Raw genomic sequence first — 288,358 nt, 5'->3', positions numbered from 1 at the left:
GGTATTCGAGATGTGATGAGAGAACCATGTGTCCAAGACATGGCCGGGGTTCAGAAAAGCATGTGTTCGAGACATGGCAGTGACGTCACAGCAAAGACGAAAAGTCACACGTGGCCAGAGAAGGAGAAATGAACATATGTTTACATATTAAAAAAAAAAATGTGTTGTTGGAAATAAAAGATACAAAGGCTTTTGTTAAAAAAGAAAAAGCGAGTTGAGTTTTTCTTTATTTCTTTTCCTTGCGATGCAGTGTACGTGTTAACAGCAATATTACATTTGTAAGACAACATAATTCATCACAAATCAATCGCAACCGTGGGAAAATTACATCAACTATATATTGAACTGCTTTCAGAATGACGCTATTCTCTAAATCTGCAATTAAAAGAATGATCCAAAGAAAGAGATTTGTCTCCAATCAAGAAGTGAAATCAGAGATTGGGACGATTTGTGACGCCAAAGATAAATGTATATATCTATATAAGTGAGAATGTGTGTGCGTGTGGGGACAACTCTCAACCTATATACTCAACGAAATTTTTATCTTCAGACCTGAAATTTGTATATAGGATATTCAAACATGTGGAAAACTTTTTAATCGTTTTTTTTTTTTTTTTTTTTTTTTTTGAAAAAAAAGGCTTCTAAGAGGTCACAATTGAAAAATTAGTACTTTGCGGAAGGGGGTCATCAGAATTTTTATGTGTTTGTCAGCTGTTTCATGGCTGTGCATACGTGAATCGTTCACATGACAGCTTCCTTATGTTAAGAATAAGTAGGTTTGAAAACATTTTTTAAAGATCCTGTCAAGCTCGCCTAATTGTTATTGTACTTGACTCACTGTCATTAGGTTTTGATTCCGATCTCCGCTCGAGTATTTTTTTTTTCTTCTTACAAGAAGTTAACTGTTTAGAAAAAAAAAACATGATACTCACATGCACATGTCTCAGTCTCTTTCCGTTTTTTAAATCAATGGATTACCTTAAAAGGAGACCATATTGATGAATAAAATCGTATTTGATATGATGAGTGTATATTTTTGAGATGAAGATTTATAATTATTTTTTGTATTCTTTGGACTATGATTCTCATCTTTGTTGTTTTTATTTTTGTTCTTTTTTTCACAACGTTTCGGTCGATGTAACCTCCGATCATCGTCAAATGGACCCGGAGTTATTAATATAAAACAAGTAAAGACTTGACGCTATTTGCATTTTAAATGTTCATTTGGAAAGCAAATAAACCAAATATTTTTTCACTATTCACCAATAACATCCAGTGTGGATGCACCTGAAGATGGTCGGAGGTTACATCGACTGAAGCGTTGTGAAAAAAAAAAAAACAACGATGATGAGAATCATAGTCGAAATAATAAAAAAAATAAAATCGTATTTTATCTACAAGTTGTTTTCTAATTGCATGATGTATCAGTCCACACACAAAAACCTGCTATTATCTAACTTACCACACTTTGGACCTTTTAAACCTTGTTGAATAGCTGTCTCTTCACCAAATTTCAGTTTAAGCCTGGCCTAAGACTAGGCTACATGACATAATATGTAGAATGGCTTTTGGGCGCGTTCTGTTGAATTCTTACCTGTTTTTCCAGCCAAAGGTTCTTCAGTTACATGCTTGAACGGACATGCATAAATATTCGACCAGTTGCATTGGTCTTCTTTGAAGTCGCAATATATATTGGCTTGACCTTCAAAAAAACAAAGAAAACATTAAAAAAAAAACATTAACTACATATACATTAAATTTCAATGCATGGATCAGTATGTTCATAATGTAAACATGCATGTTTAAGTAATATATGTATGTAAGTATTTGGCAGCATTGCATTGTGTTTGCATGTATGTTGGTTTATCTTTTCTCATTATTGAATATATAGCTGTGAGTAGTAAATTGTTTCTGTTCGCCTGACTGTCGCTAGTGTGTAAGAATGTGCGTGCAATTTGAAGAAAGCTTGTATGTAAGTCATTGTTGTGTTCCTTTGCGCCTCCTGTCCCCTCCCTCACTCCAGCCAAAACATGAGAGTGGGTGAGGTACTGCCTGCTAGTGAAGTCTGGAGAAAATCTTTGATTTAGTCACTGTTCTTGCTAAGTTTGTGTTGACTTATTACTTTCCCATAGACTTGTTACTTTTAGGGGCTTGCAATGGTTTTCATTGGTTGAAAATGCTTTCAGTTAACACGTTCATGTGAAAACTTACTTGTTATTGAGACTGACAAGCAAAATGAAAAAAGCAAGTGGGTAAGCTACGCATACAATTTTCTTTCTAGAGTTTGTCAAAATTCTCTTCACGATTACCAATGCATACATATAAAGAATATCAATTATTAATCCATGCTTTTAAAATTATAATGTAAAATAGATTTATTTTTTCTAGTAATGAATCCCCACATTTCAAGGCTAAAAGCTACTCGAGATAAGTGTTAATGAGATAGGTTTTGAGTTGACTAATGATCAGTATTATGAGACGATTGAACATAATGTTTGGAAAGAAATCAAATTTGAGGGCGCTTTATAGCCAGTATTTATTGATTTATTGAGATTGGATTTGAAGATGACCATGTTGTATCGCTCAGGGAAATAATCTTGTGGTAAGGTGTTACACAGATGTTAATTGAAGATTCATTTGATGTTAGGCATATGGAGAAAGAAAAGAAAAGTTCTTTGAAGTGGTAAATCAAGGAGTTGGTTCAGGGCATCACCAGATCTCTGTACATCACTTATTTAGTCTAATATGAATATAAACATTAAATTCTCTTAAATATTTCATTAGAAAGACCTCCACAATGTCTTTTTAAAGCATTATTCTTGCATTCGTCTTGTTTATTGTTAAACTGAATTAAATTAGAGCAATTTTGGATCTGATAAGTTAATTTGTTCAAATATACAATGAAATGATATTGATTAGTTAATTTGTTGCCCCCCCCCCCACTGACAAAGGAGAAGTTGGACCTAGTAATTCACTCTCCTTCGTCCGTTCGTCTGTTCGTTTGTTTGCGCTTTTCTCAATAAACATGCCTTGGATTTTTTTTGAAAATTTGCACAAACATTATTCCTGGTGAAAGTAAATTTTTGCCAGAACGGAGTTTCTGGAATAACTCTGGTTGCCTCCTAGAGGGCATTATAGGAATAAAATTGCCCCCAAATCGCTCGTACATTTGCAATTTTCTCAATAACCACATCTTAAATTTTTTTGAAATTTTTCACAAACATTAGTGATGGTGAAAGTAAATTTTCACCAGAAGGGATTTTCTGGGATAACTCTGGTTGCCCCCCGCCCCCAAGGGGGTGCCATTATAGAGGTAAAATTACCCCCAAATCGTTCATTTGTTCACACTTTTCTCAATAACATCACCTTAGATTTTTGAAATTTTGTACAAACATTAGTCATAGTAAAAAGTAAATTTTTGCCAGAAGAGATTTTTGGGGGATAACTTTGATTGCCCCCTCCCCCTGAGGGGCATTATGGGAGTAAAATTGCCCAAAATCGTTCATCCTTTCATTTGTTTGCACTTTTCTCAATAACCACACACTAGATTTTTTTAAATTTTGTACAAACATTAGTTATGGTGAAAACAAATTTTTCACTTATGGAGGGGAACCTCACCTACTTGGCTTGTTCAAATACACAATGAAATAATATTGATGACCTACAAAGCACAAATCTTAAATGACAAAAAAGACAGAAAAAATTAGTCATGTCGAATTTAAATGTCATTTTAATTAATTTAAACAAAATTGCTCATTTAATATCCATGAATAAAGCATAGATGGTGGATTTGAAACAATTATCCGATTGTGTACGTCTTCAGCAATCTAAATTCATCTTTTAAAACACCAATAATTTGCTATGAAAGCACCAAAAATTAAAGGCATCTAATACTTAAAAACTCACAAGACATTTACTTCCATTCTTTTTTAAGATTTAAATTTCCCATATTAGAGTATTATTCCATATAGATGCTTTTAATTTCAATTTTTTCATTCACAACTTCAACGTGTTATCTCTCTGTAAAAGTGGTCGCTGAGTTTCGACTATGGGTATGATAAGACATATTTCGTCCTTGAAATGAGGAGGTAGGTAAAGTAATTTAAGTGACAAAAAAGATTATAATTTGTTTTTTACAAAAATAAATACTCTATACTAATATTATTCATGTATTAATTTACTAGTAAAAATATACTCCCTATATTTTTATTAGCCTGGCCAGATAAATATCATAGTGAACGTATATATACTACATAGACTCCCAAAAGAGGAGATAATGATTTAAAAGACGACATTGTCGCAGTATCGGATCCAGCTTTCGTCCTGAAAATTCTGTTCCAGTCCTTCATCATGCAAACCAGACCTACTTGAGACATCTCATCACGCATCAATGTCCATGTGACGTCATTTCCATGCTATGCAGGATCCAGTTTTTCACATCTCCAGCTATCCATATTACTTGGATTCATTCGACTACTCTTCTCATCTTGTGTGTGATTTGCACAACGTTTTGTGTGATATAACCTTCGATCTTCTGTCAAACTCGAGAATTTGGAACAAAACCCTTTATTTACTTCATGAAGGTAGCATGCTCTTGTTCCATCAGCCATGACTGGAGAGAGATCCTAAGTAATTCACAATTGTATTTTTCGGTTGAATTGAACTGAACCTGCAACCTTCTGGAGAATATCACTTTTACAATGGATTTTTCTAAGTACACTAACCACGAATTTTGGGAGCCTTAAACCTATCTTCATTTCTTATTATTATATATATACATATATATATATATATATATATATATATATATATATATATATATATTTATAAAAGTGAACGTGTCTGTCTGTGTGTGTACATTTCCTTACGCAATAACTCTGTCAATTTTTAGTCTACAGACTCGAAATTTGATATACAGGGTTCTGAGATTTGGGAAAATCTTTTTAATCAGTTTTCGGCGAGAAATTTGGCTGTTAAGGGGTCAAAGTTCAACGATTTGACCTTTGAGAACTCTACCAAATTCCTCCGACAATTTGGGTCTAAACACATGTAAATTTAGATATAGGTTCTTTGGACATGGATCTAACTTAATAACTTGATTTGAACCCAAAACAATAAATGTTAAGGGGTCATAATAGGGGTCAAATTTTAAAAAATTTACCGTTTTTTTTTTGTTGTTTTTTTTTTTTCTCAGCATACACCTCCAAACATCCGGGCAAGAACTTAATAATTTGATGTGAGCGCAAAACAATAAATGTTAAGAGGTCATAATAGGGATCAAAGTTTTAAAAAATTCACCGCTTTCTTTTTTTTTTTTTTTTTTGCTCAACATATACCTCCAAACACCTGGGCACCGCCGGGCTTAAATGCTAGTATATATATATATATATATATATATATATATATATATATATATATATATGTATATATATATATATATATATATATATATATATATATGTATATATATATATATATATATATATATATATATATATATATATATATATATATAGTTAGTAAGTTATAAAATGTATATGGCGATTAAGCTACACTGAATATTCCGCGTTTCATCCACTCTAGGATTCTTCAGGCTTATGCGCGAATTCTGTGGTTGTTTATCGTTTTTATATGCGCATCTTCTATTGAGATTTTAGTTAGCCAATCAGCTTTCTAGCATCCACCACGCCCTTCCTATCAGCCAATGAGCATGCATTTATCGGACAAAGGCTTATTTGACCTCTGGTTGACCTGTTCCTTTGTGTGTGCTTTATTTAGCCTGGATATTTAGTTTCTTGACCTGTTTTAAATCTAGGTTAGTGTTTTTTTTTAATTTTTTTTTATTAATGTTAGTTTATATATAAATATATATATGTGTACACACATATATGCACATATATATATACATATATATATACATATATATATATACATACATATATTTGTGATCGTTTATATATATTCATGTTTATTTAATTTATTTATTTGTTTATTTTCTATTGTTTTTGTTAGTTTTAAAACTATTTTGTATTGCCGAGTCCTGCCTTGCCAATTTCCTCCAAATGGAGAAACGCGATGGACCACAGTCTGTTAGAGTTAAAAAATGGAAGGTGCCATAATGCGTGATATCCATTTCAATTCTTTGCCGATTCTTGTTAACTTCCAGCTTTCCCTTTTCCCACCTGACTGGCGCTGGGTCAATGGACTGACATTCCTCACAATTGTGTATGACCGTTTTAACGGTTGCTTTTGTCGTGGTTGGGCAACTTCTCCTGACAAAGTAGGTAGTGCGTCGCACCCCCGGATGTCCACTACCTTTGTGAATAGCCATGATTTGACTCTCATCCATCTCGTCTGTGTGAACCGCGCCTATCACCGGGTCAAGCCCGTTTTTCTTTTTCATTGCCTCAAACCACGTCTGTGGTACTCGTGTCAATCGGTCAGCAATGTTTCGTGCTGATGGAACCAGCATCACGTCCACTGTCAGCCCGTACTCTTTCACGAGCTCCTTTAAAGTGCTTAGTCGCCTCCTAATAAGCATCTCGCTTGCAGCTTTGGTGCGCACTCGTGCTTTCCAGTTAGCGTGTCTGAGACCCAATGGTGTACGCAGTCAGAATCTGTCTTTATGTGTAGCACTTTGCTCTGCCACTGTAGAGCCAAATTGATACCTTTCAATACGGCATCCAGCTCGGCTAAGTTGATATGTTGAGAGTCACCTTCAGGTCGCAGCCAACATGCATCCTCCAACACAGTTTTGCGCATCTCCAAGGCTGCACCAATTGCTAGGGAGCTAGCATCGACCCATACATTCAGCTCTTTGCCATCCACACACCAATTTCCCCGGACCGGATTGTTCCGCTGCACAGATTCCAAGGTTTCGAACATCATACGATGCAGTACGGCGTCCCTTGCTTCATCATCCAAGCCCTTCGTTACCAAACTTACTCTCCTTCTAAGTATTCCACAAGCCACATGAAGCCAACCGCACACCGGAAAGTGCCCGACAAGTCGACCACACAGGAAAAACATTGTTCGTTGCGTAACAATGCTGGGAGCCTTTGGAATTGCATTTCCTTGCTTCCACTGTAGTTCACTGTGTTCCATCCAGACCGCCAATCCCAGCACCCGTACACTGTCCTTCAACCGCTCCGGGTTCTTGCACTCCAACCCGAACTGCGCAAGGTGTTCTCTTACATGGGTCGCGGGCACCATGTCCTTGTTGACAAAAATATCATCGATGTAAGCAGATGCTGCGCGGCTTACAACTTCTTCCTGAGACAATACTTCGCTGACAATTGCTCTCATGATCAGGAGAGCCACATTCAAACCGAACCCTTCCTATCAGCCAATGAGCATGCATTTATCGGACAAAGGCTTATTTGACCTCTGGTTGACCTGTTCCTTTGTGTGTGCTCTATTTAGCCTGAATATTTAGTTTCTTGATCTGTTTTACCTCAACAATTTGTCCTTTAAAAACTCTAGCAAACTCCTCTGCCAATTTTAGGTCTAAAACGCATAAATCTATACTTTCGTATATTAATTTTATGTGAGTAAATTAAATCGAGATTTGACATAAGGGATATTGAGATTTGGGAAAATCTTTTTAATCAGTTTTCGGCGAGAAATTTAGCTGTTAAGGAGTCAAAGTTAAACAATTTGACCTTTAAAAACTCTACCAAACTCCTCCGCCAATTTTAGATCTAAACACTTGAAATTTTAGATGTAGGTTACTTGGACATGGATCAAACCTTTTAATTTGATTTGAGCCCAAAACAATAAATTTTAAGGGATAAAAATTGGGGTCAAATTAAAAAAAAAATTTGACCTCTGCGGTCTCTACCAAATTACTCAGCCAATTTTTGCTCTAAATATTTGAAATTTTACATAAAGTTTATTTAAACATAGAGCAAGTTTTTTAATCGGTTTTTGGACAAAAATTTGGTTACCAAGAGGTCAAAGTTCAAAAGATTTTTCCTTTGCGATCTCTAGCAAACTATTCAGCCAATTTTGGGTCTAAACATTTGAAATTTTACATAAAGGGTATTCAGACATGCAGTAACCTGTTTAATCAGCTTTTGGTCGAAAATTTGGCTGCCAGGAGATCAAAGTTGAAAGAATTGACCTTTGCAGACTCTACCAAACTCCTCCACCAATTTTGGATCTAAACACTTGAAATTTTAGATGTAGGTTACCTGGATATGAGTCAAACATTTTAATATATATATATACATATGCACATAAAGTTATGAACAGTACATAGGGACCGAGCAAAGCCGGGCTGAACTGCTAGTGTGTGTATATATATATATATATATATATATATATATATATATATATATATATAAGCTTATATGTCTGTCTGTCTGTCTGTCTGTCTCCATATTTTCAAACTTTATCTCCTCTGAAACTGAAAGTCACAGAGCGGCGCTAAAGGCCTCAAATGATTGGATTTTTTACGGGCCGTTCTTTTATGGTCTTTAACCGTTTAAATTGTTTTTAAGGAGTCAAAATTGAAAAAATCGTTAAATATTTTGTACATTCATCTTTGTTTCCTTTTAATTTTTAATCGGTACATATGTGTGTCACGTTGGTATAGTGGTAAAGTCACCAGGTTTGAATCCTACGCTTTCGATTCTAGCTGATGGCACCCATATATATGTATTTTTTTTTTAAATCATGACTTTATAATAATATATACGAAATCTGGATAAATTAAAAGATCATAATTAAGCGTATTTTACGCCTGGGCAAAGCTGGGCGCCCCTACCCTGCTGGTATGCATATATATATATATGTACATATATGTATGTCAGGTCACGTCATATGCTACTGGTACCATGTAACCCAGTACTACTTGCCTCATGGTCGGGTCACCGGCGACTAAACTGGTTCCCCCACCAAACTTGTTTGGTGAGGAGGGTGGCTAGTCTCCCTGAAGGATTAAAAACAAGACCTTTGAAAGGGCGAATGAACCCTTTTTTGGGGTCAACGGCCAACTAGCACCGTGTGTGTTTGTGTGTGTGTATGTGTGTGTTGGGGTGGAGAGGGCTCCCATAAGCCGTGGTGAAGGTAACCTTTCTAGGAGAAGTAAATCTATGATTTAAAAAACCATAAAGCGGGAGACCAGTACCCACATTAAACTGGTCTGCAGTTTAACTTGTTGCTGGCTACCTTGCTCTTGCTTGTTGCTGGATCTCAACATTTTGAACCGAGAGAGAGACTTAGCTGTCGTACAAAGCTAAGACTCTGTAACATCATCTGTGTATAAATACTCCCTCAGGCATTTATCTATTAAAATGGTCCTGTGGCGATGGAAGTCATTTTTGGGCTCATGGACTTTAAGTGTGTGAGGGAGTTGCACTCGTCTGACAAGACGTTGCAATCATCATCATCATATATATATATATATATATATATATATATATATATATATATATATAATTGCTTTACTTATTACTGTATATATTATCTATTATTTATAATTAATGGTTCCCATATCGTATTAAATTCTATACTAGGTTTACTTAGTAATTGGTTGTCTCCCAGCATATGTGCTCCTTCTTTAAGTCAACTTACTCTCCATAGTTCTCCTCTGTCTATAATTTTACTTTACGAAACGTTGTGCAAATCACACTGAAGATGAGAACAGTAGTCTGATGAATCCAAATGATACAAATAACCAATCCTCATCTAAAAAATTCAGAAACGTCCAGCTATCCAGTTTCTCTCATCTCTGTCTATCCAGTCTCTGCTGCTGTGCTGGTACAACATTTTCCTGTTTGCCAACCTTCCTCCTTCCAGAATCTTCATCGATCAATTTCCTCCAGTTTCTACTACATTTTTGTCTCTTATATTTATGGTGGAATAAATGCATTTCTTTTATAACTGTTCATCTGAGTTCGTCCTCTCTTTCTTGTCATTTATTATATTTTGCCTGTGTCTACTTTTTTAGTTGTATGGTCGATCGGCACTCCAACCACCATTAGCCCTGCAGCAAAATCATGATAACGAAATAAATAGTACACTACACTCCTCCCCCAAAAAGAAAATTATACAGTAGGTAATATTACGATATCAACCTCTATTTAAAAAATACAATAATCGATCAAATCAGGGTTTGGTTTTTTTTTTCATTCTTTTAAAAAAATGTTTTTCTTGTGGTTCCTTAACCTTTTGACTAAATCTGCAAATAATTTAAAGTGTAGTATCTGTTCTCAGTTGCCCACCGAAATCAGATATTTTACTAATCACTGAAAAATCGTATGAAAAAAAAAAAAATCATACAAGTAAGTAGAAAAGTAAATTTTATTGCGTTTGGTAACAGGTCTTTGCTTTCTATTTGTTTATTTCTCCATTACTATTTTTCTTGTTACCTTTACTGCTCAATTGCCAAGAAAGGACATGAAAATGATATGAAGGGGGAGTAGTGTGAGACATGTGCAGAACAGGAGACTTTGTTGGTTTAGTCACGTTATAAACATCGATGAGAGCATCTGGGTTAATAGATGTAGAACAGTTAAGGTAGCAGGGTCAGTTGGGAGATGAAGACCAACAAAAATATGGGAGGAAGTAATAGAGATGAATTTGAGAGAAAGAGGGGTAAATAAAGACCCGGTCAGAGATCGGTTAGTTTGGGAATCATTTCGATAGAAATTGATTCCCAAACTAACACATGCCAGTGGGCGTAAACTAAATATAATGATGAAAGAATGGATGAGAGTGTTTGGAGTAGTAGATGTAGAACAGTTGATGCTGCAGGGTCAGTTGGCAAAGGAAGGTCATGAAAAAAATGGAAGGGCAAAAATAGACTTGAAATAAAGATGGATAAAGAAAGATCTAGCTAAAGATTGGTTAATTTGGAAATCTTATATATAAAAGGCTATATGTCTGTCTGTCTGTCTCCATATTTTCAAACTCTATCTTCTCCGAAACACAAAGTCGCAGAGCGGCGCTAGGGACCTCAAATGATTGGATTTTTTACGGACCATTCTTTTAGGAGTCTTTAGCTGGTTAAAATAGTTCTTAAGGGGTCAAAAATGGGTCAAAATTGAACATTCACCTTAGTTTATTTTTAAGTTCATATGCGTGTCACGTTGGTACAGTGGTAACGTCATCAGCTTTGAATGCTGCAGTTTTGCTTTCGGTTTCGGTTCCAGCTGATGGTACCCAAATACTTTTATTTTAACTTTTGAAATCACGACTCTATAACAATATATACGAAATATGGACAAATTAAAATATCATATTTAAGCGTATTTTACGACCGGGCAAAGCCGGACGACCCACCCCTGCTAATCAATTTCTAAAAGCCGTCCATCACGTTCCAGTATGTAAAACAGACGTTAAACTAAATATAGTAATGTGATGATGATTTCTGAATTATTCTAATAGTTTTGCAGGTGAGAGAGGAAGAGAGATAATCTTACGATGCCAGTGCAGTTAAAGTATAACAAGATTTGTACTTACATTTTGCGGCTAGGAATAAAAATACAAGAATTCTGAAAATCATGTTTGGCAGGGTTTTAACACTGCGTAACGTCTACGGCATTTGGATAACACTTTAAATGTTGAGTTCGAAACAGAACAACAGTAAAGAAGAAAATGTCTTTATCATGTGTTTCACCTTTGATCGCTGATAATTGAATGATACCTGGTACCAGATAAGGTGATCACACAATCCAAGGTCCTCCCGGGCAGGATGGAAGGTTGAGGTAAGGTTAAGTGGAAAAGTATTGAAATGAGACCGAAATTAGGCTGGTTGAAAGCTGAGAATCGATGAAAATAGGAACCGCTAAGAATCGCACTAACAGACAAAAAAATGCTTAAATTTCCAAAGGGTTTTTCCTTCGGCATCAAAGCCGCCAGAGTCTGTTGAGGTTGCTTGTTGTCTATTGGTTAAGGTATGGTCCTGTGCAGTCCTAGGCGGTCCACCCTCCTAGGCTTTACCTTCTCAGCTCCTGAGAAAGGGTTAGTTTATTTGTAATCGGCTGAGATGCCCCTACTGGGGAATGCTGATGGAGCTGCCCAGGAATGTTTTTCAAGCCAAAGTGCTCTTCCTCTAGGGCGCTGGGTTTTCAAATTCCATTTTCTCGACCTTGTGTCACATCTTCCTGCAATAGGCGGGAGATAAACATCCCCCACTGCTATTGAATCATTCTACTTCCACAAAAAAAAAATAAATAAATGAAATTCCCACATTTCCGAGCCAGTCTAACCTTTTAGGGCAGTTAACCAAATATTTTTTCCAGACCTACCCCTATTCTCCTTCCTTCCAAACTCACAAGATGCATACAGTACCAGCTGGCAACACCTGCGATGCTGTTGACTCCTAACTGCATTGGTCCTGCCTTTCTATTGGAATAGTCCTCAGCATTGGAAAACCAATAGCATGGGCAACTACTGGATTTCCATAGTCTTTCTGCCCTGGTTTGCGCCCTGGAGAGGTCACACCAGCCATACCATCCCTATAGATAGCAACACAGGAAGTAGCAATTACCGGTTGTCGAACTTAATTAGCATAGAGCTTGACGCAAGAAGCTACTTCCATCGTTGGGAGAGGTTTTCTAACCTTATTGGACAGATACTGCTCGCCTCAAACTGGGCAGTCCGCAGCCATTAGGGTGTTGTTTCACCACGGTCAGCCTTCCTCATTGGGTGTGTGAAGATAGTGTTTTTTTACCCCATGAAAAGCCTACTGCCCTAGTTTTGCACCAGATAGGAAAATCAAGAAAAACCAACACACCTCTGTACGGCTAGGAATCTGGAACATCTAGACCATGTTGAATGGATTCAATGTTGAAATCCAAAACACTGTTGGTGCCTGAAAAACTGTAATCATAAACAATGACATTGCCACTCTGCAGGAGATAAGGTTTGCTGATAGTGGTAGCCTCAAAGAAAAGCCCTACACCATCTTTTGGTAGGGGAATTGGTGTTGGTTTTGCAGTGAAAAACACCCTTCTCAAATCCATCATCCCTCCAACTAACAACATAGAAAGGCTAACTAAATGACAGTTTTACACCAACCATGGTAGTCTATGTATTATCTGTGCATACATCCCAACTCTTGCAGCTATGCCAGATGCAAAAGACAACTTCTACAACCAAATGGATTCACTGGTCAGAAGCATACCAAATGACGAACACCTAATCACTCTGGGTGACTTCAATGCCTGTGTAGGATCCTGCCATGTTAACTGGTCTTTCTCCTGCAGCCATTTTGGTGTAGGGAAGATAAATGAAAATGGCTAGCGCATACTAAAGTTCTGCTCATACAATGGACTCTGCATAACTAACACCTTCTTCAAAACGAAGCCACAACATAGAGTCTCATAGCAACATCCAAAGTCTAAGCAGTGGCATCAGCAAGACCTCATTATCACTAGACGTGCCTTCCTGAACTCTATCAGTCTTACAAGATCTTACTACGGTGCAGATTGCGACATGGACCACACTTTGGTATGTTGTAAGATCAAACTATGACCAAAAAAGATACACCGAGCAAGATCAAAAAAGATACACCAAGCAAGACCAAAAAAGATACACCAAGCAAGATCAAAAAAGATACACCAAGCAAGATCAAAATAAAAGCAAAATTAAACAACACTGAAATGAGAAAGGGGTAAAAAGGTTACAGTTTAGAACACTGTTGAACGATGCCCTTGCTGACCCTCCTCAAGAGAAAGACATCAACAAGAGATGATGTCTTTCTCTTGAGGAGGGTCAGCAAGGGCATCGTTCAACAGTGTTCTAAACTGTAACCTTTTTACCCCTTTCTCATTTCAGTGTTGTTTAATTTTGCTTTTGCGAGATGAACCTGGATTTGCGATACCATCTATACTAATGCTGTTAAGACATTTAGAAAAAGCACTCACGCCATCAACGATTGGTTTGAAGACACGACTGACAAACTCCTCCCAGACAGTGAGCCTAAACGATTAGCGTTCCTAGCATATAAGCAACCCCCATCTGCCAATTACCTATATTACCTCTGTGTAGCAAGATCAAATGTTCACAAACTTGCCAGATTATGTGCAAATGACTACTGGCTCAGTGAGCAAATCCAATCAGCCTCAGACACTGGAAACATCAAAGACATGTAGCAAGGCATAAAGAAAACTCTTGGCTCAACCAAAACCAAAACTGCCCCTTTAAAATCGCTGAATGGAGAGACGATCACAGATACTGGGAAGCAAATGGAACACTGAGTTGAACTACGCTGATCTGTATGGCGGTCAGATCATAGTCCCATTACATATCATCCAGGAGACCAAACTCCATCCAACTATGAACGAGCTTGATGCTGAACCCACACTAACGGAGCTCAACAAATCAATCAATACATTGAATCCAGGCAAGGCTGCAGGTAGTGATGACATAATGCCAGAATTGATTTGATTGAAAAATGGGTGATTTCACAGATTCCGATGATTTTTATATCTGGGAGTATAAAACCTTCATTTATCATCATTCAATCCCGAGCAACGTCAGATCTCCCTGCTAGTCATTTATATATTCATCATCAAGATTTACTTGAAGACTTTCTCAAAATGATTAATTTGAAGAAATAAATTAAAAATACAATACTTGAAAATATTTGGTGCGTTTCTGATGTGAAGTGAATGTGTTTGTTCTTTTGTAATGTGTTTAGACATAGAAGGAGTATGTTTTTAATATATAATGCACATTCCTGAATATTATATAGTCATATATGAAAGAACATATTTTCAAATGTTTCCTAAACTCATTATTCCTGAGCAACACCGATATCCATGCAAAAATGTTGATAAAAATTAAAAATACGGTGAAGCATAGTGTTTAACATAAGGTCATCAATTCATTGGCACATAGTCCGGCTTGTGTCTATTATTGTGATTTTAATCAGCCACAGTGAGATCAAACAATACATGAACGATAAAACAAAATTGAAACAGTTTCTATGTTTTTTATATAGATGACTCAGCATGGACTGATCAGGTGTCGTTCATACTAATAGCAGATATGTCCTTGACAATCAGTCTAACAAAGTCTAAGTCATTATTAAGTGATGACTTTTCTTATGTCAGACTGAGGTACAGTTCTATTCAATGCTAGGAAGGCCAACTTTCTGGTATTTACGTTCCCTCTTTGAGAAGGCTTTGTGGTTCACATGTACGAACGGTACCCACCCCCTATATTTTTATTTTTTTGTCTTTTTATCAATTTTTTTAGCAGATTATTATTGAATGAACACGAGTCTATCAGGTTATCAAAAAAATGTACAAAAAAAAAATTAATATTTAAATATTTGTAGGGGATTCTAAGTTTCTAATGCAATGTTCTAGTGAATCGATCACCCATTTTAGAATCACTCGACACTTTATGGCCAAATCTCGCGAATTTAGCCTTATTTAAGTAGTTTAGCATGTTTGGTTCTTTTTTAATTTAGCTTGAACTTTGTCCTTTTCTGATTATTTTATATTAATATTTCTGGCTATCTTCAAGTTTCGTCACTTGAAATTGAATGCATGTGTGTGAAAATAAACATGGCAACCAATGAAAACAATACAGATACTCAATGCATTGCCTCCGTTCAGTCTCGAAAGACAAAGGATACCCTCTGTAGGGGCAGCTGTGCATATAATTGTGAGGCAAGGGTTGCACAATCTCCTAAATCGGCACTGTTTAAGTTCAGTGGCAAGGAGAATCCAGGACGGCTGGAAACAATGCCGAGATAAGCGGCAAGCACATACAGCACCTGGAAGTCCCAAATGGTCACCCATTCAGTACTGACCAGGTTCAATCTTGCTTAACTTTGGTGATCCAGCTGGAACTAGTGTGTGAACGTGATTATGCCATCTATTATATAAATCTCACCTTTCTGTTTAAATGTCTGTTTGTATGTATGGATGGATGTATGTCTGCCTAAAACTTTTGACAGAGGTGAGCGATTGTTATCATTTTGAAGCTCGACCCTTCGGACGACAAATATCGAAAAAGTGGCCAAAAACATTAATTCCTTCACCCTCAACTGGGCAGTTTTCCTCAGGGAGGGTTGATTTTTTCGCTAACATTTTTTGCAAATCATTCAACCCATATATTCACGACATCACTTAAAAGGCGTTATTTCGACTGCCCATGACGTCACAACAACGCTAGGCACATCGGTAAGACAGTTTTTTTTTTCACCTCTTTTTTCTCTGGCGTGTTACAGATTCGAGGCTGCTTACTACTCCTATTTTTTTTTTTTTTTTGGCTCAACCAACACCCTTACACACACCTCCATTTTTTTTTCGCTTTCGCGTCACGGGTTCGAGCCTGCTTGCCTACTACAACTTTTTTTATTTTTACTTTTTGCTCAGCACACACCTCTAAATACCCGGGCAACGCCGGGCACCCAGGCTAGTAGAATATAGAATACATATAAAAACTATCAGCAACAATTTTAAATGTGATATTCCTTTAAAACAGACCTGAATATCCCTAAAAATTAATTTTTTAAAAGTAAATCTTTAGTTGATACTCTAATTCACATTAAATTTGAAGATTGCTTAAAAAAATCAATTTGAGAAAAAAAAAAGAAAAACAAATTCGTCAAGGAAAAACCTGGTTCAGAGTGCACAGGGCTTAACAGAGTTGAGAGGGAAAAGATAACAAAGTATCAAGGACTTATGTATGATATGAAACGAAATTGGAAATTAAAAGACGTTTCAATTATACCAGTCATCATAGGAGCAACTGGGCTTATGAAAAAGAACTTTAAAAAGTACATAGCAAGCATACCCGGTGAACCAAGTGCAAGTGAAATACAAACGATTGCACTGAAAGGGACGGCTAGAATCCTGAAAAGATCTCTTGGTTGGACTCACTAAAATAGGGGTAAATGTCAGACATCTGGTTGGATGTCCCATCCCCTAGAAGAAAAAGTTTAAGAAAAATGAAAAAAAAGTTTTAAAATCTCACCTTCCAACCTTGTACTATATCTTGCCGTAGTGGGAACCAAGTAGATACCAAAAGATATTGTTAACTTTCTGTATTCATTAGCTTTTATGAAATTGACACTATATTCAAGATGTTAGCTTCCATACCGGGTAACCATTCCCTTCATAACTAATTTTATTTGTTCTTATAACTATGACACCTCAAAGTATTTTTATGTGCTCTTTTTATGTGGGTTATACTAAATAAATCTTTAAAGGTTAAAAAAATTAATGTAAAATTTTTCTTTATTAAAAAAATTCAGCCTTTTTGCTATGAAAAGGACTAATTTTTTTAGATCAGATAACATTACAATTAATCAATCGGGAAGGAATGTGGAATGATTTTTTTTTTTTACAGAAACAAAAAAATAAATATCTCCCTTAACCCTACCACTAATCCTAACTCAAATGAAAACTTTCTGAACGAACCAAGAAAGGAAGATAACTTATCCAAGTGTATAGATAAAGAAGTCATCTGCTCCTGATAACAGGAAGTACCCATAGAGTTATCTCCCGTAACACAGGAAGTAACTAGGGAGTGATCTTCCCTGATATATATATATATATATATATATATATATATATATATATATATATATTGGGGAAAACATTTGCTTTTTATGTTGATATTAGCAACCAGCTGGAGAATACATTTTCCCCTCTTTACATTGCGCTATGAACAGAATACAACATTTTAAAGTGTGGAAATTTGTAAATACTGCTGTGGATATTGAACGTACTCACCACCACCAAAGAAAGAAAGTGTGTATTTATTGAACTGAGAAAGCATGTATTTATTGAAGTAACTTATTGAGCTTCAGAAAGAAAACATTGTACTAAGAAAAGAGATGCTTCGCAGTCATCCCTACATGTTATGAAAAAAAAAAAAACAGAACAGCTCTCAATAGGACTGATATCATTGACATAGAATAGGTTTTGTTTTACAATTGTTGGGGGGGGGGGGATATGCAGTCTGTTCTGCCAGCAACTTTATCATGATGATGTGATGAAGATGGGATCAAGGTGGTGTTAAGCAGCATCTTGAGAGACAGAAGAGATGTGTAGGTAGCCTATTCTCATAAGCGACTTCTCTGTTTGCTTATGAGAGAGGATGAAAGTGATTAACAACAAGGACTGATGTCTCCTCTAGATAGACTGATAGATGTATCAAGTTCGAATCCAATCGATTCCATAGCATTACTTTCACTTAAGGATGTTAGCAACCTTCATGTGGTCCCTCTTGCAAGACTGACAACAGCAGAATGAAGATGGTCAACAAACTTGTACCATGCTGATTTATACAAATTTACTTTTTTATTAGTGTTGGGACGATTAATCAGAATCAGAAAAATTGAAACATTTTGGCATATTGAAATTGTCTTTTCCGATGCCTAAAATGATTCTTTTAATTATTTTTTATTGCTTTCAATTAAAATTCAATTTTCTATCGATATTAATGATAAAATGGTAAATATTTACTCATTTTAAATTACTAGTAAAGCTAAAGTCTATAGATTACTACCCCCTCACGTGTATTCTTACGTGTGCAAAAATATATGCACATATTACATGGACCTAACAGTACCCCCCCCCACCCACCCTAAAAAAAACCCAGCAACTCTTTAGGTAAATATATGAAGATTTTAAATGAATTGGAATCGAAAATGGTATCAGAATCTGTGAATTTATGTGATAAAACCATGTATGCTCCACTCAACAGCAATCGCCAACCCCAACATTGTGTGCCGTGGTCTTCTCCTTTATCTTCTGTTCTGGCCATGTTGTCGTCTCTCACATTGGTGACTGCCAAGGGAAGGTGCAATGGTTCATAAGTATTAAAAAAGAAAAGAAAAGATTCTAACACTTTCTGTAAATATTAGTCACGTACTGGTGTGTGTGTGACACCATCAATTATCTACATCCTAAGGTTCACATCTACATCTATTGCCGAGGTTGTGTTTGTCAATCAGTTGATCAATTCATAAGCGGCGCAGAGTTTAAAATTCAGTCAAGCACATCCCATGGAAATACTGATAGAGTAGAGAAAAGCTAGCAACGTTTCTCCTACAAATAAGAGACAGCTGGGAAAAGAAGAGATCATCACCCACTAGATTGCGATATCAATTTTGTATTCTATCAAGGCAAAAAAGAGGGCTCTATACTCTCTAGATGTGACAGCGGTACTCAGTCTTGGGTTGAATCTGACTCTCACACAGGTAGAAGATTGGATCAGGTCGAGAGCCTTTTGGAACAATCATGGTCATAGTTGCGGCATTCAGCCTGGGTCAGTTGGGCTGGCTCTTTCCAAGAAGTCCACCATGTCCTGAACACTGGCTGACCAGGCACAGTGATTCAAGTCTGCTTCCATTATGAGTGCAAGCTTTTGCGGTTTCAGCGATAGACCCCGTAAAAGTGAAGGCCCAGAACTACTTCAGCATCCTGCTTCGTCGTTTTGAGCCAAGTTTTGAGTTGGCTACTGCAACGTTTCTTCCAGCCTGATGATGGTGCTGGGTTGATGACTTTATGGATGATGCCACCTGCATGTCAATGAAAGGGATAGCCAAACCAAAGAAGACGTCTGGCAAGGAGAGATTTTTGGAGGAAGTGGATCTTGCAAGGAGTGCAAACTGTATTCTTGGAGGTAAACTGTTGCTATCAGACATGGGTGGTGCAGCGTAGGCAGTGATGGTTGAACGCCTCCAGTTTCTGTTAGTCATTTGACCTGTGTGGTCAAATGACTAACAGAACAGATAATAAAGCGATAGAATGATTCCACAATTTTTTCGCAACAGATTTGACATAAGTCTGTAACTTAACATAATTGTTAGCTAAATATTGAGGCATTTGTTAAGACAAGAAAACAGAAAACTGGTAAAAAAACAAAACAAATATATAACAAATAAATGGATTTTGGGATAATTCGTCTGAGGGAGATAACTTCATTCTTTAAAAGCGACATTCATCTTTTTTCATACAAGAATCTGGGACATTAAATCAACACAAAACATTTAACATTACAAAAATATTAATAACAAAAAAAGAAACTGATACTTGGGCTTGACGATGAATGTACTGGAAAGGTCATTTCTGATTAATTGTAAGAAAAAAATTGTTTTCAACTACTTTATTTAATGGAACAAAGTTTTAACATTTACAATTTCACTGAGCATATGTTCTCAGTGTGGCCTGGCTTTGGAATTTTGGCTGTCAATTTAACATAGACTTGATACTTTGGAGTTTGAAACGATTTTCATTGGTTGAAATGGTTTTCATTGGTTGAAACAACACATTTCTGTAAAAACTGATTATACGGTATGAGAATTTATTATGAGGATGTTTTCAACTATTACAATCGAATTTAATATTCAAGCACTTTCAGCTATTTCATTCATCATTTTCTGAATTTATTTCGCAAAATTGAATGGCAAATTTATGAAGTGTTTGCGTAAGTAAAGAATTCATTGTGGACCATGTGCTCACACCACAAGAATTTCAGAATTTCAACTGAAATTTTACTTCCATTTTACGAAAACTAAAAACAAATAAAGTTTACTTTGCAACTTTACTGAGTTTAATAGATAATCCGAGCACACGTGAAGCATGTGAAATACTCAGGTCTTTAATAAAATGGAAACAAAAAGATGGTTATCACTAAAGATGCAAACAATGTCTGTCAAAAATTACCAGGTAAAAGGTCGTTTTTGGAAAAAAACAAAAAAAAAGTAATCTTCACATAAGGCAGATAATATCACTGTTATTTTTATGCAGCAATGACATGAAGCAATGACATGAAGCAATGACATGAAGCAATGCAGAATTCTGGAGGAAATTGGTGTTTCAGCACAAACAATCGTCGATTGGATGAACTTGAGAGACTTGTGAGCCAAACCTGTTAAACAAGCCATTATGTCTTGGGAGCAGGTTACAGGAGAATGGTACCGCTAAGATATTGGAGATAGACAAATCTTTCTTCTTCATGAATAAATATAATCGAGGAAGAATTAGAGACAGCGTTTGGGTGTTTGGAGCAGTGGAGAGAGGGAGTAACAGAGCAACATTACATCAGTCGAAAGGAGGAAGCCAGGAATCATTCCCAATAATTTGTGCATGAATTTTGTCAGGAACAAGAATAACTTTGGATGGATGGGCAGTTAACAACAGATTGGAAACCTTTAAAAATGGTATTTATTAGCATGCCACAGTTGTCCACGGAGAGAAAACTTTGTCCGTCCTGATGATGACACGGTTCATACCCAAACGATCAAATGTTAGTTTTGTTTTAAAGCATTTACAAATAATTAACAACAAAATTCATGCGATTCATTATTAAAGATTAAAGCACGTTTAAAAGTAATTAAAATCGATATTTTATGTAAGTTTGTAGTCGCATGCTAAAAGATATGCGAAAAAATTGTTGGGTAAAACAGAAGGAATGTTGCGTTTGCACTTGATAGAGTTCTTGTAGCGGAAAAGAGCAACTGGATAAATATTCCTAAGAATAGTGAATTGTATCAGAGAGCAATATTGTTTTATAAAAAATAGAAAATGTTACAATATCATCGCATTTTACATATTTTATTTTTACTAATGTTATAAAACTATGTTCCATTAAAAAAAAGTAGTTTTATTTAATAAAAATGACAATTCCTCTGCAATTTGTATTGCATTTTCCTTTTATTTTTGTTATTAATGTTTTTGTAATGTTAAAAATTTGTTACATTAAATAAAAATGAAAAACAATTTTTTCTTTTTTTTACATGGAAGTCACCACTTATTAAGGCCTAGAGACCACTCGAGGATAAGGGTTATCGTGTGTATATGGATACATATCGTAGTAATCGAGATCTGATAAAGTGTCTTACTTAAGGGGGCGGTTTATCAGGAACTTGTTTGTTGGACTTGAAGACATCCAAATTGTAGTCAGGTGGGAAACAGGCAAACGGAAGAGTTCCACAGGCGTGCACTTCTAAGAACGATGCTTTGTTCATGGAATCTACGTTTTGATTTAGGCAGAGATAAAGAGTGGGGAAAATTACTGACAGTGTTTTTTTTTTTTTTTAATTATTATTCAATGTATTTATTTCAGCATCATTGTATCTGTACGTAATTCCTTAAGTGTAAACATTCAGAAACCTTGGAAAACGTAAAAACGGAAACAAAAATGCATGCTGTGATTAGCTAGTTTCTTCTGCTTTTAATTTTTTTTTTCATAGTATATAGTTCTTAGAATTTGTGGATATTGTACGACTTATGAGTTTTAATGTGAACGAAGCCATTTCTTACAATTAATCAGAAGTGACTTTTCCAGGGCATTCATCATCAAGCCAAAATATCAGTGTCTTTTTGGTTATTAATGTTTTTGTAAAGTTAAATGCTTTGCGTTGGTTTAGTGTCCCAAATTCTTGTATGAAAAAAGATGAATGTCTCTTTTAGTAGAATGGAGTTATCTCCCTCAGACAAGTGACAAATTACCCAAAAGCGTCAGATAAGTTACTCTTCTACCTACATGGCTAAGTTTGTTTTTGTGTTTTAACTTTTTTAAAGCGTTTATTCAATTTGAAAAAAAAAAATATAATATCGAGTCTTAAATTGGAACAAGAAAATAAATTTTTAAAATTTTAAATTAAAGAAAATACTGGTAGAAAGCCAACCAATAAATTTCACTAATTATGCAAAAATGTTCGACCAGTATTTTGCTTAATTTTAGATTTTGAGACTGTACATGATCGTCTAATGTCAGCAGTTTTATAGTTCTAACTTATGACTTGGCACTACTTCTGTTGTATGCTTAAAACACAAAACCTTATCCAAGTAGGTAGAAGAGTAATTTACCTTGCATTAAAAAAAATAATTTGCCATACATTTTAATTTTAAACCACGTTTTTGATTTTGTTGTCTTAACTGCAAAATGCACAATTTTTTTTTTAAATAAATAAATAAAACAAATGTTAATTTTTTAAAAATTTATTTAATATTGTAACAAATAGTTCTGGAAAAAAATTACATTAAAATAAACAAAATAATGCATAGAGTAATTTTTAAAAACTGTTGAAGTTGACAAAATTCAATTAAGGAACAATTCATTTCAAAATGAGTCAAATTTAAAGCAAAGTTTGTCAACCGATAGGTATCTCTCAATTACTTCTTTTGAAGCTCATCTTTGGCAACCGAACAATCTCATATTTTAATAAAAGGGTGGATGATAATGTTTGTAAAAGTGAAGTGATTACACATTATTAAACTGGTTGTTTTTCTGCTTCTCAAAGTCGGTTTTCTCACACATGGTGCTATTCTCTATCTCTACAATTCTATTAGCATGGAGTGCTGTTGTCATTTAGGCCGGTGAATCTGTTTCATTTGAGTGCTCTTGATGAGGTTCAGAAACGTATTTGCAATTTCATTGATCCCATCCTTTTTCCTTCTCTGCAACCTCTCTCACAGACGTGACGGTGATAATAGTATTTTTAGAAAAGACAAGAAACTATTATGGCATATTTTCTTCAGAATTGTCTGATTTACCTCTTTTTTTTTGTTCTGGCTCGTTTAATTCATTGGTTTATTGGTCTTCATCAATTTGTTGTCTTCACACCTCATTATAATACAGCTTCTTATTCCAGCAGCTTCTTCCAAAGAATTACAGTTTTGTGGAACTTTCTTTCTGCTGACTGTTTTTTCCTACCTGTAACCTTGGTCTTTTTAACACATCTCCTGTTTTTGTGATAATCATCTTTCATCCTTGTTAGCTCCTTACATAAAGTGGCTTCATGCCTTGTCTGGAGTGATTTCCATGAAAAATATACATTTAAAAAAAACAAAAAAAAAACAAAAAAAAAAAAAAAAACACGTGGGACCAAAAATTTCAGGTTTTTTACAACTATATTAGGGTGAAAAATGTGGGACAGTAGAAATAAAAAGGAAAAAAGAATGCAATTTTTGTTACAAGCATAGTAAAAAAAAAAGGTTTGTCATTAAATGCTGAGCAATGTCGGGTCTTCCTGCTAGCTTCCAAAATTTTCAATCTTGTTATAAAAGATTAGCTAAGGATTTTAAAATCAGTGTAAATGCTTCCAAATTTCTTTTAATTTCAAACGTTCTGTTCAACTCTTAACACATGATTAACTTGCATAAGATTTAACTTTGTGACCAAAAAAATTTGGAATAGGAATTTTAACATTAAAATCAGTTTCATGTGAAAACTATGCACACACGTCTTATAATTTTTCTTAATACAGACGAACGGGACCCATAGAAATTCTACAGTTGCATCTTTCATTTGTTGTATGCTGCAACCATATTTAAAGACATTTCGATTCTATGGTCATCCGGTGCAAACACAGACCCTATGATATTAATGTATCACCTTTGTTAAAACTGAAACATACTTATCTAAGTATACTGGTTAATGTTGTTTCAGAATATTTCTGCATATAGGGGGGGGGCTGAAGTGCCTATCTCCAAAACCCTTGTAGAATTTTGTAACATATTTCTATTCTTTGAACATCCAACGTGAACACCAACCCCACAATTATTGAACCATCTTTAGTCAGAGAGATACTACACTTTGATCCTATCCTAATGGCCATGAAAGTATACTTTATTTAAATACAACACCAACATCAGATGAAATTTTATAAATTACCTTTTTTTTTTTTTTTTTTTACATTACATCTTCAATGGTCAGATGATTCCATCTTTTAAAGAGGGGTGGAGGATGATCACATGTTTACATACGTGCCATGTAGAAATTAATATAAATTCAAAAAATTACAAAAAAATGATCAAGTAGAAGACGTGCTAAATGTATTTTTAACAAAAATCATTCACAATTACATTCCGAGATTCTGTGTTAAAAAATGGATCCTTAATTGAAGTAAAATTTAAGTCAAGGGAGATAAGTCAGTTTGACATAGTAAATTGATTTCACAACTATTCCACACTAAAATATACAATAAAAGACAAGTTTTATTTTACTTATAATTGGTTTCCTATGGGAAAGTTTCCATAGACTACAGTTTTTGACACCAATCTCTGCAGGCAAATTCTCTTGTGGCAGGTCCAAGGCTAATTCTCTGGGGTAACACACCCAGAAGATAGAAACTGTAGTGAGTAATATGCCAGCTACAGGCGAAATACATCTGACAGATAGAGCCACTGACGATATAATTGGTAGGGTGACTGTATGCGCCACATTGACTGTTTTTGGCTAGAAGTTGCGGCTTCTATGTGTTGCCAGTTGAACTTGAACTAGCGATCACAAACACCTACTTCATGCAACTAAAGACACACTACTTCTCACGGACACGTCCTAGATTAAAAACACCTTATCTGCTGGACGACATCATTGTCAGATGCAAAGATATAAAGGTTAAAAATAAAAGATCAATGAGGGGCCCTGATTGCTACACTGAACACTAATAAGTTTGACATTAAGTTGATGTAGCGTAGAAGAAAATCCCTACGTAAAAGGATGTTGGAGAAAACTGGAAAATGCTATGACTGCAACACTACGAACATGCATGGAAGAAGAAGAAGAGTCCCGTTCTCGCCTTCACCTTCATTTCATTTAGGTGTTGTATTTTATATGACAACTAAATTATTGCATAGAGGTTCCATGAGCCAGTGAAATGTTTCCATGGGGTTCTGCTCCAGTAAAAAGGTTAAAAAGCACTGCTATAGAGCAATATCAGAACTTATACAGGGTCTTCATAGATTTCGGAAATGCCTTCGACATGGTCGACAGAACCATGCTTTGAAGGATTCTTCAGGATTTTTGGATGCCAGAACAACTTTGTGGAAATTGTGAAACAGTTCCATGAAGCCACCATAGGAAAAGTAATGGTTGGAAACAAGGGAAGCGATCCGATCGAGGTAAATCATGGAACAAAGCAAGAATGTGTATTGGCGCTATCACTATTTATACAACAATCTTCTTGCAACTTCAGCAAGATATACACAAAGGTGTCTATATCCGAACAAGAACAGATGGCAAACTCTTTAATCTTGACTGTTTGAGGATGAAGACCAAGTCCCGTAGAGAACTGATCACGGAGTTATTATTCACAGATGATACGGCCCTGGTGATGAGCATGAAGAGGAACACATCCAGAAAATGGTAAACAGCTTCTCGTATACTGCACAGAAGATAGGACTGTGGATTAAAATAGGAAAAAATGAAGTGATGTACCAGTCAGCGTCTGACAAGTTTTACCCACGCAAGTTATCCATTAAAATAAATGGCAAAGAACTAAAATTAATTACAGCATTTAAATACTTGGGAAGCATAATCATGGACAACAATTGCATTAACAATGAAAAGCATCTACGGTCAAGAAAGGTCATCAGGCTGGTGACAAAATGCAAGATGTACAAAGCAATAATACTGCCAACCTTGCTCTACTCTAAAACATACATCTTATATAGAGAACACATAAGAAGGCTATCACCTCAGGAGATTAATGAAAATCAGATGGTATGATTATGTGATGAAGTTGAAGTCCTAAAAAAAAAAAAAAAAAAAAAAAAAAAATACAGACAGCATAGAAGCAGTGCTTGCAACCATACAACTGCATTAGTCATGTTGTAATGGCAGATGACAGGATCCCCAAAATGCTCCTCTGTGGAAAATGTTAATAGGAGAGTGGGTGCATACAAAGACGCAGTTAAACGCGACCTAAAGAAAATGTGCATTGATATCCCAAACTGGGAGGCACAAGCAAGTGACCAAGGGAGTTGGTGCAGCAGTCTACACAAAAGGAAGGTAGTGATTGAGAATAGGAGAGGTTGCAGCCCAGCAGAGACACTATCCCTTTTCGAATTATAGAAAAATTTGGTTCGTATTTAAAATTCAACCTAATTAAAAAAAAAAAAAAAAAAAATACAGAAAATTTTTTATGGTAGACATACCTGTTCAAGGAACGAAGATGTCAGATTCCAAAAAAGCACAAAAATTTACCTAATAGTTTTATGTTTAACTAAGAAAATCAAATTTTGTGAATAAGCAAACTCATGTTGCCATCTTGAAAAAAATAACAAGAGCAGATAAGCCCATAAAAATTCAAACTTGAGATCATGCAACTGATTTCATATTAAATGCTTTAAATCGTTTAAAAATTATTTTCTTTGGATTAATTCATGATTTTTGGAATATGACATTTTCACTCATTGACGGGTACATAAATCAAAGACTTTTCTGTAATTTTATATTATTTTTAATTTGGGTAAATTCTACATGAGAATCAATAATTAGGTTGGTGGCTTTTTCTAATAATAGTAAGGTTTTCATCATTCAATTCAAGACAACCTATCTCAAAAACACTAGAGTTTAGAAGTAGTATGGTGTTTAAGAGAATTGGGCCGAGCAAAATCTTTGCCATAGCTGGCATATCAAGGGTTAGTAGATAAAGTAGTTGTTAAAATTCAGTTGTAAAATTTTTTTGGAAGTTGGAGATTCAATCCTCATTGCAAACACTGAAAATACAAGTGCAAATTGCTTAAGGAACAAGAGCATCCTACTCTTTTCGATTAAATACGAGGTTCCATTCAAAATTCTATGCAGATTTTTGATTATGGCAGAAAGATCCCAGAATTCACAAAAAATATGAGTGTAGTGGAGCACGTGTGAGCTCATGCGAAAATATCAGCAGGAGATGTAAGATGTTGGCTTGCGAGGATATTAGCAGCAGCAGTTGAAAATAAAATGACATATGCAAATTAGGAAGTGTGCACGAGCTTGCAAGAGAAAGAAAAGGACACCACATGGTTGTAGAAACAAAGTCAGCGCCGAAAAAGATGAACGTATAAGAAATGGCCGTCTATGGCCGGCGTGTAGTGGAGCAGAAGCGAGAGACTTTTAATCTGGTGTCAAGACTGGGAGAAAGAAAAACAGTAATAAATGAGTTGTGTTAATAAAAAAAGAAAAGCCAAGTCGGATTTATTTATTTTTGTTTGTTTGTTCCTTTCTGACAGTGCCAAATGGCGTGGGGGTCCGAGAGAGGTTTGAACTGTAACGCAGTTTGAGTGCAATGGCCATGTTACACACCTGAAGCAGTTGGGAGGTTACATCGACTGAAATGTTCTGAAAATAATAACACTCAAGATGAGAACAATAGTTTGAAGAATCCAAAAAATACGGATAATCAATCCGTATTTCTAACTGGAATTCATTATTGAGATGAGTATTATTTATTCATTGCGGACTATTATTCTAATCTTAGTTGTTTCACAATGTTTCGGCCAACTATTCCTCTGGCCTTCGTCAGATGGTAATCGCGACGGGATAGAAACTCTGAATCTCCTGACTGCATCCACTGCAATTACAGCCTTCCGTAGTTCCATGGTGAGACAACAACTACGGAAGGCAGTAATTGCAGTCAGAAGATTCAAAGTTTCTATCCCGTCACGGTTACCACCTGACGAAGGCCAGAGGAATAGTTGGCTGAAACATCGTGAAACGACTAAGAAAAGATAAGAATAATAGTCCGCAATGAATAAAACTTAATAGTCAATCCTTATTTCAAAAATTAAAAAACGTAATTCACTATAGTTTATGTTTCTTTGAATTATAGTAAGATTTTCATCACGATTTAAGAAATAACTTCTCGAAACAATACACTAAGGTTTATGTGTAGTACAGTGCTTCTTAAGGAAATCCATTATAATTTATGCATTATTTTATTTCCATACTTGCAAGCCAATGCATATTCTCAGCAGTCACGAATGTATGAGACAATGACATGTCCAGAAGATAAGATGATGGCGAGGACAATCATGGAAACAGTGCCGATGTCAAGCAGGCAGCATGTGGTATCTTTTTGAATTATAGTAAGATTTTCGTCATTATTTAAGAAATAAGCACTCTCAAAAGAATTCACTAGAGTTTATGCATAGTACATATTTAATCAGGCCGAGAGAAATCTTTGTCAGAGTTGGATAAAATAGTTGGTAAAATTCAGCTGTAAAATTATACTCTTCTGGAAGTTGGTGGTGCCTCCATGCAAACAACATTCAAAATACAACTGCAAATTGCTTAAGGAACAAGAGCATGCTACTCCTTTGGATTAAATGTGAGGTTCCATTCAAAATTCAATACAGATTCTCGATTATGGCAGAAAGATCCCAGAGTCCAAGATACACCACTAGAATAGAGGTGAAGATAACTATGGAAATAGTGTTGTTGTCGAGCGAGCAGCACATGGTATCTTTTGGAATTATAGTGAGATTTTCATCACTCTAAGAAATAACTGCACTCAAAGCAATTGACTAGAGTTTATGCATTATTTTATTTTCATACTTGCGAAAATAACAAGAGCAGATAAGTCCACAATAATTCAAACATTTCAGTATTTCAATGCTACTGAGTTCACATTAATTGTTTTAAATCGTTTAAAACTGATTTTCTTTATAAAAAATAATTGATCAATTTACATAATTTTTGAAATATGAAATTCCCATACAGGGTATATACATCATAAAGATTTATTTGTAGTTTTATTTATTTTTTTTTTTAAGTAGGATGAATTATAAATTAAAATCAAGAACTAGCTCGGTGATTTTTTCTAATAATAGTAAGATTTTCATCACTCCATTTAAGAGATAATCACTCTCAAAACAATTCACTAGAGTTTAGATATAGTACGGCGGTGTTTAAGAGAATCGGGCCGAGTGAAATTTTAGCTACAGTTGGCACATCAAGGATTAGTTGATAAAGTTGTTGGTAAAATTCAGTTGTAAAGTTACATACTTCTGGAAGTTGAAAGTTCAATCACTGGAGTTTATGCGTAGTACGGTGCTTCTTAAGGGAATCGGGTCGAGCAAAATCTTTGCCGCAGTCAGCACATCGATATGGTTTTTCTCCTGTATGTGTTCTTATATGAACTTTTAAGTTGAAACTGTTTGTGAATCGTTTCGGACATCGTTCGCAAGGGAAAGGTTTATCACCCGTATGAACGCGCGAATGTCGCCGCAACAAACTTTGGTTCGTGAACATCTTTGCACAGTATGAGCAACTAAAAAGGCTTTTTCCCGTGTGTGTCTTGACATGCAACCGCAGGACGTCCTGCCGTGAAAAATCACGGCTGCAATAGATGCAGCAAAACGGACGCTCGCCCGTGTGAGTTCGTTCATGACCCTGCAGCGTCGTCTTGTGTGAAAAGCGCTTCTCGCAGTGCGAACACCCGTATGGACGCTCCCCACTGTGGATCCGACGATGGACGCGAAGTCGCGAGCTGCTCACGAAACTTTGCTCGCATGTCGGACATTGATAGGGCTTTTCGCCCGTGTGGCATCGAAGGTGGACGTTGAGGTGAGAGCTGACAGCAAACGAGCGGTGGCAGTAACTGCACTCGTAAGGACGATCGCCCGTGTGAGTTCGTGTGTGCTCTTGAAGTGTGTCTGGTCGAGCGAAGGCACGTGGGCAGTGCATGCACGAATAGGGACGATCTCCTGTATGTGTGCGGAGATGAATCTTCAGATTCGATTTTGTCGCAAACGTTTTTGTACAGAATGTGCATGAGTAAGGACGCTCGCCAGTGTGCGAACGCTCATGGATTTTAAGTCGGAAACTATATGAAAACGTTTTGAAACATTCGCTGCATTGATAAGGTTTCTCTCCACTATGACACCGAACGTGATCGGTTAGGTGTGACTTACAAGTGAAGGAGCGGTCGCACTCTGAGCATTTAAATTCAGTCTTATTTTTAGTTTGTTTAAGCATTGTCTGTTCAGCTGTTGTACGAGAGTCATCATTGTTATTAACAGCATCATCACACCCATCATCATCCCCCTCGTGATCAGAGTCTTCATCACTACTTATATTTCTCTGTAAACTCGATAAATGATCATTATTATTTGTATCATTTGAAGAGGTAACAAAAAAAGATGACTTATTAGCGTCATCCTTACTCACAGCCAAATCGTTACCGAAACAAGATATATGCATTTCAGAATCCATATTGAAATCTGAAGGATTGAAGGAATCCCGATGCTGATCAACAGATGGCTTCATTGTGTGGCATTTCAGATGTTGCCGTAGAAGAGCAGCAGTTTGAAAAAAATCTCCACAATATGTACACAGGTGTTTCTTGGAATTACTCTCTCCACCAATCGCAGAAGCCGGTTCATTATGAAAATATAAGTTTCTGTTTGTGTACTGGAACTGGATTGATTGTTGAGCATCTTGAGACTTCCTCGGCCTTGACTGCAACCTTCGGCTGCTTCTGGTGGAAAAAGATCCGGAATAACCTGAGCCACCCATTTCGGACATTACTGTGTTGAGGGTGTGACCATAGACGACAGAGTCCATGGCACTGTAGAACAAAATTAAATCATGCTTGTAGTCTGAAGATAAGACAACACTCTCTGCTAGCAGAGAAAATTTCAATTCTGAAAAGATAAAGTGAAAAATTATTTGTTAAAAATGTTACGTTTTTTTTCTAGATTTATTTTTTTAATAGTTTATCAATTTATTAGCATGGTTAGTAACATAATTTCCACAGAAGTTATTCTATTGAATTGGCAACAAATTTCTTGCTGTTTTTTTTTTTTACTTAAATTTAAAAGTTTTAAAATTTTGAAGATGACGATTGATTATTTGGATCATTCTGACTACTATTCTCATCTAGTGTGTTATTTTCACAATATTTCAATCTATGTAACCTCGGACCTTCTTCGAGTGTATCTTGTTGAACTCGGGAATATGCACAGAATTTTGAACGAAATACTTTATTTAATTCATGGGGGTAAAGTGCTTTTGTCCCATCAGTCATGGCTGGGTAGAAGTTTTAAGTAACTCACAGCTGTATTCTGGAGTGTCACCTGTACGAAGGATTGAATCTTTATTCAAAATACAATTGCGAATTATTTAGAACTTCTACGCAGTTATAACTGATGGAACGAGAGCATACCATCTCCGTTGATTAAATAAAGGGTTTGGTTTGAAATTCCATGCAGATTCCAGAGTTTGACAAGATACGCCTGAAGGTTAGAGGTTAAATCAATGAAAACATGAAAATAACATTAAAAGGTAAGAATGGTAATCTAAAGAATCCAAGTAAGGTGAATAAGTTTAACAGTTTTAATAAAAAAATTAACAAATTAATACATTTTTGTCGTTTACAACCTCTTCCTAACATTAAGCGATTAAGTTTCAAGGCATCTAATTTTTTTTTTTTACTATCGAGTTGAAACTTTGTGTAATGACTAAAAAAGGGTTGGAATAGACAAATTAAAAGGAAAAGTTAGTTTATTTAGAAATTGAAATACTAACTCTCCATCATTATCACATAAATCTGAGGATTCAATTGTTAGCATTGACTTTCCTGATATTTTTCTTTCTTTTTTTACAAAGAAGTCACCACTTATCAAGGTCCAGAGGCCACTCGAGGATAAGGGTTAATGAGTGTACAGTTGTCAAAAGAAACATATCGTAGTAATCGCTAGTAGTGGAAATTTGGTAAATTGGATTACTTAACGGGACCGGTTCATCAAGAACTTGTTTACATTAGACTTGAAGATGGCCATATTGTAGTCAGCTGGAAAGCAGGAAAACAGAAGAGAGTTCCACAGGCGTGCAGTTCTAAGAAAGAAGCTTTGTTCATGGAATCTACGTTTAGGTTCAGGCACAGATAAAGAGGCGGGGAGATTATTGATAGTGTTTTCTACTAGACGGGTGTTTCTTGTGAAAGTTTAGTGAGGGGGGGCATAGATTGGAGCTCAGTCAAGCACTTGCCATAAAAATAACGATAAAGTAGAGACAAACTCTTCGGTGCTTGTACAGTTTACCAAAGACACTAAAAGATGAACAGATTGGACAAATTAAAATAAAATAAAAAAAACTATATTGTATGTACCCGTTCATTCCGTTATGGAATAAAGTTCTTATACAAAAAAAAAAAAAAAAAAAAAAAAAAAAGAAGCTTTATTGGATCAAGCAGATTTTTTTTTTTTGCAAAGGAAAATCAAATTTTAATGCGATCGATCATATCAGAGCCATCTTGGCTATTTGTGCAGACAAGGAGGGGGGGCTTTAATCAAGAAAGGGATTAATAAAAAGCGAAAAAAGGATTAAAAAAGGACAGAGAAATTCTGTAAAATAATTGAAAGAACTAAAATTTTTATCTAGATATTTTTTCTGCCCATGTTTCAAAATTATCTCGTCAAATTTTAACAAACTGTAAGCAGTCATGTAGTTACCTCCCCTGGCGTCCCCTCCTCATCCGCAGAAATAGCTAAGATGGCCGCGATACGATCGATCTCAATAAAATTTGATTTTCCTCCGTTAAAAAAAAAAAAAGAAGATATTGATCAAATTAAGTGATTAATTTATAAGAATTTTATTCCATAACGGGTACGTATAATATAGTTATATGTTCGTTTTTTTAATGTTTTGGTAAACTGCACAAGCACCATATCTTTTTTTTGTGCAAAATTCCCTTTATATCTATAAAAGTGAAATTGTCTGTGTGTCTGTGTACATTTCCCTACCAAACTACTCTGTGAATTTTCAGTCTACAGACTCCATATTTTACATAAGGGGTATTGAGATTTGGGAAAATTTTTTTTATCGGTTTTTGGCTAGAAATTTGGCTGTCAAGGGGTCAGCGTGCACATATGGTTGACACATGCGCGCGCTTGCATGTACAAAAATGGCTACCCGTGATAACATAAAGAATTACATGGTTCAATATTTGGGAAACTACTTGTTTTTCATCTAATTTTACTTTTTCGCCAATACTACACTGTGACAAGACCATTTGGTATGCGAGTGCATATTTAACAGCCTTCGTTTATGCTCACGTGTAGCGTAAACGAAGGCTAGGCTGCAAAAGCAATCAAACAAAAAAGTTTTTAGCCAATAAACACACAAAAAATGCCCCCTCTCTCAGGTGGCCAGAAAATGGGTGCTCATTTTAAGTTAAATTTACATGGAAAAGTAATTTCTTCATATCATGAAAACTATTTTTTTGCAGCGGAAACGGTTTGCAGATTCGTTTTTAGCACACCGAAATCTACAAACAAAAAAAATATTTTGCTATATACGAACGGGAGACGGGCCTTAAAGTAAGATAATACCCCGAACCACCCTCATGTTAAGAACGGCTTTCAGAATAAACACCCTCTCTATGTTAAGAACGGCTTTCGAGGTGAAGATTATTCCGAAAGCCGTTCTTAACATGGGATAGTTCGGGGTGTTTATAATACGCTGGGGCACATCGCAAAAAAAGGTGGAAAGCACATATTTTTAGGGGATGAGCACTCTCTTACAGATCCGCCTTGTTCTCTAAAATTTTGCAAGTTTGAATTATTTGGAGTTCTTTCCCCTGTTCCTTCAGCCAGTCTACAATATGGCGTGCGATATCTTAGCTGTTCGTTTAGCTACAAAAATTGAATTTCGGTACTTATGCACTTATGTTACTGTGCTGATAATAACGGCATTAGTTAGAAAGCCATTCTTAACATGGGAAGGTGGGTATTTTGTAACTATTCTGTACTTTCAGCTAACAATGAAAAAAAAAAAGGATATTGTAAAACTTCAATTTAATTTAAAAATACTATTTTAAAAACTATATATATATATATATAGCACGGTAACACAAGTGCATAAGTACCTAAAGTTCTTATTTAAAATTAAAACTACTTGATCAATTTATATTTTTTTTGTTTGCAACATCACATAGCATTTTCTCGTTTTTTTAATATCGGAGAATTCTGGACAAGCACCCTTGTATAACTTGCTCGGAAAGGACGAAGATCAATGGAAAGTGTTTTTTTAAAAATACTGCGAAAAATCAACAAAAAATGTTTTTAACGATCCCATACTAAACTTAAGTTCGGGGTAAAAAAATAAATAAATAAAAAATAGGGTACTCATGCAGAGTGATCCGTGCTGAAATAACGTTATTTAAAAAGCCATTCTTAACATTGGGAGGGGAGGGTGTTTTGTACATATTCTGTACTTTAACCTTACAATTGAATAAAAAAAAAAACCCATAACTTTAATTAAACGTGGAAATACGATTTTAAAAAAATAGCGCGGATCACTCTCTGCATTAGCACCAAAAATAGTCGCCATTTTCATTTTGGAAATAGCAAAAAGTGGCTACCCGTTCTGTCCTAAACGAAAAAGTGGTCAATAACGCTTTCTGGTCAGGAAGTGGGTGATTATTTTATGCTATATTTAAACAGAAACGTCACTTTAAAATATGTATGTATGGTGTTTTAATTTACCAGGGTGTTGCGAGTTAATCTTACAAAATAAATTTTGACAGCGTAGGGAGTGAGGTAGGGCAGATTTTGACCCTTCCCCCCCCCCCATCCAGCCATAAAAAAAAAATAAAAATAAAAATAATTAATTTTTTTTTTTTTTAATAATTTAGTGATAATTTTATAATAATTAAAATAAGTATGTTTAAAATTTAAAAAATATAAATTTTAGCGGCAGGAGTTGGTAACCGGGGTCGGGGTACGCTGTCCCTATTTTTAGAAGCACATGGATGTAAGATGGTTGTAAGACTCTTTTAATCGAAAAAATATAGATTTTCCAGAAAAAAAAAAAAAAAAAAAAAAAATTTGAATAGATAAAAAATAAAAATGAAACATAAAATTAATAAACGAGCAAATATAAGTTAAATACTACTACTACTACTACTACTACTACTAATGACAGAAAACTTATTTCATTTTTTAAATCTATAGAATAAAAAAAATAGAACTGCAGAGCTTAATTAACTTAACAACTCAAAAATTGAAATTAAATAAAATGTAATAAAAAAAAAACTCAATAAAACTGACGAATTAGAATTACTTTACCTTTAAATTAATTAAAGTATAAAAAAAAAAACTGTTGATTCCTGACAAAATGATCTCGATTCCAGCGTTTGCCAGTTCTACATTATATAAAAGAAAAATGATGTTCGAATCATCCGGTGTCACTATATTTTGTGTACCCTAAACAAAAATATACCGACCGGATAAGAAGGAAAGGAATAAACTGGGTATTTACTTTCTTCCCACCCCAGGAAGATGTGACACAAGGCCAAAAGTTGAGAATCAATAGCGAACAAATCGGCATTCCCAAATAGGAACATCTCAGGCTATCAGAAATAAACTCATTCTCCAGCAAGGAGAAGGCCAAGCTTGGGAGTGTGCACTTCATAGGACTGAGTCGAACGATATATCATGCTGACAAACGAAAAGACTACTTACCGGCATGATAGCAAAGACATATCGATAGTATCGGTTGGTTTGAAGATAGCCGGCAAATCAGTGAAATTTTTTTTTTTTTTTTACTCACGTTCATTCCAAACAAGGCATATCGCCATTTGGACCTAAGGGGCTAATATTTGGGACCATGTCTCGGAAAGATTAACAAGATGTTGGTTTACATTATATTTAAACTTCTGCATATCAGTACTATTAGGGAAGCAGGTAGCAGAAAGGGAATTCGAAAGTCTAGCTGTTTGAGGGAAGAAGCTTTTTGACATTTAGGGACCTCAACAGTGAAGGGGTGTGATTTTGTTGCTAATCGGGTTTGTACGTTAAGGGGGGCACAAGTGCAATGAGTTCATCAGAGCACATTCCGTTAAAATACTTGTAAAACAGGCACAGACACAGGGATGCAACATTGTGGCGACGGGACAGGGGTTGGAGCTTAGTTGACAAAGCGGGATCTATTAAATTGGAGACTTGCTTTGAACCCAATCCATAAGAGAGATTAGTAGCAGATGCACCAGCCCAGAGGTGGCAACAATACTCCATGCATGAGCGAATGGTGGTTTTGTAGAGGTACAAGATACTCTCAGATGTAAGTAGACTTTTAACACAATAGAGAGAACTCACCTTCCTTGCAGCAGCCTTTGCAATGTCCTCAATGTATTTGTTCCAGTTCATATTTCCTGTAAATGTTAAGCCGAGGAAGAAAAACCAGCCAATGAACACTCTAGGTGTAAATATGTGTGTGTCGACTCCTATTATCTCTCACCTCACCTGTCCGTGGCATGGATGACCGTTGGGGTGCCGAAGATGACCTGATTACCAGTTTTCCCTAGCCCTGTCGATTTTCTGTGTTCCTGAGGGGTTACTTAGCAGCAGTCCTGCTCAATCTCTGAGGTTGTCCTACCATTTATTTTTTTGTGTGCCACGTCTTGTACAGTTTGTTGCATTATATATCTCTATGTTTTATAATAAGGTTCTAAACGGTAATCTGTGCATGCCATAACATGTTGACAATAAGCAAAATAAAAAAGTTTCATTATAGAATAAAAACCGAAAAATATTACTCAATTTTGCTTTTGCACACTTCTATTACTAATGGAGATTTAGTATCTGTCTGTCTGAAACAGAAACTATACTATTGCTTCTATAAGTAATGGATATTTGATATCTATCAGTCTGGAACATAAAATATACTATTCCATAACAAATGGAGATTTTGCATCTGTCTGTCTAAAAAACAAACTATACTATTATTTCTATTACTAATAGAAATTTGAAATCTTTCTGTCTGAAACAAACTATACTATTGCTTCTATTACTAATGGTGATTTGAGATCTGTTTGAAACAGAAACTATACTACTAATTCTATTAGTAATGGAGATTTAGTATCTGTCAGTTTGAAATGGAACTATATTATATTACTGCTATTACTAACTGAGATTTTGTATCTCTCTATCTGTAACAAACTACGTACATTATAACTTCTATTACTATTCGATAATTACTATTGGTGATTCGAAATTTATCTGAAACAGGAACTCTACTATTGCTTTGTTTAATGTTTTATTCAGTTTACTATTCAAATTAATGCATTATCTTGCAATGCTAAATTACGAGAAGTGGATTAGGATTAGTGTAATATCTGTTCTTTTGTTATGATATATTTCTCCCAGGTATCACTTCCTCTTCTGAACGAATAGTTATTATACTGTCTGTTCTGTTCACCCTGGTGGTATTCTAGCTGGGATCTTCTTCAGGTTGGAGTTCTTTTGACTGGTACCATCTTCAGGCACCGCTTTTTACATTTAAGGCAGACATAACACGACATGTAACACAATTGTAACATACACATGTGAAACCTTAACTATTTTATTTTACACATAAATATATTACAAAAATATTTTACACATAAATATATTACAAAAATATTTTACACATAAATATATTACAAAAATATTTTACACATAAATATATTACAAAAATATTTTACACATAAATATATTACAAAAATATTTTACAAAAGAATCAACAACAATCATTAAATTAAACCTTTAACTTGTGAACTTGTAAACTAACTACTCAGCTACCTCTTAATTAGAATGCAGCCCCCCCCCCACGTTTTACAGAGAGACAAAAATATGCATCTTACTCCATGGCTGTCAGAATGAAAAGAGGCTGAGGAGAAGTGAAAATGCATTGTGGTTTCTTTTTCCCTCTGTATCATTCCGCCCGACTCAATCACTTCTTGCCCATGCTGGTGGGAGGCTATGACAACCAGTGGTACTACTAGCAAAAAAATAGTACCACAGAGGATTGCTTGATAAGAATTTGGTAACATTAGACTTAAATCAGTGCTATGGTTTTGTGTTCCACTAACAGGTAGTTCTTGGAAAGAAACTCTGCTCATGGAAGTCTTGTTATAGACATTAGCATGCTGGGGCAATGCCAGAAGGTGTGCTAGTCGACGATTATTAGGATTATTCAAGCTAAAAAGTTTTGTCAGCTAAAATATGTTTTAGAATAATCAAAATATTTAGAATAAATATTTATTTACATAATTTAGGAATTATGGGATGAACTAAAAATAATAAACAGAGAGACCCACTGGAAAGTGAGAAAACTTAAAGAAACAGCTCACATGCTCGGACATAACAACCTACTGAGCAAACCAAGCGTAGAGCTGAATGCAATTTGGACACCTCTAATAGAGAGAGAAAACCTTGAATAACCACATAGGTTTAGCATTAACAAAAAACAACTAAGAATTGTCCTAGTGACATATGGCCGAGTGGTCTTATATTGTATCAAAGTTTACAGTTACCCAAAGGTGCTGAGTTCAATCCTGAACGAAGGTAGTGAAAGTGACATTCAAAACAGAGAATCAGCAACTATGTCCCAGAGCCTAGCTGGAGTCCGAACACGGTACCCCCGTGATAATAATAAAGGGTTGGGTTTGAGACTCCTAACAAACGGTTCCCCAATTCGATACAAAACACCTGATGAAGACAGGAGGGCAAAACGGCCGAAACGTTGTGACTATAACAACCAAGATGAGGAAGTCAGTCCGACAATCTCAATAAATGAAAGCACATCATCTCAAAAATACAGACAATTACTATAATTTAGGAATGTAACTTAAAACTGTAATCATAACAATTTAGTTGACTTGTAAAGAGATCAGCTGATTATCTTAGTAACGTATACTACTAATGTCATTCGAAGGTGGTCTTTTTGAGATACATAGAAATTAGTTGAGTCAGTTGGAGTTGGAAGAGGGACAGAAATGGTTTTCAGATCATGATGGCTCATAGTAGAGGGGGTCAGGAAGAGTGATAGTAAGAATCTAGTGCTAGTGTTGTAATTTTCCATAGGGGAAACATCTGGAATAAAGCTGCTGTAAATACTACAAAGACTGAGTTGTTTGAATCTTCATTTGCAGCTTTTCCGGAGATCCGTCAAATCAAGACCAAAGATGCACCTGATATGTTCCCAATTAGCCAAATGTTGAAACCCAAAATTTTTCTTGTAAAAGGTATTTATGAATATTCTTGTTCCGTCAAAACTGTATTTAAATCTACATACACGCACAACAAACTCTAGATTACAATGGCGATCACAATGATAGACAGTCATAGATGAACACATGCATATACATACATCATGTGTATTTTTTTTTACATGCACGTCACCACTTATCAAGGCCCGGAAGCCACTCGGGGATAAGGGTTATTCCATGTACAGTAATCAATGGGATAGTGTCATAGTAATCATTCGTTAGTATTGGAGATTTGATAGAGTGTCTTACTTAAGGGGCGATTCATCAGGAATTTGTTTACGTTGGACTTGAAGACAACCAAGTTGTAGTCAGGTGGGAAACAGGCAAACAGAAGAGAGTACCACAGGCGTGCACTTCTAAGAAAGAAGCTTTGTTCATGGAATCTACGTTTTGATTTAGGTACAGATAAAGAGTGGGGAAAATTATGTGAATGTTTTACAGGGGTACCAGAAAATGAAGCTCAGTTGAGCACCTACAATGAAAATAGTGGTTGAGTAGAGAAAGACTAGCAATGTTTTATCTATGAGAAAGAAGCTACAGAGAAGACAGCATACTCTCACTAAACTTTGAAGTTAATTTTGTATTCTGCCAAGGCAATAAAAAGTGCTCTGACTGACACCTTAAGTAAGACACTTTATCAAATCTCAACACTAACGTGCAATAACCCTTATCCCCTAGTGGCTTCCGGGCCTTAATAAGTGGTGACCACCTTGTAAAAAAAAAAAAAAAAAAAAGAACACCTCTTTATACGTGGCAACAGCACTCCATCTTAGGCACATTTGGCTCTTATAAAAGTAACATAAACATGTTAGGAGTGAGGTATTTTCTGGATTAGTAGAATGATCCAAACATTTTTCTGATGTAAGTCTTCAACTTGAGGTGTGAAGTGAAAGTAAGTTCTAGAAGTATACAAATAGATACTAATGTAATGTGGCCACTACTTTTTAACTGTGTCATTACAGTTCAAACCTCTTAGTGTACTGGACTGCATATGAGCGTGTGTGAAAATATCAGTGGCAGCCAAAGGATAGATGGCTAGCAAAAATATTAGCAGCAGTAGAAGCCATTTGAGCAAATTAGCAATTGTATGCGGTCTTGCGTGACAAGAAAAAAATGAACAGCTTATGGTTGGGAGAATGAAAAACACTTACCAGGTGAGATGGACATGTGGCCCTGTAGTGATGATGAGAGACTTTTAAGCTGGTCTCAAGACGGTAGTGTGTTGTTAATCTTATGGCAAACAAAATGAACAGTTAGAAAAAACAAGGAGCAGACGTTGTTCGGAAAGTAATGGTAATGAATGCCTTTTTCTAAAACCGAAAAAAAAGCCGACTCGGATTTATTTATTTTTGTCCGTTTGTTCTTTTTGCCATGTGTGTCGGAGAGAAGTTTGAAATGTAACAAACATGGTTTGAGCATAATGGTCACATTACATGGGACCCACATGCTGTCTGGAACCGCCGCAAAGGAAATAAATAAAAAAATTACAAAAACAAAAACTCCAACTCAGCACTATTTTACAAATGAAACGCATTTATTCATTGTTTTTCCAAAACAACGTATTTTATTATATTTCCAAAGTTTTTTTTGCACATACATGCGCTTTTTAAAAATCTCTGTCGCTTCACCATCTTGCATTGCCAGCGCCTTCTCAGGAAGATGGACATGTTTATACGATATCTTTTCCTGCATGTAACTTGCTCCTCCCTTGACCACGTGGTGTATTTTTCACCTTTTTTACAGTATTTAGATTATTAATATTGGTAATGGTGGTGGTGATGTTGGAGGTAGTGGTAGAAGTATTGTTACTACTGCCTTTATTATTATTATTATTATTATTATTATTATCATTATTATTACTGCACTGTTTTTAACACTATTACTATTGTTATTATTATTATTGTTTTTATCATCATTATTATTATAATCATCATTATAATTGATATCATTATTATTACCCCCGTCATTGCTACCATAACTGCTACCATTTTCACTGTTATTAACAGTAATTTTGAATTTAATTTTATCACAATTATTGGTAAAATTATATTTAATGTTTAATTTTAATGTTTATTTTTATTTTATTTATTATTATTTTTTTAATATTCAATTTTACATTTAATTTATTTTCAGCTTTATTATTACTACTATTATAATAATTGTCATTACTATTATCTTTCGTACTATTATAATTACCCTACTATTATTTGGTATGTTTTTACCACTCTCATAAGTAGCTATGGTTCCCTTACTCCCCCATTTTAACATCAATATGTATACTTAAATTTTTGCATCAAGTTATACGCACTCATAGTCATTGCCACCCTAATCTCCGACCGCTCCATTATGATCATACTCCCTATATCATAACAGTAGAAACTTATAAATATATTGCCACATATTACCTTTCAGTTTTATAACCTTGCATACCTCCCCCCAAAAAAAAATTAACCAAAATTACCCACTCCATAGAAAATAGACACCCCACAAACCATTAAAATAAATTACCACACAGCAACAATACACCCCCTATTTAACCATAATACATATACCCCTTAATCTCAATACTATGTTAAAGACCATATATATTCTTATATATCATACTATATATAATAAGCTTCTCCTTATTTAGAATTCAATAAAGCTTCCCCCAACATTCTATAATTCCTCTTAATCTTTTTCATCCCTAATGAACCTTATGCTAGATGCCGCATCTTCCCCATGCTACCTAGCACCTTCTCTAATCTTCTGACGAGAAGCAATAGGCTTCGAAATCCCCTGGCATAAAGAGTCCCTTCTATCCCCCAAATTTTGCCTGTATTCCATTATTCAATAAATGATCCATTCTATATCTACCAATATATAGTTTTGTGTATTCATTTCATACTCTTGTTGTCCTATTGTATAAGCTCCAATAATTATTGTTGAGCTTGGCATTATCCGGATAAGTCTCCTTTTGTGGAATTGATCCTTCTCGTTTCCTTTTACATTAAGCTATATATATATTATATATATATATATATACGAGACATACACACACACTAGCAGGTCACCCAGCATTGCCCGGTCATTAAATACGCATAAATATTATTGTTTAATTCATATAGAAACTGAGACATGTGCATGTAAGCATTATATTTTTTCTAAACAGTTCACTTTTTGTAAGTAAAAAAAAATACTCAAGCTGAGATCGAAACCAAAACCTAAAGACAGTGAGTCAAGTATGATAACCATCAGACCAGCTGGACACAATCTTTAAAATGTGTTTTTAAACCTACTTACTCTTAACGTAAGGAAGCTGTCATGTGAACCATTCACGCATGTGAATTTGTGAAGCAGTTGACAAACATATAAAAATCCGATGACCCCACCCCCACATACCAATTTTTCATCTTCTGATTCCTTAGCACACATTTTTTCTGGATGAAAACTGATTAAAAAGTTTTCCACATATCTAAATACCATATATACCAAATTTCAAATCAGAAAATCAAACATTCATTGAGTATATAGATTGAGAAGTGTCTTCACACACATTCTATATATATATATATATATATATTAGTTTTTATTTTTATTTCTTTCGTATTTCTTCTAAAACACTTCTTCCTAATACTAACAACCACTTCTGTAAGGTCTGACGAGGCTGTAGGATCGTAAATATGGTCCAACATCTGAAACATATGTAACCAAACAGATAAAACGGTAATAAAAAAATAAAAAACGTGTATATATATATATATATATATATATATATATATATATATATGTGTGTGGGCTCCCAAATGGACTATGCTTTCTTTCTTACATTTTCTCTTCAAGCCAAGTGATATATTTTTCTAGTAATCCCCATAGTTTAGTATGTCCTCATCTCAAGTTCATCAAATTTACCTTGGTTGCAAATAAGACAAGGACATTTACTCAATCTCCAAATCGCTGACCAGTGTGTGTGTGTGTGTGTGGGAGGGTGACAAGGACACAATGATCAAAATCACTAATTATATTTTGTCAGATCCTATCATTTGACACATTCTCAAATGGAATGCCTCATTTCTACCATTTCTAATAATTCACACCATCTAGCAAACCTTCAATCTTTCACGAAAAACACCCGTCTAGCTGAAACCACGGTCAATAATTTTCCACACTGTTTGACAGTGCCTAAGTCAAAAACGTAGATTCCATGAACAAAGCTTCTTTCTTAGAACTGAACGCCTGTGGAACTCTTTTCCGTTTGCCTGTTTCCCAGCTGACTACAACTTGGTTGTCTTCAAGTCCAACATAAACAAATCTTCTTGATGAACCGCCCCCTTAAGTAATCCAATCTACCAAATTTCCATTACTAACGATTACTACAATATTATCCCATTGATTATTGTACACTCAATAACCCTTATCCTTGAGTGGCCTCCGGGCCTTCATAAGTGGTGACTCCTATATATATATATATATATATATATATATATATATAAAATCCCTCACCTCAGCTTCACTGTTAACTATTTCTTATACTAATGAGTCTATTTGTACAATATCTAACAATTGTAATTGTTGATCAAAATAAAATATATTTATCCAAAAACTGAGTGCATTGTATAACATACCACAGCACCAAGAAAAATGAAGCATAATTTGTAGCTGTGATTAGTTGCAGTTTTTTTTTTTTTTTACATGGAGGTCACCACTTACCAAGGCCCGGAGGCCACTCAGAGATAAGGGTTATTGTGTGTACAGTAATCAATGAGATAGTATTGTAGTAATCATTAGTATTGGGGTTTTGATAGGGTGTCTTACTTAAGAGGGTGGTTTGTAAGGAATTTGTTTATGTTAGACTTGAAGACATCCAAGTTGTAGTCAGGTGTCAGGTGGGAAACAGGCAAAAGGAAGAGAGTTCCACAGTCGTGCACTTCTGAGAAAGAAGCTCTGCTCATGGAATCTACGTTTTGATTTAGACACAGATAAAGAGTGGGGAAAATTATTGACAGTAGTTTCAGCCAGACAGGTGTTTCTTGTGAAAGATTGGCGGGGGGGGGGCGAGAGATTGGGGCTCAGACGAGCACTTGCCATGGAAATAACGATAAAACAAAGACAGGGTTACAACATCTCTTCTGTGGGAGAGAGGATGCAGGGAAGAGAAAAGGGCATCCCCCACTAAGCTACGAAGTCTATTTTGTACTCTGTCAAGGCAGGATAGGCTGTTTTTAGCAGCTCCTGCCCAGATGTGGCAGCAGTACTCCATCCTTGGACGTACTTAGCTTTTATACAGATAGAGAATTGCATCAGTAGTGAGATATCTTCTGGAGTGATAGAAGGATCCCACCATTTTCCCAGCGTCCTTGGCAACAGACCTGATGTACGTGTTCCATTTCAGATCAGGAGTAAAGGTCAAGCCCAAAAGCTTGTCAAGATCAGAAGAGAGAGAATTAGAGAGAACTTTGTCATTTACGGCCTTTGATGTGTTGCCATAGATGGTCGTGTCATCAGCATAGATGTCAACCAATGATTTAAGTATGTGTTTTGGGAGATCATTGATGTAGATCAGGAAGAGAGTTGGGCCCAGGATGGACTCCTGAGGGACTCCAGCATTAATACTGTGGGCCTCTGATTTCTGCCCATCAACCACTACTCTTATGAACCTATCGGAGAGAAATGATTTAATGATTAAGAAAACATTACCAGTGATACCGTAGCTGGAAATCTTGTGAAGTAGGTCCTTGTGCCATACCTTATCGAAGACCTTCGATATGTCAAGAGCAATTGCCCTGGAAAGGAAGCCTTTGTCAAGAGATTCACTAATCCTATGAGATCTGCTGTAGATCTTGCGGACCGGAAACCATATTGCATGTCACTAAGAAGGTTGTTTCTGCTGAGGTGGTTGACTACTTCTTTATTCAATATGGATTCAAACAGTTTACTCATGACACACAGGAGACTTATTGGTCTGTACTGAGAGAGAGATGACTTCACCTGAATTCTTAAATACAGGACATACTGATGAGATTTTCCAGGGTGTTAGTGTTGCAATATTTTGGGTATGTAATGGGATATGCCGACACAGTCGGATGATTCTATTTATAAACGATGCTGCTAGGAACTGACGAATTGAATTAATTCACGTTCTGCTACCAACCAATCAGAAACCAGAATTGCTCCATAAATATTAAAGCTTTTCTGTAGCAATTTTGCATGTTTTTTCCGTTTCGACTCGGTAAGAATATTTTGCTCTGTGGAACTGTCGACTGCAAACAAGTCACCTCTTATGACTTGTTTAGAACAACGAACCATCTGAAACTGTTCTGAAACTAAACATGGCTTACACTTCTAGAGTTGGAAAGCACTTCTCCTTAAGGCAATGCTTAAAGAGTTTTTTAAGTATGGGGGCAAGTTCTGGTTGGAGCTTTTTCAGCACTATAACTGGAATGCCGTAAAGGCCAGTTGCTTTACTGGAATCAAGATTCTTGATTAGCTTGGCGACCTCACGCACAGATATTTGTATGTTACATAGTGTGTTGTGTGTTGTAGGAGGAAATATGGGGAGTTGATGGCCTTCGTCGCATAGGGTAGAATTAGCTGCAAAGTTCTTGGCAAATAGTTTGGCCTTGTCTGATGCTGACGAGATGACTCAGGTCCATTGATGATGGTTGGGATAGAACGCACGCTTCTGTTCAGGGTCCTGTTTGCTATTTGCCAAAACTGGTGGGAACCAAGCTGCTGCTCAGCTACTTTGGATTTAACGGACTGAGCATATAGCTCTCTAGCATTTTTTATTACCCTTTTACAGTGGTTGCTGGCAGTCCTGAACGCAGCTTTAGTCTCAGTACATCTATTACATTGGTAACTATGGAAAAAGTGATTTCTGTGCGCGATCATTCTGGGGAGAACCATGGCTGGCTGTTGGGTTTTTGTTGGAATATTTTGGATGGTATGAAACGGTCTATGCCTACAATTAACCATTCGGTCAGGTCTGATACTATAGAGGACATCCTTTTTAAACATGGAATGCAGAGGTAGATCAAATGAATGTACGGAAGTTATCCCAGTCAGCCATAGAGTATCGCTATACAGTACGGTGGAGAGGTACGTCTGAAGACATATTACATTTCATTTTTATCTTAACTGCTACAACTGTTTCATATGCTAGATTCATTTTATGTTTGTTGCTATTGTAGTTTCTCAAATACTTTAACAAGTTTATGCTTTATTCTTTTCAGTTGCTGTCAGTTCACATTAGACATAAAAGATAATAATTGTACATGTTTTCTTTTAAGTTTTAATAGGTCTTGTTTATTTATTTATGATTGAAAACCACAATAAACTATAGCCAAGAGGATGCTTTTACAAGCATATTACAGTAGTCATATGTAAATTCGTCATCTGATATTTTTCTCCCTCCCATCGCAGAATAATGTGACACAAGGGTCAAAAAATGAGATTTGAAGCCCGCACCCTAAAGAAAGAGCATTCTAACTTACAAAACATGCTTGGTTAACGTCATTGGCATTCCCCAGGAGGAGCATTTTGGGTGATTAGCAATAAACTAACTGCTTATCAGAGGGAGAAGGCAAAGCCTTGGAGAGTGGATCAAAGCCATAACTCAGTAAACAGGAGAAAAAGCCATTTCAACAATTACCTAGATTCTGGTGGCTTTGAGGCCGAGGGGACCCTTCCCTTTCTCAACTGAATTCGTCATCTGTGGTTTCTCATTTCACTTGTTTTTCTTTGTACTTTAACTCAAAGATAACTTTAGTCAGAATTTTACAGAATTTGTTTAATGCAAAGTCATTTGTGTGCTGGTCTCTTGCTATGTTTATTTTTCTCTTATATCACTAAAAAGATGATTTTAATTAGAATGTTGTGTTATTCTTTGGAAATTTCACTGGTTTATCTTCTTCTAATAAATTATTTTGTCCATTGTCCATTGACTGATATTATAAAATATTCCTTGCATATTAATTCTTTAATAAAAGGATATTGGTTAAAATTTATTGGCATTTATTTCCCTAAGATATACTTTCAGAATATGGTTATGAAAGTTTATCTCTAAAACTCAAAGGTGATTTCATGAATAACCGCCCAGAAATTACACCTTAATGCATGGGTGTGTGTATATATAGCAGCCGTATAGCGTAATGGTGAGAAGCCTTGACTGTCATTTGGGTGGCCGGGTTTCGATCCTGACTTGAGGCAGTTGCCTGTCTAACCGCACTGATGAGCTGTGAAGCAGCGAAACAGTACTGTATGTGGATGACTATAATGCTCCCTATCTTGGGTTGAGCATATTGAAAAGTGATATACAAATTGCCATTAGCATATTAAGCGACACTCTTTGAGTAAATAAATTGAGTGGAGGCATTCGGACGATGTCAAAGCATCATTAATTCATTACCCACACAGTAGCAGCCATATAGCGTAATGTTGAGAAGCCTTGACTGTCATTTGGGCAGTTTGGTTTCGATGCTGGCTTGAGGCAGTGGCCTAACCGCACTGATGAACTGTGAAACAGTACTGCATATGAATGACTATATATATATATATATATATATATATATATATACAGTGATGATCATATTTATTGGCACGGTAAAATAAAAGTTAAATTTTGTCTAATAAATTCTAAAAAAGGGATTAAATTAAAGAAAATAACAAAGTATATTATGTATTTTTAACTGGCCTTTCCGATGCAGCAATCGGATTTTAGAAAAAATAAATAACAAAGGAACAACAAACATAATTGCAAAAAACCCTTGTTCAAAATTATTGGCACGATTTATTTAATAATCAATTGTATAGCCTTTGGCCTTGATTACCTTCCTCAGTCGCTTTTCATAGTTTACAACCAAGTTGTTGCACTCTTCAGTAGTAATTTTAGCCCACTCTTCCTGACAATAATCCTCCAATTGAATAAGATTCTTAGGCTTCCTTTGCATTACCCTCAATTTTAATGTTCTCCATAAATTTTCAATTGGATTAAGGTCTGGGCTTTGTGATGGCCACTCCAAAACATTAATATGATTGTCCTCAAGCCATTTCTTAGTCAGTTTAGCCGAATGCTTTGGGTCATTATCTTGCATGAACCACCAACGACGACCAAGTGAGAGCTCTTTAGCAGAGTCTTTCAGGTTTTCATCCAATATTTTAACATAATCTTCCTTTTTTATGCTACCTGTGACCTTAACAAGTCGCCCTGGTCCAGAGGCAGCAAAGGATCCCCAAAACATCAAACTGCCTCCACCGTGCTTCACTGTGGGTATGGTGTTCTTAGGCAGGAAAGCTTCGCCAGATTTTCTGTAAATATAAGACACTTTATTATGGCCAAATAACTCTATTTTCGTTTCGTCAGTCCATAGAACACGTTTCCAGAATGCAACATCTTTATCAATATGACGTTTTGCAAAGGCTAGCCTTGCTTTCAGGTGCATAGGCTTCAATAAGGGAGTCTTTCTCGGACGACATGCTTTTAAACCAGCTCTCTTCAAAACTCTACCAACTGTATGTCGAGATACATTCACTCCAGAGGTGCTCTGTTCATCAACAATCTCCCCAACAGAGATCCTTGGGTTTTGTTTTACTTGTCGAACAATTTTCCGTTCATCTCTTGGGGAAAGAATCCTTTTTCTCCCTCTACCCTCTAAACTCATAACGTGGCCTTGCGATTTGAACTTGTTTATTATGGCTCTAACAGTGGATTTGGGAAGGTTTAGCTTCTTTGAAATCTTATCATAGCCCTCCCCATTGGTATGGCATGCTACAACAAGCTTCCTGACGTCTTCGCTGTGTTCCTTAGTTTTAACCATGGCGATTGAAAATTATAATTTAGTCACTTATAATAGTTTAAATAAATCGCTATCTAAAAATTATCTGAAAAAAATTATTCACTGAATTAGCGTTAAACAAGCATAATATGGCTATAAAAAAGTTCAGAAAGCACGTAAACCGGAAATTGATTCATATTATACTGATACTAAAAGAAAAACAAAGCCGTGCCAATAATTTTGAACAAGGGTTTTTTGCAATTATGTTTGTTGTTCCTTTGTTATTTATTTTTTCTAAAATCCGATTGCTGCATCGGAAAGGCCAGTTAAAAATACATAATATACTTTGTTATTTTCTTTAATTTAATCCCTTTTTTAGAATTTATTAGACAAAATTTAACTTTTATTTTACCGTGCCAATAAATATGATCATCACTGTATATATATATATATATATATATATATATATATATATATATATATATACATACACACACATATATTAATGAGTTAAAATGTATTGTACTTAAAAAAAAAAACTATCTTTTTCAAAAAATGTTTAATACGTATGTAGAGATTTTGTAAGTGGAATTACATAAACATAAAACCCTCCTTTTTTTTTTTTTACATGGTGGTCACCACTTATCAAGGCCCGGAAGCCACTCAGGGATAAGGGTTACTGAGTGTACAGTAATCAATGGGATAATATCATAGTAATCGTTAGTAATGGAGATTTGATAAAGTGTCTTACATAAGTGGGCGGTTTATCAGGAATTTTTTATGTTGGACTTGAAGACATCCAAGTTGTAGTCAGGTGGGAAACAGGCAAACAGAAGAGAGTACCACAGGCGTGCACTTCTAAGAAAGAAGCTTTGTTCATGGAATCTACGTTTTGATTTAGGTACAGATAAAGAGTGGGGAAAATTATTGACAGTGGTTTCAGCTAGACGGGTATTTATCGTGAAAGATTGGTGAAGGGGACCAGAGATTGGAGTTCAGACGAGCACTTCCCATGGAAATAATGATAAAACAAAGACAATCTATGTTTCGACAATGTTAACCCCTGTTGGAGCTCTGACAAGACGATTAACATTATTGAAACACAGATTAATTTGTATAGGGTTTTTCTGATATTTATATAATTTTACTTATATAATTCTTTAGTTTATAGAAAAATATATATTTTGAGATATATTTCTTATAACATAATCCAAATTGTTACAAATAACAAGCTCAATGAAGATAATTTTTTTGCTACAGAGCATATATACTGGTAAGTTACATTCTAGTGACCAAGGGATAGATTTAGTCCACAATTAAAAAAAAATAAAATAAACAAAAATTATAATTGTGGACTAAATCTATTGGTTATTTGAATGTAACCTCTCTCTCTCTCTCTCTCATATATATATATATATATATATATATATATATATATATATATATATATATATATATATATATATATATAATGTGTGTATATAATAGATAATAAGTGACAGAAAGTTATACTCCAAAATTCATGATGTTGACCATCTTATAATTTATTCCTTTAATTCAGTTGACTTATACAATTTAGAATATACATTGGAATGTAACTTTTTGTCATTTATTCTCTATATTGCTCTGTAATTACATTGAACTTCTTATATAATGATTGATATATAATAAGAAAATAAATATATATATATATATATATATATATATATATATAGATAGATGTATATATATTGGTGTTGGACTGATTAATCAGAATCGGAAAAATCAGAACTTTTTGGGGTATTTGAAACGGTATTGGAATAGAAAAATTTGTGCCTATTTTTTTATGCCAAAAACGATTCTTTTGTCTTTAATTTGATTTTGTTTGAAATAAAATCTCCCACTGTTGGTAGTAATGTTAAAATAATAAATATTTATTGATTTTAAACTAATAAAACTAAAATTTATAGACTATTTACAACAAGTTATTTTTATATTGGAGAATAGTTAAATATTTAGAGGTTTACAAAGAATCGGAATCAGTAATTTAGAATGGAATTGGTAATTGTATCAGAATCAAGAAAAATATTGAAATCGTCCCATCACTAATATATATATATATATATATATATATATATATATATATATACACACACACACACACAAAAGATTATCTAAAATTACACAAAGAACAAAAAATCCCAAAAAACTCTAATTAAATTGCCATAAGTGTTTTAGTTTTTAATTCATTTTCAAAGGCGATCAATTCTTTGATTTCAGGACAGTCAAGGCCAAAATGTATCTGGAATATCTTCTTTGCTTCTGCTGTAGATTTCAATGCATCTTTCATCATTCCGGCCAAGGATAAAATATCACAATATTTTTGGTATTCTCGTGCCAACTCAAGGCTGCAGCTTCCATATGACTGTCTTGTGATGGAGATGCTGCGTGATAAGAATTTGCACGCTTCTTTGTACTGACCTGGAAGAAAAAGTAAGAAATGGGGCAATCGTAAAATGCATCTTTATTAGAATATTTTATAGTAGGTGGTGGTGGTGGGGGGGTGGGGTGAAGAAGCCCGGTTTTACCCGGGCATAAAACACGCTTAAATATGCTATTTATTGAGTCCAGATTTTGTGCATATCATTATAGAGTTGTGATTTCAAAAGTTAAAAAAAGAAGTATTTGAGTGCTATTAGCTAGAATTGAAACCGGAACTGTAGCATTCAAAGCTGGTGACATTACCACTGTATCAACAAAAAATTAAAAATTAGAAATAAATTAACATGAATGTACAAAATGTCTAACAATTTTTTAAATTTTGACCTCTTAAAAACTATTTTAACCGGCTAAAAACCCATAAGAGAACGGTCCATAAAATATCCAAATCATTTGAGGCCCCAAGCGCTGCTCTGCAACTTTTAGTTTCGGAAGAGATGGAGTTTGAAAATATGGAGACGGACAGACAGACATATAGCGTTTTATATACGAGATTTTATTTGTATGCTTTTTGTATTATTTGGATTCTTCTAACTACTGTTCTCATCTTGAAAAATAAATCAAATCTTTAATCTTTGTGTTCCAATAAAATCAATCTGAAAGTTTGTAGAAAGCCAGTATCTGGATAGGAGCATCATACCACCTATAAAACTTAATGGGCACGTTTATATTATTTAATTAATTTATATATATATACTAGCAGGTCGTCAGGCATTAACCGGTTGTTAAATACGCATAAACATCATATTTTAATTAATGCAAAATTCTTATTTATTATAAACAGAAATACCCTAGGTATTAAACGTAACATTAAATTCCTTTTAAAACAAGGCTGATAGCCATTAGTCGCGTGCTCTCATGTAATGAATGAATGCGTGAATGTAGGATTGACATGAAATTCTTAAAGATAAACTAAAATGACTGAAAATGGGCTGAAATGACTTAAATAAAAAGTAAATGACTTAGAATGACTTTAATGAACTTAAGGAAGAAGTGAATGAACTTAAGAATGACTTGAATGCTTAAAAAATAACTGGAATCCTTCAAAAACAACTTGAATGATCTGGAGAATGACTTCAATGGCTTTCAGACTGACTGGTTGTAAAGTGGGTGATCATTTTACATTAAATTAATACAAAAAAGTGATTCCCCACTTTATGTCACAAAGTTAAACATGTAGTAAGAACATATTACAAGCATGTAGTAAGAACAGATGGTATTTATTTGCTCCCCCACCGAGCAAATTAGGCACAAGGCCAATTTTTAATGTGAGGAGTGAAGGGAGGGGAAAGGGAAAAAGGGGACCAGCTCCCGAGAGGTGGGAAATGGAAGCTGGTTAAAGGTCAGGTATGTGAGGTTGTCCCCACATCTGGTCTTTGCTTGCAGTATCTGCCGGAACAGATGGTATTTATTTGCTCCCCCACCGAGCAAATTAGGCACAAGGCCGATTTTTAATGTGAGGAGTGAAGGGAGGGGGAAGGGAAAAAGGGGACCAGCTCCCGAGAGGTGGGAAATGGTTGCTGGTTAATGGTCAGGCATGTGGGGTTGCCCCCACATCTGGTCTTTGCTAGTCATAGCTAGTCATAGCTTGCAGCATCTGCCGGAACAGATGGTATTTATTTGCTCCCCCACCGAGCAAATTAGGCACAAGGCCAATTTTTAATGTGAGGAGTGAAGGGAGGGGGAAGGGAAAAAGGGGACCAGCTCCCGAGAGGTGGGAAATGGGAGCTGGTTAAAGGTCAGGCATGTGGGGTTGCCCCCACATCTGGTCTTTGCTAGTCATAGCTAGTAAAAGCTGCAGTATCTGCCGGAACAGATGGTATTTATTTGCTCCCCCACTGAGCAAATTAGGCACAAGGCCGTTTTTAATGTGAGGTAAAAACCAGCTCCCCTAAAAGTAGGCAAAAAGGGGGCACTCTGGTTACCAAAAATAATAATTGTCCCAGTATAGAGGGTTTCCCCTCCATTGACTGGTACAAATTATCTTAAGTGCAGCATCTGCCGGAACAGATGGTATTTATTTGCTCCCCCACCGAGCAAATTAGGCACAAGGCCGATTTTTAATGTGAGGAGTGAAGGGAGGGGGAAGGGGAAAAGGGGACCAGCTCCCGAGAGGTGGGAAATGGGAGCTGGTTAAAGGTCAGACATGTGGGGTTGCCCCCACATCTGGTCTTTGCTAGTCATAGCTAGTCATAGCTTGCAGTATCTGCCGGAACAGATGGTGTTTATTTGCTCCCCCACAGAGCAAATTAGGCACAAGGCCGTTTTTAATGTGAGGTAAAAACCAGCTCCCCTAAAAGTAGGCAAAAAGGGGGCACTCTGGTTACCAAAAATAATAATTGTCCCAGTATAGAGGGTTTCCCCTCCATTGACTGGTACAAATTATCTTAAGTGCAGTATCTGCCGGAACAGATGGTATTTATTTGCTCCCCCACTGAGCAAATTAGGCACAAGGCCGTTTTTAATGTGAGGTAAAAACCAGCTCCCCTAAAAGGGGTCACTCTGGTTACCAAAAATAATAATTGTCCCAGTATAGAGGGCTTCCCCTCCACTGACTGGCACAAACCATCTTAAGTGCAGCATCTGCCGGAACAGATGGTATTTATTTGCTCCCCCACTGAGCAAATTAGGCACAAGGCCGTTTTTAATGTGAGGTAAAAACCAGCTCCCCTAAAAGGGGTCACTCTGGTTACCAAAAATAATAATTGTCCCAGTATAGAGGGTTTCCCCTCCATTGACTGGTACAAATTATCCTAAGTGCAGTATCTGCCGGAACAGATACTACACTTTGATCTTGGCCAAAAAAAGCTAAGAACAGCATCTATTAACAACAGATCTTTGATCTTAACCAAAAAGGCCAAGCACAAAAGTGTTATGAACAGACCGACTGACGGAGTGACTTATAGAGTCGCTTGCATGCAACTAAAAATGAAGCAAAAAAAATATGGAAAGAAACTGAGACATGTACATATGAGTATTATGTTTTTTCTAAACATTTCACTTCTTGTAAGTAAAAAAAAAACATATGATAACCAGCTTGACACAATCTTTAAAAGCTGTTTTCAAACCTACTTATTCTTAACATAAGTAATCTGTCATGTGAAGGATTCATGTATGCACAGTGGTGAAACAGTTAAGAAATATGTATCTGAATATGTGAATCCCCCTACCCATGTACCAATTTTTCAATTAAACCAATTAAAAAGTGTTCCACAAGTTTTTAATTATTGTTGAGTTATCTCTCGTTTTTTTTTTTTTTTTTTTTAAAGATTTTTTCAAAATGACAGGCAAGGCAGCCATTGCTAATGATAAAATTTTATATTTTTATTTAAAAATAAAATTACTTGATGAATTTACATGATTTTTGAAATATGATGTTTTCGTTCTGTCTCGGTATGTACATCTTACAGATTTTTCTTTATTTTGGCTTCTTAATATGGGGGAATTCTGGACAAGAAACAAAATTGCTTACCTAATGAGGCCATACATCTGGCAATGCAGTCTAGGACTTCCCCTATCTCACGGTCATTTTCAGGTAACTCAGCTTTCCGTAAAGAATAGGCTGATTCAAATAGTTCCAAAGCAACTGTGAAAGAAAAAGAATATAATTGAATACATTTAGATGACAAGAATTTTTAAGATATGTCCATACAATCTATGTGAAAATTAATAAATCCTGCCTGTGATTGTAGCAAGTTTCAGCTGCTACAAATTATATCGTTTGTTAGTTTCTTAAACTTTTCAGATGGTCAGAATTAAATAAATCTATAAATATAAAAGCGAAAATGTATGTATGTGTGTATGTATGTATGTTTGTGTGTGTGTTCGCTTTTTCTGTATGCCTACAAAAGGCTTCTTTCAGAGAAGCGGTCGGTCGGTTCACAACTTTTTAAAACTTTTTATATCACATATAAGTCATAATATCTCACAGTTAACAACGAAGCTCGCCTGTCTATTTAATTTGGTCGATTTCGGGAAGATAAATATTCAACATTTGTCGCTCGCCGCATGTGGGTTAGTCTTTTCCCTATAACATCTTGAGAAAATAAAAATTAAAAAAAGCGTTCCGCAGTAAATGAATATTATCCCGCAGTCAAACTTGACCTCATTAACTCATTAAAACGTCACCTGCCAAATCCAAGTAATTAAATAAATTCAAACGTGTTTCCGTTAGCATCTCGCGGTGGGGCAATGATTAACGTCGCACGTTTTTTTTTTCACACTTTAATTTACAACTTTGTCTCAACGGTTCGGGTTCGATCCTCATACTTACCTTTTTTTTTTTTAACCTACCCCACACACCTCCAAACACCCGGGCAACGCCGGGTACCCCTCGCTAGTATAAATGAAAACATTTTGATATTAAAAAACTTCTTAATTTAATAATTGACTCCTGTTTTTCTAGCATGCTCTCTTTCATGTTTGCCTCGTTTAACTGTCTACTGTGAAAGCTACTCTTTCCACTTAGAGCCTTTTCCCAGTTTTTTTTTACTCCTTTTCACACACAAATAAGGTGCATTGCCACTTGGATATAAGGGATTATGTCTAACAGTGGATCATGGGAAATTGCGTAGCGAGATGTTTGTTCACATTACATTTAAACTACTGGATGTCAGTACAGTCAGGAAAGCAGGAAACAAAAAATAAATTCCAAAGTCTAGCAATCTGAGATTACAAAACTATTGGAATAGGTTTTTAGGCATCTACAAAGCTCAACAGTGAAGAGGTGGGATTTTGCAACTTGTCAGGTTTCTTGACAGTATGTACGTTGAGTTCAAAACAGCACATTCTATTAAAGTACTTGTAAAACAAGCATAGAGATGAAACACTGTGGTGATATGACAGAGGTTGGAGATTGGCTGACAGTGCGGAAGCTATTAGATTTAAGACTCTTTTTTAGCCCTGTATAAGAGGGAGATTAGTGGCAGATGTACAAGCCCAGATCTGACAAGAATACTCTATGCATGGGGGAATGGTGGCTTTATAAAGGTATGGGATACTCTCAAGTGTGAGTAATTTTCTAGCATGATAGAGGGAGCCCACCTTATTATATTTGTTGAATCTTTCTGTTAAATTTACTCAAAAAATATTTAGATTGTTCATTACCATAACTCTCTTCAATCAGATTAAAAATACTTGAAATGTTAACTATAGAGAATTGATAAGTCCCACCAAAAACAAAGGCTCATCAGAAAACTTGATCTCATTCACAATATCATAGAAAAAAATTGTCTATAATATTTAACCAAATATATGCAATTATAAAACCTTGACTTATCTGTTTCATTATTAATACTTCGTTGAAAGTGTCCTCATCTCAATAAATATATTACACTTTGTTGTGAGACAGAAACTTGTCTGCATCATGGATTCTTCCAGTACTATATTAAGATGTGAGATAACACTTTCAATGAAGAGTATCGTAATACTGTAGAATCAGCAAGAGTACTAGTAGTGCAAAGTGTCCAAATTGGACATCAACAGATAGTAAGCTCCACTTACTCTTTATTCTATTCTAACCTTTTGTTAATATATCTTTCTTACACCCGTGTTCTGTGTTTTCCTTCTGTGGTCCCTACTTTCGGTCCACATCACACTTCTCAAAATATTTTATTTCAGATAAGAATCCATTTCTTCTTACTGACATAAAGAGGCAGTAGGAGGTACTATTCCCAAATAGAAAGAGTACTCCTTGTGCTACTCTTTCAAAATATGTTCTCAAAGTGGATCTTGGGTTTACTTTCAGTAGCCATGTAACTCTTGCTTCCCTTATTTTGTCTTTTCGTCTAGGAGCGATGTTTCTGACAAAGAGGGAAGAATTGCTGTTTTCTGGGTAAGAATTTATTCCATCATGTATCATTGGCAAGTTTTTGATCTTGATGTAAGGAGCTAAAAAAAATACTTTAAGTGGCTTCATACCTTGTCTGGAGCGATTTCCATAAAAAAAGGGGCCATTATTAAATTTGTAGTAATCTGAAAGAGAGACAGAGCTACCAACTTTATTGAGAATATTACTACGTAGATTGGCATTGCTTAAATACCCTGGATGGAACCGGCATTATCCCTATGCTGGTTTAACCAGCTTCCTCTAAAAGAAGAAGTTCCATGGAAGTATGAAATTCACAAGCAGTCCCTAGTCACATGTATATCCCCGTTAGGGGAGATGATGATGTTACGTTTTTGCAACTCTTGACGAGAGGTGTGAAAATCCTCCTACATACAGTACCTGGAATTCCCAAATTGGTCACTGATTTTAGTGATGACCAGGCTCAACGTTGCTTAACTTTGGTGACCTAACTGAAACCGGTGTGTCAACGTGATTATGCTGTATATGTTCGAGATAATCAGTAAGAATAAAAAGTAGTTCGATAAAAACTTCTTTTGGTAAGTGATCAGCTACTTTATTTTATCCCAAATGGATTCTGTATCTGATTCTGTAGTTTTTCACAGGATTTTGTTTTTAGCATTCAACGTTTTATTTTTAGCAGTCTTTAGCATGAATTATAATAGATTTTGTTTCAGCACTAAATAACCAGTGCTACCAAATTAGGCTGTCTGAAGATACTGGTTTCCAGATCTAAAATGCACCAAACATTGATTTTACTGGGTTTTCTTTCCTGCTAAGCCAAAAACAAAAGCAATAATTTCCCTCTACAAAACAACCAAACCAAACACCTTGAATAAATATGTATAAGATATAAAGACCTTGAAGCATAAAAACTTTTACTAAAATTACTCGATTCAGTATTAAATAATTAAAAAAAAAGGGTTGATATGCCATAAAACAAATAAATCAAATCTTTAAACAGGCCATCAAGTACATACCTTTAATGTTACCAACATCCAACTGGTAGAGACCCTTTGTAAAAGCTTGTTCAGCTTTTGCAATATTAGACGATCGATCCGTTGGGGACTTTGAATAGCCGCATTGGTTACATGTCAGCTGATTAGTTTCCGCAATGAGGTGGATCGGGTTGCGATTTATACACTTTGGACAAATCCCATCCTAGATTTAGGAAAGAGAATATTATTCATTGTGATTTAAGCATGGAAGAAATGTACATAAATAAATGAAAACAATAAAATCGAAGTATACAAAAAAAAAAACAATCATCGTATTCTGGTTAACAATCGTTTTACAAATTGTTGTTGTTGTTGAATGAGTTTTACAATCAGGTCTTTATTTATCCCTCTTTCTCTCAAGTCCTTTTAACATAATACATATGAACGTGTATGAGAGTATCAATAGCAGATGAAGGATGGATGGCAAGTGATTGTATTTGCAGCAGGAGCAGCACTTGAGTGCGTATGCAAATTGATAAGTGTGCTCAGGTTTGCATCGGAAGAAAAAAAGGATACCACGTAGTCAGGGAAAAAGAAACAAAGTCGGTGCCTAAGGAGATGGATGTGTAAAATGAAGGCGGGAATTGGCCGGCTGTGGCCAGTGTGTGGTCAAAAGAAAGAGAAACGCTACCAGGTTAGATGGACATGTGACAGCGAGAGATTTTTTAGTAGTGTCGAGACGGAAAAGTAATGATGATAAATGCTCTTGTTATAAAAAAAAAATGCTGATCTTGATTTTTATTTAATCCTTTTCCAGTTTTATTTTTATGAATTGCTAAAGTATAATTTTTATGAATTGCTAAAGTATAATTTTTATGAATTACTAAAGCATAATTTTTATGAATTACTAAAGTATAATTTTTATGAATTGCTAAAGTATAATTTTTATGAATTGCTAAAGTATAATTTTTATGAATTGCTAAAGTATAATTTTTATGAATTGCTAAAGTATAATTTTTATGAATTGCTAAAGTATAATTTTTATGAATTGCTAAAGTATAATTTTTATGAATTGCTAAAGTATAATTTTTATGAATTGCTAAAGTATAATTTTTATGAATTGCTAAAGTATAATTTTTATGAATTGTAAAGTATAATTTTTATGAATTGCTAAAGTATAATTTTTATGAATTGCTAAAGTATAATTTTTATGAATTACTAAAGTATAATTTTTATGAATTGCTAAAGTATAATTTTTATGAATTGCTAAAGTATAATTTTTATGAATTGCTAAAGTATAATTTTTATGAATTGCTAAAGTATAATTTTTATGAATTGTAAAGTATAATTTTTATGAATTGCTGAAGTATAATTTTAATAAATTACTAAAGTATAATTTTTATAAATTACTAAAGTATAATTTTTATGAATTACTAAAGTATAATTTTTATAAATTACTAAAGTATAATTTTTATGAATTACTAAAGTATAATTTTTATGAATTACTAAAGTATAATTTTTATAAATTACTAAAGTATAATTTTTATGAATTACTAAAGTATAATTTTTATGAATTACTAAAGTATAATTTTATGAATTACTAAAGTATAATTTTTATAAATTACTAAAGTATAATTTTTATGAATTACTAAAGTATAATTTTTATGAATTACTAAAGTATAATTTTATGAATTACTAAAGTATACTTTTTATGAATTGCTGAAGTATAATTTTTATGAATTACTGAAGTATAATTTTTATAAATTACTAAAGTATAATTTTTATAAATTACTAAAGTATAATTTTTATGAATTACTAAAGTATAATTTTTATGAATTACTAAAGTATAATTTTTATGAATTGCTGAAGTATAATTTTTATAAATTACTAAAGTATAATTTTTATAAATTACTAAAGTATAATTTTTATGAATTACTAAAGTATAATTTTTATGAATTGCTAAAGTATAATTTTTATAAATTACTAAAGTATAATTTTTATGAATTGCTAAAGTATAATTTTTATAAATTACTAAAGTATAATTTTTATGAATTACTAAAGTGCATATCCATTTCTATCACTTCCTCCCATGTTTTCGTTGATTTTCCTCTGTAAACTGGATTTTCTACATTAACTAACCCAAGAACTCTCATCCATTCTTTCAACGTGACTATACCATCAAAGTATCCTGTTCTGTATAGATATCTCTATACTCTCTAGATTTAATCTTTCTCTGAGATTGTCTGATTAAAGCCTTTCTTTAAGACTCACATTACACATCCATTGTATCATTCTCATATCATTTCTATTTATGCAATGCATATCCTCAACCCTTAATGGTGGATTCATTTTCATACAGCAATCACTGTGAAAAAAATTGTGCACTTAGTCTCTCCAGAAATGAAACTTGGTTGCCTTTGTAGTTTCATTGCCATTAATATATATATAACTTCTATTTTACCTATTAAATACTGGTAATACTAAATATCTATACAGAATGAATATATCACTTTATTACATATATATATATATATATATATATATATATATATATATATATATATTTGTATATTTTGACAGCAAATCATTATTCAAGCACGTTTGATTGAACACGACAGAATTATTCTTTTTTCTGATTTTTCTGGGTATCTTTTCCATTCGCCAAGCAGTCTTTTTTATTTCAGCTGGCCTGCTGTATAAAATGGTGCCCAAACAGAAGCGATCGTTGTTCTTATTGTTTTCTTTTTCTTTTCCTTTGAGGCTTGGTGTATTTATAATTATTCTTTTTTTCATTGGTTATAAAGGTGGGTGCCAAAAACAAAAAAAAACTATAGATACTACAAGCCTCAAAGGAAAAGAAAAAGAAAACGATAACAACAACAATCGCTCCTGATGATAATTGGACGCAATGATAGAAAACACTTCAGAAGAATATGGCTGAACAACAACGTTTAGTCGCTATTTTATACAACATGCCAGTGGAAATAAAAAAGACTGCTCGGCGAATGGAAAAGATATCCAGAAAATCCAAAAAAAGAATAACTCTGTTGTGTTCAATCAGATGTGCTTGAATATATATATATATATATATACATGAAATAATTGAAGAAGGCCAGAGAGTACCTTGGCCGAAATGTAGAAACATATGAGTGCATCTGCACAACTTGTCGTGTGCATGTGGAGTTGAAACAAAATCTGTTAGGCATAACTTTCTTATAAGAAAGAATGCAACTGATTTGACAACACCACTCTTAGAGACATGTTTATTGAGTCCCACAATATGAATTACATTGTCAGTCAGTAAATAATCATTTGATTTATGATCATGAAAAAAAAAAGAGTATCCTTCTCCATTTTAATCAAAGCTTTGTTCTTATAGAATATCCATCTAGCTCTAGCTCAAGTAAATGACAACATATGACACTGAAAGTTAATAGGAATACCTTTTACTCTGAGCTGTGCTGAAAAGGAATTAAAAACAGCTAATAGTCAATCTTTACAAAAATGGCACCGCATATTTTTGTAAGTTTTAACATTGCCAATATATCCTGCTAGTATGCTATCAAAACTCCAACGACATTGACACTGCAAATTATATTCTTATGCCAAGATATCCGATTAGTCAATATACCAATCACACATTAATTTACTTCTAAAGAAAATAGTACATCAAAATGTGACTGCTACAGTTTATTATAACAATTTGTGATCGTTACACAGAGAGAGAGAGAGAGAGAGAGAGAGAGGAACAGTGAATTTCAATTTGTAAAGTGCATTCGTTTTTAGATTATGATTTTGTTTATAAATAAATGTATCAACTGTAGTTGAGGTTTAGCCAAAGTCTTTTTTTCATTGCCTACTATACAGAGTAGAAGAGAACCCTACTCTTTCCGTGGATGGCTCCATTTATCCTTAATCCTCACATCGCATTGATGAATGTTTAATAAGGAGGCATCAAGTACCATTTGTCGAGTTTTTAGTATGACTTTACTGAGGATTGAACCCTGTTAAAACATCTACCTTCTGCTAACTACTCCAAAAACTGCAAATTAAAATTTTCCAGATTTTCGTCGCCCTTAAATACAAGATACAACATTATGTGTGAAGTGTTTTTTTCTGTTGATCTAAAATTCCCTTCTAAATTTGTCAGCCAATGACTTTTTTTACTTTAGGGAAAGAAAATTTGTTTTTATACTTTTAACATAATGAGGAAAAAAATAGTGTTTATGTTACATGATAAGGGCTGTCCCCTTTTCATGTAAGTATAAAAATAGAGAGATTACTTAAAATGAAAATAAAATGAGAGAAAGCAGAAATCGAACCTTGGATATAAGTTTTAAAGAACAATAGGTTTAAATGGAATGTCCAGTAAATTGTTAATTCTGATGAAATAAATAATAAATAAACTATTCAATTGTTAGAAAGAATGTGGATAATAAAATATGGGTAAAATAAATTAGATATGTAGGTTGAATTCCTTTGTAAAAAAATCAAAGAAAAAATAGGTTATTGGGAAATCATATGTCGAAAACGTGCAAAGTCGTGCATGTTGAAACACGTGAATTTTGCTCACGTGGCCAGACATGCATGGATGTCTCAATATAGGAAGTGAGAGTTAGTTAGAGACAGTCAGTGAGAAACTCAGAGAGAGTCTGGAGTTTGGAATTCGAACGTCTAGGAAGCGAGACGATCACTTTGAAACTAAAATGTGAAGCTTTGAATTCTTGATGACGAAAACCACGGCTGGTTGTGACAAAATAAACCATCATGTGTTTTATAAAACGTCGTCTTGTCTTATGATTCTACAAAAAGGTAAATTGAATTGTATTATATGTCTATATATCTGTGTTATAAAATGTCATTACATACACGTCTCGACATCTCATATCCACAATGTGAATCTACATCTCATGTCTACACGATGTCTTAACAGTGAACACTATCTCATCATTCAAAGAGCTTCTTCTTCCATTCTACACGTCTAAGGAATGAACATTTAATATATAAGAATCGTAATAACATGAACAATCTCTCTAAGTCTCTTACAACAACATCTCTTTATCTCTAAGATTCTCTTTTAATGAAACCCCTATATGTAACATTTATATCTCTTAGAATCTAATGTTGAGAACGTCCTAATGTTTAGAAACGGATCAACTAGTTGCGTAAACGTGTTGGGCTTGATATTTTAGTAGTGCATATGAATAGCAGACATTTCAGGTGAAAAAATGAGGCACAGAGAATTGAAAATATCTCTGGCTGGAGTCTGGCCAGCCAAGAGATGTTTTCTTTAAAATAAGTATCTCATTGAACAGCAAATCATGCCAAGACGAACTTATGTAAGAAAAGTGATGTCCAAGATTATCTGCAGATAAACTCCTTTGAATGGAGACTGTCTAGTCATTATCTCCAGTGGAAATTTTGATTAGTTAACTTCTTGGTGGTCAAATGGTGACCAATAACAAAGGCCAGAATCAGTTAGGAGTTAAAAGATTCCAGGAGACAGGAAGCGGGGGTAGTTAAAGACAATCTGCTGAGTAGGACAGAGGCAGTCAGAGCTGGACGTTAGATGAGGCACCCACCTCTTTGCTGTAGAAGCCCCTAGATGCTGGAAGGTTTTTTACTTTGCTTCTCTTGGAATGCTTGCCTTTGGAATTCTCTTCTTGCTTCCATGATAGTACTAACATGCAGAAATGTAAGTGTAATCTAGCCAACACATCCGCCAACTAACCTGTCCACTCTAATATAAATGTTGATGAAACAAATAAATATAAAATAGACCGAAGAGACACAATTCCAATATCATAAATAGAACTTACTGGTGCAAGAGTTTTCTGTTGAAGAGCATTCCTACAAGATTGACAATGGCATTCAAAAAAATATTGGTCCTTCAGTAGTTGCTGCCGTTCTTCAAAGCTCATCCTGTAACTATGGGGTCCTGAAAAGAAATTTGTTAGGAAAGTTATTAAGTTCATCCCCTTTTCTCAAAGACAGGCCAAGAAAAAAAAAAAAAATCACTCAAGTTATTGGCCTTTCAGTACTTCGTATCAGAAATGAAAAATTACTGAAATTTAAAAGCAAGATAATATCAGGTTGGAACTAAAATTCAATTTGATCTTTAGCTGGTAAAAATAGCTGTTATGGGGTCAAAATTTTAAACATTTTTTCTAAACAGTTCACTCCTTGTAAGTTAAAAGAAATACTCCAGCTTAGATTGAAACCAAAACCTGAAGACAGTAAGCCAGCTTGACATGATCTTTAAAAAGTATTTTCAAACCTACTTATTCTTAACATAAGTAATCTGCCATGTGAATGATTCGTGCATGCACAGTTGTGAAACAGTTGACAAATATAAAAATCCGATGACCCTTTCCTCAAATATCAATTTTTCAATTTTGACCTCTTAACAACCCTTTTTTCGGATGAAAACTGATTAAAAAGTTTTCCACATATCTGAATACCATATATACCAAATTTCAAATCTGTAGATCAAAAATTCATTTAGTATATAGGTTGAGAAGTTGCTTCACATGTACACACATTCTCAACTTTATGGATATACTAGCAGTTCAGCCCGGCTTTGTTTGGGCCCTATGTACTGTTCATAACTTTATGTGCATATATATATATATATATATATATATATATATATATTAAAATGTTTGACTCATGTCCAGGTAACCTACATCTAAAATTTCAAGTGTTTAGACTCAAAATTGGCGGAGAGTTTGGTAGAGTCTGCAAAGGTCAACTCTTTTAACTTTGATCTCTTGGCAGTCACATTTTCGCTCAAAAACTGATTAAAAAGCTTGATGCCTGTCTGAATACCCTTTATGTAAAATTTCAAATGTTTAGACGCAAAATTGGCTGAATAGTTTGCTAGAGGCCACAAAGGTCAAATCTTTTGAACTTTGAACCCTTGGCAGACAAGTTTTTGGTCAAAAACCGATTAAAAAGCTTGCCATATGTCTGAATACACTTTATGTAAAATTTCAAATGTTTAGACCAAAAATTGGCCGAGTAATTTGGTAGAGACTGCAGAGGTCAATTTTTTTTTTTTAACTTTGACCCCAATTTTAACCACTTAACGTTTATTATTTTATGCTCAAATCAAATTAAAAAGTTTGATCCATGTCCAAGTAACCTACATCTAAAATTTCAAGTGTTTAGACCCAAAATTGGCAGAGGAGTTTTGTAGAGTTTTCAAAGGTCAAATTGTTTAACTTTGATCCCTTGACAGCCAAATTTCTGGCTAAAAATCGATTAAAAAGATTTTCCCAAATCTCAATATCTCATGTCAAATCTCGACTGAAAATTGACAGAGTAGTTTGGTAAGGAAATGTACACACACAGACACATACACAGACACAGAGAGAGAGAGACAATTTCACTTTTATAGATATATAGATAGATTATGGCATATTATAGAAAAAAAAAGAAACCTGCCTTACCATAACAGTTGAAGATTTCCCCTCCTTCTTCTACTTCCTTAACCGCACGAACAATCAAAGTGTCCTTCTGAAAACTATTAAGAAATGAAACAGAATAATTAAACAAGGATTAGCAAATTCAAAAAGAAGCAAACACCAAAATAATTTTGAACTTTCTCTGATCAAAATAAAATATAATAATCAACTGGAGGATTGGGAGGTGACGGTGGCTAAGTGTTTACGACAAAGACTGAAAACATGATTGTGTCAAGTTCGAATCCAGTTTGTTCCACAGAAACACATACACTTAGGATGTTGGCAACCTTCATGTGATCCCTCTTCTAAATAACCAATGACTTTCTAGAAATAACTCTTGAGTAAAAAAATATCGGGAAAACCAATGCCAACAATAAATTCATCTAATTCATATGAAATGAATGAATGGGAACTACAGTAGAACCCCGGGAAATGGTGGCCGTAGGATATGATTTTTTCGGATTACAATATGGAATACAATGTTTTTCCAGCCCCTAGTTATGGTATTTGCTCAGCCTTACAATGTTATTTATAATATTATTTGATTATATACATGTGTATTATATACATATATATGTATTTTATCACTAATTTTTTATGCCATATCCCGTGGTTTTACTGTATAGATACAATTCTAAGAAGAATTTATGAACAAGAAAAAATAAACAGGAACAATAGATTAGTGACCTAGCAAGGCCACAGGGGAGACAACCAAAGCAGCAAAACTAAAGCTGTTCTGCTAGGACACTATATAGAAATGTAGGCAAATTTGAGCATATTTTATTGGTTTGTAAATACAGGTTCTTTTCTACCAATTGTCATAAAATATTAACCATAGAATATTATTATAATATTCAAAAAGCCTGCAAATTTTCATGTAGTTTTGTCCCATAGAACAAAAGATATGAGCCCTTCAATATTCAATTTGGCTATTAGTGTAGATATATCCATATATATATTATATAAAACTCACTTTGTGTGCGTGTGAGTTCCTTCGTTATAGGTTCCAAAACGGCCGAACCTATCTTTTGTAAATTTCACACAAAAGTAATTTATATGTCTGGCAGTGTTCTTAGATATGTTTTGTACTTAAATTCATCTGATAAGTATTGAAAATCAAAGAAATCCGATTCTAAATAATTTTTACAGGGGACTATTTTAGGTTGCACCGACAAGGGAGATAATAAAATCTCAACAAATAATTTCTTCTTAGAAAAAAACAGATTTGTTGACATCTAGAAACATAGCTCAGTGGTAGAGCATTTGACTATAAATCGAATAATCTAGTGTTCAAGCCTGGGTGTACATCACTATTTTATTTTAACTTTTTACTTATTAATGAATTCAATTTACAATGAAAGAGATTCCATTAAAAATCCCCACAAATCATTTCTTTGTTTACATATTTTAAAACTAAACATTAATCAGAAGGAAGTTTTCAGGGCATTCATCGTCAAGCCAAATATCAGCTGACGTGATATTGTAAATAAACACAGACAGAATTTGATGAACAACATTATCATTTATTTTATTTTTTGCTTCCATTAGCGAATTAGTCCACTAGGCAAATTATTTCTCGTAATATATAAAATACAATAGAGGATTGATTCTATAATAATACATATGCATAAATTAAAATATCATGTTTAAATGTATTGTACAACCTAGCAATGCCGAGCGTCCAGTTAGTATATATATATATAGATATAACATTGTCAAAAAAGGTAGTATAAGTTTCAAATCTCAGCGACTATTGATCAGAATTTGACAAATGAACACTCATTGCTCATTGGAATGGTAATGGCCTGAATTGTTTAATGGGTTATGTGACATTTGCCCTTAAGGTCACACATTAAAGGGATCATCCATCATGAAGAACCTATTTTTGACACTTTTTTACAGCAATAAAATGTTCCACCATAGTCATTTGTTTTCCTAGTTTTGCCTATGAATTACAAAATATATATTTCCCCAAAACCTCTGGTCTTGATGGAAGGGAGACTAAAAATTGCTGCTATAGTTTCAAATGATCTGAAAGAACAGCAAGGGGAGACTTGATTCCAAATATTTCTCATATGTTATATCGTCCCTCTTTGGTTTTCATACATAAAATAAATTTCAGTGTATAAGGATTATTTGATACTGGAGATATTCATAATCATACCCTATTTCCAAAAGAGGGGAGATATAATATATGAGAAATATTTGGAATCAAGTCTCCTCTTGCTATTATTTCAGATCATTTGAAACCATAGCAGCAAGCTTTAATCTCCTCTTCATCAAGGTCAGAGGTTTTAGGGATATATATATATATATATATATATATATATATATATATATATATATATATATATTTCTGTGCAAATATATTTTCTCATAATATATACCAATCCTTATTTAAGAAGTTCAATGTAATTTGTCATTTATTCAATATATATATTTTTTTTTTTTCAAGAAAAAAATTAAGTATAAATTTCAGTTTGTATAACACTGTAAACTTAAAGTCTATATAAATATTAATATCAATATTTATAAGACAATCCCAACCAGATGAAAAAGCTCAATATAGAGCAATAGTATCAGTGAAAATTTGGAATCAGATTTTGTAAATCAAAAATTTACAACAAATTATTTCAAAAGGAATACAAATATTTAAAGTTTTTTCCTTATTCTAAGGCGTTTCAATGAATGTTTCATATAATCAGAGAAAACGTAGTAAGCAAAATAATATTTATAGGTAGTCTATAAATATTGCTGGTTAGCACATAAATTGAAAACTAAAGTTTGTATGAAATTTTATAAGAGGGCAAAACTAAATGATATTCCAAGATAGAGTCCAGGCTTAATGAAGTACAAATATGATAGTAAAATCTAAGGCTATATTCTGACTATCCTCTATACATTCTCATGGTCCTTTTGAGTCTCTTTAATAATTTCTCTTTAGCACCCCCCCTCCCCATAATATGCTAATTAGTGCATAATTCCCCTCTTATTTAATTTTTAAATTAGATTCCAGTTCACCATAAATATTTGTATACAATTCAATATGGTCTTAAACCTTCTCTCTTAACTGCAGCCAAAACTGATTAAAAAATTTCTTGAGTATATAGAGGCTGTACTTATTTTTCCTGTATATATAATGATACCCCATTTTGAATTATTTTAATTAATTAAATAAACGTTTTTTTTTTACCTCTCTAATTTATATTAATTTTCAGATGCTTTTGAATATGTTTTGCTTTCATAACAATAATTATTTTTAGAATTATAAAATTAGATATGTGAAAACATTTTACTTATTTTCATTAGCATCTTACACCAATCTTACTTCATAAAGTTACCATTAAATGTAGTTTTGTTATAATTTTATTGTAGTAAATTAATTTTATTGTAGTAATTTAATTTAATTGTAGTAAATTAATTTTATTGTATTTAATTTAATTTTATTGTAGTAAATTAATTTTATTGTATTTAATTTAATTTTATTGTAGTAAATTAATTTTATTGTATTTAATTTAATTTTATTGTAGTAAATTAATTTTATTGTATTTAATTTAATTTTATTGTAGTAAATTAATTTTATTGTATTTAATTTAATTTTATTGTAGTAAATTAATTTTATTGTATTTAATTTAACAAGATTAAATGAAACAAAACATTTCTTACTCCAATCCATAATAGAACCCAAATCAATTTCTAGATCAACTACATATTTCAACTGATCTGAGGAAGATGGGTAAGAAGCAATACCAGAATAGAGGCTGGTGTCATCAGCATAAATAAATTCATATGAATTAATGTTCATGTTCATCTCATTAATGACACCATATTTTTCTCAAATGAATTGATTTCTTTTTTCTTTTGATTACATTAGGGTCTTATTTAAAAGATTATATTATCAAAGTTACCAAAATGTTAATAGTTATCAATTTATATGAATAAATACAAAAGTTTTAGCCCTGTGTTTACAAAAAAATGAAATAATTATTACTAGGAAAGTGGAAGGGGAACCTAGCTTTGCCCGGTCGTAAAATAAACTGAAATATATTTTACTTCATGCAGATTTCATATTTATTATTACAGAGGCAATTCTCTATTGAATATTATATTGTACCTAATATATAGTACTGATTTCAAAAGATTAGAAAAATCACTTGGGTGCCATCAGCTAAAATCAAAACCAAAACGTTCTCTATCATTTGAGCTATTGACAGGTAGATGAGAAAGACTTAAAATTAAACCACTTCAAGCTATGAATGAATTTGCGCATGCACAAAAGTAATAGAAATATGTCAGCAAGTTGAAATGAACATTTTGCATTTTAATTTGCCGACATATTTCTGTACGCGTTATTCATCCATCCAAACAAAGATTTTACTATGCTTGGTGGATGATTACCATTTCTTGTTAATTTCACTGTTATGTGACCAGTAGTTTAAAAGTTCATTGGTTAAATATTGACACACAAACATTTATATAGATTAAAATTTTGGTTTCGAGTCATTAAAAAAAAAGAAAAGATTTTATTTGGTGGGTTGTCTGCCAGTGGAAAAAATAATTAAAATTATTAACAAAATATTGTGTACTACTGTATCATTATTAGTTGGCAAAGTGGCATAGTGTGGTGGTTACAGGCATGGACTGCACATTTGGTGTGGTTGGTTCAAGTTCTGTCAGTTCCACGGAATCACTTTCTCTAATACACTGGAAAGATGTAAGGATCTATGTATCTTCTATCCATTTATAGATTTAATTGTAATATAGACTAGATTTTCAACTAATCTAACAGAAAGAAAAACTCTGAAATAACGCAAGTCTTTGTCTGTTGTCCTGGACTTTTACATGCCACTGAATTTAAGCAATATTGGTTCAGGGGGAATGCTGTTCGATATTGTTCACTATTAACTTTACAGAAAGATGAAATAACAAAATTATTAACAGAAATTTTAAGTATCATATAAACTAATTTTATTTCCATCATAACTAGCATATGCAATGAGAAAATTTTGAATAAAAGCTATTATCAATTTTGCAAGATAGAATTTTGTTGAGTTTCATAAAAAAAATGTGCATTACCCATGTTGCTAGAGATTTATAATTTTGTTTTCAATATCATTTTGTTACTAAATTACTTATGACTGGTAATGCAAATCTTGCATGGAAAGTAATCCAGAGGCATTAGAGGTAAGTTGAGAGATCATAACTAGTTTGTGCGCAAGAAATGTAAAACAATGTAGCTGGATAAGAATTTAGATGGGGAATAAATATATATGAATGCTGATGCTATTTAAACGTTTAGTTACCTTGGTGATACCATTGGAGCACAAGATGGAACAGGTGGCAGTGTGATTGCAAGAATTAGACAGGATGGAGTAAGTTCAGTGAATTTCTGCAATTACTAACTAGCAGTCGATCAAGGAAAGAGTCTATTAGTAATGTGTACATAGTGCGATGGTGTATGAAAATTAAACTTGACCAGTTAGGATTGAAAACGTGTTGCATGGAGAGAAATGATACAGGAATGCTACAATGGGTCTGTATGTTAGTCTTAAAGACCGGCATAGTTCTGATGACCTCAGAAGAATATTAACTCTGGATAGTAAAAGGAGATGTGTGCAGAACAGGAGAACAGATCTGATAGGCCCTGAACTGACATATAAGCTTCAGTCTCTGTCCCATCAACGAAACGTTGCATCCGTCTGCCTGTTCTACAAGTATTTTAATGGTGAATGCTCTAACGAACTGCAAGCACTTGTGCCCCCACAACGTGGACAGACCCGACAAGCTGCAAAATCCCACTCCCACACTGTAGAGATCCCTAGATGTAAAAGATCTTTCTACTCCAGTAGTTTCTTCCCCAGAACCGCTAGACTTTGGAATTCCATTCCAGGTCCCTGCTTCCCCAACTGTACTGATGTGCAGAAGTTCAAGTGCAACGTGAACAGACAAATCCCTACATAGTGCCCCAGTAGTTGTTGCCCCTGATAATAGCCCCCTACACCAAAGTAGCAATGTGCCTTGTTTGGGGTGAAAATGTATTTAAAAAAAAAAAAAAAAAAACTTTCAGTGTATAGCCATGTTAAAGGAATGGGTGAAAGTTCTTTGATAGATGTAGAAAGGTTAAGGTAGAAGGTATTGGAGATAGCAACATTCATGGATTTTGTAGATATTGAAGAGTTGTCCTCCTTTTGATTGTTATTTGTCAGTGATATGGGGTGCAGTTGCCTGCCTTTGTCTGTTAACTAATGACGTGGGCTTTAAATTAGGGTCTCTGAGTTATCTCCCTTTCATTGTTTTTTGTATAAAAGGACTTTTCCTCTTTGGTATATAGCTTCTCATATAAACATGTAAATAAATAAAACGTGAAATTCTTTGTTATTGTTTTCTGATTAAATGTTACCTTGTTAATTCATTTTTTTCTTTGTCATCGTCAAGATATACCTTCCACAAATGAAGTTAAAGAAAAAGGTACGTTCACTTTATTTACTTTGTAATCAATTTAACTAAGGTTATTAATTAACCTAACAAAGATTATTAATTAAAACAACAAAAGGTCCGGTTGACAGAGGAAGACCAAGAAAAACATGAGAGGAAGTAATAAAAATAGACTTGAAAGAAAGAGAAAAAAAAGTTTGTGTCAGAGATAGGCTAGTTTAAAAGTTAATTTCTTAAAACCATCTACTGCATGTAAAATGGACGTTAAACTGATGAGGATGAGAGTGGTAGGTGAAGTATATGCGAACACCTTGATCAAGGATGTCCAAGACAGCTTATTGTCTCATGACAAGGACAAATTTTATTTAACACATATAGAACACTTGCATTACAGAGAATGATTTTTTTATAATGGAGATCAATCCAGAAAAGGCATGATATCATTTGATACAAGGAGCTAAAAAAATGTTATTTGAATGCCAAAAACTAATCAACAATAAGTGTTCAATAGATTCCAACCCAGAAAGCAGCAATTCTTACTCCTTTGTCAAAAATATCATTTATGGAATATAAGGGGAGTTAGAATTACAAGACCCACTTTCTACTCTTTTGACTGGAAGTTATCATTTGGTTTGAAGAGAGAAGGATTACTTTGTGAGAGTGGAGCTGGGTGTAGTGATAACAAAATGATAACCACGCACTCCCTAAAGCTTTCAAATTGGGGCCTTATGACATGTATTTCTGTGTCATATCCAGGATGGATATTATAAAGAATGGATTTTAATAAAAATTGGAATAAGGATTCTAAACATAAGACATATTTTTGAATCAAAATGATGTAAGAAATTTTTTTAACAAATTTGGAATGAGGATTCTTTATATAAAGTTATTAAATTTGAGCGGGAGGTAACTTTGATGGCCAAACAAGTTATTTGGATTTGAAATGGTTTGTGATACCAATCTCATTACATTCCAGACACACCTCATATATTACAAATAAACTGACCTGGATGTAATGGTAGGTTCACAAGAATGGTTCATGAGACTGGCTGTGGGATAAATAGCAGTGGCGACCCGCACCTGGCTAGTTGTCTGAATTGACGCTCCGCTCCCATTGGCTGCAGGAGATGCTTCGGAAATCTGGAGTTCGGTAATTGCATGTGCATTACATACTAATTGTTGAATGTGACGCAGGAGGGCACTTGCAGTGTATAAGTGAGCGTCAGACTTTAGAATATCAACAAGGTTACTTGAATGGCTTTTGTTTGAAGAGATCGAGGTGGAAGATGTATTAGTTGGACAAGTATCAATTCTGTGGAACCAACCAGCGTGGTCAAGGATATGAAGCAGGAGGGCAGCCGTCTGAGAATTGAAAAGGAATAAAATATATAAAAATATAATTACACCGAAGTGAAACATATAATAATAATAATATAATTATCACTGGGGAATATTGTAATGGTATTTAACAATAACAAACTCAAATGCCAGTCCACATTTCAGAAATGATTTAAATGATATGCGAACCTCTCCGATTGGGAAGTTGCAAAAACACACCTCCACTGAATGAGTGCGCATATTTTTCTTCTTGAAGATGAAGTATATCTAAAAAATTTGAGAACTTTACACCACTATATATATATATATATATATATATATATATATATATATATATATATATATATATGCTAACCATTTATTGAAACGTACTCGATTTATATAGACCAATCGTAATGAATTAAAAGATCTTTCTCATAAATAAAGTGTTTTATAATAAACCATGTCAGTTGTCCAAAATGGTATTTTCATAAGTTTTTTAAGGTAAACATCTGATGAGTGACTAAATATGCAGCCATAACATAATTTTGTAAACTTGTTAGTCGCAATACAAAACAATATTGTAATGCATACCTTTTGAAAAGTAATAAATCACCAACTGAGAAAACTTGATAATTGGAACGTGGAAAATTATTATATTATACTATATATATATATATATATATATATTAGTGGCTTTGCAAGGTTACAGAGAAAACAACCAAGCAAAAAAAAAAAAAATAAATAAAACTAAGCAAAATTCATCCTAAAGCAGCAAAACTGAAGCTGACCTGCCAGGGTACTATATATACAAATGTAGGCAAACTTGGGCATATTTTATTGGTTATATATTTGTATATATAGTGTCCTGCCAGGCTAGCTTTTGTTTTGCTGTTTCTGTTGTCTCCCCTGTGGCCTTGCCAGGCCACTAATATATCTAGTGATAGATATACCACCTTTTTTTGCAATTTTATAAGTTCCAAATGTCAGCAACTATTGGCCTGAATTTAATAAATGAAGGCTTGTTGGATAGGTAATGACTAGAATTGTGTAGTGCGTTATGTGACATTTGCTCTAAAGATTGCACATTAAAGGGATCATCCATCATTCAAAGCCTAATGTTGACACTTTTTTAACCTTTTAAAAATAAGCACCCAATCATTAGATTTTTACAAAGTAAGAAAAATCAAGATGAGAATAGTAGTCCAAATAATACACATTATCAATCCTCATCTAAAAAATTCCAATACGTAAAACTTGTTATTTACTTTTTAGAAAAATATGCATTTTCTTTAATAGATAACTAATCATTTTTTTTTTAATTTGCTCAAAATGTAGGACATCTTTATCCCTCAGCCTGAAAGATAAATACTCATATACTGACCATTGCATATTGCAGAAGATCTTCGGCAAGTAGATCATTTGAATGAGCCATCAACATATAAACCGTGAGATAGTTGGTGTCATATTGGCCTGACTCGTTGAGTCCAGGAGTTTCGGTGGGAGATGCCGAGTCAAGCTTCTTAGATTTAAAATCTAAAAAAAATTAAAAAAATAAAAATAAAGGGGAAAAATGCTATAAGGATCATTGGTGCAGACAAACTTATTTTACAGGGTGGCTTGTAAAAATGCCAACCATGGATTCATTAATATAATTCACAATGCTGCCTATAATTCGATCATACTTTATAGAAATAAACGTCAGTTTTTCCCCCCCTGACTTGTCCACCAATTTTCATTCATGAATGCCCAAAAGTCTTTATTTTATCACTAATCAATGATATGCAGAGCCGCTTTATTAACTTCTTCATCAGTAGGAAGTGCAATCATGATTTTTATAAATAGAGATCATCACAAAAATAATGTCTATCAAAACAAGCCAAAAGATTTTCGGGAACTGAAGAGATCATTGCAGATAAAATCAGGACAAGAAAACAATATGTCAGCTTTATCACAAGGTTTACATGTTGTATTCAAGTGCACTTATCATTGAATATCAATAAAATAAAGATTGTTGGATATTCATATCTGAAACATGATGGACAAGTCAGTAATAGGTTAAGATTTCCTTGTGTCAAACATTGTTTTATTGCAGAAATATTAATAACTCCACAGGTGCCATTTTGAGGAGCTTGAAAATTTTGTCTTGGATCATTTTGGAGTTTGATATCAGCATTTTTTTTTTCCTAACATTTTAAACAGTGATTATAAACAAACAAGGATTCCGAAGTGCTTGTATTTTTTGTGACAATAATCGAAGTTGTTATAAGTTGGGGATGTTGTAACTGACGGATTTGCTGTATAAATCAGCTAGAAGAGTATCCGTCCCAGGATGGGTAAAATTAATTCCCTGTACAGAACAGGTGCAGAATGTTGGATCTTGAAGAAAGTCAACAAGAGGAAAATTGTTGCTTTTGAATTATGGTGCTACTGTAGACTTCTTTGTGTAAGCTGAATGGACAAACATACAAACGAATGGAGTCAGAAGATTGGATCATGCCGAAGACTGCTGGACAACATCAATGATAGGAAATTGCGTTTTTTGAGACATGTGGTCAGAATAGACAGCCTAACAAAAGATCTGCTCTCTGGTAGATCCCCTGGCAAAAGAGGACATGGAAGACCAAAAGTAAGAATGTCAGACAGTCTGAAGGACATCACAGACATTAGCATGGATGAGTTGCTCAGAATGGCACAGAACTAGAGTCAATGGCAACGATTCGTGAAGAGTGTCACATCTGGTCAGTAATGACCATTACGTCAAAGAGAGACAGACAGAACAGCTTTGTATTACTTTTATGTTCTTTTAAAAATATTAAAATGAAATGGAGGCGATGGTGGCTAAGCATTTAACAGCATGGACTGAAAACCTGGGAGTGCCGAGTCCAAATCCAGTTCGTTCCACAGGAACATTTTCATCCAAACCAGCACTTGAATTTTGTCTAAGAAGGTAGATAAAATAATGATACTAAACTTTATATATAAAATTGTCATTCTAAGTTTTTCAAAAATTCTCACATTCGAAAAGGTGTGTTATGCTTAGAATCCTTATTCCAATTTTGATTAGAATCCATTACATGATTTTGATTCTAGAAAGTCAAGAATACGTCACGAATTGACAGAGTCAATATTTATGTATACATTAGTAGAGTGGCGGTGAGAGTGAGAAATCAAATGTATGAAGTAGCAGAGTAGGAGAGAGTGTTATGGTAGGAGAAAAATCTGTAGGTGTTTCTTTATGAAATTGTTGATTAGGTGAAAACTTCTGTAGCAAATGCTCGGAATGTGAACAAGGAATAGGTAGCTTAGTAGGTGGAGAGTGGAGGTAGCTCAAAAGAAACCAAGAAGCATGAGAAGAGAGAGAGAGCATTATGGTGAGAGAAGGGATTGTGGATAGCAGTGTGGCAGTCGGATTTTTTTAATGAAATACGTGTCGACTTTAGTAGTGAATGAAGAGAAACACGGACAGGGAATAAGTAGTTAAGAATGTAGGGTTAAAGTGGGGGGGGGGTAAGCATAATGTATTTAAAGTGAAACAGATAAATTTTAGTTAGTTTAATCATAGTCACAATTAATAGAATGTTCAGAAACGATATCTTTAATTATACTGAATGGAAATTTGAAAGAAGCCTAGCCATTGTTTGATGTGATGTTTGGATTGTGAGATATGGCTCCCTTCTAGAAGTCTTTAGGTGGTGTTGTGTATAAATTTAATATTAAACATTTATGGAAATTAAATTGGCTTCAGATAGATATCGAATTTCCATTAGTAATAGACACTATTAGAATAGAAATAGAAATTTATGTTTCTGGTTCAGATAAAGTTCGAAGTAAAATTTAGTTTAAAGTGACTTTCTTTTGGAGGATGAAGGTTTAATTCTCAGTGTGGGTGATACTAAGAACACAATTGCAAATTACTTAAAACTTCTACTCAGTCATGGCTGATGAAATGAGTGCATGCTACCCCCCCCCCCCGTGAATTAAATTAAAAGTTCCTTAAAAAAATCTGTGATGATTCCAGAGTTTGACAGAAAAATACCACAACTTGACAAAATACACTTAAAAAAGTTTGGATGTTACATTGACCAAAACGTTATGACAATAGCAATCAAGATGAGAACAGTAATTCAATATGAATAGAAGTTATCGCTTTCACTAGGAATCATGTGAACAGAAGAAAGCAAGTCTAACCTAAGAGGTTTTTGAGTCCTGTTAGCAAAATGATCCGAAGGCTCAAGTGGGCAATGCCAACCTAGTAAAAATAAAAAAAATAAAACAATAATGATAAACAAACAAAAACAATAATAAAACAATGTTAATAAATAATACTAAACCAATAATAAATAAAACAATGACAAACAATAATAAAGCAATAATAGTAACACAATTATAAAATAATAATAAAATATAATGATAAACAGCAATGACTTCAATACTATATATAATGCTTGAGAGAAACTTCATATTATGTCATAATGTCCAAAATGAAAGATTAATTTCTGCACATATGGCTCATCTAAATTAATAAAACAATTCTAAGCCAATCAAAAACTTTTCTTCAAATTTATCAAGTTTCACAATTTGATCAAACTTCAACTCAAAAAAAGCCATATTTTCCCTTCAACTGACTCCCTCCATGTCTTCACTCTAAAATTCATCAGCTTTTCACATATCTTTTCACATAGTAATTGTCTGTATTTTTGAGATGAGGTGTTTTCATTGATTGAGATTGTCGGACTGACTTCCTCATCTTGGTTATTATCGTCACAACGTTTCGGCCGTTTTGCCCTCCGGCCTTCATCAGGTGTTTTGTATCGAACTGGGGAACCGTTTGTTAGGAGTCTCGAACCCAACCCTTTATTATTATTACGGAGGTACCGTGTTCGGACTCCAGCTAGGCTCTGGGACATAGTTGCTGATTCTCTGTTTTGAATGTTACTTTTTCACTGCCTTCGTTCAGGATTGAACTCAGCACCTTTGGGTAACTGTAAACTTTGATACAACATCTAGGACCACTCAGCCATATGTCACTAGGACAGTTTTATTTATTCATAAATCGTGTGCCGAAATGCTTGGTTAATGCATATAACAAACAATGTCAATTTTCACATATTTCAAATATCTTTTCTTTTTTTACAAAGAAATCACCACTTATCAAGGTCCAAAAGCCACTCAAGGATAAAAATTAATGAATATAAAGTGGTAGTGTAGTAATCATTAATGGTGTAGATTGGGTAGAATTTGATTATTTATGGGGACGGTTCAACAAGAACTTGTTTACATTAGACTTGAAGGCTACTATGCTGTAGTCAGCCAGGAAGCAGGCCAATAGAACAGTGTTCCACAAGCGGACGGTTCTAGGAAAGAAGCTGTGCTTGTGAAATCTGCGTTTCGATTTATACACAGATAGAGAGTGGGAGAAACTGTTGATAGTGGTTGTAGCTAGTCGAGTGTTGAGTAAAGTTCACAACAGAGCTAACAGCTGTTACCTCAGCTTCCATCGCCTATTTGTTAGCCATTGATGAAGTGCTTCTGACCTCCCCCACCCCACACAATTATAAGTGTACACACTCTGACACACAACTCATTAACTTTTTCACATTGTCATCTGCTCATCAAAAAATAAATGTATGAACATTCATTTACATATTCCTAACATTTCTCACTAAACTAATTACAATGAAAATAAATTAACTCTTATTAACTTTTAAACTAATGTAATTTGTGTAATTGAGTGAAGTTTTGCTTACAATTTTTTTAGATATTGATTCAAGAATTCCTTGATATCTCGGCTAATAAAATCTACAAGGTGTCAAGATTCTCAAAAAATGAACAAACATTTCATGTTTTCTTTGACTTCCATTTTAAACAAATATAAAATTTCTCTTTTGTGAATTTATGCTTTTGAAATCGCCTACAGAATTTCTGATGCAATCCTCTTTAAAAGTCAAATATTTCCTAAGATTACATTTCTGAATTTTTGAGATGTGGATTAATTTGTATTATTACTACTGTCCACATGTTGAGCGTTATTATCACAATATTTCAGTCGATGTAACCTCTCCAACCTTCTTCAGGTGTATCTTGTCAGACTCGGGAATCTGCATCGAATTTCAAATGGAACCATTTATTTAATCCATGTGGATATGTTACGTTATGCTGAAGTTTTATTTATTCATAAATCGTGTGCCGAAATGCTTGGTGAATGCATATAACAATGTCAATTTTGGGTATATATAAAAAAGCGACAACTTTATTCTTGCAATAATACTTCCACAAATATGCTATGGCGTGAGGGAGAGAAAGTGAGATATGCATGTGTGCACAAACAGCAATAATTCTGACGTTGCCCAGAATACTATTCAACAGATAGTTTGGTCTTGTCTCATCAGCCATGACTGGGTAGAAGTCCTATGTAATTCACAGTTGTATTTTGAATGTTGCTCGCACTGAGGATTGAACCTTATACCTTCAGAAGAGTGTAACTTTTATTAAATACTTATCCACTACACTATGGGTCTTTGCAAAAATACTTGGCAAAATTCAGTTGAAAGTTATACTTCTTCGGATTAAAGGTTCAATCCTCAGTGTACACTCAAAATATAATTGGAAATTACTTCGGACTTTTACCCAGTTATGGCTGACGAACAGAGAGCATACTACCCCCATGAATTAAATAAAGGTTTCCATTCAAAATTCTGTGCAGATTCCTGAGTTCCACAAGAAGATTCCTCAAGTTCGACAAGATTCACCTAATAAAGGTTGGAGATTACATCATCTGAAACATTGGGATAATAACAATCAAGATGAGAACAGTAGTACGAAGAAGCCAAATAATCTCCAAAGATGTCTAAAACAATGAAATTGCCCGATATTCATGAATCAGATCTCAGTGGACAAGTCAGACATAGACTGAGGTTTATTTGTATGAAATATGGTTGGATTGCAGAAAGGATTATGAATCTTATTAACAATTCCATGAATGGCATTTTTTTTTTTTAAGGCGGGCGAGTGTGTGAGGATCACTGTGTATAAGGCGAGTTATGACTTACCGAATGTAGCAAAGACATGTATCGGCATTCCACCCGGTGGTGAGAGTTCCAAGCAATCTCACGGCAATTTTGAGAACAATACTGAACAGAACAACAAAAGGGGCACCTGAAAAATAAAGATATAATTCAACTACACGTGTATGATAAGGGTATTTTTTTAGAGAGGAGGACTTTATACCCAACTTTCTTTGTACCTTTTGAGGACGCAAGTAAAATTTTAAAAATGTATTGCTGAAAAATGGTGAAGAACACATCCCCTTCCTCAGAGTGATGCCTGCCGAGCCAAGAGTTTGATCAAGTTAGCTGAAAAGCAGACTTTTTAAATGTAATAACAAAAATATCTTTGTCTCTCATTCACATGTACATGTGCCTCTTTTTTTTTTTTTCTCTCTTTCTCTCTCTCTCTCAATTTTTGACATGAGAAAGATCTCTAGGACCCTGGCTCAAAAAGTTCAAATTTGGACGCTATTAACCAGGTCTGCAAATGTTGGAATCCAATCTCAGTTAATGATGGACAGGGAGCTGGTTGTTGTACCCAGGACGTAACAGCCATTTCATAAATGTATTACAATATGGACACACCAAGTCATTCTCCCCAGTAAACGATGAGGTTACATATACACCTTTCAAATATAATCTATATAATTATAAAAATCAAATGATCTTTTAATGATGTATGTAACCCACTTTCCGGTTTACGACATCCGGTTGTGCATGCGTCTGCGCACTGAAATATTAATGTTATTATTTCGAAATTATTATTTAACATGGGAAGAGTGGGGTTTAAAATAAACGTAATACAGAAATGAACGATGTAAAAAAAAAAAAAAAAAGTAGACAGTATTAACAATTGTTTATTTGGATAAATTAAACGCGGAAAAAAGAAACAAAAGAACAATTGGGACGTTGAAATATTAACATTATTATTCCGAAATTATTATATAACATGGGAAGAGTTGGGTTTAAAATAACTTAAACATAATACAGAAATAAACGATGTAAAAAAAAAAAAAGCAGATATATCAAAATTTGAATTTAACTATAATAAGTATTATGGTATCTGTTCAGTGCACATTTACCTATACGTATGGCCAACCACTTATAATTCAATAACTGTAAATTTTTTTTTTTTTAAATAATCAATTATAATAAACAGAACGACTCATAGAAATCAATCCATATTCTTCTTTCATTTTAATATACTTTTATAGAAATGTTTCTGTTATGTCAAAAAAAAATATTTTCTTTACGTCACAAGTATCCCGCTCATACATGAATTCCATAGCTAATATAACATACTGACCCAACGGGTCACAGGTAGTCTAGTTAGTCATATAAACAATAATATTCTCTCTCTGATCACATATCTTTGCTAGAATATATGTTGAAAGAATATATCCTACCATGTTCTCAAAAAGAGTAGGTAATGCCTGGGAGAATAATATCATTACAACTGCACATATAATAAATACATTACCTCCTTAAATGGAAGATATAATGCCTCTGAGGATGGTCCCTTGACAACAGAACAGGTACTTCGCTACCCATCCTCAAAAACAAGAGAAAATAATCCATGGATGAAAGGTATTATGATCATAGAACAGACACTACACTACCCTCTCATTTGAATTGAACATTGAAAGATAATACATTAGTTTGAAATAGTAAACTTAATTGAGCATTACAAGGTAGTAATAGCATAGTTTGGGGTTTCAAACAGATACAAAATCCCCATTAGTATCAAGTAGAGTAGGAAAAGGATCATGCGTTTATTTTCAGCAGTTTCGTAACTCTCACTTCTCTTATTTTCTTCTTTAGTTCTCATATTCCATGAGCAATGTTTCTGACAAAGGGAGAAGAATTGCAATTTTCTGGGTCAGAATCTATTCCATCTAACATTTATTGATGACAAGTAGTTCTTTACATCAAGTGGCTTCATGTTCTGTCTGGAGCAATTTCCATAAAAGAGTGAGGCTGTATTTGTGATATGATGAGTTTTTGGTGCAATATTAATTGACTAGTAGGACTCGTGAAATTCCACAGAATAAGAAATACGTTTAATTAACAGATATGATTTGATAAAGCTTATATTTTTCTGGATATCACAAAAAATAAGTTTTTGGGATAGAAAAACCAATAACATAATGTGATGACTCCCTCGTAATAAAAAAAACAAACAAACCGCACAACAAATACAACTTTATTAACATTCTATGAAAATAGTGTCCATTGTATTTTAAATATAGAACTGACCCAAATCAGATTAATTTTTAAGTACTAATAAATACTCACAAAGTAATATTGTGCTACATAGTTCAATATAAATAATAAAATCACATTATAAGAGACAAGTACTGGCGGGGTTACCCGGCATTGCCCAGGTATGGAGAGGTTATATGGTATTGAGCAACGGAGCCCTAAAAACAATGTTTCAATCTAGCGAATCCGCAAAGAAACAAAACAAAAAAACAAAAAACAATTAACCAACCCCCTAAAAAAATGAAAATAGCAAGTACCCATGCAATCACAAAAAAAAAAAAAATTAGCCGCAGTAGCCAGGCTCAAACTTGCAATGCTAAGAGAAAAAGCAGGTGATAAGAAGGAAATGCTTTAGTTGCTGTGCCCACCGCGACTTATGACATTATGGGCATTCAAAATAAGCTTAATCATTGCAAGGCATATGATGATTTTGCAACAATGTCGATGCAAAAACTGACCCCTTGCAAAAACAGTTCAGTTGACCAGCAGAGAATTAATGTTTTTAGTCAATTTTTGGATATTTGTCGTCCAATCTTTCTAACGATACCGATTTTGTTAGTGTTCATCGTGTGTGTGTGTGTGTGTGTGTCAAAAGTTTTAGCGAGACATACAAACATACATACATTCACACACACTAACAGACAGGTGAGATTTATTTTATAAAAGATTACTTTATTAGGAGAGAAAGAAAGGAAAGCACAAAAGAAAAGAGTGAAACTATTTCAATATAGAAGGAAAGGCAAAGGCTTAACATGTCAGTAATCTAAATTTTTCTCACTTTGCCAAGAATAATACAGTCGTGTCTATGACAATTTGTTTGTAATAATATTCTACAAAAAAAGGTCATAAATCAGCATGAAATAATCTGCAATAAAATTGAAAAAGTAAAAAAAAAAAGTGACATGAAACGAATTGATACTCACGGAAATGGAGAAGAGACTTTTACAAAACAATTATGGCAATGGGTCAGCGAACTATCAGGCAAAAGAATAGCTGCATATGGCTTCTCCACAATCAAAACATCACCAGCATTGATTTTATGTTGAGCCTGTTTTTTTTTTTAAATGAAATTGTTTTAATTAGAAGAATAGAAAACTGAAAATATGGACACGCACAAAAAAATCAAAAGTTGAACTCAAATTATATTAACAGTTCTCCAAACCACAACATCAACTCTCAAAATGTCTGACACTCGAATTGTCGTTAATTTACTAAAATATGAATCTTGTTAATCAAGTGACTTGGCACAATCTTTGCTCTTTTTCTCTTGCTGAATATTTGACATCGTTCCAAACTTACTCTGTCAGCGAGAGGGAAGTTTCTCCTCTTTATTTCAACAAGAATCGACCCATGCAAAACAATGCTCATTTGCGTACGTGAACTCTCGTCATCACATACAAATAAGATTCTTTCTTGTAATTGGAACACTCTAGCTTTAATCCCGATGGATGACATTCAGCACAACCCTCACCCTTCTACCTCGTGAACCTGCATGTTGACTGCTATACATGCATTATATAATAATAATGATATGCTAATATATTTCTTTTATATTATAATACTATTGATATGATATGCTAATACATTTTTATATAATAATAATATTAATATGATATGCTAATACATTTTTTTATATTATGATAATATTGATATGATATGCTAATACATTTTTATATAATAATAATAATAATAATAATAATATCGATATGATAATACATTTTTATATAATAGTAATAATATCGATATGATATGCTAATACATTTTTATATAATAATAATATTGATATGATAATACATTTTTATATAATAATAATATTGATATGATATAATAATAATATTCATATGATATACTAATACATTTTTTTATATTATAATAATATTGATATGATATGCTAATACATTTTTATATTATAATAATATTGATATGATATGCTAATACATTTTTATATAATAATAATATTGATATGATATACTAATACATTTTTTATATTATAATAATATTGATATGATATTCTAATACATTTTTATATAATAATAATATTGATATGATATGCTAATACATTTTTATATAATAATAATATTGATATGATATGCTAATACATTTTTATATAATAATAATATTGATATGATATGCTAATACATTTTTATATAATAATAATATTGATATGATATGCTAATGCATTTTTATATAATAATAATATTGATATGATATTCTAATACATTTTTATATAATAATAATAATATTGATATGATATGCTAATACATTTTTATATAATAATAATATTGATATGATATGCTAATACATTTTTATATAATAATAATAATATCGATATGATATGCTAATACATTTTTATATTATAATAATATTGATATGCTAATACATTTTTATATAATAATAATATTGATATGATATGCTAACACATTTTTATATAATAATAATATTGATATGATATGCTAATACATTTTTATATAATAATAATATTGATATGATATGCTAATACATTTTTATATAATAATAATATTGATATGATATGCTAATACATTTTTATATAATAATAATATTGATATGATATGCTAATACATTTTTATATAATAATAATATTGATATGATATGCTAATACATTTTTATATAATAATAATATTGATATGATATGCTAATACATTTTTATATAATAATAATATTGATATGATATGCTAATACATTTTTATATAATAATAATATTGATATGATATGCTAATACATTTTTATATAATAATAATAATATCGATATGATATGCTAATACATTTTTATATTATAATAATATTGATATGCTAATACATTTTTATATAATAATAATATTGATATGATATGCTAATACATTTTTATATAATAATAATATTGATATGATATGCTAATACATTTTTATATAATAATAATATTGATATGATATTCTAATACATTTTTATACAATAATAATATTGATATGATATGCTAATACATTTTTATATAATAATAATATTGATATGATATGCTAATACATTTTTATACAATAATAATATTGATATGATATGCTAATACATTTTTATGTAATAATATTGATATGATATGCTAATACATTTTCATATAATAATAATATTGATATGATAATACATTTTTATATAATAATAATATTGATATGATATACTAATACATTTTTTATATTATAATAATATTGATATGATATTCTAATACATTTTTATATAATAATAATATTGATATGATATGCTAATACATTTTTATATAATAATAATATTGATATGATATGCTAATACATTTTTATATAATAATAATATTGATATGATATGCTAATACATTTTTATATAATAATAATATTGATATGATATGCTAATGCATTTTTATATAATAATAATATTGATATGATATTCTAATACATTTTTATATAATAATAATAATATTGATATGATATGCTAATACATTTTTATATAATAATAATATTGATATGATATGCTAATACATTTTTATATAATAATAATAATATCGATATGATATGCTAATACATTTTTATATTATAATAATATTGATATGCTAATACATTTTTATATAATAATAATATTGATATGATATGCTAATACATTTTTATATAATAATAATATTGATATGATATGCTAATACATTTTTATATAATAATAATATTGATATGATATGCTAATACATTTTTATATAATAATAATATTGATATGATATGCTAATACATTTTTATATAATAATAATATTGATATGATATGCTAATACATTTTTATATAATAATAATATTGATATGATATGCTAATACATTTTTATATAATAATAATATTGATATGATATGCTAATACATTTTTATATAATAATAATATTGATATGATATGCTAATACATTTTTATATAATAATAATATTGATATGATATGCTAATACATTTTTATATAATAATAATATTGATATGATATGCTAATACATTTTTATATAATAATAATATTGATATGATATGCTAATACATTTTTATATAATAATAATATTGATATGATATGCTAATACATTTTTATATAATAATAATATTGATATGATATGCTAATGCATTTTTATATAATAATAATATTGATATGATATTCTAATACATTTTTATATAATAATAATAATATTGATATGATATGCTAATACATTTTTATATAATAATAATATTGATATGATATGCTAATACATTTTTATATAATAATAATATTGATATGATATGCTAATACATTTTTATATAATAATAATAATATCGATATGATATGCTAATACATTTTTATATTATAATAATATTGATATGCTAATACATTTTTATATAATAATAATATTGATATGATATGCTAATACATTTTTATATAATAATAATATTGATATGATATGCTAATACATTTTTATATAATAATAATATTGATATGATATTCTAATACATTTTGTTACAATAATAATATTGATATGATATGCTAATACATTTTTATATAATAATAATATTGATATGATATGCTAATACATTTTTATACAATAATAATATTGATATGATATGCTAATACATTTTTATGTAATAATATTGATATGATATGCTAATACATTTTCATATAATAATAATATTGATATGATAATACATTTTTATATAATAATAATATTGATATGATATGCTAATACATTTTTATATAATAATAATATTGATATGATATGCTAATACATTTTTATATAATAATAATATTGATATGATATACTAATACATTTTTATATAATAATAATATTGATATGATATGCTAATACATTTTTATATAATAATATTGATATGATATGCTAATACATTTTATATAATAATAATATTGATATGATATGCTAATAAATTTTTATATAATAATAATATTGATATGATATGCTAATACATTTTTATATAATAATAATATTGATATGATATGCTAATACATTTTTATATAATAATAATATTGATATGATATGCTAATACATTTTTATATAATAATAATATTGATATGATATGCTAATACATTTTTATATAATAATAATATTGATATGATATGCTAATACATTTTTATATAATAATAATATTGATATGATATGCTGATACATTTTTATATAATAATAATATTGATATGATATGCTAATACATTTTTATATAATAATAATATTGATATGATATGCTAATACATTTTTATATAATAATAATATTGATATTATATGCTAATACATTTTTATATAATAATCATATTGATATGATATGCTAATACATTTTTATATAATAATAATATTGATATGATATGCTAATACATTTTTATATAATAATAATATTGATATGATATGCTAATACATTTTTATATAATAATAATATCGATATGATATGCTAATACATTTTTATATAATAATAATAATAATATCGATATGATATGCTAATACATTTTTATATTATAATAATATTGATATGCTAATACATTTTTATATAATAATAATATTGATATGATATGCTAATACATTTTTATATAATAATAATATTGATATGATATGCTAATACATTTTTATATAATAATAATATTGATATGATATGCTAATACATTTTTATATAATAATAATATTGATATGATATGCTAATACATTTTTATATAATAATAATATTGATATGATATGCTAATACATTTTTATATAATAATAATATTGATATGATATGCTAATACATTTTTATATAATAATAATATTGATATGATATTCTAATACATTTTTATACAATAATAATATTGATATGATATGCTAATACATTTTTATATAATAATATTGATATGATATGCTAATACATTTTCATATAATAATATTGATATGATAATACATTTTTATATAATAATAATATTGATATGATATGCTAATACATTTTTATATAATAATAATATTGATATGATATGCTAATACATTTTTATATAATAATAATATTGATATGATATGCTAATACATTTTTATATAATAATATTGATATGATATACTAATACATTTTATATAATAATAATATTGATATGATATGCTAATAAATTTTTATATAATAATAATATTGATATGATATGCTAATACATTTTTATATAATAATAATATTGATATGATATGCTAATACATTTTTATATAATAATAATATTGATATGATATGCTAATACATTTTTATATAATAATAATATTGATATGATATGCTAATACATTTTTATATAATAATAATATTGATATGATAATACATTTTTATATAATAATAATATTGATATGATATGCTAATACATTTTTATATAATAATAATATTGATATGATATGCTAATACATTTTTATATAATAATAATATTGATATGATATGCTAACACATTTTTATATAATAATAATATTGATATGATATGCTAACACATTTTTATATAATAATAATATTGATATGATATGCTAATACATTTTTATATAATAATAATATTGATATGATATGCTAATACATTTTTATATAATAATAATATTGATATGATATGCTAATACATTTTTATATAATAATAATATTGATATGATATGCTAATACATTTTTATATAATAATAATATTGATATGATATGCTAATACATTTTTATATAATAATAATATTGATATGATATGCTAATACATTTTTATATAATAATAATATTGATATGATATGCTAATACATTTTTATATAATAATAATATTGATATGATATGCTAACACATTTTTATATAATAATAATATTGATATGATATGCTAATACATTTTTATATAATAATAATATTGATATGATATGCTAATACATTTTTATATAATAATAATATTGATATGATATGCTAATACATTTTTATATAATAATAATATTGATATGATATGCTAATACATTTTTATATAATAATAATATTGATATGATATGCTAATACATTTTTATATAATAATAATATTGATATGATATGCTAATACATTTTTATATAATAATAATATTGATATGATATGCTAATACATTTTGCATTCACTGTTACACTTAAATTAATAGGGAAGAGAACTTAATATAAAGAAGTTGGATGAAGTTGAAAAGAGAAAGGAAAGTATGAGTAGGAGTGCCAGTCCATCAATATTTTCACTGAAAAACATAAGCTCATATCATTAATGATTTAAAACAAATATTTATTTACTAGCAGGATGACCTGACGTTGCCCTGGATTGAATGATGATCAATGAATGTTTCTCACTCCAATATTTTTATTATCAGTGAAATCATGCATTTTCAATTAAATTGATTCATTGCCTGCTCTAGTTAGAGACCCATCGTAGTGCACTAGGAGGAAGCTTCGTATGCCTCCCCAGAGTGATTTAGCCCTCAATACATTGTACTGTAGAGAACCTACTGTTGATTTTATAAAATTATTTTTTTTTATATATAACACTTTCACTTTTATAGATATATAGATATAACAGTTTGAATTAAGGTTTAAAATGCAAAAGTTACATATGGTTCAATTGTGCTCTAAACACAAACATTCATTTCCAACCCACCGCTGTCATATCAAAAAACATGCTGTTGATTTTTTATGCCGGGCCTTTCTGCTTGTGTAGTAATAAAGCTTCTCAAATGAACTTGTGAAGTTAGGCTGTATAAGGTGTTAATTTTAGTCAAAAATTGCCTGTTCTTTTCAATTATTTCAATACAAAACCTATCTAAAAACACTGTTAGGCACATAAAGTACCTTCGTGTGAATTTTTTTTTTAAATGGCCCCAGCCGTTTTGGAGTCCTTAGGAAACAAACACACACTTTTAAATAATAGTAAAGATTTCCTATCCAGGAAGTTAGCCATAAATTCAAGTGATATTTTTGAAAGCCGGTGCACTAGAAGATGTGCACTCCAATGTACAAAAATTGCCTGATCAGGCCCATCAGCCTTTTCTGATTCTAAAGGCAACTCAGGTAACTCGTAATAAACTAAGCCATAAGCCATTTTTCAAAAAGAACAGTAATTCCAAGAGCTGAATACAACCATACTATGTCGGACTGATTGTTGAGATCATATCTTTGATTGGTATAGACAACATCTACAAAAAAAAAAAACTTCTTTTGTGAAAATCTTTAAAACATGCAGCAGCATCTCATTAACAATTTTCTAAATTTTCATCAAAAAAAAAAAAAAAAATCAAAACTTCATTATAAAATTGCGGTAACTTTGAAAAATTCTGACTATTTTGATTGTTAATTTGATTCAATTAATCTTCTGCTTTAAAAAGAAAAAAAGAAACACAATCCAACAGGCTTTAGTGCATTAATTATAAGTAATTTCACACACGACCAGCCAAGAGTGGATGGAACAAGTTTCAAGAACTTCTGCCATTACTAACTTATCACTGTTGACCATGGAAAGAATCTATCAAGCATTCTTACAGGTGTTTCATTTTACTTCAGTTGAAGTTCTCAGAAATCAAGAGGCCCCCTTCCTTCCCCTAACACTTGATCTCTATACGAGACATATAGGTATTTGAATGTCCATTAAAGTTCTCCTTTACCTCTAAAACACTGAGTTAGTAAAAAAGTTTGGAACATAATTTTCCTTTTGCCAATTGACCATTTAAATATGTGATAGTATATCTTTCTTGTGATAGTAGATCTTTCTTAAGGTCTGTTAGTCTTACTGGATTCCAGGACAAGAATTCCTCATATCTGGTGGAGTATCTAGCTTTGTGCAGTAACTTGGAGTTTGGAGTAACCTCACTTGGAAAAGGTGCACCATTCCTCGTAAAAGCCAGTGTAGGTAAGCCATACCGAGGAGATCTTATTTGAGCCAGGGTTTACTTGTAGGGAAAAATATCCTCCTGCCAAGTTTTCCTGACAAACCCGTGTATAGAGAAACCTTAGACACTTGAGGACAGTGTCTAGTAAGCATTCAAGTTCTCTCCAGAAACCACTATTTGCTTATGCATAGAATATTGTTGCCACATATCAACCATTAGTCTCTATTGGACATGGTCCAAAAAAAAGAGTTTCCAATATAATAGGTCCCCACTGTCAACCAAGCTCCAATTCCTGTCTCCTCATTGCAATGTTGCATCGTTGTGCTTGTTTTACAAGCATAACGAAATTTGCTTTGATGAAAGTGTAGCATAGATGTCTCCTCAAGGTAAATACCCTCGATTAACCTGACAAGCAGCAAAATCCCACACCTTCACTGTTAAGGTCTCCCAATTCCAGAGAGCCTTCTACTCTGAAAGTTTCTTCCTTCGAACTGCTAGATTTAGGAATTCCTTCCTTGTATCCTGTTTCATTGACTACTAACATGCAAAAATTTAACTGTAAAGTGAACACATGTCAATGCTCAACTCCCTACTTAGAATGTCCCTGTAGGCATAATTCCTAATTTACAGTAGTCTCGTGTCTCAGTGGCAATTTGCTTTGTTTGGAGTGAATATGAGTATCAAAAAAAAAAAAAAAAAAAAAAAGTTGGATTACAGAAAAGAATTTTGAATATTATTAATGATTTTATAGGTGGTAATTTTTTAGGATAAACCTAGAGTTGTTTTCTCATTAAATATGGATTTTCTAGTTTAATTGAATGTGATTGGTTTGTGACTATCACTAAAAGTAGGAAAAATCAGCAATTTACCAACAAGTGACGTCCTCTGCTGCCTGTATTATTGCAAAGTTTTACAGCACTAGATGCTTTGACAACACGCTTGTTGGTACTGTAACTGACCATGGGAAGGATATCCGTCTGGTCATCAGAGCCATTTGTGGTAAGCTCGGGAATTTTCAAATTAGATTGCTCCCTAGGAAAGAGAAAAAAAAATGTTTCAAAATTTTTTAGATGAAGATCGATAATATAGTGGTTGTTCAGAATTCTCCCCTATATTAAAAAAAAAAATCTGTATTATATGTTTCTGTGATGAAAAGAAAATATTGTCTTTCAAAAAGTCACGTAAATTGATCAAAAAACTTGATTTTTAAATTAGAAAATCAATTTTTATGGCTAACCAAAAAGCGACTGTCTCACTACATCATTTCGAAACGGTTTCAAGAAACACAGTAGATAACTCAATTTAATGCATACTTGCAAGATTTGTTGGAATGCCTACAAATTCTGATTAATTGCTTAAAAATTACTTTATTTTTATAAAATAAAAATACTTGATCAATTTACATAATCTTTGGAATACAATATTTCCCTTACAGTCAGGTACATTATACAGGTTTGTTTTTATTTTCGGTCAATGTAACATCAGGCTTGCTTCAGACGCATCTTGTTGAACTCACAAATCTATATGGAATTTCAAAATGTATTATATGTGGCTCAACATGGACATGTGTCACCATAGATAAAGGTGTCAAGTGACAATCAGTCCAAGTAACAGTTTTCTGGAGGTTGAAGGTTCAATCTTCACTACAGGCTATACTAATTAAGAATAAAATATAAAATTACTTATTTACAACTTCTATTCAATCATAGCTGACTGAAATGAAAGCAATCGAGACCTGTAAATTTAATAAAAATGGCATATTTAAAAATTCCATATTGATTCTAGACTTTGACAAGATGCTCCTGAAGAAGGTTGGAGTTTACATCTACTGAAAAATTGTTGGAATAAAATCTATTATATAAAGGGCAGTTATCTGTGTGTGTGTGTAAAGTTAAAAACTACAGAACAAATACTATATATTCTTGATTGGTGTTGTATTGTCCTAAATGCATAATATCAAAATTAACAATTATTCATTCTTTAATCCTATACTGGTACAGATTTAATCAGTTCTGCCATTTTTTATATTAAGGGGAAGTAACTCATATTTTATTAAGTTACTTCCCTTATGCCGAGTTATTCCGCATGGAATCTATAAAAATGAGTTATCTGTGAGTATCTCTGTGTATGTCCAGAGGGAGGAATGTGCTGCTTGGAGGAGAAAGAAGATGGGAAAATGGAGGACAGGAAAAGAGAGAAAGATAGAGCGGTGGATAGACAGAGATAAAGAGGTAGAAGTTTTAAGAGGAATATGTTACATTTTTGCTTGAGACAAAACCAGGTAACCCTGCTAGTCAAAAATAGTTTGAATAATTTCTATAAAACAATATGAAAAGAACAAAAAAATATAAAAAATGCTACAAATTAGTAAAAAAAAAAAAAATAAAATAAAAAAAAAGTAATAAAATTAGAAAAATACATTGCCGCTTTGAAACATTAAACTTATTACCGATTTGTAAAATTAGTAGACAGGTAATTTTGACTAGTTGTTTTGTTTTATGGCATATCAACTCTTTTCAGGTTATTTAATGCCGAATTCATTAACTTTGGAAAAATATTTTATGCTTCAAATTTTTTATATCTTCAAATATTTATTCATTTTATAGCAGCATAATTTATGCGACAAAATGAGTTGAACACCAAGATGTTTGTTCATATCACATTTTCTTTAGAAAAATGTAATCATTTAACGATTGAAGTTTGTCATTATTAATCAATGAATTTTTTTTTTTTTTTTTTTACATGGGGGATCACCACTTATCAAGGCCTGGAGGCCACTCAGGGATAAGGGTTATTGCGTGTACAGTAATCAATGAGATAGTATTGTAGTAATCATTAGTATTGGAGATTTGATAAAGTGTCTTACTTAAAGGGACGGTTTGTCAGGAATTTGTTTATGTTGGATTTGAAGACATCCAAGTTGTAGTCAGGTGGGAAACAGGCAAACGGCAGAGAGTTCACAGTCGTGCACTTCTGAGAAAGAAGCTCTGCTCATGGAATCTACATTTGGATTTAGGCACAGCTAAAGAGTGAGGAAAATTATTGACAGTAGTTTCAGCCAGACGGGTGTTTCTTGTGAAAGATTGGCGAGGGGGGGGGTGAGAGACTGGAGCTCAGATTAGCACTTGCCATGGAAATAACGATAAAACCAAGACAGGCTCACAACGTCTCTTCTGTGGGAGAGAGGCTGCAGGGAAGAGAAAAGGGCATCCCCCACCAAACCACGAAGTCTATTTTGTACTCTGTCAAGGCAGGATAGGCTGTTTTTAGCAGCTCCTGCCCAGATGTGGCAGCAGTACTCCATCCTTGGACGTACTTGGCTTTTATACAAATAGAGAATTGCATCAGCAGTGAGATATCTTCTGGAGTGGTAGAAGGATCCCACCATTTTCCCAGCGTCCCTGGCAACAGATTTGATGTACGTGTTCCATTTCAGATCAGGAGTAAAGGTCAACCCCAGAAGCTTGTCAAAACATGGAGCCTCCCCAAGACGAGAGCCATTCATTTCAATTGATGCCAGATGGGGATCAGAGCGTTGATGATGTAAAGATAGAAGCTTGGTTTTGGATGCATTAAAAGTGACCAGCCACCTCTTCCCCCATTGTACCACGCGCTCAAGATCAGAGGAGAGAGAATTAGAGAGAACTTTGTCATTTACGGCCTTTGATGTGTTGCCATAGATGGTGGTGTCATCAGCATAGATGTTAACGAATGATTTAAGTATGTGTTTTGGGAGATCATTGATGTAGATCAGGAAGAGAGTTGGGCCCAGGATGGACCCCTGATCATTTTCAAATATTTAATCATGGTGTTTCGCTTAGGTGTTTGTATGACATATCAAATATTTTGGAATTATTTAATACTGAATTTTGGAAAAGGTTTTATGCTTCAAGTTCTTTAGATCTTTAAATATTGATTCATGGTGTTTGGAAAGTTTGTTTTATGATACATCAACGTTTTTCAGGTTCATTAATTCTGGTAAAAGTTTATATGCTTCAAGTTGTTTATATCTTCGAATATTTATTCATGATGTTTGGCTTAGTTGTTTTGCAGAATAAAATTTTGTTTTTGGCTTGCAGAACATGATTGAGTTTTGCAAAAGCAGATGAAAAAAAAAACATAACATTAGTGTTAGGTGCATTTTATGTCAGGAAGTTGGAATCTTCAAACAGCCTGATTTGATAGCATGGGTGGTGGCTTGGAGAGCAATCAAATGGATGTGGAGGGGGAGTGATTGTTTATAAGGGGGAGTGATTGTTTATAACTGACAGAATGAGAATACTATACTCGTGTAGGCATTTTTACTTAACAAAGAGCTTGCTTAAAATTTCAGCATTGGTTTCAGAGTTTAATAAAGCATTTGAAGACTATCAGAGGTTACATCAACCAAAACTTTGAATATGACAACCAGGATGAGAATAATAGACCGAATAATTCAAATAATACAAACTATCAAATCCTCATCTAAAAAATTCCGAAACATTCAAAGACCTGAAAAAAAAATCAAAGCATAAAAGAAATTAAGCTGACAAAGAACAACAAAAACACAACTTACCGTTTGAATTTAGTTTTCTTTATCCATTTATCAAACTCTAAAATCTGGGAATCTTTGTCGACTGTAAAAATAAGCAAGCAAAAAAAAAAAAAAATACATTGAAGAAGTGTAACAGAAAGATGTTAAACAGTAGTTGTATCTGTAACATGGTTCCTGACCTTTCATCTTTTAGCTTGCAAATCTTGGTTTCCATTACTTTTGGTTGGTTGGTTGTTTTTGTTTTACGGCATATCAACCCTTTTCAGGTTATTTAATGCCGAATCCAAAGATTTTGAAGAAAATTTTTTAATACAATATATTTGTTGTTTTCAAGTCGGTTTCTATTCAACCCATAGTTGGGACCCTAACAGGGTCAGAGTGGACCTAGGAGCAATGGTAATTAAAGGGTGACTCCACACTCCCCAAAGCCCGCAAATTGGGGCCCCACCACTGGATATAGTTTAAGGTCATATCCAGGACCATTACTTTTGGTGAGTAACAGTGGACACATGACTTGCTAGAATAGATTAGAAGGTTCCATTCAGTATTGAAAGACAATGGATATTGCCTGTAAGGCTGACTATGAATGTAATCGTGAAGCAAGGGTTGTGCAATCTGCAACCACACATCTCTCAAGTTGGCATTGCTTGATTCCAAAGAACAACTAGTTGTTTTGTTGGTTGTTTTTGTTTTATGGCATATCAACCCTTTTTAGATCATTTAATGCCGAATCCAGTGATTTTGGAGAAAAATTTTTTAATAGAATATATTTGTATTTTTTTTTTTCAAGTCAGTTTCTATTTAACCCATAACAGATTTTTGATATTTTGGTTGGTTGGTTGTTTTACGGCATATCAACCTTTTTCAGGTTATTTAATGACGAATCTAGTGATTTTGAGGAACAATTTTTTAATGGAGTATATTTGCTTTTTAAGTCGGATTCTATTAAACCCATAGTTAGGAGCCTAACAGGTACTACCACTCTGGGTCAGAGTGGACCTGGGAGCAATGGCAATTAAGGAGTGGCTCCACACTCCCCAAAGCTCGCAAGCTGGGAGCCTCACCATCGGATATAGTTTAAGGTCATATCCAGGACCCCAAAGAACAACTAGAAACAATGCTGAGATAAGTAAGGTGCGCATACATCACCTGGTATCTCCAAATGGTCACCCATTTTACTACTGACTAGCATCAATGTTGCTTAATTTTGGTGGCCTAGCAGAGATACTACACTGATCCTTAGTAAAACACCAGATCTTAGCCAAAAGGCCAAGGAACCAGAAAAGTGATGAGGCTGCTGGAATGCTGAATTATATTTTTTCAGCACAAAAATACAAGAGAGAGGAATGGGTTAGGCAGAAAATAAAGAGACAGTTACGGAGAAGAGCAGTAAATAAAGGAGAGGGAAAGAGAGAAAAATACGGAGACAGCTGGAGAGAGAGAGGGAGATACAAATTTTAAAAGGAAATTATTGACTGCTTGTAGGCAGGCAAGTTTAAATCTTATTAAACCAGATAGCATTTTAGGTCAGTTAACCAAAATGTTAACCCTATGTCCCTTAACTACCACTGACCATAAGTCTGAGTAAGAAGCTTAGAAAAATTCTGATTAATAATTAGGCCAATCAAAAGTGTGGGGATAATCAATGTCGTTAGCCATTAGTCACAAATACTTAAAATTGTCTATCCTACTCTTAACTAGAACTATCTCAGTCACCAAAATACCACATTTACTTCAGGGGCTGTCCTACTTAAGTTAAACACAAATTTGCAAAAAGTTTTATTGAATTGTAGATATATAAATATACCACACTTTGATTTTCACTAAAATGCCGGATCTTAGCTAAAAGGCCAAGGAAGCATAAAAGTGATAGGCTGCTGGAATGTCGAATTACATTTTTTTCAGCACAGTAAAACAAGAGAGAGGAATGGGCTAGGTAAAAGATAAAGAGAGAGTTACGGAGTAGGGTAATAAAAGGAGAGGGAAAGAGAGAAAAGTTGGGGAGACGGCTGAAGAGAGGAGGGGGAAGATAGAAATTTTCATATTAAGCACACATTATTTAACTTCTGTTTAATTTATATGGTCCCAAGCAACACCAGGGAGCCCTGCTAGTAAATAAATAAACTTCTGTTAATTAGTTTTAAATTGGAGTTGTGATTTTTGTTTAGAAGAAAAATTGCTTTGCTGCAAGGCTGACTGAATTAAATAATAACTTTGGACAGGCACAATGAGCGGAACGATCACCTGCATGTTCATAGGTGTATGAAAATTAATTAAGATTGACAGAAAGCAGTTGGCTAATGAACTAGAGAAATGAATTTGTGTCAATTACCGAGCATTCTCCACCCCATCAACGACTTTCGCTGACTACTCATTCACCACAAACAAACAATAAAGATGTCATTATATGTATATATGCAAGTAAGTATCCGTCATCATTCTTTTAAATACAGCAGCAATATGCAACAATACAGGGTGTTCCAAAAGTCTTGAGCACATTTCAAGTTTTCGTATCTGCTTAAATATGAATGGTAGTAAGATGAAAGTGGTGCCATTTTAAAGCTAAATTGCATTAAGTTTTTTTTGTAAGGATATTGATTTTTTTTTTTATTTCTTTTCATTTCTTTTCGGATGCTGACCCTTAATAATTCTCGAGATATTCAACGTCAGAATATGCCCAGGACTTTTGGAACACTTTGTATATAGATGCAAGATAGGAGCAGATTATATTCAAGGCAAGATTAAAAAAAAAAAATAAATAAATGAAACTGACCTTTCATTTTCTCAGTCTGTGTAGATTTTTCAAGCAATGATTTTCCTTTATGAAATTCTGTAGAAAAGAAAAACAGATTATGTTAATTTCATGTTGCTATAAGTAAAACGTGTCATCAAAGTGATGGGTGTAATATAAACTGTCACACATTGATGGATTAGTTCAATATTGTTGGGGGAGGGTATTTGTATCTGGTCAAAGTGACCAATTTTAGTCAGTCTTGTAACCACTTCCTTCTCTAGTGGATTCTTCAAAGGTTTATTTTTTAGCTAATCTGTATGGATTTCAGGGGATTGAACGCTAGTGGTGGGATCTCTTTCAGACTTGGTTTGTTTTGAAGTGACTATCTTCCTCTCCCTTTTTATTATTTTGATTAGCTTTTTACATCAAGTGGCTTCAGGCATTGTCTGGAATGATTTTCAATAAAAATGAATTCTTTAGATTATCCGTAGAGTGTAATCAATAAATTAAATAATAGATACACATGGATGAACCTGTGAACTTGGTATTCCCATGAAATTTCCTTTTTCAAAGGAAGCCGGTTCAATCCAGCTAGGATGAATTCTGCTTGTATTATACATACAAGTGTTTATACATGCTGGTCTTTTATGTGCTTTCTGCTTCATCTTCCTCTTTTTGTGAATTTTCATCAGTTTTGTGAGACAAATAAAACGTCTTTCATGTGGAAAGGCCACAAAATAGATGTTCACTGAGTTTTCTTCAAGGTTTTATTTAGAGAGAATAGACTTCAGAGAGAGAGAGAGTATATATCTGGTCGGGCTCCTTGCCCGGACCAATGTGACTCTCTCTCCAGATTTCCCTGTCTTCCATCAGCTGCCTCAGATCTTCAGGATCACAGTTGGCATCATGTACAATTTGCTGGTTGTACGTGGATCTAGGCTGTTTAATGTTTGTGCACCCATGCCGAGGAGTCCACAGCAATACATTTCTTACCAGCTCTTGCTTGCCCCTCTGGCAGTGAGCAGCAAATCAAAGACGTCGCTCCCTGATAATAGTAGATATGGCAGGTAGGTTGCCATAAAGTTGCTGCTTCGTGGGATGATGTGGCAAGATATATTTAATACTGTTCGTACCATATGGCATACACACATCTAGCATTCTTTCCAATCTTTATGTGAGTGTCCAAGTTATAGCACCGTAAACAAGGACAAACTCCACCACTGCTTTGAAGAACTACCTTTTCAGTTTGTCAATTAGCGTTCAAGTCCATACTGATCATAGCTTATCCAATGTAGCCCATGCTTTTGAGATATGAATTTTGATATTTCTCTGTGTGGAATCTATGTTGCTGCCCAGATACATAAACTCAGTGACTTCTTTCAGTGTTGCTCCATCTAGAGCTTTAATCTCCCCCTCCGCATGAAAAGTCAGAAACTTTATCTGCAGTAATGTAAAGACTTCTCTAATGCACGTAACAGAGAGAGATTAATGTTATCTTAGCTATTTACTTTTTAAACTTAACTTTCTAACTTTAGAAACGAATGACACAGACAGACAGAGACATCAAAGTAATATTCACTGAGATTATCAATTTTTTATATCATGAACCGTGTCTCAAAAACATAACGTCACTTATCATATCCTCACATTGTTTGACTCCTGTTTTTTCTATAATTCAATTTGACATAGGTTAAGAGATTACATGTTTCATGGCCATTAAGAAGGGAACAGGAAGAGAAAAAAAATGAAGGAAGCAAAGAAAGAGAGAAGGAGGGGTGATATGTGATGCGAATTTAGACGGTCAAAAATACAGGTGACTAGCACCTGTCCAACCTTGTCTTGCTGGTGTGGTGATAACCTCAAGCAACAATCTATTGTTTGACTTCTGCCTTGTCACCCATCCTTCATTCAATCCTGGGAATGATTCTGTTTTACAGATTTATATCATCATGCACTTAATATGACCCATGTCAAAATTTGCACTAGCTAACTTAATTGCTTTCAAGGTTTTATTTTTATTCTCCACTATACATATGAGGTGCCTTCAAAAAGTTTCCTGGCTTTTTCGTACAAGGATTTCTTGAAAGTTCAGTATGTTATTGTGATACATTTTATGCGATGACTGACCAAATGATTTGGGGTTCAAATGAACAGCTACAGCAGGAATCAGAATGCACTCTACTAAAGCCTGAGTATCACAGTTAGTGAATTTCAGAAATGCAATCTGGACGTGAGAACACTTTAGAAGAACGATTGCAATAAAATTCTATTTTAAACTTGGAAAAAATACCACAAAAACGTATGGAATGCTTCAGATTGGTTTTGGACCATCTTGCATGAATCAAGCATCAATTTTTGGATAGCATAAGAGATTCAATGGAAGCAAGAAGTCTGTGAGGGATGATGAGAGGTCTGGGAGGAGTAAGGAAGTCAGAACACCAGAATTGAATGACCAAATAAAGAATTTCATGGATAAGGATCTTCGTGTGTCTATAGAGATAATAAGTGCACTGTTTGATGTCAGTGTGTGAACTGTACATACAGTTATTTACAAGGAAGATTTGCACAAAGTTTGTCTCATTGCACTAGTCCACAACGCCATCCTTGCCACAGACTATTTGACCAAGATGGGCATCAAGACAGTTCCTCAGCCTCCCTATAGTTCAGACCTTGCTCTCTATGACTTTTGGTTATTCCTTAAGCTCAAGGAAAACCTTACAGACTGTTGTTATGAGACAATTGAGGCGATCAAAGAGGTTGTGACACAAGGGTCATTTAAATGCTCACACAAGAAGACTTCCATGAGAATGATACAATAAATACATTACAACCAGAGGAGATCACTTCAAACGGGGACTAGAGTTTCATGTCTGCACGATCAATAAAAGTGACCATATGAAAAAGTCTGCAAACTTATTGGAGGCATCTCGTACATAACATCCTCATAAATGGATGGAAGCAGCTTCCCAAAACATGACTGTTCTTCCTCTCTCTCTAGCAGTTCAGCAAAAAGAAAACGATTTCATTATCTACTATGTATCACTACATATTTCCTGTTATAATGCAATATCATAACGCATAATACTAACTCTAATTTTACTTCTAATGGAGAATTTCTTCTTCTGACTTAACTAATCTTACATGGAATTTTCTATTTTTACTCATATTTTTACACATCTCCATCTCTCAATATAGCAGGTCCGAGGTATTAATCTACAGTCAAAGATATTCTTCCAGATATTTTTTTATTATAAATATAATCATCAGCATTTTACTATTGTCATTCTTTGCTTGCTCTCTCTCACCATCATATGCAAAGATATAACAGTTTCCTCTACAACCAACATGAAAACCCAAATGTTTCTTTTACATGGAGGTCATCAATCATCAAGGCCCGAAGGCCACTCAGGGATAAGGGTTATTGCCTGTAAAGTAATCAATGGGATAGTATTGTAGTAATCATTAGTATTGGAGATTTGATAGAATGTCTTACTTGGCGGTTTGTCAGGAATTTGTTTATGTTGAACTTGAAGACATCCCAGTTGTAGTCAGGTGGGAAACAGGCAAAGGGAACAGAGTTCCACAGCCATGCACTTCTGAGAAAGAAGCTCTGCTCATGAAATCTATGTTTGGATTTAGGCACAGATAAAGAGTGGGGAAAATTATTGACAGTAGTTTCAGCTAGACGGGTTTTTCTCGTGAAAGATTCGCGAGGGGGGACAAGAGATTGGAGCTCAGACGAGCACTTGCCATGGAAATAACGATAAAACAAAGACAGGCTCACAATGTCTCTTCTGTGGGAGAGAGGCTGCAGGGAAGAGAAAAGGGCATCCCCCACCAAACCACAAAGTCTATTTTGTACTCTGTCAATGCAGGATAGGCTATTTTAGAAGTTCCTGCCCAGATGTGGCAGCAGTACTCCATCCTTGGACGTACTTGGCTTTTATACAAATAGAGAATTGCATCAGTAGTGAGATATCTTCTGGAGCGGTAGAAGGATCCCACCATTTTCCCAGCGTCCCTGGCAACAGATTTGATGTACGTGTTCCATTTCAGATCAGAAGTAAAGGTCAAACCCAGAAGCTTGTCAAAACATGGAGCCTCCTCAAGACGAGAGCCATTCATTTCAATTGATGCCAGATGGGGATCAGAGCATTGATGATGTAAAGACAGAAGCTTGATTTTGGATACATTAAAAGTGACCAGCCACCTCCTCCTCTACTGTACCATGTGCTCAAGATCAGAGGAGAGAGAATCTGCGAGAACTTTGTCATTTACGGCCTTTGATGTGTTGCCATAGATGGTTATGTCATCAGTATGTGTTTTGGGATATCATTGATGTAGATCAAGAAGAGAGTTGGGCCTAGGATGGACCCCTGAAGGACTCCAGCATTAATACTGTGGGCCTCTGATTTCTGCCCATCAACCACTACTCTTATGAACCTATCAGAGAGAAATGATTTAATGATTGACAAAACATTTCCAGTAATACCGTAGCTGGAAATCTTCTGAAGTAGGTCCTTATGCCTTACCTTATTGAAGGCCTTCGATATGTCAAGAGCAATTGCCCTGGAAAGGAAGCCTTTATCAAGAGATGCACTAATTCTATGAGATATAACTGTTAACACATCTGCTGTAGATCTTGCGAAGCGGAAACCATATTGCATGTCACTAAGAAGGTTGTTTCTGCTGAGGTGGTTGACTATTTAATATGGATTCCAACAACTTACTCATGACACACAGGAGACTTATTGGTCTGTACTGAGAGGGAGATGACTTTTCACCTGAATTCTTAAATACAGGGCATACTGATGAGGTTTTCCAAGGTGTTGGAAAGCACTTCTCCTTAAGGCTTAAACAGTTTTCTAAGTATGGGGTCAAGTTCTGGTTGGAGCTTTTTCAACACTATAACTGGAATGCTGTCAGGGCCAGTTGTTTTACTGGAATCAAGGTTCTTGATTAGCTTGGCGACCTCAAGCATAGATATTTGTATGTTGCATAGCGTGTTATCTGTTATAGGAGGAAATATGGGGAGTTGATGGCCTTCGTCACATAGGGTAGAATTAGCTGCAAAGTTCTTGGCAAATAGTCTGGTCTTATCTGATGCTGACGAGATGACCTCAGGTCTATTGATGATGGTTGGGATAGAACACACGCTTTTGTTCAGGATTTTGTTTGCTATTTGCCAAAACTGGTGGGAACCAAGCCGCTGCTCAGCTACTTCGGATTTAACGGACTGAGCATATAGCTCTCTTGCATTTTTTATTACTCTTTTGCAGTGGTTGCTGGCAGTCCTGAAAGCAGCTTTAGTCTCAGTACATCTATTACGTTGGTAGCTTTGGAAAAAGTGATTTCTGTGCGCAATGGCAGCAGCACATTCTGGGGAGAACCATGGCTGGCTGTTAGGTTTTTGTTGGAATTTTTTGGATGATATGAATCAGTCTATGCCTACAATTAACCATTCAGTCAGATCTGATACTATAGAGGACACATCCTTTTTAAACATGGAATGCAGAGGTAGATCAGATATGAATGTATGGAAGCTATCCCAGTCAGCCATAGATATACAGTACGGTGATAATCAACACACACAGTATATATATATATATTTAAAAGAAACAAACAAAAAACAGTCTCCTTCAGTCTTTTACAGAGTAAGGATACCCACAAAGGGTTGCTTGCGCATGAAATTTTGGTGGCAGAAGGAGCGCAATCTCGACGATATTGTTATATACCAATGGCAAGTGAAGCATAGGATGACTGGAAACAAATGCAGAGATGAGTGGAGAGCACATACAGTGTCTAAAATTTCCAAATGCTCAGCCATCTGACACTAATCAGGCTCAACGTTGCTTAACTTTGGTGATCTGACAATAACCGGTGTGTCAACGCGATTATGCCATTACACTCTCATAAGCAAAAAAAAAAAAAAAAAATGGGCCAAGAGTGAAAGAAGGAAGAAATCGATTTTTCAATATTTTCCCATGAATTTTTGTTAATTTTAACTGAAAATTTCTATTTTGCAGATCATTATTATTATAGCATATAATAATAAGTGGGAAAATTAATCCTAAAAATGGTAAGACCACATCTTGGTGAGGATATAAAAAACCGAATTGCAGGATTAAGGCAGCCCAAAATGACTTACAAGCAGATTTTTTATATTCTGGTTGGTTGGTTGGTTGTTTTTGTTTTACGGCATATCAACCTTTTTCAGGTTATTTAATGACGAATCTAGTGATTTTGAGGAACGATTTTTTAATGGAGTATATTTGTTTTTTAAGTCGGATTCTATTTAACCCATAGTTTGGACCCTAACAGGTACTACCACTCCAGGTCAGAGTGGACTTGGGAGCAATGGTAATTAAAGGGTGGCTCCACACTCCACAAGGCCCACAAGCTGGGGCCTCACCATCGGATATAGTTTTAGGTCATATCCAGGACCGTTGTATAAAGGGTTCTTTTTAAATTTTTTTATAAAGGCCAATTTTTTTAAGATATGAGAGTATGGTGTGGGGATTGTTTTTATCAAATAGCTCTTTAATATTGTTTTCTTTGTAGAATCGATTTCTTACTGTTACAAAATCAGTACATTCAATTAATGTGTTTGATTGTGAGTGGTGTTTGACAAGGTATACAGATGGGTTGGCTTTCTTTTTTTAGGAGATATGAGTGGATTAAGTTGGTATGGCCTATTTTTATTCTTGTTAGTTTGACTTCTTTTCTGCTTAGTTCCGTATTTTGTTCTTGTTTCTTGATTTTTGGTATGATTTTGTGAAGTTTGTTGTTAGGGTATTCATTCCAGTAGGTTTGCCATTTCTCTGTTGTATATGCGTTGATACGTCTTTTTAGATCTATGTATAGAATTTTTAAATTTGCATCGATTGGGAGATTTAAGGTGTTTTTTGCTGCTGAATCTGCTAATTCATTACTTTTAATATGAGAATGGTTCGGTATCCAGCAGAAAATGATTTCTTTTTTACTGTTTAATTCAGTTAATTTTTGGAGTAATTTTGCGATTAAGGGGTTGTCCATCTTTTTATTTTTAATCGCTTTTAGAGTAGATTGGGAGTCTGAAAGGATTATAAACCTGTTTTTTTTGTTATTGGAGGCGAGTTTGAGAGCTAGGATTAGAGCATGTATTTCAGCACTGAAGATTGAGGCTTCTTTTGGGAGGTTTGATTGTTTTTTGATTGATTTATTGAGTATTGCTGCACTGGCTGTTGCGTTATTTTGTTTAGACCCATCTGTATAGATGTGTGTGTTCTGGATACTTTTCTTTGATTTTATCGAGATCATCATGATAAGTTATTGGATGAGTATGTTTCTTTTCATATTTACTTAAACTTAGGTCGATGTTAGGGGACACGATTTTTGAGTCGGACAGTTTCATGAATTTTGGTTGTGGGTAGATTTGTTTCTTTGGAATTCGATTTTATTCTAAGTCCAAAGGTTTTGATTGCATTTTCTTTTTGGTCGAAATGATGTTTACGGTTTGGATTTAAAGTACTATTGTGTGCTGGGTTTGTGGGGTTGGCTGTAAGTTTTGTGTAGTATTTTAGACCAAGGTTTTGATTTCTAAGCATTCGAGGAGTTTCATGTGCTTCTGCATACAGGCTTTCTACAGGGGAGGTTGGAAATGCTCCTAGTGCTAGTCTTAGTCCAGAGTGGCATATTGTGTTGAGGGTTTTTAGATATGACTTTCTGGTGGATTGATAAATGAAGCTACCATAATCTATTTTTGATCTAATTAATGCTCTATATAGTTTGAGTAGTGTGTTCTTGTCAGCTCCCCAATCTGTATGGGCGATGACTCGTAGGAGTTGTAATGCTTTATTACATTTGGTTTTGATGTGATTGATGTGTGGAATTAAATTTAGTTTTTTGTCAAAAATGATTCCCAGGTGCTTGTGTTGGTTTACGAATGGAATTTTTTCGCCTTCAATCTGTAAGGTTGGGTCAGGGTGGAGTTTGCGTTGGTTACAGAAATGGATGCATTATGCTTTAGTTTTGGAGAATTTGAAACCATTTTAGTTGGCCATTTATTAATTTTATTTATGTTATGTTGTAGTTTTCTTTCAATAGTGTGAGTGTATTTAGATCTGTAGCTGATTGAGCAGTCATCTACACATAAGGAGCTATGTATATCAGGAGAGAGTTCTTTTATAATGTTATTGATTTTTATGTTAAAGATAGTTGTTGATAATATGCTGCCTTGGGGCACTCCTTCTTGATTTTGTGGGTCTGATAAAGTCGAGTCTATGCGAACTTGGAAAGATCTGTCTATGAGGAAGTTTTTTATGAATTCAGGTAATCTGCCTCTTAGTCCAATCTTGTGGAAATCTTTTATGATACCGTGTTTCCAGGTAGTTTCATATGCTTTGTCAAGATAAAAAAAAAACAGATGTTACGTGTTCCTTATTGAGAAAAGCTTCTCTGATGTAATTTTCGAAGTTAGTGATGTGGTCTATACATCTTCGATTTTTTTGGTATCCACACTGGATTTTAGAAATTATTTTGTTGTCATCTAGATACCATATAAGACGGTAGTTAATCATTCTTTCGAACGTTTTGCATAGGCAGCTTGTGAGAGCTATTGGTCTGTAGTTTTCTGGGTTTGATGTATCTTTTCCCAGTTTGGGCATGGGTATTATTGTTGCATTTTTCCAGGAAGTTGGGAAATCTTTTGTTTTCCATATTTTATTATAAATTTTGAGAAGGAGTTTTAATGATTCGGGCAGAATTTCTTTAAGGAAGCTGTAGTGCACTTCATCTGGTCCTACAGCTGAGTTATGGGATTTTTCTATGGCGGTTTCTAGTTCATTGAGGGAGAAGATTTCATTGTAAGGCTCTTGGTTTTTGGAGTTAAAATTTATTTTGTACTTTTCTTCATGTTTCTTAATTATTTGAAATTGTCTATTGTAGTGTTTTGATGATGAATTTCTGGCAAAGGTTTTAGCTAGTGTGTTAGCAATATCTTTTTTATCAGTCATTTTCTGTTTATTTGTGAGAAGGTGTTTGATTGGATTCGGATTATATTTTCCAGTTATTTTCCTAATCATTTCCCAGACGGTTTCGGGTTTAGTGGTGATGTTGATTTTGTTGACAAATTGTTGCCAGCAGGATCTTTTGCATTCTTTAATTGTTTTTCGAGTTTTAGCTCTTTGGTGTTTGTATTCTATTAAGTTGTTCGTTGTGGGTTGTTTTTTAAATTTTCTTCAGGCTGCCTTTCTCTATCTAATGGCCGTTTTACATTCTGGATTGAACCATGGTTTGTTTTTTGTTTTTCCAGGAGGAGAATTTTTGGGTATGTATTGTTATGAGTACTTCCGTGAATTCTTCTATTGTTTGGATTTGATGTTCTGTTAATTTTAGTGAACAAAGTTCTTTAAATTCGGCCCAGTTGGCTTTGTTTGTGTTCCACCTGGGTATGTGGTTTTGAATGGAGTTACTGTAATTGATTATAATAAGGAAGTGATTACTTCCACAGGGTTCTTCGTAAGTGCTCCATGTATAATCCAAGAAGCTTGATGGATCACACATGGTAAGATCAATGGCACTAGTTGATCCGTTTGTTGGATTTAAGTATGTGGGATTTTTTTCGATTGAGAGGGCATAAGTTATTTTTGTTAATTAATTGTTCAATTTTGTTTCCTTTTGAGTTTGTGACTTCACATCCCCATAACGTACTGTGGCAGTTAAAGTCTCCTAGAAGAATGAATGGTGAAGGTAGTTGTTTTATTAAATTTTCTAGTTCATTTTCATTTATTGGTTCATGAGGAGGGAGGTATATTGAGTATAATGTGACTTGAGTTGTAATTGCTTGGAGATTTGTTTTGACAGAGAAATTGCTTTGAGGTATGTTATTCCTTACAAGAATTGAGATGCCTCCATTAGCACGAAGGCCTGTGTTATGGAAATAGTTGTATTGTTCATAGTTTGGTGTTTTGAAATCGTTATTGTCTTATAGGAAGGTTTCTTGTAAGCAGACAATAGGTAGGTTGAAGAGTGAGATAAGTATAAGAAGTTCATTATAGTTAGATCTTATTCCACGACAATTCCATTGGATAATTTGTTGTGTTTTATTTCTGTCCATGAGGTTGTTTAGTTTTCCTCTATTTCCATCTCTTTAGAAGTAGAGGGTCTATCTTTTGTCAGAGTTTGCATTTTTGGTGAACTGTTTTGCTGGGTTTTTTCTTTTTTTTGTTTGGATCTGGACGTCGATCTGGATCTTGCTTGAGATGTTGCCGTTTTGGCTTTTTGTTCATTTTTTCCCTCTTGATTACTTGTGTTTGGTTTCTTTTTTATCTAGGGTGTTTTCGGTTTCCATTTTTTCTAGAATTTTGAATCTATTTTGAGTGTCTATTGTTTGGTTTTCTTCTTTTCTGGAACGTTCTTTATTTGCTGTTTTATCATTGCTTCTGTTTTTATTAATTTCTGGTGGTTGTTTTGTTGGTTTCTGTGATAATTTTTTTAATGGTTCTGTTGTGGATGGAATATTATTTTCTTTGTTTGAATTTGTTATTTCTATTTTGTTTCCCAGATTTGAGTATTTTTCTTTTAGGCTATTTTGAAATTCTGGCCATTCTTTAATATTTAATGTAATCAGTTTGTTTATCAGCTCCCCATATTGATCATGTATTTCATTATGTTAGTATGGTTTAGTTGTCTTTTTTGTTTTCTCAGCATATGTGTTGTCTTTCATGTACGTCTCAACTATTTTTCTGGCTTCTGGAAAGGTTGTGTTTTTCTTGTACTTTACTTCTATAATTTTTCTTTCTTTTTTATATGTTTTGCATATTTTAGAAAAGACCAGGTGATCTTTGCAGTTTGTGCATTTCACCTCATTTATGCATTTTTCTTCAGTGTGGTCAGGCTCTTTGTTGCCGCATTTTCCGCATATTTTTATTCCTTTACAGGCTTCTTTATGATGTCCATATTTTTGGCAATGGAAACATCTTAATGGAGCTGGGATATATTGGTCTATTTTTACATTTAAGTAACCAATTTTTATTTCTTTAGGTATTGTTGATTTGTTAAACGTTAATATGTATGTGTTGGTGGTTATTATTTTATTGTTTCTTTTTATGTTCATGCGGATGTGGTTGATTACTCCTTGTTTTTCTAAATCAGTTTTTATTTCTTCTTCAGTTGCTAGCGATAGTTCATAACTTCGAACTACTCCTTTCGAAGTGTTTAGTGTTTTATGGGGAAAGACTTTGCACATGGAAGTTCTTCATTTTGAGAAGAGATTGAGCATCTCTAAGATTGGTTATCTCAACTAGTAGATTTCCATCTTTTTTTTTATCATTTTTGGTTTACTTTTTGTGGATAATGTTTTTTCTATTTAATTTTTGTTCTTCATCTGAGCTTGAGAGGTCAGAGTCAGAGGAATGGTTTCTTTTAAGAGTTTTGAGGAGGATGCATTTGTTTTTATCAGCCATGGATTTTGGGATTTATTTTTCATCAACCATGCTCCCTACCCACCTTGGAGTTCAAAATTGGGGCATAGTAAGGGGAAACCCATTCGCCTTGACCATGTTGGGGCTACGTGAAGGATATACTCTTTTGGTAAGGAGTTCTCAAGCACTATATTTTCTGTTCAATATGTCCTCAAAAATACATTTGTTCAGATGTTTGAGTGTTGAGTTCTAGTCTTTCCAACTGATTGACCCTTGCCACCGCCTTCTAGCACTTACTTGGTTTGCCTATTTTTTGTAGTAGGGGAAGAAAAAAAAAAAAAAAAAAGATGGGAGTACCTTTAAGTTTCGTTCTTTGTTGTGGTAGTTGGTACTTTGGGTGTAAGTGCTAGGGCTTGGCGTGACTGGCCGATTGGTCGAATCGCGCCTCTCCGACCGCCCGTCTAGCCGAAGTAATGTGTTGCAGTGCCTAGACTTTTATGCACCCAGGCCTAGGTTAGCTCAATCACCAGGGTCACGTCCTAAGGTATTACGGGTAGCAACCCACGGCTAACTGGTTGCCCCATTGAGGGATTTTTACCCTCTGCAGGGGGGCAGTTGGCTTATTCTAGTGCTCTACCAACAGGGCAAAAAAAAAAAAAAAAAAGGAGGGGGGAGAGAGGGGGGACCGACGGGGTTGGGAAGTAGGGAAGGAAAAAGAAAGGAGAGGGGAAGGGGTTGTTGTTTTTGTTTTTGCAGAACATAATTAAGTTTTACAAAAGAGAATAGAAAACAAAAACAGAAAATCGATGTAGGTGCATTTCGTCTCAGGAAGCCAATAGACAGCCTGATGCAACCACTGCAAAAGAGTAATAAAAAATGCAAGAGAGCTATATGCTCAGTCCGTTAAATCCAAAGTAGCTGAGCAGCGGCTTGGTTCCCACCAGTTTTGGAAAATAGCAAACAGGATCCTGAACAGAAGCATGCGTTCTATCTCAACCATCATCAATGGACCTGAGGTCATCTCGTCAGTATCAGATAAGGCCAAACTATTTGCCAAGAACTTTGCAGCTAATTCTACCCTATGCGATGAAGGTCATCAACTCTCCATATTTCCTCCTGTAACAGACAACACGCTATGCAACAGACAAATATCTGTGCGTGATGTCGCCAAGCTAATCAAGAACCTTAATTCCAGTAAAGCAACTGGCCCTGACGGCATTCCAATCATTGTCCTGAAAAAGCTTCAACTAGAACTTGCCCCCATACTTACAAAACTTTTTAAGCGTTGCCTTAAAGAGAAGTGCTTTCTAACACCCTGGAAAACCTCATCAGTATGCCCTGTATTTAAGAATTCAGGTAAAAAGTCATCTTCCTCTCAGTACAGACCAATAAGTCCCCTGTGTGTCATGAATAAGCAGCTGGAATCCATATTAAATAGAGAAGTAGTCAACTACCTCAGCAGAAACAACCTTCTTAGTGACATGCAATATGGTTTCTGCTCCACAAGATCTACAGCAGATGTGTTAACGGTTATATCTCATAGGATTAGTGAATCTCTTGACAAAGGCTTCCTCTCTAGGGCAATTGCTCTTGACATATCAAAGGCCTTCGATAAGGTATGGCATAAGGGCCTACTTCACAAGATTTCCAGCTACGGTATAACTGGAAATGTTTTCTCCATCATTAAATCTTTTTTCTCCGATAGGCTCATAAGAGTAGTGGTTATGGGCAGAAATCAGAGTCCCTCAGGGGTCCATCCTAGGCCCAACTCTCTTCCTGATGTACATCAATGATCTCCCAAAACACATACTTAAATCATTCGTTGACATCTATGCTGATGACACGACCATCTTTGGCAACACATCAAAGCCGTAAATGACAAAGTTCTCGCAGATTCTCTCTCCTCTGATCTTGAGCGTGTGGTTCAGTGAGGGAGGAGGTGGCTGGTTACTTTTAATGCATCTAAAACCAAGCTCCTATTTTTACATCATCAATGCTTTGATCCACATCTGGCATCAATTGAAATGGGTGGCTCTCGTCTACGGGAAGCTCCATGTTTTGATAAGCTACCGGGCTTGACCTTTACTCCTGACCTTAAATGGAATACGTACATCAAGTCTGTTGCCAAGGTCACTGGAAAAATGGTAGGATCCTTCTACCGTTCCAAAAGATATCTCACCCTGATGCAATTCTCTATTTGTATAAAAGCCAAGTACGTCCAAGGATGGAGTACTGCTGCCACATCTGGGCAGGAGCTGCTAAAAACAGCCTATCCTGCCTTGACAGAGTACAAAATAGACTTCGTGGCCTAGAGGGTGATGCCCTTTTCTTTTCCCTGCAACCTCTCTCCCACAGGAGAGACATTGCAAGCCTGTCTTTGTTTTATCGTTACTACCATGGCAGGTGCTCATCTGAACTCCAATCTTTGGTCCCACCTCGCCAATCTTTCACGATAAACACTTGCCTAGCTGAAACCACAGTCAAAAATTTTCCCCACTCCTTATCTGTGCCAAAATCAAAATGTAGATTCCATGAACAAAACTTCTTTCTTAGAAGTGCACGTCCGTGGAACTCTGTTCCGGTTGCCTGTTTCCCACCTGACTACAACCTGGCTGTCTTCAAATCCAATGTAAACAAATTCCCGATGAACAGACTCCTTATGAAAGACACTTTATCAAATTTCCAATACTAACGTACTGTACACACAATAACCCTTATCCCCGAGTGGCTTCCTGGCCTTGATAAATAGTGACTTCCTTGTAAAAAAAAAGATAATGATATGAGGAACTTTTACTACAGCAGGAGTTGGGGAACTTATTAGATGTGAGGGGTCAATCAATGCGAATATTAGAAACAGGACTTGTTACTAAGTATCCAGAAGCTGGGAATATCTCAGAACATTCTTTTTCAACATGATAATGCCCCTGCACACACTGCTAAAGTCACAAAAATTGGTTTTCTGATAATTCATGTGATATTTTGGCAAGGTCAAAGCCCCGATTTAAACCCAATGGAGAATATTTGGTGCATAATATCTCGTGCATTGGATGGAAGAACTTTTTTAAACAATGACAAACTGTAGGAAGCTGTGCAAAGTGAATGGAATAGCATCTCCTCTTCACAGTGTTCCACTTTCTTTGAGAGCATGTCTAAAAGGACTGATCTTTTAAAGAAATCAAAAGGAATGCGATTCCATCCTAAGCATTTATTAAAGTAAATGTCTTGTTCTGTGTTGCTAGTCTCGTTTAAGTTTCCTTGTTCAATTGTTCTTTGTTCAATATAGCTTTTAGTGAAATAAAATGTATAAAATTTGTTTGGCCCATTTTTTTTTTTTTTGCTCACGAGTGTATGTGTGTATATATATATTTATATATTTACTATCAAGGCCCAAAATGAACTCAAGGATAAAGGGTTAATGAGTGTTAAGTGGCTTGTGAGACAACACAGTGAGGATTGGTAATGGTGGAACTTGGGTAGTGTTTGTTTATCAAGATTGTTATTGTTCAACAAGAACTTGTTTACATTAGACTTGAAACGTCCATATTATTGTCAATGGGAAACAGCCCTGCAATATTGTGTCTCACTAACGGGTAGTTTAAGGAAAGAAACTTCATTCGTAGAATTTATATTTGGTTTTTGGCATGGATAATAAGGGAAATTGTATATGATAGATAATCAGGGAAATTGTATATGATAGATAATCAGGGAAATTGTATATACGCACAGTACAAGGTCTTGTGTGTACTGTTAATTTCTCACCAAATATTTGCTATCAACAAATTTAGTATTATTTCTAGGAAACAATATTGAGACTTTTGTATGAGGAACTTACCATCATCAGCTTCTTTGAATCGTTGAAGTTGAAAAAGACATTGGCCTTTGCGTAGACTCAGCTTAGAAGGAAGATGCTCAGGAACATGTTGACAAAGCAAAGTCTGCTGTATATCTCCAATACAGTTCTAGTAGAAAAATAAAAATTCGCCAATTTGAAAATTAAACAAATAACCCATTGTCTTATAAAATATGATACCAAATAATTTCTTTATAAAAACTATAATATATTATAATACAGCTTACTGTATAATTACTCTGAAAAAAGGATAAAATATTTTTCTTTGTCCGTCTGTCTGCTCATTCCACTTTTTTTTTCCAGAAAAAAAAAAAAGGATAAAATTTATATGTTTGCCTCTCTCTGTCTGCCCATTCCACTTTCTTTTTTTTCAGAAAAAAAAAAGATGGACCTTTGTTATAATAAAATGCAGCAAACTAAGTATTATGGTATCTGGTGGATGTACAGTTAGGAGTTAATAAAAATTTGTCACCACAATACCACACTTACTCCAGAAGTTTTCTCAGAAACATTGGGTTGATCTCACCGAAATATTGTATGTGATGGTTTCCCAACTAGAGCAGGCAATCAATCGATTTGATTGAAAAATTGACAACAATAAAAATATGGGAATGCAAAACATTCGTAGATCATCATTAAAACTTGGGCAACGTCAGGTCTCCTTGCTAGTCTAATACTAAAACTGGATATTGTCACATATTTTTAATTTCTAGAATTATTAATTTTCAAGTTATAAATAAAGGTAAAACAATGTCTTTGCCATTTGTTTAAATGCTTAAAAATCACATTTAAATTATTCTTGGTTTAAAAGAACAAATACTGGATTCTGATTTTGGTTTTGTTATGACATAACATTTCGGGTTATTTAATGTCAGTTCTAGTAATTTTGGAAAAAAGATTTTATGCTTCAAGTTTTTTTTATATCTTGAAATATTTATTTATAGTGTTTGGTTTAGTTGTTTTGTATAAGGTAAATTGTTGTTTTATTTAACTAAAATTTGTTTGACAGAATATGATTGAGTTTTGCAAAGGGAAAGGAAAACCCAATAGCAACAATGTTTGGTGCATTTTAGGTTGGGATGTCAATATTTTTAGACAGCCTTTTCAACCACTAATAGCTATGGCTAATGATACATTACTTGAAAGTACTTCATTCAAACTCCTCGGCTTAATGTTCACAGGAAACACGAGTTGAAACAGATACATCGAAGGCATTGCCGCAGCTGCTTCAAGAAAGGTGGGCTCTCTCTACCATGCTAGAAAGTTTCTTACACCTGAAAGTATCCTGTACCTCTATAAGACCACAATTCGCCCATGTATGGAGTATTATTGTCACATTTGGGCTAGTGCATCTGCTACGTCTCTCACCCCTGGAAAGAGAGTCGTCAACCTAGTAGGTCCCAAACTGTCAGCTAGGCTTCAGCTTCTCTCCAATCAACGAAATATTGCATCCCTCTGCGTTTTACAAGTATTTTAATGGTAGATGCTCCTACAAACTACAAGCCCTTGTACTCCCTTGACATAAATACTCCCGACAAACCCAACAGGCAGCAAAATCCCACCCCTACACAGTAGAGATCCCCAAATGCCAGAAATAATTATATATATATACATAGATAATAGTTTCTGCCTCAGAACTGCTAGACTTTGGAATTCTCTTCAGGGTTCCTGCTTCCCCGACTGTACTGACATGCAGAAGTTCAAGTGTAATGTAAACAGACCTCTTGCTGCTCAACTCCCTACATAGTATCCCTGCAATTATGTCCCTGATAGTAGCCCCCTACATCATAGTGGCACTGTGCCTTTTTGGGGGTGAAAACGAAAAAAAAAAACAAGAAAAAGACTGATTTAGTAGCACTTTGATATTTTATTGTAGGCAGAAATTACTTAAGTTTAAAGGCTACAGTTTAAAGGCTACAAAATCACATTCACATTACTCAGGGACATGATTCACATCATTGCGTGGGACATATTTATGAATATGCCTATTAATGAAACGATAATAGTGTGCATTTGTATGTGCACTTTTCTTGTCATAACGTAACTTTAGTAAATATGCAATGACTATTTTTTTTTTTATTATTAATAATTGAATATATATTGAAAGAAAAAAAATATATTTTGAATTATTTTTTGCTTTCCACCTGGCAAAATATCTTCATCTGGATAATGCCTGAGTTACATAATCAGGATTGTTCTTTTTTATTTTCAGTTTCTGCTCTGCTGATGTTGCAATATTTCATAATGAAGTATGATCCCGCACAGCCGGGAGATTCTATTTATAAACGATGCTGCTAGGAACTGACGAATCAAATTAATTCACATTCTGCTACCAACCAATCAGAAACCAGAATTGCTTCATAAATATTGAACCTTTCTGTAGCAATTTCGCATATGTTTTCTTCGTGTCAACATGGAAAGAATCTTTTGCTCTGTGGGTTCGAACTCGAGAACTGTCTACTGCGAATTAGCCACCTCCCAGGGCTTGTGTAGAACAACGAACCATCAGAAACTGTTCTGTCTACTGCGAACAAGTCACCTCCCAGGACTTTTGTAAAACAACGAACTATCAGAAACTGTTCTGAAACTAAACATGGCTTACACTTCTGGAAGTGACAAGTAAGATATGGTCCCTTCTGATTAATGATTATCTTCCTCTCAAATAACATGGAACCTACCCACCTTTCTTATGTTAAGAATGGTTTTCTTGCCCATTTAACCATGTGTAATTATATAGTGAAATGGACAGTAGAAACCGGAAGTTAAAAAGAGCAGATAATCTTGATTATAAAATCCTTCTAACTCATCAGTATATCTAGCCCTCATTGGGGAAATATAAAAAAAATAAAAATTGATTGGTCAAATATGGCTAGTATAAAAAAATTTTCAACTATTTAATTAGTAAACATACTGAATGATTATTCATTTAAGCACTAACCAGGTTCAATGTTGCTTAACTTCAGTGATCCAATGCGAAATGATTTATCATTATGCTTTAGCCACAATCCTATAATAGAATTTCAGATTGGAACAAAAAAAAAAAAGTAATCAGAATACGGTGACTTACCTCATATTGTGAAAGGTGATAAAGAGCTGCTGATCTGTTGGAGTAACCAAGAGAAAGTTGCTCTGATTCAAACGGGGCCAATAACAAACTCTGAAAACAATAACAAAATCTATTGTAAAACTTTCGTAAGGATGTATACAGATTTATCATAATAAAATTGTTTGAGCCATGCAAAACAGAATAGTGTATATATATATATATATATATATATATATATATATATATATATATATCTTGTGCATTTAGAAAGCCTTTGGACTAAGTGAAGGCTCATGGATTTTAAGTGTCTGAGAGAGTGACACTCGTCTGACAAGACGTTGCAATCATCATATATATATATATATATATATTGTGCATTTAAAAAGCCTTTGGATGGAAGTGAAGGCACTTAACAAAAACTTTGTGATGTCTTTTTGGCAAAAACACTGGCCAATGTTTACAAGTTTAATGTAAAACAAAAATTGTTGTTATGAAGAAAATACAATGACAAATTGATGAAAAATTTTAAGAAAGTAAAAACATTAAAAAAGTTCAAATCACCGAAAAAAAAAACCCAAAAAAACACTTTGGTAAGTTTCATGAATATTTATTCTGTTACAAAGAAAATATATGCTAACAACTGATAGCAAATAATTGTTTTTTTGTTTTTATAGTTTTAATGCACCTTTTTTTAGCTACTCCTTTTCAACCATACCCTAGGTTGTTTTTCCGTTATAGTTAGATCGTTTTGTTTGCCGAAATGCTGGCAAACAAATGGAAGCAAACGGTCATCATATCGTAATTTCCAACTCTATTAGATTTATGATGGCTTTAATTAATTTTCGCAATAACTAAGCACTATTTTTATTGTGGTTATCAATATTTGTTTGTTGCAATTTATTTCTAAGTGGTTTTAGCCATTCAGCATTGTAAACTCTGAAGTTGCAACAAACGTGAAAGTTGGCCAATGGATGGATGTGCTTAATATTATCAGAAAAAAAAATAGCAACCTAGCTGTTGTGGGGGTGATAGATGGCAAATATGAACACGGTGCTGTGAACAAGTTCTACTCAGAAGTACAAATAGGGTGAATTTAAGTCTTTTCCTTAGATATCCCTACCACATGGAAAACCATTTGACACTTTTCATTTGAATTTTATGAAAAAGGATAAGTGTTGTGTCTTCAAAAAGTGTGTGACCATCTTCTCATATCTATATATATATAGATAATTAAAAAAATTATATCTTGTTGAAAATTCGCCCATGTATGGAGTACTGTTGTCACATCTGGGCTGGTGCATCTACTACTTGTCTCTCGCTCCTGGACAGGGTTCAAAAGAGAGTCGCCAACCTGATAGGTTCTGAACTGTCATCTAGGCTGCAGCCTCTGTCCCATCGACAAAATGTTGCATCCCTCTGCCTGTTCTACAAATACTTTAATGGTGAATGCTCTGACGAACTGCAAACACTTGTACCTCCCCAACGTAACTACCCCTGACAAACCCGACAAGCTACTAAGTCTCATCCCTTTACAGTACAGATCCCTAGGTGCAAGAAAGCCTTTTACTTCAATAGTTTCTTCCCCAGGACTGCGGGTCTTTGGAACTCCCTTCCGGGATTCTGCTTTCCCAACTGCACTGATATGCAGAAGTTCAAGTGTAATGTTAAACATCTTTCTACTCATCTCCCTTCATAATGACCCCACTAATTAAGTCCCTGATAGTAGCCCCCTGCTTCAAAGTGGCACTGTGCCTTGTTTGGGGTGAAAATTGAATAAAAAAAAAAAAAAATTTTTTAAAAAGAGACAACATGAGACACATACAATTTAACATTACATCTCACCAACAACTCTTCTTATTTGATAAATTTAGGTTTCCAAGAACTTACAATTGGTTAATGGAGATAATTGGTTGGTTGGTTGTTTTTGTTTTATGGCATATCAACCCTTTTCAGGTTATTTAATGCCGAATCCAGTGATTTTGAAGAAAAAATTTTTAATAGAATATATATTTGTTTTATTTCAAGTCGGTTTCTATTTAACCCATAGTTGGGACCCTAACAGGTACTACCACTCCGGGTCAGAGTGGACTTGGGAACAATGGCAATTAAGGGGTGGCTCCACATTCCCCAAAGCTCGCAAGCTGGGGCCTAACCATCGGATATAGTTTAAGGTCATATCCAGGACCATGGAGATAATTAATATTTGAATCATAAATGATTTAGAAATAATATCTTCTGCTTGATAATTTTATTGACTTTATAATTTTGTAAATTTACTTTCAACTAAAATGAAAAAATATCAAACCTTGGAAGTGTAGAGTCAGGGTTTGTACAGATTTTCAATGTCCATTTTCAACGACTTTCAAGGCCTTCTCCAGACAAAATTCAAGTTTTCAAAACAAAATTTAGGGTTTGTTTTACAATCAACAGTGATTTGAAAAAGTGGTAAAAAAAAATCAAATGTACAAGTAAATGTTACCATAGCCAATAACAGTTACTTTGCAACTTGCATCATTTTTTGGTGTTTTTAAGTAGTTTTAAATTTTATCTCAAATATGAACTCTTTACGGCTTTTAAATTTACAACCAAGATGGCTGCCGTCTTGTACATTTTTTTTGTTAATTGTTAGAATTTTATTTATTTTGGGGGGCAGGAATTCACCATTGAAAAGTCTCGTCCATGCAAGGAAAGTATTTTCTAGAGAGGGGTGGGGAGTCATTTTTATTTATGGTTGCTGCCACTACTCCCACCCCTGTGTTCCCAAAAAATAAATTATAAATGAGAACAAAAATAGAGGAAGATTTGAATCCCACCCCCCACCAAAAATAAAAAAAGCCAGAAAAAAATCTGTGATAAGTGAAAACTAGGTGAACCAGATCAAGCCGAAAAAATAATTATGTCCCTTTATCATGAAACTACTAAACATAGTTTGTGATAAAGGGAAGCAATTCTTGTATCTACAATACTATGCACTTTCAGAAAAATGTATTTCCGTTTTATTTTCAATTTTTAAAAAATATTTTAATGGTATTTTTTATTAATACTTAAAAAAATAATTTAATAATATTTATTTCGATTTAATTTTTGATATTTTGATACAAATTTTTACTGGACATAAAGAATACAATTTTCAAGACACTTAAGAAATTTTCAAGACATTTTCCATTTTTTCATGGTAATAATAGAAATAGGTCCTTTTCAAGGCAAAAGTCAAAATTCAAGGACTTTTCAAGTCTGTGCGAACCCTGAGAGTTAACTCCCTTTTCTCCTTTGCTAAACATGGTAACTTATACACCTGTTTGCAGTCAGCACCAACCCCTATTCAGGTTTTAACTGGCTTCCTCCGAAGGAGGAAGTTTCATGGGAGTATGAAATTCACAAGCGGTCCCCAGTCGCATGTATATCCCCATTAGGGAAGATGACGATGTTAGGATTTTGCAACTTTTTGCAGAGAGGTGTCGATGTCCTCCTACATACAGCACCTGGACTTCCTAAATTGGTCACCCATTTTAGTAATGACCAGACTCAACGTTGCTTAACTTTGGTGATCTGACAGGAACCGGTGTGTCAACATGATTATGCTGTATAACTTATACACCTGAAGAAAATTTGAGTTATATCGACCGAAACATTGTACAAATAACACTCAAGATAAAAACAATTGTCCAAGTAATACGAATACTTACTTTTGTATAGAGTTCAATGGCCGTTCCAAACTGTTTCTTCTTAAAGACAAGGTTTCCTTCTTGTCGTGTGGATATGGATTTCTTCTCGGATTTTCGATTCAATTTATTGCAGTGTTCAAAATAAGCCTGAACCCAGGGGACAGTTCTGAAGATAAGGAAAACATCGACATTATATATCCTGAAATAGATCAGTCTGTGTTTGCTGTAGACATTATTTTTGTTTTATTTATTAGGAAGTCACCACTTTCAAGACCCGGAGGCCATTCAAGGATAAAGGTTAATGAGTGTATGATAATCATCGAGACAACAGTGTAGCAATTGTTAGGAGTGGAAATTGGGTATAACTTGATTATTTAAGGCGACAGCTCAACAGGTACTTGCTTACATTCAACTTGAAGATGAAGTTGTAGTGAGCTGGAAAGCGGACCAGCTGAACAGAATTCCACAGGCAGGCAATTCTAGGAAAGAAGCTTTGTTCATGGAAGCTGTGTTTAGATTTAGGCCAAGCTGGAGTGGGGGAAATTGTTGATAGCGGTTGCAGCTAGACGAGTATTTTCTTGTAAAAGTTTGGCAAGGGAAATAACCATATATTGAAGCTCAGATGAGCCATGAAAATAATGATAGAGCAGAGACAGGCTCGCAATGTCTCTTCTGTAGAAAAAAGGTTGCAGGGAAGAGAAAAAGGTATACCTTATTAGGTTTTGAACTCTGTCAAGGCAAAATAAGCTGCTCCAAGCAGTTCCTTCCCAGATGTGGCAACAGTACTCCATCCTATTATCTAAAGCTTTTTTATTATCATAATGTGTTCAATTTTTTTTATATGGAAATTATTCAAAACAAGGTGTGAAGCCACTTGATGTAAGGAGTTAACAAGAATAAAAGATCATTGCTAAGAAAGAACATGCCTTTTGACCATAGTTTTGAAAATACCAAGGCTAGAGATATCAGGAAAACAGTCAGGAGAAAGAAAGTTTGACAAGCTTGCAATTCTTGGAAAGAAGCTACTGGAATAGGAAGCTCTATCAAAACAATGAACTGATGGAGACCACTAGATCAAGGAGTCAAATGAGCCAGAACAAACGAAGCAGGAAATAGATCAAACAATTTTGAAGAATGCCTGCCATAATATGATTTAGAAAAAAAAAAACTGAGACTAGCAACATTATGTCTGTGTGGTTGCAAATGAGAACAAAGGGTGAAACTGTCATGGTCTCAAATCACTGCACCTTTGCTTTTGTAAACAACGCACACTGATCAGCAGAAACAGAAAAACCTAACACCTGGAAATATGTCACGATCACATGAGTTAAAGAAAAATAGCAACAGCACTCTACTCTCTACTGCTGTCTTTCTCCTGGGACTCCCCCTCACAGCCTGTCACTCCAATTCCTGCACCTGCTTCAATGCTGGCTCACTTCCAGCGACTCCAGCTCACCCCTGCAGCTTCTTGCTACTCCAGCTTACTCCTGCAGCAACTCTGGCTCACTTCCAGCAGCTTCCAGTGTCTCTAACTTACTCCTGCAGCTTGCAGCTCACTCTTGCTACTCCAGTTTACTTCTGCAGTGACTCCAGCAGCTCTCCAGCTTACTCCTGCAGCTTCCAGCAACTCCACCTCACTACTGCAACGGGACTGGTCCACCGGTGTTCAGGTACTCATATTATTGCACCACAGTGACATCCAGCTATCCATGCCAGTACCCACTTACGTCCACCTACCTGGCTACCAATTCCTAACTCAAGGACCTAAGAATCTTAACCTCGCAAGATGCTAGTTTTCCCTCCAGCTGATTCTGAATCCATTGCAGTACAATTAATCTTTTTCTTGGTAAACAATAAAACACTACATCCTATTGTGTTTGTCATCCGTCTTTGCTATTGCCGTCACTTTTCTTGCCTTGTGTCTACTGTATTAGTTGTACGGTTGATTGGCACCTTTACGCCTTTCATCCTCTCTGCAACAGATACGCTTCTGCACATCAAGAAACCTTAAATGAGACAGAAATTCACCAACCCAACAGAACTCCATACATGATCTGACAGCAGATTTGTAAAGATAGAAAATAGCCCAAGGTATGAGAAACTGTTTTGAACTCCTTTATGAAAAACAGGAAGAACCAAACTTAAAATAAACAAAAATCAAAGTAAAATGATCAACAACAAAAATCGAGTTTGTTTTACAATACTCATTGGGCTGCTTGTTCACTTATTGAAGTGTGCTATTTTTAAATAGTATTTTCAAGTTAAATTAAATTTTTACAATATCTTTTTTTATTAAATTGTTAGGTGGAAGTACAGGATAGTTACAAAACACTCTTCTCCCTCATGTTAAGAATGGCTTTCTAAATAATAATGTTATTTCAGCATGGTTCAATAAGTGCACAAGTGCCCACATTGGTACAAAAAAAGGGTTAAAAAACAAATATATATATATAACAAATAAATGTTATCAAAGGCAAGTTACTCTTCTACCTATTTGAAAAAAGTTTTTAGTGATTTATTTTACTCACTTTAAGACGTTTATTTGGTCCGAAAAACAGTGTCGAGCGAATTAACACATAAACCGCAAATTCACACATAAATACTTGAAGTCTTGATAATAACTTAAAAATAAAACAAAATACTTTTAGAAACTAGCCCAATAAATGTTACGGTAACATTGTATTTGTTTTGTTGATCACTTTTTCGTACCAACGTGTATTGTAAAACAAATTCCATAAATCTTAACAGATGTATTAATGCTGGAGTCCCTCAGGGGTCCATCCTGGACCCAACTCTTTTCCTGATCTACATTAATGATCTCCACATCACATCCTTACATCATTTGTAGACATTTATGCTGATGACACTACCATCTATGGTAGCACATCTAAGACAGTAAACGACCACGTTCTCTCCGATTCTCTCTCCTCTGATCTTGAGCACGTGGTACAATAGGGAAAGGAGTGGCTGGTTACTTTTAATGTATCTAAAACCAAGCTTCTCTCTTTACATCATCAACACTGATCCATATCTGGCATCAGATGAAATGAATGGCTCTCGTCTTCAGGAGGCCTCAAGTTTTAACAAGCTTCTGGGGTTGACCTTTACCCCTGATCTTAAATGGAACAGGTACATCAAATCTGTTAGCAAGGCCGCTGGAAAAATGGTGGGATCCTTCTATCGATCCAGTAGATATTCTCACTGCTGATGCTATTCTCTATTTATATAAGAGCCTGGTACGTCCAAGGATGGAATACTGTTGCCACATCTGGGCAGGAGCTGCTAGAAAGGACTTGTCCTGCCTTGATAGAGTTCAAAATAGACTTTGTAGCTTCGTAGAAGATGCACCTTTCTCTTCGCTGCAACCTCTGTCTCACAGAAGAGATGTTGCAAGTTTGTCTCTGCTGTATCGTTATTGTCATGAAAAGTATTCGACTGAGCTTCAGTCTATGCCCCCCCCCCTCGCCAAATTTTCACAAGAAACACTTGTCTAGCTGAAAACACTATTAATAATTGCCCCCACTCGTTATCTGTGCCTAAACCTATTCCATGAACAAAGCTTCTTTCTTAGAACTGCACAACTGTGGAATTGTCTTCCGTTTTCCTGCTTTCCAGCCGACTACAATATGGTTGTCTTCAAGTCTAACGTAAACAAGTTCTTGATGAGCCGTTCTACTTGTTAACAAATTTACCGAATTTCCATTACTAACGATTACTATATTGTCCAATTTCTACTGTACACTCTTTAACCCTCGAGTGGCTTCTTGGCCTTGATAAGTAGTGATGTCTATGTAAAAAAACAAAACAAAAACATCTTCAATATCACCGATCAAATTCGAAACGTTGGGAAGACAAAGAGATGATGTCAAGAATTGCCTAACAGAAGTTTATTTCATAAAATGGTGCTTATGCATTTTTAAATAGTTTTTTTCAGGTTAAATTCAAGTTTCACAACATCTTTTTTTTATTAAATTGTTAGGAGTAAAATAGCTAAAAAAACACCGGGTACAGGCAAAAATGGATGAATAAAGATAGGGAGACATAGTTTTGAAAGCCGATTTATCATAAATTTTTGTAGGTTTACTTTTTGATTGTATTTGAAAGATTAAAGATTAAACTTAATTTTCAAAAGGAAAAAAAATATTTGTACACGTGAAAAAAAGTTATGAAAAATGTTTTCACGGCGAGCTAACCAATTCAGCTAAATTTTGAATTTAAATAAATTAATTGTAAAAATTCTTTAAAAGATAAATATTAGTTTTCTGGGTCTATTTAAAAAATAATTAGTAAAGTCCTAAGATATTGAATTAAATCAAAAAAAAAAAAAACACCTTGTTTGTACAAAAAAAAAAAATAGCTTAAGTCCAAAAAGCGAGCGATTTTGCTCCTCGTAAAATCGAAACAAACAGAAGTTTTGTAAACACAGAATATAACAGAAGCGTCAAATTTCAGCCAGTCGAAAGACTGTGCAAAAATAACATTGTGTAATTAAAAGGGAGGAAGGGGGTGCTAGTTTTCTTTTTCCCCTCAGATTTGCAACCGTGCATTCCTATCCTGAACGTTTGTATCATTTTTACCATTTTTTAATTTAATTATTTTTTTTATGTTCCTGTTTCTAAATTTAATTTTTTTTAAATTATTGTTCGAGATTATATAAAAATTATGTTATGCCGAAAGTTACACATTCATGCAAGCAAGGAAAATATTAAAATCTTACATATAATAATTATGCGAAACCTGTAATTAAAAAAAAAAAAAAAGTATTTTTTTTGCTATTATATAATTTTTGTTTAAAATATTAAACAATGCAACATTGGCATCGGTAGTTCGAGAAATAATTTTTTTTCAAGTTATATCAAATTTATTAATACGGACCTTAGGGGGGTTTGTATTACTGTACACAGATTCGAAAAAGTTGTCAAAAAACAAATATATAACAAATAAATGTTATCAAAGGCAAGATAAGTTACTTTTCTACCAAACTGGATATAATTTTCGTGTTTTTATTCAATTTAACATGTTTATTCAGCTCGAAAACCATACAGTGTTTAGCGATGTATTGGAAAATTCAAAATGGCGGCCGATTCTCTCTTTAACACGGTAAGTTTGGAATAAGGTGTAATAAATAATAAACTAGACAATATACTGTTAGCAATTCGCTCAATATATGTTACCGTGACATAACTTGACATATATTCAGTGGTTTTTAATAGTATTTTGTCTAGTTTATTATTTATAACACCTTTTCCTGAACTTACCGTGTTAACGAGAGAATCGGCCGCCATCTTGAATTTTCCAATACATCGGTAAACACTGCATGTTTTTCGAGCTGAATAAACATGTTAAATTGAATAAAAACACGAAAATTATATCCAGTTTGGTAGAAAAGTAACTTATCTTGCCTTTGATGACATTTATTTGTTATATATTTGTTTTTTTACAACTTTTTCGAATCTATGTGTACAGTAATACAAGCCCAAGATATTTTTTTGTTAATACAAAATACATTTCCACGAAGATTTAAATAAAAATAATAAGTTCAATATATTTCGTGGTCATTATTAGATAAATACTGAAGATTTCATTAAAATTGGTTAATTTCTTGATTTTTGATGAATTTTTAAGTAAAGGGAGGGGTGAAAATGTTTATACATTTTGAACATCGGCATCCATTTTGCACATACCTAAAAAAAAAAAAAAAAACTCCCCTCCTTGTGTTAAGAATGGATTTCGGTGCCAATGCAGAGAGTAGTCCGCACTATTTTTTCAAATCGTATTTCCACGTTTAATTAATGTTTTATAATATATTTTTTTATTATTTAATTGTAAGGTTAAAGTACAGAATAGGTACAAAGCACCCTCCCCATGTTAAGAATGGCTTTTTAAATAATAACGTTATTATTTCAGCACGGATCACTCTCTGCATGAGTACCTGGATTTCAAAATAATAACGCTACTATTTCAGCACGGTGCCAAAAATGCACAAGTACCTATAAAATAATAACCAATTAAAAACACATGTCGCATATACGTCCACCAAAACAACATACGTACAAGACGAGATCTTTCTTCAAAATGAAGTCCATTCTTTTCTGGTCGGTGTCCAACTTCTTGAAATCAAGCAACTGTCCATTTTCTATGAAATTATTTACCGTTTCTTCCAAGAGAACTTGCCAATTTCCAATGTTTTCATTAGTCGCCATCATCCGAATAAAAACTACTATCAAACACCGGCGGTGTTATGTGGAAAAACAAAAGACGGTGTCAAACCAAAAATAGCCTGTAAAAATAAAGTACCCTTGAACAATATGTGGGCGTAATTAAGTGGCACTTACACCCACTGTTTGCACATTATATCCGCCCTTTTCTTTTCTTCCTATTGTCACTCGGACTTAATGTAAGGATTAATGAAGAGTACAATCTTTTTTTTTTTTAACAATTCTTTTTTTCCTGACATACAAGGAGAGTTTATGGCGGTTGCTATAGCTTTTAATGACGTTTGAAAAAGGGTCACCATTTCGGTCGGTCCCCTTTTTGGGGCATCTCCGATATTAGAGAGAGAACAAGAATGCTGAAAAAGAACGGTCGTGGAAAAGAAAACATCGGTTATAATTAAGTGCGACGAGACTTTAGGATTGATGATGTTTTATAAAAGTTTCCAAGATATAGGGTTACAAAGAGCATGGTACATTTCTTTGATAAAAGTCTTTACCCAGGGAAACTGATTCATCACGTGTTGACGCTTCTATCATTCCCGCATGTCTGAGAGAGATTTCTTCTTTGTATGTCCCTCCCGGACAGTCCTCTATTCCGATTGGCTGAAACCTCTGGTGACGTTGAGAGAAGGAAGGGAAAAGTAGAAGAGTAGGGAGAAAGAGAGAAATAAGGGAAGCATACCGCAGCAGCATCATAGTAGTAGTTCACTACACGAGCCCCCCTCCAAATAACAGAGTTAAGTACCCTTCACAGAATTATTAAATATGTATATTGCCTAAATTTGTTTGAAAATAAAAGTACTCATTTTTCTTTTTCCATGTTACTTTCCTACCAGATCTAGACTTATATGTGTCAGCACTTTTATCTTCAACTTTGTCGGTATCATCTGTTTTAATAAGTTTATCATTAGTAGTACAGTCATTTCTCTGTGCCTTCTCAGTCGGTCTAATTTTATTAGTACTAGTTGGTTCTATGTACGGCTTTAATCTATCTATTGGTATGTGTGTATGAGTACCGTTGTTCATATCGATCTGATAATGCTTATATGATCGAGTCAAAACTTTATAAAGACCTGAGTACGGTGCTTCTAATGGTTTCCTAACTCGATCAACTCTGAGCCATACTTTTTCACAGGAAGATAACCCTTTCAGTATAAATATATTGGGACTATCATGGATATATCCTTTTCCATTGTTGAGTACATCAATTTGGGACATCCATTCACACAAATTACGTATGTACTGGTTATTAACTGGAGTTTCTCCTACTCTCTTCTTGTGTATCAACTGCTGAGGAATCAATATCGGAGCTCCAGTAACAGACGTAAAAGGGGAAAAGCCTGATTCATTAGGGGTGCTACTGCTACGTATACCCAGCAGAATCACTGGTATCGCTTTCATCTATGATTCTTTTTGAGCCATTATTGCTGCTTTAAGGGTACGGTGTGCTCTTTCGATCATTCCGTTACTTTGAGGGTGATAGGAAGTTGTCCTCAATCGGTAAAAACCCACTACCTTGGCTAATTCCTGGAACAATTCGCTCTCAAACTGACTACCTCTGTCAGTTACAACATGTAGTGGGACTTCAAATCGAGATATCGATACACTGTTAAACGCTTCTGCTACCGACTGCAGTTATCTCAGTCATAGGCTGTACTTCAATCCAACGAGTTGCATAATCGATGCAAGTAAGCAAATATTTGTAAGGGCTCAGGTAAGGGTCGGACTCATTGCGTGTTAAGGGCAGAGGTCCAATGATATCGATATGTACTGTCTGGAAACGTGCAGATGGTAACTCAAATTCTTGGACTGCAGACTTTGTGTATCTGTGAATTTTTGATTGTTGATACACTAGACATTCTGCACAGAATTGTTTAATTGTTTTATCTAAACTAGGCCAAAAGTATCTGGACTTGACCAGTTTTATAGATGCTCCCGTACCAGGATACACTAAGCTATGTAAACCGTTGGAAATAGCTTGACGAAGCTCTTTTGGGATAAATGGTCTGGGGTACTTAGTTGCAGTATCGCATAGGACTGAGCCGACTTCGCTTGACACACAGTATTCTTGCAAATTAGTGTACAACTTTATTTCGTCATCACCTTTTTGTGCTTGGGCTATTTCAGCCAAGTCGCATGCATCTATCTGCACAGCTAATGCAGGCCGAGACATACAGTCTGCAACTATATTCTCAGCTCCTTTAATGTACTTCACGTTAGCAATATATTCGGCAAGCACTGATAAGTGTCGCTATTTTCGATCTGACTTTGCTGGTGTCTGACTATAAAAGGCTCCGCATAATGGCTTATGATCAGTGAATGATGTCACATGATGACCTTCTATGTGGTGGCGGAAATGTATCACTGAAAAATAAGCTGCTAGTAGCTCTCTGTCAAATGTGGAATACTTGGCTTGGGTTTGAGAAAATTTATTGGAAAAGAAACCTATAGTTACTGGTTTCTTATCTATCAACTGGTGTAATGCAGCACCAATGGCGTATTGACTAGCATCTGTAACTAAGTGGTATTCTGTAGCTGAAGACTGTGGATGAGCTAACGCCGTAATTTCTGATAATTTGCTTATTATTGTTTTGAAGGCATTAAGCTCGGTCTTTGCTTCAAGATCCAACCTCATCCATTCGGATAGTGGTAAGATTATGGATGCCCCAGAAATCCCCAGAAATCTATGTAAGCTTTTTGAGTCCTTAGGTATCGAAAAATTTTCAAACTCTTCGATTTTCTTTAAGGTAGGCAACAAGCTTTCTTTGCTTACGTGAAAACCTAAGAAATCTAACTCTGGTAGGCCGAATACGCACTTATCTAAGGAAATCTTTAAATTGTTATCACTAAGGATCCTAAATACTCTATCTAAGTCTTCCTTGTGCTTGAAGTGAGTAGAGAAAAAGACAGAAATAACCTTAAAAACGGAAGGCTTTAATACACGATAAAATATACACAGGACTGTTTTCTTTAGAATATAGTTCTCTACTGAAGAACGTATAGACAAGGGGGAGATAATACACGCTAAGTCAACACGATTAAAGTTATTGGTGAAGGGGGAATAACTCTGTATCGCCATATATTACATTCTCCCATCCGTAAAAGATTTAGAGTTTGTCGTATCGTACTGGTTTGCGACGCTCTTGTGTAGACCGTCTCAACTTTTCAGGTTCTTGGGTTAATGCAGGATCCTCATCCTCTGCTGACGGGCGGATGCTCTCACCATCCGTCATGCTCATCTCTGCCAGGTCATCTTCCATGTTTGGTCCTTCAGTTGGTGTCGGTGTGATTTCCTCATTTCTGGTGGTGGTTGTGTCTTTTCTTAAGGATAAGTCACCAACTGGAGCCAAGTCACTCATGGAAACTGTCGATTCCCTTCCGTCAGGAAAATGCACATGTGCATATTGTGGGTTCGCTTCTACTAAATGCACCTCTTCTACAAGGGTTCATACTTACTGGTACGAACATGACGACGTAAAAGTACCGGGCCCGGTGTAGTGAGCCAGGAAGGTAGGGAGTGTCCACTTAAAATAGTCTCTCATGAGGGGTTGCGTTAGTTGGAGTGCAGAGCAAAGATCTGATTGCGTGTAGTACTTCCGGGAGTATGGTTTCCCATTGAGCTTCTGGGAGGTTTCTAGAGGCTAGCGCCAGTTGCACATGTTTCCAGACAATGCCGTTGTAGCGTTCACATTGTCCATTCCCTTGAGGGTTATATGGAGTCGTTCGACTGGTTGCTATGCCTAAACCGGTATGGTATTCCCGGAGTTCCTTTGACGCAAATGAAGACCCGCGGTCGGTGTGGATATATGAAGGCATTCCAAAAATGACGAATAACTGGTTTATACACTTGATCACCACATCTGTTGTCATATTTGGACAAGCGAAGGCGAATGGGAAGTGCGAATATTCGTCGATCACTACCAACATATATCGATTTTTGGAGTTGGAAGGTAAGGGTCCTTTGAAGTCCATGCTGAGTCGTTCCATTGGTTGTGTGGCCTTAATTAGTTTCGCTGCGTCTGGTGTGTGGAAACGAAGTTTCCAACGGGCACATACAGGACACTCAGCACATACCTTTTTAACGTCTTCTATCAAGTATGGCAGGTTTCTAATTTTTATGAAGTGAGTTAGTCTGGTGATGCCTGGATGACAGAGTCCAGTATGGAGGTCGAATAGTTTTTCTCTGCTAACGACAGCTCCACAATGTGCTCTTGATAGTGTGTCAGCAGGGATGTTATTCTTGCCTGGGCGGTACATTATGTCATAGTCATATACCCCAGCTCCATCCTCCATCTTTGGATCTTATTGTTTTTAATTTTATCTAGTCTCTGAGTTGAACATGTAATGCACTGCTTGTTGGTCGGTGACAATTGTAAAATGTCGAGTAGATAAATAGTGGGACCATTTTTTGACAGCTTCGACTATGGCGCAAGCCTCTTTTTCGACTGAGGCATGTTTACGCTCAGTGGGTGTTAGTGTATGTGAGAAGAAAACCACAGGACGACCGGCTTGGTTCAATGTAGCCACAACAGCTGTATCAGAGGCGTCTTTTTCCACTACCAGTGGGATATTCTCATCGATGGAGTGTAGTAAGGCACCCTTGATCTCTTCTTTGAGGTCCTTGAATGCCTTCACGGCATTTTGCTTCAGAGGGAAGGAGTCGGCTATAATCAAGGGTCTGATCTTGTCTGAAAATTTGGGAATCCACTCAGAGTAGTATGAAAACAACCCGACAACTCGCCGTAGTGCCGCTTTATCTCTTGGGGTTGGCAGTTCCTTCAGTGGGCGTAGTCTTTCTGCGTCGGGTTTTATTTTACCCTGAGATATAGTGTAGCCCAAAAAATCAATAGATTCTGTTGATATAGCAGATTTATTTTCATTGAAGGTCAGGTTGTGTAGCCGAGCTACCTCCCTGAATTTCGTGAGGTTCTTATCATATTCCTGCTGGGTCATTCCTACCACTACTATGTTGTCTACGTACACATAGGTACCAAGGAGGCCGTTTTGTTTTACTAGATTATCTATGGTTCTTTGGAAGCAGGACACTCCATTCGTGACTCCAAATGGTACTCTACAAAATTGGTATAATTTCCCGTTAGCTTCAAAAGCCGTATACAGTTTTTCTTCCTCCCGAATAGGTATCTAGTGATAGGCGTTTTTTAAGTCTAGTGATGTGTATAGTTTATATCAGGAGATTTCCCACACCAAGTCATCCATTCTAGGTAAGGGGTAAGCATCTAGTTTTGTAAATCTATTGATTGTTTGGCTGTAATCAACCACCAGTCTTTTTCTTTGTCGTTCATTCGAGACAATAAGAACTTGAGCTCTCCACGGAGACGTACTCTCTTCAATTACTCCCTCCTGAAGCATCGTATTTATTTCGGATTCGATAAAGTTTCTTTCATTGCCTCCGAATTTCCTAGACCTAGTAGCAATGGGTTTGCAATTAGGTGCAAGGTTTGAAAAAAGTGGGGGACTGTCTACTGAAGCTGATGGTACGCTGCATGCAGTAGGGTTAGACATGACAAGATCTTTCCTAGGACCACTGAAAGCAAACAAGACTCCAGAATGTTGTCTCATGAAATCCTGACCAAGAATGACATCACTGCAAAGATTTGGTAGTACAGAGAGAGGAGTATTTGGGTAAGACTCACCTAGCAAGTTGAGGTTGACTGAGCAAAGTCCTTTTACTGGAGAGTTCAGTGGCAAAGAGGCCATGGAGACGGATCCTGAAGCGGGTTTTATTTTTAATTTATTTCTTTTCGCGTAGTCGAGTGAAATGAAAGATCCAGAGCTCCCGGTGTCCATTAATGCCGCAGCTTCATTTTTTCCAATCATTATGTATACAGTGGCTTGCCTTAGTATCGATGAAGAGGAACAAAGAGAAAAAGCTGCCATTGAATCTGAAGCTACTGTTACGGGTGTGGACTTATTGTTGTTTGTAATAGTAGCAAGTCTGTGTGTTTCAGTTGATGAATGTATTGAAGCTGAAGTAGTTGTATTTGGCCTGGACCGACAGACTTTCGCGTAATGGCCGATTTTGTTACATCGCCGACATGTGCTTTCCTTAGCTGGGCAGAATTGGCGATCGTGATGTGGTCCGTTGCAGAAATAACACCGTGATTTTGTGTTGGGGAACGCGGCACAATTTTCCATCATTGAAACGTTCCCATTCTTGGTTGTAGAAGCACTGACTGGTGGAAAATAGCGCGAATAAGATTCACAGTTTTTCTGAGCTGTGTCGAGTGCCCTAGCTTGGTCAATGTCGGTATCTAGGTCGAGAGTCCTGTTTTCCAATAACCGTTGCCTGATGGTGTTCGATCATAGACCAGTAATAAAAGCATCTCTTACACTATCATCCCGGTTTTGTGCCGCGTCAACTGCTTTAAAATTACATTCTTTTGATAGAAGTCGTAATTCTTGTACGTACTCGTCAATGGTTTCTCCCTCTTTTTGTGCGCGAGTTGACAGCACGTGTCTGGAGAAAATTTCGTTGATGGGTTTAACGTATAATTCCCTGAGTCCATTGATTGCTGCCTCGTAGGTTTGTTGCTCCGCTACGTATTCATAGACATCCGAGGAAATGTACGTAACCAGCAGGTCTAGTTTATCGATATCATCCCGTATTTCAGTTCTCATCAAAGCCGAAAAAGTCCGATACCAGTGGTTGAATATTTTCGTAGAGTAAGCGCTGTTAGGAAGTGTATCCAGTTCGTCAGGTTTTAAGAATTTGTCCATCTTTGTGCTTTCGTAGTTATATATATTTAATATTTTATCGTGTATTAAATTGAAGTGAGTAGAGAAAAAGACAGAAATAGCCTTAAAAACGGAAGGCTTTAATACACGATAAAATATATACAGGACTGTTTTCTTTAGAATATAGTTCTCTACTGAAGAACGTATAGACAAGGGGGAGATAATACACGCTAAGTCAACACGATTAAAGTTATTGGTGAAGGGGGAATAACTCCGTATCGCCATATATTACAGTGCTGTTGCTCACTTTCGCTAAAAAGTAGTATGCTGTCTAAATATATAAATATGCAATTTAATTTTAAACATATTTTATCCATAAAACACTGAAATGTAGCCGCACCATTCTTTAAACCAAATGGCATGTAATTAAACTCAAACAAACCAAAAGGTGTCACTACTGCTGTCTTAGGCACATCTTCAGGGTGTACCTTAATCTGATGATATGCTGCAGTTAAATCTATTTTGGAAAAATATTGTTTATTAGCTAACTGTGTGCAGAAGAAATTTATATTTGGTACCGGGTAGCGGTCTGTTTTAGTAATGCTATTTAACGCATGGAAATCACCGCATGCTCGATATGACCCATCTGGCTTCTTCACCAAGTGAAAAGGGGTTGCCCACTTGCTGCTGGAAGGCTGGATACCTCCGGTATTTAGTAACTTTTTAAATTCTGCCTGTGCTGCGTCTAACTTAGGACCAGAAAGTTGTCTGGCTTTAGCAAAGACTGGTACGTGGCTGCCTGTATCAATCCTGTGATACACTCCATCATAGTCTTTGTTTGTGTCGCTATGTGGTGAAAGCACATTATTATATTTACCTATTACTTCGGTAACATAATCTGCTAGGTCTATTTTGTTAATCGCTACAGCATCGGTTCCCGCTACTGCATTGACTGTATTTCACGCTCCGTTAGGTTATCATGGATGGATCTATTTTTACAATCCACTATAATGTTAAATTTGTTTAAGAAGTCAAATCCTAACAAAGGGTTAGTGACATCTGCGATCACGAAACTCCATTGAAAAGATCTTCTCAAACAGGGTATCTTAACTTCGAGGTTTGTCTGACCATAGCATTTTATGCTTTCACCGTTAGCGGTAGAGATACGAACAGGAGTTGGCTCCCATTGGAGTTGGCAACCATTTACTATGGAATGTGGTAAAATGGAAACACTGGCTCCTGTATCTATGATAAAATTGACTTTAGACGCTCCTATTTTAGCAGAAACTTCTAATAACGGCGGCACTACTGGAGCAAACACAGTCCGCCTTTCTAGTTTTCTGAATCACTAGGGGCAGGAGAGGAAGGGCACGAGTTAGGCAGAGTCTGTAAGCTACTGTTTTTCTTTGGCCACTTACACTACGGCTTACATGTATGAGCCTCCCCCGCAAAATATATATGGGCTCTATATATCTTTGGCTGCTGTTTCCTTCTATATGGACATAGGCCGGCTGGAATGGTTTCACTAGACTGTCTGGTGGTAATATGTTCGTTTTTCCAAGCTTGACTCTCAACCACCTGAAATACTTACGTATTTTCTATTAACGGCATCAAGTTGGCAGATAGTCGACCCAACTCCGTTAACGGTATTTCAGTGTGGGCTGCTATTACTGGGGCGATTTGCTTCGGAAGTGCGTGTACGAATTTATGGTGCACTATCTCGTCGCTTGCCCCATATGTGCGCTCGTTACCATGTCCTAGAGGTATAATGACAGATGACCAGCTAACGTAGTGGTCCTCATCAACTTCTCCAGGAGTTCAGGTCTGGTCTTTTCATATGCAGACAACACAGACTCCTTTAACTTCGCATAACTTTGCTACAAGTTTAGCAACTGCAGAATTGCTGGAGGTATATTTGTTACTATGTCCGGTGGCAATGCGCTGATAGCCGTATAGAACTTAGTATAATCGCTTGTAATGTGTCTGAGATGGAATTGAGCTTCTATTATCGAAAACCATCCCTCAACACTCGTCTCCATAAATTGTGGGGGTTTTACATTGATCTGTTATGCGTCCATTTTTATTATTACTAATTATTATTATTTATTATAATTATTACTATTATTACCACTATTAATTATTATTATTATTATTATTATTATGATTATTATTATTAATTATTATTATTCCTATGATTATTATTATTATTATTATTATTATTATTTATTTCTAGCTGTGACTAAAGGAAATGGTTGAGGTGTGATAAGTAAGAAGAGAGAAAAGCGAGTACTCACCAGAGGTTAATTTCAGCAGGTGCTTGGAGAAATAGCGTTAATTAATTTTTTTTATATATATATATAAATATATATATGTGTGTGTGTATGAATATATAGTCAATGTTCTTAAAGAAAAAAAAACTGAGTTCGTCTATGCCCACACGTGTTCCAAAATTGGCTTCACACACGTGCGTCTGGAAGGTTCCTTTTTCTCTGTGTGGGTGTGTGTGTGTTTCAGAATGAAATTTGGGATTCTGTATTAACTCTTAAAGTCACTTTTTTGTTGTTACAGAATAGTTTTTAGACCAGATTTTATTTTAGTCATTTATCTGGTGAAAATTACGGAAAAAAAGGTTTTTTGTTTTTTTTTTACTGCTTATTTTTCTTGTTTGGCCTTCTTTAGCATAAACCGTTTCACAAAAATAGAAAAAATATATATATTATCGGCATTTCTTGGAAAGCAGATTTATATATACTTTTTTTGTAAGGGTCCGCTGTAGTTTTAGAAAGGCTTTTTCTTCTTTTTCTTTTTATTTTACTCTGTCATGTTCTCATTGTTTTCGTTTTTTTTTTTTTTTGTTCATTGAAGATTGCGTGTATATACGCACGTCGGGTGTTCACCAAATTATGGCGATTGCCATAGCTTTTAACGACGTTTGAAAAAGTGTCACCATTTCGATCGGTTCCTTTTTTGGGGCACCTCCGACATTAGAGAGAGAACAAGAATGCTGAAAAAGAACGGTTGTGGAAAAGAAAACATTGGTTATAATTAAGTGCGACAAGACTTTAGGATTGATGATGTTTTATAAAGGTTTCCAAGATATAGGGTACAAAGAGGATGGTACATTTCTTTGATAAAAGTCTTTACCCAGGGAAACTGATCCATCACGTGTTGATGCTTCTATCGTTTCCGCATGTCTTTGTATCTCCCTCCAAGACAGTCCTCTTGTAGCAACCCCCCTAATGAACTATACTCTCTGGCGGATCAATGCTTCCCTGTAAGTTCTTCGGCCATAGACTGGCCAATCAACAGGCAGGGCGCATTGATCCTACTGTCCCCAAAACGAGTGCAAGGGACATCCAACAGTCAGCACAGAGCCGCGAGCGAAGACACGCCTTCCTTTCCTCCTCACCCAGCACCGACAGTCCGACTTGGACCTGATTCAATAACTTGGAGCTCCACCACTATTATCCCGTTGAATAAATACTTGCAAATGTTTAATGTTAAAAGGAGTTTGTCGTTTTTATCGAGGGTTCTAAAAGATAAATAATTAGCTGGGGTACAACTACCACACTAAACTCTATTCCGATTGGCTGAAACCTCTGGTGACGTTGAGAGAAGGAAGGAAGGGAAAAGTAGAAGAGTCGGGAGAAAGAGAGAAATAAGGGAAGCATACCATAGCAGCATCATAGTAGTAGTTCACTACAAGTTTACAGGCAGGTCACGTGTCGCTATGAATAATAGTGCCAAAAAGGACAATAAATTGTTGAATAAATTGAGTGTTTTTGCAATAATCAACAAAACAAACAGGGTCGACAAAAATAGATATATAACAAATAAATGCTACCAAAGGCAAGTTAAATTACTCTTCTACCTATCTGGATAGTTTTCTGTTTTGTGTGAGTTTCAGATTATTTTAAACAATTTATTTTTTAACTTGAAAATAAAAGAAGTGTCAACACTATTGAGTTGTAAACAAAAAAAATAATGATCTCTTGCACAATACCAACACTCTATAATAACTAAAAATAATAATATGAAGACTCTATAATACCTAAAAATAATAATATGAAGACTCTATAATAACTAAAAATAATAATATGAAAACTCTATAATTACTAAAAATAATAATATCAAGACTCTATAACTAAAAATGATAATATGAAGACTCTATAATAACTAAAAATAATAATATGAAGACTCTATAATAACTAAAAATAATAATATGAAGACTCTATAATAACTAAAAATAATAATATCAAGACTCTATAACTAAAAATAATAATATGAAGACTCTATAATAACTAAAAATAATAATATGAAGACTCTATAATAACTAGAAATAATAATATGAAGACTCTATAATAACTAAAAATAATAATATGAAGACTCTATAATAACTAAAAATAATAATATCAAGACTCTATAATAACTAAAAATAATAATATGAAGACTCTATAATAACTAAAAATAATAATATGAAAACTCTATAACTAAAAATAATAATATGAAGACTCTATAATAACTAAAAATAATAATATGAAGACTCTATAATAACTAAAAATAATAATATGAAGACTCTATAATAACTAAAAATAATAATATGAAGACTCTATAATAACTAGAAATAATAATATGAAGACTCTATAATAACTAAAAATAATAATATGAAGACTATAATAACTAAAAATAATAATATGAAAACTCTATAATAACTAAAAATAATAATATGAAGACTCTATAATAACTAAAAATAATAATATCAAGACTCTATAACTAAAAATAATAATAATATCAACACTCTATAATAACTAAAAATAATAATAATATCAAAACTCTATAATAACTAAAAATCGAAAAACAAACAAAATACTGGCAAGATCACACCAAATAATTTATTTCGTTCATTCAGTATTTTCGACGACACACGAGAACATGCCTCTCGTTTTCACAACATCGTCGCTGCCGACACCGTCAACACCATGATGACACACGCCACGCGGACACTCCAAAATCACTTATGCACACATGCATTCACTCCGCACATTTTCTAATTAATAACACCAAATTACTTTCCTCACAAATTACTTTCCTCACAAATTACCTTCCTTATGCGACTTTTAAGTAAGGCGAACTTCGCCAGATAAAACACAAACTTTGAAATAATCTCCTTATTTTCACACAGGACTTTAACCTTCTAAACTCCTTGATTTCACGAAGGACTTTCATCTAACATTTTAATCATAATGACTTTGAAAGAACTTTCACCGATCGGACCTTTGTTCATTCACCTTGTTATTTTTGTTAAAAAATAAAGGCGGTGCATTTTAAATCAGAAGGAGGTGTCGTTTTGTTTCATTCATTTTTTTATTATTTTGTTTGGGACAAAGAGATATAATTTTACTTAAACTTCTGCACCCCTACAGGGGAAATGCACAGTGGTTGCAATGGAATCGTTAAGTTTTTAGGGACCATTAAAAGTCATTTTCACCCAATATGTGTATTTGTATTATTTGAACTACCATTCAGACAAAAAGTCGAACTTGGGAATTGGTATGGAATTTCAAACTGAACCTTAAATTTAATAAATGGAGGTAGATTATTCTTATTCCATCAGCAATGAGATAGAATTGTTTATTCATATTATTGGTTCTTATACAGTTTGTGAGCCACACTTAAATTAACCCTTTTGTCAGCATCTTTTGTTATGCGATACAACGGGCGACAATTTTTTGATTGCAAATTGAGTAAATTGTAAAATTCGTTTGCGTTAATATATATATATATATGTGTGTGTGTGTGTGTGTGTGTTAATATGTGTGTGTGTGTGTTATATGTGTGTGTATGTTATATGTGTGTGTGTATATGTGTGTGTGTGTTTGCGTTAATATGTGTGTGTGTGTGTGTGTGTGTGTGTGTGTGTACAACATTTAAACCAAAAATCAATAATATTCACATGCACACAATATGAGGAGGAATAAATGCCTGTCAGCTCATGTAATAGGGTTCAACCACTCTATTAGGTCTTTGTTTTACTGATTATCTAGCCAGCCACCCTCTTCACCAGAATGGCTTGATTTTGAGAACCGCTTTAGTCACTAATGGCCCGAGTATGTGACATAAGTACTAGGTTACTGGTACCATTAGCACCCAACAGAGTGTTCTGACTCCCAACCTTAATGTGATGCTGCTAGAAAGGTTGTTGGTTGGTTGTTTTTGTTTTACGGCATATCAACCCTTTTCAGGTTATTTAATGTTGAATCCAGTGATTTTGAAGAAATTTTTTTTAATAGAATATATATATATTTTTTTTTTTTCAAGTCGGTTTCTATTCATCCCATAGTTGGGACCCTATCAGGTACTACCACTCTGGGTCAGAGTGGACCTGGGAGCAATGGCAATTAAAGGGTGGCTCCACACTCCCCAAAGCTAGCAAGCTGAGGCTTCACCATCGGATATAGTTTAAGGTCATATCCAGGACCTACTAGCAATGTGATGTGATGTCAGCTGCTGAAGTAGGAAAAACACCACCAATCAATGAATCAAGAAAAGAAAATAAGAATAAATCGTCTCGTTCAATTACGTTTTAGTTTGTACCCTTAGCTTATCTGAATGGCTTCAAATAGTTTTTTTTTTTTTTGATACTCAGTGATTAGTGATCTTCGTCTTCTTCTTCTTCTTCTTATTTATTTATTTATTTATTCATTTGTTGATTTATTGCACATTTGCTAAAGATAAAGATGTTCTGGTTTAAAGGTTATATTTATTTTACTGTTATCTATGTCATTGGTTTTGTTATGAAGCTAATTAACAGGTTGGTGAACGTGAAACAAATACCTTCATTACGGGTCAGTAAATCTATTTATCTATCTATCTATCTATCTATCTACTGTTGTATTATTTGTATTCTTCAGACTACTGTTGTCATCTTGAGTGTTATTTTCATAACGTTTCGTCTGATGTAACCTCCAACCTTTTTCGGGTGCATCTTGTTGAATTCAGAAACCGTTCTATCAAACTCAAGAATCTGCAGGGAATCTCAAATGTAATTTTTTATTTAATCTACGGTAGTAGCATGCCCTCGTTCCGTCAGCCATAACTGGGTAGAAGTCCTTAGTAATTTGCAATTGTATTCTTAGTATCACCCGCACTGAAGATTGAATCTGAAAACAGTAGTCCAAATAATCCAAATAGTTATATGTAATTATTGCTGTATATTTTTATTCATTAAATTGTTAACCAAACCAAATTGTTATAAAACTAATTCCTTTAATGCTATTTTAATTTCTATTTCTAAAATTATTAGATGGAAATAGATTCTCAAGTTTTCAATCATTATATATATATATATATATATATATATATATATATATATATATATATATATATATATATTATCGTTTTATCTGCTTAGTTACACATGTTTCGGTTATCGAATCGTATCAATGATCTAGTAACTTCATCAGACTTTACAGAAAAGTAAAGTCTGATAAAGTTGCTGGATCATTGATACGATCCAGTAACCGAAACATGTGTAACTAAGCAGATAAAACGGTAATAAAAATATATATATATTTGCTCTGAAATAGTATTGAGCACTTTCTTCAGGTTTTTACGAATTACCATTTTTGCTATATGTATATATATACATATATATATATATATATATATATATATATATATATATATATATATATATATATATATATATATACTCATTTAAATTATATTATTATTATATTAGGATTTGCTAAGAATTGTAAAGCCAAATATGACTTTGTATACGGTAGTTTAAATGCTTAAAAATTTCTTGCAAATTCTAAAGAGTCATTCTCTTTTTTTAACTAGTAAGAAAAGATTAACATGGTTGACTTGTTTATGTAACAAAACGAAATGCATGCTGGTGGATTTAATTTCGTGATTAATTTTTTTTAAATTGGATTTTTAAAAATCTCGTTTTAATTTATACGATTGCATTTTGTAAAAAAAAAAAAAAAATAGCCGATGAATAGCAAATAAATAAAAATACTAAATTAATTGTCGTAGTCACAAGAAAACAACACAAACAGACGTGAAGTTTTATAATCTTATTTATTCATATTCTTGGATTCTTCATATTTCTGTTCTTATCTTGAGAATTATTTTCATGACGTGTCATTCGATGTAACCTCCAGCTTTCTTCAGTTATATCTTGCTGAACTCGGGAATCTTTCTCTCGAACTCTGTAACCTGCACAAAATTTTGAATGGAATCCTTCATTTAATTCATAGGGGTAGCATGTTTTCGTTCTGTCAGCCATGACTGAGTCCTAAGTAATTTGCAATTGTATTTTGTGTGTCGCCCGCACTAAGGATTAAACCTTCAACCTCCAGAAGAGTGTAAGTTATAACTGAATTTTACCAAGTACTTTATCAACTATGCCACGAGTCTTGCGGATTCCTGAGTTCAACAGAAAGTTTCCCGAGTTCGACAAGATACACCTGAAGAAGGTCGGAGATTATAACGACCAAAATATTATAAAACTGACACTCAAGATGAGAACAGTAGTCTGAAGAATCCAAATATTATAAATAACCAATCCTCATCTCAAAATTTCAGAAAAATAATTTTATTTGTAAGAAAAAAATATGCATGAATCAGCGACTGCATTCTGTTGTTGGCATTAGTTTCCTCTATTCTTTCTTGAATAAAGTACTAACAGGAAACACAGCATAAAGGTTGCCAACATCTATAGCGACTCGTCCGACTAGCAGCAAAATCCCACCCCTTCACAGTAGAGGTGCCTAGGTGCCAGAAGATTTGTTTTCTTGGACAGCTTGCCTTTAGAAGTCCCTCTCTACGTGATTAACTGATTTAAAAGAAATTGGTACAAAACTGTTTTTTATGCAGCCTGAGGTGTTTGTTAGCAGGCAAAAAGATAAGAAAAGAAAAATATGGTTACTACTTCTCTTTGCATGTTTGCGATCTTGTCACCTGAAATGCAGATGAAATACTTCTGGTTCGGAATGAAAAGACTGATTTTTCAGAGACTGGCGCAGTTTGGATTTAGATGTTGGAGTAGCATGTTTTGACAGCAGGGTTATGAGTTTGGGAGTAGCGAGTTTATATTTGGAGTAGTGAGTTTTGACAGCAGAGTATCGAATTTGCAGTAGCAAATTTTGACAACAGAGTGTCGAGTTTTGGAGCAGTAGTAGTAGTAGTAGTAGTAGTATTTGGGTTAGAGCTCTATACCATTATTTTTTTAGCCAGTCTGAGAAATTGCCTTTGGATAGATGGGCTGTTGCATATCCTCCTCCCAGTCGGGTGACTGGACACTGAAGGATCAGGTACTCTGTGTCCTAAGAGGCTCCCTTGCATTTTGGGCAGATTGGAGAGTCTATTTGTCTCCACCTGTGTTTGTTTACTGCAGTCCTGCAGGCATCTTGTTCTGATCCGGTTTGCGGCTACCCACTGCTTCCTACTATTTGTAGCGAAACCTGGGAGGTGCAAAGTTGGGTTTTCAATGATGTTCCTTTCTTTTGGAGTATTGTTTCTCCATTCCTCCTTTGTTTCAACTGGGTCGAAATTTTTTATTTTTGAGTTATAGAAAGGCTTTCGGGACTTGAGTCTGGAGATATCTGGGGCATTTAAAAAAAAATTGTTGGATTGGTAAATCCATGGTGTCCTCCGACATTTTGGACTAGCAAGGTTTGACAGCAGTGACAGATTTGGAGTATTAAGTTCTAACAGTAGTGCATCAAATTTAACCTCGGAAACTGTTACTTAGAAAGTGGAGAATAGTTAACTCTTGACTATTTAACCACTATTAACATCTATCAGGTATGTGTACACAGTTTGATATATATATAGTGTCATGATATATGGAAGTGAAACCTGGCTGGTGAGGATTGAGGACATGTGTTGCATGAAGAGAAATGATATGAGAATTACACAATAGATGTGTAATGAGAGTATTTTTTTTTATTGACGTTTTACCCTAAACAAAGCACATGGTTATTTAGTCATGAAGGGCTACTATTTGGTACCAGATTTGCAGAGATAATATTTATGGAGTTGGGTAGCTAGATCTTTGCCCACATTACACTTGAATTTCTGCATGTCAGTACAGTCAGGGAAGCAGGGGCCTGGGAGAGAATTTCAAAGTGCAACAATCTGAGGGTAAAAGCTATTTGAGTCGAAGGCTTTACAGCATCTAGGAATCTCTACAGTGAAGGGGTGGGATTTTGCTGCTTGTCAAGTTTGTTGAGGGTGTTATTATCGAGGATGTTGTCATCGAGGGGGTACTAGCACTTTGAGTTCGTCAAAGCACTTGCTATTGAAATAACAGAAACAGGCACAAGGATGCCACGTTTCAGTGATGGGACAGAGGTTGGAATTTAGTTGATAGTTCAGGACCTATTAGGTTGGCGATTCTTTTTTGAACCCTGCCTAGGAGCGAGACACTAGTTGCAGATACACCAGCCTAGATGTGGCAACAATACTCCATGCATGTGCGAACCGTGGCCTTGTAGAGATACAGGATACTCTCAGGTGTGTGTAGTCTTTTAGCACATTAGAGAGAGCTCACCTTCCTTGCAGCAGCTTTGGCAATTGTCTCAATGTATTTAAAGATAAGTTTTGATCTGATGATGCTAGAAGATAAAATATGGACAATATAGTAAGATGTATGCAGAACAGGAGACGTTGATGGTATGGCCATGTTAAAAGAATGGATGAGCTTAGTAGATGTAATACAGTTTGTCAGTCAGAACTTAGGGATGATGGATAATATGCACTGAGAGTTTGTTTAAAGTGAAGCTGGTTTGTGCAGTGCCAGACTCACTCTCTCATTCCAACCAGCTCATTCTAATAGCAGGACAGGGCCGAGACAGCACAAGGCCAGGTGGGATGCAGAAGCTGCCATGTGTCAACAGCCTCCTATATACAGTGCTTGGTATTCCCAAATGGTCCCCCATCTGGTACCAGCCTGGCTTAACATTGCTTAATTTTGGTGTTCTAATAAGAACCAGTGTGTCAACGGGACAGGTGCTGATCAACTGCATTTCAAACTGTCTAAATTTGCAGTGCCCTTTCTCCCTCTTTGTTTCCTTTCCTTCTTTTTTTTCTGTCTTCCTGTGCCTTTATTAACAGGGACAAAACATGTAATGTTTTAACCTTATGCTGAATAAATTGAATTGAATTGAAAACATGATTATGCCGTATGCTTAGTAGATGTAGTACAGTTGAGGTAGCAGGGAAGGTTTACAGAAGAAAGTCAAAGAAAACGTAAGAGGAAGTGATAAAGATGAACTTGCGAGAAAGAGGCATAAATAAAGACCTGGCCAGAGATAGGGCAGTTTCTAAAAGCCGTCTAGTGCATTCCAGCATGTAAAATGGATGTTAAACTGAATATGATGAGATTGTCATGGTTTGCTAGGTCGTCATTCCCATGTTTGTAAACAAAAACACGCTGTTGACTGAAAGATGACACTCCCAAAAATATGTCACAATCACGCATGCTAGAAATAGCAGCAATCATTTCTTCAACAATAAAGAAAAAAACACAAAATTCAATTTTTCGCAACGAAACAAAATAACAGACTTATAATTTGGAAAATAAAATATATGCACGCAATAAACGCCACAGATAATTTTGAATGTAAGATAACCCAGATGAAATAAATTACTGCACTCTGTTTTTCAGTGCTAGTCGACTGTAACATGAACAGATTTCCATGAAACAAGCGGCTTTCACAGCAAAAGGTCTGAACAGCGGGGAGCAAGGAGCCTCTTTAATAGCGACTTTGACGTACCAAATCAAATGAACTGAGCCCAGCAACCTGTAACGACTCCAGCTCACTTGCAGCTTTCAGTGACTCCAACTTACTCCTGCAGCGACTCCAGTGACTCTAGCGGCTCTCCAGCTCACTCCTGCAGCTGTAGTGCTACCAACCACCAGCTCCTGTGGCCCACTGACATCCAGCTACCTGCCCTAGCACCCACTGACATTTGACTTATACATACAATGCCCACCAACGTCTAGCTCCTCATACCAGAACCCACTGATTGTCCAGCTACCTGTTCCAGTAACCACTGATGTTTGCCTAGCCGTTCCTACCTCAGGGACCTCACAAGACGTTCATTCTTGCTTCAGCTAACCCTGAATCTATTGCCGTACATCTTACTATTTATTTCTTGGTAAAAATAAAACACAATACATATCGCTTTTAACCAAACATCTGTGTTTGTCATCCTTCTTTTCTACTGCTATTACTTCTTTTCTTTGCGTCTACTTTATTAATTCTATGGTCGATTGGCACCTTTATACCTTTTGACACCTCTGCAATATGATATGCTGCAAAAGCAACCGTGGAATTTCCACAGATCCTGCTATTATAGATAAACCTTGTCAGTTTCGGAATTTTTTAGATGAGGATTGATAATTTGTATTATTTGGATTATATGGACTACTGTTCTCATCTTGGTTGCTATTCTCACAACGTTTTGGCCCATGTAAGCTTTAATCTTTTTCAGATGCAACTTGTTGAATTCGAAAATCTGCACAGAATTTCTGCAAGAACCCATTATTAAATCCATGAAGGTAGCTTGTTCTCATTTCATCAGTGATGACTGGGTGGGTACCTTATGTAATGTGTGATTGTATTTTGAGTATCACCCCTACTGAAGACTGAGCGTTCAACCTCCAGAAGATTGTAACTGTGAATCTATATCCATTGCATTGTGGTTCTTCAGGTGGTTGAAGGTTCAATTCTCAGTTTGGACGCTACTAAAAATACAATTGCTTAAGACTTTTACCCAATCATGGATGACAGAACGAAAAGAAACTACCTCCAGGAATTTAATAAAGAGTTCTTTTAGAAATTCCATACAGATTCCCGAGTTATATGTAAGCATTCTCAAATTTGAGAAGATGCACCTGAAAACGATCGGAGGTTACATCGGTTGAAACGTTGTGAGAATGGTATAAAAGATAAATTCTGCAATTTGAATAATCCAAACATCATCTTTTTGGGTGGCACATTTATGTTATATGTTTCTTTCCGTCTTGATTCTCGCATATTTTTTAACAATGCATAGTCTTTATAGAAATGTGACTTTCAGCTATATATATATATATATATATATATATATATATATTATTATTATTATTATTATTATTATTAATATTATTAGGTTGGTGCAAAAAAAATACCGCTTTGTCACATATGTTACATATATATATGATTTCTGAATTAATTCATTGATAAGGCAGCTTGTGATATCAATGATGTGTTTGGCCTAGAAACCACTAAAAAAACATGTGGCACAACGGTGGTTCAAGAAATTTCACAATAGTGATGAGAGCCTTGAAGATGAAGATGGTTGTGGCTGGCCGACTGCGGTTGATAATGAAAGTTTGAAAGCCTTAATTGAAGCTGATCCTCACAAAACCACATGAGAAGTTGTTGTTGAACTCAAGGTCAACCACTCAACAGTCGTTTGCTATTTAAAGTAAATAGGAAAGTCAAAAAAGTTGGATAAATAGGTGCTGTATGAATTGAATGATAATAAAAATATCGTCATTTTGAGGTGTCTTCTATGCTTTGTCTGTGCAATAAAAACGACCCATTTCTCGAGTGAATTGTGACGTGTGATAAGTGGATCCTCTACGACAACAGTAGTTGGATATTGGAGAAGCTCTACAACATTTCTCGAAGCCGAAATTGACCAAAAAAAGGTTATGGTGACTGTTTGGTCGTCTGCGGCCGGTCTCATTCATCACAACTTCTTGAATCCGGGCAAAACGATTACAGTAGAGAAGTGCTGCTGACAAATTGATGAAATGCACCAGAAGCTCCAACGTATGATTGGTCAATATGAAGGGACCAATTCTTCTGCATGACAACGATCGCCTGCATTCTGCAGAAGCTGAATAAATTGGGCTACAGGATTCTGCCTTGTCTGCCACATTTACCAGACCTCTTGCCCATCGATTATCACTTATTCAAGCCTCTCAATAACTTCCTGTGCGAAAAATACTTCAAAAGCCGAGATGATGACGAATCAGCCTTCGATGACTTCATCGCTACCAGAACTTCGGATTTCTATGCTAATGGGATAAATAAACTTGTTTCTCGTTGGCAAAAATGTGTCGATTCTAATAGTTCTTATTTCGATTAATAAAGTTTATTATGAAAGGAGTTATGATCCTTTGAAGTTTGAACGTTAAAAACGACATTATTGTTGCACCAATCTGATAACAGGATAGCGTGTGTTATTTATTTTGTGTGCCATGCTTAAATCCAAGTGACTGTCGTTTAATTGTTATGGACTTAGATTTCTTGTAATAAATAATTTTACCAAGAATTCTTTATAAGTTTCGGTTTTGGTTTCGATTATAGTTGATGACAGTCAAATCATTTATATTTTCATGAATAATTTTACCATATAATACGGCATAATCAGGTTGACACACCGGTTCCCACTGGGTCACTGAAGTTAAGCAACGTCAAACCTGGTTAGTAATAAATGGGTGACCATTTGGGACTTCCGGGTGCTGTATGTGCTCTCTGCTTATCTCAGCATTGTTTCCAGTTGTCTTGGACTTCCCTTTGCCACTTGACTCAAACAGTGCCGATTCAGGAGAAGTGTGGTTGGAATTGTGCAACTCTTGCCTCACAATTACATGCACAGCTGCCCCTACATCAGGTATCTTTTGTCTTTCAAGACTGAATGAAGGCATAAATTTTTTTCGCATCGAATTTTACCAAGAATTCTTCATAAGTTTTGGTTTTAGTTTCAATATAACTGATCACACTCCAGTAATCTATTTTTTTATAAATAATTTTATCAAGAATTCTTGATAAGTTTTGGTTTTGGTTTCGATTATGGCTGAAGAAACTCGTTATATATATATATATATATATATATATATATATATATATATATATATATATATTAATGTATTTAGGCAGCATTCCTTCATTTAGGCAAACATTATTAAAACAACAGAGATACCTTGCTTAATGATTCTTTTTTTTTTTTTCATTTTTTCGATCTTTCGTAAGATTTTTTTAACTTCAAGATGGAAGGTATTTACAAATGTTCCATGGTTCACACGAGCACTTTCGATTCTTACTAATATCAAACAGTTTCTTATAAATAATTACTTTCCGAATTATATTTTTGATCAACAAATTAAACTATTGTTACAGTCCCCTAAAAACCTTAACAGCAATACTAGTCAATCTTCTAACACTAACCCTATAGACATATTTTATAAAACACCAAATGACACCAAATTTTAAAGTGGAAGAAAAATAATTAAAAGCATCATACATAGATATACAGCACCTCTAGAGAACAATTCTAAGATTAGATTTATTATATACTATAAGAAGTATCGAACCCAGAACCTCATCGTTAAAAATAACTCCTCGCCGGCGACAAAAATGTTGGAGCAAACCAATATTGTGTACAAATTTCAATGCCCCTTAGGAAAGTGTAACTCCGAAGATAAAAACGCATATATTGGACATAAAAAACAATATCGTCCCGTCGATTAACGATGCATTTGAACAGTACTAGCTCAATATACCAGCATTTAACAAATCAACATAGCTGCCCCCCCTCTAATCTTAGAAAGGTCCTTGTGGACAACACAAGGATTTTGCAACGAGAAAGTAATTGTAAAAAATTAAAAATACTTGAAGCACTATATATAAAAACCCAGCACCCATCTCTAAATAGCATTAATTTTGAAAGTAGCAATAATGTGCTGAAATGTTTAGCATAACCAGTATACGACTGGTTTTACTAACATTGCCTTTTATCATCCTAATTTTTAATCGAGTTTTTATCACTCGTAAATTGACTCTTTTTTATCATTCGTAACTATATATTTCACTTCTATTTTTAATATTTTATCTCCACCTGATGATGATTCAAGAAAGAATCGAAAGCGCTCGTGTGAACCATGGAACATTTGTAAATACCCTCCATCTTGAAGTTAAAAAAATCTTATGAAAGATCGAAAAAATGAAAAAAAGAATCATTAAGCAAGGTATCTTTGTTGTTTTTAATAATGTTTGCCTGAATATATATATATATATATATATATATATATATATATATATATATATATATATATATATATATATATATTTCATAAGTTTGGATTTTGCTTCCGATTCAAGCTGATGCATCCAAGTCATACGGATATACTTTTTTTTTATTTTTGAAATCGCAACTTTATAATATATAACAATTGATAAAACATAATTGATAAAACTCTATAATAATATATACGAAATCTGCAAGAATCAAAATATCATTTTTAAGCGTACTTTATGCTATGCTGGGCGTCCCTGCTAGCCTAGATAAATACTTTTGCAGTTTTAAAAAAAGAGCTACAATAATATCACGGGTCTTCATTTACGCTGAGCATCTACAGAATGCCAAGATCAATATATTACATACGAATGAATCCCCTGTGGAATTTCCACAGGTCCCACTAGTATTATATTATTATAATATATTATATTAATGTGCCTTTCCTTTCAGCTCGATTATCAAGGTTAATGTTGTTCTGTTTTATGTTTATTTGTAGGTTTGGTATATGCATAGTCGACATTGACGACCACAATGACAGAAATGTCCTTCAGGGTTTTCTTTAAGAACTCGATCATTTTATTTTCACTTTTCTCCATTGTGCAGGGTGCCAGCAAAAATATCCAATGCAAAGCTATAGGTAAGAAAACGAGATTGGTTTATTGAAAGGCTTACAAAAACAAGTAAAAAAATTTAGTAAATCTTACTACTACTACTACTACTACTACTACTACTACTACTACTACTACTACTCATCGTCATAATCATAATCGTCATTAGCAGCATCATCATCATTATAATTGTCGTCATCGTCATCGTCCTCGTCATCATCATCATTATAGCTATCACCATTGTCATCATCATCATCATAATCGTAACCATCATCGATCCTCATTGTCATCAGCAATCCTCCTCATCATCATAAGCATAATCTTCATCATCGTCAGCATCATCATCGTCATCATCATCGTCATCACTCTCATAATCACCATTATCTTCACTAATATTATCATCATCATCATCATCATTGTTATCGTCGTCATCATTAATCGTCATCACCAGCATAATCATCATCAGTAATCATCAGTGCATAGCAAGGGGGGGCGGTTCGCCTCGGGCGGCGGCATTTTGAGAGGGGAAAAAAAATGAAAGTAAAAAAATCTGAAATTTTATGCCGAAAAGGTTGTAAAACATCGGGACTTTTAGAAGTATCGGAATCATAAAAATGTGTCCCTATTTTATGAGCGGCACACGTCAGGGGCGGCATTTTGAGAGGTTAAAAATAGAAAATCGAAAAAATAAATAAAAGCTAACAAAAATCGGATTTTTTTTTATCGAAAAAGTCGTAAAACATCGGAATTTTAGAGATATCGAAATCAGAAAAATGTGTCCCTATTTTATGAGCAGCCCGTGTCCGGGGGTGGCATTTAGAGAGGGTAAAAATATAAAATAGAAAAAAAAAATGCATAAAAGCTAACAAAATATCTAAAATTTTATACCGAAAAGTTTTTAAAAAATCGGAACTTTTGGAGTAATGGGATCGGAAAAATGTGTCCCTATTTTACGAGTGACACATGCCAGGGGGCGGCATTTTGAGAGGATATAAATAGAAAATAGAAAAATAAATAAAAAAATAAATAAAAGCCTACACACAATTTGAAATGTTATACCGAAAAGGGGGTAAAAAAATCGGAACTTTTGGGGGTATCGGAATCGGAAATATGTGTCCTTATTTTACGAGTGGCACATGTCAGGGGTGCCATTTTGAGAGGGTAAAATAGAAAATAGAAAAAATAAATAAAAGTTAACAAAATTTTTTAAAATGTTATACCGAAAAGGTTGTAAAAAAATCGGAAATTTTGGAAGTATCGGGATCGGAAAAATGTGTCCATAATTTACGATTCCAAAACCGATTGTTTTAAATTTTTAATTTAATTTTTTGTTATTGGTACTAACGATAAATATTTATTGTTTTTAAATTATCATTAAAATTAAAATGATAATTGCATCAAACTACGATGTAAATTGATTTTATTTGTAAAACAAAGTTTTTTAAAAAGTTGCATAAATTCTCTAGGTAAACTTTCAAAGAAATTCATACTTAAAATTAATTTATGGATTACGAGAATTTAAAGTCAGTTTGTGGAATAAAACAATTTCGTTTATACACACACATACACACACTCCTCGTCTTGAGTTGAGCATATTGAGAAGTGATACACGAATAACCATTGACGTATAAAGCGATGCTCTTTGTGTAAACAAAGCGAGCTTAGGTATTTTGGACGATGTCAAAACATCGTTAATTCACGACTCGCACAGCAGCCGCCGATTCGTACAAGCGGTCGGGTTTCAATCCTGGCTTGAGGTAGTTGCCTGTCTAGCCGCACTGATGAGCTGTGAAACAGCGAAACAATACTGTATATGGATGACTATATATATATATATATATATATATATATATATATATATATATATATATATATATAAGAGAAAGAAAATTAAAACTGTAAGTTGAAATTTACAATCAAAATTTATTGCTTGACTGAATACTCCAAAAAACAATTTACAAAGTATTTATTCCGCGGAGTTTCAAAGAATGCTATTCTTGCTATTCTTCTCATCAGAGGACAGAAAGAAATCAGCAAATTATATTTGCAGCAATGCTAAAATTTGCTGCCTGTGGCATTAATGAAACCATAATTTATTTTAGTCATAAATTGCAAAGATATACATGTCCTTTGAAAACAACGAGTGAAAAAATGAGAAATTAAAAAAAAATACAAACAAACCGGGTATAACATTTAAGCTTGCATGAAGATTCTTTCAATGTAATCCGAAAGGGGAAAATAATTCTTTATAAAGAATCACATCCAAATTTAAATTCAGTTGAATATAATTAGCCCGGTTGGAAAGTTTTCACCGTAGCTGAAATTATAGAAATTGTTTTTTTTGGATAGTGCAGTAGTCCAATGAAAGTTGACTGGATTCGAGAAATAGAATGGACAGAAAAACATGTCATCTTCCATCGCTGGCTTACCTAGAAAAGCTGATTTCAGATTAATTAAAAAAAATTAAGGTAAGCCTAAAAAAAAAGATGTCTGCACGTGAATGTTTAATTAATCGTAAATTGTCTAGAAAGACCTAAACAATTCTTTCTGTAAAGTGTTACAATTCAATGCCAAAAATAGGGTGGGGAGTAAAGATTAGAAAGTTTTAAGCGTTGCAAAATCTTAGTTTATTAGTAATTATAAGGCTGTCAAATAGCCATGATGATGACAATGATGACAATAACAGCAACAACAACAACAGTAATAATAATAATAATAATAATAATAATAATAATAATAATAATAATAATAATAATAATAAAAGTAATGTAATGCTAATCATGGTAATAATAATTTTAATAATAATGTTAATAATAATAATAATAATAATAATAATAAAAGTAATGTAATGCTAATAATGGTAATAATAATGTTAATAATAATGTTAATAATAATAATAATAATAATAATAATAATAATAATGGTACCACTAATACTAGCGATAACAATAATGATAATAATAATAATGATAATGTCAAAAATCATGTGTAATAATAATAGTAATATATTTTTTCTATGTTTATTGAGCACTCTTAATAACCCCGTTCTAATTCACGAGTTTTACCGTTAACTTGATATATATATATATATATATATATATATATATATATATATATATATATATATATATATATATAGAGAGAGAGAGAGAGAGAGAGAGAGAAGTCAATAAAGAGAGATAATGAATGTATGAAAACAATATAGTAATATATATATAGAGAGAGATTTATTCATTTATTTAATAAGGGTATACATCAATTAGGGATGTAGGGTAATTCCCCCCTCTCTCTTTTTCTCTCTCTCTCTCTCTCTCTTTACATATATATATATATATATATATATATGTGTGTGTGTGTGTGTGTGTGTGTGTGTGTGTGTGTGTGTGTGTGTGTGTGTGTTAGGGCGACACTTTTATCGCTCGACCCTGTGTACAACTGTTTTTCTCCATAACTGATATTTATATATATATATAGTAGTTCTCTGCATATGTATTTAAAAATTATCTTTATACTGGTAAGGGCATTCCTCAATGCAAAATATCCGTAATAAAAATAATATATCAACCTATAGATAGTCTTTTTCTTCGGCAGTCCGATACATTCACAATTTTAGAAGTTATTAGGTTTGTGCAAAAATAATGTTTTTTGACATGAAGTTGAACGCAAAAATGACGTTATTTTTGCACCAACCTAATATCCCCCCTCTCTCTCTTTATATATATATATATATATATATATATATATATATATATATATATATATATATAGAGAGAGAGAGAGAGAGAGAGAGATAGATAGATAGATAGATAGATAGATAGATAGATATGCTGTGTTTCCATAAATTGGATAACATCGAACAAGTAGGCAAGCTCATTATATTTTTAAACACAATTTATTCATGGCAGAAACATTACATAAATTACAGAGGGTATTGGTTGTCCGACATGTTGCTTTTCTCTTTTTCAAACTCTCTAATTTTTTCTAAAGATCTATAAGGGCGATAATTCTTACTTTCTTTATTAAAGTTATTTTTCCCTTTGATTGCTATAACACGTCCTCTTTCAAATATGATCCTTGTAGGATGTTTGATGTGAGTCTATAGAGTTGAAGTTGATTGCACCTTCGTTGAGTCCGTCGGGTTGGACATTTCTTCTAAGACTTGCTTTGTTTATCGCATGTTGCTTGAACATTTTGAGGTAATTCAAATGTGTACAGTAAAATATTTAATAGAATGATTATGCTATTTGGTTATCCATTTGGAAGGTATGAGTGACGAAGTTGATTTGCATGTCTGACCCAAATAGATATATCCACATCATAGATTAGATTGCCAAAACGACGTGTCCATTTTTCTTTACCAGTGCGGTAGTCTTTTGCCGATACAGGTTGTCCTGATAGGATTTTACATAATGTTGCTCCATGATGGCGATTGAACTGGTCTTCCATCGTCGTATTTCTCTTGGGAATATTATTTGATGATGGACGAATAGCATCGATTGGTGAACGTATTTTTCTGTTCATCAGTGCTTCAGCAAGAGACTTTCCATTTGGGCAATTTGGATTTGGAGTAGCTCTGTAGCTACTTAAAAATATTTCTTTGATTACTTTGAGTAGTTCCTTTCCCTTTTAACTTTAAGAGTGCTATTTAAACGTGTCGACAAAGTGTTCGGCTTGGTCATTTGATTGTAGATGAAAAGGTGGATATCTGAGATGCTGAACACTGTTTTGTTTACAGAAGTCAGGAAATTCTGCTGACGTAAATGCAGTGCCATTATCAGAAACTATGATTTCAAGAACACCTGACTTGCAGAAAATTTCTTGTAGTTTCTTTACAGTTTCATTTGATGTAGTATAATTCAGCTGAAAGATTTCTGGGCATTTACTGTAAGTATCAACTAATATTAAGTACTGTTGTCCATTAGCTGGGCCTGCAAAGTCTGTGTGCAGTCGTGACAAAGGAGTTTCTGGGATAGGCCATGCATGCAATGTTGTTTTCCAAGGATACTTTGCAACCACTTGGTATTTGGCACAATCTTTTTTACAAGTTCCTCTAATTGCCTGTCCATATTTGGCCAATACACATCCATGTTCTCCCAAAAAGAAGTGTTCCATTGATCTCAGATAAAGATATTTTTTGAAAAAGTGGTTGAAGTTGCTGCTTAGTGCATGTTTTTGGCCAGCTGGTGAGATGAAAATGTCCAACTTTCTGTAATAAAAGTTATTATTTAATAATAATAATAATAATAATAATAATAATAATAATAATAAAGGATCTTCGGATGTAGCCTCCTGGATCATCTCTAAAGCGGCAGGTAGCTATCTGTGGAAACAAGTGCAGAGACAACCTCAGCTTCCACAGATATATCACCGATGATTGTGTCTTCCACTACTTTTTGATCAGAAAAGATGAGTCTTGATGGCGCATCTGGCTGGCCTATTGTGCTGCCTGGTTGGTTCTTTATAGAAAACTCGTAATCTAAAAGCATAGTTGCGCATCTTTGTAAGTGATTTGCTGTATAAACTGGAATTCCTTTCCTGGAACCAAAAATATTTATTAAAGGCTTGTGGTTTGTGATCAGAGTAAAACGCCGGCCATATAGCATTTTGTGAAATTTATTTACTGCATAGATAATAAGTAGGACTTCTTTCTCAATTTGTCTATACTTTCGTTCAATATGTGTCAACGACTTTGTTGCTTGTGCAATGGCTTTTTCGCTTCCATCAGAAAAATATATGTGATATTACTGCTCCGGACTCCATAGTCTGAAGCATCCGTCATGACAGGTCCTGGAGATGACCTTAAACTATATTCAGCTTGCGGGCTTTGGGGAGTGTTTAATTGCCATTGCTCACAGGCCCATTCTGACCCGGTGTTTTGAGTCTTTAAAAATTCTTCTTCCTGGTTACACAATATTTTTTCGAATTACATTTTGATTTATGACGTAAATAATCCCGATTGTTTCTTTTCGTTTGTGCACAAAATTTGCTTCTCTTTTTCGTTTGTTCGCAAAAAACATGTTGTTGTTGTTGTTGTTGTTGTTATCGTTATTGTTGTTGTTGGTGTTTTTGTTGTTGTTGTTGTTGTGTGTGTGTGTGTGTGTGTGTGTTTTATTTTTCGTATGTTTACAAAATAATGTTGTGGAAAAAGTATCTTTTTTTATGTGTTCACAAAAAAATTATTGAGCAAAAGATTCTTTTCTATTTGCTCAGAAAAGAATTCCCCAACATTTTTTTAAAAAATTATTACTATGTACGCTTTTGCTTTTGGGATTTAGTATTTAATCCAATCTCATCCTCGTCGCAAAATTCTGTTGTATTCGGAGAAATTGTGATGTCAGTATTATTGGGTAACATAGAATAAGTAGGCAAGCTCATTGTATTTTTAAACACAATTTATTCATGGCAAAAACATTAAATAAATTACAGACGGTATTGAATTTCAAGCGATGTCCGACACGTTGCTTTTCTCTTCTTCGAACTCTTTAGTCTTTTTTAAAGATCTATAAAGGGCGATAACTCTTATTTTATTCATTAGAGTTATTCTAACTCTTACTTTATTTATTAGAGTTATTCCTCCTTTGACTGTTGTAACAATATATATATAGAAGATATAGATGGCCTTCGGGTCAAGATCAAAGTGTAGTATCTGTTCTGTTCAATTTCTTGGTTTCTGTTAGTAGAGGAGAAATCCTTCACGACTGAGACAATTTTAATTTTTGTTCCTTTTCTCCGCATTAAAAAACGACCCTGGTATCTAACTCTGTTCCGTGGGGAGGCATTGTAAATAGGAATAATATATATATATATATATATATATATATATATATATATATATATATATATATATATATATATTATTTTATGTATTTATATAGAATTTTATGGATTTATTTTTAGTATTTATATGTGATGAATATGTAAGTAGATCTAGGTAATCGTTTAGAGTTTTTGTTTTTTGCATGGGAGGCATAGGGAGAATTTTGAAGGTTGGTAGAATTTGCTACAAATTATTTTGTGAAAATGTTGGCTTTGTTAGATGCAAAGGAGATCAGCACTTTATCGTTAATGATGTTTTATATGGGTTCAGGACTTTCTTTTAAATTCATGTGAGCCAAGCCGATGGCAAGCCACTTTATATTTGACAAATAAGATATAGAACTCTACCGTTCTCTGTAACCCTTTTGCAGTAGTTTTGGGTATATTTGAAAGAGTTTTGTGTTTCAAAGCATATATTTCATTAAAGGCAATTGAAATATTGGTTCCTATGGGTAATAACGAAATTTCATTCAGGGATGAAGCTTGAATAACTGTTTAATCTATATTGGGTTTTTTTTTTAAGTTTTAAAGTTCTCAATAACAACGATTATACAATCACATCAATCCATAGCCTTGAGACCCTAGACGGGCATAGACCATCCACAACTTTATAGATGCTCTTGTAGCGAGGAATTCTTTTTTTTCAGAGTGAGCCACAGCCCAACCTTCCCAGAAGGTACATACAGTGTTTGGTCTTCCTAAATGGTCACCCATCTGGTACTGGCCAGGTTCAAAGTTGCTTAACTTCGGTAATCTAGCGAAAACCGGTGTGTCGTACCAATCACATACATGACGCATTATTTTTGTAAACCTATCAATGCCAACGGTTATCCAATCACATACAGGACGCGTTTTTTTTTGAAAAAAAAAAAAAAACATTTGAGAGGGATTTCAGTTAAGAAAATTTTTAGGCTGTTCAAATCAATTACTTTTGTTTAAAACATACTTTTGTCATTTCTTTTCTTTTAGATAACAGTACTGTTAAATCCCTGTTCGTTCCTGACACATACTCAGTAAATGTCGAAGTGAAGTTGGTGAATGAAAAAAAAGTGCATTTGATTCGCGAAGATCGTGCAGATGACATCAGTAGCCTGAAAGTTACGAACACCACTCACGTAGTTCACTGCCTTTATCATTACCGGCAGAGACAACTGGTCACGTATACGGAAGGTGAGTAAAATTCTGATGCATTTTCAGCAAAAAAACTAAGAATTCGATATTTTATTTTATTTGGAAAACAAAGAAGAAATTTATTTTCGAAATCAGAAATAATTTTTTTAAAAGAAAATCAAAGGAAAAATAGACAAATGAAATTGGGGAAAATATAATCTTATTTAATTATTGGCCCTTTGCCTGGCGATAAACTGAAATCCTATACTATGGCTACTAAAATGTGTGTAAGTCAGACGTTTCACCATTCCTTTCATCCACTGGTGATAACTGGGCTGTAAGAAGTTTCGTCAAAACTGTAAGAGGTGGGGAGCTCACTCCCACTCCCCCTCTCTCTCTTTTGTTCTGAATTATATCACAAAATTAAGTCACTATATTTCTGTTTTTGGAGATATGAATAAAAACGTGAATCGTAAAAAGATGGTGTTGTCGCCTGATTTTGTTTAATACTGCTCTGCGTGAATTTCTAGTCACTATCTTATGATGAGGGTTTATGATGAGGGCTTATGAGATGAATCAGATGCGTTGCTGGAACTTTATAACTTGATAACGATGAACAAGGACAATGTGCAATGAACCAAGAATAGTGAACGATAAACAGCAGCAATCATTATATTCATCAGAATCAGCAAAGATAGTCAAATCAGAATGTGTGGCCAACTCGCACTCTGCTGGCCATGTTATGAAACACTGTCTCATTATATCAAAGACCAAAACATGACAAACAATTACTCTATGATTATATATATATATATATATATATATAATTTCGTATTCCTGTTTGTTTGTTTACAATTTAATTAATATATACAAAACGTTTCTTAGTTTAATCTTTCATTTATTTCTTTATATAGTATGATTCTTGCAAAATATACAATTAAGGGATTATCCAATTTGCATATTATATTAAGAAAAATCGTTTTTATTAAATAGCTGTATCTTAGTTAATGCTTTTAGCGAAAGAATTGTTTTACGTATTCTATTTAAAATTGTCATTTAATAAAATTTAAACAACAATTATATTGATAATATATTTAATTTAATTTATGTGGAATTGTTATTTCCAACATCGACATTTAAAAAAATTTTTTTAGAGTTATTTGCCCCTGGAAACTTCTAAAGATAAAAAACTCTCACCAAATAAAATAATTTGGTAACCTAAATAAGTTTGTAGCTGGAAAAATAATTCCGTGTTGATAGAAAAATGTTTGGCTTTTATTGTTTTGTTTTTTAATATTCAAACAAACAAAAAAAAACACTTACGAAAAAACTGAAAATATTTCATTTGTTTATTTTTATTATTCTTTAAACGGCTATACAGAAATCGGTAAATTTTTACGATGTAACACCTAAAAAAAAATGAAGATCTACTGCCCCTTCCCCTCTAAATACCACAATTTACACTTTTTTCTTTTTTCATGTTAAATTGATTAAAAACTTGATTTTTTAATTAAAAAAGGTAATTTTTACGACGTGACCAAGCGTCGTTTAATCCCTAAAAATGATCTACATTTTTTTTTAGCCTAATACGTTTAAACAGCTTTTATAAATAACATGAAAGAATAAATTTAGAAAAAAAATTAACAGTTTAGAGTGTGGGTATCACTTTTCTATATAAATTTTACGTAAAATAAGCACCCACTTTTTAGCCACCAAGCGTTCAACGAGAGATGTCACCTTTAGCATTTTTTCCAGTTTGGCGATTGAGGGGAGGGGGACAAAACATGACAAATACATTTTTTTTGTCGGGGGGGGGGCGAGAATTAAACATAAAATAACGATGAATTTAATTACTTTTTATGAGACCATTCTGTACTTTCATCTAACAATTTCATAAACAAAACAAACCCCAAAATATTACAAAGTCAATTTTTTCGGGGGGGGGGGGGGCGAGGATTACATTAGAAATATAAAATGACAAAAAATTTCATTTAATTGTTTTTGGAATTGATTTTTGGTATATCTTCATTTTTCTTAGGGGTTAAACGACGCTGGGTAACGTCGTAAAAATTACTACAGAATCTTTGACTGCTTCGAATGCAAACTTAAGTTTGCATTCGAAGCACACACTTTAAAAAAAAAGGCTCCCCCCTCAAAAACAAAAAAAAGCAAATCGAAAAAGCCCCCCCCCCAAAAAAAAAGCAAATCGAAAATTTTACGTTATTTTTTTAGGTTCACAAAATCGTGAGTTTTCTTAGGATAGTGACCAAAACAGTTCCCAAGTTACCATTTTCCCCTCATTCGCGTTCCAGGTGTGAGCCTGCCAACTTGGCTAATTTTCTTTTTTCTTACGATCGGACAGGCATTCGCTGCTATCTTTTTAAACAAAAGTTGTAATGATTTATTTTTCATTATTTATTTTTTTAGGGAGGGTTCTTTCCAGTGCTCAGTATCCGGAGAATAGTTTCTTGTCTTTGTATCCCTTCTACCAAAATTTTTGGTGGAGAAGGGATCAGGTATTTCTTCTTTTTTGGGGAGATTACAGTTACATGTTTTTCACCGTTCTTTTATTTTTGACATTGTTGTGGGGTTATCCACGTTGCCCATGATGAAAATGATTAGTAAAGCAGGTGCGTTCACAACGGAACTTCATGTCAAGTGACGTCGGGTACCCAAGATAGTATATATATATATATATATATATATATATATATATATACATGTTTTATTGAACCACAGGGATGATTTCTGTTTGTTTCTCTTCCGATCCATCCATTTTTTCCATTTGGCGGTTCAGTGTTCGAACGTTCTGTTTGAGTGTAATATATATATGCAATATATATATATGCAATATATCTATATGCAATATATATATATGCAATATATATATATGTACATATATATATGTATGTATATATATACATATATACATACATATATATATATATATATATATATATATATATATATATAACCCTCAAAAGGATTCAAAATGACGTAATACATATAAAGTATTTACAGCTTCTCCAATTTTCGGATTTTTAATAATCTCAAAATGCACTTTATCTCCTTTTGATGAATTGATTATTGCTATTTCTTCTGATGAGTTAAGGGCAAAATAGATTCACTGATTGATATAATAATTAAGTGATTGACTTTGTGCCACGAGACAGATACTGTCAAGAACTGTAAATGTTAATTGAATTAAAGGAATAAAATTAACTTAAATTGGTAAGATGGTCAGCATCATGAACTTTGGAATATAGATTTTTGCCATTCATTCATTATATTGCTCTGTAATTACATTGAACTCCTTAAATAAGGATTAGTATATATTATAAGGAAATAAAGTATATATATATATATATATATATATATATATATTTCCTATATATGTGCACACATGTTTCAGTTCTGATTTCTTTAAAAATCTAGTGTCATCATACCAATGGTTTCAACTGGTTTCATATATCTAGGAAACCACAGCAATAAAATCATTATATATATGACGATCAGGTTTGAAGCACCTACTTGTCTCAACTAACTGGTGAATTGTATACAGGGAAACGAACAATATTTTACTCCCTACGTTGGTAGAGTTCTTGTAAAGAAATTACTTGCGGGCCACCTAACTTAAGCTACTGCGCTTTAGGTAAAACTGGTTCGAGCTCTCCGACCCATTGAAAAGATGTTTACATCGTTGACAACTAGATTTAACTTATATTCAGCAGGTGTTGTATGATAGCGCAGTAGAGACATAAATTGTCAGCTCAACGGTCAGGTATCGATCTTAGCTTGAAGCACTTGCTTGTCTAGCTGCACTGATGAACTGCAAACCGCGAAATAGTACTGCCTGTGAATTACACACACACACACACACACACACACACACACACACACACACACACACACACATATATATATATATATATATATATATATATATATATATATATATGAATTGAAACGTATAAAAAAGAATACGAAAAGTATAAAAGCTTATAACTTTTCTTTATTCGTTTTCAATTGATGACATGCAGGAATACAAAATAATATTATTAAAAAAAAATTTTAAAAACTTTTTTTACAAGTACGTAATTTTCGACCGATCCATCAGTCTTCATCGGTGTAGTTTATAATATATATATATATATATATATATATATATATATATATATATATATATATATATATATATGTGTGTGTGTGTTCTAAAGATGACTAAAATATAATTATCCACTATATATATATATATATATATATATATATATATATATATATATATATATATATATATATATGTTCTAAGAATGACTGCAATTCATGTGCGAGTATTTCCATCACTTAATATTTATTTTTTAACAGTAGCTGTCCCGATCCAGAGCTACCTGGAAATATTACTACTTTCAATTTTATTTTGTTTTGTTTTATTTAAAAGTCTGGTATTTTCTGACTTGTTTAACAGAATTATTATTATTATTATTATTATTATCAAATTCCGCGAGATGAATTGTGGTTTTGTTTTGCAAAAAGAACGTTTGTAAATATTATTGTAGACAATTTAAAACTGCGTTAGATGCAGACGCCAAGATTTTTCAGCATTTTCGATTTGCTTCTAACCGGGTGCTTTCGATAAATCTCTCCCTTGCTAATCATCACATGGTCCCCTTACTTTCATTCTACTCTTCTCTGCACTCTATTCTCATGAATGTTAAATTCAAGCCTTAACAGTTGATCTCCATCCCAAATCTATTAAAAGTTACTTACATCATTGTTTTCATAAACTGGATGCGTGTCTATCAACAAATTTTTGAATAAAAACAAAATATAGGGTTCCTCGCGGTCGGTATATTTCCTGTAATCTTACATTCATTCTATGCTTGTTGGTACGGGTTTAGGTTCTTCCAAGTCCCAAAACTACCGACCAGCTTTAATAATTACTAAACGTACAACAAGTATAAACGACAAGAATTTATTAACAAACATGAAAACATGACAACACTGCAATTCAGAACATTAAGGTAAAAAGATTACTCACTTCAATAGTGGGGTTTACGGGAAGAGTGAGGACTCTATTCTAGAGTTGTACTCTGCCTGTCCAACATTGTCTTTTAGGAGAAGAACTTTTTGCGTCCATGCCTCATGTGTACGGACTCTCCTCTTCTTTTCTCAAGGGACCTCACTCCTTACCCTACACCGGTAATCCGGTGCTCTTATTTATTCCCCTACAGTACTCCCCCCAAAATACGGAGTACCTGAAATAAATGGGCAACATTTTTAAATTTATTTAAACCGTCACAAAATTTTTTAAATGTGCTGGCCATCTGACATGTCTACCTGACCGTGTCTTTTTCTTTTCTACTTTCTGAAGCGTCATATCTACCGGCATGGCGTTTGGGGGTGATACTTTCAGATATGTCTCTTCCAGTGCTGCGGGTTTTAACCTGTCTACCGAAATGTTTTGTTCCTCATTCTTGATAAGCACCTTGAAAAACTTATTTTGTCTCTCCACAACCTTAAAGGGGCCACGATACGGCGGTTGCAGGGAATGCCTCCTTTCCGTATCACGGATAAAGACGTGCGTGCAAGTCTCTAAACCCTTAGGTACATATGGGACCATGTTCCTATTCGAGCCTGAGGGGGAATATGCCATCTTGGCCATTTTTGTCCATAACTTTTTTTGGTGCTTCAAAAAAATATTGTGCTGGCAACCGCAATGTGGTTCCATATAGAGACTCCGCTGCTGAGCACTCCATATCTCTTTTCACCGTTGTCCGCAGTCCCAACAATATTAGTGGCAGATGTTCTAACCACCTTGTATTGTCCGTAAGCTGTGCCCGTAAGGAGGCTTTCAGACTGCGATGTAGTCGCTCGACCATGCCGTTTGGCTGGGGGTGATAAGCCGTGGTGTGTATACTCTTGGTGCCCAAAAGTTTTGCAAGTTTATGAAAAAGGTCTGACTCAAACTGTCGACCTCTGTCTGATGTAACATTTTGTGGTACACCGAATCTGGCCACCCAGCCAGCAAGGAATGTCCTGGCAGTTGTGTATGCCGTCATGTCTGGCATCGGTAGAGCTTCAAACCATCGTGAGAATCTGTCGATACATGTCAGCAGATAGCACTGACCTTCACACGTCGGAAATGGTCCGGTGATGTCGATATGAATGTGCTGAAATCTCTCATCTGGAACTGGAAACGTGCCTAGAGGAGCCCGCGTGTGACGACCGACCTTGGCTTTTTGACACTCCACACACGTTTTCGCCCACGCTCTTGTATCAGCTTTTATTCGCGGCCAGACATATCGGTCTGTTAGCAGCCTTACAGAGGCATTGGCCCCTGGATGCGATAGACCGTGTACTGCCTTAAATATGCCTTTGCGTAGCGATGCTGGAACGTATAGTCGCAGTTTATTTGTGCTTGTGTCACACACAACTTTTGTGTGGCTGGTAGGGTTGGTAATTGTCACTAGGTTCAATGAAGTTGGATTATTCTGCAGGAGATTTTGCAAATGTTCATCCTTCTGTTGTTCTTTAGACAAGGTGTCGACGTCAATTGCCGGCTGCAACAGGAAGGAATTAATTCCCCGCAATAAGGTGTCTGCTGGGATGTTGTCTGCTCCCTTGATGTGTCGGATATCCGATGTCAATTGAAGGATATAATCCATCTGGCGAATCTCTCTGGGAGAATATTTGTCCGAGGAAGACTGTAAAGCCCCTAACAGGGGTTTGTGGTCCGTGAGGATATGGAACTGCTGACCTTCCAAGAGCTGCCGGAAATGGCGTATCGCGGAGAATGCAGCTAACAGCTCTCTGGAAAATGTACTATAGCGTTTCTCAGTCTCTGTTAATTTTTTTGAGAAAAAGGAAATGGGTTTCCAGTCCGCATCACATTTTTGTTGTAGGACCGCTCCAATTCAAATTGCGGATGCATCCACTGCTAGGCACAGCTCCTGGTTGGGTTGGATGTGAGACAATTTTGCAGTCTCCTGCAACATAGCCTTGATCTTGTTGAATGCTTCTACCGCGTGCTCTGAAAATCTTGTTGAATGCTTCTACCGCGTGCTCTGAAAATACAATGTCACACTTCCACACATTTTTCAACAAACTTGTCAATGGTAAAAGTACTTGTGCACAGTGAGGTAAGAACCTACGATAAAAGTTTATCAGCCCCAAGAATTGACGCAGCTGCCTCATTGTGGCAGGAATAGGAAAATTTTGAATGGACTTGACCATCTCTGGTGATGGGGATATTCCCCCCTCTGAAATATGGTGTCCTAAAAAAATTACTTCGGATTGACCAAAAGCACATTTTAATGGGTTTAGGACTATCCCATATTGCTTCAAACGTTCTAAGACCTGTCGCATATGACCGATGTGTTCCTTTCTAGTTTGGCTAGCAATAAGTACATCGTCAATATATGCACAGACGAATGGCAAAACTGACAACACCTGGTCTATGAACCGTTGGAATGTTTGTGCTGCATTCCGCAACCCAAAAGGAACTCGTATGAACTCGAACATCCCGAATGGGGTGATGATAGCCGTTTTAGGAATGTGTTCGGGCTCCACCGGTATTTGGTGATATGCTCGAATTAAATCCAATTTTGTAAAAAAACGGTTATTTTGAGCCACTGCTGTCACGTCCTGGACATGTGGTACTGGGTATCTATCTGGTTTAGTGACTGCATTCAGTGCTCTGTAGTCCCCACATGCCCGCCAGCAAGTGTTAACACCTTTGTTGACAAGATGAAGAGGTGAAGCCCATTCGCTCTTTGAAGGGCGAACTATGCCTAACTTCATCATTTGCTGAAATTCAGCCTTGGCCGCTGTTACCTTTTCTGGTGCTAAGCGCCTAGCTTTGCTATGAACGGGCGGACCCTTTGTTTCGATATAGTGTGTGGTGGAGTGTGGCAAAACGTCCCTATGGAAAGAAGGCACTGAAATTGAAGGATATTCCTTCAAGAGACTCAGAAAATCGTTATCCTGGTTTGCATGTGCCACTGCTGGACAATGGAGTACCAGTCCTAACTACCCCACACGCTGTGAGATGCGTTTCTGGATCTTTCAGACACTGGCCTGTTATATCCACCACCAAACCGAACGCCTGTAAAAAATCGGTACCTAAAATAGCACTGTCTACATCCGCCACTATAAAAATGTGGGTAAATGTTCTATGCAGGCCTAAATTAAGGTCCATACACTTCTCCCCATATGTGTGTATTAACGAGCCATTCACAGCTCGTAGTGTGAATTTACAAGGAGGGGATTTCTTGTCGGCTGCAGTCGCAGGAATGAGAGACACCTGTGCCCCGCTGTCCACCAAAAAGGACGTACCTGAGTTTTTGTCCACCACATACAATAGGCGGCCTGAACGAGATGCACCGACAGTTGATGCCGCATTCTTCTGTCGGTTTAAGCTTTTCCCGAACTCTTGTAACTACACGGTGGGATACAGGAATTTGCCTTCTCCCCAAATCTCTTGTGCTTCCAGCAAATGGTCCTATCCTGCCTCCGTTCTCTGGAGTGGCTGCGCGCACCCCCCCCCCCGCCTTTGCTTATTCTCGAGGGTAAGTCTCGCGATGTCCTCCGCTATTTTGTTCATGCGACCTTCCAATCTGGTCTGTCCCTCCATTAGTTTGGAGAGTAGCTCGTCTTTCTCCGATGTCTGAACGCCAGCCACCGTTGACGACCGTGTCGACATTATATCGGCAATATGGTCGGCTATCTCAGCCACTCGTTCCACTGGCATAGATTCATCTTGTGCAGCTATTACCACCTTATACTCGGTTGGTATGCGCTGTAGGAAGATGTGGTTGACAATATTATTGTCCATTGTCCCTTCAGCCAACTTCTGCAGGCGCTTTAGAAACTGTGACGGCGTGCTATCCCCCATCGTTTCCTGTTCTAATAATTGTGAGATTCGCCTGTGTGCTGAAACTTACACAGCAGTTGTCACTCTTTCTCGTAGGGTGTCATTTGGTTTCTCCGTGGGAGGAGATATAATTAGGTCTCTCACCTCGACGATAACATCCTGAGGTAATATAGTCGCCACATGGCAAAACTTTTCAGTCTGTCCTGATATCGTTTTCTGCCGAAAATATAAATCTAGCTGTGCGAAAAACAAAGCAGGGTCATTCCGTACATCCGTTGGAATCAGACTGAATGTGGGCGACGCCATTTCACATTTATTTATGATTTTTATTATTATTATTATTTATTTTTATCTTATTTATTTATAGCGACAGTTAGCTAGATGACACCGTATAGTAGTAATAGTAGGGACAGAGCAAGAGGAAGACGAAGTGTGACGTAGTGTTCACATCAGCCAATCATGAGACTGGCGCCGCGTGCAAATTGAAGAAGACGGGGTCGGCCATATTTGTTGTGCGAGAAAAATGTGAATATCCCGATGAAAGGGTAACGATACTTGCATAAAATAAATCTCGGCACAAAAACGTAACTAGTCATTATTTTTTTATTTTTTTATTTTTAACTTACGTACGTAAATGTTTTGTTTATTTATTTTTAACTACTCTGACGCCGGGATTCATGTTATGGATTATTTTTATTTAAAAATAAACTTTAATTTTACGCATTTTCCTTTTGTTATTAAAACATAAAAAACCCGTTGCTTTGCGTATTCTATGTTGCTAGTTGGGGTCACCACTGTTGGTACGGGTTTAGGTTCTTTCAAGTCCCAAAACTACCGACCAGCTTTAATAATTACTAAACGTACAACAAGTATAAACGACAAGAATTTATTAACAAACATGAAAACATGACAACACTGCAATTCAGAACATTAAGGTAAAAAGATTACTCACTTCAATAGTGGGGTTTACGGGAGGAGTGAGGACTGTATTCTAGAGTTGTACTCTGCCTGTCCAACATTGTCTTTTAGGAGAAGAACTTTTTGTGTCCGTGCCTCATGTGTACGGACTCTCCTCTTCTTTTCTCAAGGGACCTCACTCCTTACCCTACATCGGTAATCCAGTGCTCTTATTTATTCCCCTACATGCTGATAACAATATCAATAAAAAAACAAGCGATATGCTAAGAATTTATCAGGTTAGTTTTTGGAGTCAGAGTTATCTTCCTTGGTGAGAACTCTTTTATGCTTCTTTGTAAAATGATTTGAAAAATTGTAGGCCTAAATTATGGATTGTCGTTATTTTGTAGGTTCAACTTCAAAAGATTATAACTCCTTTCGTGAGAAACTTTATTGATTGATATTAAAACCATTAGAATCGACACATATTTTGCCAACGAGAAACACGTTTATTTATCCCATTAGCATAGAAATCCGGAGTTCTGTTAGCGATGACGTCATTGCAGGCCGATTTGGCATTATCTCGACTTTTGAAGCATTTTTCGCACAGGATGTTATCGAGATGTTTGAAAAAGTGATAATTGGTGGCCGAGAGGTCCACTGAATATGACGGATGAGGCAGAGTCTCATAGCACAATTCGTTCAGCTTCTGAAGGTTCAGCTGAGAAACATGCGAACAAGCGTTGTCCTAGAGGAGAATTGGTCCCTTCATATTGACCAATCTCGGGCACCTACGTTGGAGCTTCTGGTGCATTTCGTCAATTTGTCGGCAGTACTTCTCCGCCGTAATCGTTTCGCCCGGATTCAGAAGCTGTGACGGATGAGACCGGCTGCAGACCACTAAACAATCATTAAAACCTTTTCTGGTGCAATTTCGGCTTCGGAAAGTATTATGGATCTTCTCCGGCCTCCAACCACTGTGCCGAACGTCGCCGGTTGTTGTAGAGGATCCACTTCTCACCACACGTTACAATCCGCTCGAAAAATAGGTCGTTTTTGTTGCGCAGAAGGAGCGTAGAAGGCACCTCAAAACGATTATTTTTTTTATCATCGTTAAATTTCTGCGGCACCCATTTATCCAAATGTTTTGACTTTCCTATTTGCATTAAATGTCGAACGACTGTTGAGTGGTCGAAAAGCCTGCAGAAAAAATGAATGCATAGATCCAGAACGCTAACAAATAACACGATTCGATACAGCGTAAAAAAGCGCTTCAAAAGATATATCACATGGTTATATTTATCAATGAATTAATTCAGAAATCATATATAAAGTAACATATATGAGAAAACCATATAGTTTTTGTACCAACCTAATATTATATTCAAATGTTATTTCTAGACTTACGTGGAAGGAAGAAGGAATGTCAAGTGACAACCCTGGAACCCAAAACACCTTGTATTCCACATTCACCATGGACCATTCCACTACACGAATTGCGACAAATGAAGAAATTCAGTTGGGTAAGTCCATTTTGTTGCTTAGAAATTTCCGGCAATCCAATTAATTCGAAACCAAATTTTAATTTTAATCACCGTGAAAATCTAGCGATATCTTGGTTTGCTTTATAGATGAAGCCTTTATGCTAAATGTCCTGTTTTCTCAAATAACGTGATTATAAAAAGACTACCTGGCAGCCCGGCGTTGTCCGGTCGTACAATACGCTTAAATATGATATTTTTTATTTATGCAGATTGCGTATGTATTATCATAGAATCAATCCAGTATTGAATATATATAACGAGGAATAATTTGCCCAGTGGACTAATTCGCAAAAAATATTTAAAAAAATAATAATGATAATGTCGTTCATCAAGTCCTGTCTGTGTTTGTTTACTGATATTAGGGCTTGGCAATGAATGTCCTAGAAATGTCACTTCTGATTAATGTTTAATTTAAAAATATGTAAACGAAGAAATGATTTGCGACGATTTTAAATGGTTCTTTTTTCATGAATTGAACTCATTAATAAGAAAAAATTAAAATAAAATTGTGAACTATAACTGGGCTTAAAAAGGGGATCATTCGATTTGTAGTCGAATGCTCTACTACTGAACTATATCTCAAGATGTCAATAATTCTGTTGTTTTTTTAAGAAGAAATTATTTGCTAAGATCTTATTATCTCCCTTGCCGGTGTAACGTAAAATATTCCACGGTAAAATTCTTTTTTATCTATAAGAAAGATTATTTTAAAAATCGGATTTTTTTTTCGAATTTCGATACTTATCGGATGAATTTCTGTACAAAACCTATATAAGAACACTGCCAGACATAAATTATCTTTGTGTGAAATTTACACAAGATAGGCTCAGCCGTTTTGGAACCTATAATGAAGGAACTCACACACACACACACACACACACACACACACACACACACACACACACACACACACACAAAGTGACTTTTATATAATAATAGAGATAGAGATAAAGATTTACAGATATTGTTTACTAGCGGGATTGGAGGCGCCCGGCTTTGCTCGGTCGTAAAATACGCTTCAATATGATATTTTAATTTGTCCAGATTTCGTATATATATATTATTATAGAGTCGTGATTTTAAAAGTAAAAAAAAAAATATTTCGTTGCCATCAGTTAGAATCGAAACCGAAAGCAAAAGTGTATCACTGTAGCATTAAAAGTTGGCGACGTTACCACTGTACCAACTTGACACACATATGAACTGATTAAAAATTAAAAAATTGAGAATAAAATAAGATGAATGGACAAAATGTATAACGATTTTTTAATTTTGACCCGTTTTTGACCCCTTAAAAACTTATTTAACTGGCTAAAGACCCATAAAAAACGGCCCGTACAAATCTAATCATTTGAGTCCCCTAGCACCGCTCTGCAATTTTTAAATTCGGATGAGATAGAGTTCGAAAATATGGAGACACACAGACAGACGGACAGCTAGACAAGCAGATATATAGCCTTTTTATATTAGATAATACATTAGCAGACACTTCCGGTGTTCCTGAGATTAAATTAACCATATGTAATGCTGTTCCCGCCTTCTAATCAAACACTAATAATTTTATTCTTATTTTTAATTTTTAGTAATTTTCAATTTTCTAGTTCTAAATAAAATAAAGTAAAACATTGTCTTTGTTGCGCGCAGATGTTCGGCGTGAATGCAAACTCCTAAAATAAATGCAAAGGCTCAAAATATTATTTTAAAAAAATAACAGAATACAATAAAATTTTACTCGAGAAAAGTTGCATTTGATCTCAATATAGGGTTTCTTTTCAATCGTGTTCTCGAATTACGACAAATGAAGAACCTTGAAAGTGGGTAAGTCAGTTTTTTCTTACTTAGAAATTTCCGGCAATCCAATTTATTCGAAACCAAATTTTAATTTTAATCACCGTGGAAATCTGGCGATACCTGATTTGTGTTATAGAAGCCTTTATGCTAAATGTCATGTTTGTCAAATACCGTGATTATAAAAGACTAGCTGGCAGCCTGGCGTTGCCCGGTCGTATATTACGCTTAAACATGATATTTTAATTTATGCAAATTGCCTATGTATTATTATAGAATCAATCTCCTGTTGATTATTATATATTATGAGGAATAATTTGCTCGGTGGACTAATTTACGTAAAATATATAAAAAAATAATAATGTCCTTCTATCAAATTCCGTCTGTGTTTGCTTACAATATCACGTCAGCTGATATTAGGGCTTGACAATAAATGACCTAGAAAAGTAATTTCCGATTAATGTTTAATTTTAAAATATGAAAACGAAGAAATGATGCACGGCGATTTTAAATGGTATCTTTTCTTTTATCATGAATTGAACTCATTAAAATGGAATTTTCTCCCTTGCCGGTGTAACATAAAATATTTCACTGTAAAAATTCTTTTTCCTCTATGAGAAAGAAAGATTACTTTTAGAATCGGATTTTTTTCGATTTTCGATACTTATCAGATGAATTTCTGTACAAAACATATTTAAGAATACTGCCAGGCATATAAATTATCTTTGTGTGAAATTTGCAAAAAGTAGGCTCAGTCGTTTCAGAACCTATGAGGAAGGAACTCACACACACAAAACTGTAGACCCACCTTGTACGTATATTATAGAAATGTTTAGAAGTTAAAATATCGGACCTAAACAATAGTTAAAAGGTATGGCATAATCACGTTGACACACCGGTTCTTGACAGATCACCGAAGTTAAGCAAAGTTGAGCCTGTCCTGTACCAGATGGGTGACCATTTGGGAAGGTTAGGCACTGTATGTATCTTCTGGGAAAGTTTGGACGTGGGGCTAGCAGCCCCCCCCCAAATAAAAAATAACTCCTCACTATAAAAACATCTAAAAAAGTTGTGGATGGCTTATGACCCTCCAGGGGATCAATGCTATGGTGATGGTAATATTTAAAAGACACGTGTTTTATATGATTTTTCTGTGTTTATCACAGCAGAACTACAACAATGGAAGCCATTGATAATTTGATAAATGACGACAAAATGATATTTGAAAATATAACAATATATCTTTATTGTTTGTGACAGTGCTGGAACTCCACAGGTTGATTCCTTTCCAGCCCAATTCGTCAACCAACTTCGATATTCATTTCGAGTTGTTATTATTATTATTATTATTATTATTATTATTATTATTATTATTATTATTATTATTATTATTATTATTATTATTCTAGCAGTTCCGCCCGGCTTTGCTCGAGCCCTATGTACTGTTCATAACTTTATGTGCATATGTATATATTAAAAAGTGTGAATATGTACGGTAATGCCTTTCTATATAATATGCTTCCTAAACTACCATAGAGAAAAGTTAGTAGAGACCACAGATGTCAAATGTTTTAACTTTGACTTCAATTTTGACCCCTTAACATTTATTGTTTTGGGCTCAAATTAAATTAAAATGCTTGAGCCATGTCCAAGTAACCTACATCTAAAATTTCAAGTGTTTAGACTCAAAATTGGCAGAGGAGTTGGGTAGAGTCTGCAAATGTCAACTCGTTCAACTTTTACCTCTTTTTTTTTCGCCCAAAAACTGATTAAAAAGTTTGCTGCATGTCTGAATACCCTTTATGTAAAATTTCAAATGTTTAGACCCCAAATTGGCTTAATAGTTTGCTAGAGACCGCAAAAGTAAAATATTTTGAACTTTGATCCCTTAGAAGCCAAATTTTCCGAAAAAAAAAACCGATTAAAAAGCTTGCCATATGTCTGAATACCCTTTATGTAAAATTTTAAATGTTTGGACAAAAATTGTCTGAGTAATTTGATGGAGACCGCAGAGGTCAAATTTTTAAAACTTTGACCCATATTTTGACCCCTTAATATTTATTTTTGGGGCTCAAATCAAATTATAAAGTTAGATACATGTCCGAGTAACATATATCTAAAATTTAAAGTGTTTAGACCGAACATTGGTGGAGGAGTTTGGTAAAGTTGTCAAAGGTCAAATCGTTGAACTTTGACCCCTTAACAGCTTAATTTCTGACTGAAACCCGATTTAAAAGATGTTTCCAAATTTCAATACCCCTTATGTCAAATCTCGAGTTTGTAGACCAAAAATTGATAGAGTTATTTGGTAGAGAAGTGCACACACACACACACACACACACACACACACACACACACACACACACACACACACTATTATAGATATACTAGCATGGTTGCTCGGTGTTGCTCGGATGTTTGGAGGTGTGTGTTAAGCAAAAAAAAAAAAAAAAAGTGGTAGTAGGAAGGCAGGCTCAAACCCGTACCGCGAAGGAAGAAAAGAACGGGAAAAATCGTGACGTCTTTGCTGTTACAACCACCGCCAAACCGGAATTGACGTAGGTTTAAATTAAGGTTAGATAATCGAAAAGAGAGGATGACTTTCGAAAATATCGGCGAAAAAAGAGACTCCTCCCTGTAGAAAAGTGCTCAGTTGAGGGTGAAAAAATTGTTTTTAGCCAATTTTTCGGTATTTGTCATCTGAAGGGTCGAGCTTCAAAATGATACTGATCTTGTAAAAATCCGTCGCCTCTGTCGGAAGTTTAAGGCAAACATACATACATACATTTATATATTGGTAGCTCAAATTTTCGACCCAAACCGATTAAAAAGGTTGCCCTATCTCTGAATACCCTTTATGTAAAATTTCAAATGTTTAGACCAAAAATTGTCTGAGTAATTTGGTAGAGACCGGAGCGATCAATTTTTTTTAACTTTGTCCCCTATTATGACCTCTTAACATTTATTGTTTTAGGCTCAAATCAAATTATTAAGTTAGATACATGTCCAAGGAACCTATATCTGAAATTTCAATTGTTTAGACCCCAAATTAGCAGAGGAGTTCGCTAGTTCTCAAAGGTCAAATCGTTGAACTTTGACTTCTTAATAGCCAAATTTCTGTCGGAAAACTGATTACAAAGATTTTCCCAAATCTCAGTACCCTGTATATCAAATTTCGAGTCTGTACGTAAAATTGACAGAGTTATTGTGTAGGGAAATGTACACAGACAGACAGACAGACACTTTCACCTTTATAGATATATATAGATAACCAGTTGTAACTACTTAAACCGCCTCTTGGGACGGCATTGTCACGGTAGCCACACCCAAAAGATGTTTTATTTGGCGATGATCGTTTCACTGAATTGACCTGACTTTGGTTCGACTTGATTACACCTGTGTACATCTTTTGCTTGAAATGACCTTTCAAACATTAAAATTTAACATATTATTTGAACAATTGATTATTTCTGTTATTTCTTCCATTGTACATGTATGAATCAGGTTCATTAATTTTATTCAAATGATCTTTTGGTACATTCATTTTAAAATATAGTCACCACTTATCAAGTTTTCTTTTTAATTATTTGACTTCATATCGAAACTTTTAGCATTTATTTTGAAGTAAAATTTAGAATTACCGTCGCCTAAGAAGCCTTCCGGTTAACAATACATCGCCACATGGAAAACGTTGGGCAAATACAGCCAGTCTATGATATAAGTGTTGTGAAATGTTCGTTCTTTGCAAAAAATGTGATAAAATATAAGCAGAAATGAAAATTCAATAAAGAAGACGCACAAGGGATTAATGATATATATATATATATATATTTAAGTCGATACAAGAAATGTCTTGCAAACACAGTGTGTTTGCGGCTTAATTAAAAAGACCAACTTATCCAATACTGTTCATTTAATGCTAACAACACACTGTTCGTTAAAGTATGATAGCATTTATGGAAGAAGATTCTTTAAAAAAAACTAACTAGCAGGTTACCTGGCATTGCCAGATCGTAAAATAGTATAAATATTATACTTTAATTAATGCAGAATTCTTATTTATTATAAACTATCAGGACCCATTAATCGGCGTTGCCCGGTGGTGGCATGCATCCCCCCATAAAAATTTAAAATACGGCTGTTGTTGTTTTTGTCGTTTGCCAGCACCCAACCTCCTCACGTTAAAAATGGCTTTCGGAATAGACACGCCATCTTGTGTCTGAGGGTGGGGTCGTCACAAAATTTGCTGGAAGGTTCAGGGTATTTTTCAGGGTATGGTTTAGGGTAAAGTTCAGGGCAAGGTATTTTAGTTGGCAATACTGAAATTCTGGTGACAAAAAACTATCGAACTCTGTGTCCCTTAAAGGGAACAAAATTCCTGTAGTCACCTACCAAATACACATTTAAACGATATTTAAGAAAGTGACCATTTTGATTAAGCTTTAAAAGTAAACATAATAAACAGTACTGTTTATTTAAATAACAAACAATAGTGAATCTGGTTCTTACACTTTAAATGGGTTAAATTTAATCACGTTATTATTGATAATGTAATCACGCAAAAAGCTGAAATAATAATGTTATTATTCTGAAAGTCATTCTTTATATCAGGGAGGATGTTTAGTAACTAATCTGTGCTTCAGCCTTACAATGTAAGAAAAAAATATGGTAAACATGAATTTAACCTGAAAAAAAAACTATTTAAAAATTGCGTAATGGTATTGCGCTTTACCATCATATGCATCCTACATCAATATCTACTTTAAAATTTGGTGTTTATGCATTATTGGTACCGCGCTATTTGTAATTAGTGTTTTCAGGATAAATTCAACTTTCACGCTATTTTTTTTATTTAATCATTGAATAATATTTACAAAAGACCCTCCCCTCTTCAATGTGGAAGAATATTTACAATGTAAAAATAATTACCCAAAATCGGTTAACGCTTTTAATAATAAATTATTTAATAATACACATTTACAAGTACATCTTGCATTATTTCTTTTTTTTTTTTTGGTTAATATGAAGAATCTTTCCACCCTCGAAATATCCTTTAAAATTACCACCTTTAAAGGTTTTCGGAGGTATTGAAAACGAAAATCACGTTAAAAAAATCCGGCATGCGAGTAGATTGCAAATTTCTAAAAAGTGGGGGATCACTTTTCTATAATAATACAACGCGAAATGAAGACCCACTTTATGGCCCATCTAATCGAGTAATAATGCCTAGTAGCCCCCTCCCTAAAACAAATTGGGTGCGCAGTTTACGGGAAATTGTATTCATTGTACGCTGACCCCCTCCAAACAAAAGGTGGCCATAAAGTGGATGCTCATTGTACGCTAAATCATTATATACAAGTGAACCCCATACTTTTTTGAACCTAACATTTTTTAATGTTTTTGAAACTTCTTCTTTGCCGGAATTTTTAACGTTATTTTCGTTTTCAGCACCCCTGAAAACCTTTTTTGAAATTAACATTTCTTCATATATTTTAAACTACTTGTTTGCCGAAATGTTAAACGCGATTTTTGTTTTCAGCACCCCGGAAAACCTATAAAAGGAGCAATTTTAAAGGATTAGCGGAAGGTGGAAAGAATCTTCATAGTTATCCTTTTTTTGTTGTTGTTAAATAACGTAGTTATGTTTATCCCATCTGATCATGTGAAATAATAGCGTGAATTAATTTTAATGTGAATTAATTTTATCCATTTAAAGTTTGCGAACATTTATAATGTAAATAAACTTGTTAATTAAAAAAAAAATCGAATCGGCAACGCGTAAAAAAATGAGGCGAAATATTTTTATAAAGCGTCCCTAATAACCGTTCAGTAAAAAACGAAAAACTGTCTCGTTATGTTTATTGCTAAAATAAAATATAATGAATAATGATTTGTCACTGTATAAATGTAAACAGCAAGGAAAATATGAAACTTTTCATGAACAATTTCTGTTTGGTAAAACAACACGGCAAATAAACCAAGTAATTTGTTTCATATTAACGATATTAACGAAAATATACTGGTAATAATTTAAATATAGCGCGAATCTTTTTTTTTTTTTTTTTTTTTTTGAGATTCCAAAGTTTGTAATCGGGGTATTTAATATGTAATGATTCTATGTAGGGAAGCCATTTTTGAGTGTTCGTTTTTGGATTATCTTTCGTTAATTCTGGAATATCCGAATATGTAGATCGGAACCCATGTGATTTTGATGGATGGGAAGAGAGAGAGAGAGAGAGAGAGAGAGAGAGAGAGAGAGAGAGAGAGAGAGAGAGAGAGAGAGAGAGAGAGAGAGAGAGAGCGAAATCATTATTTGTGTACGGGTAAAGCGTTAACAATAGGTGATATGTATGAATTCACCAGGCAGTTAATTACGGAGTAAACCCAGGAAAGTAGACACAATTATAAATGCACGCGGTGTAGAATGGTATCGTAAGAAGTCTTAGGTAAGAGGGGGTGAAATTTGAGCTACTTCCTCTGTAGATTATGACGACGATGAATAGATGTAATGTTTTAATAGTACGGAATAATGTGTCTGCAATGGAATTCTATAGTTATATAAAGTAATGGCTAATAGCGTAAACATAACGAAATTTTTATGTGTCATCTGTTGGTGTAAACCTACAGTATTTTGGCGCAGAAGGAAAAAACTACGCCTCTTTTATTATATACGAGAAGATAGAAATACCGTAGGCATTAAATGTAATGTTAAATTCCTAAAAAAAATGAAGTAAAAAAAAGGAAAAAACCGATACCTGTGCATACGAGTATTATGTTTTTTCTAAACAGTTACCTTCTTGTAAGTAAAAAAAAAAAAAAACTACTCGAGCTGAGATCGAAACCAAAACCTAAAGACAGTGAGTCAAGTACGACAATCATTAGACCATCTTGGCACGACGTGTTTTCAAACCTACTTACTCTTACCATAAGTAATGTCACGTGAATGATTCACCCTTTTTCCGAATGAAAACTGATTAAAAAGTTTGCCACATGTCTAAATACCTATATACCAAATTTCAAGTCTGTAGATCGAAAATTCGTTCAGTATATAGGTTGAAAAGTGTCTTCACACACACACTTTCACTTTTATAGAGATAATGATGGCTCTGTAAATGCCTGTGATATGTAAAGATTCCAAGTAACATGAAATGACTCACATACGAGTTCAAACACACATCGGACTAAAAAAATACCTTATTTGTCTACATCTGTCGTTCTTTTTAACTCTTTGGTTCTTTTTAAATAAAGCCAATGCATTAAATATGGATAGACTTTATCATTACTTTTGACTTTGATTTTCATTCTACATCAGCCATTTTAAAAGTGGATTTTTTTTTGTATTTACCTTGCCCAAATACAATGTATAGTGACTGGTCATAGATAATTGTCTTGCCTAATTAAATCGAGTTATTTTAGGAGACAAGGGAAGTAATTTATTACGATAATAGGCAGAGCGAAATAATCTATTTGACGAGATAAGAGAGATAATCTATTTGACGAAACAAGGAAGATAATCTATTTGACGAGACAAGGGAGATAATCAATATGCATATTTTTGTAAAAAGTCAGAACTTGTATAAGAAAAAAAATAAGGAAATAACACATACTTCTTTAAATCATTTCGGATCGCATTCTAAAGTTTACCAACGTTATGCATGATTAGTAGTTAAATAAGTACTAAATGAAATAAGTAATCGATGCAGCGGAAGTTGCCATAGAGTTATATAGTTCTTTAATACGGGTTTGAATTAATCCACCTCTTTCTCCTCAAACAACTGGGTAAAAAAAGTAGGATAAACTTGACTATCTAGTCTAGGTAGAGTAACTAATCTAGAGACGAGAGAACTCCGAAATAACACCAGTTTTCTCTGCTTAATCCAGCAGTGTTTCCAGTCATCTTGGATTTCTACTTGTCACTAGACTTAAGCAATTTCGCTTCAGAAATACAATCGATTATTTATCAACCCTTGGCTTATTCAAACACTCTTGTAAAAGATATAGAAAGTATATTCGGATCAGTAAGCATTGCACGACTTTTGGACTACGTTGATTCTATAGCTGCATTTGGTTTACACGATTGATTCATGATTCAGTTTCTTACAGGAGAGATCACATGAAGGTTGCGAACATCGATATGTGAATGTGGTGCTATGGAATTGATTGGATTCGAGCTTGGGACAGACAGATCATTAATCCATATTGGCATTCACTTTACCATTGCTAAATTCCTGGCGATGCGTTTATTCGTTCTGTGCTTTTAATGAGATTTTGTTGCCTTTCCACAACATCTCGACCCTTTTGTTAGATAATAAAGGTGGCAGAGAGATACTGGATCATGCAAGGATTTTTATTGAAATTTTATTGAAATATTGTTGGCATTGGTTTCCCCGATTCTTTCTAGAATCATGTATTTACAGAAGGGACCGCATGGACGTTCCCAACATCTATAAATAAAAGTTGTGATATAGCACCAACTGGATTCGAACTTGGCACACCCAGGTCCTCAGTCCATGTCAGTCGATATCAGTCTCCCCTTCGCTGTGTTAATATCGGGTTTCCCAGTTCTTTTTTGAATCAGATACTTACAAGAGGGATCACATGAAGGTTGCCAACATCCATAAATGAAATGTGCTGCCATGGAACCGACAGAATTCGAACACACATAGGTCACCAGTCTATATCAGTCGACGTCGTCAGCCATCTCACCTTTCAGAATTAGCTTTCGAGACTAAAGGAGACAAAGGTCAGTTATCAATATAGATTTAATCATGTCATTTCCTAAGCAGGTGGATTCAATTTCGACATTGGTATTTTTCTATTTCCAGTTTCCAGAACATAAAGAATATCCTCGCGGTATAGGGACATTACACTTGGAACTTTGCGAATATGATACCAATAATACACTTTATATGAAATTGGACGCTTATATCGCTGGTAAGTAAGTATGAAATTAATCTGATACATGTCTGAAACGAGACAGAACTGTTTGTGATGTGTGAGTTATGGGCAAAAGAAGGATGGACGGATTCTGTTATCTATCAACTTGAAGATCTTAGCTTTCTAAAACTATTGCAGTTTATTTTTACATAATTTTGTTTACACTTTCTCTTCCTCACCATGATAATGCACCTGCTCATAATAACCCAAACTTGTCTGCGTTAAAGATCGTACGATTCATTAGACGAAAAATCAGAGTTGTTTGTAAAAGTATTAATGACCCTCCAACGTCTAAAAGTTAAATTCAGTTTATGTTACTCGTTGTAACATATATACGACTACACAGAGATATATCATTTATTAATAGTTTCGCTACGACCACTTATAATAAAAGTAAATACAATAAGTAAGGTATATAAAGACGTATAATGCATTACATGAGAGACTTTACAGATTAGCTTTTCTCTCTCTCTCTCTCTCTCTCTCTCTTCTTGCATTTTTCACGTCGATTGCAAGTCTACAGAAAATAATAAGATGCACTATTTGTTGCAATATTTTTTATCTGTAATCCTCCTCGAAAGTTGGAAGATTCTATTTATAAACACTGCCGATAGGAACTGACAAATCAAATTAAGTCACATTCTGTTATCAACCAATCAGAAACCAGAATTGCTCCATAAAAATTGAATCTTTATAAAGAAAATTCAAGATTACGTCTGGAGTCAATTATTTCTTGCATGCGGAATTCGTGACTACCCAACGAATGAATGATTCCAATTGAAAGTAATTTCTTTCAGGAGACAGCAAGCAAGAGAGAGGTGAGCCAACCTAGCGCCCGTGAATTGTGGCCCGCGATGCATGTATTCCCTGGAGACTTTGAGTTGTGCACTTTGTTTGTGTTTTTTAATTTTTAAAAAATTTATTTTTTTAAATTTTATCTGTTTTTGTTCTTTACCTGCGAACCACTGTTGAGGCCGGAAATATAGGAGTCACACATCAACCCTGTTATCCAATACCATGCCATTGAACTTTCTTGGATGTCCCGAGACTGAACCGTCTAGGACTATATTTATGTACCGATGAACACTACGGTCTTCACCGTGTTATACCTCCGACTTAATCGGATATCAACAGATTATGCAACAATTATTGTATTTTACGACCCATTTTCCTATTAGCTGATCAACCTTCTGTGATGAAATCGCTCCAGGCAATTTTGGTTTACACCTGACCCCAAGGGTTAGAGGCATTATCAAAGCCTCCGACTTCATTGTATATCAACAGATTAGGCAACAATTATTTCATTTTACTTGTTTTGTCACATTCCAATACCGGCCAGTGGTACTGGGGTTGGCTCTTATCAGTTATCTTCAGCAGTACTCCCATCCACCGCAAGCATTCTGGCAGTTCATTTACTACTTGTGCTATCCTCTAAGCTACTTCGTTCATAAACTGAACACTCAGAAGACTCACCACTAACTTCCATGTCTCCTTCATCTTTCATGACTAAATGATGTTCCATCACTGGCATATCTGAATTGTTGCCCGAATTCTCTTAGCAACGTCAGTACCATCTATCTATCTATCTATCTATCTATCTATCTATCTATATATCTATATTTTCATTTTGCTACTATCTTCCTATATTCTTCCTCCCTGAGAAAACAAGATACAACAGACAAAATAAAATATTTTTTTTTTAAAGTGAAACAGAAGCCCCCCCCCCCGAAAGATATATACTCACAGACCGGTCTAATTCTTTTTTTCTTTATCCAAGCTTTCTTTTTTCTTGGCTTGGTTCGTTGACTTTTTGTGTCTTTGCGACTGAATTCTCTTTAGTAATAACCTTTTTCTTCAATCATTTTTGACTTTTTTTCTGGAAAAGGTTTGGTCTCCAATCGCACCGAATGCACTTATTCCGTAAACCTCTCTGGGACGTCCCTCAATACATGGCACCAAACATAGCTGGCTGTCAATACACGATACCAAACATCACTGACTCTCAATCCAAGGGGTAAGAGAATGAGATGTCGCGTGTTTGCCAAGCGTAATTTTCCAATCACCATGCATCTTTTTTCTTTTTCTTCTCTTTTTCTTCTCCGGTATTTACGTTTCTCCCACCACGAAAGGATGTGACACAAGGTTGCAAAGTAGTATAAAGAAGTCAGCGCCCCTAAAGTATGGATACTCTGATCCTGCAAAAATAAGTTTGAGTAGCCCCATAGGCATTTTCCAGTAAGGGCGCCTGAGGCAACAAGCGATAAACTTTATCCCCCTTGAAAGCTGGAGGCAAAGCCTGGGAGGGTGGATCACCTTGGACTAGCCAAAACATTTATTTCAACCCGACAGCTACAAGGCCACTGAAATGGCCCAGTTTCTGTTGGACTGACTGTTACAGCTGGAACTTAAACTACCGAACCATCTCCCTTTTTCTTCTCTTCTCTTTATGCCTATATATGCATTCCATTCCGTGACGTCACGCTTACGTCACGACTTAAAATGCTGACTCAGCACGTCATTTTAATGGCGGAGCCATAATAAGTTACAATTTTAGCTGATGTAAACTCTTACCTTCTTCAGGAGCATCTATCTTTGATAGTTACAACTTTACTAGTTCTACGACGTTATTCATTTTTTCAGTTAGCTGGATGCTGCCAAGATCGAACAAGTTGGTCAATCTGGTTCGTATCGAGTTCTCACTACCCAAGACGCACGTTATAAACGACTATGTTGACTTCTCTACGGACGCACACAACCCTGAACATTTTTTGGTATGTAAATATGATACTATCTTTGTTTTATTTATGAAAAACAGACACTTTTTTTTGTATTTTAGTTACACTCATCCCAAACAATGCATATTGCCATTTCGATGTAAGGGGCTACTCTTTGGGACCATGTTTATGTGAGATGAGCGAGATATCAGTTTACATTACATTTAAACTTCTGCATGCCAGTACAGCCAGAGAAGTAGTTAACAGGGAAGGCATTCCAAAGCCCAACAATCTAAGGGAAGAATCTATAAGAGCGGAAGGCTTTCAGGCATATAGGGACTTCTACAGTGAAGGGGTGGGATTTTGTTGCTAAACAGGTTTGTCGGGAGAATATACGTTGAGGGGGCATAAGTTTATCAGAGCACGTTCCATTAAAATACTTGTAAAACAGGCAAATAGATGAAACATTGCGGCAAAGGTAGCAAAGCTGATAGTGCTGGGTTTATTAGATTGGATAGTTTTTTATGGACCTTGTCTAAGAATGAGAGACTAGTAGTTGGTGCATCAGCTCAGATGTGGCAACAATATTCCATGCATGGGAGAATGGTAGCTTTCTACAGGTACACGATACTCTCAGGTGTGATTAATTTTCTTGCATGGTAGAGAGAACCCCCTTTCTTTGCAGCAGCCTTTTCAATGCCCTCAATGTATTTGTTCTAGTTCATGTTGCTTGTGGATGTTTAGCCAAGGAGTTTGAAGGAAGAGCTCTCAGGTGTTACTAGTCATGACTATCTGTGGTTGAGAAAGCTTATTGTAATTATTAAAGGAAAAAAAGCTTAGTGTTAGAAGCATTAAATGTTAGCATCTATTTACAGCTACATTTTACTAGACTGGAGGTTGTTTTCTAAGGATTCTGCCATTTCCTTAGATATGTGTACATCTATTTTTTCCCTTACGCCAATTATAAAACATTGCATCATGGGCAAATATACCCATCTCAGACACAATGTTATCAAGGAGGTCATTCATGAATACCAGGAATAATAGAGGTCCAAGTATTAACCCCTGAGGCATTCCCGGATTAATATTATGCCGTTGTATTACGCTGAATATACATCCATCAAGAACAACCTGGATTTTCCTCTTGTTAAAGAAGGATCTAATTATAGTTAGTATTCGTCCAGTAATACTGTATGGTTTAATTTTCATTAGGAGCCCTTCATGCCTGACCTTGTCAAAGGCTTAGGATACATCAAGAGCTACAGCCTTGGATTCACCCGCCTTCTCAGAGATGACCATTAAAATCCGTAAATACAAACATAAATATGTAAACATACGTAACTTTTATATAGACAGAGATCGTGATATTTGGCTACTAAAAATTCAAATTGTTAACCCTTCTTTCATGACGCAGAAACTTTTATTGGAAAAAAGGTACTTGAAAACTTTTTCATAGTAACACAAAATATTGTTTCTATTTACTTGCGTTCCGACAAGGGCAGAGTTTAACACATGGTCTAATTTTTATGCAGGGAAAATTCAATGAAAAAAGAAGGGGTTTCTGGATTGGGATGAAATTTAAAAAATGCATTAGTCTCGAATGGTTTATTAAAGACAGCAAAAATAAAGTGTCATGTTAGAACAGATACTATACTTTGGTCATAGCCAAAAAGCCAAAGAATATATTCTATTTACCTTCCTACTTAGAGATTAGCCACAGGATCAGGCTAGTATTTTAAATAGGAAGTGCACTCTGACTTAAAAATATGCTTGAACAACTTCCTGGATATTCCCCAGTATAGGCGCTTACAGCAATTAGCAATAAAGTAACTCCTTCTTAATGTAGTGGGGCAGGTTATCTCAATATTGCATAAGAATATTTCACTTAGTGATACAAGCACCGAAATTGGTACAAATGACGTTCAGAACATACATTTTAAGAAAAGAACGTTAGTCATCAGAAAATTCAAGACGGCTGTCAGTTTTCAAGATGGCTGCAAAAGCAAACCTAACAAATTTCAATTTTGGTGCTTGTATCACCAAGTGAAACATTGTTTCAGCAATCTGCCCCACTAATGAGAGAAGTTAAAGCTTGGGAGTGGTGGCCTCTGACGGTCAAGGAAAATATGCAGTTGATTCGTTTGTTGTTGAGTTTTACGACATATCAACTGGCAGGAGATGATTTTATGTTAAAACCAAGCATTTAGTATGCAATCAGTTTGTGCATGTATTTGGATTCTTTGGACTACTGATCACGTCTTTAACTTCCAACCTTTCTTTAGGTGTATCTTGTCGAACTCGGGAATCTTTCTGTCGAACTCGGGAATCTTTCTGTGGATAAAGTATTTGATAAAATTCAGTTGTAAGTTACATTATTGTGGAGGTTGAAGTTTCACTCCTCAGTGCGGGTGACACTCAAAAATGCAACTGTGAATTACATAGACCTTCTACTCAGGCATAGCTGACGGAATGAGAGAATGCTATTCAGTGGATTAAATATCTATTTCTGTTCGAAATTCCTTGTAGATTCCCGAGTTTGACAGAAAGAAGAGTGTAACTTACAACTGAATTTTATCAAGTACTTTATCCACTACGTCACGGGTCCTTGTGGACATTATCAAAAATTCCGTGCAGATTCCCGATTTTGATACAGAGATTACCGAATCTGACAAGATAGATTTGAAGAAGGTCGAAGATTGCATCGACCGAAACGTTGTGAAAATAACACTTTAGATGAGACCAAAAGTTTGAACAATCCTAATAATACGAATTATCGATCCTAATCTACAAAATTCAGAAACGTACAATCGGTTTGTAGATTTATTTTGTAGGCAAATATTTCGTATTCGGTTTAACCTCCGTTTTACATGATGACATGTGTTGGACGGCTTTTAGAAATTAACTTCCAACCAGGTCTCGATAATTTCAATTCAGTCCATCTGGGACTAATGCTAACCGAAGGGGAAATAACTCCACACTCCCAAAACTCCCAAAAATGAGGCGTCATTAAAAAAAAAAAAAATGGTGGTATATTACTAGTCTAAATATTAGTTAACATTTTTTTAAATATTTGTTCAGGTGAATCTTGCGCGCCGGTGTAAACAGTATGCGTTTTAGGCAGAGAGTGACAAAGAAGTTTACAAGATCGACCCTGAGAGTTTGCAAGAATAGGAAGTGACAAAAATCAAACGGAAGTGACTCCAGAACAACGCTTGAGAATATGGTGGTTATCAATTCTCATGTTCTTGCCGGAAACCTCGATAAGAGGAGACGTATTTTTAAGATGGTTTTACAAAACGTTAAATCAATAAGGGTTCGATTAAATTTGACGCATCACACAATTAGCACATACAGAAAGAACTTGAAAGAGAGAACTTGAATGCCTACTAGACACTATCCTCGATTGTCTAAGGTCTCTCTGTACAGGGGTTTGTCAGAACAATCTGGCATGAGGATACTTTTCCATAGAAGTAAACCCTGACCAAATATTCAAAATCACATAGTATTCGCAACCCAAATAAGATCTACTCATTACGGCTACCCCACAGCTTTTCCGAGGAGTGGTGCACCTTCTCCAAGTGATGTTACCTCAAGTAATAGCACGGAGCTGGATACTCCACCAGACTAGATAAATTCTTGTCCTGGAATCCAGTAAGACCATGAGACCAACATGAAAGATACACTACAACGTATAAAAATGGTTAATTGCGGAGAGGAAAATTATGTTCCTAATTTCTTTACTAACTCAGTGTTTCAGAGATTTACTTTAATGGAACATTCGAATATCTATGTATCTCATATAGAGTTTAAGTGCTAGCCCCAGGTCGTGGGCCCCTTGATTCCTGAGAACTTTGACTGAAGTAAAAAAGAACACATTTGGGATGACACTGTTGTCTTTGACTTCCGGTTTAATCTCTAAACAAACAATTCTCGCGCACACTTTTAGATTTTTTAGGGTTCTTGACAAAGTGCTGAAACATATCTGTAAACTGATTGGTCATACTCTTTCTTGTTCTCAGCAACATCTCTCTCACGGACGTAATGTTGCTAGTTTTAACCTTTTATTATACATATTATTAGGGTATGTGTTCTTGATAATTCTCTGATCTATTTCTTGCTTCCTTTGATCCTTTATTTGACTTATTGGTCTAGTGGTCTCCATCAATTCGCTGCTTTGATGCCTTGTTGTAATACAGCTTCCTATTCCAAGTAGCTTCTTTCTAAGAACTCCAATCTAGTGGAACTCTCTTCCTGCTGACTGTTTTCCTCTTCCAAATAATCTTAGTCATTTCAAGACTAAAAGTCAATAAGCTGTTGAAATAATTTCAATTACCGATTTTTCCTTTCCCCACCCAAAAATAAATAAATAAATAAAAGTAAAAAATAAATCCGTTCTTGCAACAGTTGTTACCTGGTAGTGGTTAAACAAAATGCCTGTTGACTTCCTCTCCTTCCTTCCTCTATCTTCCACTTCTCACACCGTATTTATCCATTTTCCACTCCCATCATATGACCTGTAAATATGTGACTCGAATTACAAAGTTAAAAAATCCAGTAAATCTTCATAGCGTCTCTCTTTCAGATCCCACCTGAAGGTAAGTTCATTATTGTTGTCGTTTTCATTTTCCTGTGTCCTTTTCATACAGCCACACAAGGCACAAACACGTGGGCGCTTGATTCTTTGATTGCTATCACATAAGCATCGTATCACATAAGCATCGTATCACATAAGCATCGCCTGTCTTTGCAATAATTATCTTCCGTTCTTGGTCGCTCCTTATTTATGAAAAGTAAAACATTTTTCTTTTTTATAGTTTTTAGTCACATTCATCGCAAACAATGCATACTGCCCTTGGACTTAATGTTTACGTATGGGACCATGTTTATGTATCTTCATACCCTTTTTGGAGCAATTTCTATTTCAAAAAATGTTATTTTCTTTGTGACAGCTTCCGCGTGGAACTTTCTGTCCTGGTTTGAACATTTCTAGTGTGAAACCGCCGCAAATGAACATGTTATTCTCTGTCAACACGGAAATTGTAGATCTCAATAAAATAACAAACGAACGGGTAAGTTAAACATTAATTTAATATAACCATGACTAGCGTTGCCGGGGAGTTTTTTTTTCTTCTTTTTTACTTTCATAGCTTTTTGTTTCGTCAACTCTGCCGTTATTGCTACATTTTTGAAAATTACAGGATAGAACTATAAATTTGTCGCTCTAAAGAAAACAACAATGCACCTTTATTTCAAAGCTGGCTTTGGTGTTTTGGGAGGTCATGCTGGTGACGTATGACCAAATGTAGTCCAGCCGGTCCAGGTCGGTGGAGGAGAATTTTATCGTTCCACTCTGTAAATGTAATTATTACGGTATCATTTGATTATACTATATTCTTGTTTCTAGTCTAGAATTCACACTATATAAAAAAAAATGAAAGGAAAATTTGTACGACACACGTACTCGTGACGGAAAGAAAATATTGTATTGTAAAAATCACGTAAATTTATCATGTAGTTTTATTTTTTTATAAAGGAAAACATTGTTAAGGAATTTGAGTTTTTCTAATGTTCCCATATAAGAATAGCTTTCTAAAATCTCGCAAGTTTAAATTATTTAGAACCCTTTCCCTTGTTCTTTCAGCCTTTTTTCAAGATTGCTTTGCGATATTGTTGGTGTTCGCTTAGCCACAAAATTGAATTTTCTTATTTATGTAACGCTATCGCTTGAGCGAAGCCCAAACGCCCCCTCGGTGTGGCAATTCCCACAGAATTCAAGACCCAGGCCAACACATTGTCATAATACCTACGGGCCCTGATTAACACTAGCAATAGGTTAACGAGTAATTATGGTGGCTAGTGTGTGGATAATAAAATGACACAATATCCATGCGAAAATGGCAAATAATAATAATTATGTTAAGGATATTTCCAGACAGGAGGGGGGGGGTTGAATTGCTTGGAATTTCAATTTACGCGTGTGTTTGGGGGGTACGTAATAGAATTAACCTACCGAATATGCGGAAATAACAAGTAATAATTGTTTAGTTCAAAAATTTAATTTCGCGCAAAAAAGTTAAAAGCCATTCCGTTTATGATGAATAGAATTGAACGTATTGACAAGGACGAAAGTGCCTTAGATATTTGGTTGGATATTTATTTTAAAATTATTATTAAAGATTCGTCTCTGCGAAAACCGGGAGAATATCATTTCAATTGAGAACAAAAGGAAAATTTCAACTCAAAGAGAGAATTGAGCATCTGACCGCGGTGATGAGATCATGTCTTGCCTTGGAGGCCGTGGGGTAAGTCGCTTTGAGATTTGAATGAAAGAATTATTTTTTTTAATTATTATAAAATGTCATTTCGATTGATGATAAAAGAAATCGTCAAAACCGGAGAATTAACCTGTTGACCAGGACATGCTGCTATTGCGTGTCATTGGGAAAAACTTGAATTGCGTTAGCAAGTTTGGCGCATCGGATTGACTAATCCACTTTTGCATGAGACGATGTGGCACGCGTTTATTGGACGATTGAGGGAGGATTTAATTGGTTCTACCACCAGCTTTGTCAACCGGATACGATATTATTTATTTTTGATTGCTTTGTCTTTTCTGTTGATGAAGCATTTCTTTGGCTAGCATTTTATGGTGATCGATTCGTTCATATGCTGTCCGTTTAACCCAAGAGCATTTACGAAATCCAACTATATTTATCTACAATATGCTTTGTTGATTTCCAACTCTTTAAAAGTTAACATGTGAAGCTATATTGTAGTATTTTCAAAGTTTGACCATAATAGCAATTCCTCTGATATATCGATACTTGATTCTGACTAGTCTAATTTTTTCGATTTTGCATTCCATTATGGATATGACATGAATATATTTTATTTCGCTTTAATTATTTTGCCGAAAATACTTATCCAGCTACGAAAACTATTAGATTGGAGACGTTTTCCCTTGCAAAGCTACAACAGATTAAAAGGAAGTTATCGTGTGCAATTATGCTGAGGTCTCACCTTTTATTTTTTCTGAAAAAAAATACGCATATTAATCATATTGTGTATGTGTATCCTTGTGTCTCGTACCACTTTAATTACACATCATTATTTGTTCGTGTACTATTAATCAATATTAGTTATCAATTATATTAATAATATATTAGTTTACCATTAATCGATTAATATCGTTTTCTATACATAAATATTACTATTAATCAATATTAATATTAATCAATATTAATATTAATATTGATTAATATTACTATCAATCGATTAGCGTCAAACGAACTAAAAATTGCTGATTTCACAAAATAATTTCATGATGAAATTAAAATCATGCAAATTAATTTCTATCAATCGTTACCTTTTCTTCTGTTCCCGGACAATGGCCATATGATTTGAATTAGATGTGAATATGTTTTCTACTCATAAAAGCTATATTCTGTCCTCATCAGACCCAACAAAGGTTATAGTTGTATTGACACTCTTTGACTACCGAACAGAATATTATAGGGTGGGACGATAAAGTTGCTGCCCTAAAGAAAACAACACTACAGCTTCATTTTAAACTTTTATTTAAAGAAATCAATTCAGGTAACTTGATTATGTAGTAGACGTGTCTATTTGTTTTAATAGTGTTTTATGGTGATTATATTGTTCGAATATTATAACCTTGAACCGAAAGTGTTCACGATATTTAATAATATTTTTATTTGTTTTATCGAAATGTCTTTGATCAGATCAAACTGGACGTCTGTTGAGTAAAAGATTGAATCTGTTTGATGGCTGCATTTAGCGACTGCCCATTTATATCTATTCTGGATAGAAAGGAAATAGTTTAGCGTTAAATGAAATCACGACATACGATCTCAATTGACTGCTCTTGACATGCCCAATTCTTCTCCATGCATTCGAAATAAAGAGATTCATATTGATTTGCTTTTCTCCCATGCGTCACCTCAATATTTCACCCTTTCATTTTCCAGTTCTGCTTTTAGGTATTCGAAGGCTTTGTCAACCGTCCTGGGCAGTAGAGAGCTATTAGCTTGTATGAGAATGACCACTTTCCAATACACTTATCAATCTATTGGGGATAGTAATAGATCATTCTGAAAGCCTGACGAAGAGAATTAATATCACAATAAAGGGGAAGTCCTTTAAGCAATCGAAGTCCTTCAGTGTCTATTTTGATTACGTCCTCAGATAGTGTAGCCTATAAGATCTATTGAAGAGTTAGAGAAAGAGCATTTCTTATAATTGAACATTAGATAGAACTTCTTTTGTCGTTTCAGTAAATTTATGAACATTTTTACCGTGTCCTTCTTGCCACAAATTGTTATACGATCTAAATAAGCAAACATGTGAAATGGTGAATTGGTATCTAGAAATTTATATGAATTTGTATAGAAATGAAGTAAGTTGATCGTCAAAGGAATGAACAGTATTCAACCTCAGTTGATAACACTTGATAAGTTCAATTCTTATCCATACATTTGGATCGAACATATTAATATCGGTGTTAATTGGTTTATAAACTAATAATCGAACGAACTTGTAATAACAAGAATCTATCATACAGCCCTGAATATATATTATATACTGTATCATGACGATTGGACCGAACAGTCTCACGCTCTCTTACCGTAGTTACTTATATGTGTGAGATTAAATAGTCATTTATAAATTTACTGATTATCCTTTGTAATGTATTAAGAAGAGATTACACACCTGACACGTTTTTGCTTGGCATACGTAGAGGCAGAGAGGACTATATGACGACGGATGCTGATGCCGACTCTGCATGGATTTTACCTGCTGTTGCTGATGATGACGCTAATTATTATCATCATTATTATTATAGTGTTATTGTTATTGATGATGATGATGATGATGATGATGATGATGATGATGATGATCGCAGTTGACTTCATCATTTTTCTTGTTTTTGTTCTCTTGTGTTGTATTCCCCCTTGACAAAACGTCATTTTCTGTTTTAAAGCTGATCTTTGATGGCGATAAGAAGTTGGTATTGCTGGAGACTGAGAGCAGAAACGTGTCCTCGGGAGTCGAGCGAGTAATTTATGATTACAATACAGGTGAGAAACGTTAATTACTTCCGAGGGAAATTACGAACCGATCGATATGTGCATCTTAAGAATAACACGGGCCCGTTGGGTATGAAAAGAAATAATGTTGGTATTAGTATGTTAGTAGTTTAGGTGGTGTCACTTTTAAGGGTTTTCAGTAATGCACAATCTTTTCTCGGTATCTGTGACCAGTTGTTTAATCGAAGGGAGGGTGAGAAGAAGAAGTGGGAGAACAGAAATAGAGATAAAGGAAGGAAATGGTTAGATAGATAGAGAGCAGAGGGTGACGCACAGAGAAAGGGGGAGATATATTAGGGGATAGAGATATGGGGATAGAGGTATGAAGAAAGAGAGAGAGAGAGTGAAAGGGAGACAAAGGAGAAAGAGATGGAGTAGCAGATGATACGGACAAAGAAGAGGGATGAACCACACAATCATCACTTTATGTATATATATATATATATATATATATATATATATATATATATATATATATATATATATATATCTTAGTCCGTTTCACTTTTTATCGGAAACTACCGATCTCCCTGAAATTTTCCATGGCTTTTTGTTATGATAAGGTGCAATGAAGTAAGTATTATGGTATCCGTTTGATGCACAGTAAGGGATTAACAGGAATTAGTATTTAATGCAAAGATTAGTAGAAATCTAACCACATTCAACCATCTATTTTCATAGAAGATCCATTCTAATTAAATTTTGACGAGCTAAAAAGTACACACACACACATATATATATATATATATATATATATATATATATATATATATATATATATATATATATAGCGAGAGAGAGAGAGAGAGAGAGAGAGAGAGAGAGAAGGAGATGTAAGAGAGGAAGAGGGTAAAAATGGGCAGAGGGAAGAAAAAAGCAGGCTACACGCAGAGAGAAAAGGGCATATATATATATATACTGATGTATATACGCATACACAGGCGGCAAAAAGAAGGTCCGCACTTGTAATTTTTTTCAAAAACTGCAAATTTAAGATAAATTTAATGTAAATGTTTAAACAACCTATACCTCATTTGATTCGCTTTTTATTCTTTTATAATTTTACCTGTTCATATTTGACTTTTAACTGAAACATTCTAGTGTTCACGTCAATTTAAAAAAATAACTGCTCAGCAATGAAAACAAGTGTGGAAGTATCTAGATGCCACAAACCCTTCTACTCTTAAAAGATTTTTTTATTGGATTGGTAGACGTTTGGAATTCGCGCCTTATTACCCGCTTTCCTGATTGTACTAACATGTAGAAGTTTAAACGTAATATAAACTGTTATTAACTTTCTTACATAGTCACCTGTAAATATGGTCTCAAATAGTACCCCCTTACACCCAACTGAACGAGAGTAAAAAAAAAGTATGTGGAGCAACTTTGCTACGAGAAACGGATTATTTCCCTTACATCTGACATGCAGTATTAACCAAATAAACAATGAAATATGGTTAAGATTAAACGTAGAAAATGAAAAGAACTAGTTGTTAAAACTGGAAAAGAAAAAGACGATATTCTAGTAACAAATATAATAAAAGTATAACTTAAAATATTGCAGTATTAATTAAGAATTGATTATATATTGTTAAATTTAATTTTAAAAAATTCCTAATTTTAAGTTATAAATTTATTATATTTTTTACTAGAATATCTTCTTTTTCTTTTCCAGTTTTAACAACTATTCCTTTTACTTTTCTATGTTTAATCTTGACCATATTACTTTACATGCTCGCACTTTTCTATATAATCCATGATTTTTCTAAACTTTGCTTTAAAATAATATTTTCTCTCTGTTTCACTGATTACCCCCTTCTCTCCCCCCTCTCTCTCTCTCTGACTTCTCTTTTTCTCTCTCTGGATTGTGGCGTTCATTCGGCAAATCCGAAAGGTCGGTTAGTGTTTCAGCACAGCGACGGTAAATTATCAGCGACAGTACAGCTGAGCGACCGATCAGGAAAGCGGTGAATTATTAGCGACAGTTTTTTTTTTATATCTTGTAACGACATCATCTCCGCCGTTCGCAGCCGATTATAAATAGCGTAACAGATTTGGTTGCTATGACAACCAACAACTAATAAGAAAAAACCGTCGTTACGTTCCTTACAAATTCTAATTTTATTATAACTTATTTTTTACTGAACGAAAAAATATAATAAGTTTATAACTTAAAATATTGCAGCATTAAAAATTGATTATATAATGTTAAATTGAATTTAAAAAAATGTTAATGCTGCAATATTTTAAGTTATAATTTATTATATTTTTGCTAGAATATCTTGTCCTTTTCTTTTCCAGTTTTAACAACTAGTCCTTTACTTTTCCATGTTTAAGCTTAACCATATTACTCTTCATGCTCGCATTTTTCTATTATAATCCATAATTTTTCCAGTCTTCCAATAAATTCACTTGTTCTTTGTTTATTTCAGTTTTACTTTTTGTCCCCATAAACATAACATACACATATGTAATAGCAATGTACGGCACTCGTCTGCTTTAAGTAAAATCCCCCCAATTATCTCCCTTTCATTCGTTCATTGTCTCTGTTCCTCTTATTAGTTCTCTTTTCGTGAGAGTGGTTCATTAGTAGCAACAGTAGTTGCTAAAGCGACGTAGTTGCTATGGAAACCAGCCATAAAAAAGCATCGCTTACCTCCTTAGGTTTTTTTTTTTTACGATTTTGAACACCAGTAAATTCATCATTTTGTTTTACTGAAGGAAACTTGAATTTTTTTGCCACAATATAGCTGAGAAGGTGATCTATAAACTGTAATGATTGCTTGAAATTTGGTCGAAAAATGAGTGAGCGATGAAGCTTTAAAGCAGTTCTAAATGACTAAAACTGTCACTTGACTATATATTAACCGTGTTTCAATGATTATATATATATATATATATGTTTTGAGAAAAATAGAAAAACCGAATGAAATTATTAAAATAATCAACGTTTCGTCCTTATTCCAGATGACATCTTCAGGATATTGAAGTAAAAATGTAAGAAAAGAAAAAGTCATAGATCATACGAAAAAGAGAACAGTTTTTGAATCCTACCCATGTCGGGAAGGACAAACATATGTGTGCGTATGGGAAGGTTGGGTTCTTCAATGTCTATATATACACTTTTAAAAATGCGTTAAAATAAATATGTACATTTTTTTTTCTGTAAACTTATTCATTTTGTTGAAATATTTAAGGAAAAAACGGTTAGCCAGGATCTGTTTTGATATTTTGTTCTTTGATTATTATTTTCCCTATGCTAGGGGTTAAATGGTAGAAGCTTTTTCTTTGCGTAATAGTATTAGTATTTAATATTAGTGCTGATTCTAAAAGTCTTCTTTGATCTATGACTTTTTTCCTTACATTTTTACTTCAATATCCTGAAGATGTCCTCTGAAATAAGGACGAAACGTTGATTATTTTAATAATTTCATTCGTTTTTTCTATTTTTCTCAAAACATAACGTCAACCACCGCTGGTATTTTTATTTTTATTTTATATATATATATATATATATATATATATATATATATATATATATATATATATATATGTATATATATATGTATGTATATATATATGTATATATATGTATATATATATATATAATCATTTCCCCAATACATATATATATATATATATATATATATATATATATATATATATAATCATTTCCCTACTATATATCTATATATATATATATATATATATATATATTAGGAAAGAGAGAGAGAGAGAGAGAGAGAGAGAGAGAGAGAGAGAGAGAGAGAGAGAGAGTCCGAAGAATCCAAATAATACAAATAATCATTACTCATCTAAACATTTCAGAAATATAACCGATGTACTGAAAACAGAAAAAAAAATTTCGACAAAATCATTTACTGGATCTGTATTTATTATGAAATTTAAATAATTACTTTTAGATAAATACGCATTTTCTTTTCCATTATATTTATTTTATTTTATTTACGAGGGGCGTGCAATAAGTAATGCCCCTGGCCCATTTCCCATAGCAGTAGAGCAACGAAACTTGTCACAGTTACTAGTTTTTCTCTCTTTCTGCGCCCTTGCCTTCTTTGGAGGTGGTGAGTCTAAGTGTTTCCACTGCATTGACTGGGCTTTGGTCTCTGGATCATAGTGATGGACCCAGCTTTCATCCTGTGTAATAAGTCTTTTGAAAGACTTCGACTCATCTTCTTAGCACATCTCCAAATTCATCCTCGAGCACTCGATGCGTTCTCACTTCTGGAATGGGTTGAGGAATCTGGGAATCCATCTGGCAGACACCTTATGCATATGCAAATGATCATGAATGATAGTTTCCACAGACCCTTTACATCTTGGCTATTTGGCGAATAGTAATGCGCCGATCTTCCAAAATGGCAGTCTTAACTTGATGGACAGATGCCTCATCAATGGCAGAAGAGGGGAGGCACCAAGTCTGGGAGCTTTTCCCACAGACTTCCGGCCATGTTTGAATTCACGATGCCAGCGTTTTACAAGGTCATATGATGGGGCATTATCACCATAAGTTTCTTTCATTTCATCAAAAGTCTCCTATGGTGTGCGTCCTTTGAAATACAAAAACCGGATCACTGCTCGATATTCAACAGGCTCCGTTTCATACCTGACTCGGTTCAAACATCTGTAAAACAGACACCACAATTAGTTCAGAGCTGTAATTTGCCACATGACCCGTAAAGATATAAATCATTGCACATGCAAAATTTCAGCTAGATCAGACAACTGGAAGTGGGTCAGGGGCATTACTTATTGCACGCCCCTCGTATTATGTGTGAATGATTTATATTTTTGACGATGTTTCCATTGATTTATTTGTGTATTACGTTCAGGGTTAATTATTTCATCCATTTCTTTGATATAAATTTCTGTAAATAAACATATTTCAATGAAAATAATCAGTTTTCAGATATTCTTGTGTGTTGACCTACATTTTCGTCGGAGTTTTCGGCTTAGGCTTCACCGTTTAATGCTGACCACTTTCAAAACAGGAAATAGTTCGTCTGAATAAATATGCACTTCTATCTTATTATTATTATTATTATTATTATTATTATTATTATTATTATTATTAGCGAGGGTACCCGACGATGCCCGGGCGTTTGAGTTGTGTGTGTGTGGGGGGGGTGTAAATCAAAGCAACAATAAAATGGAGAATAAAGAATAAGCGAAAGAAATGTTAAAACTCTTTTTTGAAAATCGAAAAAAAAATAAAACAGCGAACGTGATGAAAAATAAAGAATAAACGAACGAAAAATGGTATAAATAACCCAGTTTATGTAAACTTTAAAAATCAATAAAAAAAAATGTCCGATATGTCGTCGCGAGCAAGGCAATGATGCTGTCACTATAACCACTGGTCTATGATCGCATCAGTGAAGTAATGTCGTTTTTTTTCTCTCTATTTAAACTAATTCAAGAAAGAACGTTTTTTCGTGCATGCGTGTTTAGCTATAGTCATGAAGCAACGATTTTTTGCTACCTTCCCTCACTGCGAACGTGTATTTATACGAAATAATTGACCGCTTTTTCTAATTTTCACATATTATTCGACCAATACATAGCCCTTTCAGACGGTACCGGTTTCGACTCGGTCTGATGCCGCTGAGAAAAGTTTTAGGCCGACATACATACATACATACATACATTTAAACAGATGGGTGAGATTTATATAATAGACTAGACTCGGTGCCCGGCATTGCGTGTTTGTTTGGAGGTGCGTCTTGAGCAAAAAGAAAAAAAAAGAAGTGGTAGTAGGCAGGCAGGCTCAGACCCGTACCGCGAAAGAGGAAAATAACGTGAACAACAACAACAAAAAAAAAACAATGTGATATCTTTGCTGTTGCGTCCATCGCCAAACCGGAAGTGGCAAAGTTTACATTAAAGCTAGTCAATCGAAAAGAGGGGATAACTTTCGAAAATATCGGCGAAAAAAGCGACCCCTCCCTGTAGAAAAGTATGCCATCAGCGAGAATCGAAACCGGAGCTGTGGCATTCAAACCTTGTGACGTTATAACTGGACCAACGTGACAAGCATATGAACTAATTAAGAATAAGAAATAAAAATAAATTAAGATAGATGTACAACAATTTTTGCAATTTTTATATACTTTTGACTCCTTAAAAATTACTTTAATCGGCTAAAACCCCATAAATGAGTCCATAAATAACCCAATCATTTGAGGGCCCCTAGCGCGCTCTGCAATTTTTAGTTTCGGTAGAGATAGAGTTTGAAAATATAAAGACAGACAGACAGCCATATAGCCTTTTATATTATTATTATTATTATTATTATTATTATTATTATTATTATTATTATTATTATTATTATTGTTATTGTTATTATTATTATTATTATTATTATTATCATTATTATTATTATTATTATTATTATTTTTATTATCATTATTATTTTTATCATTATTATTATCATTATTATTATCATTATTATTATTATCATTATTATTATCATTATTATTATTATCATTATTATTATTATCATTATTATTATTATTATTATTATTATTATTATTATTATTATTAATATTATTATTATTATTGCGAGATGTCTCTGATTGGCTTGTTATGGGAAAGACGACATTGATTTGGAGAGAGCCTACGAAAGGAACAGCTGCCAGCAATTACAGACCGATTGAATATCTACCCCTTATGCTGAAGCTGTTTAGCGGGCACTTCGCAGACATCTTTTGAGTGATGGTGTTGTCCCTAGTGAACAGAAAGGGTGCCGGCGCGGCTCGAGGGGTACTAAGGATCAACTAAAGACTGATAAGGCAGTAACGCAGGTTGCAAAGAGGAAGAAGAGGAATTTGAATGTAGCATTCATCGAAGCTTTTGTTTCTGGTGCATAAGAGCAGGCATTAGGAACACTGTTAAAAAAAGTGGTTCTAGGAGAGGATGTTGTTGCAGAATGCCGGATTTGTGTAAAGTTTTCAAAGTCAATTGCGCACCTTGTAGCAAGATGTAGCAGATTGGTTCAGAAACGATCGCATAGGGCTTCGGATATATTGGGAGACTTGTAAGAAATTTGGGGTGAAGCCTGATGGAAAGAGGTTCGAGGTAGTGACTGATAAAGTGAGAACAAGTGAGGATGGCAATGGAAAGGTATGGTAGGACAAAAGTATCATGAAGACCAAGTAATGGGAACATAATCGTCCGAATTTAGTCGTCATTGACAAGGTCTCAAAAAAGTGGCAAATTGTAGACTTCTCAGTACCCTGGGACAGGAATGTGAGGGAGAAGGAGAACGAGAAGTAGAGCAATTATGCTCCGTTGGCCTTGGAGTCGAGCCGCATACACGAGGTTAAAAAACAAATCATCCTGATTGTAGTTTTTTACGCTAGGTGAAGTATCAAGTCGTCTGGAAAAACATTAAAAAAAAATATGAATCCCCGATGTTTTGGGCGGTCTTAAAACCTCTGCTATTGTAGTTACCACAAATAAGCTAAGAAAACTCTTTGATCTTTGAAGCTCCTTGTTTGGAGCAGAGATTTAGAGAAAGTCCTCTGAGAATGAATCCCATCTCTTTTTAGAGAGACATTGGTAAACAAAATCCGAATTATTATTATTATTATTATTATTATTATTATTATTATTATTATTATTATTATTATTATTATTTATTTATTTATTTATTCACTCGGAGTTCTCATCCATACCATCATATGTGAGTGTTCATTGGTCATAAACAGGTGTGTTCCCTGGAGTCTGGGTGACAAGTGTCCTCATCTTTCAAGTACCATCCCTCCTTTTGAAACCGTTTTAAATGACTTTGCATTATCGTGACAGTCGTACTCAAATGATCTTCTATTGATCTTCTCGAGAGGTTGGGGTGATAATAAACCTCCTCAAGGCCCAAATACTCCCTACGCTCTTCTAGTGTATGTTTATTATTATTATTATTATTATTATTATTATTATTATTATTATTATTATTATTATTATTATTATTATTATTATTATTATTAGCAGTAGTAGTAGTAGAAGTAGTTGTAGCAGCATTCTTTATTATTCTTATATAGAGGTAAAGAGACTTATTATTTTTCCATTCAATTCACATACGTACTTGTTGTGGACAGAATATATGTATGCGTGCACAGAAACACATGTAAATTTAATGGCGACGCAAAACCACCAACTCACCTTTTCTCTAGATGTTAAGAAATGTAAGAAAGCGGCTGAACCAACATAGAGTTAGATAAAGCGAGAGATATGTATACATAGCCCCCCCCCAAAAAAAAACATTTAGGTTACTTGTTCGGTTAATTATACGTTATGTCAATACAGAACAATAAAAACAAAATTTTCCGAGCATCATTCAACCGATGAACCAAGGTGTATTTGTTGAGCGTGTGTTTTGTGTATATATGAAAAAAGACACGAAAACGTGTCAGTTGGCAAAAAGACGCAGGACTATTATGGCCAACGGACGTTAAGTATTTTTAAAATTCATTCTAAATGTTTTACATGTTACCTTGTTTAAACTTGTTTTTCTTGTTTTATTTATGTATTTGTATTTATTTGTATCTACTTTCCTGTCTTTTTTCGTCACCCCCCCATGCTACAAAGTAAACAAACGATAAAAAAAAAAATGCCGGGAATTATTTTTCTCTATTAGAGTAGATAAACTTAGGACTTTATTTAAGTAATATACTTAATATATACTATTGCTGCAAGCTTGCCTATATTGAAAATGCTTGCTTCCTGGCTAGCCAATCAAACCATCTAATATTGTTAGTCTTATTTTCTATTATATTCGAAATATAATACAGTGACATTAGCAAAGAAAAAGTCACTTATGAAAACGAACCTCCTAAATTAAAACCTTGAATAATTATCTAAACTCGAATGTAAATCAATATTAAGCCGACTTTACAAATTGATAAAAGTAAATTATTGGATTTTAATTATAAAGGTGAAGCTCCATTATTCAAACTCAATGACCTCCCTAAACACATACTTAAATCATTCGTTGACATCTATGCTGATGACACGATCATCTACGGAAACACATCAAAGGCTGTAAATGACAAAGTTCTCTCTGATTCTCTCTTCTCTGATCTCGAGCGCGTGGTTCAGTGGGAGAAGACGTGGCTGGTTACCTTTAATGCGTCTAAAACCAAACTCCTATCTTTACATCATCAACGCTCTGATCCCCATCTGGCATCAATTGGTATGGATGGCTCTCGTCTGGGAGAGGCCCCATGTTTTGACAAGCTTCTGGGTTTGACCTTTACTCCTGATCTGAAATGGAACACGTACATCAAGTCTGTTGCCAAGGTCGCTGGAAAGATGGTGGGATCCTTCTAACGCCCCAGAAGATATCTCACTACTGATGCAATTCTCTATCTATATAAAAGCCAAGTACGTCCAAGGATGGAATACTGCTGCCATATCTGGGCAGGAGCTGCTAAAAACAGCCTATCCTGTCTTGACAGAGTACAAAATAGACTTTGTGGCTTAGTGGGGGATGCCCTTTTCTCTACCCTGCAACCTCTCTCCCACAGAAGAAACGTTGCGAACCTATCCTTGTTTTATCGTTATTTCCATGGCAGGTGCTCGTCTGAACTCCAATCTCTGGTCCCCCCTCGCCAATCCTTCACGAAAAACACCTGTCTAGCCGAATCCACTGTGAAAAATTTCCCCCACTCTTTATCTGTGCCTAAATCAAAACGTGGATTCCATGAACAAAGCTTCTTTCTTAGAACTGCATGCCTGTGGAACTCTGTTCCGTCTGCCTGCTTCCCACCGGACTACAACTTGGATGTCTTCAAGTCCAACATTAAGAAATTCCTAATAAACCGCCCCCCTTAAGTAAACACTTCATCAAATCTCCACACTAACGTAATGTACTTGCAATAACCCTTATCCCTGAGTGGTTTCCGGGCCTTGATAAGTGGTGACCACTGTGTAAAAAAAAAAAAGAAGGTTTTCTTAAAACGAAACGACTCATATTTAGTATAATAATATATTTGTATTTGTTTTAATGTAGGTTACAAGTACATTATTTCCTTACGAAACGGTAAGTGCAAAAAACAGCAGAAAATTCAACTTGGTGACTATTTCGTGAAAGGCTGTCTCGGAAACGCCAAGTGCGAGATGTCGGATCCTGACAATTACATCCACATGGATAACGCAGAAATCCAATACGTCGGAAAGGTAAGAAAAACTTTATAGCAGCATTTTTATTATCCTTGTACATAATCTAATTTCCTATGGCCATTTTTTTATTGACACACATTTCTTCGGACATTATATATTTCGATCAGTTTTAGTTGTGGGCTAAAATATATGATGTTACTGCTTTTAAATTTCAGATAACCAAGTTCTAACTAATCAGCCATTAAATTCTGAATCCTTTCTGCAATCCAACTTCAAATTTTATACAGATAAACTTCAATCTAGGCTTAACTTGTCCACCAAGTTTCATTTATGCATGTTCAACAGTCTTTCTTTTATAATTCAACTAGCAAGCCGCCCGGCGTTGCCCGGTCTTAAAGTACGCATGAATATTATATCTTAATTCATATAGAAACTGAGATATATGCATGCGAGTATTATGTTTTTTTTTTCTAAAAGTTCACTTCTTGTAAGTAAAAAATAAATATACTGGAGCTGAGCTCGAAACCAAAACCTAAAGTCAAGTACTATAATCATCAGGGCAGCTTGACACGATTTTTAACAAGTGTTTTCAAACCTACTTATTCTTAACATAAGTAATCTGTCATTTGAACGATTCACGCATGCGCATTTGTGAAACAGCGAACAGATAAAAATCCGATGACTCCCCTCAACGTAGCAATTTAAAAATTTTAACCCTTTTTAGCAACCCTTTTATCCGAATGGAAACAGATTAAAAAGTTTTCCACACGTCTGAATACCCTATATACCAAATTCCAAATCTGTAGAGCAAAAATACATTGAGTATATAGGTTGAGAATTATCCTCACACCCACACACACACACATACATTCTGAATTTTATAGATATACTAGCAGGTCACCCAGCGTTGCGTGGGCGTAAAGTATGCATAATTATTATATTTTAATTAATGCAGAATTCTTATTTATTATAAACAAAAATACCGTAGGTATTAAACGTAACGTTTAATTCATAAAAAAGAAAAAAAAATGAAGTAAGAAAACGAAAAGAAACTGAAACATGCGAGTATTATGTTTTTTTTTCTAAACAGTTCACTTCTTGTAAGTAAAAAACTACTCGAGCTGAGATTAAAACCAAACCTTAAAGACAATGAGTCAACTACAATAACCATTAGACCAGCTTGCCACGACCTTTAAAAGGTGTTTTCAAGCCTTCTTACTCTTAACAGAAGGAAGCTGTCATGTTTCACGACCGCGCATGCGCAGTCGTGAAGCAGTTGACAAACATATAAAAATCCAATGACACCCAAGTATCAATTTTTCAATTTTTACCCGTTAAAAGCCTGTTTCTTTTTCCGGATGAAAACCAATTAAAAAAGTTTTCCACGTGTCTGAATACCCTTTATACTAAATTTCAAATCTGTAGATAAAAAATTCATTGCGTATATAGGTTGAGAGTTGTCCTCGCACACATTCTCACTTTTATGCATATATAGATTATATGGCCAAAATATAAACCTCTGTATTGCAAGAACACCAGGATAAGGCGTGCAGAATTGTCAATAACTCGAACGCACTCTTATCTTGTCACTCTCGGGACGGTGTCAGTATTAACCCATTCAAGATTACATCTCTTATTTACGAAACCCCAAATTGATTTAGGCTTTGACATCCTTCTTCAGTTCAGGAAGAGTATATTGGTAGTTTGGAGAGAATAGACATTATCCTTGAGATAGGCTCGCAGATAAAAATCTGTGGTGTTATAGTCCAACAAGTTCAAAATCCATTCAGGATCATCAAAATGTCCCTGCAACTATTTTTACAGGTCATTTGAATGTATGGAGCTCAAACGTTACGACTGTTCATCTGTTCAAGGCTGCCCAAAACTTGTTAATGACCATCAAGTAACGATCATTATTGATCAAGGAAGAGATGAACATTTGGTTTCCTTCAATAATTACAAGAAACCTTCTCTGCCACCAATAGCAATGGCCAGTGACTCCCTGTCTGAGAGTACATCTTTCAAACTGCTTGGCCTAACGTTCACAGGAAACATAAGTTGGGACAATTATATTGAAAACATTGCCAGGGCCGCTGCGAAAAAGGTAGGCTCTCTCTACTGTGCTAGAAAACTACTGACACCTGAAAGTATCCTGTGCCTCTATAAGGCCACCATTCACCCATGTATGGAGTACTGTTGTCACATTTGGGCTGGTGCATCTGCTGCTAGTCTCTCGCTCCTAGACAAGGTTCAAAAGAGAGTCGCCAATCTGATAGGCCCTGAACTGGCATCTAAGCTTCAGCCTCTGTCCCATCGACGAAACGTTGTATCCCTCTGCCTGTTCTACAAGTATTTTAATGGTGAATGCTCTGACGAACTGCAGACACTTGTGCCCCCACGACGTAAACACCCTCGACAAACCCGACAGGCAGCTAAATCCCACCCCCACACAGTAGAGATCCCTAGATGTAAAAGATCTTTCTACTCCAGTAGTTTCTTCCCCAGAACTGCTAGACTCTGGAATTCCATTCCAGGTCCCTGCTTCCCTAACTGTACTGACATGCAGAAGTTCAAGTGTAACGTGAACCGACATCTTGCTGCCCAAATCCCTACATAGTGCCCCAGTAGTTGCTGCCCCTGATAGTAGCCCCTACACCAAAGTGGCAATGTGCCTTGTTTGAGGTGAAAATGTAATAAACATTTTTTTTTTTAAAATGGTAACAAAACAAAGATTGTTGGACATTCATGATTGAAACTTGGTAGACAAGTCAGTTTGTTTGTAACAAATTTGGTTCGATTGTAGAAACGATTGTGAATGTGATTAAAATGAATGCTATTTCAAATTATTTGAATTATTCGGACATCCTTTCTCATCTTGGGTGTAATTTGCACAACATTTCAAACGATGTAACCTCCGACCTTCTTCAGGTGTATCTTGTTGAACTATGGAATTTTTTTGTGAAACTCTGGAATCTGCACAGAATTTCAAATTTAATCTGTGGTACAGTACTTGATAAAATTCAGCTGTAAGTTACGCTCTTCTGGAAGTTGAAGGTTAAATCTTCAGTGCGGATATCACTCAAAATACCATTGCGAATTACTTAGGAATGCTAGACTGAAGTTTATTTCTAACAAATATGGTCCGATTGCAGAAAGGATTGTTGAATGCTATTAACAATTTCATGATCTACAGTTATATATGAAAATGAAAAGTTTAGCTTTGAAAAATCTATTTTCTAGTTGTGTTTCTTTTTATTGTTGCAACGTTTTCGACACTATACATTTTTTCCTTAGCTTCAGTTGAGAGCTGAATATTATGTTGATAAGAAAGTTATTGCGGTTTTTAACTTTTAAATTCACATGAACATATCTCGGCTCAAACAAAAATGTATTGATCCAAATAAGTACCATCAAAATCAACACACTTTTGTCAACGCAAAACAAATGCATTTATGCCAGTCAAGTAAAAAAAAAATCTTGTGTTCTGGTAGCGATGAAGTCGCTGGAGGTGTTTTTGATATCGCTCAGGTTTTTGAAGTATTTCTCACGCAGAAAGTTGTCGAGATACTTGAAAAAGTGGTAGTCGGTAGGTGAGAGATCTGGAGAGTATGGTGGATAAGGCGATGTTTCGTAGCCCAATTCGTTTCCGGTCAGTTTAGCAACGTGCGGTCGGGCATTGTCGTGGAATACAATTTGGCCTTTTCTATTGACTAATGCTGGTTTTATTGCCAAAGTTTTTGATGAGTTTAATCCATTTGTTGACAGTAATTCTTCGCCGTAACGGTCGCACCTGCTTCCAAAAACTTTAAGCAACTTTATTTCCAGACGTTCTCCCCCATCTTTTTGAGTTGCACGGTTCTCCTGGTCTCTACATTGATCCTTATTATTATTGTTTGGATATATTATACTAACTAAGTATATTTATTTTATTAATTCATTATCTTAAAACCTTAACTTAATAATCTACTTGGAAATAATTCCAAAAAACATATATTCAACTTGCCAGAAAAATTTAAACACGATCTTTTTTATAGCGCGTTTTTTACTTGAAATGTAAGGTTTTTCAGATTTGCGATAAAATTTTTCCATGTTTTATCATATTTCACAAACTTTATTTTCTTTGAGAGATTAACTTTAGGCTATAATCTTTCAAACACAATAAAAAAGTAATAAAAAAATAAATATTATGATCAGTCAGCGTTCAAAACCGTGTCTCCTACCGAGTCAGCCATTGAAATGCACGTTAACATTCCTTTGTAGCCTTTTTATTATTTCAGCTATCACTCATATTTTTCCAATCTAATTGTTTTTATTTTTCTAATCAAAATAAGCAATCCAGCGACCCGCCATTACGCGGATTAATTAATATTAATAATGTTTTGACCCTTGGCACTGCCTACCACAGATCCTACGCTGTGATCACAGCCAAAGGGTAACAGCATTACATTTTGTCTTCACTAATAATTGAGCTGTGTATTTCTTCCAGGATCTTATCATATAACACTGTACTATCTTTTTAACTGACCATATGATTTATTATTATTATTGGCCACACAAGTCAACAAACGATCGGTTTGGAGACCTGTGGTGTTCTCTGGAAGCTGAGTGACAACAAGTCTCCCAAGACGTCCAGCTCTCTCCACCTCTTTCGATAGCATTTGCAAATGAATCTGCGTCATCGCAACAGCCTCATACCATTGATTTCTCGCTGGTAGTGGCCATTGGTTTATACTGGAATTTGAGTGGCACTAAGCCTCCCCACGATCCCAGTTCTCTTCGCGCTTGTCCAGCGGAGGTCTGGCCAGCGCTCTCTCCTCAGTCTTTCCATCCTCCTTGACCCTTCTCGGCTCTTTGGTATCACTTTTCTATTGGGGAGGCAGTGATGAAACAATGGGGGGATGCATGATGGTGGTGTAGAACTTGTTGATATGCAGCTTCGGTGTTCTTCATTCCCTGTAACGCTTCTTTGTTATATTGTCTTGTGTTATTCCCCACATTCTAGGGTTTTCCTTAATATTACAGCCGTTTTCTTTATCGTTAGGCATTGTATTTTTGCAGTTATTCCTCTGATTCCAATTTCTACCATTCTTTTTTCGAAGTTTTTCGGAATTGTTCCTAGTGTTCCTACTATTATCGGTACTATTTTGATTTTCTTCATCATCCAAATCCCTTTTAACTCTCTGGCTAGCTCTGTGTATTTCCTTCGTTTCTCCTTTTCTTTCATACTCACCCTGTGGTCAGCTGGGACAGCAAAGTCTACGATTTGACAGGATTTTTCTTTCTTATTAATTATTATGACATCTGGTCTTCGTGCTTGGATGGGTTTGTCCGTCTGTATGTCCATGTCCTATAGGATTTTGTGGTTCTCGTTTTTGAGTGCTGTTGCGGGTTTATGCTTGTACCATTTGTCTGTACGCTCAAAATGCAGTCGTTTGCATAATTCCCAGTGCACTGCCCTCCCCACTTGGTCATGCCTGTTTTTTTTTTTATTCCTTTTGGGCCAGTTTGCTGCATTCACTTACTATATGGTTTATCGTTTCGTCTCTCTGTCCACATAGTCTGCATTTGCTGTTTTCTTGTGTTTTATCGATCCTTGCTTTGATATGCTTGGTTCTTATCGAATTATCTTGTGCTGCAGTTATTAGAGATTCAGTTTCTCGGTTTATATGTCCTTTTCGTATCCATGTCCAGGTGTTTTCGTTATTCTCATCTTTTGTCATTCTTATGAATCTTCCGTGGAGTTGTTTCTCTTCCCACTTCTCTTTTATCGTTTTGTCATTTGTCTCTTTGTTTTCTGTTTTGTTGTTTTTTTCGGTGTCTCTTGCTGCCATAATTATCCTTTCAGTGTTTTGCATTATGTATTTTTCTAGTCTTTTTTCGTGTCCTTCACACAGTCTTTTATACAGATCAGTCCTCTCCTGCCGTCTTTCCTTTTCACGTAGAGTCTGTCAGTATCGTCCTTTGGGTGTAGTGCATTATGCATGGTCATGAGTTGCCTGGTTTTCTGGTCGAGTTGTCTCAGTTCTTCTTTTGTCCACCCTATAAACGGCCCAGAGTATCTTACTAGTGATACTGCCCATGTATTTATACCTTTTATTAGGTTTCTGCTATATAATTTCGTTTCCAGGAGTTTTCTTGTTCTCCTGAGGTATTCCTTTCCAATTTTCTCTTTCATTTCTGTTGCTCTGATGGTGTCCGCTTCCAGAATTCCCAAGTATTTATAGTCGTCTTGTTCCCCTAGTGCCATCATTTCTGTTTGGTTGGGTAGTGCCATGCCTTCTGTCGTTTCCAGTTTTCCCTTTCTTATAACTAGTTGTGCGCACTTTTCCATTCCAAATTCTATTTGGATATCTTGGCTGAAGATTCTGGTAGTGTTGATTAGTGTCTCTAGCTCCTTTTCGGTCTTTGCAAAAAGTTTCAGATCGTCCATATACATCAGGTGGTTCATTTTTTCCTCTGTATTGGAGAACTTGTATCCGGCTTGGCACTTTCTCAGAATACTGTTCAAGGGCATCATGGCTATGATGAACAGTAGTGGTGATAGTGAGTCTCCTTGAAAGATGCCTCTTTGTATGTTAATTTCTGTTATGTGTTGTCCATCGGCTGTCAATTCCAGTCTCCATGTTTTCATTGCATTTTCTATTACGTTGGTGATCCCGCTTGGTATTTTATACATTTTTAGGCATTCTATTATCCATGCTTGGGGGATCCTGTCGTACGCTTTTTTGTAGTCGATCCATGCCATGGCTAAATTCTTTCTCCTCCTTTTTACCTCCTTTAGGTTCTTTTGATCTATATATAACAGGTCATGTGTTCCTCTTTTTCTTTTTTGGCATCCTTTCTGCTCCTCGGGGATGAATCCACGGTTATTCAGGGAGTGGTATATTTGTTCCCTCAGTTGCGCTGTCAGTATTTTCCACATAGTTGGTAAGCTAGTGATTCGCCTATTGTTGCTAGGGATGGTTCCTTTCTCCGTGTCCTGTAGCAGTGTGGGTCTACATTTTGTCATCCAGTCTGGTACGCTTGCTTCCTGTATACATCTTCTCAGGTTTTGGGCTAGCCTTTCGTGTACGGTTGTGAATTTTTTGAACCAGTATGCATGTATCCCGTCGTGCCCTGTTGCTGTCCAGTTTGCCATTTTTCCTATGGTTTTCTTTAGGGTTTCCTTGTTGATTTCATTCACTGTTCCTTCTTCTATTTGTTGTAACTCTTCTTTCATATCTTTCAACCATTCGGCATTGCTATTGTGATCTCGTCGCTCTTCCCATATTTTACTCCAGTAGAGTTTTGTTTCTGTCAGATTTGGTTGTTCTGTTTTTGTTTTTCCTCCGTCCACATTTTTGTAGAATAGGCTTTCATTAGTTTCAAATGTTCTGTTTTGTTTGCCTTGTTTAGATTTATATCTATACCGTCTCAATCTCGCTTCTTTTGCTTTTATTTTTTGGTCCAGTTCTTAATGTTTCTTGTTTAACCTCTCCCTGTCAGTTACATTTCTAATATTCCGTTTTCTCCACATTGCTTTCCTCATGCTGATCATTTTGTCTTCATTTTATGTTTGTGTATTTGGGTTTCTTATTTATTTATTTATTTATTTATTTATTATTATTATTATTATTATTATTATTATTATTATTATTATTATAGCGTGAAGTACGTGGCGTTATCTGCAATGTTTGGGTTGGCAGGTATCGAGATATTTTCACAACTGCAGTAAATACAATCGAATGGTATTATACTTCGGTAAGTAATATTTCTCATATAAGATCAACAAATTAAAACTATTCTATTTAAAATTATTAAAACGATCTTTTTAATATACTCAGTCATGCGAGCGAAAAAAAATCCAATGACACCCAAGTATCAATTTTTCAATTTTTACCCGTTAAAAGCCTGTTTCTTTTTCCGGATGAAAACCGATTAAAAAAGTTTTCCACGTGTCTGAATACCCTTTATACTAAATTTCAAATCTGTAGATAAAAAATTCATTGCGTATATAGGTTGAGAGTTGTCCTCGCACACATTCTCACTTTTATGCATATATAGATTATATGGCCAAAATATGAACCTCTGTATTGCAAGAACACCAGGATAAGTGAAATTGTCAGTGTGTGTGCGAAAAGTCTCTACCAAACTCATTTTTTGAATATTTGGTCTACAGAGTTATAATTTGATATATAGGCTACTTGGGCCTGTATCACACGTTTGAGTTGGTTTTTAGCCGGCAAAAAAATTGCTACTAACAGATTAAAAATGAAAACAAACAGCTGACTTTGTTAGAGTAAGTCGAATAAAATATTACTCCTGCTGTTACTTTTGTACATGCGCAAAATTAAACATTCATAGTTCAAAGTCGCTTAATTTTTAACCTTTCATATTCATTTGTCTGTAGCTCAGACAGAAACAATGATGGAGAGATGAAAAACGGCTAAGGCTGAAGTGCTAAACGTTCTGGTTTCGATTCTAGTGGAAAGTCATAGTTTCATTTTTTATATCATTACTAGGTATAGGATATTAATCAAAATTATTATTTCGTTCATTCCCCTCTCAGTACAGGCCAATAAGTCTCCTTTGCGTCATGAGTAAGTTGCTGGAATGTGTGTTAAATAGAGAAGTAATCAACCATCTCAGCAAAAATAACCTTCTTAGTGACACACAATATGGTTTCCGTTCTGCTAGATCTACAGCAGATATGCTTACAGTTATATCTCATAGGATTAGCGAATCTCTCGACAGAGGCAACCTTTCTAGGGCAATTGCTCTTGACATATTAAAGGCCTTTGATAGGGTATGGCATAAAGGTTTACTTCACAAGATCTCCAGCTATGGTATAGCTGGAAATGTCTTCTCAATTATTAAATCATTTCTCTCTGATAGGTTCATAAGAGTAATAGGGCAAAAATCAGACGCTCACAGTATAAATGCTGGAGTCCCTCAGGTGTCAATCCTCTTTTCCTGATATACATTAATGATCTTCCAAATCACATCCTTACATCATTCGTAGACATTTTTGCTGACGACACTACCATCGATGGTAGCACATCTAAGACAGTAAATGACAAAGTTCTCTCCGATTCTCTCTCCTCTGATTTTGATCACGTTGTACAATGGCGAAAGGAGTGGCTATTTACTTTTAATGCATCTAAAACGAAGCTTCTATCTTTACATCATCAACGTTCTGATCCCCATCTGGCATCAATTAAAATGAATGGCTCTCGTCTTGGGAAGACCTCAAGTTTTGACAGGCTTCTGGGCTTGACCTTTACTCCTGATCTTAAATGGAATACGTACATCAAATCTGTTGCCAAGGCCGCTAAAAAAATGGTCGGATCCTTCTATCGATCCAGTAGATATCTGACTGCTGATCCAATTCTCTATCTATATAAGAGCCAGATACGCCCAAGGATGGAATACTGTTGCCACATCTGGGCAGGAGCTGCTAGAAAGGACTTGTCCTGCCTTGATAGGGTTCAAAATAGACTTCATAGCCTGGTGGGAGATGTCCTTTTCTCTTCGCTGCAACCTCTATCTCACAGAAGAGATGTTCCGAGTTTGTCTCTGCTTTGTCGCTATTTTCATGGAAAGTGTTCGACTGAGCTTCAATCTATGGTCCCCCTCTCGCCAAACTTTCACAAGAAACACTAGACTAGCTGAAAACATTATCAATAATTTTCCCCACTCTTTATCTGTGCCTAAACCTAAACATAGATTCCATGATCAAAGCTTCTTTCTTAGAACTGCACGCCTGTGGAATTGTCTTCCGTTCTCCTGCTTTCCAGCTGTCTATAATATGATTGTCTTCAAGTCCAATATGAACAAGTTTCTGATGAGCCGTTCCACTTAAGTTAACAAATTTACCGAACTTTCATTACTATCGATTACTATATTGTCCTTTTGACTACTCTATACTCTTTAACCCTTATCCTTGAGTGGCCTATCGGCCTTGATAAGTGGTGACGCCTATGCAAAAAAAAAAAATTATATCATTACTATATCATTACTAAGTATAGGATATTAATCAAAATTTTATAATTACTATATCATTACTAAGTATAGGATATTAATCAAAACTTTATAATTACTATATCATTACTAGGTATAGGATATTAATCAAAATTATATCATTACTATATCATTACTAGGTATAGGATATTAATCAAAATTATATCATTACTAAGTATAGAATATTAATCAAAAGAGAATCGGTTTTATAAAAATAAAAATAAATTATTAATTTAATGCAATTATTATAAAACTATATTTCTTAACGATCATGATAATCTCCATCTAGAGAATCATTCGATGTAAAAGTTTTAATAACAACTGCAGAAATATTAAAGAAAACCCCATGAATGTGGAGACTAACACCACATATAAACTACATGCATAGAAACGGCTACAGATGCAAAACGCACAGAAACATCACATGGAATCATGAAAACTGAAACTTTATAATTGTAAGATATCGCACCTTTTTGTGAGTGCTCCCATAAACGGGCACTACACTAAATAATGAGAGTGAAGGATGATGGAAAGGCCAAGTAGAGAAAGAACTAGCTAGTCGTCCGCTGGTTGAATGCAAAGACGCTGGGACCTTAGGAAAAGCTTTTTGCCACTCAAATTCCAGTGAAGACGAGTAGTCGTCAACGATAAAACAATGGTAAGCGGCTGTTGCAATAACGCAAATTCTTTTGCAAAGGTTATCAAAAGAAGTGGAGAGAGAATACATAATTTGTATCCATAATTTTTATACATAATAATTTGCTAAAACATTTAAACCCAGAGATGGGTTTGAATGTATTCCGTCGTTATTTTTTGCCAACTATTAACAACATATTAAAACATCTACCTCAACATATTTTATATGAAGGAACTGAAATGCATTCGGTTAAATTTAATTTCGTAAATATATATTTTTAATGGGTTATTGAAAAAACCATTTTATTTTACACTATTGTATTTCTGGTTTAAATTGTTTCAAGACATTTGCACTGCCGTCGTGTTATATCGCACAAAAAAGAAAAAAAAAGAACGATAAGACGGAGAAAATTAAGATGACTACTTTATTAAATAGTGGAATAAGAACGAGACGTATTTACAAATAATTAACAGTTATAGATATAGATATAACAGTTAATTAGATGTCCATGTCACTGGAAATCACGCCCTATTGCGTGCTTCACCTTCTTTTATATCTCCGGATGACTGAAAGTCATGTGGTACGAGCCATGTCACAGCATCCTCTCCTCCCAGCTAAAAGATCTTGTATCTGTTGGACATAATATCTATTCTATTTGGGATCTTTTTCTGTAGTTCCTGTTGGGATACGTTTTCGTTTGCTCGTCCGATGTTTTGTTTTGGTGAGAGCATGGATATCTCAAACACATCATCATCTACGGAGGGAGGGTATGGTTTTACTCGATCGTAAAATACGCTTAAATATGATATTTTAATTTGTCCACATTTCGTATATGTTATTATAAAGTCGTGATTTCAAAAGTAAAAAAAAAGTATTTGGGTGCCATCAGCTAGAATCGAAACCGAAAGCAAAACTGTAGCATTCAAAGCTGGTGACGTTACCACTGTACCAACGGGACACGCAGGTGAACTGATTAAAAATAAACTAACATGAATGTACCAAATGTATAACGATTTTTGCAATTTTGACCCCTTAAGAACAATTTTAACCAGCTAAAGACCCATAAAAGAATGGTCCATAAAAAATCTAATCATTTGAGACCCCTAGCGCCGCTCTGTGACTTTTTAGTTCTGGAAGAGACAGAGTTCGGAAATATAGAGACAGACAGACAAACATATAGCCTTTTATATATTAGATGGCAGACAGGTCGTTCTCGTCATTAATCTGTCTGGGGTATGTTGTTTTTTATCTAATGTATCTTAGTACTTTCCATTTTTCGATATGTTATAATATACAGCATATTTTCTATTCTTCTTTCAATCAAGTCCGCTATCCATGTTGATTTTCTTAAATAATAATCAAAGAAATAATATTTTCACCTGGACTATAAATCTTACTGTATTATTTCTTCCATAAGTTTCCGTTTTCGAAGGGATCAATTCATCAACAAGTGAGGTACTTTCCTAGCAACTATTGCACGTGACATGTTCACATCATTGTTAACATTCGGTGTTATTCGTTTGTCTTTTTGATCGCTTTGTATCAAGCTTTCAAAGAAGCAGCAGCAGCAGCAGCAGCAGGTACTCTGCCCACTACCTTTCGAATCGGACCAGAGACAGGTAATTCACTTTGCAAGTAGATAATTTATTGAAAATGTATTAAACTTTAAGGATTTCCGCTAATTTTGCACAGTATTGTATTTCTCATGAAAATCATTTAGAACCAAACCTCCTACAAATGAGACGACTATCAAAGTGTCCCTCCACATATCATTTAACGCTAATAAAGGAAAGACTTTTGCACATCCAAAACTGAAATTGGTGAACAAGTCAGATATAGAATAAAGTTTATTTGCACTGAATACGGATGGATTGTAGACAGGATTGTGAATTTTCTTAATAAATTAATGGGTGGCATTTTTAGAGGTAATAATTATCACGTTGACACGCCTGTTTTCGTCAGATAACCGAGGTTAAGCAATATTAAACCTGGTCAGTACTAAAATGGGTGACCATTTGGGAATTTCAGTTGCTGTATGCGCTCTCCGCTTATCTATGCATTGTTTCGAGTCGTCTAGCACTTCTTGCCACTAGATTCAAGCAATGCTGATTCAGGAGAGGTGTGGTTGAGGTTCGCACAACCTTTGCCTCACAATTGCACGTGCATCTACCCTTACAGAGGGTAATCACTGACTGTCGAGACTGAACGGATGCATCATCGATTTTTCTTTTTTAATTTTTTTCCTTTGAAGATTGTAATGCTGAGTATGGGGCAGCCAAACCAGCTACCAACATTGCCCTGCTTTTTATTGAAACCAGCCGAGAGCTCTTTTTAATATCCTCGTTGTTCCCTTAAGTCCAATCGTCTTGATATCCTTGAACTTGGTTCATTAGGAATATTAATTAGGTAGGGCTTCAGGTTCTTGTTCATAAGCCCTGTGGCACCTGTAATAACTGGTATGATTCATATCTCCCTACGATTCCAGTTTCTTTTCATATCATACATGAGACCTTGATATTCTGATATTCCACTTTTTGTTTTAATTTTCTTATCATTTTGTTTTTGTTGGGGACGGGACATTCTACCGGATGCCAAACATTCTCCCATTAGTGTATTTACTTCAACCGAGAGATCTTTTAAAAATTCTAACCGCCCCTTTAAGTGTTATTGTTTGTATTTCTCTTGAACTTGGTTAACCGGGTATATTCGCCAAATATTTTTTGAAATTCTTTTTCATTAGCCCGGTTGCTCCTATAATGACTGGTATGATTGACACCTTCTTAAGATTCCAGTTTCTTTTCATGTCGTACATAAGTCATTGGTATTTTGTTATTTTCTCCCTCTCTGCTCTGTTAAGGCCAGCATAATTAGGGATGATTACTTCAACTAGGGTTGCTACTTTCTCCTTCTTGTCCCATATCACTATGTCAGGCTTAATAGCCCCATTTTCTAGGTATGTAGCTGTAGGAATTTCGTCGTCATAGTTGATGGTGTATCACTTATTTCCAACTGTTCTTTCTGGTAAACGTGTTCCCAAGACTTGCTACAACATGGGATATTCAGGTTTTTACAGATTTTTCAGTGGCGATATTTACACACTCCATTGTGTTGCATTGTATAATAGGTGTCCCTCAACAGGACTTTACAACTGGATGTGAGGTGGCTCACACTCTCTACTTCTGTGTGGCAGAACCTGCACTTGTTATTATTGCTGAGACCACTCATCTTTTTAAAAGCATTGGTCATCAAGCTTTTTTTTTATTTAATTTTCTTCCTTTGAAGATTGTAACGCTTGGTATGGGGCAGCCGACATTGAAACCAACCGAGAGCTCTTTTTAGTATCCTCGTCGTTCCCTTAAGGGCAATTGTCTGGATTTCTTTTTTGCACTTGGTTCACCAGGAATATTAGTTAGGTAGGACTTCAGGTTCTTCTTCATAAGCCTTGTGACACCTATAATAATTGGTATGATTGATATCTCCTTAATATTCCAGTTTCTTTTCATATCATACATGAGACCTTGATATTTGGTCTGTTTCTCCCTTTCAGCTGTGTTCAGACCTCCATCATTAGGGACACTCACTTCAACCAAGGTTGCCACTCTTTCTGACTCATTCCATATAACTATGTCAGGTTTCACAGCAGCATTTTCAATTTCTTTTTAATTTTTCTTAAACTTTTTCTTCTAGGGGATGGGACATCCAACCAGATGTCTGACATTTACCCCTATTTTAGTGAGTCCAACCAAGAGATCTTTTCAGGATTCTAGCCGTCCCTTTCAGTGCAATCATGTGACGTTGTAAATTAAAAAGAGAGAAACATCACGTGCTGTTGGGATGGTTATTGCAACTCGACTAATGATGTTTCCTCCCTCTATTCTCCTCCCACGCGTGGGACTTGTCTATTAAGAAGGAAATATTTTTCTAACGGAAATTATTTAAGTCTTACGTCGAAAATTCGACTGACTTCAATTTATATATTAGTTGTTTCACTTTTTTTTCAAAGCTATATTGTTTATTTGTTTACTAAATGGTTTCTTTTAAATAAGGTTTTGAAATTTGAATTTAATTATCATGGTACTGTTTGATCATTATATTATTAATTAAATCAGATTGCTATACGGCTTTAATTTTTTTCAATGTAATGTAGTTTAAATCACTATAAATTATTAGTCGATAATCCCACTTACTACATTTTATTTAGTGGATGTTTCATCATTTTGTTAACCGTGTCGGTTGTTTTATCAAATGCTTTATTTTTAATAGCACTTTAAAAGTTAAATTTAATTATTACGGTATGGTTTAAGCATTATATTATACTTTAGCACGTTCCAATAATTTTGCATAGTATTGTATTTCTCATGAAATTCATTTAGAAGCTAAACCTCTTACAAATGAGACGACTATCAAAGTGTCCCTAAACATAAATAAAGATCTAATTATTATAAACGAAAGATATTTGAACATTCATGACTGAAAATAATCGATCACTATATTATCAATTGAACGAAATTGCTATAAAGATCTAATTATGTTTTTTTTTATGTAATGCAGTTTCAGCCATTATAAATTATTAGTCGAAAATCCCACTTACTTTATTTTATTTATTAGTTGTATTGTAGTTTAAAGTTTCCTAAACCTTTAGCCCGATATCGTATTTATCATGATATTCCGTTGAAGCCTTGTTTGCTAATGAGAACACTTAAAACGTTTTATTAAATATTGTGTTTTTGTTTTGTCATTAAAACAAAATCTATGTTGTTTACAAAAATCGCGAGAAGATTAATGGACGCTTGCGCAGTGCATTCGATAGATAAGATTACAGCGTTATACGATTCGATTAATCATATCGGACTAAATGCTGTCAAGACAAATTAACCTTTTTGGAGCAAGCAGGTCTTTTTTCTGTTAAATACAGCCGATATTACATAATAATACTGTAATCTTAATTAAACATGGATGTATCAGTATATTAATACGCGTAAGCATCCTCCACGTATAAATACGATCGCCTAATGTCTTCATACGTGTAGCGTTTGGCTGTTTATTGGCGGGCAACAGCAAACTATACAGAGACAAAAGAAGGAAGAAGGAAGAAAAGAATTGAATCAGGTCGGAGGATGATGTATACAAACAGGAAGAGAATATATAGTAATTTATACGTGATGTATATGAGAAATAACTTGATATATCAGTTGATATATTAGTGTATATATTATGTGTTTTAGTCAATATTTTTTCATTTAAGCAAACATTACTAAAAATAACAAAAAGCCTGTGCTTAATTATACCTTTTGTTATTTTTCGATTTTTCTTACGTTTTAATGTTTAAAAAATATATATATATAAGTTCTGTATGCACCAAATCTTAGTTAATAATACTGTAATAAAGTATTACTCCACCAATTAAAAAGTTACAAGTACCCGAAGCTATTTACATCAAACCTACAATTAATAATATTGGCTATGAAATCAGTGATAATATTTTAAAATGATTGGCGTAATACTATTTGAAAAATTAAAAAAAAAAAAAAAAAAAAAAAAAAAACTAAGCGATATCAAAAACACTGAAGGCGTTTTGATATCGCCTAGGTTTTTTAAGCATTTCTCGCGCAGAAAGTTGTCGAGATGCTTGAAAACGTGGTAGTCGGTAGATGAGAAGACAGGAGAGTATGGCGGATGAGGCAGAATAAACCAAGAAGAATATTTTTCTGTGATTTATTTAGACTTAAAATTCGCCGTCTCTAAAAAAAAAACATTCTTTTTAAAAGGTTTATAAAAATCACTCCATCTTTGTTTCAGAAATCGTGGGAGGAAAATGTTGGAACCAAGCAAGAAGATTCTGTTCTCTTTCGAATGGATATTTGGGAGGTGAATATTTATTTCTACATTTATTCATTTTTGTACTAAATATCAGAGTCAAAAGCCATTCAAAGATAAGATTTTAATGAGATAAAAGTGAGGAACACTATGGGAGTACTAACATTCGTCAATGGTATGAACTGCGTTTGATTTCTTGTGATCCATGGCATTATATCTAAAAGCGACTAAGTTGTAATAAGTAAGGAAGTAGTTCACCTGTAATGTGTTCCACAGGTATAAAATCAACGCAAAGAAGCTCATTGCATAAAAATAATCACGCCTGATACAAGGTACACACGGAGACAGGAAGCAAATATTGGCATGGTGTATAAAATGGCGCGCAAAGGTTGTTTCTTCTCAAGTGCTTTCTATACTAAAATTTGATACTTTAACAATTGCACACGACGACTAAAATTATTAGAAGCTATACTTATAAAAAAACCACGACACCTTTTAAACCGGATCTCATTCAACACCGGGGTAAATATACTAACAGTATTTAATAACTAACAAGAAACTAAATAAATAAACTTGAGAAAATTGAAATAAAAAATAATAATTCGCCCCTAACTATCCTGCACCCATATTTATAACCAATAATAAAAAACTATAAATATACCAAGCCTCAAAGGAAAAGAACGAGAAAACGACAACAACAAAATATAATGATGATAATCGGATGCACCGATAGAACCCACTTGAGAAGAATATGGTTGAACAACAATTTTTGGCGCCATTTTATACAACATGCCATCTGAAATAGAAAAGACCGCTCGGCGAATAGAAAAGATATCCAGAAAAATCGGAAAAAAAGAATCTCTGTCATGTTCAATCAGACGTGCTTGAATAACGACTAGCTGCCAATATATATATATATATATATATATATATATATATATATATATATATATATATATATATATATACTAGACTACCCGTGACCCGTTGGGTCAGTATGTTATATTAGCTATGGAATTCTTGTGACGTAAAGAAAATAGTTTTTTGTGACATAACAGAAACATTTCTATGAAAGTATATTAAAATGAAAAAAAATATATAGATAGATTTCTATGAGTCATTCTGTTTAGAGTAGTAGTAGGGAAAATACATGCCAACCAGTAGTAGTAATAGTAGGATAAGGAAGAGGAGGCGTAGTAGTAGTAGTAGTAGTAAGAGTAGGAAGAGGAGGCGTAGTAGTAGTTGTAGTAGTAAGAGGAGGAAGAGGAGGCGTAGTAGTAGTTGTAAAGAGGAGAAGTAATGGTAGTAGCAAGAAGATGAGGCATAGTAGTAGTAGGAGGAGGATATTGCGCAAGCAAACAAGCAAACAACCAAGAACGACAGAGTTTTAGTATTATATATATATATTTATATATATATATATATATATATATATATATATATATATATATATATATACATGCATACACCAGATTAAATGTATCCAGGATGGATAATTGATGAATTTAACGAGGCTATTAAGAGTGCTCAATAAAAGAAGAGGCAGATATATTTTTATTAATATAAACAAGTTCACAGTCACGACACTGAATATGCTAATGTTTAGGACAAATGGTCGGTAAAAACTAGAAGTACTCGTCAGATGTAATAAATAATTGCTTTTCACAGAAGAAACCAATCCTCATATATATATATATATATATATATATATATATATATATATATATATGAGGATTGGTTTCTTCTATATATATATTAGACATTAAGAGGAGATATATATATATAAATACCCGTTCACATACACTTTTTCATGATAAAGCTAGAACCCAGAATTAGATGGAATCGAGCAATTGCATCGACAACGGACAACGCTAGACCCGAAATGGGTTTCGATATAATGCATCTCATCGGTGACGTACTCCGACATAGGCGCGAACCTATTAGATTTACTTCGGGTTCGGCATTGTCCGTTGTCCGTGGTCGATGCAATTGCTCGATTCCATCTAATTATGGGTCCTAGCTTTATCATTAAGAAGTGTATGTGAATGGGTATATATATATATATATATATATATATATATATATATATATATATATATATATATATATATATATATATATATATATATTTGTGGAAATATTCTTTATTCACTTATATTTCCTTTTTATGTACATCAATCCTTATTTAAGAAGCTCCATGCAATTTCAGAGCATATAATAAATAAATGGCAAAAGTCTATCTTCAAAATTTCATGATGTTGACATCTTACAATTTATTCCTTTAATTCAGTTTACACTTACAATTCTTGACAGTATCTGTTTCGTAGCATAAAATCAATCACTTAATTATTATATCAATAAGTGAATCTATTTTGCCCTTAACCCATCAGAAGAAATAGCAACAATCATTCAACAAAAGGAAATGAATGCGTTGCGTTATAAATACCTTATAGTTTTCTTTCATTACGCCATTTTAAATTTTAGAAATAAAGTCATTAAACCCACATATACATATTAACAAATTCTATTAATTTAGGAAAATTCTGCCAGAAATATTCTGTTTATTAATTAGTAAATTTATTATTTATCCTTATTTACCCAAATAACATTAATGATTACAATCTATTACATGTATTTACATATACGAAACACAAAAAAAAAAAACTATTTTCAATTTCCAGTTGTATTAAATTACTTATTAATCTGAATTTAAATCTATACATAATTTCTTATTACTGCTATAGTTTATTAATTATTACATGAATTATATTTCATTGTATTTTTAATTCTAAAACTATAAATTTATTTAGTTAATTTATGAATTCGCTATATAATCTGTTAACGTAATTGTTTAATTTGAGCGAAAAATATTACAAATTCGATTTTTAATTTTCAGTTTAACAGCGTTATTTCCCTTTGAAAAAACAAAAAACAAAAAAACAAAAAACTAAATATATCTTCTCCGTTTTTTTGTCATTCTTTTCTTTTATCTTCTTTTATTTCTTTTCACTTTCTATTTTCCCAATAAATAATATTTATAAAGTTTCAATGTCATTCATTTACTATTGTTCATTAATTAATTCAATGAATACTATAAATTAATTAACTTATACGTTGAATATAAAATGTTAGTCTTAAAACCATTTCAATATACAATATTATATAATTATAAGTTTTATTTATCGATAGACAAAATTAAGTTAATAATCATAAGATGAATGGTTAATTATAATTTCTATTTGTTATTAATAATTAATTTCTCCTTAATATCAAATTATAAATTACTAGCATTTCAGTCAGGCGTTGCCCGGGTGTTTGGAGGTGTATGTTGAGCAAAAAAAAAAAAAAAAACGGTCAATTTTTTGTTTTAACTTTGACCCCTATTATAACTTCTTAACATTTATTGTTTTGGGCTCAAATTGAGTTATTATGTTAGATCCATGTCCAAGAACCTATATCTAAAATTTCAAGTGTTTAGACCCAAAAGAGGAGTTTGGTAGAGCTCTCAAAGGTCAAATCGTTGAACTTTGACCCCTTAACAGCCAAATTTCTGTCCAAAAACCGATCACATAGATTTTCCCCACATTTCAGTACCCTGTATATCAAATTTCGAGTCTGTAAACTAAAAATTGACAAAGTTATTGCGTTGGGAAATGTACACAGACAGACAGACACACACACACAGACACGTTCGCTTTTATAGATATATAGGTTAAGTTACTGCACTTATATTTATGTTATATATAATTTATTATTATTATTATTATTATTATTATTATTATTATTATTATTACTATTTAAAGGTAATAATTTAGAATTCATAATTCCATTATTTATACTACTTTAATATTCTTAATCAAGTATTAATAAACATTTCTCGAGCTAGTTAAGTATAATTTTTGTTTAACATTGAATAACTCTGAATTAACCTTATAATTAGATTTAAAAGTACCCTAATCACATAATAGTATGTTTCTTTTAATTAATTAAATGAATATTTAAATGAAATTTAATTTTTATTTTACTTTTAATTACTTAACGATTATTAATGTTAATTTTATGGCATAATAATATATTCAACTTACCTCCCATTTCCTTTTCTATATTTAAAAGAAATTTAAACTCAAACTGAATATATTTAAGTACTGTAATTATGATAACGTTTAGAACATGTCTAATCCACAGTTTCATATGTTCATTTAATAGTTTTTCTTACTATGTGTTCCTCTTTCTTACTATTCCCCTCTTACTCCTACCCTTTTATTTCTTTTTCAAATTTTAACCTATAATTCCGAAATATAAACGTTTAGTTAATTTATTTATATATTAAAAAAAATTGCTTACCCTAATTAATGTTTAATTTATTTCATAGATGTACCTTACTGTACCTAGTGTATTTATATCCGTTCTAACAAGTAACACATTTAACACATTTGGTTTATATATTCATTAATCGTACAAGATTCACTTATTTCAGCATATACAACGGATTTATAGATTAATGTTTTGGATTTTAATTCTATAAATACTTTTCTTGTATTATGACGATTAAAAGATCGTCATTACAATACATAAACTAATATTCTTAGCAAACTAATGTTTAACATATCACAACCAGTTCGATCAATCCAGAAGTTATAATATTACGAATTAACTGCTATTCTCTATTCTAATTTGCTATTCAATTTTTCTCCACATCTATATATATAAAAGCCAAACGTCTGTGTGTATGTATGTATGTTTGTTTGTAACGCTAAAACTTTTGAAAGACGGAACCAAACTTGACAAATTTGGTATCATATCGAAGCCCCATCACCCGGATGACAAATATCGAAATTTCACGTCAAACGGACCACTAGAAGTTGGTCAACTGATCAGTTATCTTCGAGGGGGGCCCCAAAAAACCTGTCATTATCTATATATATAAAAGACAAATGTTTGTTTGTAACGCTAAAACTTGAGATGAAAGATTCCTCTCCCCTAAGAATAAAACATATGTTCAATATCTGCTTTTGTTTTTTCATTGTTTATACGGTCCCGAGCAACGCCGGGTAGCCCTGCTAGTCTAAATATAAAACGTAATTACATGCTCCTATTTATCACTTTTTAAATGAAATACTACTCCATGTGAAATATATATTATCAGTTTATTTAAAATATAAATCTGATTAGAACTCGTCATTTTATTTGCTATCATTATCTAAATCCATGGGAATGATGGGAATTCGATGTCTAGCAGAATTACTACATTGTCCTGTCTTACTCTCTGCCTCACTTCCTAAAGGCGCTTAGGCTAACTCAACTCTAACTGAATTCTGGCCCCTCCTCTCTGACTCTCTTACCGACTTTAGTCTAACTTAACTGCATATATTGGTTCTATATTTCTTTGTGAGGCCAGAACGCGGCCAAACGTGTCTGCTTTGCATGTGGACACTGCCAATACGTTCTGGCAACACAAAGAAGATTCCTTAATTTCCATTGTCGCATTCTACGTGCTCTGATCTAACTTTGTTGCATAGTATTTTTCTTACAATAATGGACAATTCACTACATTCCTGTTATCGCATCTAAATATGTATCCATTTTAACTTTTCATCACTACGTTCGATTCCTTTAATAAATATTATTTTCGATGTTAATTACTTCATTTCTTTAAATACCAGGATCTGTCGCCTTCAATATACAACAATACCAAAGGTTTAAAAAGTGATATTTGATGTCACTTTGCTAAACATCCAATATTATAACGTGAGGACCCAAACCAAGTGGAGAATTACTGTGGATGAAGTGTCGCCCTCCTCAACACCTAATGAAGTGTCGCCCTCCTCAACACCTAATGAAAATGCTTTCGTGCCATCTTCTACTGTGGTTTACCACTTTACTTTCCTTTTACAATATTGTTGGTTATGCATTCACACAAGAGGATCAAAGAAAATGTTTTATTTAATACTAGCAGGGAGACCCGACCTTGCTCGAGATTAAATAATCATAATCTCATGGGGAAGCAATTAAATAATAATAATTTCCAGTTGATTTAATTAGTTTACAATATTTTACGATTGCCAGTTTATTTTACTTTATTAGTTAATTTCCATAATCTCCATAAAGAAAAAAATACTAAATTTACACGTTATTATAATTTAATATATTTTATTATAATCTATTCTTCTAAACATGTTATATTTAAGCCAAGATGTTCTTAGATTTAAGTCTATCATATACTGCTTACATATTTCATTTAATTAACGTAGTTATAAATTAATATTAGAGAATTTAAATCAATGAAGTAAATAGTATTGAATGAAAGTGAACAGTAACCCTAAAAATTAGGCCTTTTGATCACACCTAAGTTAAATTTGGAAATTTAAGTCAGAAACCCAACAAAGATCGCTTTGTAAACTTAATGTTAGAACTATTAGCCTAAAATTGAATGAGGATTATTAATTAATTCCTTAATCATAATATCATAATATGAATAACTTAACGTAAAGAAAATGGCAAACGGATTAAAATTTAATAAACAGGAGTATCTCCCTTACAACGTCGAAATAAACAACAAGCCTTAAGTTAAAATAGAATATAACGATGAAAATGAAAGAAAAATTATAAATTTAGAACACAGATTGAATGGAAAATAGCACTAACTCCATTGTTTTTACTTTCTAAAATGAATTTAAATCACAACTCCTTTTATGAAATTAAATAATTAAGTAAAGTATGTATATAATTGGAATCGCTAGTATAAACATTGGATACGAAACTATCATAAATAGAGTACAATACAGTAGGGACGTAGAATCTCCGTTTTTAGAAGAGTAGTCAGGTATTTTTTTAAAAAATCAATGAAAAAATAAATCTTTTACATAATAATTAAGAAAAAATAAATCTTTAAAATAAATAATAAAGAAAAAATATATCTTTTATATAAATAATTAAGAGAAAAATAAATATTTACATAAATAATTAAGAAAAAATAAATCTTTTGCATAAATAATTAAGAAAAAAATTAATCTTTTACATAAATAATTGAGAGAAAAATAAATATTTTACATAAATAATTAAGAAATAAATAAATTTTTTATATAAATAATTAAGAAATAATAAATCTTTTACATAAATAATTACAAAAAAAATTTTTTACATAAATAATTAAGAAAAAAATAAATCTTTTACATAAATAATTTAGAAAAAATAAATCTTTTACATAAATAATTGAGAAAAATAAATCTTTTACATAAATAATTAAGAGAAAAATAAATCTTTTACATAAATAATTAAGAAAAAATAAATCTTTTACATAAATAATTAAGAAAAAATAAATCTTTTACATAAATAATTGAGAGAAAAATAAATCTTTTGCATAAATAATTAAGAGAAAATAAATCTTTTACATAAATAATTAAGAGAAAAAGTAAATCTTTTACATAAAAAATTAAGAGAAAAAGTAAATCTTTTACATAAATAATTAAGAGAAAATAAATCTTTTACATAAATAATTAAGAAAAATAAATCTTTTACATAAATAATTGAGAGAAAAATAAATTTTTTACATAAATAATTAAGAAAAAGTAAATCTTTTACATAAACAATTGAGAGAAAAAGTAAATCTTTTACATAAAAAATTAAGAGAAAAAGTAAATCTTTTACATAAATAATTAAGAGAAAAAGTAAATCTTTTACATAAAAAATTAAGAGAAAGTAAATCTTTTACATAAATAATTAAAAGAAAAAGTAAATCTTTTACATAAATAATTAAGAGAAAGTAAATCTTTTACATAAATAATTAAGAGAAAGTAAATCTTTTAAATAAATAATTAAGAAAAAATAAATTAAAAGAACACAAAAATAGATAATCAATCCAAATATAATTTAAAAGTAGAAATATGAAAATAGGTTGATATATAAAAATTCCATAGCAAACGGAAAACAGTGAAAAAAAAACTTGGAAGTAATATGTGTAGGTCGGTTCAGCTGCATAGTTTCTCAAAGGGAGAATTCAAATGTATTCTCTGTTGTTCATTAAATAATGTTTTTTAATCGTCTGAAGAGGGGCCGTTATTGAGAATAATGCTTGAAATTGTCCGAACGGTCACAAAACGATTGTAACGTATTATGAAAATACATAAATTTTTGTTATCATTCTGACCTTTGTTGTCTTTTGTAAAAATAATATACGAAAGCTTGATTATAAAAACTGGTAATTTTGAAGCTTACAAACTGACTTAAACTTTATTGGTATATGAATGATTACCGAATTTTAATCTATCTGAACATATTAAAATTCTGGGTAAAAAATTATATATATATATATATATATATATATATATATATATATGTAATTACCGTTTTATCTGCTTAGTTACGAATGTTTAGGTTACTGAATCGTATCAATGATTCAATAACTTCATCAGACTGTACAGAAAAGTAAAGTTGATACGATTCGGTAACCGAAATATGTGTAACTGAGCAGATAAAACGGTAATAAAAATATATTTGCTCTGCAATAGTATTGAGCACTCTCTTAAAGTTTTTACTAATTACCATTTTTGCTATATATATATATATATATATATATATATATATGTATATATATATATATATATATATATATATATATATATATATAAATTTACCGACGGGAATTGTTACCATACACTAATGATTTCGTTAGCATAAAACATTAGTCTATGTACATCTAAATTAATAATTATATATATATATATATATATATATATATATATATATATATATATATATATGAGTAAAAGTCGCACACATATATTTATTACTGGCAGGAATTGCTTCACTGCACTGATGATTGCGTAAGCATGAAACACTAGTGTATGTAGGTCTAAATTTATAATTATTATATAAATATAAATATATATATATATATATATATATATGTATATCATTCAAACCTCTGTATATTATTTTTGTTATTTAACACAATAAAAATCCTAGTCTTGGCATTTCTTTATATTAATTTATAAATTATTTGTATATACGCAAAATATTTATTTATTACTTTAAAAGAATAAGAGAATACATACATTAACTAGAAATTTTAGCTCATTTATAATAATATGTTAAAATATCGTGCTTTTACGAAAAAAACATTGAAAACTAGAGATAAAACATTAATGTTATAAAAGTTGCTATGGTAGCCAACAGCCAATCAGAAGAGATTGTCTCTATAAAACGTAAATGGTAAAAAAAAGTTGCTATGGTAACCAACTGCCAATCAGAAAAAAAACTGTCTCACACGTTCTTTACATGTTCTGAGAACTTTTGAACACCAGTAAGTTATTATAACTTTTGTTATAATGAACGAACATTGAAATTTTTTATTCTAAAATATAGCTGAGAAAGTGACCTAGTAACTGTAAAAATTGTTCGGAAATTTGGTCGCAAAATGAGTGAGCGGTGAAGCTCTAAAGCAGTTCTTAATGGGTAAAACCAACACAACTATGTGTTGAAATGATTAATTTTTACAGGCAAAAAGAAAAACACACATATCATATGCTAATACTGCTGCTACTACTACTACTACTACTACTACTACTACTACTAGTAGTAGTAGTAATAATAATAGTACAATTAAATAAATAATGGGAACATGTAACAGATTAGAACCAAAGAATTAAATATTAAGGGATACGTGAATGTTGTGTCATGAAAATCCGATACAAAAAAAGTGAGTCGGTAGTCCTGAGTAGTAAAGAATCTCCACTCTTATATAAAGACACTTTCTGTGTGTGTGTGTGTTGTGTGTGTGTGTTGTGTGTGTGAGTTTCTTCCTCATAGGTTCCGAAACGGCTGAGCCTATCTTTTACAAATTACACACAAAGGTAATTTATATGGCAGTGTTCTTGTTTTGTACATAAATTCAACCGATAAGCATCGAAAATCGAAAAATATGATCTAAATAAATTAGTTATTCTATCTGATAGATAAAAAAAGCAAATTTTTTTTTAAAGGGGAATATTTTACGTTACACCGGTTAAAGGAAATAATAAAATCTCAGCATACAATTCTTCTTAGAAAATTCAGATTTATTATCATCTCGAGGCAGACATTCGACTACAGATCGAATGATCCCAGGTTCAAGCCGGGATGTACCTCATAGTTTTATTTTAATTTTTTTCTTATTATTCTTATTTCTTCGTTTGCATACTTTAATACTAAACATTAATCAGAAGTGACTTTTCCAGAGCATTCATCGTGAAGTTAAACTATCAGCTGACGTCATATTGTAAACAAACGCAGACGTAATTTGATGAACGACATTATTATTATTATTATTATTATTATTATTATTATTATTATATTTTATTTTATTTTATTTCATTTTATTTTATTTTATTCTTCGCGTATTGGTCACTGAAGGGGCAACCCTTCATACCAACAGTTTCTAATCCAGCTCCCATTTCCCACCTCTCGGGAGCTGGTGCCCCCCTTCCCTCCCCCCTTCCCTCCATCTCCACATTAAAAAAAGGCGTTGTGCCTAATTTGCTACGTGGGCAAGCAAATAAATACAAAGACCATATGTGGGGGTAACCCCACATATCAGACCTTGGTCAATGTAGGGGCAACCCTTCATACCAACAGTTACTATCCAGCTCCCATTTCCCACCTCTCGGGAGCTGGTCCCCCTTTTCCCTTCCTCTCTCTCCACATTAAAAAACGGCCTTGTGCCTAATTTGTTCAATTGCAAATAAATGCATACTCTATTTTGTAGAGATTTCATTAGAAATTGCTTCATATTCTAAATGTTTAACAAGCATAAACCTGCTAATCCACCTGATCAAAACGAGGTAATTCAATTAGCGATATATATATATATATATATATATATATATATATATATATATATGTATATATATATATATATATATATATATATATAATACTTTCTACTATTAAATCGAATTTCAAATGGCATTTCTCTTTGTTGCAGCCTGGCACCGATATACCTTCAATCCACAATTTTATGGATTTTGACATGAGTCCGAAAGTTTGGTCACAATTTGACATTTCATCTTGTTTTTCTAAACACGACGAACGAATTCGGTTTACAGTTCGACTAAAAGGTAAATGCCTAATACATATGGATATTTGAAAATAAAAATCTATTTTTGTATTTATAACATTTAGAGTAATCCATTACATACCATAATCTTTCCGTCTTTATCACTCGTCCGAGAATTAAAACCTGTGACCAGGTTTTAATTTTTACCCCGTCCGGATGAATACATTTTTTGTTTTTTTGGTGATTTATGTGAGATCAGAGTTGAAAAATAATTTCCGCTTATCTGAATGACTGATGGTCTTATAACGTCTTCATTGGCCATTGGCAGGTTATATTCCTCCCGCTGGATTGCCACGAATAACAGGGACGTGCAACGAAGTGATGAAAACAGTTTTCGTCCACGATTATGGTTTCTGATGTGGTTTCAAGTGCGGGCCACATCATGCCACTTCACGTTTTCAAAGTCGGCTTGAAAGTCAACACCTACGTGTACCTGGATGTGCTGAAGAGTGTGGTAATCTCCTGGTGCAATCAGGTGGGCGCTGGCAAACCCTGAGTGTGGCAGTGGGATTCGGCGGCGGCCCTCACTTCCAAAGAGACCCAGGCTTAGTTTCAGAAGGAGTGCTATGACTTTGTACACTTCTCTTACTGTCCCTCCTGTCCACCCGACCTGAACTCGCTGGACTACTTTGTTGTGTCATATGTCGAAAACATCACCAACATGACCTCCCGCAATATCAAAGCCAGCCTGATTGCCGCTATCCCCCGAGTATTTGCCGAGCTCCCGTCGGTGCTTGCGGAAAAGACATGCTCTCAGTTCCGAACCCGTATCGAGGTGATGATAGTAACTAAAAGGCAGCTACATTGAATAGATGTCAGCACTATTACATAATCAAGTTATTTGAATTAATTTTTTTAATAAGAGTTTTAAAATAAAGCCGCAGTGACGTTTTCTTTAGGACGACAACTTTATTGTTTCACTCTGTAATATATGTGGATATATTAAAAAAAAATCAGTTATGACTAACTACATATTAAATAAAAGGTGAAACAATTTATCCTGATTGAACGATATAAAATTTAGAAAGTAAATAGATCTAGAATAGAATGCAACACAATACGGAAACCAATAATTATAAATAATAGATTAGAATTCCATAAAAATAATAAAATAAAATAAAAGATTATAAATAGTGTGTAATATGTAATAAAATATAGTAATAAGTAGTAAAACTATACATTTAAAATATAGAATAGGTTTAATTTATACTAAAATTGTCCACAATGACATGGTGCGTATATATAAACGTTAAGTAGAATCAGTTTTGAATCACAGGTTCAATATCCAGTACGGTCGATACTGAAAACACTATTATGATATACTTAAAATTTCTGACGGAACGAGACCAAGCGTGGTTAAATTCCGTGGTTAAATAGCTTATTTGAAATTCCGTACAGATTCCCGAGTTCAGTATAGGGGTTACCGAGACTGACAAAATTCACCTAAAATAGGTCGGAGGTTAAATCAACCGAAACATTCTGAAAATAAAATACAAGATTAGAACAGTAGTCTGAATAATCCAAGTAATATAAGAGTATACCATGAGTAAAACTTGTGGTTACAATAATTTAGGTTATTCATTAATTAGTGCAACAGAGTGCGTATGAACGCGTGGAAAAATATCAGCAGCAGATGTAATATAGTTGGCTTGCGAGGATATTAGCAGCAATAGTTGAAAAAAAGCACATATGCAAATTAGGAAGTGCGTGCGAACTGGCGCGATAAGAAAAGATTAAAAAAAAATAGGACACGATCTGGTCGCGGAGAATAAAAAGTGCGGTTGAAAGAGATAGACGTGTAAAATCGAAGACGAAAAATGGCTGTCTATGACCGGCGTGTAATGGAGAAGAAAGAAAACGCAACCAGGTGAGATGGACGTGTAACCCCGCAATGGCAGCTAGAGACTTTTAAGCTGGTGTCGAGACGAAGTAGTCTCGACGGTAATAACCGACTTGTGTAACAAAAGAAAGAAAAATCGAGTCGGATTTATTGTTTTTGTTTGTTTGTTCCTTTTCGACGGTGTGAGGGTTCCGAGAGATGTTTTAACTGGATCGAACACGATTCGAGCGTAACGGCCACGTTTCTTTAGGAGTTAGAGGTAATTGTCTTTCTCGATGAGTTATCTGACAACACACAGGTAGTTTTTTTTGTGTTCGTGGTTAGAAGGTTCATTTTTCTGGATAAAGTGAAGCAATTTATGTCGAACAAATAAACGCACTTTTTTTTTTTTGCTCACAACGGAAACATTAACTAAAATCTAAATTGTCCCCAACCATATTAGTTGCAAGGTTTCTTGTAACTGCCTAAGCTAATTTCCATCTACCTTACTTAAAACCGTTTCCATTGGTCCACCATATCTTAACCCTGCATTAGTCTCACAGGGTGTTACCCCAGATTTGTTTGTGCTCATAATTCTCATTTGGCAACTTATACCTTTCCTCCCTCACAGTACTCTTCTGACTCAGTGAGCATAGCGCAGTTGTATCTCAGTTTTTTTTTTTTTGCGGGGGGGGGGGGTATGCGTCCCTTTGCCCTTCTTGGGTGTTCAGTCACCCCAGCTGACTAACATAGACATGATTTTATGATTTATATATTTTTGTATTTTTCCAGTGGGAATAAAAATTTGTAGATATAAGCGCATATTATGTATCCTAAGGCTACTCTGTAATATTTAATATGGAATCAATATGTTTTCGTATTTTCTTTATCATCAGTTTTGATGGGATTATTATTTTATTTTCAATTTTATTACTCTTTCAGTCTTGTAACTATGAGCTTAACTAATGTAATATCTTTATTTTTCTTTTGTTTTATAATTCATTTTATTGTATTATTTTATATTAATATCAACAAACTAAAAATGATTCAAACTGTTCAACAGAAACTGTAGATATATCCTGAACCAGCAGGATAACTATATTTTCAAAATAATAACGCTATAAACATTTTTGTATTGGAGTGTATAAACACCTCCTGGGACTAACCGTGTTTGAATCACCAAGTTTCTCCGGTAAGACGCCCCCTTCCTTTTTATAAAATAATTGTACTTATAACCATCTAAGCAAGTATTGCTGAGTACATCCATGGGTCACATTCTCCAAATTGAAAAATAATTATTATCAAACAAATTTTTTATATTAAATAATATTGGTCCAAATTTGTTGCAGAATCCACCACTTCCGTGCTTTTATATACATAAACAACATACTCCTGAAATTATGTAATCAAGTATAGGTACAAAATCGGTTTCGAAATTTAGCGAGAGAACCTTTTTTTTTGTTGTCTCCTTACTTCATCTTTTCCACAGAACAGACGCTGTGAGTCCCTCTTTTGTTCTATCCTTTTTTTCAGGTGCTCAACTGAGCTTCTATATATGGTCCCCCTGTAAAACATTCGCAACAAACACTCGTCTACCTACATCAACTGTCAACAATTTCCCTTACTCTAAACGAAAATTTCAGGAGCTCTGTTCTTTCATAAAGCTACACGTCTGTGGAATGCAATATCCTGGTACTGCTTCCCAGCTGACTATAACATGGTCGTTTTCAAGCCCAAGTTCTTATGGAACCGTCCCCTTAAATAATTAAACACTATTCGAGTTCCACCATTTTGTCTTACCGGTTACCTGACACTCATTAATATCTATCCTTGAGTGACCTTTGAGCCTTGATAAGCAGTGATTCCTATTAAAACACAAAGAAAGAAGTAAGAAACATTTAAAAGACTGTGGCAGCAATTTTCGATATTATGTTAGAATAGCAAATAGCTGTAACTTTGGAACTTTTTATTACTTAGAAAGAAAAGAATGAAAAAATAGTGAACTTTTGTGAGAAGAATCGCTTGCTTCGTCTTTAACCATTGACCTTTGACTCGAATTTATTTTCTTGGTTTTCTTCTGCAGCTAGTAGTGGGGACACATACCTATTGCCATACACGACTGATGATTATGCAGTTCAATATCTCCGAAATGAATTCTCTACATTCAGCAGGATAAATCCAATTCTTCTTACCCAAACGATGGTAATTCATTTTTATCTCTCCCTTCTTTTAATTTCTTCCCTACTCCCCTACTCTCTCTCTCTCTCTCTCTCTCTCTCTCTACACACACACACACACACACACACACACACACACACACACATATCTATATATCTATAAAAACAGAGATGCGTGTGCCACAGACGATTTCTGATTGGTTAATCCAATGATCACATCTCCTAAAAAACTATGGTTCCTACGCTCTTAAATTTACCATAAAATATTATGGCCTTATTTATTGTCCATCTTGGAAGGGTTTATTTTTTTCCTAACTTGCCATTTACAAATTACAAAATTACGAAACTTCCAACCTCCGACACCACGTCCGCCATTCTGGCGCTAGCCGCACACACGTACACACAACACGAAAACAAACGCTGTCCTACCCAGCACACGCGCACACACGCACACACACACACACACGTTCACTACCGTCCTCTTTAAAACACGTTCTTTTGAAGAGACGATTTTTTAAGCTGTTGACACACATGTTTTGAAAATCTAGGAAAAATTAATTTTCCTGAAATTTTTCAATATTTAAAAATAAATTATGCCGGCTGATAAAATTTTAAAACTTTTTTAAAGCTAGAAAGATAAAATTTAAAAATACTTATATTAATATATATATATATATATATATATATATATATATATATATATATATATATATATATATATATATATATATGAAACTAAACAAAAAAAAAACGCGCGTTCACTTGTGGTCTTAAGTTCATTTCGGGTTTGTATTACTGTACACATAGATTCGAAAAAGTTGTCAAAAAACAAATATATAACAAATAAATATTATCAAAGGCAAGATAAGTTACTTTTCTACCAAACTGGATATATTTTTCGTGTTTTTATTCAATGTAACATATTTATTCAGCTCGAAAAACGGGTTTGTATTACTGTACACATAGATTCGAAAAAGTTGTCAAAAAACAAATATATAACAAATAAATGTTATCAAAGGCAAGTTACTTTTCTACCATACTGGATATATTTTTCGTGTTTTTATTCAATTTAACATGTTCATTCAGCTCGAAAACCATACAGTGTTTACCGATGTATTGGAAAATTCAAGATGGCGCCTCACTCCCTCTTTAACACGGTAAGTATGGGAAAAGGTGTTATAAATAAAAAACTAGAAAAATACTATTAAAACCCGCCGAATATATGTCAAGCTATGTCACGGTAACATATATTGAGCGAGTTTTTAACAGTATTTTATCCAGTTTTTTTATTTATAACACCTTTTCCCAAACTTACCGTGTTAAAGAGGGAGTCAGACGCCATCTTGAATTTTCCAATACATCGGTAAACACTGTATGGTTTTCGAGCTGAATAAACATGTTACATTGAATAAAAATACGAAAAATATATCCAGTTTAGTAGAAAAGTAACTTATCTTGCCTTTGATAACATTTATTTGTTATATATTTGTTTTTTGACAACTTTTTCGAATCTATGTGTACAGTAATACAAACCCATTAAAAATATTCATTTTGATTAAAAAATATTCATTTTGATTTAAAAAAAAATATTGTTCATTTCGATTAAAAAACATTCATTTTGATTTAAAAAAAAAATCATTTTGATTAAAAAAATAGTTTAATTTTAATATTTGTTTATTGTCTTAACTCATATCAAATGTTTTGCTTGTGTTCTGCTTCAAATATTCATAATCTTACATGCATGATTTTCATTTAATTATATTAAATAAACTTCAAGTTTACTACAAATCAAATCGTGTTCCTTCACTTTTTTAAAATGTAATTTATAAGTAATTAAAGAACGCATTCTAATCTTTAAAATCTATAATACAACGAAATATTCAATTGCTTATAATACTTAAACAAACAACTTGTGTTTTTTTAATTATTTTTTTATTATTAATATTAGATGAGTTTCAGTATAAATCATCGTGTTCTTTATTTCAATCCAATTTTGAAGTTTTGTAACGCTGTCTGTAAAAATTACTGTTCATTATTGACAGTCTAAGAGTTCCACATATCTTGCTTGTTGGGACCTCGGCGTTGACGTCATTTTTTCAGCTGGCCGGCCATCTTTATAACGAAGGCCACGCCACCATCCCCCCACCAAAAGGGGAAGCCTGGCATTTTCTCACCCGAAAGGGGGGAGCTTGGCAGTTTCTCCCCCCAAAGGAGGGAGCCGGTGTCCCCCCCTAAGGGTGGGGGGCGAAGAGGCCAGGAGGAGGTGACTTTTTTCTTTGGGGGGTGGGGAGAAGCCTCCAGGCACCCTCCTCCCTGAAGGTGGGGTTGGGGATTATCTCTCCCTGAAGGGGGGAGGCCGGCACACAGCATGTAAATCCAGAGGGATGACTTTTTTTGTTACCCCTCGGAGTGGGAAGGGGACCGATCACCCAGGCAACGCTAGTATATATATATATATATATATATATATATATATATATATATATATATATATATATATATCTTTTTATTTCTTTTTATTTATTTATTGGTACTTGTGCATATAACGAACTAGACGTAAATCAGCGTTTCCTCGGCTTTGTCCGGCGCATCACGTCAACAGCTCGGCTTTTGCTGCTGCCTGACGAAACATTACTATCAGCCAATCAAAACGCCGCGCGCTTAGTTTTAACTCGATGCGCGTGCGCACGTCGAGCAGCAGACGAGTATTTCGATATCAATTGGAAGAGTGTTAAAAAGAAAACTACATACAATTCAAGAAACGCTGACAATACCAATAACGGTGAAATGAATCCGACTAACCTAGCGAACCAGCTCCAGACCCCAGAGGCTGTAATAAAGTTTTGCCAGGACAGAAAATTGATGGCAGAAGCTAAGGAGTGCTCCACCTGCAGTCAGAAATGTTTATCTGCAAAGAGAGCAAACCTTACAGGGATACGGCTGGAGATGTCGCAGTGACATATCGCCGTTGGACCTCAATTAAAATTGGCATCTTCTTCGCCAATTCGCGACTGACGATCGTTTGCATTATCAAAGTAATCTACCTATGGGCGTTCGAGATGGTGTCGACAAAGAATTTCCAGCGCGAATGTTGGTTGCGGTCGCGCCACACAATTGTGGACTGGAAGTATTTCCTGCGAGATATATGCCGGGATTACTTTCTCAGGAATCACCGGCAGAGAGGAGGCCCAGGCCATACGGTTGAAATCGACGAGTCTGTCTTCAACCGCCGGAAACACACCGTCGGCAGACGTCTAACACTTGTCTGGGTCTTCAGTGGATACGGCCCCGCCGAAATGGAGGGATTTTGGTTAGCGTACCAAATAGGAATGCGGAAACCCTCTTTCCACTAATAAGAAAATACAATCTGCCGGGAACCACGGTCGTATCAGACTGTTGGATGGGTTACAGCAAAGTGGGAGAAGAGGCGTATCTCCATTTAATTTTGTAGATCCTGTAACACAGGCAACAACAAATCACGTGAAGCAGATGTGGTAGAAAGCAAAACAGCGCAAATAAACGAGAATGCGGACCAACTGACAGCTTTTTGACACATATCAGAGTTTATGTGGAGAAAAACGTTTGGTAGGCAGCCGTTTGTAGTCCATCGTCGAAAGTTACCCGGTTGGTAAGGATCTTCCTATCACATTCGCTATCTCATCTCCATCCACTTTGTCGTCTGATGCTCTCCAAAAGTCTGAGGAAAGTACATCTTCCTGAGAAAATATGTTCCTGGCAATATATATATATATATATATATATATATATATATATATATATATATATATATATATATAATGTAGCAATTTATGAAAATATATGGAAACTATATGTATATATGGAAAAATTAGAAACACTAAGCTTATTTATAATTTTATTTATGAAAGCTCTACTTTGTAGCGAACACTTTTAGTAAATATTAATTTTAAGTTTGTTATCAATATATTCGAACCTAATTACATTATATATATATATATATATATATATATATATATATATATATATATATATATATATAATGTGTGTGTGTATATATATATATATGTATATATATACATATACGTATATATATATGTATATATATGAGAAACCGTCAACACTGAGATGGTCTAGCATATTTATAATTTATATATTTTTTTCATTTTTACATTGTTTGCTAGTCACGTTGTTACAAATAATCGTGTAAAAATAAATCTAATGCTCAGGACGCCTACACGTTTCAAATGGAACCTTTCTTGATAGGGTCCAAAACTAACTCTTCACTTCACTTAACTGGAAGCAGATTCGCATGACTACATTTTAAAAATAAATTGAGCATGGCCATATTGCTCCTTGATGGTTCGATTTTTTTTTTCTCCGTCCAATGAAAAATGCACTGATAAATAACAAGGGGAAAGCGGATCGAATTTTATTTTTCGCTTGCAAATACCAAGTGATGTGTGTTTTTATGATCCTGGTAGGAGGCATAAAATATCACGTTTTATGTGCTATCAATATGTAATCTGTAAACATCGAATAACAAAAGCGATGATCACAGTGTAGTATCTGTTCTGATACTACACTTCACCTTTTCTGCCTCCGGTCAGTGGAGGAGAAATCCTTTATGATTGAGACAATTTTAATTTCTGTTCTTATCCAGAGTAGCCCTTTTTGGGGAGGTGGGTTTTCCCACATTAAAAACCGACCTTGTGTCTAACTCTGCCCTTGTGAGGAGGACAGTAAATAGGAACAAAAGCAATTTACTCCATGGATACTGATACGCGTCTGAGAAGAATCCTTTTTTCATGGAAACTGCTCCAGACAAAGCATAAAGCCACTTGATATACGGAAATAAAAACAACACGGCAACAACGTGTGATTTTAAGTTGATTACAAGTAAATGACTTGAGATTTAATGGTTATATACGTTTATGTCGAAAACACGTCTATGACTATGTAACTATGTGTTAGATATTGGCCTACGTAGACAGACTAGCAGTTGTGGCCAGTGTGATGTATAGAAGTGAGAATCGGGGTCATTGCTTTAGATTAGATATCTGTATATATAATACTTTATTGTAGTCACTTGTGTTCTTACATGTAATGTTTATAACCCGTTGAATTCTCTTACATAACACAACATATCAACATGTGCTTCTGCACTATTCGAACCATTTCTCTATTTTGTTGTAAAACATTAGGTAAACAATCCACCTACAGCATTTGGAGTTAAGATTTTCTAATCTAAAACAATGACCCCGATTTTCAATTTTATATATTACATTGGCCACAACTGCCAGTCTGTTTGCTACGTAGCGGTTACATATGGAAGTGTGTATATATCAGGGAATCAGAACAAAGGATGATAATGACATTTATATTCTGAAAGAGACATTTATAACAGAGATGAGAGAGATAGGAATTTATTATTGAAGGAATGTGTAATGCAGTTCTTTTACATTAGAGAGGAGATACTTCACTTATGATGGAGGTAGGATAGACAATTAATACTTGCAGGATTTTCATTTAAGATGATGATAGACAAAACACATTTACCTTTCAGTTGTAATGACGACACGAAGACAAACAGTTACAAAATATAGATGGTGATTCTTTGTTCATCAGCCGGCTGATTGATGACTCAGGAATTCAAGTTTGTATGGCTACATGGTCCCCTCTTTTCCCCTTCGACTCAAAAGGCATCAGCTTCACTAAGCTACTGCCCGACTCTCGTCTCTAACTGACTCTATCACTCTATCTAACTCCGAACCCTGTCTCAATATATCGAGAATCTCCCTTCTTTATGACGTTAAAGGACTGCTGTTCCATGTGAATAAATTTCACGTGGATTTTACATATGTTTGTCAAAACAAAGCATTCCCAATTTTAATTGTTCAATATCTAACCTATTTTAATCATTATTTATAAACTCGTATTGTCCATTCGTTTAACTGACATATTTAATATCCAGTTATTTCTATAAGAATGAACAATTGATTAAATTCCTAAATTAATTATCTATCTCTGACACAAATAATATTTAACTATTTGCGAGAACATCTCTAGGATTTCAATATATATTATCTTTTAACACTTGCCTACTGGGTTCAATTCTAGCCTTTTCCTAATATCATTTTAAAACTTATCTAGTTTTGCTTTCTTACTTACTGGGGTCTGTCCCTTTTCAAAACATGTTTATGTAGGTCTATTATCTAACATATGTACCTTACCAGGGCATTTCTATAACTAAAACACATTAAGTTTTTATTTCATATTGAGACAGGCTACTCAGAAGAAAGTGTACCTTTTTGACATCATTTTATCATATTTATGTATTTGTTTCTATCTTATGTTAGGTTGACTATGACGTACGTAAAGCTGTTGTTTATCTAATATCAACGTTACTTTCGGGTCCGAAAGAACAGAATCCGAAATTTGGAAGCAAACATTATAAAGTCATGGCGGATCTCGTACAAGATATGAGCAACATTACGAGATTGAAGGAATGGAGTGTTTTGCTACCAATACAACTCGGATCCAATGTGAGTTTATAATACATCATTTAATTTGTTTGTCTATGTGCATTAATTCATACTAGCAGAACCCGTGGAAATTCCACGGTAGTTGAAAACATCATCAAATAAGCAAGCAATAGAATGTTCTTCAATAGAATAATCAATGTAATATTAGTTCTGACCAGACCGTGAATTCATAAAATAAATATTTTTGTAGCTAAATATGGAAAACTGCTTGAGATATATTATTACAAGAAAAATAACTATAGTAAGGAATTACTTTTTTCGAGGGATTATAATTTAATCAAAGTGACTTGATTATTATTGTTGTTGCTATTATTGTTGTTGCTATTACTATTGTTGCTATTGTTATTATTGTTATTGTTGTTGTTGTTATTATTGTTGTTATTATTGTTATAATAATAATAATAATAATAATAATAATAATAATAATAATAATAAAGTTAGAAAATGTTACATGATACGATCGTTAAATTAAAAATAATAAAAAAGACGGGAATATATTTTGAAAAATATACTGTTTTATATTTTAAATTTTTAGCTTTTATTTGTTAAATAAAAGATTGATAATAAAATATATATAATTTAAATTGAAAGGGGAGATCACTCTAATAGAAATACTTTAATCAGTGAATTATTACAAATGGAATAACTTACGTAGACAATATAAACCAAAATATTAATACGGCGTGTTATTAATAACATTATACTTTTGGCATAGTTTCACATGAATTTCGACCGCATTGTTTTTTGCATGCTTTTTTAAAATATAAGTGTAACATTATGATTATTTAATGTTAATTCATTGCTTTCATCGTTGGCAAATATTCATTGCTCTTAATCATATTTTTAATATTATCTTTTCTCTTAGCTAAACATTCTGCTATTGCAGGCCTGTCCTTTTCAGCATACGTCTATGCAACTCAACAAGCATGCAACATTGAACATAGTAATTGTCTGCATTTTTGAGATGAAGTGTTTTCATTGATTGAGATTGTCGGACTGACTTCCTCATCTTGGTTGTTATCGTCACAACGTTTCGGCCGTTTTGCCCTCCGGCCTTCACCAGGTGTTTTGTATCGAACTGGGGAACTGTTTGTTAGGAGTCTCGAACCCAACCCTTTATTATTATTATGGGGGTACCGTGTTCGGATTCCAGCTAGGCTCTGTGACATAGTTGCTGATTCTCTGTTTTGAATGTTACTTTTTACTGCCTTCGTTCAGGATTGCACTCAGCACCTTTGGGTAACTGTAAACTTTGATACAACGTATAGGGCCACTCAGCCATATGTCACTAGGACATGCAAAACAGAGAACCAGCAACTATGTCACAGAGCCTAGCTGGAGTCCGAACACGGTACCCCCGTGATAATAATAAAGGGTTGGGTTCGAGACTCCTAACAAAAGGTTCCCCAGTTCGATACAAAACACCTGATGAAGGCCGGAGGGCAAAACGGCCGAAACGTTGTGACGATAACAACCAAGATGAGGAAGTCAGTCCGACACTCTCAATCAACATTGAACATGTTTACAAAAAATAAACGTTTTATTTTTTAACTTTCAGTTGATGAACTTGCAGCTGACAGCTGACAAAATATGGACATCAATCCTTGACGCAGGAATCGACCGTCTTAATTCAAGTACTACTCCATCGTCTTCAACAAAAACGCCCACAGCACAACACACATCGACGCAGACCTCAGCTACAACGAATACCAACCGTCCATTAACAACTGCGACGAGTTTTACCGCAAATACATTACGAACGTTGAATTACAGCGATAACCAGAAGCGCGAAACAGATAGTCAAACAGAACCCACTGTAAAATTTACTACTGAAAGTAAAACTACTCAACCAACGATTATCAAGACCGAGGAGAGTACCGTTATTCAAACATCTACCTCATCAACAATTTATGTAACGAGTTCGCCATCAAAAGGAGAAATAACGACACCAAGCACTTTCACTTCTGCCGCTTCATCCAAGTTTAAACCGCCTGTTGTTCGAGAGACAACAATCCCAAGTGCCCAAACGCCAGCTGCAATCAATCCATCGAAGAATACCATTCCAAGTCGTAAGTATTGGATAATCTATTCAAATATTAATCTCTTTCTCGACGCTTGCTAATGACATACACAGTTTACTTTTTTCAAATTTAAAAGGATATATAACCGTTATGTGGATTGTTTAAATTATTGATTCGTTATATAATGCGCATGGTCGAAAGAGCGTAAAAATTACAGAAACGGAATGTGGACGAAACAACCAATTATCTTGAACTGAATTAATCGTTTTTATATTTAATTATAATCAATATTTTTATTTGTCTTTCTAAATAAGCTTCACTCTTACACTCCCCGATAACCCCCCGGGAAAAACTAGTTCAGATTATGCTTCCTAAGGACCAATAAACAAACAGCTCGAGCACTGTAAAAGCGATGGGCAAGTGTTTATTTAAATGGACATTTGCTGAGGTTATTTGCGAGCACCGATCCCGTAGAACTGGCGACTATCAACGCGATGGTTGTAGATTCAATCTCCGGTTAACTAATAGTGCTAATCTAGCCCCACTGATGAGTTGTAATACAACGAAACAGTACTGTATGTGGGTGACATATATATATATATATATATATATATATATATATGTGTGTGTGTGTGTGTGTGTTTGTGTGTATGTGTGTGTGGCACAATGACGTAGCCTCTTTTGAGGGAGTTGGGGACTTCTACATTAATGAACCTTGTGTCTAAATTGATCTGCACTTGTGCGGTGCAAATGTGTTAAACAGATGTTTGTGATTTTGAAAATGTTCTGCTATAACTCAAGCCAAGAATGACAGTTTGGTTATAATTGAACCAAGGCAAAACGATATAAGACCATAGAAATTGAAAGGCCAAAGCCGGAGAACGCGTCATCGGGGCATTCGAAAACAAAACAATGTTTAACCTTTATGAATATATCTTCTCTCTTTTTATGTTCCTCTCTCGTTCTCTCTTGCTCACTCTCTCTCTCTTTCTTTCTCTATTTCTCTCATTCACCCCCTTTCTCTCTCTTTCTTCATTGAAAGAGAGAATTGAAATATGAGTGTATTGTTTTAAACAGTTGAAGCTTGCACCCCACACGCGGAGGACATAGTAGTTTGGTGTGTACGCAATGGGTCGACTAAATATGCTTCCTACTTGTTAACTATTAAATAAATTATATATTTTTATAAAAATGCATTTGTTCGCTATTTTTGAACAAGTGTTGGATTTCAGCATGCCATTAATGCGACGACAGAAAGCTGCCTGTAACGACGCAACGAACACACAAGAAGCGACCCATGCCAAACAGTTATAGCCGACGACATATCGACCCGTTTTTTGTTGATGTTTCCATCATTGGATCGTTGGATATCATTTATTCCCCGGGGAGCTGGTTGCGTTCCCAAGATGTTCCTCAACCAAGTTACCCTCCCGGGGAAGCGATAGTGTCATATATATATATATATATATATATATATATATATATATATATATATATATATATATAATATATACATTTTATAACTTATTATATATATATATATATATATATATATATATATATATATATATATATATATATATAGTAAGTTATAAAATGTATATGGCGATTAGCTACACTGAATATTCCGCGTTTCATCCACTCTAGGACTCTTCAGCTTGAAGAGTCCTAGAGTGGATGAAACGCGGAATACTCAATGTAGCTTGATGAAACGCGGAATATTCAGTGTATCTTAATCGCCATATACATTTTATAACTTACTAACTAGCTCTACCTACGTATTGAGCACTTTTGAAGTAAATACTTAAAGTTTACGCATAAATCTATACTTTCGTATATTAATTTTATGTGAGTAAATTAAGTAGTTATATATATATATATATATATATATATATATATATATATATATATATAGGGTGGAACGATAAAATTCTCGCTCTAGAAAAGACGACATGATTCCATTTTCGTTTGATGAAAACCGGTTTTCCTTTTTTTTGTTGCAGATCATCGTCTAGTTGGCAAATTGTGTACAAATCCCAAGAGGAATATATATATATTATTTGTTTTGCATAAGTAGTAATGTATTGCTAGACAGTCATGAGCATGTTTCGGTGCGCTAGTTTTTAGTAACTAGAGCCCTAATCTGATATCATTGTAGCTCTTTTGTTAAAACCAAAAGTATTTATTTAAGCTAACAGGGACGCCCGGCGTAGCCCAGTCGTAAAGTACGCTTAAATATAATATTTTAATTCTTGCAGATTTCCCCTATATTATTATAGAGTTAATATTCTATCGATTTTTATATATTATGAAGTTGCGATTTCAAAAATTAAATTAAAAATTAAAAAAAAAAAGATCCATATGATTGGGTGCACTATCTTGAACCGAAATCGAAACTAAAACTTATGAAAAGAAATATATGTATATATCTATAACTTGAGTTCCTTCAGCTATAATCGAAACCAAAACCGAAACGTATGAAGAATTCTTGGTAAAGTTATTTATTACAAGAAATGGAAGTCCATAACAATTAAACGACAGTCACTCGAATGTAAGCGTGGCAAAAAAAATAAATAAAACACACGCTATCTTATTAATACATAGATAATTAATGGTTTCCATTTTGTGTAAAATTCTATACTCGATGTAATTGTCATCTAACGTATGTGCTGCTTCTTTCAATCATCTTACTCTCCAACGTTCTTCTGTCTATAATTTTTACTTCCGCTCATAAGGGTAGATGGTTTCAATTTCCCCCCTTATATGTGGTCAACCATACCCGACTTTCCAATCTCTCTACGTATTACGGCTTTTAAATATTTTTCTAACCTTACTTTGAAGGATTAGTCGCACTTTTGTACAGTTTTCCACATTTACATGGGATCTCATGTACACAGTTTTTAGTAGTGATTTTTTCCTAGGAGATTTTTTGACTCGTACAAGATGTTTCCGGTTAGTCAAGTCGCCCCTGAATATTATCCTGATGTCATATGGATTACATATACTTTGAAGTTTTTCCGACAAGTCTTTCATGTACGATATACAAAATGTCGTGAGTTATCGGGTGATATCCTTTGAGATTTGGTTCAGATTTCTTGAAGTTGACGTCATGCTCTTTGGCTAATCGTTTCAGTGGTGGGTTTCTTTTAAACTGTCATTCTCCCCTTGATATGTACTTGCTGTTTCTACATATTGCTTTTGCTCGGTGTTGTAGGCAACGGATTATTAATTTTCATATTATATGGATGATGGGAGTTAAAGTTTAGATACTGTTCAGTGAATGTGAAATTTTCATGTACCGATGACATAAAATCCTGACCGATGATTTATTAAGTTCTTTTTCCATCGTGAACTATAGAGATAGACGAATAGAATTCACATGGTCTAGTAATGTTTAAGCATCTTCCTGATAGGGCTAGAGTATGAATGTGTCTTCCACATATCGCAGCCACATTGTTGACTTTAATGATGTTATTCTAACGCCATTTTTTTTTCAAAGTATTACATATATACATTGGTTAATATTAGGGGCAATGGTGATCCAATCGCCAGACCTTCTTTCTGCCGATATATATCAGATCTCATTCATCAGAATGTAGTTTTTTACAGAGAAGGTCAACATCTCCATTATATTTTCAATTGGGGTTCAAGTGTGTTCCTTCAGTGAAGTATCAGAATCTTATCCCGTATCACAATCAATCTCATCAGTAGACATTTTCGTGGACAGACTCATTATATTTAGATTCAAGAAAAATGTGACTTCGAAAACAGAAAAGAAGCTATCACGGGTCCTCAGACAGATCAAGGAACTAATACCACCTGCAAAATAAAGACAACTAGTTCGGCATTACAGCAAGCAACCACACACGTATGGTTTGCCCGATTCATAAAGACGGTATTTCGTCAGGCCCATTGTCGGCCGCCGCGGTTCCTTATGCCATCAATTGATTCCATTCCTGGTAGACATAATAACCCCACTCATAGGCAAATTTCCATCGTACATCAAAAATTCAGCTCACTTTGATGAAATAATCAGTAATGTTCCCATTCATTCCAACCGAAAGGTGAGTAGATTCAATAAAAATAAAAAAATACAACTGTGAATTACGAAGGCATGCTACTCCCGTGGATTAAATGAAAGGTTTCGTTCGAAATGCCATATAGATTCCCGAGATGGACTGAAAGATTCCTGAGTTCGACAAGATACGCATGAAGAAAGTTGGACGTTATATCGACCGAAACATTGTGAAAAATAATACTCAAGATGAAAACAGTAGTCTTAAAGAAAATTTCAATCAATTTTTTAAATTCATTGCAAAAAACAAAAACGTAAAAGATTCATTAGTATTAAATTAAAAAAAAATGCTTGAAAATAGAATTTGATTTTAACAACACGAATAAACATTTGCTAAAACTGTTTGAACAGTTTTGAGTACGTAATTTTGTTAAAAACATCTGAATAAATGTAACTTTATAAGATAATTTTTATTTCGAAGGGATACGGTGCTGATGCGGAAGTTTATCGGATCTATTTCATCATGTGAAATAATCTTTCATGTGAATACAAATATTCTAAATATTAGTTTTAGATGTTATAATGTCTTTTAGTCTTGAACCCAGGTTCGTCTTCAATATTACAAACACTTCACATAAAGATTACGAGTCATTTTTATAAATCGATTTATCAACAGAAATAACCGTCGCCATATAAGCAGAGAGAGAGAGAGAGAGAGAGAGAGAGAGAGAGAGAGAGAGAGAGAGAGAGAGAGAGACAGACAGACAGACAGACAGACAGACAGAGAGACGGAGAGAGAGAGAGAGAGAGAGCGAACACTTAATGCGACAAATTAATTGGGTTCGTGCGTGGGAGAGATAGAGGTGGGTTATCATTTTAAACGACAGGTTAACTGGGTGCGTGCGCGCGAGAGAGGGAGAGAGGGCAAGAGAGAGAGAGAGAGAGAGAGAGAGAGAGAGAGAGAAATAAAATATGAGACGGCTTTTTCTGCAAAAATGAAGTTGTATCTTGTGTTAGTTTACTCTCAATTGGGAAAAGATGATGAGTGTTCCCATGAAAGAGACGGAATTCTCTTTCCCCCGGAAACTACATTATTTCATCAACTTCCGTGTTTTTTTCTAAGGTAGGTATCTGAACTTTCACCTGTCAATCATTCTCTCCATTAAAACTTTCAGCCCTCGTTATGTAACAAAGAGGGAACGACCGGCAACATCTGAATAAAGCAAGTCAAATAATCGCAACTTTCTGATTTATCTTTGCTCGGTTTCATTCATCATTTTTATGATAAGCTTCAGAGGTTTATCAAGGAAACGTCAACTGATGCTATTGTCATGGATAAAACTAATAGGATATTTCGACTACAAGGGTCGTTATCTGTGATTAATGATGTGGCCTTCAACAAGTGCTGGACGTCTGTACAAATGTCCATATTAATGGATATGAGGAGCACAAACGGACATCGCCTACTCTGACGATAATAAGTGTAAGATTCTTAAACACACTTATTTGAGAACCTTTTGCGACTAGGAAGTAGCCAGACTAATGTGTTGATTGATTGGTGTGTTTTACGGCATATCAACACCTTTAGGTCATTTTATGCCGTAACGACACGTGTGTTTCCTATATTTCGTTATGTGTTCGTGTCTTTAACTGATGGTTTACTAATTTCATTGCGTCTTAATTTAGCTATAACTTTCGGATAAAAAAGGAAATAAAAGAAAGGAATAAAGCAAAAAAAAAAAAAAAAAAATAAGAAAGAAAAAAGATGGTAAGAAACAAAGGGGAGAAGGAAATAAGAAAGAAAGTAAGGAGAAAAAATAAAAAGAAAGAAAGAAATGAAAAAAAGAAAATAAGGGAATAAAGGAATTAATGAAAAAAAAAGAAACAAGGAAGTATGGAGTAAAAGAAGAAAATAAGAAAAAAGTAAGAAACGAAGCATGAAGAAAGAATTAAAAAAAAATTCGAGAAAGAAAGAAAGAAAATTATAAAACACAGGAGAAAAGAAAACAAGAAAGCGATAAATGAATAAAGAAAATAAGAAAGAAAGAAAGAAAATAATAAAACACAAGAAAAAAGAAAACAAGAAAGCAATAAATAAATAAAGAATATAAGAAAGAAAGGAAGAAAGAAAGAAAGAAAGGAAGAAAAAGTAGAGAAAATAAGGCATAAAGGAAGTAAGGAAGAAAATAAGTAAAAAAAGAACTTATGAAGATACGAAGAAAAAAAGGAAAGGAATATAAAAAAAAGACAAACAGAAGGAAAGGAAAACGAAAAGAGAAAATAAAATAGAAAGAAAATAAAAAGAAAGTTACTAATCAATATTATTAAATATGAAAATCATTCATTTAATAACAATTCATATGATTCCGCTAAACCAACATACAAAATAGAAACAGATAAACACACGTAATTAATAGTATAAAATTATAATTAAATAATACTTATATAAAATTTTAATAAAAGTCCTAAAGACTCAAGATAAAGAGTTCTCTATCAACATGGAACTTCCCTACCCCAAGGAACAGCTTGACCTAAAACAAGCCGATGATCGCTTCCATTCGTCCCATTTTTTCGGGTTGACTTCATTTTTGAGCGTGTGAAATGCTGAGAAGTTAGGACAGACTCTAAGGGTTTTTCGTAAACAATAACAGCCTTTCGTATCAATAAACAATGATACATCTACAGAATCATATATGTATCGAGACACAGGACTGGCTATGTTTGATCTGGCAGAACGGTGGTTCATTAAAATTGTGGGGTCTGTGTTCGCGCCTGGTCCACAAAGTATGGAAATAAAAAATTTAAAAATTAAAAAAAAAAACGTTTACAAGTGTTTTTGATATAGATGTACATAATAATACTTTGCTAAGTATGTTTTAACTTAAATAGGGATGGTATAATAAAATTGTAGTGTCTGCGTTCGCGCCTGGCCTCCGTATAACGGAAATAGGCACACATTTTAATAAAGACTTTTCATATCTATCTGTGTAAGTATACTTTGATAATTATGTTTCAGTTTGAAGAAATGTAGTATAATAAAATTATAGGGTGTTCGTTTGCACCTGACCTCCATAGAATGGAGTTTAACAAGTTTTTTAACAAAGTTTAACAAGTTTTTTTTTTTAATATAGATCCACAGAATATTGTGATAAGTGTTTCCGTGTGAACAGGTATGATATAATAAATTATGGGGTTTATCTATTTTATTTTTACTTTCATCATATTTTGCTTTGGTTTTGATGCCCCCAAATTCGAAGCTATCTCTTTACAACCCTTCCTTTTCATAACCTATCACACTTCCATAAATCAGAGTCCATGTTCTGTAGGCTGTTTTTGAACCCGGTCAACGACGGGTACTTTTGCTAGTATATATATACATATATATATATATATATATATATATATATATATATATATATATATATATATATATATATACAGAATGGTACGATCAAATTGGCGGCATAGAAAAGACGATGTGATTCCATTTCCATTTAATGAAAACCGGTTTTCTTTTTTGTTGTTGCGGACTATCAACTAGTAAGCCAGTTGTGTAGAAATCCCAAGAGCGATAGGACCTTCTATCATATCTGAAAGAAGATGCGCCGCTGTACAACTTATGCTCTCTACCGATCCAAGTTATGAAAACGGGACCATTTCCAGCCCTCTCAAAAATGCAAATCCGGACGGTTGAACGCTTGAAGGCACAGCTCAACGAAGTTTCCGGCTTCGCTTATGGTCTTTGGTGTGATTTCATGTGAGGGCCACACCAGGCCACCTCACATCTTCGAAGTCGGCTTGAAAGTCAACACCAAAGTGTATCTGGATCTGCTGAAGGGTGTGGTGATCCCCTGGTGCAATCACATGGCCACTGGCAGATCTTGTATGTGGCAGCAGGACTCGGCGCCAGACCACGTCAAAAGAGACCCAGGCTTCAGAAGCTCTATGACTTTGTACCCTTCTCTCAATGGCTCCCCTCTTCCCGTGACCTGAACCCACTGGATTAATTCGTTTGACCATACGTCGAGAAAATCACCAACTTCACCTCCAACAACTCCAAAGCCAACCTGATCGTCGCCAATCCGCCGAGCTCCTGCCGTCGCTTGTGGAAAGGGCATGCTCTCAGTTCGAGGCCCGTATCGAGTAGGTGACTGAAGATGAAGGCAACTGTATTGAATAGGTGTCAGCTCTACTACATAACTAAGTTAGCAGAATTGATTTTTTCATTAAAATTTCTTAAATAAAGCTGTAGTGTTTTCTTTAGGGCAACAATTTTATCGTTCTACACTATATATATATATATATATATATATATATATATATATATATATATATATTAGCCTTTCTATAATTATCGAACCGAACAAAAAACTTCAAATTTTCTAGTCATTACACAAAATCTTAACACCGAAACGTATAGGCCCTATCCTAAATCCAACCTTACGCTTTTATACGTCCATAAATCTTCTAACCACCCCAACCTAATTATAAAATCTATAGTACCATCTGTCTCTAGAAGAATTTCTGCTCTTTCTGCTGATAAAAAACTTTTAATCAAAATGCCGCTTTCTTCAATAATGCCTTATGAACTCAGAACACATGGAAAAGATTAAATGCAACCATCATGTTCCTTCTGCTGGCCGCCTTAAATCTTTAATCACAAACAATATGACTCGCAAGAAACCAGTTCAAAAAACAAAACCTTCCACTATCAATAGCAATGAACCAGTCTACATATATAATCCAAACCAAAATACTAATCGTAATACCGCTAACCTATCAAGTCGCATCAGGAGAAAGAAAAATATTTGGTTTAATCCTCCATTTAGCTTAAATATCAAAACTAATATACCTAAGAAATTCTTCAACATTGTACAAAACTCTTTCAAATACCCACACAGATATAGTTCTATTTTCAATAAAAAAAACTCAATAAGTATTTCTCATTCAACTATGCCTAATTTTGCACAAAGAATCCTAACATCTAATAACAAAAAAAATTAAATCAGATAAAAAAATCCCTTTCCTAATTAACCCCTAAACTAACTGTAATTGTAATAACAAACATCTTTGCCGACTCAATAATGATTGCATCCATAAAGATATTATATATTCATGCACAATTACAGAGCTCCCACGCAATCCTCCCATAACAGACACTAATATTTTGTTTTCAAGTTTTCCTTCTTCCCATCTGATATAGTTACTAATCCAATATACCACCCAAGCATCCCCTCCATCTACAATCATACAACTAGCAATAATAATTATAATGATAATAATGATGATAATAATAATAATAATAATAATAATAATAATAATAATAATAATAATAATATTTCTCCTAACAGCCATCCTAACACTAACAATTCTCATTATCCCCTCCAAAACAGTCCTCGTACAATAATTGTCCCGCCCTTTGTTCAATACAGTGAATAAAATTCAAATTATTTCCCTAAGACAAATCAGCAAATTAATATTAATTTCAGACCTCGAGCCTTTAAAAAAGTACATACATATATCGGCGCTACTTTAACATAAATTAAGAAAAGAATATCAAACCACATTTCTTCTTTTAACAACCATAATTCTAATAATAACCAAAGGACTTCTCTAACCACTTTAATTAAGAAACTTCATTCTAACAATACTCTCTTTTCAATCAAATGGACTATCATAAAAAAGTTAAATCTTATATTTCAGGCTCCAAGTCATCTCGCCTTTGCACAACCGAAGCTATAACTATAATTACTTCCCCTCAAAGTAACAATATAATAAACTCTACAAACGAACTTATTTCTTTCTGTAAACATAAGTCCAAATTCAATTATTGTAAATTTGACATTACATAGCTATTAATTTAACCTTTCAGATATATATATTTTTCTATAACATTATCGTTTTTTCTACATACTTTCTTAATACTTTATAACTTAATAATTTGTTATTTTAACTCTTTATTTATTCTTTGTTTGGCCGGTTTTTAATCTGCAATTTCCTTTTTAGTGTTAAAATATTCCTATCCATCAAATATATCATTCTACCTACACATTCATATCTTGCATGTATATTTACTTATATTTTACTATATGCATTTACTTACTTGCTTTGTCCTGAATTTGCAGATACCGGAATCCTCTCTGCTTTAATTTTTAAAAACTCTTTATTTACTTATTTATTCATCTATTTACTTATATGTATGTATGCATGCGTGTGTGTGTGTGTGTGTTTGTTGTATACACATACACACATATATATATGTGTGTGTGTGTGTAATTGTATGTATGCATGTATGTATTATGTATATGCATATGTATGTAATTTTATTTTTCTTCTCATTTCATTTGGTGTTTTTTAATAACTCCTGCTGATAATTTAATTTTTAATTAACAACTTGTACATTTCAGTTGACCCCTTTTTTGCTCTTAATTTTAGCGCCTTTCAACGTCGTCTTGTCCGGGTCATTTTGACATTGGATTTTCTATTTTAAAATTAATTCGATCACCATTCAGTTTTTTTTCTTCACTCATTTTTCTTAATTTATGTTTTCCTTGGCAGTCGAGTTTTAAATTTCTTCCATTTTTGACGCACATCTTATCTTTCTTTTAATATCATTGGAATTCATTCCTTTTTCTTTGTACGTATTTGTGAATTATTCCACGGAATTCTGCCTTTTGGATTATTTTGGAACGTCTTCCAATTACGCGATTCCCTTGGATTTTATTGTGCAAATGGAAATTTAACTAACTTTCTTGGATTTTGCATTTTTGGATTTTACCGTCATTGGATACTTTACCCTTCACCAGACTATCTATTCACGTGAAATCACTTTTTTCTTCACCATATTCCCTCTGCTTTACGTTTTGTTATCAAGTGATCTGTGACTTACTTGTAGTTTCATCAAATACTTTTGCAAACAAAATCCGATCCCACATTTTGCTAAATCCTACCCTCTGATGAGAAGGAAAGCATTTCTTCGAAACTCCGCTTATTAAGGACTATGTACTTATTTAGTGTTTCCTTTTCAAATTAATTATGTTTTTACTCTTTTTCAAAGTGTTTTTAATATATTTTATTAACTACTTGCTTTATATATATATATATATATATATATATATATATATATATATATATATATATATATATAGTAATTTATAAAATATATATCGCGATTTCATCCACTATAGGATTCGTCAGGCTTATGCATAAGCCTGACGAATCGTATAGTGGATGAAACGCCGAATATTCAGTGTAGCTTAATCGCCATATATATTTTATAAATTACTAACTAGCTCTACCTACCTATTGAGCACTTTTGAAGTAAATACTTCAAGTTTACACATAAATCTATACTTTCGTATAGTAACTTTATGTAAGTAAATGAAGTAGTTATATATATATATATATATATATATATATATTGAAGCGCAAAAATTAGGAACTTGTGATTTCTGAAAAATCTACAATAATGTAATGAATAATGGGGTTGTTTGCACAACAACAGAGAAAGCTAATACGCTTGACCGTCATTTTGTCTGAAACTCTACATTAGACTCAGCAAGCCATTCCCTCCCTAATTTTTCTCTGCAGACAAAAACCACGCTAGATGATTTGAAGATCACGCCTTCCCAAGTACATGATATTATAAAAAACTTTTGACACTTCAAAAGCATGTGGACCTGACCTCATCCCGGTTGTGTTATAAAAAGATGCTTTGCTGACGTCGCTCCTATTTTCTCTTAACTCTTTAAAAAACGCCTTAACGAATCTTGCTTTTCTGGCTGCTGGAAAACTGCTTATGTGATACCAGTTTACAAAAACTCTGGCGAAAGAACTGACCCATTAAATTATCGCCCAATTAGCCTCCTCCCTCTTTTCGGCAAATATTTGAGTCCTTAATTAATCAAGCTCTAGTCCAGCACGTTACAGCTGCTAAACTTCTGTCAGACCATCAATATGGCTTTAGGCAAGCCCTTTCTACTGCGGATATTCTAACTGTAATCTCTGAACGTTTATACCAAGCACTGGATAAGGCAGGGAAGATAAATATATCTAAGGCTTTTGACAGGGTATGGCACGATGGTCTTCTCATGAAAATAAAATCCTATGGTATTACTGGACGAATGCTTAGCATAATTAGATCCTTCTTAAATGAAAGAAGAATCTAGGTTGTCCTCGATGGGCGTACGTCCAAAAAATTTGATATAAATGCGGGTATGCCTCAGGGATCGATTCTTGGACCTTTGTTATTTCTGATATTCATGAATGATTACCTGATAAAATTGTCTCTGAAATGGGTAAGTTTGCTGATGACACCACGCCCTATAGCAGGCACGTGAGGGAAAACTAATGAGCACATATCTAAGGTAATGGCCGAACCCCTAGAGGAAGATCTTTAGTCCTTAGTGGAATGGGGTAAAAAATGGATGGTAACGTTCAACGCTGCCAAGACAAAGCTCCTTTCTTTTTAATAATTACATGAAACCTTATAAAACACCAATAAGTATGGCTAGAGATACTTTACCTGAGAGCACTTCGTTCAAGCTCCTTGGCTTAACGTTCACAGAAAACATGAGTTGGAAGAGATACATCGAGATTATTGCTAAGACTACTGCAAAGAAGGTGGACTCTCTCTATCGTGCTAGAAAGTTACTTACGCCTGAAAGTATCCTGTACCTCTACAAAGCAACCATTCGGCCATGTATGGAGCACCGCTGTCACATTTGGGCCGGTGCATCTGTTCCTAGTCTCTCGCTCCTAGACAGGGTCCAAAAGAGAGTCGCCAACCTAATAGGCCCCGAACTGTCATCTAAGCTTCATCCCCTGTCTCATCAACGAAATTTTGCATCCGTCTGCCTGTTTTACAAGTATTTTAATGGTGGATGCTCTGAAGAACTACAAGCCCTTGTACCCGACGACGAAAATACCCCAGACAAATCTGACAAGCAGCGATTCCCACCCCTATACAGTTGAGATCCCTAGATGTAAGAAAGCCTTTTACTCTAATAATTTCTTACTAATACACATTAACAAAACAAATTCCCATGTGCATGCACACACGCACGTCACCATGCTTATCCTATCCCCACACATATTAACGCACGCGCCGCCAGCCAAAACCACTATGATTACTTAATTGTTTTTACACATTTATTGTGGGTCAGGAAGAAAGACACAACTACGAAACGAAAGATATTGAAAAGAAGAACAAATGCAAGAAATGATTACACGTAAGTCTGACTGCTTAGTGTGCATTACTTGCGCATAGCTTCGAGAGAATATTCTTTCGGTTTTAATAGCAAGCGAAAGACTATTATTTTCCGTACGGTGGACACGACAACAACACTAAATAATTACTCTTTGAACTTTCATGAGCTACACTTTATTTTGTACTGTCTTTATGAGTTGTCAGTATATAAACCCCGTGTACCACCACCGACAGTTCGCTACCCCAACGTTGTGTGCCGTGGATTTTTCCTTCCTCTTATAGTCTTCCATCGCTCTAGTTCTAGCCGTGTCGCCGTCTTGTCCACGCTATCGATTGTCGATAGGAGGCACACTGGTCCACAAGTATAATAAAATATAGCAAACACAGGAATAAAAGTACAACGCAGACTCTGACGCTTTACATTTACGGTTGGACTATGGGTGTCTGTCTCGCTATCAACTCTCTACTCGCTTGTCTTCATGTATGTTCTGTCGAGGCCGCGTCAGTCAGTTGCCGTCAATTCGTCTCGATTTTCCAAACCTTTTCCGACCTGGCCCAAGCCACTATTTGCTTCAACTCCCTCCAGCCCTGGACTGCTGTAAACGTCCAACTAAACTTTAACTGTCGTCAGTCAATCATTTCTACTCACAGACATTCCCCAATATCATAAAACTAAATATATTGCTATCCCTTGTTCAGTCCCGTCATTTGACACACCCTTACCGACAATCTCAGGTCAAGTCTTCATTTTCTTTTGTCACCTATCTTTTTGTATTTTTCTAACATTTAAGAATTTGACAAATAAAATCAATCATTTTGTACTAGCAAGGCTACTCGGCGGAAAAAGTATAATATATTTTTATTAAAAGTTCTCTATCTTTTCTTCTCCACTTTCTCTTGTTTCCTCCTCCCTCTCTCCACCAGTTTTTCTTCTCCACCCATCCCGTTCTTTTCACACAGACAATTTCTAAGGGAATTAATTCCTTGATTTAAGTAAATCATAGTTCTCCCCTTTAGCTAGTACATAATCTGGCTGTAAAACTGGCCACCCTTAACGTAATCTGCGCCATTATAGAGTCAAAGAATAAATAATTTTCCTAAATTTTAGAGATCATTCATCTATGGCGACGTCGTTCAAGAAAATACCAATTTTGTTGATATTCGTTTTGTTGTGTGTTTTTTTAAATTCTTTTTGGAACTACAAACATACACACATACACACATACAACTACCTTTTATATAATAGATTGTTAAAATATTGTTTTTCATTCTGTTTATAATATACTATTCCAGCGTGTGTTCATTTTTGATATTTTTGCATTTTAGGATCCACAAACTGCGTATGCCCTACAACAGCATCAAACGGTTCTTCCTGTTCAGAAAGTTCGCATGGAAACAATGTTTACTCCACAGGTATGCATTTGTTTTTAAAACTATGTGTGGTTAAAAGTATAACAAAATTAGAGAATTAAATGGGGACAAAAAGATAAATTTATATATAGTCCTGAACTAATATATGAAATAAACAAAAGACAAAAACAAAAATACATTTTTAATTAAGCTGACGATGAAGCCAGAAAAGCTAATGACGGAGAGATAGATGAGGGTATTAGAGAAGGCCGGCGCATGCTGAGTAGTTTAATTATAATCTCAAAAATTTATATCTTTGGTCACAGAAATATTTTAATTAATATTAATACACATTACCTAAAAGTATTTGTTTTAAACTCCTCGGCCTAAACGAACATGAGTTGGAACAGATACATTGAGAGTATTGCCAAGGCCGCTGCGAAGAAGGTGGACTCTCTCTACAGTGCTAGAAAGCTATTTACGCCTGAAAGTATCTTGTACCTCTATAAGACCACTATTTGTCCATGTATGGAGCATTGTTGCAACATTTGGGCTGGTGCATTTGCTACTATTCTCTCACTCCTATACAGAGTTCAAAAGAGAGTCGCCAACATGATAGGTCCTGAACTGTCATCTAAGTTTCGGCCTCTATCCCATCGACAAAATGTTGCATCCCTCTGCCTGTTCTACAAGTAGTTTTATGGTGAATGCTCTGACGAACCACAGCCACCTTTATCCCCTCGGCGTAAATACCCCAGACAAATCCGACAAGCAGTTAAATCCCACCCCTACACATTAGAGATCCCTAAGTGTAACAAAGCATCCTACTCCAATAGTTTCTTCCCCAGAACTGCTAGACTTTGGGACTCCCTTCCGGAATTCTACTTTTCCTACTGTACTGACATGCAAAAGTTCAAGTGTAATGTAAACAGACATCTTGCTGCTCATCTCCCTTCATAATATCCCTGCAACTTATGTCCCAGATAGTAGCCCCTACTTCAAAGAGGCACCGTGCCTTGTTTGGAGTGAAAATTGAAATAAGTGACCATTTGGCAGAAAATTTAAAAGAGGATTCTTTCGACGATTTATAATACTGGAATCATACTGGAGCTGAAGTTGAACTCATTACGTTGACAAATCAAACGTATAATTGCCGAGTTAGCGTAAAAATCTCTTGTATATACTGAGTACCACTCAGTATTCTTTCTCTCTCTCTCTCTCTCTCTCTCTCTCTCTATATATATATATATATATATATATATATATGTATATATATATATATTGTTACGACGTATCCCAGTCCTATTGGGGACGGTAGAGGTGGGTGACGTAACGAAATATATAGAAAAATAAAGTTTCCCAGGTTCCTTGATAATGCGTTGTTATGGGAATGGGACAACCATCCCGAAGACAACAATAAAATGAAATATACTGGACAACGAAATCACATAAGAAATAACGAGGACAAGTATCGTCGAAAAATAACAAACTTTTATTTATATAAAAATAAAATAAAAATCAATTCAAGTAAAGAAAATTAAATATGCCTAACTAAATGAAATGATTTAATGATTCAAATTCTACCGAGAGAAAAATATATCAACAGTCAATGGTCACATAAAACAAGAAATCGTCTGCTTAATTAGATACAGGTTCTAGGGTAAGAGAGAGATGTTGGAGAAATTAAAGTTTTGGTTGAAAAACTCACTTAATGTCCTTTGAAATGCGACCTTTCTTTTGTCTCCTTTTTTTATATATTTCTTTCCTGTAAATTGTTTATATTTGATTACGCGCGCGCAGGTTTATTTTCATATTTTTGTCCTTCGGATGATTTATTTTTCATTACGCGCGTGCGTGTTAATTGCTCCAAGTATTTGTTTCCGAAGCTCATCGAAGCCCTTGATTTATAGTAAAAGTTTCACTGCTCCATGGATCCTTCCTTCGCTGGGTTCATTCTTTTGTTCAGTCAATATTCTAACTTGGACCGCTGACTAAAACAGATCTTCATCGTCGCCGCCAACATCGGCTGGTGTCGTTGATATTTACCTCCGCGACGCCGCTACCACGCTGTCGTCGCCTTTCGCCGGCTTCGTCGGCTTCGCTGGCTTCGCTGGCTTCGCTGGCTTCGCTGGCTTCGCCACCCCGACCTTCGCTGACTTACGTCTTGTCGCTTTGAAGCGCGAAGCTCCACTGACTATTGACAACTTTTTTCAGTCCCCCCCCTCTCTCTCTCTCTCTCTCTCTCTCTCTCTCTCTCTCTACGGTCTATCCTTCTCTATACAGTTTATCTATCTATATACGGTTTAGTTCTCTCTATCTTTTCCCTCTCCTCTCTTTCTCGTCTATGAGCTTTCTTTTCTCTTTCCTCTTCCACCCTTCGTTCACAGTATCTCTGTCTCTTCCTTCTCCTCTTGCTCGCAGGCCTCCTCCTCCCCTTTTTTTCTGTTTTGTTTACAAAATGTAAACGAGCAGACGAGAATGGGTCTTTTTGGCCCCCAAAAATGATACAGTAAATAAAATATACTGAAAATATATCTCCTCTCGGCTAAAAATCAATAAAATAATTTATTATACATTTTAATAAATGTATCACAATATATATTGGTATATTTAGGCAGCATTTTTTCATTCAAGCAAATATTATTAAATGCAACAGAGACACTTTGCTTTATGATTCTTTTTTTTTTTTAATTTTTCGATTTTCCGTATAATCCTTTTTTTGTATTAAAATCAAAAATATTAATTAAAGTTCCATAATTGTTGCTGTCACGAGCGCTTTCGATTCGCTCACGGATCATCATCAGGTGTTGAAGTAAAAGTGGGAGCGAGAATGAGAATTAAAAATGAAAACTAAAATATACGCTAAACATAAGTAATACTAGTAAACAGTATTAGTGCTATATATAAAAATTTAATAAAAGAACATAACTGTCACCCTCCAAACTTGGAAAGGTCGTCGTTGACAACATAAAAATTATACAACATGAAAATAATATTAAAAAATAAAAATTCTTGAAGCGTCATATATTAGAACCATTCAACCCACTATAAATGATATTGCATTCGAGAAAAGCAGGAACGTTCAAAAATTTCTTGCGTAGTTCGTATTGGACGGAGTTTGTTAATGGTGTCCACGAACTTGCTGATGTAAGACAAATTATTTTAGATTTTTTAATATTTTTAAAAATGAAAAAAAAAACCCAAACGTTTAATCTAATCTAAATTCTTTATTATTAACTTCTACATCTATGATTGCCTTACGTTTTAACTCTTACTTATTTGAAATCTCACTTCTATAATTATAACTGTATTTTAATTTTTATTTCCTATTATGTCATTCTAATCATTTGTTGTTATTATTATTATTATTATTATTATTATTATTATTATTATTATTATTATTATTATTAGTCGTATATTCTAGTTTACTTTCTACTAAGTATTTTATATATTCTTATTATTTCCCATTTTTATACGGCCCTGTCGGTGGGGCATTAGAATACGCCGACTGCCCCTCTGCAGAGGGTAAAAGTCCCTCAATGGGGGTCCTGGATATAACCTTAAACTATATCCAGTGGTGAGGCCCCAGCTTGTGGGCTTTGGGGAGTGTGGAGCCACCCTTTAATTACCATTGCTCCCAGGTCCACTCTGACCCGGAGTGGTAGTACCTCTTAGGGTCCCAACTATGGGTTAAATAGAAACCGACGTGAAAACAACAAATATATTCTATTAAAAAAAAATGTTTCTTCAAAATCTTTGGATTCGGCATTAAATAACCCGAAAAGGGTTGATATGCCGTAAAACAAAACCAACCAACCAACCAACCATTTTTATATTTATTATAGATTTATTTTATTAGGTGTTACTATGTGGCTGCTATTTACTGATTTATTCTCCTATACATTCTTACTTTATTGCTTTCTTTATATTATCAATATTATTATGTTTATCTTTACTTATGTTTTCTTTATTTTATTCATTGTCTCATATTTATACTTCGTCTTTTTATAATGTATTATATTTTCTGAACCATCTACTTCTCTAAAGTCACGATCTTTTTGTTATTATTATTATTATTATTATTGTTATTATTATTATTATTGTTATTATTGTTATTATTCTTTTTATTTTTGTTACTATTATTATTATTATTATCATTATTATTATTTTATTATTTATTATCCATTTATACACTTTTTATATATTTTTAATTTATTATATATTGTTTATATTGTTTATGTATTTTTTTTCCTTTTTTTACATGGGGTCACCACTTATCAAGGCCCGAATGCCACTCAGGGATAAGGGTTATTGCGTGTACAGTAATCAATGGGATAGTATTGTAGTAATCATGAGTATTGGGGGTTTTGATAAAGTGTCTTACTTAAGGGGGCGGTTTGTCAGGAGTGTGTTTATGTTGGACTTGAAGACATCCAAGTTGTAGTCAGGTGGGAAACAGGCAAGCCGCAGAAAGTTCCACTGGCGTGCAGTTCTAAGAAAGAAGCTTTGCTCATGGAATCTACGTTCGGATTTAGGCACAGATAAAGAGTGGGGAAAATTATTGACAGTAGTTTCAGCCAGACGGGTGTTTCTCGTGACAGATTGGCGAGGGGGAACGAGGGATTGGAGCTCAGACGAGCACCTGCCATGGAAATAACGATAAAACAAAGTAATGCTCGCAACGTCTCTTCTGTGGGAGAGAGGTTGCAGGGAAGAGAAAAGGGCATCCCCCACTAAACCACAAAGTCTATTTTGTAATATGTCAAGGCAGGATAAGCTGTTTTTAGCAGCACCTGCCCAGATGTGGCAGCAGTACTCCATCCTTGGACGTACTTGGCTTTTTTTTCCATTTTATCTTTTATTTATTTTTTTTTGATCTTCAATTTTCATTACCAGAAATTTTAATTTGTAAATTTTTTAATTTCATTGTGGTTAATATGACTTTAGATTAACAAAACACTGCGTAATTATCGCTGCGTAAGGTCATCTCATGTTTTATTAATTAAATTAGATACATTCTAATTTTTACACTTATATATATATATATATATATATATATATATATATATATATATTTATAATCAGGTTATATATATATATATATATATATATATATATATATATATATATATATATATGCCCATATGTATGTGTGCATATTCGACTGGGTTGCTGACACGTATATAAGTGTGTGTGTGTATGTGTGTGTGTGTTGTGTGTGTGTATGCATGACTGGAGACCCTATGTGCTAATTTGTCTTTGCCCCACCCCACCTTGCACCGACTTCTTTCTTTCTTTCTTTCTTGCTTTCTTGCTTGCTTGCTTGCTTGCTTTCTTGCTTTTTTCTATATGTTTTCTCTATGGTAGACTAAACTTATGTTTTTGACACGTTAACTTCCAACCCTTAATCAGAGATAATGTCAAATGTTTTCACCCCCTCCCATTTCTTGTGTCATTGTAATCATGCTGATGCCTTTTTCCTTCTTCCATCTCTATGTTATTTCCTTTTTCTTTTTCTTGTTCTTTTTGGAAATTTATAGTTTATTATTCGAAAATTTGAAAAAAAAAATCAATTTAATTTTAATAAATAGAAATGTTTATTATAATCAATTTTTCACTTGTCTGGCCTTTTCAACAATCAAATCTTAAATTTTTGATGTCGAGTATTTTCAAACAGTGGATCCCTATTATTATTGTACTCATACGTACGACCAACTGTTATCAGACATTTAAATCTTATTCAGTCTCAGTTTCCAACCGCTGAGGACGCGCAAAGAGTTACCGCCTATACTATGACAGGAAAGAAGAGTTCCTCTGTCTGTATTACCTGAAGAAAAAAAAATTTTACTATTCGAAAATTTGAAAACAATTCAATTTAAATTTGATAAATAGAAATATTTATTTAAATTGATTTTGTACTTGCCTGATCTTTTTTTACTCTTAAATTTATAAGTTTTAATATCGAATATATATATATATATATATATATATATACATATATATATATACATATATATATATGTATAGATAGATATGTATAGATATATATATATATAGATATATATAGATATATATAACTACTTAATTTACTCACGTAAAATTAATATACGAAAATATAGATTTATGCGTAAACTTTAAGTATTTACTTCAAAAGTTCTCAATACGTAGGTAGAGCTAGTTAGTAATTTATAAAATATATATGGCGATTAAGCTACACTGAATATTCCGCGTTTCATCCACTCTAGGGTTCTTCAGGCTTATGCGCCATAAGCCATATATATTTTATAACTTACTATATATATATACATATATATATATATATATATATATATATTATATGTATATTCTGTATAAATATATTTTCTTATAATATATATCAATCCTTATTAAAGAAGCTCAATGTAATTACAGAGCAATATAGAGAATAAATGACAAAAAGTTATATTCCAAAATTCATGATATTGACCATCTTATAAGTTATTCCTTTAATTCAGTTGACTAATACAATTCTTGACAGTATAATTATTATATCCATCACTGAATCTATTATGCCCTTAACTCGTAACTATATATATATATATATATATATATATATATATATATATATATATATATATATATATATATATATATATAACCAGAATACGGTTGTCATTTTGTTTTCTCTTTCCTTTTCAGCGACACTCGTTGGCTGTGTTTGCGGCAGCTTTGTTGTCGGCATGCTGTTTGCTTTCGTCATCGCTTCATTCTACTCCGTTTGTTGTCGAGGAAAACGAAACGACGACTCCAATTCTGATCACTACGGGCTCACAAACATGCCTTATCGGATTCTCGAATAAAAACAATCCATAGTATTTAACGACTAACGTCTGCATATTGCACTAAGGTTGAACGATTATTCTTAATTCCTTAAAGAGGATCCTGATGTTAGTCAAGGCATTCCTTGAAGAGGGTCCCATATGTTAGTCATGGTATTTATGGCGGTAATATTTATATTTATATTTATACATACATATATACATATATATATAGATTCAGTTTCTCGGTGTATATGTCCTTTTCGCATCCATTATTATTATTATTATTATTATTATTATTATTATTATTATTAATATTTATTCATTTTTGTTATTATTATTAATATTATTATTATTATTTATTTTTATTATTATTACTTACCTTATTATTTTACATATACATATATATTCGCATATGCATATATACATATATATATATATGTATGTATGTATATGTGTGTGTTGATATACATATGCATATATTTATATATTATATACATGTACATATATACGTATTTATATGCATATATATATATACATACGTGTTTAAAAACAATAACTATAATATAATATATATATACACAATAGCGTCCAAAACTAAGGGGCAAAAATTTAAAACCTAATATTTGTTAGAAATAACAATTGTGAAAAGCTGAAATTTTGACAGCTGGTAGTCGTTATCATCCATGAAAAGATACTAAAAGTTGAATGATTTGCAAAGGATGGAAATAATTATAACAATTATTTATTTATAAAATAATTATTAATTATTATCATATATATAATAATTAATTGTTATTATATATATTATATATATTTTATATTTTTATTATATATATATATAAATACAAATATGATGTAAACTTTTTCCTTGTTTCTTTGCTTTTTGCAAGTATATATGAATGCTCGATTACAGAAATATCAATCATGTTGCTTAATATTTGAGTGAATTTACATGGCTTAATTTTTATAGATATATGTACATTGCCACTGGCTAATAAATTTTAATATATTAAACGTTTGGCAAAAAATTTCTAATATATATATATATATATATATATATATATATATATATATATATATATGTATATATATATATATATTTGTTCACATATATATATATTCATATATATATATATATGTTCACACACACACACACACATATATATATATATATGTATATATATATATTTGTTTACATATATATATATTCATATATATATATGTTCACACATATATATATATATATATATATATTTATATTCACATTCTGAAAAAAAAATTCACATAGGCGTCACCACTTATCAAGGCCGGTAGGCCACTCAAGTATAAGGGTTAAAGAGTGTACAGCAGCCAAAAGGATAATATAGTAATCGATAGTAATGGAAGTTCGGTAAATTTGTTAACTTAAGTGGAACAGCTCATTAGAAACTTGTTTACGTTAGACGTGAAGACAACCATATTGTAGTCAGCTGGAAAGCAGGAAAACGGAAGACAATTCCACAGGCGTGCAGAAACTTTGATCATGGAATCTATGTTTAGGTTTAGGCACAGATAAAGAGTGGGGGTTATTATTGATAGTGTTTTCAGCTAGACGAGTGTTTCTTGTGAAAGTTTGGCGAGGGGGAACCATAGATTGAAGCTCATTCGAACACTTTCCATGAAAATAACGATAAAGCAGAGACAAACTCGCAACATCTCTTCTGTGAGATAGAGGTTGCAGCGAAGAGAAAAGGACATCATTATTGAAATTTATGCTTATGCATATATATATATATATATATATATATATATATGCATATATATCTGTATATATGTATCTGTATATATGTATCTGTATATATGTATATGTTTATCTCTCTCTATATATATATATATGTATCCATATGTGTATATATACATATATATTATCTATATATATGCATCTAGCCTGTTTATTATACAAACATTATTGGTTACATTTATGTATATATGTTTCAGTTTTCAATATCGCCCCTTTTTTGATCTGATGAAGTGGTTCCCTGAATTAGAATTCCACTGAAACATATATGCACATATGTAACCAATCATCTTTGTATAATAATCAGACTATATACCAGCTCTTCCCTCCATTGAGTACTCTTTAATAATCACGCGGGTTCATTGGATTTACATCTAGAAAACCAATCTGTACAACTATTACACACACACACACACACACACACACACACATATATATATATATATATGTATATATATATGTATATATACATGTATATATACATGTATATATATGTATATATATGTTTCCATATATATGCATATATATATATACATATGCATATATATGCATGTTTATATATATGTGACTGTATGTATAGGTATGTATATGCACACACACACACACACACACACATATATATATATATATATATATATATATATATATATATTTATATATATAAGTTTCTGGAAGAGAATACTCTTGTTCCTGACAATTATCTGTTATCCTAGACCACCAACAAGGACAAACGGTTTAACAGGATACGATTTGTGTATTGCACACAATAATGTTATCCCTGCCCACTGACTAATCGTTTGTTATCAGGGTTAACCTAACAATGGCTGTTGGCATCCTTCCCTTTTGATTGAAACGATAATCAATCTCTAAAACAATGACTTTACTCAAACTATATAAGATTCGATCACATTTCAATTATTAGAAAAACTAAAAGAATAGTTCATTTATAACTATATATATTTATAAAGAAAAGAGTTATATATATATATATATATATATATATATATATATATATATATATATATAGTCTTGGAAGTTGTTTTAACTTTGAAAACTATATTAAAATATATAGTGTTTTATTTTGTCATTAAGTTATTTAATCCCCTGTATTCACTGAATCAACTTTCTTTCTCGAACTCACAATAGTTCTGAGTTTTCAAGGATCATCAGATGTTTACTATGGACACCTGTTTCGGAGATATAAAGCCAAAACAATATATTAAATCCCGGCCCTCCAGCAGTATTGATCAAACACCACATTCCTTAAACAAAAGAATAAAAAATATTCCGGATATTATATCTAGCTATTTTTCTTCTGATTAATTATGTTATCAATTTTGTTTTTCTTGTCTGTGTTATTTGTCCTCGTCTCCATTATACATATTTAATACCTCTCTTCTTTGATTTTCATATTTTATTTATATATTTACATTTTATTTTACTAATAATCTGTTTTGTATGTGTGATTATTTTTAATGAATTAACTATGTATGTTTCATTTTCACTAACAATTATGTAACTGTATCGCCGGTCTACAGAAGTCGAGCCCCGGATACTACTAACTGGAAGTATTAATACTGGAGTCCCTCAGGGGTCCACCCTGGGCCCAACTCTCTTCCTGATCTGCATTAATGATCTTCCACATCACATCCTTATATCATTTGTAGACATTTATGCTGATGACACTACTATGGTAGCACATCTAAGACCGTAAACAACCAAGTTCTATCTGATTCTCTCTCCTCTGATCTTGAGCATGTGGTACAATGGGGAAAGGAGTGTCTGGTTACTTTTAATGTATCTAAAACCAAGCTTTTATCTTTACATCATAAACGCTCTGATCCCCATCTGGCATAAATTGAAATGAATGGCTCTCGTCTTGGGGAGGCCTCAAGTTTTGACAAGCTTTTGGGCTTGACTTTTACTCCTGGTCTTAAATGGAACACATACATCAAATCCGTTGCCAACGCTGCTGGAAAAATGGTGGGATCTTTCTATCGATCCAGTAGATATCTCACTGCTGATGCAATTCTCTATCTATATAAGAGCCAGGTACGTCCAAGGATGGAGTACTGTTGCCACATGTGGACAGGAGCTGCTAGAAAGGACTTATCCTGCCTTCATAGAGTTCAAAATAGACTTCGTAGCCTCGTAGGGGATGTCCTTTTCTCTTCCCTGCAACCTCTATCTCTCAGAAGAAATGTTGTGAGTTTTTCTCTGCTTTATCCTTATTTTCATGGCAAGTGCTCGGCTGAGCTCCAATCTATGCCCCCCTCGCCAAACTTTCACAAGAAACACTCGTCTAACAGAAATCACTATCAATAATTTCCCTCACTCTTTATTTGTACCTAAACCTAAACGTAGATTCCATGAGCAAAGCTTCTTTATTAGAACTGCACGCCTATGGAATTGTCTTCCGTTTTCCTGCTTTCCAGCTGATTACAATATGGTTGTCTTCAATCTAACGTAAACAAGTTTTTGATGAGCCGTTCCACTTAAGTTAACAAATTCACCAAATTTCCATTACTAACGATTACTGTATTGTCCAATTTGTACTGTACACTATTTAACCTTAACCTTCGAGTGGCCTCCAGGCCTTGATAAGTGGTGACGCCCATGTAAAAAAAAAAGCCAATCTTCTTACGGCTCGGCCGTCATGATAATCACATATTGCGAAACTTAAAAATGCAATATCTTGTGAAAGTAATACGATTGTTAGATTAAGCAAAAGTTTCGTACACCATATAAAAATACGTAAGTTATAATGTAATAATTTATTCAAATATCAAGTCTGTCTTTAAAAAAGCATGTCATTAGCTTCTTCCTGCAAGCAGCAAACTTTTTTAAACAGTATATTATATTATATTAATAAAATAAATAGTAACTACCGTACATTTCGGCGTATAAGAAAAGCCCTAAAGTTAAAAAAATTATCTTTAAAAATTGGGGGTCGTCTTATACAACCGATATAAAAGTCATATATATATATATATATATATATATATATATATATATATATATATATATATATATAAGTGAACGCGTCTGTGTGTCTGTGTGTCTGTGTGTGTACATTTCCCTACGCAATAACTCTGTCAATTTTTAGTCTACAGACTCGAAATTTCATATATAGGGTACAGATTTGGGACAATCTATGTAATCGGTTTTCGGTCAGATATTTTGCTGTTAAGGGGTCAAGGTTAAACGATTTGACCTTTGAGGAATCTACCAAACTCCTCCGATAATATTGGGTTTAAACATGCTAGTATATCTATAAAAGTGAACGTGTCTGTGTGTGTGTGTACATTTCCCTACGCAATAACTCTGTCAATTTTTAGTCTACAGATTCGACATTTCATATACAGAGTACTGAGATTTGGGAAAATAGATGTGATTCGTTTTGGGCCAGAAATTTGGCTGTTAAGGGGTCAAAGTTCAACGATTTGTTTTTTGAGAACTCTACCAAACGCCTCCGACAATTTTAGGTCTAAACACGTGAAATTTTAGATAAAGGTTCCTTGGACATGGATCTAACTTAATAACTTTATTTGAGCCCAAAACAATAAATTTTACGGGGTCATAATAGATGTCAAAATTAAAAAGTTGACCGTTTTTTGTTGTTTTTTTTTTGCTCAGCATATACCTCGAAACATGCAGGCAACGCCGGGCACCCATGCTAGTTACGCCTATAAAAGTGAAAGTGTCTGTGTGTGTGTGTGTGTGTGTGTGTTTGTCTGTGTAAATTTCCCTACGCAATAACTCTGTCAATTTTAAGTCTACAGACTCAAAATTTGATATACAGGTTACTGAGATTTGGAAAAATCGATGTTATCGGTTTTCGGCCAGAGATTTTGCAATTAAGATGTCAAAGTTGACCGATTTGACCTTTCAGAACTCTATCAATCTCCTCCTACAATTTTTGGTCTAAACACTCGAAATTTTAGATCTAGGTTCCTTGGATATGGATCTAACTGAATAAGTTTATTTGAGCCATAAACAATAACATTTAAGGGGTCATAATTGGGGTCAAATTTGAAAAAATTGACGCTGTTTTTTCTTTTTTTTTTTTTTTGCTCAGCATACACTTCAAAACACCCAGGCAACGCCGGGCACCCACGCTAGTATATATATATATATATATATATATATATATATATATATATATATATATGGCTCATTTCCATGTCCGACACGGATTTTTTTTTTCAAATTTGCTACGCTTATAGATCTCCATGAAAGGAATTGAATGGCACCTGTTACACATCTCAAGGTCAAGGGGTTCCTGAGATATGACCTTGACCTTTTACAAAAATGTGAATTTTTATGAAGAAGTGATCAACTTTAAAAGATTATATCTCTGTTGTTTATGGGCCTACAAAATTCATTCATACATCATTTTGAAGTACTTGGATAGATCTATGATTTTATCTGGGAATATGTTTTTTCAAGGTAAAATGAAAAAGTTGACCTTGACCATAACTTTTAACCTGGGTTATCTCAAAAACCGTTCTTTCAATTTCTTTAAAGTTTTACAGAATATCTTATGACAGTATATATTCCAAATTTCGTAATTGTCATTTCAATAGAACTATCGTTACAAGCGTTTCAAAGAAGTGGGCAAATTCCAAATGGCGGAACGTTTTACCTGCGACTTCATATAAAACATTTTGATATTTCCCAATACGGTCAAGTTTGATATCTTTGTAAATATATTTTTATGCTGATTAATATTTACATAAAGACCATGGTCAAAAATTCTGTATGTATTTTGCTTGAACTCTAAATTTTTGGAAGTACAGTCAGAATTTGAATTTTCTGTGATCTTTTTCCGCTTGCAGCAAACTTCTCTTTCAACTAAGTAATAATTTCTCTTTCAAAATTTTGTTGCTCTGCACTTGTTGATTCTTCATGAGAAATGTTCGAAATTAAACCGATTCTATCAGATATTGCTCCTGTTGATGAAACTGAATTTTCTTCATTTGTTTTATTTTTTGTTTTTATTTTTTTAATGCAACACAGATTTTGTTATGGAAAATAGTTATATAATTAGTGCTGAGGCAGTTAATCAGAATCTAGAACATCTAGAACTTTTTTAGGTATTGGAATTAGAAAACTTATATGTGACAAACCAATGAAAATTTGTATTTCAAACTTATATGACAAAACGATTCCAAAAATGTTAAATATTTCTTTTGTTTCTATTAGAAGATAATATGTAGAACATTTATTTTTAAGCTACTAGTAAAAATAAAAGCTAAGAACATAAAAATATGATGTGGATTTATTTTAGCTGTGTGAAAAAAAAATCCCATAAGACATGACCTTTTTCCTGCACAGTCCTTCAGCATTAACAAATCTGACAAGAAAGTGTAAAAGATATTAAAATACTTTGGTTTTTCAGTGAGTGAAACTTTTATCACCTCTATGTTAGACATCGTTTAAGTTTTGAAGTCACCGTCCCTTTACTTGAGACTACTGCCTGTTATAAAATTAAGTTCTCAATATATGTAGTAGAGGGATTGGTGAAGATAAAAAGCAATAAAAAATGAAAAAAAATATTATTGAAATCGTTTTGACAGTTGAGTTTGACTTGGAACAGATAATACACAAAAATTCATCCTACAAGATTGACATTTTGCCAGTCACCATAAAAATGTAAGTTCTATTTCCATTAATTTTGTATAGAATTTTAGTAGATATTTTTTATAAAAATGGAGAATCTGTAGGAGCGTCACTCCTACTAAAAATATGTTTCTGTTCGGTTTCTTGCTATTTTTCAGTTGATTATTATTGAATGGACACTTATATGCAAGACTATTAAAGAAAAAAAATTAAAAGTTAATATTTCGACATTTGTAAGGGGTGCTCACTTTTTAGTTACAACGTTATAGTAAATCTATACCCTATTTTGTAAACACGGAAATGAATTTATTTCTTTTGCCTATTTTTTGTACTTATGTATTTTAGGTACTGTGCTGAAATAACGTTATTATTTCGAAAGCCATTTTTAACATGGAGAAGGGGAGGGTGTTTTGTAGGGATCTCCAAACGTTTGTGAAGAATTTTGTACATACACCAGCATTTATATCATATGGTTTAGATGTACAACCGTCAACGACAATCTGGGTTCCTCTCTTATTTAAAAAGGATTTCATTATTTTAAGTATTCATCCAATGACCTGATTTTCCTGAGAAGACCATCATGCCATATGCTATCAAAACTTTTAGATATATCTAGGGCTACCACCCTACCCTACCCTGCTTTATCCAGTGTTTGGCTCAGAGATTACAGTTAGGATATCAGCTGTAGACCGGGCTTGTCTAAATCCATATTGTTGGTTGATCAAAGTTTAGCATCTATGAGGTGGTTGGTTATGGACTCAAATAATTTTGGGAAAAGAGTGGGCTAGTGGGGCGATAATTTAATGGGTCAGTTCTTTGTTGTAAAGTTTAGAGAGGAGTGTAGCAAACTAAGCAGAGCATTGTTTTAATAGCACAGCCTGGATGAGATAGGGTTTAAATGATTTTGAGGTGTCTCGGGTTTTTTATGATTAAAAATTACATTTTTTTAAAACTTCTCTTGTATTTACATCAGATTTTATTTATTTATTTTTCAGGTTTAATAATTATCCTTTCTTTTTTTAAATGTTCTGTCAAATGGATTCAGCCAGTAAGAATAGTCTTGAAAAAGGATGCTGCAACCCCTTAAAAATTCATAAGAAGAAATACAAAAAAGGTTTAAGGAAAATATCACAAGAATATGCTGATAAGAATAGACTGTTTAAATTGATCTCTGGTAAGAAGATTTGCACGAAATGTCGAAAAAAAATTACATTGGTTGAGTCTTTTGATGCTGTTGAAGATGAATATCAGCCACAACCAGCTGAAACCGAATGTTCGGACATTTTTATGGATAGTGAAACTGAGTTACAGTTACTGAACGAATCACTTTCAGTTATTGGTGAATCGCCTGTCAAACGACAAAAACTTGAAAAACGCACTAATTATAAAAAGAAAAAATAGAAAAAGTTACAGGAGCAATATCTAATAGAATCGGTATGATTTCGAACATTTCTCATGAAGAATCAACAAGTGCAGAGCAACAAAATTTTGAAAGAGAAATTATTACTTAGTTGAAAGAGAAGTTTGCTGCAAGTGAAAAAGATCACAGAAAATTCTAATTCTGACTGTACTTCCAAAAATTTGAAGTTTAAGCAAAATACAAACAGAATTTGGCACTACATTGTACATGGCGAAACAAGCAAAAAACAAAAATGAGGAAGGAATCTTATCTTTGCCAAATGCATGAAAAACTAGATTTCCACAAGATACAATTATTATAGTAAAACAGTTTTACAAAAGGGAAGAAATCAGTCGAGTGATGCCCGGGAAATATGATTACAAGACTGTTTTAAAGGATGGGGAACGGGTTCAGGAAAAACATCTTGTTTTCTGTAACCTGAAAGAGGAATTTAAATTATTCACATCAAAGCACGAAGAAGAAATAGGCTTCTCTAAATTCGCCAAGCTTAGGCCAAGAGAATGCGTGCTAGCAGGTTGTGCATGGACTCATACTTTTTGCATTTGCACAATCCATCAGAATATAAAGTTGATGATTGCAGGATCTCATCTGGCTAAACTGACTGAAGGAAAAGTCATCATTTGACAGATTACAACCAATGTATACTTGCTGTTACATGCAATGAAGCGTCGACAAATTGTTACTTGAGTGACTGCTCATCTTGCAACAAACTAATGGATGATTTTGTTATGCAAGAAATTTTTCAAAAAACTCAATTGATGATTTTGTATACAAACAGTGGTTATCAACTGATAGAACCATTCTACAAACCCTATCACAATATACAAAGGAATTTATCGAATCTTTCCATGCAGGCCTTCAAAAATTGACGAAGCATAATTTCATTGCCAAAGCACAATCAAAATTTTGTTCTGATAGAAAAGGTTCTTTAAAGTTTGGTGAAGTCTTAGCAATAGCAGATTTTTCTGAGAATTATTGATTTATTTTGCAAGATTCAGCTCAAGGATTCCACTGGAATAATGATCAAGCTACATTGCACCCATTCATCTGCTACTATAGAAATAGAATTGACCTTGAGCATATTAATTTTATTATAATATCTGATTGCCTTAAGCATGATGCAGTAGCTGCCCATTTGTTTCAAAGAAAAGTTATAGAAAAATTAAAAGAAATTCTAAATTTTAATGTATAAAATGATATATTTCTCTGATGGGGCTGTTACACATTATAAAAATTTTAAAAACTTTATTAATCTGTGCAACCATAACTCTAATTTTAATATTGATGCAGAGTGGCACTTTTTGCTACTTCTCATGGGAAAGGACCATGTAATGGATTAGGTGACACTGTAGAAAGATTAGCAGCAAAAGCTAGGCTGCAGCGACCCTATAATGAACAAATAATGATACCAAGGCAGTTGTATTTTTATGCAATAAAAATATTCCTGGAATACATTTCTGTTGTGGAGGAATCACCCTCCAAATGGAATGTTCTATCAATTATATAAACCATAGACCTTTTGATCCCAGGTGTGGATTAAACACCAGAGCGACCCTCGCCTGCTCGGTGACGTTTACTACTCTTTTCAGTTGTAACCTTTTTACGTTGTTGTTTAAACTCTATTCCGTTGTTCTGTTTTCTTTGTGGCTTATTGCAAGCCATAACATAGACGACATTGGATTCAAGGAGCATACTAAAATCGAAACCAGTAGCGACATTGAAAAATAAAATACTCGCGTTGAAATAGTATTCTAAAATACTAACGACGTCGGACTCAAATGTTATCAAGCCTAAGGAAGTGTGTAACATAACACTTTCAACTGAAAGGTTCACGTTAACAAAAAAAAAAACGTAGATCATTATCGAAAAAAAAGAGTTGAAAAGAAAAAAGTTCGTCACGACTTTCAAAGATAGCGATGTACTTTTGCTAGAAAGGTAAATTTTTATACTTTTGGAAAAAGAATTCGTCACTTGTGGTTTTCGCTGCTAAAATCGGGTGTTATTTTTTTTCTAGAGAAAAATATACACTTGATTTTTTTTTTCTTTAGGCAATGAACTTTTTATATATTTATGTTTTTTTTTCAGTTCGTTTTATTGTCTGGAGGAAGAAATAAAGAATAAAACGGTTTTGTAAAATTTAGCGAACGTTTTGAAATTGCTAATATTGACAAAGAAAAATGGACGAATTGAAAGTAGCGTTGGAACATTTGACCAAGTTGCATATCGATGCCGCAAAGTGTCAGTCAGAATCCGAAAAACACTGAACTGAACGTCAAATACGAACCGAGGAACAGCAAAAGGAAGTTTAAAAACAGTTAGCCGAACGTCAATCAGAAGTTCAAAAACAGTTAGCCGGACGTCAATTATGAACAGAGGAATTGCTTACAGAAATTGTTAAGAATAATGTGAACGCGGAAAGCAATTCAGCATTTTCTCAAAATACAATATGGACCGCGATAGACAATTTTAAATACGAGGAAGAGGAAAAATCATTCGCAGCGTATTTTCGGCGTTATGAAGATGTTTTTGATATTGACTGCAGCAACTGGTCTGATCAAAAGAAAACCAGACTTCTACTACGAAAATTGGAAACGACTGAGCATGATAAATTCGTGTATTACATCTTAGCTCGGAAAACAGCAGATTTATCATTCAATGAGACGGTAAATTTGTTAACAGAACTGTTCTCGCCGAAAACGTCTCTTTTCCATAAGCGTTGGAGATGTTTGAATCTGGTAAAAGACGATAATGACGATTTTGCCATCTACGCAACTGTAGTGAACAAACACTGTGATGACTTTAAGTTGTCTGAACTAAAAGCAGACAATTTTAAATGTCTTGTGTTTACGCAAGGGTTAACCTCGGGAAAATATGCGGAAATCAGCCGCAGAGTCCTTACAAAATTAGAAGATGAACCAAACTTAACACTTTAAAAATTGACTGACGATTGTCAAAAAGTAAAAATTATAAAAAAAAGCTGCAAGAAATATCAAAGCAGGCATCGCAAATATAAAACAGTAACTAAGAGAAAACCGTCGAAATGGCACACAGACACTAACCTACGAAACTCATAAAAAGTAAAAACACCAAGCGCTTGTTTCAGATGTGGTGGAATACATTGGGTAAGGGATTGCCCATTTTTAACAAAAATATGCCATTTATGCAATAAGATCGGTCATAAAAGTTCGCACTATAGGAAAACTCAGAATAGAAGCCGTGTACGTCAAACCAGAACTAAGCACGTCGCAGATAAAAATCTACGCAAATATGTAACGGTTAACCTTTTCGGCAAGGCTATTAACTTCCAATTAGACAGTGCATCGGATCTTTCAATAATAAATCTCAAAACGTGGAAAATATTACGAAAGCCGACTATGTTAAAAACTAACAGAACGGTGACGGCTGTTAATGGTACAAAAATTCATTTTGAAAGTGAATTAATTACAAACGTCACTTTACGGGGGGGCCTAGGATTGTATGTGCTAAAAGATAGTGAGAACCTGTTCGGTTCTGACAGCATGGAGGAGTTTCGTCTCTGGGATCTTCCTCTATCCACGTTCTGCAAGAAAATAGATACCCGCTCAGCAGAAACGGAGAAATTTATAACTTGTTTCAAAAAAGAATTCTCAAGGATTTTCACATGGGGCATCCAGGAATAAACAGAATTAAAAGCCTAATGAGAAGTTTTGTTTATTGGCCAGCTATGGACCAAGATATTACCGAAATGGTGAACAGATGCAAAGGCTGTGCTTTGGTTGCAAAAGCCCCACCGATAACATATAAACCTTAGCTAAGGCTGAACAACCATGGTCGAGGATCCACATCGATTATGCGGGACCTGTGGAGGATTTTTACTACCTGATAGTAGTTGACTCTTACTCTAAATGGCCAGAGGTACTAAGATGCAAAAAAACGATCACGGCAACAACGACAAATGTTTTATTGGAATTGTTTGCTCGGTTTGGGGTTGTAGACTGTCTGGTTAGCAACAACGCTATACAGTTCACCTCGACAGAGTTCAGAGAATTCTGCGAGACATATCAAGTCAAGCATATTACGACACCCCAGTACCACGTCAGAAGCAACGGCCAAGTCGAACGCTTCGTCGATACGCTTAAAAGGGCATTAAAAAAGGTGTCCGGTACACCGACAGAAAAGGCCCTTCAGCAATTTCTGCAGGTTTACAGAATCACGAGAAATCCGAACAAATCAGATGCGGGATCCCCAGCAGAAATCATGTTTGGACAGAAAATAAAATCCGTATTTGATAAACTGCTACCCAAACACATAGTACACAACAGAACCGCTACAATACCAACGACACGGTTTAATAGCGGAGATAACGTGTATTTTAGACATTTTAGAAATAACGTTTCTTTTTAGGAACAGGGTACGATCTTACGAAGAATCGGCCATGTTACATACATCATTCAGAGCCCAAAGTTCCAACATAAGAGGCACCTGAACCAAATCAGGAAACGCTTCTCCGAGGATCAAGAAGAACCACCGCAGGACAGCAGTGATGCGATTGAAACTGTGTATGACTGTTTTGACATAGACCCTCCAAAAGGGATGTCAGAACCGAGACGCTCTGGCAGAAAGAGGAAGTGAACAGACCCCTTGGTGGTCTGCTCCAAAAGGAAGAAATACTGATTTTCACAATAGCGGAAATCAGCTTGGGAGGGGAGTGTTGTGGGGGTGCCTTCCAAATGGACTGCATTATCCATTATATAAAACATAGACCTTTTGATCCCAGGTGTGGATTAAACACCAGAGCGACCCTCGCCTGCTCGGTGACGTTTACTACTCTTTTCAGTTGTAATCTTTTTACGTTGGTGTTCCAGTAATACATTGTTTAAACTCTATTCCGTTGTTCTGTTTTCTTTGTGGCTTATTGCAAGCCATAACAATTTCTTATATTATTCAACTGCAGAATGGACAAAGGATGCAAACATCTTAGAAGACATGTTTAGCAATTCCTCCACGATTATAGGAACACAAAAATGACATAATTTCATTGCTGTCTCTCAGAGAGAAGGGGAAATAAAAACAGTGTCAACACAAAAGAAAAGAAGAGTAGTTCGAATCACAAAACGGAGCAATATGGAGTTCGAAGACATTAACGGATTTGTGACAGCACTTTATGAGAGGAATTGGTTTTTAGGATGTGTACTTGAAAAAAATAAAGATAATGATAAGGTGAAAGTGACATTTTTACAACCAAATGGACCCTCTCCATCTTTTTATTATCCATCACATCATATTCTGATAGCTCAGTTAATCCAATAACTGAAACAGGGATATCTTATAAACTTTCAAAAAATGAGATGAAAAACGCATCATATATTTTAGAAAGAAAGATTATGAAAGAAAAATCTAAATAAATACTTTAATGTTCATTATTATAAAGATGTTTCAGTAAAACAGATTTTTCATTTTGAAATGTATCCTAATGAACACATGTTGATTTCTTGTGTATATAGTGTATACTTAAGACTTTTAAAAATGTCAAAGAAACTGTTTACCGTCGCCATCAAATATTGTTTATTCTTTTGATACTATAACCTAATTAAATCTAAACGCACTTTTTAGAAATTTTTATTACATCACTTTCTGTATCAAAATCTGTGTTGTATAAGAAAAATATGAAAGTCATAAAACAGTTTGACTTCACAACCAGAATTTGCATATAATTCAACATGTCAAGAATTTTTAAGAACATGCATTTTAAACATTTTTCATTGAAAAATATTACCAATAAACAACAGAAATTGCCTTTTAGTAGATTTAAAATATTAATCATCGAGAAAGATTTGTTCACCATTGAGATCACATATGTTTTATCGTATAATTTAATAAACCCTTAACACCTTTTAAAATTCTTTTTTTATTATATATCACTTTTTCCATAATAAAATCCGTGGTGCATTAAAAAAAACGGTGCTTATGCACTTTTTGAACCACGCTATTTTTCAAATTGTATTTTCAGTATAATTTAAAGTTTTACGATATGTTCTTTTTTATTATTAAATTGTGAAAGTACACATTAGTTACAAAACACCCTCCTCTCCACATGTTAAGAATGGCTTCCGAAATAACGTTATTATTTCAGCATGGTTCAAAAGTGCACAAGCACACACAAAAAAAAAACAAATGAAGAAAATTCAGTTTCATCAACAATTTTTTTTTAACTTTTTGACCATGGTCTTTATGTAAATATTAATCAGCATCAAAATAGCTTTGCAAAGATATCAACCTTGACCATATTGGGAAATATTAAAATGTTTTATATGAAGTCGCAGGTACTACGTTCCGCCATTTTTAATTTGCCCACTTCTTTAAAACGCTTGTAATGATAGTTCTAGTGGAAGGCACATCATGAAATTTGGAATATATACTGTCATAAGATAGACAAATATTTTGTCAAAATTTTAAAGAAATTGACAGAACGGTTTTTGAGATAATTCAAGTTAAAATCTAAGGTCAAGGTCAACATTTTTAATTTGACCCTGAAAAAAATATTCCCAGGTAAAATTATAGATCTATCCAAGTACTTCAAAATGATATATGAATGAACTTTATGGGCACATAAACAATAGAGGTATCGTCTTTTAAAGTTGATCACTTCTTCATAAAAATTCACATTTTTGTAAAAGGTCAAGGTCATACCTCAGGAACCCCTTGACCTTGAGATGTGTAACAGGTGCCATTCAATTCCTTTCATAGAGATCTATAAGCGTAGCAAATTTGAAAAAAATCCGTGTCGAACATGGTTTGCCCCCCCCCACGTCTATCGATTTGACATGAAATTAGCTATATATATATATATATATATATATATATATATATATATATATATATATATATATAAAGCTGAATGTGTGTGTGTCTGATCACGAACAGGCTCCTATATGGTTGACTATTAAAAAAAAAACTGATTACATATAGTGATAGAAAATATATCGAGACACAGGAATGGGTATATTTGATCCTACAGAACGGTGGTTCATTAAAATTGTGGGGTATGCGTTCGCGCCTGGTCCACAAAGTACGGAAATAAAAAATTAAAAAAAAAAACGTTTACGAGTGTTTTTGATATAGATGTACATAAGAATACTTTTAACTTAAATAGGGATGGTATAATATAAGTGTGGGGTCTGCGTTCGTGCCCCGCCGCCATAGAATGGAAATAAGCACAAACTTTAATAAAGACTTTTCATATCTATTTACGTAAGTATACTTTGATAATTATGTTTCAGTTTGAAGAAATATAGTATAATAAAACTATTGGGTGTTCGTTCGCGCCTGATCCCCATAGAATGGAAATATGTCACAAAGTTTAACAAGGTTTTTTTAATATAGATCCATAGAATATTGTGATAAGTGTTTCAGTGTGAACACGTGTGGTATAATAAATTATGGGGTTTATCTATTTTATTTTTACTTTCATCATATTTTGCTTTGGTTTTGATACCCTCGAATTCGAAGCTATCTCTTTACAAGCTTTCCTTTTCATAACCTATCACACTTTCATAAATCAGAGTCCATTTTCTGTAGGCTGGTTTTGAACCCAGTCAACGACAGGTACTTTTGCTAGTATAGAAATGAACCATAGCGGAAATTTAATCGACTAAAATAAGATGGAAAACGGGGTGAGGAAAAAGGAAAAAAAATGGGTGAAGTTACATGTAACAAATGTACAATTCAGTAAAATAAATAAGTCGATTAAAAACAAGATCGTTAAAATACACCCGAAGCGCTTTTCGTTCAGACTAACTTTTCAAGGGTATATGAGGATTTTTTTTTAGTATATAGGTAGTGGAATGAAGTAAGAGCGGAGAGAAGGTTAAACTAAAAAAATAAATGAATAAAAATAAAAATAAACTGTGACTAAATAATTCTAATTGAAGCCGGAGGTTTCTCTGCTTGCACAAAGTAGGGGGGGGCTGGAAATGATGACAAGTGCCTCGAGGATAGCCACGGGGAACATTGTACGTCCTCGGTGCAAAACAGAAAAATACTCCAGAGAGAATGTAAGACCACAATCCTTTTTATCGACCAAGTGTTGACCAATGGACGATTCTACCGATTGAGACCTTCTGGTTGTAGGTCGATGGTCTCGTAAGGATGTTTTGCCTATCTCTCAATCAAGCAATATTATTTATAAATTTCAATGTCGGTGTGGTGCCGTCTATATAGGCAAGACTACCCAGCGTCTTCAGGTTAGAATCGCCCAACATGTTCCCCGCTCCATCCGAGACCATCTACCTACAACCAGAAGGTCTTAATCGGTAGAATCGTCCATTGGTCAACACTTGGTCGATAAAAAAGATTGTGGTCTTGCATTCTCTCCGGAGTGTTTTTCTGTTTTGCACCGAGGACGTACAAAGTTCCCCGTGTCTATCCTCGAGGCACTTGCCATCATTTCCAGTACCCCTACTTTGTGCAAGCAGAGAAACCTCCGGCTTCAATTAGAATTATTTAGGTAGTCACAGTTTTTTTTATTTTTTATTTTTATTAATTTTTGCTTTTTTTAGTTTAACCTCCTCTCCGCTCTTACTCCATTCCACTCCTAATATACTAAAAAAAAAAAAACATTTTTCAGACATATAGCCTTGAAAGGTTAGTCTGAACGAAAAGCGCTTCGGGTGTATTTTAGCGATTTCGTTTTTAATCGACTTATTTATTTTACTGAATTGTACATTTGTTACATGTAACTTCCCCCATTTTTTTTCCTTTTCCTCACCCCGTTTTCCATCTTATTTTAGTCGACTGAATTTCTGCCAATCGAATAAAGATATATATATATATATATATATATATATATATATATATATATATATATATATATATATATATATGGTAAATTTATAAAAAAGATTGCTCCTATTTTGTACCTCGACTTATCTGACGGTCGCCTTATACGCTGAAATATACGGTAATTAAACAGAAGTAACAGAAAAACTTATGCGTTGCCAATGTTCGCACTAATATCCATGTAAAATATTTTCCTTTTTTTTTTAACTATCAACTTTGAGACATTTTCTTTCTTTCATATTATATTTATCTTCCCCGATTTAGACTTTACTAGCAAGAAAACCCGACGGTGCCCGGGATTAAATGAGGATCAACGAATATTCTATTTCGCAATACTTTTATTTTCATTGAAATCAGTGAAATCGCCAAATTTTAAGTCAATTCAATTGATTGTTTGCTTTAGTCCGTGACAATACTGCAATGCATCGGAAAGAAGGTTCACATGCCTATCCGCAATGACTTACTCCACAATGTATTGTAATCTACCTTGCACTGTAGAGAACCCATTCTTCGTTTTATAGATCTATTTTTATATAATAGTTGAATTTGAAAAGTTCCTAACCCTAACCCTAACCCTAACCCGACTTACTCCACAATGTATTGTAATCTACCTTGTCAAGATCTATTTTTATATAATGGTTGAATTTGAAAAGTTAAGCATCACAATTTAATTGTGCTCTAAACAGAACATTCATTTCGAACGCACCCCTGTCTTATCAAAGAACCTACTGTTGATTTTATACGCCGTGCCGTCCTGCTTGTGATGTTTTGGTCAAAATCGATCTGTTCCTTCTTTAATTGAATTTTTTCGATGATTATCGAAGACATTTCGATACGAAACCTATTAATAAAAATACTCCCAGACTTATAAGATACACTTGTGTGAAATCTAGAAGAAATCAACCCATCCGTTTCCGAGTCCATAGCGAAATCTTTCTCTCTCTCTCTCTCTCTCTCTCTCTCTCTCTCTTTCTCTCTCATACACGCACAAACACACACAAGCACTTAAAGTGCTTTATATATATAAATAGATTAGCACGCACACTGGCAGGGCACGATTTCTTTTTTAATTTACACTAGTACATAAACAAATATATACATTCGAGCATTATCTCCGTTCTGAACAAGCACACATACACATCCGAACGAATTTACGGTCGAAACATATTTTTTCTCCTTTATTTAAAAGGCATCAGTATATAATTAGTGTATTGCATGAGCCATATACATCGTAACTAATAAAGCACAAAGCACTGTCCGACGCATGGCAAATATAATACTTTATTGTAATAACATTTTCTTACAGTTTATCTCTTTCAAAATGCATTTGAAATTTTTTTTTTTTTTTTAAATTCTGGAATCGAGCGTTGAGATCTGAAACGTTTGTCTTAGAGGCGATTGTTCGAAGTTCCTTCAAGGGCACTGTGTCGTAGAATAGTCCTCAGGGCTTCTCGTACATCCCTTCGTTTTCGGCCGGGGCTATTTGAGCTGTTCAAGTAATGCCAGGCTTTCACTAAGTCGGATGCGATTTCAGTGGCACAGCGACCGCCAAGGTTCAGTCGACAAGGATCACTCCTGTAATAATAATAATAATAATAATAATAATAATAATAATAATAATAATAATAATAATTGTAATTAGAATCAAAAGAATTACTGAAAAAAATACAACGAACAACAATTATGAAAACAGCTAAAATATTAAGAAACCCCCTTGAATGTGGAAACTAACACACAGGAGCAACAAGTGCAGGCCAGACAAACTGCTGCAAAGGCAAAACATGAAACACTACATGGAACCAAGAACACTGAAATCGCGTATCTATAAGTTCTCTAAACCAACCCTAAACTCATTTCCACATCACTACCCCCTCCCCCCCAAAAAAAAATGAGCGAGACCAAGTAGAGTCAAAGAGGAAGGAAAGACCAATGAACTGACCAGACCTCAGCCCAATAAGTGCGAAGAGAACTGGACCCTTGGGGAGGCTTATTGTCACTCAAATCCCAGCAAAGACCAATAGCTGCTGCCAACGAGAAATCACTGGCAGGCAGCTGTTGCGATGATGCAAATTTATTTGCAAATGTTATCGAAAGAGGAGGAGAGTACTGGAACCCTAGGGAGACTTGTTGTTACTCAGTTTCCAGTGAACACCACAGGCTGTTTACAGGGAAAGATCTCCGAAGACCCGCGTGAAAGCTCCTTGTGAGCCAATAATAATAAAATAAAACAAACCGAAGCCGACCACGTAACTGAAACCGCAAATGTTAACTGCTCCCTCTCACTCACAAAATTGGGGCGTCGACCTCGGCTGGAACAACACCAAATAGTCGTGAAGAGTCAAGGGGGATGGAATAATTAATAAAAGAGTGGAAAAGCACTGAAAATCTGGAAATATTTGTCATTCGGGTTCCAGGAAACACCACTGGCTATTGTAAGTAAGCAATCACTGATCATGGCCTGTGTAAGAACTTCTAGTTGTTGCTGTTGTTCATCATCATCATCATCATCATCATCATCATCATCATCATCATCATCATCATCATCATCATCATCATCATAATAATAATAATAATAATAATAATAATAATAATAAGAAGAAGAAGAAGAAGAAGAAGAAGAAGAATTAATTATGTAACGGAAACTTAATAAAGAAATAAACACTAGAACAGTCTCCCTTGTAAGATACTCGAGATTCTTTACAAACTGAACAATAAAAAAAACTCAATATCAAGAAACGGAAAATGGGAACTGGCATAGTTTCCGTTACATGCAGACAAAACTAATAATAATTATTAAATGAAAACCCACGAGAATAGACAGACAGAGTAGTTGGAACAATAGATTTCAATAATAATTTAAAAAAAACGGTTTCATAGAGCATGAGGAATTGGTTTAAATGTAAAAGACATAATAAGGTGATGCGATGAAAAAAAAAAGTTCAAAATCTCCGATTTGCCACATCATAACAAATAAAGAGAAAGAGAAAGAGAAAGAGACAAACAATTAGACAGAGCAGGGAAGAGAGAGAGAGGGAGAGAGAGAGGGAGAGAGAGCATGAGAGGGATAGGAGGGTAACTCCCCCCCCCTGTATCTAAAACTAAACCTGACTTCCATGAGCAAAATTTCTTTCTAACAATACCGCGAAGCTGCTTCTCAACTCAATACAGCATGGCCATTTTCAAGTCAAATGTTAACAACTACTTGTTTGGTAATCAAATTTTGCGTAGTTTGAATCGGCATCACTAATCGTCACAATGTTGGCTCATCGTCCACCTGACAAATTCAGTAACCCTTATCCTCGAGTGGCCTTTGGGACTTCATAAACTATACTTCCTTAGTAGGTAAAAATGTAACATTCAAGATTTCCCTTTCCCTCAGTAACATCAGAAAATTAATACAATCAAATATTAAATTCTTCCATATTAAAAATGAAATAAGAAATCAAAACAAAAAATATATACGTATACAGATGTATATGGATGATTCGTTATATGCAAAGTAAACCAACTTGAATTTGAAAAGTATTAGGTTTGTGCAAAAATAATGTCGTTTTTTGACGTTCAACTTAACGTCAAAAAACGACATTATTTTTGTACCAACCTAATAGGTACCATTTATGATCTCGTAGCTAAATAAAAAATATTTTATTAACTTCGTAAACTGGGAATTCATATCGAAAAACATTTTTTAGTAAAAAAAAATGAAAATAAAATCGAGTCTAGGTAAAAAAACAAAGTTTAAAATCTCTGAATTGCAGCATTACAACTCTCTTAGTCTGTTTGTCTGTCTGTGTGTTTGTCTATCGGTTCGTTTCACTTTTTCTCGGAAACTACTGAGCCGATCTAGCTGAAATTTTCTATGGCCTTTTGCTATTATAAGATGCAACGAACTAAATATCATGATTTCCGTTCTATGCATATTTAGTGATAGAGATTAGTATTTAATGCGAAAATGGATCCACATTTAACCAACCATATTCAACCACCAATTTGGCATGAATCATTTATTCAACGGGCTATAACTTTTGCCAGTTTTTATTCGGCTAAAAAGTATAGTTGTTCTATAATAACAACGAGAGATGCAGAAATACAGATAGAGTGTTGCTAAGTAATATGTGCGATATTACATGGCCACATCAAAGCAGTACTATGGGGGAAGTTCCCTACTCTTTATTTTCGTCACAATTAAAGGACACTTTTACGCAATAGTAAATCACTTCCAGACTGATATTGAAAAAAAAATCGAGACAAAAAGATTTATCTCATATATAGATGGTCAGTGTTTCTTTGTTAGTAGAGCAAAATTCATAAATCGAAAAAACAAAGCAAAAAACATTATTATTAAAAATGAACAATATTATCTACTTACTTTTTGTGTCAATTTCAACTACAATGATATCTGATTAATTACCATATCTGAATTAGTTTCAATTATTGCATTATCAAATAAAACAAGAATTTTCAAGCTTTATCGAATAAAAACGCTTGGCATTATTTAGTTGGAACAGGTGACGTAAAAACAAATGAAGTAACTCATAGTTTGGAATATTTCGAAATCGTCTTTAGATTTGGCCCAAGATTTCAAAGTTTTCAGAAAATAATTATTCCCCTATTAAGATACGAACTTTATTTTTTAGCAAAACTTACAAATTGCGCTAATTTTCTTCCAAAACTTTTCATTAATAATTAATTTTCGACATCATTGTTTATCGTAATTTTTGGATATGTTCATTATTGCCACACGACAAGTGGTTTTAATAGAAACTCAATATTTCGATTTTCAAATTTCGATCTAATAACGAAGAAGCACCGATGGTTCGTTTTTATAGAAATGATTAAACAAAGTAAATGTAAATAAACTTCAAAATTAATATTCTGGGAGTTGAAGAAAACGTATTTTAATAAATGGTTGGTTTCCTGTTTTATAGGCGTTGGTAAATAGGAAAAATACGTTTTAAAGATATCCAACGCCAAGTTCATTCTGGACTAAAAAAAAAAAAAAAAAAGAAAAAAAGAAAACAAACACCGCTGAACAACAACTAAATGGACTTGTCCCGCCTAGTAATGCCACCATGGGGTGCAAGAGAAAAATAAAAATAAAAATCTTGATAAGGGCGAGTTTCTTCGCCGAAATATATCGATAAACATTATTTTAAATTGTTTGTTCTTTGCGTTGGGTGGCTTCAAAACGTATTTTTACATACGTGTTCTATTTTGAAAACGTATTTTATTTACTCCGTGATCTCACAATAAATATTAAAAAAAAACTTTAAGAATAAAATTGAAATAAAACATTTTGATTTCAAATTATACTTTTTTTCGGTTGTGCAAGCATATCTTATTTTAGATTTAAACTGTATTTATTTTATTGATCAGTTAAAGAGGTGACGTTTTTCGAATCGGCTGAGAGATGACAATTAAAGAGCAGATTAAACATAAACTGATCAAACTTTAAATGAATTTAAGCGGACCATTCTATCGCTGCAGAAATTATCTCACTTTTGATCCAATTCTCTACCTATACAGGAAATAAAGCCAAATACGTCACACGATAAAGTACAGTTGCAACATCTGGGGAAAAGTTGCTAACAGCAGAATTTCCTGCATAGATAAGATACAAAACCGTCTTCGAAATGTAGTGAGTGAAATCTTTCTCACAGAAGAGATGTCGCGAGATTATTTTTGCTCTATCGTTATTTTCATGATAGATCCTCGACTGAGCTTCAATCTATGATACCCCTGTAAATCATTCGTCTAGCGAAAACAACTGTCAATAAAATGACCTTACTATTATCCGTGTCTAAAATTAAACGAAAATTCCATGAACGAAGTAACTTTCCTAGAACTTATCTTCTATGGAGCACAATACCACCGGGTTGCTTCCTAGCTGGCTATAACATGGTCACTTTTCAAGCTAATGTAAATAAATTTAAGTCGGGCTGTCCTCTTAAATAATCAAGCTTTACCCATGTTCCGCCATTAGCGGTCACCACGGTGTTGTCTCAGTTTAGCCGACACACATTAACTCTTATCTTCAAGTAGCTCTTAGACATTGATAAGCGATGAGCTACTAGTAAAAAAAAAATGTCCGCTAACGCAGACTGTTCACTGTCCTTAATGGAATTCTGTCAATGAAAAATGTTTTAGTAAAAAAAAAAAAAAAAAAAAAGCCAACATATCTACGTGCTCGCAATAAAGAACAGCGTAACTGTTATTTAAACCCTTACCATAAACTGACTTTTAACTAACCATCATATACCAATTGACAGTTTGTCGACAACAGAGCACTTTTTAAACAAACAAACAAAACAAATGCCCTGTTTTTAATAACTAAAAAAAATTTCCGTGAGAAATAAAATTGGAAAAGTTGTTTTATTGCTTACTTTCGTCCGAAATAAATCCCGCTTTATAAATAACTAGCAGGTCCCGTTAACCGGCATTGTCCGGTGGAAGCATG

The 288,358-nt window shown here is 34.0% G+C and overlaps 5 protein-coding genes across 6 annotated transcripts in view; 1 reads left to right on the top strand and 4 right to left on the bottom strand.

Annotated features, from left to right (window-relative positions):
- Positions 1–11,626, bottom strand: part of LOC145292935 (uncharacterized) — a 45,722-nt gene extending 34,096 nt beyond the window's left edge. The window contains exons 1-2 of the mRNA XM_080139105.1: positions 11,467–11,626; positions 1,595–1,702 (exon numbers count right to left, since the gene is read on the bottom strand). Coding sequence (XP_079995231.1) covers positions 1,595–1,702; positions 11,467–11,509 — 151 coding nt within the window. The 5' untranslated portion in view covers positions 11,510–11,626. The remainder of the gene's footprint in view (positions 1–1,594; positions 1,703–11,466) is intronic.
- Positions 11,627–29,217: 17,591 nt separating this feature from the next.
- On the bottom strand, positions 29,218–35,877 carry LOC145292933 (uncharacterized). The gene is made up of 2 exons (XM_080139104.1): positions 35,763–35,877; positions 29,218–31,337 (listed from the first exon to the last, which is right to left on the bottom strand). The coding sequence occupies exon 2, from the start codon at positions 31,255–31,257 to the stop codon at positions 29,719–29,721; it is 1,539 nt and encodes a 512-aa protein (XP_079995230.1). The 5' UTR covers positions 31,258–31,337; positions 35,763–35,877; the 3' UTR covers positions 29,218–29,718.
- Positions 35,878–51,637: 15,760 nt separating this feature from the next.
- Positions 51,638–127,537, bottom strand: LOC145292932 (protein-lysine N-methyltransferase SMYD4-like). Its single transcript, XM_080139103.1, has 17 exons — positions 127,332–127,537; positions 121,299–121,443; positions 117,634–117,723; positions 114,549–114,675; positions 99,354–99,410; positions 96,602–96,662; positions 92,916–93,078; positions 84,190–84,314; positions 81,008–81,113; positions 78,147–78,207; positions 75,340–75,491; positions 73,645–74,000; positions 66,189–66,262; positions 64,557–64,675; positions 58,780–58,960; positions 55,427–55,540; positions 51,638–51,936 (listed from the first exon to the last, which is right to left on the bottom strand). Exons 1-17 carry the CDS (start codon positions 127,481–127,483, stop codon positions 51,671–51,673), a joined length of 2,349 nt encoding a protein of 782 aa, XP_079995229.1. The 5' UTR covers positions 127,484–127,537; the 3' UTR covers positions 51,638–51,670.
- A 13,454-nt stretch (positions 127,538–140,991) lies between these two features.
- LOC145292711 (uncharacterized) lies at positions 140,992–264,721 on the top strand. Its single transcript, XM_080138748.1, has 18 exons — positions 140,992–141,033; positions 150,774–150,914; positions 158,670–158,870; positions 169,981–170,102; positions 180,737–180,845; positions 183,489–183,619; positions 188,512–188,631; positions 192,564–192,660; positions 202,700–202,866; positions 210,454–210,549; positions 219,245–219,313; positions 230,223–230,355; positions 234,257–234,375; positions 240,686–240,871; positions 242,430–242,940; positions 246,877–246,956; positions 257,442–257,528; positions 264,144–264,721. Exons 2-18 carry the CDS (start codon positions 150,809–150,811, stop codon positions 264,315–264,317), a joined length of 2,508 nt encoding a protein of 835 aa, XP_079994874.1. The 5' UTR covers positions 140,992–141,033; positions 150,774–150,808; the 3' UTR covers positions 264,318–264,721.
- An 18,443-nt stretch (positions 264,722–283,164) lies between these two features.
- The window catches only part of LOC145292931 (uncharacterized), a 113,566-nt gene continuing 108,372 nt past the window's right edge, over positions 283,165–288,358 (bottom strand). For both annotated transcript variants that reach the window (XM_080139101.1, XM_080139102.1), the window contains one exon: positions 283,165–283,476. In XM_080139101.1, coding sequence (XP_079995227.1) covers positions 283,290–283,476 — 187 coding nt within the window. In that variant the 3' untranslated portion in view covers positions 283,165–283,289. The remainder of the gene's footprint in view (positions 283,477–288,358) is intronic.

Source organism: Euprymna scolopes, chromosome 14 (assembly GCF_053919585.1).
Source record: "Euprymna scolopes isolate OS-2025 chromosome 14, ASM5391958v1, whole genome shotgun sequence".
Taxonomy (NCBI): Eukaryota; Metazoa; Mollusca; class Cephalopoda; order Sepiida; family Sepiolidae; genus Euprymna; species Euprymna scolopes.
This window is presented reverse-complemented; position numbering and strand designations above follow the sequence as displayed.

What these genes read in the sequence shown, in the direction of transcription:
- LOC145292711 (XM_080138748.1), top strand. Translation starts at nt 150,809, where the DNA reads ATGACAGAAATGTCCTTCAGGGTTTTCTTTAAGAACTCGATCATTTTA. An exon ending in TTCGAATGGATATTTGGGAG is followed by an intron (nt 219,314 to 230,222) that starts GTGAATATTTAT and finishes TCTTTGTTGCAG; the next exon opens with CCTGGCACCGATATACCTTC. An exon ending in TTCTTCTTACCCAAACGATG is followed by an intron (nt 234,376 to 240,685) that starts GTAATTCATTTT and finishes ATCTTATGTTAG; the next exon opens with GTTGACTATGACGTACGTAA.
- LOC145292932 (XM_080139103.1), bottom strand. Translation starts at nt 127,483, where the DNA reads ATGATGGCGACTAATGAAAACATTGGAAATTGGCAAGTTCTCTTGGAA. An exon ending in ATCACCTTTCACAATATGAG is followed by an intron (nt 114,676 to 117,633) that starts GTAAGTCACCGT and finishes TTTTTCTACTAG; the next exon opens with AACTGTATTGGAGATATACA. An exon ending in ACAGACTGAGAAAATGAAAG is followed by an intron (nt 96,663 to 99,353) that starts GTCAGTTTCATT and finishes TTATTTTTACAG; the next exon opens with TCGACAAAGATTCCCAGATT.
- LOC145292933 (XM_080139104.1), bottom strand. Translation starts at nt 31,257, where the DNA reads ATGGACTCTGTCGTCTATGGTCACACCCTCAACACAGTAATGTCCGAA.